We start from the raw sequence: 279,160 nt of genomic DNA, 5'->3' as shown, positions 1-279,160 counted from the left end.
CAAACCACAACCACAGAAGCCAATCTCTAACTATGGATGAAGAATATTCGGAGTGCAAATGGATGCTTGTAAGCTGCTGTAGGTCCCCTTCGGGGTGAGAAGGGCAGGGTATAAATACTGCAAATAAATAAATAAATAAATAAATAAAGCTTTGAAATGTTGTCCTGCAACTGGAGAATTTTTGGCTAAATAATCCAGTGAGATTTAAATGCAATGAAAGCGATCTGTTAGGCTAGAGTAGTAGGGGAAACACCCTTTCTTTGGGTGCATCTACATTGTAGATTTAATGTAGTTTGACCCCACTTTAATTGCCATGGCTCAATTTCATGGAATCATGGAAGCTGTAGATTTACAAGGTCTTTAGCCTTCTTTGCCAAAGGGTGCTGGTGCCTCATCAAACTACAACTCACAGGATTCCATAGCATTGACCCATGACAGTTAAAGTGGGATCAAATGTAGATGCACCCTATGAAACGTTCTTAGACAATGCATTCTTTTTCTAAGGAATACTCTGCTAAATACAAAATGTTTTCAAAGTGTCCCACAAAGTGCCAGACAACTTGGATCCAAATGAGCTTGCTTGTGTTTTCAGATATTCTGGGACACCCCTTGTCTCTGTCCCACCACTTTCACAGGTGGGAACATAGGAAAGGGCTTTCTTGGCTGCTGTTCCCAGGCTCTGGAGCTCTGTTCCTAAACAGGTTAGTTTGCTTGCCTCAGTGTTAGCCTTCCATAGGCAGACCTTTTTGTTTTGGCATAAATGTGAGAGCTGATTGCTCAAGTGGAAAAGAGCTATTCAAAACATGTTATTCTATTTTATTTGTTTCCTTTTCAACAGTCAGGCTTTGCATTGTAATTGCTTTTCATTCTGTTGTTTAGTTATAGTTCTTATTTGTGTATAAATTTTTTAAGTTGTCTCTGTTTTAATCTTTGTATAAGTTATCTTGAGTGCTGGATGGGGAAAGGCAGTACATTCTTTATATATAAAAGTAAATATATATATGTACATATGTTTATTTGTCTGTTTCTTTGTAACACAAAGGCTGTTGCTAGGTGAAGTGGCCTTCTGTGATGTAACTGGAGTGACTGTTGCTAGGTGAAACATTGTTTGTTGCTAGGTGAAGTGGCCCTCTGTGAAGTCACTGGGGGAAAGGTAATGTGCATAAAGGGCAGGGGAGAAGGAAGGGAAGAACCACAGAGAGAACTGTGATGCAGGCCATCTCAGAGCTGGAGAAGGGAGAAAGTAAGAAGGCAGTGGTCCCAATGACACCCAGGCAATGCTGGTTATGCTAGTATATTAATATTGACATGAATAGTGCCACTGAATATGTTGATGGGGGTGCAGTGGGGCTATTATTTTGCACCTGCTTGCATATTTTAAAGAAGCGCTTGACTGTCCACAGAATCCAGGTGGTTCAGCCAATTCACTTCAAGGTTTATGTGCACCCCATATTGTGTTTACCCAAAAGTTAGATGCTGTGATGACAATCACAGGGGGTCCTGTTCTATCAGCACTGAACCATTCACGTTGTGGATCAGCCATAAATAAACTTCATATCAAAGGAGGAATTTGGGCTAAGCTGGAATAAATATTCTTCAAGCACACAAATCTACAAAGCCTTTTGGACGCCTTCTTTCTTTCCCTACGGTTTTATTTCTTGTGTTGGCTTGCTTGCTGTTTTGAGAACGTGACTCTAGAGGGGAGGGTGGGGAGAGGAAGCAGGCGTAATGACATAAGGAGAGGCAGAGGCAAATGATATTTTGAATAAAGAAACACCGTGCCTTTGGGAATAGTGGGGCTTTGCACATCCCTTGTCTTCTTGGAGTCCAGATCAAGGAGCTGGTCTGCAATTTGACATGTACTATGCAATATTATGTCCTTGTGATGGATTTGGCACCACTGTTAACATGAATCGTGTTTTTCTTTATGACAGAGACAATCTCATTGTCATCATGAGATCTGGTATTAAGCAGTGGTCCCAGGGCATGTCTAGGACTAAAGGAGATCATAATAATTTATATCTTCACTCTCTAACATTTATTAGTTTACTTTGAGCTTGTCATTCTGAAATCCATCTCACAATGTTGTTGTGAATTGTAGAGGACCTCATTTTTAGTGAAGATAAAGGGATGGAAATGGGAAAAACAATAATTGCTCTGAGCTTGTTAGAAGAAGTGAGAGATTAACATGATCGATGGTCAATAGATTCTTGTCTGAAGAGTAGCATGGTCTTTGTGGAATTCAAGAAGTAAAGGTAAAGGTTTTCCTCTGACATTAAGTCTAGTCGTGTCCAACTCTGGGGGTTGGTGCTCATCTCCATTTCTAAGCTAAAGAGCTGGCGTTGTCCATAGGTCATGAGGCTGGCACGACTAGGGAGCTGTTACCTTACCACCAGAGCGGTACCTATTGATCTACTCACTTTTGCATGTTTTCGAACTGCTAGGTTGGCAGAAGCTGAGGCTAATAGCAGGAGCTCACTTCGCTCCTTGGATTCGAACCGCCAGCCTTTCGGTCAGCAGGTTAAGCAGCTCAATGTTTTAATCTGCTGCACCATCAGGGGCATATAAGTTTCCTTATATCTTTAATATTATTTCAAGAAAAAGGGACCCTGAATCCTCAGTGACTGTGACTGCAGAATTCAAGGGTCTGTTTTTCCCAATCCAAAAGTCACTTTACCAGGCTCTCCATCCAGGTCAATCTGTTTTGTTCATGTAGTTCAGTATTATCTATTTTACCTCACCTCAGTTCTTGAAAGTTTGTCAACGCTTCTTCCTGGTCCCTTTAAACTGGTGGAATCTGAGACGAGTATACAAACAATGTTTTGGGCCATTTATCTATGGTCAGCAGGCTAATCTGACTATAGATAAATGAACCAAGGAAGGACCAATGGTGATTCCTGAAATAAAGTATCTATGTGGGCTTGTATGGGTTTCCATGTAGACAGCTCCATTTCTTTACCATCAATATCTTTTTCAGAATGTATGATGCAGAGAATGAAACCAATGGTGCTGTTCTATTGTTGTCTTCCCTAGTTGTATATGTGCAAGTCTCGATTTATGTCAGGGTTGCGTTCTAAGATTCGCAATGCAAACAGATTGATGTGAACGGTAAAAGTCAGTTGTACAGTATAATGAATAGCTGAGATCTGTGGGTGTATTCTGATAGAATTGAACTAGTTGTTAAGTTAACTATTTGTATTTAACCAACAATTTTAAAGCGGTTTGAAATATGAGGCACCAGAGCTTCCTTTCCAGACAATAATACAAATTGCTCACTTAAGGAAACAGAAAAAATCCCTTCCAGCCTCACCACATTCCCAAGATCCGGGTTTCTTCATTTCTTTCTCTCTCCCCCCCCCCATCCCTTGTAAACTCAAAGAGGAGACCCCTTCCTTCTAGAAGCACATTGACCACATTTGCTTTGTCTCTCTCTTTCTCTCTAGGCCAATCCTTTTCTTAATGCTCAGATCTCCCAACTGACCATCTTTGTTTCCTGCCTCAGTCAGTTGCACAGGCATACTGGGAGAGTTATGCATCGTGGACTAGACTTTCATTCATTCATTTGTCATATATTTGAAATGTTGTCAATTCTGTCAACACAAACTGTTACTCACCTGTATTTGGTGGTATACTCTTTCTGAATTTGGACAATAGTGAGGAAGCTTTGGTCTTCCAAATATATTCAAGTTTAATTCTCAGAATCATGACCAAAAGTAAGGAAATGTTGGAGTTGTACTGTCCGGTAGTATCTGAAGAGCTAAAGCTTCCTCAGCTCCTGCTTTCCGAGAGGTGGTAAAAACAACGATATGTAGACTGAAGAAATGGCTGTGGTGTAGTGTGAGCAAATTTGATTTCACTGTAGCCATGATTGCACAAGATAGCCTTAGGCAAGTCAATGTTTTATAGCTTTCAATCCTACCTCCCTGCTCTGCAGTAAGGGGAAAAGAAGCATGACCTAAGCTGTAGTGGTTTTGTAAGGTTAAAAGAAACATTTTCCTTCATGCTGACTACAAGGTGAGTGATAAAGAAAACAAAATATCCCATTGATTATAGATTTATTCTAATGACAAAACTCGTATCTAAATGTGCTTTTGTCTTTTTGTGCCAAGAGATCCACCCCCAAGCTGGATAAATGCTGAAACTTGGGAATCAAAATATGTGGAAAAATCACCAAAGAAAATACTATTATTCAGAATAAATCTAGCAGAGTGAACACCACAGAATAGCCAATAAGCAGTGGTTAATGAATGGATGAATAAGAGGAGGCATGTTGATTTACTTCATTGGAATGAGTTAAAAACCCTTAGAAATCAACTTTTTTGTCATAGAGTTTTGGGTTCTCTTGGGGCAAAAAATTGATGTATATCATGTCAAGTGCCATGATCCAGCCTATAGAGTGATACGAAGCAGTGATTAGCTGGATGCATTTGTTGTGTGTGTGTGTGTGTGTGTGTGTGTGTGTAGGAGGGGATAGAAAGGGACCCACTGCTCAACAGCTTATCACAGATTCCTGCCAGCAGATGGTTCAATATATCAAAGCAAGGTAAGGCTGAAAGATGGGTGTTCCTTATTCTTGTTTTGTTGCAGAAAGATATCTATTGGCACAGCTGGCTCAGTCAGACTGGACTGGTTTGTTCCTGTCTTTGGATTCTCCTCCCTCCTGTTGTCTTTTAACATCCATCTCTGCATTATAGCTGAAGTCATCCATTCAGAACAAATCTGCTTTATTCCAAAGATGCATCTACATAGCGATTGTTATGATCATTGTATTCGTGGTAGGTAGGGTTTTTCTCCTAATGGCTACATGCAGATGATCTGAATCACGTATCCTGCCATTTTCATCCAATAACCCAGCAACCAAGGGTCTGAGCAGTTAACCTAGGTTTGATCCTGGTTTGTAATCTTGGAGGAGCATATTGTTGAGGATGCAGGACTGGATATAAACAGCTAACTATGGATTGATTGAATTTTTAGAAACTTCCCATCTCTTCCACTGAGATCACCTGGAATGGATAATTGTAAGCAGATATATATATATATATATCAGCAAAAATCATTATAATAAGATGATAGGTCTTTAGGATGTAGAACAGACTGTACCATTTTGGAATGCAAGTAGGAATCTTACAGAGTCTTAAAATATTCTTCAAGAAAAAATTAGCAAATCAGGAATGAAGTATGTAGCTTATTTATCTAAAATAAATTCAGTTACATAGACATACAGTAGAGCAGGGGTCCCCAAACTAAGGCCCGGGGGCCGGATGCGGCCTTCCAAGGTCATTGACCTGGCCCCCGCCCTCAGTTTTAGACGTAGGCTCACCCAAAGTCCGAAATGACTTGAAGACACAACAACAACAATCCTACTTAGCTTGACTATCTCATTGGCCCACACTTCCCATTGAAATCCTGATTTTACACAGTATGTTGGTTAAAATTGTTTTTATTTTTAAATATTGTATTGTTCTTTAATTTACTAATACTGTGCAATCCGAATAATATAATATATTGTGTATACATATAATATTGATAACAATGTTATAATATAATACAATATAATATAATATTTATTTATTTATGTATTTATTACAGTATTTCTACCCCTCCCTTCTCACCCAATAGGGGACTCAGGGTGGCTAATAATAATAATACAATATAATAATATTGTGTAATATAATAATATTAATTGCATATTATATATTAAATGTAATATTACTAATAATATTATAGTACAGTGGTACAGTACAATATAGTAATATATAATGCTAATATTGTGCTATGCTAATAATATAATATATTGTATGGACATACAACTTGTAAGCCGCTCTTAGTCCCCTTCGGGGTGAGAGAGGGTGGGGTATCAATGTAGTAAATAAATAAATGAATAAATAAATAATTGTTGTTGGGTTTTTTTTTTACACTACAAATAAGACATGAGCAGTGTGCATAGGAATTTGTTTGTATTTTTTTTTCAAATGATAATTTGGCCCCTCAACAGTCTGAGGGGCTATGAACCGGCCCTCCACTTAAAAAGTTTGGGGACCCCTGCAGTAGAGTCTCGTTTATCCAGCTTTCACTTATCCAACATTCTGGATTATCCAACGCAGTCTGCCTTTTAGTAATCAATATTTTTGTAGTCACTGTTTTCAATATATTGTGATATTTTGGTGCTAAATTCATAAATACAGTAATTTCTATATAACATTACCGTGTATTGCACTGCTTTTTCTGTCAATTTGTTGTAAAACATGATGTTTTGGTACTTAATTTGTAAAATCATAACATAGTTTGACATTTAATAGGCTTTTCCTTAATCCCTCCTTATTCTCCAACATTTTTGCTTTTCCAACATTCTGCCAGCTCGTTTATGTTGGATAAGTGAGACTCTACTGTATATTGAAGAAATGGCATTCCCCATCTATAGTACTGATCGTTGCACCACTTCATTTTGATGTATAGGAAAGATCAGCTATTGTCTCTTGTTAGTTACTGGGGGATTCTGGGAAAGACAGTCCACAAATAAACTTTACCACTAAACATCTTGCAATATAAACAATACTGTCTATCAGTCATTATTCTAATTTGCAAAGGAATATTTTTTTCTGTAGCAGGTAAATAAGCCTACTGTGGGAAATTGTGGATTGTGTGTATGTGCAGTTGACAATATTGGCTTTAATCAGGAACAAGATTAGAAAATTAAAACAACTACTGTTATCTTTGAGTCTTCATACTTTTATATTACTAGCAGAGGTGGTTCAACCACCAGGCCAACTAGGCAGTTGCCTGTGGCGCCATCTTGTTGGGGGCGCCATCAAGGCAACTTCTTCGCAAGGTATTGAACTGCTTTTTCTGTTGATTTGTTGTAAAACATGATGTTTTAGTGCTTAATTTGTAAAATCTTAATGTAATTTGATGTTTAATAGGGTTTTCCTTAATCCCTCCTTATTATCAAACATTTTCGCTTATCCAACGCTTTTATTTTTCAATGATTGGTTTGGGGGGGGGGGTGCCAAAATTCTGTTCGCCTACACTTGAAAAATACCTAGGGCCAGCTCTGATTACTAGTATAGTCTTGGGACCAAATATAAGGTTGTATTCTCTGTAACCAAGGAAGACTCATGTAGAAAGAGATGCCTTGCTGCTTTGGATCCTGCTGTCCTGCTGTATTGCTGCATGTATTGTCTACTACATCCAACACTCCATTTGCACCACAGCTAGGAAGCTCAGTTTTTCTTCAGATTTGATTATAACTTCCATCATTACATAAAGTTTGTCAGTTCTGATTCGGTCGCCCTGCTATCACTCTTCTAAGGCTGTGCCAATGTATCTTCAGTCAATGTCTTGATGATGCTATCTTTGTGGTGAGGCTTTTTCTTGTCACTTTCTATGATTCACTGCATGGTCAGACAAACAACAAGTGATGCTAGACAGATCTGGTAGAAGTGCCTCCTTTGTACCAGCCCTTTGGCTTCTTGTCCAGTAGCAAAAAAGTGAAAAATAATTCCTGCAGTTTACAATGAATCAGAATGCTTTAACACTTCCAGTTCACTAGGATTAATCCTTATTCAGCTCTAATTACTGCCTAAGGCTTTATCTTGAAGCCTACCTACCCATTTCCTTATTTATTTATTGAATTTATACCTTGCTTTTCTCCTGGGATGGGATCCAAGGCTACTCTTACATTTTTAAACATGTTCACAACTAATTCTTTTTTCTTTTATTCTTTAGTTCTTTACTGGAAGAATAGTGAACATATGGCACACGTGACCCATGTGACCCATGTGACCCATGCAATCCCCACCACCTTAAGAGGAAAAACACATCTTTTGGGGGTGGGAGTGGGAGCTGAGAACAAGAAGAATCATACTTCTGGAAGCCTCAAAAATGGTGACTAAAGCAAGGCACAAGACCTTGGTTTAGTAAAAGGGTACTTTCCTTTTAAAAATAGAAGTGAACAGCTGATTACTGCTGAGTATGGGGGGAAATCTGTGGAATGGGGGACCCCTTATGAAAGTTGCAATCCCTTGCTTTACCCTCTGCTGTTGTCCAACATTAGAAGCTTGTGGAACCAGGTGGGCCAAAGCTTGTATCCTAGAGAGGCTCATGTGAGCTAGCAAAAAAGGGTGTCTCTAGGATACAAACTCAGACTCACTTGGCCCAAAAGGGAGGCAATTCAGTGATTTGCACACATACAATCTCAGGTTCAGCCCCTGCTTTCCCAAGTGATCAAAAATCATGGAATTAAGTGTAGACTAGGGATAAGGAACTGTACTGGCCCCAGGAACTCAATTGCTCCTTGGAATTTAGCTTGTGTTCTTGGCCTACAACTTCCAGAAAACCCAGCCAGTTTACCAGCTGTTAGGATTTGAAGGCCAAAAACATCTGGGGACCCCAGGTTGAGAACCACTGTTCTAGGTGATATCATGGTGGAATGACTCCAGAATGGGATCTCCCACGTCAGTGGGTGGTAAATATATTCTAGGTTTTCACCCAGGCTTTGTAGTTGCTTAATGCTTTCAAACATGTTCAGCACCTTGGAGAGCTCCTTTAAAGCTAGCTACTCTGTGACTTCTTAGTCCTATTATGCAGTATGGGCTCTAACACAAGCTGTATCTCCTTCTATGATATTATCCACTTTCCCTTTTCTGTGTAGAGAAAATTAGAGCATGCTGCCTGTACAGAACAGCAGTGGGCAACTGTGGCAGTCTAAAGCACCATATCAGCCTTTCAGGAATCCTTAGGGCCACAAAAATAGTCCTAGGGACATATGCCTGTAATTTTCCCACCATAGTTATAGAGCATAGCTTGAATAACTATTAGCAAACAATGGGAGCATCTGTCTTATCTACTATTTGCCTTTCCATATGGGACTAATAGTGGTAGGGCAGATCCAGCCAACCAATGCATGATGTTGCAGACCTAGTAAGAGGTTCCTACCCATGATGAAGACAACACTGAACTCAATGGGCCATGCTCTGTTTCTGCTTTCTGTATCCCTAAGAGCTGTGGATGAATGGGCACTTTCTTCTACCAGCTGCTAGACTCAAATTGCTGCCCAAGAAAAGTGTGGCATCCCTTGCTCTAGGTGTCCCTCGGTGCCACCGTTATGCAAGAGCATGAATGAAATTGTGCATCCCCGTTCATGGGGGAGTTTTGTCTCCAGAGGAGGGGTGCACATGTGTAGCCCTCGTGTTCGGAGAGAGGAGCAGCAGCTGTCTATGGCCGTGCCGGGGCTTGGGGGAGGGGAGGCTGCCACACGTGGCCAAGCGCTATTTATAGCTCTCTGCAGCCTGGTGCAAAAGGGATCATGTGGAGCAGCTGAGCTATTTATAGCAACGGGCTCTCAGCAGCAGCGGCACCCGACTCACATCCTAATAACCCACCACAGAAAAAAGAGAGAGATGAAAGAGCTAGGAGGAGGAGGAGGGGATGTTCTTGCAGCATCCCACCCAAATCCCAGCCTGCAGTCCTTTTTAGTCAGATCTGCTATTTTTTATATCTGCCTTCCCATCCATTTGTGAGAATTTTAAGGTTCACGTTGATTAAGGCAAGCCATGAGTAAGCAACACATTGTGTGAAGGATTTAGATAATCCTACCCATTCACAAAGAAATCTACTAGAACCTGCAAAATGGCCGTATTTGGCTCCATATTAAATTTATTTTTACAGTATATTATTTTAAAAATCAAGATGGAATGTTTTTCTTTCAGTGAAGGATTTTGAATAATCACTGAAGGGAGGAGTTGTTTTCAATATTTCCCTTCTGCCTTGATTGCACTGGACTATTATTGTCAGTATAATGGAATCCCTAGTTTTGGAGAGAGAAAAAATCTGCCTTATATATATTTACTAGTGACATCAGTGCGTGCTGTTGGTTTCGATGTCATATTTGATAAAAAGTGCTTGTAAAAAATCCGATAGTATAAATCTTGGGCTTGCCAACTTTAATAGGGGCCTCCATATGTACTATAGAGTAAAATGGCTGTTGTGGTGGGAACACCAATATTGAAACAACCTTTTAATCGACAAGCAAAGAGGATGAGGCTATAAGGCAGGCATCCAAATACAAGGGAGTGGTGTGGTCTGAAACCCGCAAACACTTGTTTGAGCCCAAGAGGCTCTCTGTAATTCAGAATTGCCTTCTGTTACCTTTGTTATTTTTCCTCTCACATTCTCAGCTCAGTCTAGTCATTCGTTTCACTTTTCCTCCAAAAGGCTTTTACATTCATACACACATTTACTCTCCCTCTCTATTCCACTTTTCCTCTGCAAATCCTTTACACCCCAGTTACAATTTCTCTTATTTCTTCTCCCATCTTCTGGATCACTTCCAGCCTTCAGTTATTCCCAGGACTCCCTTCTTACCAGAAATGTTTGTCTCTTCCTTCTTTGGGGAAGTGAGTGGAGTGTGCCCTTGACTACTTTGTCAAGAAAATCTAGCCTGCACTCAGCCATGAACTTTCTTTGCTGCTAAATAATGTCTTTGGGGTTACATGCTTTGGATCTGATTTTTTTAAAGAACCCTAAAATCACACATTGTTGGCACAGAAGAAGTTGTCAGTGGGATGTCAGTCCACCAAAATCCTGTTACCTGCCTTCAAATTAGAACACACACACACACACACACACACACACGTAAGCTGAAATGTAGAATGGTGAATTAGTCTATAGTCTTTCACTTGTCTGGTAAGCTGATCAAAGCATCAACTAGAGATTTTGTCTGCATAGCCTTGTCTTATCACATTTTCCTATGCTGGCCTGGTATTTGCTTTCAAGCTTCAAACACTGTTGCTGGATATACTTGCTAATTTACAAAATATCTTAAACTGAGTCTAGAAGCTGATCCTCACTGTGCAAAGATTCCAATCTCAATCTTGAAGAGTGGGATAGAGGATAAAAATGTGATCAAAGCATGGAAACATTACTCATTTGTGTTGTCGAAGGCTTTCATGGCTGGAATCATTGGGTTGCTGTGAGTTTTCCAGGCTGTATGGCTTCTGGATGTTTCTGGAACATGGCCATACAGCCCAGAAAACCTACAGCAACTCATTACTCATTTGGACTACAACAAAGCTGGGGGATTTTGTAACTGTGATCCAAAGATGTCTCTGATCTCACGATGAAAACTCAGAGAAAAGACACAAGGGCAGAGACTGAGACAACATTTCTGAAGACAAGGAATCATGAAGTAAGCTCAAATAGAAATAGTGAAACTTCATTCTGCACACAGGTGCCCAGTTGCGCTGGGCTTGCAAATAAGTATGCACAGGACTGCAGTGTTACGGTGCAATCCTAGTGAGTCAGCCTTATTGGATTGCTCATATGGTTGCACTGTTAGGCTTGATATTAGATGACACGAGGACAGAAAGATTAAGCTGAACATCCCATCAAAAAGTAGATTTCAAGAAGAGGTTTGAAAAACATGTGGGGACAATGGAAGGGAGGCCCAGGTACAAGACGGGAGCTGGGCATATCTCAGAATTTGAAACAGGAGAGAAGAATGGGAGATCTCAAGTGTTATTACTATAAGGTTAAAACTTCTATTGTTACTTGGCATCATCATGGTAGATTGCACCATCGACACTGGCAGAATAAGCTCTCAGGGGAGTTTATGCTCAAAACTAGTATTTCCTATTTGAGCCAGACCATCCCATGAAAGATTGGGTAGGATGCCAGTGCCATACTGCTCATCTGGTGGATTTGGAACGCAAATAGAAACAGGGAGAACTTATATGACCAGTCACACTGTAGTTGTAGGGAAGTAAAATGAAGGCGTATGACCAGTATTTTCTGTTTGCAATGTTGCAGTGCCTTCTGGAGTACAGCTTAAAGGAGAGGCTATAGCCAAAAGGCCCCCTGAAAGGGCCAGCAAAGAATTATGTTTGAAACCCCAAAGAGTACCTGATAGTGTTGATAAAACCAGGCTAGATGAACATGGAGTCTGTTTTGGTTTAAGGCCTCCCTTAGTGTTCTAAAATTTGAAAAGTTGTGCAGCTGGGTTGGAAAAGTTATTTCTTTTAGCAATATAGTTCCTATACTGTCATAGCAATTATTATTATCAGCTGAAGGATTCTGGAGTGGTAGCTAAAACCAATCTTTTTTTTTTTTTTGGATATAGTTTAAAAGTAAATTGTCCAAGTTCTAAGCTGGGTGTAAATTAAGAACTGTGACTTGTTCCTGGGAGTATTGGGAGAAATTTCAAGATGTTCTCCTTGAGTCTTGTAAGGGAGTGATTTTGACTGACAAAATGTCTTTCTGATACTTGTGATACATGTAAGATCTCTCTGTTGAGGATAACTCACTGTAGAAACTAACTGAGATAGATATATTTTCTTTATCCTAAAGAGAAGAGAAACTGATAATAAAGCCTAGGACTGATAAAACATGTTGAAGAAAACATTTGTTTAGACATTTTAGAATGTGGTATTCAGTACAAAAGCCCCCGATGGTGCAGTGGGCTAAACCGCTAAGCTGCTGAACTTGCCAACCAAAAGGTTGGCAGTTTGAATCTGGAGAGTGAGATGAGCTCCCGCTGTTAGCCTCAACTTCTGCCAACCTAGCAGTTTGAAAACATGCAAATATGAGTAGATTAATATGTACCACTCTGGTGGGAAGGTAACAGCGCTCCATGCAGTCATGCCAGCCACATGACCTTGGAGGTGTCAATGGACAATGCCGGCTTAGAAATTGAGATCAGCACCAACCCCCAGAGTCAGACATGACTAGACTTAATGTCAGGGAAAATCCTTTACCTTATTGAATACAAAGTCAGAATTTTCTATTCCATGATATTTTCAATTTCTTTGTATGGGTGTGAAAACTGGACAGGAAGCGAGGTCAACAGGAAGACAATCAACTCATTTGAAACATGGATTTAGTAAGAATCCCACAGATCCCATGAATGGCCAAAAAGAGAAATGATACATCCCACAGCAATTTGAGCCTAAACTCTCACTAGGAGCCAAGATGACTAAACTGAGACTGTTGTACCTTGGACACAATGCAAAACAACATAATTAGAAAAAGCAATAATGCTTGGTAAAGTGGATAGCCATAGGAAAAGAGAATGACTATACCTGAATGGGTTGATTCAATCAAGAAAACCACATCCTTGAGTCTGAAAGCCATTTACAAGGCAATTGATGATTGGGGTTCTTGCAGGTACTTCATTCACAGCATTTCCATAAGTTGAAGTTGACCTGATAGCAAATGAAAAAGCTCTAAGTGTTTTCATGTTAAACATATATAAAACATCCAGAGCCTAAGATGCCTACTGCTGGTGAAGGTTACTAGCTAAAACACCAGTGTTTGGAGTCAAAGGATGAGTGCGACATATATAATTTGTAGATAGTGTTTGTCCTTACTGGTGAGTTTGTATGACTGTCATAGTCTCATTTTGCTCAAAAACTGCATCTATATGAATTTGTAAGAATTCTATGGAAGATTAGTTTAATTGCTTGTTTGATGGCTTCCCAGCCAGAATTCATCTTGTGCTGCATCTTTGAATAAAAAGCTGAGTTCAATGTATGGCCAGATTCCATTTTCATAACTTAAAAAGTTGCAAGTAGCTTCTGGTGTGACTTGCAGTTTCTCAAGTCACTCCTGATACACACACACACACACACACACACACACAACTTTAAAAGCTTAATGTGTTGTTGAAGGCTTTCATGGACAGAATCACAGGGTAGTTGTGTGTTTTCCGGGCTGTATGGCCATGTTCCAGAAGTATTCTCTCCTGACATTTCGCCCACATCTATGGCAAGCATCCTCAGAGGTTGTGAGGTATATTGGAAAAATATTTTTCCCTTTCCCTTTTTCAGTCTCGATGGTGCTTTGAAATAACAGGAGTAAAGGTGTACCTCTGCAGTGAAACTTGAGTTTTTCAAAAATGTAAATTCCCTTATTTCTCACTATAATCTAAGCTTATGAGAAATTGTGAGTTGCACTTCAACTGTCTCTGCAGAGTTGATGTCTTCTGATTAAGTGAAATAAATACAGATCGCCAAGGACATGTTGAAGGAAGGGCAGAGTATAAATATGAGGGGGGGGGGGGGAAACCTAGATTCACCTACACTGTAGAGTTAAGGCAGTTTAACACCACTTTAACTGCCATTGATTAATGCTATGGAATTGTCGGAGTTGTCATTTTATCTTTAGTCTTCTCTGCCAAATGGTGCTAAGCTGGTAGTTGTTAGAGTGGTCCAGCATTTCTGTATTCTCAAATAATATGCTGTGTCCAGATTAGTTCATCAAGTCCTCTGCTATGGCTGACTTCTCTGGTTGAATTAGTCTGCAGTGTCTTTCATGTTCCTTGATTCGTAATTGGGCAATGCTGTGGTTCCTATGTAGATATGTCCACAGCTGCATAGTATATGGTAGATTCCTGCAGATTTGAGAGGATCCCTCTTATCTTTTGCTGAACATAGCATTTGTTGGATTTTTTTTAGTGGGTCTGCACATAGTTTGTAGGTTATGTTTCTTCATCAGCTTCCCTATGCGATCAGTGGTTCCCTTGATGTATGGTAGGAACACTTTTCCTCTGGGTGGATCTATGTCTTTACTCTCGTGGCTTGCTCTTGTCCGTGCGGCTCTTTTGATGTCTGTTGTGGAGCCCAGTTTAGGTGGTTCAGTTCACCTTGGAGGAGGTGGGGTTCACAGATCCTTTTTGCACAGCCTGTCAGGGCTTTAATTGTGCTTCTTTTTTGATGTGGGTGATGGTTGGAGTTTTTAATGTAGGTATCTTTCAGTGTGTGTAGGTTTTCTACAAACTGTGTGGCCCAATTTTTGATTGGGTTTGTGGATGACTAGGACATCTAGATATGGCAGTTTTCCTTCATTTACTTTTTGCATGGTGAATTGGATGTTTGGGTGGGTGCTGTTGAGGTGGGCCAGGAACATGTTTAGTTATTCTTCTCCATGGCTTCAAATGCTGAATCTTATTTGAATGTTAAGCTAAAATGACTGTATGTCTTATGTCCTTTGTACCTATCTGTATTTGATCCAATAATAAATGCTGTTTATTTTTGTATGCAAGAAAAAGTTCTCCTTTAGTACATCAACCTGTTTTCATAAGTTAACTTATTCAACAGGACTGGCACTACTATTAAGTAGGAAAATGTAGTTACTAGAGGTGGGAAATTCTGGGAACTGGCAACAGAGAGCTGTATTACACATGGTCTGCCTTCTCACTAAGGTAGCCTTCAAGTGTGGTCTTGGGTGCTGCCTCATCCCCACCACTGAAGAAAAATATCAGCTGCTACTTCAGTCTTATGCAATGGAAGAAGGCACCATCTTGTTCTTCAACCCAGGAAAGAATATACATTTGGCTTGTTGCGTTACATATTCACAAACAATCCCATAGAATCTTCCCAATTCAATTGGCAAAATGGTTCTCCATTCCAGCACCAATACTGGACTGAGCAAAAAGATCTGCATAACTCAGTAAACAAAAATACATGTGTAAGCAGGAAAAGGAACATTTCACCTAGTCTGCAGTCTTAATTCCTTTCCTTTTTTTGTTCATAATTAGATTTACAAAAGCAAAGACAAACAATATACAATACCTCACCAGATGATATTTGTGGATGCTCTTACTCTGTACTGTATGGACTTCCGGAAAGAAACAGTTTCTAGCACTAAAACCAACAAAATTTGTTGTTATTTTTGCTCAGCTAAGGTTAAAACATTGCACTAATATTTCATTAATGTTATTTCCTCATATCCTTTCATGAACTCTCCATCCAACCAAGGAAACATATTTGAATGCTAAACTAAAATAATTGTATACTTTATGTCCTTTGTACCTCCCTGTATACCACTATTTTGAACCACTTAGGCTGAAACCCAGTACATATTTCTATGGAGAGAGGTTCTATTGAACTTAATGAGGCTTACTTCTGGTAGCATGCATAAACTTGCACTGGAAGAACATGGTGCTATACATATTTATTCAGAAGTAAGTCTCACTCCATTCAGTCATGAAAGTGTAATCTTTGAACAATGACCTGTATTTTAAAAATAAACATGTTTGTTAGGGATAGCATATAAGCAACAAAGCCATATACATTGTATTGAAAACATTTTCTCACTTTTGAACAGCACATGTCCACATTTCTCAAAGACTGAATTTCTTTCTAGATTTGCACAAGATAGGATGTGTGTTCAATAGAAAAAGAATCCAGCTTTGTTGAAGGATAAATCACTGGACACATTCTTAGCAGGACAGAAACCTTTCTATTAATATATATCTGAGGAAGAGGAAAAGGCTTTATGTACAAGTCTGGAGATATAAACTATTGGGACATTAATTTCTTAATGAAGTAAACAACTTGCTAGGATAAGGTGGAAGAAAAATATTGGACTACAGAGAAACCGAGTAAAGAAAAGCAGGAAGTTCTCTTTAAAAACAAATGGTATATACCTATGCACGTATCTTGTACTGACATTTATTTATTTATTTATTTATTTATTTATTTACAGTATTTATATTCCGCCCTTCTCACCCCAAAGGGGACTCAGGGCGGATCACATTATGTACATATAGGGCAAACATTCAATGCCCATAAACACATTGAACCGAGACAGAGACAACAGACAGACAGACGCAGAGGCAATTTAACCTTCTCCTGAGGGGATGTTCGATTCTGGCCACAGAGGGGAGCAGCTGCTTCATCGTCCACTCTGACGGCACTTCCTCACTTCCTCATTCCAACGTTGTAAATTAGTTAAACTTGCCTCCCCACTTTTTTTTTATAAGTGGTACCTTATTTCCTACTTGATAGATGCAACTATCTTTCGGGTTGCTAGGTCAGCAACGAGCAGGGGCTATATTTTATTTTTAATTGATGGGTGCTCACCCCTCCACGGGCTGGCTTCGAACTCATGACCTCATGGTCAGAGTGATTTATTACAGCAGCTGTTTACCAGCCTGCGCCACAGCCCGGCCCTCTTTAGTTAAAGAGTTTCCTTCTCTGGAAGTTTTAAAGCAGAGGCTCAATGACCCTCTGTAGGGGATGCTTTGATTGTGTTTTCCTGCCTGACAGAAATGGGGTTGGACTGGATGACCCTTCTTTTCCAACTCCACTTGCTGCCAATGAGTTTCCGGACCCAATTCAAAGTGAAGGCTATTACCTATAAAGCCTTATACGCTTCGGGTCCAACCTATCTTTGAGATTGCATCTCCTTCTATGAACCGGCATGGGCTTTAAGATCTACTGGGGAGGCTCTCTTCTCGGTCCCACCTCCGTCTCAAGTGCGGTTGGTGGGGACGAGAGAGAGGACCTTCATGATAGTGGCCCCCTGGCTTTGGAATGCCCTCCCGGGGGAGATCGGGCTAGCCCCCACCCTCCAAACCAGGGGTCCTCAAACTTTTAAAGCAGAGGGCCGGTCCACAATTCTTCAGACTGTGGAGGGGCCGAATTATCATTTGGAAAAAAAAAACGAACAAATTCTTGTGCACACTGCACATGTCTTATTTGTAGTGCAAAACAACAACACCAACAATGAGAGAACAATACAGTATTTAAAAATGAGAACAATTGTAACCAACATAAACCTATCAGGATTTCAATGGGAAGTGTGGGCCTGCTTCTGGCCAATGAGATAGTCCAGTTAATTAGGATTGTTGTTGTTGTGTGCCTTCAAGTCATTTCAGACTTTGGGCGAGCCTAAGTCTAAAATTATTTATTTATTCATTTACTACATTTATTTATTACATTTATATCCCACCCTTCTCACCTCGAAGGGGACTCAGAGCAGCTGTATGTACATACAATACATTATATTATTAGCATAGCACAATATTAGCATTATATATTACTATATTGAACTATACCACTATACTGTAATATTATATGTAATATATATCATATAATTAATATTATTATATGGTATTATTAGTATTATATTGTATAACATTATAATATTATTATCAATATTATATGTATATACAATATATTATATTATTTAAAATAATATAAAAATATTATATGATAAAACTGAGAGTGGGGGCCAGATAAATGACCTTGGAGGGCCGCATCCGGCCCCCGGGCCTTAGTTTGGGGACCCCTGCTCCAAACCTTCCGCACGCAATTAAAGACCTGGCTTTTCCGACAAGTCTTCGACCATGTTTAGATTCTCTAATAATACATATGAGAACCTTTAGATTCTTTATTAGCACTTTACAATTCTGAGATCGAATCCTGCTGTTTTATCTACAGCAATGGTTGTACAGTAGAGTTTCACTTATCCAACACTCGCTTATCGAACATTCTGGATTATGCAATGCATTTTTGTAGTCAATGTTTTCAATACATCGTGATATTTTGGTGCTAAATTCGTAAATACAGTAATTACAACATAACATTACTGCATATTGAACTACTTTTTCTGCCAAATTTGTTGTATAACCTGATGTTTTGGTGCTTAATTTGTAAAATCATAACCTGATTTGATGTTTAATAGGCTTTTCCTTAATGCCTCCTTATTATCCAACATATTCGCTTATCCAACATTCTGCCGGCCCGTTTATGTTGGATAAGTGAGACTCTACTGTATTTTATTGTTTTTGCCAGGGGGTACTGTGAATTTATGATGTTGTGTTGACTGTTTATTGCCTGTGTTTTGTTTTGTACTTGTTGTATTTTGCATGTCACACCTTGAATGTTCTGTGAGCTGCCCCAAGTGATGGTGGTGGGATATAAATAAAAGATGATGATGATGATGATTATTATTATACTAGTGAGCAATTGGTATCCTAAAATGGTGTCAATGTTAAAAGAAAAAGGATGCAATGGGAATATTTGATTTCTAATATATCTAGTAGTAGTTGGTTATTGAAAACGATTATGGGCATTCAGCAAGTGCTGTGCAATTAGGTGCAGTTCAATAGTTGCATATGCAGCTGCTGGTAAAGCCCTAATCCGTTTACAGTGACTTTTTTCCACAGTATGACTTGGTTACCCCCCTTCCTCTTCCATTCCCTTTTAAAGGGATTCAGTTTCTTTGACACCTCTATAGGCAATATCCATGGTGTTGAATGTGCGTTTAATTTGGGGGGGGGGGGGGAGTGTGCCACTGTCCATGGTGCTGAAGGCAGGCCAGCAGACACAGGAACTGTCCACGGTGTTGAAAGGCAGGCTGTCATTTCACAACGGGCTGTCCGTGGTGCTGAAAGGTATCGCCAGCTACGGGATGCTGCCCATGGAGCTGGAGGTGTGTTGGTGGGCACAGGGAACTGTCCGTGGTGCTGAAGGTCCAGGGCTCTGTTGGGCTCAGCACCACCACCCGCCTCCCCCCTTCTCCTTCCTTTCTTCTTTCCTTCCTTCCTTCTTTCCTTCCTTCCCTCCCTGCCTGCCTGCCTGCCTGCCTGCTCTGCGCCCCGCGCTCCCCCCAGGGCTCCTCTTCCTCCCCAATCAGAGGCGCTTCGTGACTGCCTGGCAGATGCGTCACGCTCGGGCCCGGAGTTCCCTTCCCCGATTCGTGACTCGCCTGCCGGAGTCTCGGGCGGGACTCGGCAGTCTCTGCAGCTCTGCGATCTGGACACATCTCCTCCTCCTCTCCTCCTCCTCGAAGCCTCTGCCTGCCCTACGGAGAGCATCCTTGGGAAAGAAGGTGAGCCCCTGCCATCTAGAGACAGGCAGAGGAGAAGAGCAAGGACAGGGATCTTGATAGCCCCGTCCTTCTAGGGAACTTTGGCAAGGTTAGAGGGCTGGAGAAGGGGAAAAGATAGGATTTGGCAAACGGTCATGGGAAGCTGGCACTGACTTAGGCATTTGGTGGGAGACTTGGGAGTTTTTTTTTGTTCCCTCAGAGCTAAATGCCTCTCTGTGTAGACTTGAAACAGATAAGGGAAGTGCAAAAAATAAAATTGTGTGTCGGGGAATGTATGTGTTTATGTTTTGCAGGAAGAGACAGAAGCAATGGTTAGGTCTAAGCTGGGCTGTGTATGCATGTGTGCTGAGATGCATCACTGGCCACAGTTGTCTCCTGCATGGATGTCTCTCTATGTACAGTTCTCAAGCCCTTCTTTGCTTGTATGTAATCTCCCCACAGACTCTGCTTTCTGGGATGCGCATCTTTTGCCATGGTTTCAGTGCTTGGTTCCTCCCATCTAGACAAAATATGCGTGCCTCTGTATACCGGAGACTGTACATTGGGGCGAAAGTGTGTTGTATTGTGGACATGCCAGTTATCACTAAGTGGATGGGCGAATACATGCGCTCATGCAGGATTTGCAGGATGTACGTCTGGGCGCTTTTCTGGCACGGCAAGTTTCATATATGGAAAAGGCATGTCAGAAAAAGCATACAAATTGCAAAGCATGATAAGCAATGGTCACGGGTTAATCTGGGTGGGATTTGTTGCTGAAGATACACATGCTGCGAAGCCACAGTTGGTTATGGTTTCCTGCTGCATGTATAAGGGAAGTGCAAAATGCGAAATCAGACATGCGAAATCATCACACATGACGAAGAATGAGCAGTTTGCATGTTTCGCTTTCAGACAAAGGCTTTCTACACAACTCATCGCCCTTTTTTGAAAGCACCTTTTGAGCATAACAAGAGTGTAGGTTTACAGACTGGGATAGAAAGGTTTGGGAGAGAATGAAAACATGCCATATAGTGCATATATCTGTGAGGTGAAAAGATGTGTGTTTGCGTGAATGTGTGGTATGGCCTGTGTGTAAACAAAAAGACAGCTGTCTGCATGTGTGACACAGTGTGTGTGCCTGTTTACAAGCACATATTGGTGCATATCTCAGTTTGGATGTACCCTTAGGCATGCTTGGAAAATGAGACGGATGTGTTTTAGGGAGCTCTGGGTACATTTGTGCCCATATGTTTGCTTGCACATGTGAGCTTACCCAGGCTTAAGACTGTGCCCTCTCATTCCTGGAGGGACCGTGCGGTTTTACATGCATTTCCACCCCACAATAGCTGCCATTCAAAAGAGAGTTTGATTTGGGGGCATCTCATCTTTCCTGGAAAGTATCAGTGCTTCCAAGAGTGGGATGGAGAGGAACCCAGACCCCTCTGTGTCACTCTTTCTCCAGGACTGTGTGCACGTATGTGTGTGTGCTAGCTGGTTCAGTATGCATGTACATGCCCTTGTTGAATCTGACAGAAGAGGGAAGGAAGGTGGAGTGATCCCTTTCCTCTCAAGACCAAAGCAAGGAAGATGCAAGGAAGGGCTGGAAAAGGTTTTATTTGAGGCTTTTGGAGAGGGCTGGGCTGGGTCTAGTCTTCTGCAGAGGCAGTGATGGGTGTGAGAGGCAGGGTCGAATAGGGAAGAGCTGGTCTCGGGAGCATCTTTGCTGGAGTGGGGTGGGGAGAGACTGGGCAAGGAGAAATCCCCCTCCTCCTCCCCAGAGCTGGCGATTGCCTGCGTGGGCGTTTGGGAAGCAGGGAGCTCCCCAGTCAGACGGAAGGCAGGAAGGCAGGAAGGAAGAGAAGCAGCGGATGGGTGAAGGTGGGGTGGAGAGGAAGGACCCCTGCTTTCCTATAGGGAAAGAGGGGCGGAGTGCCAAACAGCAGAAGAGAGGCAAAGAGAAAGAAAGAGAGCCTGGAACCGGTGTGTCCTTCTTGAAGCCCAGAGCTGCAGAGGGAGTCCTTGGAAGCCCGAAACCAACCAATGGTAGGGAGGAACCCCTACTTTTGGAGCCCAAAGGCTGGTTTGAAGGGGGGGGGGTCTGCGAAATCCAACAGGTGCCCCGGGTCCAGAAGCCGCCGGAAGAAAAGGACTCCCCTCCGCCTCTCCTCCCTCCCCTCCGCGGCCAGAAGAGACGAGGCGGGCGGCAGCAACAGCATCAGGGTCTTCCCTGGGTCTTTTTGCGGTCTGGGCTTTCTGGGTCTGTCCAACCCCCGTATCAGAAAGCCCTTACCCCAAAAAGCATCCGGGGCTGGACGAGGGCATCGCCGCGACGCCGCCAAGGAGCGCCCTCGGAGCTGCGAAGCGGAGGAAAGGAGAAGGAGGAGGAGGAGAGAACGCCCACCTGAGACACATCTCTTGACCCTGGTAGACCTTTGCAGTAGCCTCATCTCCAAACTGCCCTCCCTCCCCCCTTCCTCCCCTTTCTTGACTTTCTGCAGCCCTCTTTCCCTCTCCGCCCCTGGCTTCTTCTTCCTCTCCCCTCTCCCCTCTCCCTTCCTTCTCCATATCCACTCTTCTTTAACATTTTTGTATTTTCTCCCATCATGAGCTAGGGGAAGCTACTCTTTCGGATCACAACCCTCAGAATCCCCCTAAACTGGGGGGATCCTAGGAGTTGGCATCTCAAAGAGTCAGTCTCTCTAACTCTAGGCATTGTGTGGTTGCAGGTGGATTTTATACTACAGTCTAATGCAATAAGAAACTAAGGAGCTGGAATGGAACAGACTCTCATCCCCGCAATATGGTGAAGTGAATGTAAGACCAGGCTAGGCCTAAGGAAACCTGAGTTTGGAGCATGAAGCTTTCAGAGTGACCTAGGACTAATTGCTGTCTCTCAACTCAATCAATGGAGCCCCTGGTGGTGCAATGAGTTAAACCCTCGTGCCGGCAGGACTGCTGACTGAAAGGTTGGTGGTTCGAATCCAAGGAGTGGGGTGAGCTTCCGTCTGTCAACTCCAGCTTCTCTAGCGGTGACATGAGAGAAGCCTCCCACAGGATGGTAAAACATCTGGGTGTCCCCTGGGCAATGGCCTTGCAGGCGGCTGATTCTCTCACACCAGAAGCGACTTGCAGGTTCTCAAATCGCTCCTGACATGAAAAAAAAAGTTTTCAATTTTACAAAGTTGTTATGTAGGTAAAGAGTGGGGGGTGGAAACAGACCCAAGGGCCTTTGAAATAAGGTGGTGGTAGGGAATGCAATAATATTTTAATAAATTTATTTATTTACAACATTTAAATTCTGCCCTTCTCACCCCAAAGGGGACTCAGAACGGCTTACATGAGTGGCATTATTCCATGCCTGGACAACAACAATAATTAAAAGTAATTAAACGACAATTTAAAACAATATTAAAACAACACATGTAAACATTAGATGACTATTGTGCATAGATCCAAATCCAGATAATCAGATAATCATATTCATCAATCCAAAGCCAATTATTATTATTATTATTTATTATTTGCGACATTTATATACCGCCCTTCTCACCCCGAAGGGGACTCAGGGCGGTTTACAAGTATATATACATACAATATATTATATTATACAACTATATCGCAATATTATTAGTAATAATTATTAGTAACAATTCCAACTATATTGCACAGATAATTATGCTGGGCCTAATGCTTGCTCTCAAAGCCAAGTTTTCACTTGTTTGCGAAATGACTGGAGGGAAGGGGCCAATCTAATTCCACTAGGGAGGACACTGTGTCCTATTCTCTCCCCTCATCTTCTGTCCCTCATGCAACCAAGGGTTCTCCAGCATCATCTGTCACAGAATCATAGAGTAGGAAGAGACTCCAAGGGCCATCCAGTTCAATGACATTCCACCATGCAGAAAAACACAATCCAGGCACTCCTGACAGATGCGTCTCTTTAAAAACCTCCAGAAGAAGGGATGCCACCACACTCCAAGACAGCGTATTCCACTGCTGAACAGCTCTTATAGCTCAGGAGGTTTTGCCTAGTGTTTGAATGGATTTTTTTAAAAAAATTGAATCCACTGTATCCCATTCTAGCCTCCAGAGCAGCAGAAAACAAGTTTGCCCCTCCTCTTCCAATGTGGCACCCCTTTAAATATGTAACCAAAACTATTGTGTCCCCTCTCAACCTCCTCTTCTCCAGACTAAACATACCCAGTTTCCTCAGCTGTTCCTCACAGGACTTGGCTTCCAAATCTCTGGTCATTCTGGTTGCCTTTCTCTGGACATCTTCCAGCTAGTCAATATCCTTCTTGATGCCCAGACCTGGACACAGCATTCCAGGTGAGATCAGACCAAAGCAGAAGAGAGTGGGACTAAGACTTTCCTCAATCTAGACACTGCTCCTATTCATGCAGGCTAGAATCACGTTTGCTTTTTTAGCTGCCGCATTACACTGATGACTCATGTTCAGATTGTGGTGTACGAGATCTCTTTCACACGTACTGCTATCAGGTCAGGTTTTCCCCATCTTATACCTCTGTCATCTTGTTGAAATTCCCTTTGTTAGTTTTGGCCCAGATGTCTGATTTGTTAAGGTTGTTTTGAATCCTTACCCTGTCGTATATCCTTTAATCCATAATCCATCATAATACTGGACCCAAGACAAGAATCCTGTGACATCCCACTGATCACCTCTCTCCAGGAGCCGTTGTTGAGCACCCTTTGAGTTTGGCCGCTCAAGTAATTACAAATCCCTCTAACAGTAGCATTGTCTAACTCATTTTACCAGCTTTACTTCAGAGCTCTAGCTCGGGAGTCAGAATCCTGTGGTTATCCAAATGTTGTTGCTTGATGAACCAGTGTATAACAGATAGTTGGTTTGATAGATGACACAATGACTTTTCCTTACAGTTTTCTTCTGAACCTCCTGTATCTGTTAAATGTCATATTTATGACATAGATTTTGGGCACCTAGATTCAAGTTCTGATCAGAAATACAGGATTTCCAGAAGTTTTTAGACAGAGGCAATATAGCCACCTGTCAGGAGTGTTTTGATTATGTACTCTTGCATGGCAGAATGCGGTTGAACTGCATGGCCTTTGTGGTCTCTTACAACTCTATGATTCTATTCTCAACAAGGTCGTCTTGGACATGCTGTCTATGTCTCTGTTGTTGACCCATCGGTACTTAGCAATTTGACTCAACAGTATCTTCTTGGGATGAATGAGATGATTAGAAAGAAATGGCCGAACATTGCTGGAGGTTAGTTTATGAACAATATTGGTGAGTGACAACGTTCTCTTTGGTGCTTCCACTGTCTGGTCTTCCAGAACCCTTCTGAACAAGGGCTGTGGCTCAAAGATGGTCAAAAGAAGCTGTATTTCCAAATTTGGTTCCTGACATATCTATGGAGTGATGGAAGGACCCCTACTGGAGGCTCCCAAGCAGCTGCCGTTTCAATCAATGTAAACAAGTACTGAGACAAATAGATCAATAATCTTTATTCAGTAGAAGGTAGTTATCTGTATTATTATATACCCACAATTTTCCAAACTTGGCACCCTCAGATTTGTTAGTCTACAACTTTACTCTCCCCAGCCGTCATGCTATAGGGCCATATCGGATGGGGAAAATGGGAATTGCAGTCCAGCATGTTTGAAATGTGCTGAGGAAAGCTGTTAATGGACATTACTTAGTCAGAGCAAACTACTTTTACATTTCATTGTTTTGGATTGCAAATAAAAGTAATCTTTTTATGGAAACAAGACAAGTTTCAAAACATTTATACGATCACTGGGATCTAGCGTTCAGTCAGGTCTTGATGAGTAACATCCCTGTACAAGATCTTTGTAAAATCGCAGTAGTTTGGTCATAAGGTCGATACATACATACCATCGTGAAAAAGCATAGCTGGCCATACTGATATATTCAGGACAGTTGACAATGTCAATTGTCCTGATTGTATTGAAAATATATATGTTTGAAATAAAATTTAGGAATGGACAGCTTTTTCGTCTTCCCTTTCAAAATATTACAGAATGAAGTGAAGACATCTAGTTTCAGATTTACCAAGGGACAGTCTTGTAAATCACTTCGGCAGATGATGACACAAATTAATTAATGGAAGAAAGGACCAGTTAATGACTATTAGCTGTGACATCTTAATGGAGCTTTCATGTTGAAAGGCAGTATACTTCTGGACACCAGAGATTGGGAGCACACAACAGAAATGGGCCATTATATTAATGCCCTACGTATGATCCTATAGAATCAGTGTGGTGTAGTGGTTTGAACATTGGACTACAACTGGAGACAAAGGTTTGATTCCCTGCTCAGCCATGGAAATCCATTGCGTTTTTCTTTATGTGTCAGGAGTGACTTGAGAAACTGCAAGTTACTTCTGGTGTGAGGGAACTGGCCGTCTGCAAGGACATTGCCCAGGGAGCACCCTGATGTTTCAACATCATGTGGGAGGTTTCTCTTGTGTCCCCACATGGGGAGCTGGAGCTAAGAGAGGGAGCTCACCTGCTATCCCCGGATTTGAACCGTCGACCTGTCGGTCAGCAGTCCTGCCGGCACAAGGGATTAACACTCCCAGCCCTCCAAAAACCCATGATAGGTTTGTCTTAAGATCACCATAAGTCAGAAAGGACTTGAATGCACACAACAACAAATGTAATAGAGGCACCTGGCTAATTATTCTTCTATGCAGAACATGAACCCTAGATAGAATGGTCTCTTTTCTGTATCAGAGAAGTCTTGCGTTCTTGCAGTCAAATTGAAAATTATCAAAATGATCTGGCATTTTAACTATGCTAAAACATAACATTGTTTGAGTTTTTAAATCATTTTTTAAAAAAGGAACAAAACCGTAGAGATTTAGACAATGATGAGTGTCATGGAGACACAGGCTCATAAAGAGAGGAGACCATGCAGTCCATCTTGGCCAGTCCTTTGGTTGATGCAGCAGATGCAAGTCATCTTTACAAGATGGCTGCCTAATAGCTTTGTCTTGAGAACTCCACTACTAAAGCAGGTCTTGGGTTCCATTGCTGGATTATTATTGTCATGGAGTCTCTCCTAATGTTTAATAAAATCAGCCCTTTAAGCCTATTCCTGCCCTTCGTTTGCTATAGTGCTATGTTGCCATGTAATGAACGTGTTTTTCAGTGGTTTTTAATTCTGTTTCAAATGACTTACTGCATGTTTTTATCTATATGTAATACATCTGCAGATGTTTTAATTTTTGTACAATGCTTTTGTGACTTTTGGGAAAAGGCAAATGGGAGATAGTGGTGGTGATGAAGATAATGCTATTGTCCTGAATCTTGTCGGTTTGTATCAACTACAGCAAGCTCATTGAATCAGTTGTTGAATTTTGAATCAACACATTTCAAAGCGGTCTACTGTCATGCCAATAAGTGAATCTAATTGGCCATTGGGATCAGCCTATTTGAAAAGCAAATAATTGACATGTTTTTCTGTAAGTGTCAATGTGTCCAATGGCTTCCTCTAAAATGGGAGTTGGGAAACTATGACCCACTTGATGTTGTAGACTTCCAGTGTCCCTTATCATTACTACAGCTCATGAGACCTGAAATCCAAAACATATAAAGGACCACATATATCCAAGCCAGTGTGGTTAATGGTAAAGGATTATGAGAGATATCCTAAAGGTCCTCATCTATCTGCTCTGCTAGATCCACAAGGTATCTTTCCACCAAAGTATGTCATGAAGTCTGAAGTAGCAGTAGACTGACAATATTGGGAAGTATTGACCAATATAATAGAAGTTAATTTTGCACCATCTTCTGAATGTGTTTTTGGGCAATATCAGACTTGGGCTCAATTGAAACATGGACTGGCAACTTGTTAGTGACAACCACAAGTGTAAGTTTACCTTATGCAGCATATGGCTTTTTCTGATCATTGCCGAGGTTGATATTTTCCCCTACTCTTTGCAACAATCAAATGTCCTCCCAACTTACTTTGATGTGACAGCTTTCATCCACTGCCATTCCATTGTTGGTGGAGAGAAGGAGGATTGGAGATGTACCTGACTGTTCCTGTCAGCAGATGCAGACTGATAACATCATTTGATGAGACTTCTGGAGGACTCGAGTAGATCTGGGTGTAAGATGTCTTTGGTCTGCATATGATCATGGGAGCATAGTCAGACGTTTCTCCAAAGGCACACATGCAGAACTCTGACATTATACTCAACCATGTAGGCTTTGGAGTGGGTCTGATCTGCTAATGGCTCTTTTTACTCATATTTTGGCAACATCTCTTAAACTGTACAGTTGTATCGAACTGTTCTAATTGTTTCATTTGTATTACATATATGATTTGTATTGTATGTTCCTAACTATGCATTTGCATTGTCTTAGGAAGGCTTGCCCAGAAACTCAGAATTGACATATTTGAAATAAATCAATAAAGATAAAAATAGACATAACTCTTGGATCATTCACAATCTGTTATACTCCAAGGAGTGTGGGACAAGCAGTAAGACAGGAATGGAGGTTGTGGGGTGTTTCAGATGCGATTTGAGAGCAATGCCCAGCAACCCTAGCCATCAAGACCTGATATTTGGACATACATTTCCTATAAGCGCTAGTCAGGTTGACTGATGACTGGACACTTCTCGGTCTCTCTCACTGCTCTTATCTGGCGAGTAAATACTGCAACAGAAAAAAGATTTGGCTTCAAGGGTTTGAAGGAAGAGATGATGTGTAGTTCTACCCAAAAGAACTCTATATGATGTCTTTATGATGCAACATTTAGGTTGTTGTCTCCTCTAATAGGTTCACATTTACACCTACATACCTCTCCTCACTTATTCCCCACAACAATCCTGTATCATCCGATTGGACTGACAAAAGAGAGTGACTGGTTCAACATCACCCAATGATGATCTCCTAAGTCATTTTCCAGCACTCTAACCATCATGCTACACTGTCTTTCCTCAATTTTGAATATTCTGATTTCCCATGTGTTTACTAAGAATGCATATACACTGTAGAATTAGTGCATTGACACCACTTTAACTGCTATGGAATCATGAGAGTTGTAGTTTTATATGTTATTTAGCATCCTCTGACAAAGACTCACCGCCACCACCACCACCACCAACAACAACAACAAACTTTATTTGTATACCTCTCTATCTCCTGTGGGGACTCAGAGCGGTTGCATATAATAAAAACATTCAATATATATACATAATACAAAATACAAGAAACCAATATAACAGCAATTAACAAAACATACTTAAAATTCCAACGTTTTAAAACAATATAATACCTTAATAAAAGCAAATGCAATCACACCAAATGACAAAGTCCATGATTCCATACCATTGAACCATGGCAGTTAAAATGGTGTCAAACTACTTTTACAGTGTAAATGCACCTTAACTTTCACTGTTACATCAAAGGGGCTTAGCCTCTTTTTTACAGGGCACGTTGCACAGAACTGTGGCCAAAAAGCCTAGTTCCATGAAAGATCAATGATAACCACCATCAGACATGATGTACCTATTATTAGGTTCCAGGTCTTTAGTCTGCTATTGGCAGGCTGAAATGTTTGCTAATGTTTCCACATAGCTAACAAACTGGCTCTTTACTTCTCAAGCATCCTAATATAATATGTCAAGATGTGCTGATCTTATAGTAAAGCATTGTTTTTGTTTTAAACTGGAGGAGTGATCTAGCCCTTGACACCCCCTCTGCAGCCTGAAATAATTCAGTACAATGCAAGATACATGGCATGGATCTTCTGATTCTGCAGCCTGACACTTATGGGTGCATCTGCACTGTAGAATTAATGCAGTTTGACACCACTTTAATTGCCATGGCTCAATGGTATGGAATCATGGGAGTTGTAATGTTACAGGGTCTTTAGGATTCTCTGCCAAAGAGTTCTGGCACCTCATCAAACTATAAATTTCAACCTGATGGCATACAAAACATTTTGGTGACTACTTGCAAGCTGTGAAAATGACTTTCAAAAGAGCCCTTTCCATGAGAAAATCCTTTCTTTATTGAGTTAATTTAACAATTAACTTGTTTGTTGAAGGAGGGAGCTTTTAATAAATGTCGGTAGAAGTTGAACTTCTATTGATATTTTTTTAAAATGGTTCCCAATTTAAGTTTGCTTTACACCGCCTTAGTGTTTTATTAATACAGTTAAGGCTCCATATTCACTGGGGTTAGAGGCAAAGGGCCTCTGAAAATGTGATTTTTTTTTCAAACTCGAGAGACCAAATCTCTGTGTCCTCCAGCATGACTCTATGGTGACCATGAAATTGTGCTCTAAGATTTATAAATGCCGTGAGACGTTTTTTTCTCAAGGAATCTTTAGGTCTTCCAGTGTGGGTCTGTGATCAGCTTCACAATGCAGCTGTTAATGCAAAAGCACCTAGAGATTGCTAGGGAGAACATATTAGTGAAATCCATGGAATCTGCAGAAATGAAACCCACAAATGTGGGTGATCAACTGTCCCTACTTCTTTTTAAAAATCTTCTTTTGAGCTGCCTTGAGGCAGAATGAGATTAAATATAAAGTAAAGCCTTGAAAATCCAGTACAGTCCTGAAAGGTGTTGTTTTGGTTGGAATGAAGATCAATCAGAAGACCTCTATTTCCCATATCTCTACAGTGTGGTCACTAATTCTTGGTTGACCATGTCCATTTGGATAGAAGAAGGGCCAGGCAAAATGCACTACACATGGGACATGTTGGTATAGCCATGGTGACACATGCTTTGATTGTGACCTGTTTGGTTTATGGAGTCACAATCTATGAGGTACTGCCTTGGTAAATGTTTGGAGGCTTCAGTGGGTCTAAAGTGCTGAGGCCAAAGAATACACCAAAGGTACTTCTAGAATTAATACATTATGACAGCACTTTAACTGATTCTATAGTCATCATTCACTGCTATGGAATAATAGTTGCCTTTTGGTGAGTTTGGCATAGAAAAAGAAATACCCTGTAATCCACAAATCTCAGAATCCCATAGCACTGAGCTTTGGCAGTAAAAGTTCTATAATGTAGTTCTATAATGTAGATGCATTCCAAGGAAACATATAAGAAAGATTAGTTCAGGATAGTGTTGGTAGGACTGGAGTAACTCTAAAAGCAGGACTCCCTTGACACACATGGTGAGCTATTCTTGGAATGATGAACTAGAAGCGAAGGAAAGGAATGAACTATAATTAATATATAAAGTGCAAGTATAGCAGCACAAAAATCCTCACACGTGAAACTAACTCCAGGGAAATAAATGAACAGCTGATTCCATACATGATTATTCAGTCACTCAATAATGCACAAAATGTTGATTATATCAGAAACAATAATCAGTTGCAACCCGTTGCAATAAGGGACACAGCAGCATATCGCAAAGCTGAGTGGGAGGCAGGGAATATCCTCAGAGCTACACAGATAAGCAGCTGTTGAAACAAATTCTTCCTATGTCAACCACAAATGCATTCCCAAATCATCCATGTCTACTCAACAGTAAAAGGATGAAGAAATGCTATTTGTTTATATTGCTATGGAGATGTAAGGAATCCTGAATTATTTGGGCGGAAAACAAAAAAAGCAAGTTTGGAGAACTTCCACGTTCCTTGGAAGAAGGATAATAATTCCAAAAGCAACACACAAGCACTCCTTTGAGGCCATTTTTTTCCTGTTCGACCAACACCCAAGGTGACATGGTAAAAGAAATCAAGGGACCTTAAGATCATGAATGTAAGAAAGTTTGGGACAGGAATCCATACCTTCCAAGAAGAAATCTACTCTTCCCATATTTACTCACCCATTACACACTTAGAAATCTATGTATACCTAGGAAGGCATCCCTACATTCATAAGGTCTGCCATTTCCTATTCAGCTCCCTCAGGGACACATGTGGACCCACCCACTCTTACAGAAAAAAAACAACACATATAAAGAAACCAACTCCGCACATTTCAGCTACTATTGACCTTTCTCGTCTGATTCTCTCTGGGTACATCTACACCAGGCATGTGCAAACTTTGGCCCTCCAGGTGTTTTGGACTTCAGCTCCCACAATTCCTAACAGCCTACCATGCCTGATCTACACTGAATAATGGGATGAAGTTTGGCTTTATTTTAACAGCCATAGCTCAATGTTATGGAATTGTGGGATCTGTGGTGGGGCACTTGCAGAGAAGGCCAAAGACCTTTTAAAACCACAACTCCCATGATTCGATAGCACGGAATCAGTTAAAGTTGTGTCATTGGAAATATGTAATCATTCTACAACTTAGAAGGGACAGTCTCTATTTATTTTTTTAAAGTTTTGTCAGCATCACAAAAGAAAATTCATCTTGGACAGTTGTAGGAGACGTTTATATATTTCTTTTTAGAAGTCAATACAACAATTCCTCACTAATAGCCTTCCCTGTTCCCTACTCTACCCTTGGGATTCAGAATCACTGGAATACTGAAAGTCTCCAAGTTACAAACATCCGACTTACAAACAATTCCTAGTTAAGGGTGGAGAAGAGACAACAGGAAGTGAGATAAATCTATTTAGCCCTTGGAAGGGAATTCAAGGGAAAGAGTTATCATGGGGAAAAGGTGTTTCCACTGAAGCTTTCTCACCAATCTTTGTTTCCACAACAAGCCACATTTTTCAAAATCCAATTATCACAGGGACAGAAAGTGCAGTGAAATGGGCACAGACAGCAAAACAACACCATAGGGGTGATAACCCTTCCCAATGCTATCCAAAGCATGCACGCTTGTATGTATGTATGTATAAGTATATGTATATGTGTGTATATCTACATCTATATGGTGGCGCAGCGGGTTAAACCACTGAGCTGCTGAACTTGCTGACTGAAAGGTGGTTCATATCCAAAGAACGGGGTGAGCTCCTACTATTAGCCCTAGCTTCTGCCAACATAACAGTTAGAAAACATGCAAATATAAGTAGATCAATAGATACTGTTCTGGCAAGAAGGTGACAGCACTCCCTGCAGTCATGTCAGCTACATGACCTTGGAGACATCTGTGGACAACGCCGGCTCTTCAGCTTAGAAATGAAGATGAGCACCAGCCCCCAGAGTCAGATATGACCAGACTTAATGTCAGGGGAAAACCTTTACCTTTACCTATACTTATATATGTGGCTGGAGTTAAACTTTAAAAAGTATCGGTTCTGACTTACATACAAATTTAGCTTAAGAACAAACCTACAAAACCTATCTTGTTCATAACTTGGGGATTGCCTGTGTACAATCAGTCCTACACACCCAATGGATTCTGTATCAACAGATAAATCTAACCACATCTTGAAAACATTTAGGAGGAAATCCCAAAAGCAAAAGTTCATTTTGCTGCATGCATACAAATGTTATATACAGTCCTGTTGCCACCAAATACATACCTCCAGACTTTGGGAAAGTTGCATTTCTGGACTACAACTCCCAGAATCTTTAGGTATGCATGGCCACCAGTTACAATGACTAGTGGGATTCTGGGACTTCTAGGCTAAAAACAGGGAAGTTTATCAAACTCTGGTTCTGTTTCCAGCTCTCTTCTGTTATACATGGGGAAGACAAATGACACTTCTGTTTGTGTTGTATGATGAATTCTACTCCAATGTGTTTGACTCTGGCCCTTGGGAAGAATTAGAAAATCACAAGGACTGAAGTTCAGTATTGGCCACTGACAAAGATAATGCATTGAAAATGCATCTGTCCTTCTTATATTTCTGGCTTGTTTATACCAATGGCCATTAATCTTTCTGTTGTGTCAAGATTTATGCCCAATAGACACTCACCTCTATTGCGCCTACAGTGTTACAAACCGTATGGTCCATTTATTTATTACATCTGGACCATTAACTACTTGTGCAGATTCACTGAAAAATTGGCTTTTAAAATCTATTTATTGTATATTCACCTATACTTTTACTTATTTATTTCCTGACTCTTTGGCAAGGGACAAGATAGCACTCCACACACAAAAAATAATAGAATTCGCAGCTAATTACAAACAATGAGATAGCATCAATCACTGCTCTTGCAGTTTAGGAGGTGGCTAACAAGATTTGCAAACAGTTTGGATATCCAAAAGAAAGTACTAGCAAACAAGCTCAGGATGACTATTTGGGAACTATAGCTGACCTCCAACATTTGCCACCTGAGCCAGTTGCCTTGTTCTGCCTAAAGGTAAGGCCTGTCATGCCCAGATGTTTAGCCAGCTAGGTTTTCGTTATGAAATCGTACTGCCTGGAATTGGATCCTAACTGAGACCTGTTCAAATAATGGGCTATAGGACCCACAGCAACACAACTCAGACTGGCTTTTGGGTACGTGCTTAATTTTTTACTGGGCAACTCACAATCTCTTAAATACCTGTGGCATTGACTGGTTCACTCTCTCCATACTTCAGAAATATTCACCCAGTGCTAGACACTGAGATCAGTTTTGGCCTGGGATTCTCAAGACCAAGGAGGTGGCTGCTTTGAAGTTCAAGAAAAAGACAGCACTCATACAGTAGCACTGGTGAGAAAAGTTGGGAGCTGGTTTTACCTTGTTTCCCCAAAAAGCAAGACAGGGTCTTATATTAATTTTTGCTTCAAAAATGGCTCAGAGCTTGTTTTCAGGGGCAGTCTTATTTTTCCAAATTGACTTTTTAAATGAACTATGTCTAGGGCTTATATTTCGAGCATCCTCAGAAATGCTGAAAAATCATGATAGGTCTTATTTTTGGGGTATGTCTTATTTTTGGGGAAACAGGGTATATGGTACCTTATGTTGGGGTTTAGTTCTATGATCCTGCTGTGCCTACCAAAATTTGTGGACACACAAGTCCCTTGGCGAAATCAGGGTTTGTCTTGGAATTTGACCAAAAAAAATCATGATGTGCATCGTTGAATCCATGTGTGCGGAATCTGTGGGTACAGAAATCTGACTGTTACACAATTGTGAAAGAAGCTCAATTAACCCAACTATTAGGATTCAAGATTATTTCCTTGGTGACAATAATGATGTAGTGGAGACAGAAGCACAAAGAAATGGCATGGTGCCTTACAGAGGGAGTGACACAACCATCACCTGGATGGAGACTTTCTTGGATTTATTTTATTTTTAACCTCTTTAAGCCTGATAGGGGTCTTAAAGTGGATTACACATTAAAACATTGACAAAAAAGTCAAATCAATATAACTCAAACAATCTCTAATATGAAAATTGGGAAAAATTAAATGACAACCCACTTTAAAAATCAATTTAGAAAAGTAGAAACACATTAAAGCATTTTATGTGTTAAAACTGTGGATAGTTCTTTTAAAGCCTGGGTTAAAACCTAGAGCAGATTCACTGCTCTACTGAGATAGAAGCTGGCTGAAAATTATTTGTGTATTCTTTAGAGCAGGCATGGGCAAACTTTGGCTGTCCAGGTGTTTTGGACTTCAACTCCCAGAAATCCCAGCCAGTTTATCAGCTGTCAAAAACTGTGCAAATTGAAGTCCCTAACACCAGGAGGGAAGAAATTTGCCCATGCCTGCTTTAGGAATATTTATATCACATTCTTCAGCCATAAAGGCTCTGAGAGCATCTTACAAATTATAATTTGACAGTTCCTGTCATAAGGTTCACAATATAAATGAGACACAACCCACAAGGAAAAGGGAATGGCATTGTGGAAGGGATTAAGTCCAGCAGATGTGCCTCTGAGGCCAGGGCAGTGGTTGTTGGGATGGAGGGAGGGCCTTTCGCCTGCTGTCTCTTGGAGGAAGAAATAACCTCTCTTGGTTAGGTGAGACTGAAAGCAAGTTATTGACCCCAGGTTACTCAGTGAGTTTTATGATACTGTGGGGCCTGGAACGTGGATCTCATAGCTGTCAGTCCAGTACTCTAACCATTACATTACATTGGCTGTCTGGGTATGACTGAGTCTGGATCTGACCCCATGAATATAGTTGCAGTATAAGGAAAATCAAAAGCTACTACAGATGTTGCTGCTGCAACAGAAAAGCAACCAAATGTTTGGTCCCAGCTTTCATCACTCCATCTTGGATATCCAATGGTGATGTGTTAATGAAGAATGTGGCCTAACAGCACAGTGGTTCATGGACTAATGGCAGTCCACAAGCTATTGGCTGCTGGTCAGTGATGAAAGAAAGAAACATTGATATGGGTAGGAAGATGGTGCTGGTCCCTGGCACATTAGGGAGAGATAAAAACATTGCTCATTCCCCATAAATTCCCTATAGTTTAGGACAGTGGTTCTCAACCTTCTGAATGTCACGACCCCTTAATACCAGTTCCTCACATTGTGGTGACTCCCAACCATAAAATTATTTTCGTTGCTACTTCATAACTGTAATTTCCTACTGTTACAAATCATAATGTAAAAATCTGATATGCAGAATGTATTTTCATTCACTGGACCAAATTTGGCACAAATATCCAATATGCCCAAATTTGAGTGCTGGTGGGTTGGGGGGGATTGATTTTGTCATATGAGAGTTGTAGTTGCTGGGATTAATAGTTCACCTACGATCAAAGAGCATTTTGAACTCCACCAACAATGGAATTGAACCAAACTTGGCACATAGAACTCCCATGACCAACAGAAAATACTAGAATGGTTTGGTGGGCATTGACCTTAAGTTTTGGAGTTGTAGTTCACCTACATCAAGAAAGCACTGTGGACTCCAAACAATGATGGATCTGGACCAAACTGGGCACAAAGACTCAATATGCACAAATTTGAACACTGATGGAGTTTGGGGAAAATAGACTTTGACATTTGGGAGTTGTAGTTGCTGGGATTTACAGTTCACCTACAATCAAAGAGCCCCTTGAACCCCATCAACAATAGAATTAGGCCAAACTTCCCACACAGAACCCCCATGAATAGCAGAAAATACTGGAGGTCTTTAGGTTCCTAAGACCATCAAAAATATGCATTTTCTGATGGTCTTTGGCGACCTCTCTGAAACCCCACTTGCAACTCACCCAGACCTCCAGGTCCTGACCTCCAGGTTCAGAAACACCGGTTTAGGCGATATTAATTTAGAGTGGAGTCCCTGGTGGCACAATGGGTTAAACCAGTGAGCTGCTGAACTTGCTGACCGAAAAGCTGGAGGTCCGAATCCGGGGAGCGGGGCAAGCCCCAGCATCTGCCAACCTAGCAGTTCGAAAACATGCACATGTGAGTAGATCAATAGGTACTTCTCTGGCAGGAAGGTAATGGCGTTCCATGCAGTCATGCTGGCCACATGACCTTGGAGGAGTCTATGAACAATGCCGGCTCTTTGGCTTAGAAATGGAGATGAGCACCACTCCTCAGAGTTGGACACGACTACACTTAATGTCAAAGGGAAACCTTGACCTTTACTTAATTTAGGGCATCACATGTTTCCAGAGACATAAATCTTATGATTTAGCCAGTGGTAACTAAATAGTTAGGAAACCTCAGAGGACCCCAACTTTGGTCAAAACAATCAGGGAAATCTGGCCATGTAGCAATAATGACACTGACTGATGCTTTGTAGGCACAAAAATGAGAATGATAAAAACTCCTTGTAAAAAGCAAAATGAAAGGAAAAAGACAACTGGAGTTGGCACTTTAGTTTTTTTTTTAATTATCTGGTGAGAAAAGATGCCCAAGAGAAAAGGGTGAAATTGGGCAGTTGTGTAATGAATGTGCTTGTCAGGATCACTTTTCTCTTCCTGTTTCTCTTCCCTTTCCATTCCCCATCTCTAGCTATCCTCTGTTCTGGTGTTTTTAAGCTCTGTTTAGAATGGAAACACTCTTATGTAATGCTTTATCTACTTTCATAAAAAAAGGGAGAGAGAAGAAATAGAAAAGGAAGAAATCCCCTCTGATCTCCCTCCCTCCCACACCATGTTCTTGTTTTTCTGAAAAAGCACATACTCGCACCACATCCAGCCAGCCATTCAGATAATTCTGGCTTTCATCCGGCCTCCTTTCCTCCATCCTCGTGTTTTCCCCATTCATGCTTCCCCTCTTTCTTCTCCATTCACTCCCCACCCTTCCATCTTCCCCCCTCCCTCTCTCCGCCTCACGTTTTTCATTCATCCCCTTTTGGGTTTTGCTGCTCCCCACCCAACCACCCACGGGCATCATCCGCCTGGGTGAGCTGAGGGAGAGGTACATGTGGAGGAATGCAAGAGGCGGCCCAGAAACGTGTGCATGTCTGCATCTCTGGATGTGTGGGGCTCATAAACACACAGAGAGGATCTCCTGCCGTAATGGGTGACACCCTCTTCTCCTGAAAAACCCAAAATAAGCACCCCACAACAACCCCCCTGAAGGTTGAGGCTGTGTGGATGTGGGGGAAGGATGGGCTGGAGCATCCCTTCTGGGAGGGATGCGCCAAGGCAGGGAGGGAGGCAGGCAGGCGATGGAGAAGCCAGCTTCGGCTGCCAAAAACGTGACCAGCCTCTCTGTATCCGTGGATGCAGCCAGCAGCCTGAGGTGGCGAGTGGAGGCACACGTGGGGAGCTAAAAATAAATGCATCCCGGCCCCCGCTCTCGGTGGCTGGGGGGCACAGGCAGCTAAAAATACTTGCCATGCCATGAGAGCGGCTGCGGATCCCTCCTGTGCGGATGCTGACCTGTGCAGGGCCCTGATGCAGCTTTTAATAGTCAGACCAAAACAACAAAAAAGGCGAGAGGGAATTTCAGCCTTTTAAAAAAAGCACTTTCTTTCAACCCTCCATTGCAAACTTCAGCAGCCCAAATCTCTCTCTCTCTCTTCCAGAGAAAAACAAGAATGGCCTCATCTTCATCAATGGCTTTCCCGTCTGCCCTGTTTCTCAGGGCGATGTCTGTTTTTAGCACAAAGAAGAAAGTATGGTCTGGTGTGCAAAGTCCCTCAAGCAAGGAGTGGGGTGAAGTGGGGACAGCGACAGGGAGGATTTGGCCCTCCATGTCTTTGTGGAGTACTACCCCCAGCATTCCCCATTGTGGCCTGCCCTGACTGAGGCTGATGGGAGCAGCAGTGCCTGGCAACAGCATGAATGAGATTGTGCTTTGGCCTATCATAGCTTAGGGCAGGGGTCCTCAAACTTTTAAAGTAGAGGGCCGATCAAGAGTCCCATGGCCAACTGAACATAATACAGGGGTTTAGGGGAATGGACCTTGATTCTGGGAGTTGTAGCTCACATTCATCCAGAGAAACAGTGACCACCACCGACAATGGGCTAGGGCCAAACTTGGCACAGAGAAGCCCCATGACAACTGAATATACTGCAGGGGGTTGGGGGAATGGAACATAATTTTGGGAGTTGCAATCCACCTGCATCCAGTGATACTGTGATCCCCACCGACAATGGACCGGGACCAAACCTGGCACAGAGAAGCCCCTTAGGGCAAAAGGAGAGATGCAAAATGAGTTGCTGCAGGTTGAATGGTTGTATAGAGCATTGCTTCTTAAACTGTGGGCCCTGAGCCCAAAACGGGGTCCCCCTAGGCCAATGTTGGGGTCCTGGAAAAAAAATTGGTAACAGTGAAAGGGTGCTCAATACCACCTACTTGCTGTTTTAGATATGTACATGAATCATTTACAACAATGTGCAGTGTTTACAGTGGATCCAGCCGTACAAGGGGACAATGTTGGATTTCAGAGTATTTTGGATTAGTATTTTGGATACCAATTCAAGTAGAGAAGTCAGCCATAGCAGAGCACTTGATGAACCAACCTGGACACAGAATATTATTTGAGAAGACAGAAATGCTGGACCGCTCTAACAACCACCATATCAGTCTACACAGAGAAGCCACTAAAATCCACAAGCATGTAGACAATTTCAACAGAAAGGAGCAAACAATGAAAATGAACAAAATCTGGCTACCAGTAGTTAAAAACTCTAAAATCAGGACAGTAAATAAAAAACAACACTCAGAAAACAGGGAATTTCAGACAGGGAACAATCAGGGCCAGCTAACACCTTCCAACAAAGGATTCCCTCAGGTAGGAGGCAGCCAGGCTTTGAATCTGCAAGACAATTAAATGCTAATCAAGCTGGCCAATTGCAACATTCACACCTGCCTCATACAAGAGTCCTTTCTCCCAACCTGGACTTTCCACAGATATATAAACCCCACTTGCCTAGTTTAAAACAGACCTTACACACTCTGAGGATGCCTGCCATAGATGTGAGTGAAATATCAGGAGAGAATGCTTCTGGAACATGGCCATACAGCCTGGAAAACTCACAGCAAGCCAACTTCCAAAATTCCTTGCCAGCATGGACAGATGTATGCAGAAATGAGAATGTACTTGTTTTGATGTTGACCTGTAAGACTGGTAAAGCACCTGGCCTAGATGACCTGATGATGGAGCAAATCAAACACTTGGGGGCCAAAGCTGAAAACTGGCTTTTGAAATTCTACAATCAATGCCTGGCACACAAACAGATTCCCAGAGCATGGAGGAAAACTAAGATCATTGCCATCTTAAAACCTGGTAAAGATGCCTCCAATGCCAGGAACTATCGACCAATCTCCCTCTTATGTCATCTATATAAAGTCTATGAGAGGATGCTATTAAATCGACTAGGACCTGTCATCAAACCTAAGCTTATTGCACAACAAGCAGGTTTCAGACCAGGGAAAAACTGTACAGGTCAAATTCTTCATCTGACTGAACATATCGAGGACTTTACAAAAACTGTCCAGATCCTCTTAGAAAACCACAGCTTCTATGTGGAGTTTCAGGGCCAGAAAAGCAGATGGAGGAGGCAAAAGAATGGTTTACCCCAAGGCAGCGTTCTTGCACCGACCTTATTTAACATCTTCACGAACGATCAGCCACAACCACCACTCACAAAGAGCTTTATATATGCTGATGACCTTGGCCTTACAACACAAGCGAAAGATTTTGAAACAGTTGAAAAGCAACTCACCAATGCCTTGAAAGATCTCTCCAGCTACTACAAAGAGAACCACCTGAAGCCTAACCCTTCCAAGACACAAGTGTGTGCTTTCCACCTTCGTAACCGCGAAGCCAACAGGAAACTGAAAGTTACTTGGGAAGGCCAAGAGCTCGAACACTGTTTCCATCCTAAATACCTTGGTGTCACCTTAGACCGAACACTAACATATAGGAAACACTGCATGAACACCAAGCACAAAGTAGCTGCACGCAATAACATCCTGCAGAAACTGACTGGCAGCTCATGGGGAGCAGACCCACAAGTAATAAGAACATCAGCCCTGGCCTTGTCTTTCTCAACTGCAGAGTACGCCTGTCCTGTTTGGCACAAGTCTGCCCATGCAAAGCAGGTGGACATAGCACTGAATGAAACATGCAGAATCATCATGGGATGCCTTAAACCTACACCTGTTGATAAACTCCACAAGTTAGCTGGCATTGCCCCTCCTGACGTGCGATGGGAAGTTGCTGCTAACGGTGAGAGAAAAAAGGTCGAACATTGTGAAAGCCACCCACTGCATGGCTATTAGCTCCTCCCACCAGACTCAAATCAAGGAAGGGCTTCATGAGAACCACCACTCCTCTTGATGTTCCTCCAGCAACAGCAAGGGTGTCTCTCTGGGCAGCTAAACCTGGCAATTCTAATTGGATGGCCCCCCAAGAGGGTCTTCCTCCAGGGGCAAACCAGGAATGGGCAACTTGGAAGTCCCTGAACAGACTCAGAAGTGGAGTGGGCAGATCAAAAGACAACTTGGCAAGGTGGCACTACCTGAATCCTCCACCTTGTGTGACTGTGGAGCTGAACAAACAACTCAGCATATGTATGCTTGCCCACAATGCCCTGCCTCATGTACGGAGGAGGAGTTGTTTAAAGCTACAGACAATGAGGTTGCTGTTGCCCGCTTTTGGTCCAAAACTATTTAGTTGCTTGTGATTTCTTTCTTTTCTATTTTATTTCCATTATTTGAAATGTATTTGCTGTACCAATGCTTTTGACACAAAATAAAAATAAAAGATGTTGACCTAAGACTAGGGTTCAGTTCTCTGCATAGATATGGAAGCCCAGTGGGTGACCTTGGGCAATTCACACTCTCTCAGCCTCATTGGGAGGGAAAGGCAAGGCTCCTCTGAACAAATCTTGCTGAGAAAACCCCATGATAGGCCTGTCTTAGGACTGACATAAATCGGAAACAACTTGAAGGCACATAACAAATATCTGTAAGTGTGTGAGAAATACCTGAGGTGCTAACTAAGTATAACAAGTACCGGTATATATAAATTCTAGTAGCCCTTGTACACTACTCAATGATAGCACTTTAACCGCTGTGGCTTCATCCTATAGAATCCTAGAATATGCAGTTTAGGCCCCATCTACACTGCCATATAATCCAGTTTCTGAATCCAGATTATCTTTTTTGAACTGGATTGTGTGACAGTGTAGACTCATATAATCCAGTTCAAAGAAGATAATCGGGATTGAATCTGGATTTGTTGAAAGATATGTCAACATAGGGTGTCTCTTCTTCTAAGGGATATCTCCATTTGTCAGATTGGAAAGATTTTTAAAAAATATTATAGACTGAACAGGTTTTCTTTTAGAAATCCTGTACTTTGGGATTTAGGCTCATATTTTGGGACAGAAGTATGTCCATCATACAATAGGGAATGCAGACAATACACTATTTTTACTTTTATTTGGTAGACCACAGATTTGTTTATAGATGCATGAGTCATGAACTCTGATGATGATGATGATGATGATGATAATACTTTATTTATGCCCCGCTCCATCTCCCGAAGAACTCAGGGCGGCTTACACTGGGACAAGCCCAAAAGAGTATTACATCAATAAAAACAATAGAATCACAGTATAATAACACATCTTACAAAAGTTGAAATAACTTAAAACATAGGCAGTAATCCCAATCTGTAGTCAAGTACCATAGGACATGGGCCATTTTAAAGGGAATGGAAATCTGAAAATGTATATTCTTTGGTGACTAGGGATGGAATGCATGGAATGGCCAAGGCCTAGATAAAGCGCATAGACAATTAATTATCAGTTACAAGAAGGCTCCTGTGAACACCTACATTTTCAGATTCTTCTGGAAGGAATCCAGGGTGGAAGCTAATCTAATCTCCTTTGGGAAGGAGTTCCAGAGCCTGGGGGCCACCATCGAGAAGGACCTCTCTCTCGTCCCCAACAACCGCGCTTGAGACGGAGATGGGATCGATAGGAGGGCCTCCCCAGCAGATCTTAGAGCCCGTGTGGGTTCATAGAGGAAGATGCGTTCACGAAGATAGCCAGGTCCTGAGCTGTTTAGGATCACCTTAACCTTGAATTGGGACCGGAAACTGATTGGCAGCCAGTGGAGCTCTTTTAATAGGGGGGTTGTCCGCTCCCTATAATTGGCTCCAGTTAGTAGTCTGGCCACCAAACATTGTACCAGTTGAAGTTTCCAAGCCGTCTGACTGGCCCTTATTCCTTTTTTAAACACCTGGCAACACTAGTCAATACATAGGTAAATCCAACTGAATCAGTGAGTCTGCTGCTGTAGTTGAATGATGAGTCAACACGTGGGTATATTCCACTCATTCAAGGAGTTTACTCTTCTTGACTCTAGTCAGGATTCACACCATTGACTAATAAGGAAGGCCACGCATACATGAAGAATTAATGCAGCTCGACACCAATACTTTTAATTGCCATTGGTTCAATATTACAGAATCATGGGAGTTGTAGTCTTGCAAGGTCTTTAGCCTTCTCTGTTTACTAGGTCTTATGATCGATCTAGTGGCTCAGGTGGGCTCTAGTGCCTCTGAGCCTATATTCAGCCAAGGAATCTGTGATCAGAAACGCAACAAGCTCCCAAATTGTTTTGCAGAAGAATCTCCTCCTGGTTTCCCCACTTGACACTCCATTGACACTAATTTGGAAGAGGAAAGAGTGGGGCTGCTATTGTTCTTACTATTCTTAGAAAAGTGAGGATCAAAATACTCGGTGATCTACTGCAAATGAGTCAAAAATCCTTTAGTCAGCCTCACGATTGTCCAGGATCACTGGACAGGAAACTGTAACAGAAGAGCCTCTGTTTCAGATTGCTCTCATCACGCTCTCAGGATATATTCTGTAAGAAAGACCACAGCTTTTTTTTCCATTATTTTTCTCAGCAACATATGATAATGTTCAAATGCACAAAATTAATCAGGATTTAACGAGATTGGTGGATTGTTTGGTCATTTGCAGGGTGTTGATAGAGGTAAAGTAGAGAAATATATAAATACGTGCAATTGATCTCTCCATTAAATATCATTGCCTCTGAAATTCAGAATATAGTAGTACAGTATTTGCATTACTGAGCCCATTTTTAAGAGGCCACTGACTGCTCAAATGGTCTTAGGGTGACCTCTGCTGTTCGAGAAGAGGAACTGCAGGTGGTGGCTTCCAGGAGGATGCATTAAAATCTCCCTTTGGGTGTTCTATGTATATAATTTAGAGGAGAGGACTGGAGACATTTGGGGCTAGATCTACACTGCCCTATATCCAAGGATCTGATTATCCCAAATTATCGGCTTTGAACTGGATTATATGAGTCTACACTGCCAGATAATTTGAAATAATCAGATCCTGGGATATAGGGCAGTGTAGATCCAGCCTGCATCCTCCCCCCCCCCCCCCCAACACACACACACACATTGGATTTTACCCCAACAAAATGGGAAGAGCTTTCTTTATCATTTCTCTATTTTTTTTGTGTCAGGAGTGGCTTGAGAAACTGCAAGTGAAACAAAATATATCTGAGATAATTTGGGACTAGGAAATGTTCAGAAGAAAAAGGATGAAGCAGCCCTCCTTTTCACTCGTTATTGTTTTTGGAGTGTTTAAGTTGGTTCCAGCTTACAGTAACCCCGTCACAGAATTTTCTGGGGATGAGAGTGTGTGACTCACCCAAGAAAACCCAGTAGTCCATAGCTGAGCAGGGATTCAAACCCTGGTCTGTAGTCATAGTCCAACACTCAAACCACTATTCTACACTCGCTCTGCCAAAATATCTATCCTTGGATAATGCCTGTAGCTTGGCCTAAATTAGTATTTGGAAATAATTCCTTGAATTCTCTATTTAGCATGGCTGGTGAATTCTGAGAGTTGCCGTCGAGAAGATAGCATTTGCCTGAACTTGGATAATACCTAACATTTGTATAGTGCTTTTAAGTGTTCATTGTATTTTACCCACCTTACCTTATTGCAATCCTGCAACTCTTATTATAATAAGTCATTGTGATGGTCTCCCACAGATTTTCAAGGATCTAAAGGGCTGCCATGCAGAAAATGGAGGAGACTCGCTCTCTGTTGCCACAGTGTAGCAGTGGAAGAATATTACATGGTTCAAACAATTTGTGTTGTGGTCTGTTTTGTGCTTTTCTGTTGATGTTAAGGTAACATCAAAGTAGAGAGAAGGAGGGTGTCTTGTGATACAGGATTGGTGACAAAGCTTCAGTGAAGACACCTTTCCCCCATAACCACTCTTTCAGGAATTAATTTCTCTTCCAAGGGATAGATTTTTCTCACTTCCTGTTGTAACACCACTATTCTTAACTATGAGTTGGATGCAAGTTGGATGTTTGTAACGCAGGGACTGCCTGTATAGTACAGGCCATCACCTGAGCCGTGGATGAACTGTAGAGCTGCTGCAATTGCCCTACAATCATTTAATCTCCCATTACTAATATATTTCTCACTTTTGGAGCCAGTTGGACTGTAGACAATTCTTTAACCTCCCCCATCAACTTTTCCTGCTCTGAAACGCCACATAAAAGTTGTCATTTTCTAGGAGGATCTGGATGGTTTTTGTAAAATCGTAGTCCGGGGTGATATGGTAGACTTTCTGCAGCAATTTCCTATGTTGCATAGGCTGTCGTGAGGTCCACAAAACTGTTCCCGTAATGCAACCTTTCTTATAGTCTTCCTCGATATACTCGGTCACTTTAAGAATTTGAGCTGTAGTTTTTCCCTGGTCTGAAGCCTACTTGTTGGGCAATAAGCTGGGGTTCAAGAACAGGGCCTAGTCAATTTAATAGCATCCTCCAGATATTTTATTTTATACAGATGACATAAGAGAGATTGGTTGGTAGTTCTTGGCTTTGGAAGCATCTTTATCAGGTTTTAAAATGGCAATAATCTTGGTTTTCCTCCATTGTCTGGGAATCCGTTTGTGTGCCAAGCATTGACTGTAAAAATACAAAAGCCAGCTGTCACCTTTGGAGCCAGTGTTTGATTTGCTCCATCATTAGGTTATCCGGAAAGGTTTCTTTAGAAGAGGCCTTACCACAGCCTCCCTGTGGCATGCGGGGACCCTGCCTTGATGCAAGGAGGCATTAATCCCTTCCCTTTCCTCCTCCACCAGTCCCACCGGCCTGTTTAGTGATCAAGGAAAAGCAAGGATCTGATGACAAGATCATATTAGTTATTTATCAGGCTCCACTGCCTCAGTTTCCCCAGTGACTGGTTGCCTCCTGAAAAATTCTGGGAAATGTAGCTTAAGGTGGGTCCTTTGGAATTCTCAGCTAGAGAGGTCCCTAAACTGGCTTCCCTAAACTTAATTTCCCAAAATTCTGCAGAAGCAAAACGAGCAATAGGGAAATGGCTGCTTCCGCTGTTTAACATTAATGTGATATCACAATCTACATCCTCAGGCTGCATGGAAACGTTTCCGTCAACACTGGGCAATTAGGTGCCAAGTTTAGATCCACTGGAACTGTATAGGGGCAGCCCTCCTGTAAGTCCCTTGACAATGCATGTCAAAGGGTTGGACCCAGTCTCCAAGGAGTTCCTTTGCCAAGAGTCGGGCCCACCCCCCGGATGGTCTCCCCATTCCTCCACCAGCACCCAAAGGGCAGCCAAAGAACTGCTGCTACTGCTTGAATGAGTGCAAGGAAGCCCTCTTCAGCCTTAGCTGAAGCCAATGGGGACTGGGCCTGCAACCTGCCTCTCATGGGTTAAACGGTCACAGATCCCAGCAGGCATCCTTAACAATCCTTTTAAATTCTGCTGGCTCCTTTCTCTCGATAGTAGGAGTATTCATTTATTGTGTCAGGAGCGAACTGAGGGTGCAAGCTGCAATGTATTTGAAAACGCAAAGTTTTCCCTTTTTCTTTTCCCTTCTTCTTTCAGCCATATTTAGAGGGCGGGAAATAGGGCTGGAAACTGAACCATCCCCAGGTGACCCCTTCGGAGGCTTACTTAGAAGCCCCTTCCCTCCCAACTTCTAGAGATCTTTGCTTCCAAATTGAGAAGAATGCATGAAATTCTCTTCCATCTGTTAAGGAAAATACATTTCAGGAGGAAATAGAAATTGGCAGGATGCAGCCAGGGTCAGTTCTTGGCAGACCGTAGAGCAGAACAAACAACTCCGCATATGTATGCTTGCCCACAATGTCCTGCCTCATGTACGGAGGAGGAGTTGTTTAAAGCTATGGAAAATGCGGTTCCTGTTGCCCGCTTTGGGTTTAAAACTTGTGATTTCCTTTATTTCATCACTTTTTACATTTATTTATTATGCAATGCTTTTGACACGAAATTTAAAAAAAATCTGATGTTTAATAGGCTTTTCCTTAATCCCTCCTTATTATCCAACATTTTTGCTTATCCAACGTTCTGCTGGCCCATTCATGTTGGATAAGCAAGATTCTACTGTCTTTATCAATATTATATGTATACAATATTATATATTATTAGCATAGCACAATATTAGTATTATATATTAGTATATTGTTGCGGGGGGGGGGGGGGGGGGGGGGCTCCTCACTGAGGACACGGGAGACATGGTGTCTATGGGTTGTTGTGTGTCTTTCGGGCTGTGTGGCCATGTTCCAGAAGCATTCTCTCCTGACGTTTCGCCCACAGATGCCTGCCATAGATGTGGGCGAAACGTCAGGAGAGAATGCTTCTGGAACATGGCCACACAGCCCGAAAGACACACAACAACCCTGTGATCCTGGCCATGAAAGCCTTCGACAACACATGGTGTCTATGCTAGAAAAGAGGCTGGAGTGTCCTACCAAGGGGAAATGTCTCAATGTGATGAGGTGGATTGCCGGAGTTCCCTCCTTTCAGCACACTTCTGCCTCTTTTCAACCATGCAGGGCTATGCATGCCGGCCAGAAGTAATTTAACTCATGTGATGTGCTCAGTGCCTCTCCATGCTTGAAAAGAAGCTGAAGTGTCCTATGGCTGGATAACTTCTCAATGTGATAAGGTGGTTTGAGCAGTAGTTCTCAACCTGTGGGTCCCCAGAAAATCCAGCTGGTAAATCTGGCTGGGATTTCTGGGAGTCGTGAACCAAAACACCTTGGGACCCACAGGTTGATAAGAGGGCGAGCCATACTCTCTCAGCCTCAGAGGAAAGCCATGGGAAAGCTCTCTAAGGACTAACACTGCATAGTGACTGAGTGTGGCATACACATCTGAAGAGGAGAGTCTGAACACCCCCCCCCCCTTTCAGCCCTGGATGGACTTGGGCAGGGCACACTCTCTCAGCTTCAGAGGAAGGCCATGGCCTGCATAAAAAGGAGTACAGTGTCTAGATCTGGGGAAGTCATGCATGCCCTCTATTCCGCCTACTTTCTCAATGTGACAAGGTGGTTAGAACAGTGGTACACAACCTGTGGGTCCCCAGATGTTTTGGCCTTCAACTCCCAGAAATTCTAACAGCTGGTAAATCTGGCTGGGATTTCTGGGCCAAAATACCTTGGGACCCACAGGTTGAGAACCATTGGGTAAGAGGGTGCGCCATACTCTCTCAGCCTCAGAGGAAAGCCATGGAAAAGCTCTCTAAGGACTAGCACTGCATAGTGACTGGAGTGTGGCCTATACGTCTTAAGAGGAAGGTCTCAACCCCCCCCCCCCCCTTCAGCCCTGGGAGGGGCAGGAGGCCTTGGGCAGGGCACACCCTCTCAGCCTCTGGGGTCCCCAACCCCCCCCCCGCGTCACAACCCCCCCCGCGTCACAATCCCCCCTCACAGCCAAGCCCCCCTGCCTCCTCCTGCCCCCCATTTGTCCTCGCTCGTCGTCGCTCCCGCGCCCCCTTATTCCTTTCCTGCGAGTTTATCGAGGACAATGAATGAAGCAAGGGCCGAACGGGCCCTCTTATCCAGGCGCCCATTGTGGGCAGTTAAGGAGCGATGGCAAGAAGAGGCCCAGCAAAAGAGGTCCATTATCAGGGCCAGAAAAGAAGAGGCCGCCCAGGACCCGGCCCCACCCCGCCTGCTCCGGGCCCGGTTGTTCCCCGCTCTCGGGGAGGCCGGGCCCGGGCCCCAGGCGGGAAAACAGCGGCTCCCTCGGCCTAAAAAACAGGGCCCGCTGAAGCCCCTCATGGGGCGGAGCGAGCCGGAGGGGGCGCTGCCGGTCCTGCCGGGCCTCCCTGTGCCGGTGGCGCCCTCAGGCGGGGCCAGGGCCGGGCCTCCACGAAGGGGGCAGCCGCGCCGGCAGGAAGGGCCCCCGGGTCCACTGGCGAGGAGGGAGCCGGAGGGGGCGGTTCAGTTTCCTACCCTACCTCCCGCCCTCTAAATAAGGCTGAAAGAAGAAAGGAAGAGCGGAGAGGAGAAGAATGAATAGAGAGTAAGGAGGCATTGTATTGTGCGTGGAGCTATGCCAAACTTTAGGAGATGATCCCTCGTAAGGTGCATCTGCAACCTAGTGGTTGAGAGATGCATGACGTCTTTCCCCTTGCTCACTTTGCTCTTACAGTGCTGGCATACTGCTGTAAACTTAAAAGCTGGCAATACATTCATCTTTTACATTCATTACAAGGTCACTATTACTTTTATTTTAATTAGGAGAAACAAACAATATCCAAAAACACAGAGATCCCCTGCCCTGCCAAAAGCCCCTTACATTAAATGAGACTGACACCAGTTTAAAACCATTTCTTTAATGGGATCCTATGGTTCTGTCCCAAACCCCAGAGGATACAAGAAACAGTGATACAGGTTAGAGCAGGGGTCCTCAAACTTTTAAAGTGGAGGGCCGGTTCATGGTCCCTCAGACTATTGCGGGGCCGAATTATCATTTGAAAAAAAATATGAACAAATTCCTATGCACACTGCACATCTTATTTGTAGTGCAAAAAACCCCCCCAACAACATTTATTTATTTATTTATTTACTACATTTATACCCCACCCTCTCTCAGAGAGGCTTACAAGTTGTAAGTACATACAATATATTATATTATCAGCATAGCACAATATTAGCATTATATATTACTACTAGCTGTGCCCGGCCACGCGTTGCTGTGGCGAAGAATGGTGGTATGGGAAATAAAGTATTGAGGAATTGGTGGTAGTTAAGGTAAAGGGTAAACGTTTTCCCCTGACGTTAAGTCCAGTCATGTCTGATTCTGGGGGTTGGTGCTCATCTCCATTTCTAAGCCGAAGAGCCGTCGTTGTCTGTAGACTCCTCCAAGGTCATGTGGGATGACTGCATGAGCAGCGTTACCTTCCCGCCGGAGCAGTACCTATTGATGCACTCACATTTACATGTTTTTGAACTTCTGGGTTGGCAGAAGCTGGGGCTAACAGTGGGGGCTCTGTCAGTTCCCCCAATTCAAACCTTCGGTCCAGAAGTTCAGCAGCTCAGCGCTTTAACATGCTGTGCCACCAGGGGACATTATTTCCTAAAGGTTGTGAATATACAATATTTCTGATTGGTTTTTTTTTTGTCTGTTGGAGTCAAGTATGAATGCTGCAATTAGGAAAAATGATTAGGATGTAATGGCCTTGCAGCTTTAAAGCCTGGCTGCTTCCTCCCTGAGTGAATTTTTTGTTGGGAGGTGTTAGCTGGCCCTGATTCTTTCCTGTCTGGAATTCCCTTGTTTTCAGAGTGGTGTTGTTTGCGATATTTTATGTGCTTCTGCTGTCTGTGGCCCTGAGAAAACAGAGGATTTGCCAGACTTTGATGATGGGAATACTTTGTTGGGAGGTGTTAGCTGGCCCTGATTGTTTCCTGTGTGGAATTCCCCTGTTTATTTACTGTCCTGGTTTTAGAGATTATATTGTTCTGCATTATTCTATCCCAGTAATTATTTCATATTAAAATAGAATCTCACTTATCCAACATTCACGTATATAATGTTCTGGATTATCCAACGCAGTCTGCCTTTTCATAATCAATGTTTTTGTAGTCAGTGTTTTAAATTCATTGTGATATTGTAGTGGTAAATTTGTAAATACAATACAGTAGAGTCTCACTTATCCAACATAAACAGGCTGGCAGAATATTGGATAAGCGAATATGTTGGATAATAAGGAGGCATTAAGGATAAGCCTATTAAACATCAAATTAGGTTATGATTTTACAAATGAAGCACCAAAATATCATCTTAGACAACAAATTTGGCAGAAAAAGTAGTTCAATACACAGTAATGCTATGTAGTAATTACTGTATTTATGAATTTAGCACCAAAATATCACAATATATTGAAAACATTGACTACAAAAATGCATTAGATAATCCAGAACATTGGATAAGCGAGTGTTGGATAAGTGAGACTCTACTGTAATTACTACATAGCATTACTGCGCATGGAACTACTTTTTCTGTCAAATTTGTTGTATAATATGATGTTTTGGTGCTTAATTTGTAAAACGATTACCTAATTTGATGTTTAATCGGCTTTTCCTGAATCCCTTCTTATTATCCAACATATTCACTTATCCTGCCGGCCTGTTTATGTTGGATAAGTGAGACTCTACTGTATATTGATAATCTTAAATTATCTGCTTAGAACTGGATTATATGAGGCCCCTTCTTCACAGCTGTATAAAATGCACACTGAAGTGGATTATATGGCAGTCTGGAGTCAAGATAATCCAGTGCAAAGCAGATAATGTAAGATTATAAATGGGTTATAGAGCTGTGTAGAAGGGCCTTGAGTCTACACTGCCATATAATCCAGTTAAAATCAGATAATCTGTGGAAGAAGCCTAAGTGAGGCCTAAATCAGCCTGTCCCCTAACTGAAGCCTGGCTGTCCCTTGGCTGGTTGCTAGGCAACCAAGTGGGCAGAGATTAACCCTCTAAACTGGCAGCAATTGGATAAAAAAAATTATTGCTCTCCCTCTAATTAGGACTTTATTTTTCTTTTCTTTTTGTTGTATCAACCTGGAGGCATGGATGATGGGTTGTGTTGTCAAATTTCGAGGTTGCGGGGCCTGTACTTTTGTTGTTTTGTCCGCTGCCCTGATGCCATCACTCTTTTATATATATAGATATTGTACTATACCACTATACTGTAATATTTTTAGTAATCTATATATATAAAAGAGTGATGGCATCAGGGCAGTGGACAAAACAACTAAACTACAGGCCCCCCAACCTCGAAATTTGACAACACAACCCATCATCCACGCCTCTAGGTTGATACAACAAAAAGAAAAGAAAAATAAAGTCCTAATTAGAGGGAGAGCAATAAATGTTTTTATCCAATTGCTGCCAGTTTAGAGGGCTAATCTCTGCCCACTTGGTTGCCTAGCAACCAGCCAAGGGACAGCCAGGTTTCAGTTAGGGGACAGGCAGATTTAGGCCTCACTTAGACTTCTTCCACAGATTATCTAATTTGCACTGGATTATATGGCAGTGTAGACTCAAGGCCCTTCCACACAGCTATATAACCCATTTATAATCTTATATTATCTGCTTTGCACTGGATTATCTTGACCTCACACTGCCATATAATCCACTTCAGCGTGCAGTGAAGAAGGGGCCTCATATAATCCAGTTCTAAGCAGATAATATAAGATTATCAATATACAGTAGACTCTCACTTATCCAACATAAACAGGCCAGCAGGATAAGTAAATATATTGGATAATAAGAAGGGATTCAGGAAAAGCTGATTAAACATCAAATTACGTAATCGTTATACAAATTAAGCACCAAAACATCATATTATACAACAAATTTGACAGAAAAGGTAGTTCCACACGCAGTAATGCTATGTAGTAATTACAGTAGAGTCTCACTTATCCAACATTCTGGATTATCCAACGCATTTTTGTAGTCAATGTTTTCAATACATCGTGATATTTTGGTGCTGAATTCATAAATACAGTAATTACTACATAGCATTACTGCGTATTGAACTACTTTTTCTGCCAAATTTGTTGTCTAACATGATGTTTTGGTGCTTCATTTGTAAAATCATAACCTAATTTGATATTTAATAGGCTTTTCCTTAACGCCTCCTTATTATCCAGCATATTCGGTTATCCAACATTTTGCCAGCCCACTTATGTTGGATAAGTGAGACTCTACTGTACTGTATTTACAAATTTACCAGTAAAATATCACAATGAATTTGAAACACTGACTACAAAAACATTGATTATGAAAAGGCAGACTGTGTTGGATAATCCAGAACACTGTATAAGCGAATGTTGGATAAGTGAGATTCTACTTTGATATGAAATGATTTCTAGGATAGAATAATGCAGAACAATATAATCTCTAAAACCAGGACAGTAATAAAGAAATAAAGAAATAAAGAAAGTAAATAAAGCAAGGAAATTGGAAATTCCACAAAGGAAACAATCAGGGCCAGCTAACACCTCCCAAGAAAGGATTCTTCCAGAAAGGAAGCTGAGAAGGCAGTGAAGCACTATGTATTACCAAAGTCATTATTATTACTATCATTACTATCCTTATTATTATTATTATTATTATTATTATTATTATTATTATTATTGTGTTGCGGTCAACCGTGAAAATGAATACAATCTGGCTCCAAGTATTCAAAAACACTAAAATCAGAATATATAAAAATTAATGTGGTATAATAAAACAGAACAATACAATCTCTAAAATCAGAACACTAAATAAAGAACAACACTCTGAAAATAGGGGAATTCCACACAGAAAACAATCAGGGCCAGCTAACACCTCCCAACAAAGGATTCCCATCATCAAAGTCTGGCCAATCCTCTGTTTTCTCAGGGCCACAGACAGTAGAAGCATATAAAATATCGCAAACAACACCACTCTGAAAACAAGGTAATTCCAGACAGGAAACAATCAGGGCCAGCTAACACCTCCCAACAAAAAAATCACTCAGGGAGGAAACAGCTAGGCTTTAAATCTGCAAGGCCATTACATCCTAATCATTTTTCCTAATTGCAGCATTCATACTTGCCTCCAACAGACAAAAAAAAAACAAAACAATCAGAAATATTGTATATTCACAACCTTTAGGAAATAATATCCCCTGATGGCACAGCATGTTAAAGCGCTGAGCTGCTGAACTTCTGGACCGAAAGGCCGCAGGTTTGAATTGGGGGAACTGACAGAGCCCCCACTGTTAGCCCCAGCTTCTGCCAACCCAGAAGTTCAAAAACATGTAAATGTGAGTGCATCAATAGGTACTGCTCCGGTGGGAAGGTAACGCCGCTCCATGCAGTCATCCCACATGACCTTGGAGGAGTCTACGGACAACGCCGGCTCTTCGGCTTAGCACGAACCCCCAGAATCAGACATGACTGGACTTAACGTCAGGGGAAAAGCTTTACCCTTGACCTTAACTACCACCAATTCCTCAATACTTTATTTCCCATACCACCATTCTTCGCCACAGCAACGCGTGGCCGGGCACAGCTAGTAATATATAATTAATATTATTATATTGCATTATTATTATATTGTATTGCATTATAATATTAGTATCAATATTATATGTATACACAATATATTATATTATTACCATCGCACAATATTAGTAAATGAAAGAACAATTACAATATTTAAAAATAAAAACAATTTTAACCAACATAAATCTATCAGGATTTCAATGGGAAGTGTGGGCCTGCTTTTGACCAGTGAGATAGTCAAGTAGGATTGTTGTTGTTGTGTGCCTTCAAGTCATTTCAGACTTTGGGTAAGCCTAAGTCTAAAACTGAGGGCGGGGGCCAGGTAAATGACCTTGGAGGGCTGCATCTGGCCCCCGGGCCTTAGTTTGGGGACCCCTGGGTTAGAGCCATTGGTTTACAAGGGATTTTATTGATCTGCATGGAATCCCAGAGGAGACAAGGCACAGTGAGACAGGTCAAAACCATTGCTTTCCATGGGATCCTATTGATTTGAATGGAACCCCATATGGTACAAGGGGTTGCTAACAGCTGGACAATGAAAAAGAATGGGGAAACTCTGATGGTTCCCATCCCACCTGTTTTTCAGTTGTAAAGATGGGAGTAAAGTGTGGTCAGAGGTAGAAGCTCTGAAGGTGATTTCTGGTCCGTGTTCAGAGCCCCCGCCCCCCGGAACTCCCTCCCTAAAGAAAATAAGATGGCCCCATCCCATGTCTCCTTCAAAAAACAACTAAAGACTCATCTTCTTTGGTCATTAGCATACAGAGAGCAAGATTAGAAAATGAATGATACCAACAACATAAATAATACAAATAGTTATTACAACTTTATAGAGAAGAATGGAAGTCAAGAATCCATTCCCAGAACTGAGGGTGACAGGGAATGGAATCCCTTTTGAATCCCTCCGCTGCCACCAATATGTGCAGAGGTGAGGTGTCTGACAGGAATGTGTGACAGAGATGGAATCCCTCTGATCCTACATACACACACAGATACCACCAATTAATAAAGATGTTTTATGAGAGATGATGTTAATTAATTATTTGTTTGACTATCTTCTTCGCTGCCACCAATGGAGGAGACGTCAGGCAGATGGCACTGGTTCTTTTAAGCTGTCTCTATTTGCTCCACTTCAGATGTCGATGTTACTTAACTTAATATAAGAGTATGACAGAGGCTTGGTTAGAATAAAATCAAAACAAGTTTATTGCAGGTACAGAGCTTGATGGTTTCATATAACTTGTTAAAGGCACTTCGCTTAATGGTTACAAACGGATATGAGGTGGTCAAACTTTCAAAATATTCCTTTCTCTGGATTACACTAAACCCTGATCCTCCTGGATCCTCTGGGATTAATTTTCCCTAATCCACAGGCTCTATAAATGACCCTAGACAAGTCACCTAACTTGCCTAGTCTGGTCTAACCTAAATCTGACTCAAATCCTTCTATTTGAGCCAACCTGATTCTCCTCACATGAATCAGATCCTCCACTGTGACTAGAAAATCACAGACTGCCTGGGTTTTTAAATATTCCCCCTTTTCCTTTCCAGGCGGCGGTTGGCTCCGCCCCTGTTGCTAGGGTAACCTGTTCTAGCATTCTAAGATGGCTACCTTCCCCCATACATATTGTTAACTCAAATACTCACCATTTTAAACTTAGCCAAACCTGACCGTTTAAACAAAATCAAATACACATATCATCTATAAACAAAATATAGTTATACACTTCTTCACAGACCCCGACCCCCCCTACCCTTATTACCCCTTTCCCCCTCACTTTCTACCACCCCCCTCCCTACCCCCATCCTTTCTTCCCCTCCATATTTTATTGTTATTTTCAAAATTTAATAAAAATTATTTTAATTGTAGAAAATGAGAGATCAGTACCAGACGTCTGGTTGAGAACTATTGTTGTTTTCGGGCCCTGCTAGTCCGTGTTGACCCAGTGGTCATCACTGGCCACACAATCAACCCACCTGACTTTGGGAACTTGGATTGGCTTCTGTAAATCAATATGTATGTCTCATGCTTAGGTTTTATGTCATTATATAATTTTGTTCACCTACATTTGGCTTAATTTACTGATGTTAGGTTCTAATTTTACATTTACCTGTGTTATTCTGCATTATTTTGCCATTATGTGTTTGTTTTTGTTAAGGCACTGAATGTTTGCCTTTTTCTATGTTGGAATCCGCTCTGAGTCCCTCTGGGGAGATAGGGCAGAATATAAATAAAGTTTATTATTATTATTATTCCCTCCTTTCAGGATATCTCAGTCTCTTTTCAACCCTGGAACAGTTGATGAGCTCAGTGCTTCTCTGTTTATTTATGACATTTATATCCCGCACTTCTCATCCCGAAAGAAACTCAGAGCAGCTTCCAAGTTATATGTTCATAAATATATATTATTAGCATAGCACATTATTAGTATCATATATTACTATATTGTACTATTTTCCATATTTATTTATCATATCATGTTGTACATGGAAATAATGGTTATAAGAAGAAATTCTTTATAAGATTACGGTTTGTCTGGTTATGCTGATTTGTGATGACAACTCTGTACAGTAGGTAATAAATATTTATTTATTTTGTTCAACAATAAATGTGAATTCTTCTTCATGAAAAAATAAGACATCCCCTGAAAATAAAACCTAGCGCATCTTTGGGAGCAAAAATTAATATAAGACACTGTCTTATTTTCGGGAAAACAGGGTAGAAGGGGTGGAAGCCTAGAGAGACAGAAGTCTATATAAGAATGGAAGAAGCAGCAGAAATAGTGTGGGAGGACCACTGGAGCTCATCTTCAAGGGTGGAAAAAACAGCATGGAATTCTCCAATTGGTTCTGGATTATAATTCATTATATTATAGAGGACAGAGGTGTGGTTTTCCATGGTAAATATGAAAGTTTCTCATTCCCCCTTTCCTAAAAAAATTGGTAAGTGTTACCTCTGGTTAAGAAGAGTACTGATCATTCAACATTGTAAGACTCCCCCTGTGAATGGGATGAATATATCTCTTCATTTCCCCTCCCATGTCCTAGGCAAACACACAGATGCTTGTGCATAATCAGCACTTACAGCATGATTGGTATAATGAAACGTATTGGATAACCTATTGGATAGCTATTGGTTAATAACCAATAACCACTGGTCACATAACCAAATAGAGGACTATGACCTTTTAGGATCATAATCTATTGAATTATGACCAATTGAAAAAAAACCATAATCTTTATATATTTTTTAGAACCGAAATGGAATCCACATGTATTTATTTAGCAGATCTCCAGAAGTGTTTAGTGTTCACAAACATCTATCCTTCATAAATACCATGTTTCAATTTCATGCTCTCAGGAGACAAAAATCCAGGTAGTCTTCTTTAAAATACCAGGTTTGTTTTACTCACAACTTCATGCATTTGAAAATACAGGTACATTTCTAGTCCATTTAAACTTTAAAACATTTTGGTTTGTTTCTCTAATGTTCAGTCTTTATCAGTCTCTTCAACACTTTATAGCTCTGTAGAACTCTTTTATCACTGTCCACTTCCAACTGTCATCTCTCAACAGTCATCCCTCAACAGTCATCTTTTAAACTGTGTTCTAAATGGTCACATGGTCTGGTCACATGGTCTGCAGCCCCTTCCACTGCCTAAAGAATATAAAGTTAGGGGGGAAAACTGCACACCGAAGAACACACATACATCTCAGTAATAAAACAACATATTATATACAGACAAATCTTGAAACAGAGGAGACTTGAGAAAGTTGCCTATTTCCAACAGATTTTAAGTGACCTTGGGTGGATGCACCTATTCCCTCAAAAACAAAATAAAACTTTCCCCACAAATTAGAAAGTTGTTCCCAAAGACTTAAATTTACCTGAGGCATAGTGCAAAATGTGATAGAAATGCCCCTTCCCCTCCCTAGGGAACATTTTGGGCATTCTGGTGAAGGGGCAAGGATGTAAAAGATGTAAAAATACTCCTCTCAATCCAAAGTCAAAACAGGAGCCCCCTTTTCTGTGAAGAGGACGAGGAAAAACACCACAAAAGTTGGATCTTCAAACTGCAAAAGAACTATTTATTGCGTGGCCATAGCAATGTGACAAATACATGCATACATGCAATCAAAGGATTTGTCCGAATTTCCAAAATGGTTGCAAGGGTTTTATCACCTCACAGAAGTTAGCAAGCATATCCTTATTGGCTTACAAAGATCATTTACTCCATTTGTCTAATGTTGTCTACGTCACAAGCATCTTAACCATCATGCAATCCCATTGGTTTTCTATGCTGTAACAACCTGTAATTTTTTAGACAATGGTACTTTCATGTTATTGACCCTGACTTGTTGCAAGTATATGCTCGAAATCGTATGGGAACTGGTTCTGACTTGATGTATTGTTATTATTTGAAAGTAACTTCTTTTCTCTGGAACAACTCTTTTCCCAAACATCAGCATTTTCTCTCAAGTGCAGGCCTCCCTCAAACATAGGCCTTTGCAACTTAGGTCAATCAAAACATATGGGACTTATAGTCATTACAAGTGTCTTTGAAAATTCTTTTTAAACCCACGTCTCCCTCACTGGAAATTTTTAGCAAAACTTGTTTTGGACGCCTTGGGTCTCCAGGAACAAAAATGAACATCGTGGAAATGCCCACCTTGCCCCTCAGAATACATTTGGTGACATTCTGGGCAATTTGGGGGTTCAGAACAGGAAGGGGATCTGGAGGAGAGCCCCCTGGTCCCGGGCCGGGCTGTTGTACAGCTGGTTAGTAGCCAGCTGCAATAAATCACTATGACCGAGAGGTCATGAGTTCGAGGCCAGCCCGTGTAGGAGTGAGCACCCGAAAATTAAAATAAAAAATAGCCCTGCTCGCTGTTGACCTAAGCAACCCGAAAGACAGTTGCATCTGTCAAGTAGGAAAATTTAGGGACCGCTTATGTGGGGTGGCTAATTTAACTGATTTACAACACCATAAAAACATCCAGCAGTGTGTGTGCCGGAGCTTGTCGTCACAGTGGATGATGAAGCAACAGCTCCTCCTGTGGCCGGAATCAAGCATATCCTCACAAAGCCAAAGCTGGGAAGTTAAATAGCCTCTGTGTCTGTCTGTCTGTCTGTGTATTATTTGTCTAATGGCATTGAATGCTTGCCATATATATGTACATTGTGATCCTCCCTAAGTCCCCTTTGGAGTGAGAAGGGCGGAATAAAAATACTGTAAATAAATAAATAAATAAATCTCAGAAAAAGTGGAATCTCAAGAGTCTGGTTCTAATCAGTCCAATAAGCAAAGTGAAAGTGGAATGCTCTCCCAAAATGCTGTCTGGGAGCTGGTTGAACATGTGCCCTATATGCGTAAAAGGAAGTTGCAATTTATTTATTTATTGCATAATAAGTTTAAAACTGATAAAATAAAGGGATCACACACTGCTAAATAGATTTAGACCAAAATCGGATGACAGCGACTGCATTGTCTGTAGCTTTAAGCAGTTCTTCCTCTGTGCATGAGTCTGGGCATTGTGGGCAAGTAAACAGATACTGAGCTATTTGTTCTGCTCCACAGTTGCACAAGGTGGAGGATTCTTCTAGGTAGTATAATTTTGCCAGGTTGTCCTTTGATCTGCCAACTCCGCATCTGAGTCTGTTCAGGGACTTCCAAATTGCCCATTCTTGGTTTGCCCCTGGAGAAGACCCTTGTGAGGGTCATCCAGTTGGAATTGCCTGATTTTGTTGCCCCAGCAATATTCTTGCTGTTGTTGGAGGAACATTTAGAGGAGTGGTGGTTCTCATAAAACTTTTCCTTGATTTAAGTCTACTGGGGGGAGACTGGTAGCCATACAGTGAGTGGCTTTCAAAGTGTTCAACCTTATTTCTCCCACAATTGGCAGCACCTTCCCGTCGCACATCAGAAGGAGCAATGCCGGCTAGCTTATAGAGTCTACCAACAGGTGTAAGTTTAAGAAAGGCATTTATTTATTTATTTATTTATTTATTTATTTACAGCATTTATATTCCGCCCTTCTCATCCCAAAGGGGACTCAGGGTGGATCACATTATACATATAGGCAAACATTCAATGCCTTTTAACATAGAACAAAGACAAACAAACATAGGCTCCGAGCGGGCCTCGAACTCATGACCTCCTGGTCAGAGTGATTCATTGCAGTGATTCATTGCAGCTGCTCTCCAGCCTGCGCCACAGCCCGACATCCTGTGATTATTCTACGTGTCTCATTCAGTGCTATATTCACCTGCTTTACGTGGGTAGATTTATGTCAGATGGGGTGGGCATACTCAACAGTTGAGTAAGACAAGGCCAGGGCTGATGTTCTTATTCATTTTGAGTCTGCACCTCATGCACTATTAGTAAGCTTCCATGGAATGTTGTTATGTGCAGTTACTTTGTCCTTGGTGTTCGCATAGTGTTTCCCAAATGTTAGCGTTCAGTCTAAGATGATGCCGAGATATTTAGGGTTGGAACAGTGTTCAAGTAGCAGTCACCAGTTACCTTGTGGAGCATTACTTCAGTCTTCCTCTTGACAGCTCACTTTAAGGAAGAGGACAGATTTATGACTCCTGGGCTGTTGAAGGCCTCAGCTGCTGCTACTACCTGGAATCCTGATTCTGATTTATTTCTTTTTTGACTCTGTACTGTTTGGTGTCTCTTGCCCCTGAAAATGGTTATTGATGCATGGCTTCTGACCAGCAACAGCTTACAGACTCTAGATCTCTGAACCTTGTTTTCAGTTAAGAGCAAGTCAAAAATTTAAGGTACAGGAGGGTATTTTTCAGTTGAACATTAGAATGAACTTCTTGATGGCATTTTGACAGTGGAAACTATTCTATAGGGGGTGGTTTTTTTTTTGGATGTTTTCAAAAAGAGGATGGGCAGATAACTGATGGAGAGGCTCTACCTAGACATCCTGCATAGGGTTGGACTGCACATTGTGTAGTGCCCCTTTTATGGCTCTCTGATTCTATGCCATTTGTGACCTATTTCCATACTGTATTCCTGCTGGAAGAGATTCAACAACTAAATCAGCTGTCAGAATTTAAGACATAACTGAAGACCCATCTCTTTCGGAAGGCCTACTCAATTAATTTTAACTTGTGAATTTGAATCTGCATTTTAGCTCTGTCTATCTTGTTATATGTATTTTAATAGTGTTTTATCTCTTTGTTTTAATTATGTTGTACCCCGCCTCAAGCCAAAAGAGAGGCGAGTAATAAAATTATTATAATTATAATTATAATTATTATTATTATTAATCAACCTATCAGTTGAAGACCAACAACCTAGTCATTTGTGTAAAGACAGGAGGTATGAGTCATGACCAAGTCACTTTTGAGCAGCCGGAGAAACTTTCTTCCATTTGTTTGAGGAATACTCCACCATGCACACCTTCCATTAACTGCAGTATATCACTGAAACCATTGTGTCCTTAAACTTTTATTTCCTCCCTATTTTCACTTTGCTTGAAGAACAGTTCATTGTGACTCCAAAGTTACAGCCTCCAGCATCTGGGACATTAATTCAGTAATGAGTTGTTGGTAATAATTTATGATCTCATAAAAGAAGCCACGTTTCCCAAATCTTCTGTGGAAGGTCAAAGGATAGACCACCTTCTTGTTTAAGTATATTGTACAACTCATTGATAAATGATGCACCCCAAATGTGTATTCTGTGCCACCCATTAGCTGTTTGACTTGATGGTAGACCTGGGAAACATTACTTTCTTGAGCTACACATTCCAGATTTCTGGGAGGTTCAGTCCAAAAACAATAAACTTAACATAAATGCAGATTCTGAAACCTGGAATAGCTGAGCACTAAAACACTGAGGGGGTTTGGAGCCATTTCAGAAGAGGAAGGCAATAAAAAGTTTAACTTCTTGATCTAGTCCACTCACCATGACTTCACAGGATTTTTAGACTAAGAAGCAACCTAAAACTGGTGTTAGATAGGCGTACATCAGTCACGCTATACATCAGGCATGGGCAAACTTTGGCCCTCCAGGTGCTTTGGACTTGAACTCCCTCAATTCCTAACAACCTAGGAGCAAGTTGAGAATACAGTTATAATGTGTAGAAAAACCACAAATAAAGTTAAAAACTTGGGATCATACTAAATCTCCTTTGACCAGAAGCTGGCCACTTCTGAGTGCCTCTGGTGTCACTGTCAGGAGGTCCTCCATTGTGCATGTGGCAGGGCTCAGACTGCATTGTAATAAGTGACTTGTGGTTTGCTCTTCTCCACACTCGCATGTCATGGATTCCACTTTGTGGCCCCACTTCTTAAGATTGGCTCTGCATCTCATGGTGCCAGAGCGCAGTCTGTTCAGCGCCTTCCAGGTCGCTCAGTCTTCTGTGTGCCCAGGAGGCAGTTTCTCATCCAGTATCAACCCTGACCCCAATTTAAGATAATTTTGACTCCCTTGCAGCAGTCTCCGGGTAGCAAGGTAAAGTAACATGAAAGGCATCTTCCAGCAGGTGGCACTGTACTCCCATTAAGTAAGGAGGAAGCCAGGAGCAGCTGCTATGCTCAACCTGGAATGGGTCCTCTATGGCACCGTCTGGAACCCTTGGCAGATGGAGGTAAAGCCCCAGATCAAGGGAAAAGCGCCTTTCCAAGATGCTGCACCTGGGTCCCAGTGTACCTAATCCTGGCCGCAAGTGGCTGCAGATCAAGATGTACTTGCAGATATCACTCATTCTCTGCTTCGAAGGAAATGTTTCCACTTTCCCTGTTGTGTGCTTATTCCACAACTGCAGGATCTCCAGCCAGGGTAATGGTAATGGGGTATGTTAGGAGTTGTAATCCAAAAGGTTACTTCCCCAAGCTCTGAGATTTCATGTTGGGGCTTCATGCTGGGATTTCCCTTTCCCTAAAAAAAATCGAGACAAAGGACCTTTCTTTCAATTCTCTAAGCAAACCCACTTTTTCATTTCCTTTGTCAACAGCAAGTATAATGTAGCTCCTCCTGTCACTAGGGTATGCATAAACACTCTCTTCTGCTTCTATTTTACTCACATCTGTTTTTATTCACATTTTCTAATCTATGGGATAAACAGGCACTTCTCACTTTTCTGACTTCAAATTTCATCCATCCCTAACAGCCAATAACATACCGTAGAAGATGCCTGAAACCTGTGAAAGGCTGAAGGTTTTGAAGGATTATTATATGCAACACATTGTACATTGTGTTCATAGTCTCTTTACCATTTAAATGGTAAATAGACTTTATGGACACATGTATTATACTGGGAACAGGTTGTCTGTGGATCTCAATGGCCTTGTTTGCTGTGGGGTTCCAGGTGTTGTAATCCAAACACCTCAAAGCTCTGGTGTTGATGTATTTCTGGTAGCATTTGACTGATAGTTGTGGTCTTTATAAAGGCGGCACTAGGTCAGATGCTGGCTAAATTCACTTCCCCTTTGCATTGACCCGTAGGAAGCTCATAATGAATGGAAGCCCTTGGTGGCAAGCTGTCAGACAGTAAGAATGGATATATATATATATATATATATATATATATATATATATATATATATATAGAACTCCTTTGTGTCAAGAGGGAAAAGGAATGGGTGGACAAACAAATGACAGCTTGCAAAGATATACCTTTCCTGTCTGCCTCACCTCCTGTCCAATCTCCTCAGTCAGGAAAAAAAGACCACACACAATGTAAAGTCGGTATCTATGTTATACATTCAAATGTCCTCATTCTTTCCTATGTCCAGAGGCCTGTGTAAATGTATGCCCCCATGCTATACAGAAGTTGGTGGGTGAAAAGACTTTTGGTTTTTGTTGGGGTGGGATCTTTTGTGAGGCAAACCAGCTAGGGTTGATTAAATATGAATATCAATCAATACAATGTACTCAAAACATACCTGTATGAATTATTTAACTTTAACCAAAGTTAAAATATTTAGTAATATACCTTTCAAGTTTGGGGCCAGAAACGTCAATGTCTGGCTTCTTTAATTTGATGTCAACTTCAGGGGTATGAACCTTTGGGCTGGAAAAATTGAATTTGGGAAGCTTGAACCTCGATTTTTTTGGCTTTGCTTCAATGTCTGTTTTTGGTGCCTCCAAGTCGATGTCTGGCCTTTTGAGCACCATGTTGGGACCTTTGATGTCACCTTCAAGATCCCCCTTAATTTGGGGCCTCTCAGGTTCAAATCAATGTCTGGCATTGAGATCTTGGGGGTATTGAAATGCATTTCGGGCATCTTGAACTTGGGTCCTTTCAGGTTGCCTTCAGGGCCTTCCAAGCTAACATCAGGGGCTTTAAGGTCCACTTTGGGACCTCTGAGGTCAGCTTCAATATTGGGAACAGTGACATCCATTTCTCCTCTTTTTTTAAAAAAAGTATCCATATTTATATAAAAAAGAAAAAAATCTGAACAAATGGCGATATAAAAATGCAAAAGTACTTGGCAAAGAATCACACCAAAAAGCAAAAGTAAAAAGCATTAGCACTGACATTAAACACTTTGAATAAAATCGCTAGGTTAGAAGCAGCTGACATTGGTAATGTTCTAACAAAGAACTGCCAAAAACTGTTAAAAGTTAAACTAAACAATCATTGTTGTTCCAGTACGACAGTTGGAAAATAAAATAATAATAATAATAATAATAATAATAATAATAATAATAATATATCTGCCTAGAAGATCGGGGGCAGAGGACTCTTACAAGTAAAGCAAGCAGTCAAAGAAGAAGAACATGCCCTGGCAGAATATGTCAAGCAAAGTGAAGAACCTGCTTTGATTGAAGTCAAAAATCAGAAACTCCTCAAAACACAGCCGACAAAAAACCAGTACAAGAAAACCGCACTACAAACCAGAGCTGACAGCTGGCACAACAAAACACTGCATGGAAAGTTCCTTGACAAAATTGAAGGAAAAGCTGATAAGGAGAAGACCTGGCTCTGGCTCACGAATGGGACCCTGAAGAAGGAGACAGAAGGCCTGATCCTTGCAGCCCAGGAGCAAGCCATCAGAACAAATGCAATTAAGGCCAAGATTGAAAAATCAGCTGATGACCCAAAATGCAGACTGTGCAAGGAAACCGACGAAACCATTGATCATATCCTCAGCTGCTGTAAGAAAATCGCACAGACAGACTACAAACAGAGGCACAACTATGTGGCCCAAATGATTCATTGGAACTTATGCCTCAAGTACCACCTCCCAGCAGCAAAGAACTGGTGGGATCACAAACCTGCAAAAGTATTGGAAAATGAACATGCAAAGATACTGTGGGACTTCCGAATCCAGACTGACAAAGTTCTGGAACACAACACACCAGACATCACAGTTGTGGAAAAGAACAAGGTTTGGATCATTGATGTTGCCATCCCAGGTGACAGTCGCATAGATGAAAAACAACAGGAAAAACTCAGCCGCTATCAGGACCTCAAGATTGAACTTCAAAGACTCTGGCAGAAACCAGTACAGGTGGTCCCGGTGGTGATGGGCACACTGGGTGCTGTGCCAAAAGATCTCAGCCGGCATTTGGAAACAATAGACATTGACAAAATCACCATCTGCCAACTGCAAAAGGCCACCCTACTGGGATCTGCACACATCATCAGAAAATACATCACACAGTCCTAGACACTTGGGAAGTGTTCGACTTGTGGTTTTGCGAAACGAAATCCAGCATATCTATCTTGTTTGCTGTGCCATACAACGTCGTTGTGTTGATAATAATAATAATAATAATAATAATAATAATAATAATAATAATAATAGTAGTAGTAGTAGTAGTAATACAAATAGTCAGGATTTCCAAGCAGTATGTCATCATTTGGTTAACAGAGAGATATAGAAGAATAATATAACGTGCATTTATGATAAGTCTATATTTCATTAAGGCTAGTAATAATAATAATAATCAATTTCTCCTCTTGATCCCGGGCCTTTCAGATGCAGGTCAATATCAGGCATGGAGATCTTTGGTATTTTGATGTTCAATTTTGGCATTTTGAATCTGGAACCTTTCAGTTTTCCTTCGGGGCCCTCATTGTCGATGTCTGGAGCTTCTACATCGATCTTTGGACCAGCAAAATCAAGGTCTCCTTTTGGCAGGTTCACATTTATATCCAGGCCTTGGAAAACTTGGAAACTTGGAACTTGGAAAACTATGACTCCCAGGACTGCACATCATGGAGACCTGGCATAATAATAAGATATACTGCTGGCATAATAAATTGGACGCAGATGGAACTGGACAATTTGGACAGAAAAACAAGAAAACTCATGACCATTCATCATTCACTTCATCCTCGCAGTAATGTTGACTGGCTATATCTACCTAGAAGATCTGGTGGCAGAGGACTCTTACAAGTAAAACAAGCAAAGAAGAAGAACATGCCCTGGCAGAATATGTAAGGGAAAGTGAAGAACCTGTTTTGATTGAAGTCAAAAATCAGAAACTTCTCAAAGCACAGAAGACAAAGAATCAGTACAAGAAAACTGCACTACAAACTAGAGCTGATAGCTGGCACAGTAAAGCATTGCATGGACAGTTCCTTGACAAAATTGTAGGAAAAGCTGATAAGGAGAAGACCTGGCTATGGCTCACCAATGGAACATTGAAGAAGGAGACAAAAGTCCTGATTCTTGCAGCCCAGGAGCAAGCAATCAGAACAAATGCAATTAAGGCCAAGATAAAAAAAAAACCAGCTAGTTACCCAAAATGCAGACTGTGCAAGGAAGCTGACAAAACTATTGATCATATCCTCGCTGCTGTAAGAAAATCACACAGACGGACTACAAACAGAGGCACAACTATGTGGCCCAAATGATTCATTGGAATTTATGTCACTTGCCAGCAGTAAAGAACTGGTGGGATCACAAACCTTCAAAGGTAGTGAAGGTTCAAATCCAACCTGGGGAGAGCGCGGATCTCAGCCAGCATTTGGAAACAATAAACATTGACAAAATTACGATCTGCCAACTGCAAAAGGCCACGATTTATCAACTGCAAAGGGATCTGCACGCGTCACCCAAAAATACATCAAACAGTCCTAAACACTTGGGAAATGTTCGACTTGTGATGTTGTGATACGAAATCCAGCATATATATCTCGTTTGCTGTGTTATACTATGTCTTTGTGTCAATAATAATAATAATAATAATAATGGAATTTAAAATGGGTCCCTTCTGCATTTATTCTCCAGTGCAGATGGACCCAGAGAAGGCTATGAATCTTGAGAAACTATAACTCCCAGGAAAGCATAGTATGGAGCTATAGTATTTAAAGTGGGGTCCTAGAGCATTTATTCCATAGTGTAAATACACCCAGAGATGGGTATGGACCTTGGGAAACTATAACTGCACAGTGTGGAGACATGGCATAATAAACTCCCTAACTTTCTCTAACAAGGGTATCTTGGCTCCTCCCACAAATTGGGGAAACGTCTCATTTTAATCCTGAGAGCAACAAATGCCATCACATTACTTGATGATCTGGCCATTCATCCAGACCATTCTCCAAAAATCCACTTCCCCACCACCTCCTGAAATGTTTGAAAAGAATGCTAGTCCTCACACTTAAAATACAGAAAGAATGCTCAACCCTACACTTAAACTCAACCTAATGTGATGAACATAGTGGGTTACCACATTTTAAGTGTAGGACTCGGTGGAATTGAGTAAATGTGATGAAGTGATCAGTCACTATAAAGTCCTAGTCCTTTGCCATGGCCTTTCTCTGGCAAAGGACTAGCACTTTATAGTGACTGATCACATCATCACATTGGCCTTTCTCTCTGGAGCCCCCAGTGGCGTAGTGGGTTAAAGCCTTGTGACTGAAGCTTGGGTTCCTGACCTGAAAGCTTCCAGGTTCAAATCCAACCTGGGGAGAGCGCGGATGAGCTCCCTCTATCAGCTCCAGCTCCGTGCGGGGACATGAGAGAAGCCTCCCACAAGGATGGTAAAACATCAAAACATCCGAGTGTCCCCTGGGCAACGTCCTTGCAGACGGCCAATTCTCTCACACCAGAAGCAACTTGCAGTTTCTCAAGTCGCTCCTGACACGAAAAAAAAGAAAAAAAGAGAAAAAATGGCCTTTCTCTGAGGCTGAGCGTGTATGGCTTATTCTCTAACTACCTTATCACATTGAAAAATTTACCAGTCATAGGACACTTCAGCCTCTTTTCAAGTATAGAGAGGCACTGAACTCATCACATGAGTTAAATTACTTCTGACAGTCATGCATAGCCCTCCATGGTTGAAAAGAGGCAGAAGTGTGTTGAAAGGAGGAAACTCTGGCAATCTTCTTCATCACATTGAGAAATTTCCCCTTGATAGGACACTCCGGCCTCTTTTCTAGCATGGAAAAGCACTAAGCTTATCAAATGTTCCAGGGTTGAAAAGAGCCAAAATGTCCTGGAAGGAGGGAACGCCGAACAGGGGCCAGCTTCTACTTATCACACTTTACTCCCACCTTTTCAACTAAACAACAGGTAGAATGGCAACCATCAGTTTCTCCATCCTGTTTCATTGTCCAACTGTCAGCAGTCTCTTGTATTCTATGGGGTTCAAATCAGTTCAATAGGATCCTATAGAAAGAAATGGTTTTAACCTGGCTCACCTTCTCTTGTATCCTTTGAGGTTCCATACTGATCAATAGGATGTTGGAAATATCAACCTTCTAAAAGCTTCCTATACAGTGTTCCCTCACTTATTGCGGGGGTTACGTTCCAGGACCACCCGCAATAAGTGAAAATCCATGAAGTAGGGGTGCTATATTTATTTTAATATTTACACATTATAGTAGTAGTTAGGTGGCTTTTCTCCCCTTCGCAAGCCTTCTTCCCGCGCTTCTTCTTGGCGGCCTCCTCTCCGGCACCTGTGTGTGCCACCGCTCAGAGAAAACCGCGAAGCAGTGAGGGAGCGAAAAGCGAACCACAAAGTAGGGAGGGAACACTGTACTAGTTATTTTTATGTATATAATTGTGATTGCTTACTATACTGTGTGTATATTTTTGTGTGTATTTTCCCTTAATTCTAAGTTGTTAGAGGTTGTGGGAGGGACTACAGACCATGTGTCTCTGATCTTAGAATGTTCAGAGTGAGACTCCATTTTAGAATGCGTTTCAATCAGAAGTCAGTTGGAATCCAAATAGTGTGAATGGCAATTAATCTCCAAAAGGGTCACACTTCCAAAAGCCTGTGGAGATGTCTGGTTTTCCCAATAGCTTTTCCCAGGGGTCCCAGCAACGCCACCCAGCAACGCTAGCCTGCAAAGCCTGTAAAGAAGATTTCCAAGTTAAAGTTTGCAAAATTTGCTTGAAATGTCTGTTATTATCCCTTTGGTTGGGCAATGGATCATCTCTTCTTCTGTGATCTCTCACATTCCATGACACTTGATTCAAGATGGCTCGAGAAGGTAAGATAGTAGTATATCTCCTGACTGCCCCCCTCCCTCTCAGTCTTTAGAGAGTATTTCAGCGGAGCTTTATCATGGCCTTTCTCTAAGGCTGAGAGAGTGTGGCTCATCCTCTATGTGACCAATTCCAACTGTCCTCTTCAGAGTTGCAGTCCAACACTCAATCACTATATCATTATTGCTTTTAAAATTTTTTCCAACAGAGGTTTGCCGTGGCCTTTCTTTGAGGCTGAGAAAGTGGGATTTACCCACGGTTGTCTGTTGCCTGGTGTGTCCACCTCTCTAGAGGTAAGATTTGGCATCTTCTTCTGGCCTCAGATCTCTTCTGTAGTATCTCCCAATTTAATTAGAAGTTTTTCTTGTTCCAGCTGTATGTTTTGTTGCTGGATTTCTGTCTGGGGTCTATTCCATAATGGTTCCATCTGTTTTCCTTCTTTTTATTTATTTGTTTATCTTCAATTTCTCCTCCCATTTTTTCTTTCTTATTTAGCTCCCCCTGCTCATATTGCTTTTCAAGTTTTCAATTGTCCTTCTTTGCAGGCCACTAGAGAATTCTTCAAGATGGTATTTATTTGATCCAGGTTATTGCTGGATCCAGAATTTCCAGTTGTTTCATAACTTCTAGGCTTGTACAAAAATTTCTGAAGTTTTGTTAAGTCAGAAGAAATTTGGAAGTTTCGTAAGCCAAGCCATATCCTAAGCGTTTACATGGCCTACCCCAAAGACTTTAGAATTAAAACTTACCTAATAGAGTTTCATTTGTATTTTGTAAATCTCAGAGTCAGCTTGATCTTCATTTTCATGGCAAGCAAAGCGGAAAAAAAGCTCCAATTTCTCTGTATGTTAATGGAGTCTCGCCATTATGAGTGGAGAAAAGAGGGAACAGTGTTTTCTGGGAACAGCACAAAACTCTGGGAAATGTAGTTTGGGAAGGGAGAAAGGAACTCCTGAAGTTTCCCCAATTATAGTAATTATGCATAATTGCTATAACGAAATAGTAACAAAATTTCGTTAGTCTCATTATAGTAATGAATTTTATACTTTTGAAACACTTTAGAAATGAAACACCAGTACCACCAGTTTTGTAATGACTTTTCAACTATTTTTAAAATGGACCATACATGCCTAATAACTTCTATCTGTTTAGCCAATATCTTATTGTTTCATTTTTTTCTTCATTTTAGGATTTTAAACTGAACGTTGGATTTTTTATGTAAATACTTTTGTCCACCAAATGTCATATTTTGACAAGTTTTCTGATGAATGTATATTGTGAACAAGATCCTATATTTAGCAGTGCTTCAGGAAGATGTTTTATATATAAATGAAATGTTTTGTCTGCTGTTCAATTCAAGGTCAAACTGAAAAATCTTCCTCCTTTCCTTTCGCTTTAATCCAGCAAATTACAAATCATTATTACATTGGGATTGTATCTATTTCTTAACAAGAATGACTGCACTTTATCTTCTGTTTTAAAAATTAAGCTTTCCCATTCCTTGTTTCTCCTCCTCTTCCTTCTTTTTTTTCTGTTTTTCTAAGCAGATTCTAAGCAGACTCACTTCCTTTTCATAATTTATTAATTTCAACTCTCCAGTTGTGGATCAGGGGTCTACTCATCTTTTATGAAGAAACAAGAAAATAAACAAGAAAGTTTACTCCATTGTGAATGTAAGTACCATTCATCATACTGTGAATGCAACAGTTTGTCACTTGTAACCATTTATCTGAAATGTATATTCATTTATTGTACATTATACAATGTTTAATGATATTTAATACATTTTTATTATTCCAATAGTGGACACTTGTTAGTTTAAGCCCTTGGGAACCCATTTTTCTTATAGGACATTCTGGAGCTAAAACAGAACATCGATAATGAAATTGTCCCCACATGAAAGCCTTCACTTGGGTGGGGGGCAGAATGGTGTTTGTGGAGGACACTGATAGGGTTTGGGCTACATGTTCCTGACGCTCACTATATCCTACATGTCAGTGGAGGGAGTGCCATTGGTGTCTCCTGCTCAGTGGGAACTATAGCTATTTGTGGAGACAGGAGGCTGTCTGTGTAAGTGGACTCCTCCTCCACATATACATTTTTCACTTTTATTATGTGTATAGATAGATAGATAGATAGATAGATAGATAGATATGATATATATGTATATATTTGCAAGTAGCTGAGTATGTCTTGGCTGAATATCTTTATTTGTAGCCTCAGTAAGGCTTCAAAAGCAGGGAATGTCTGGCTGCCAAAAGACTGAAGAAAGAAGAAAAACAGGAAAGAAAAAGAACACAGTGATAGGAAGAAACAAGAAAACGTCTTCTTTGCCCTGTAAAGACTAGTATAATTTTTTGCAGTAGAACATTTTACAGGAAAGGGAAGTCCATTCCATTGAATACATGGAATTCCATCCTGAGTTGGCATATGCCTATATAGACAATACCTGAGTGACAAACATCCAACTTACAAAAGACTCATAGTTAAGAATAGATGTAAGAAGTGAGAGGAATCTACCCCTCAGAAGGCAAATTCACTCCTGAAAGAATTATCATGGGGAAAGTTTTCCCACCAATCCTTGCTTCCACAACAAACCGATTTTTTCAAAATCCAATTCTCACGGGGACAGAAATTGAGATGAAGTTTTCTGAACAGAGGCAGAGACAGCAAAACAAACACTGCAGAGTTGATATGACCTCATGGATTCTGTGAATTAATAAGAAGTTGAACATGGACTCGCTCTGACTTTTGGTTCAATTCTACTGCCCCTGTTGTAATGGTCACATGGTTATTATTGTTTAAATTTGATTTGGATACCGGCTTTTAATTGTGTTTCATGTTTGGTTTTACTACATTTGTATTATATGTGGCATCTAATTCTGCCATTGTATAAGACTGTTCTGGGTCTCCCTGGCGGAGACGAACGGTATATAAAATAAATAAATAAATAAACCCTTCCCTATTCTATCCATATATATATACAGTAGAGTCTCACTTATCCAACATAAACGAGCCGGCAGAACGTTGGATAAGTGAATATGTTGGATAATGAGGGATTAAGGAAAAGCCTATTAAACATCAAATTAGGTTATGACTTTACAAATTAAGCATCAAAATATCATGTTATACAAAAAATTTGACAGAAAAAGTAGTTCAATACGCAGTAATGCTATGTAGTAATTACTCTATTTACGAATTTAGCACCAAAATATCACGATGTATTGAAAACATTGACTACAAAAATACATTGGATAATCCAAAACGTTGGATAAGCGAGTGTTGGATAAGTGAGACTCTACTGTATATTCTGAAGTTGAATTGATATGTAAGTTGGAACAGGTACATATATACATGGCTGGAGTTACGCTTAAAAATGTACCTGTTCCAACTTACATATATATTCAACTTCAGTACAAACCTTCAGAACCTATCTTGTTCAAAGCTTGGGGACTGCCTGTTCTGACTTTTCCCAACTGCCTCCATGAGCTTCCAGAAGAGGTAACATTATGTTAACATACATAGACCTTCATCTTTTTTGGCTCAGAAATATTGGATGCAAATACATTTGATGCTGGAAGATATTGTTACTGTTGAATTTGTTCAGACTGCTGGGAGATCATTTAGAAAGGAAATTTTAAATTTTATATTATTTTATTGTATATATGGAAAAAAGCATACATAAAGAAAAAATAACAAAACATTATACAGTAAATAAATGCAGATCATTTAAAAATTATTAATAACTGTACAATTATCACTTTTTCACAAGTTCATACCCTTCTTACCCCCCTCCCGTGAATCCACCACCTATGATTTCCTCTTTCTTTCTGCTGCCTTTTTGGTCTCAGCTAATAGCAGTCAGGAGGAGATGACAGCTGGTTGGCTTCCTTATTTGTTCCTGGAGGAAAATAATTCGTTAGAATGTTGGGATGTCCGGTACATGTTTTGCTAATCAATGTAACTTTTGCTTTTGCTTGTAACTTGTCTATATATATAAAAATGTAATGTGTATTTTTCCCATGGAGTAAACAACAAAACCACTGAACCAAATCAACCCAAATTTGGCCACAAAAGACATAGTCATCCAAACTATGTCTTTCAATAAAAAAACCTAGAAAAATAACAGAAAACCCCCAATTGCCTACCACGCATGCGCAGAGGCACCCCGGGAACTGAAACAACTATATTCCCAGAGGACCACACAGCTATGTGTGGAGCCTAATGCCACTTTAAAAAAATGTTGCCGTGGTGGGCTTGCAGCTGGCAACCGTTGAGAGCATCCTTGCCCCCTTAGCCTCGAGCCCAGCGCATGGAGAAGAGCAGGTAGAGAGCCCGCTGCCAGGGCTGTTCTTCCGTTCCTGCTCGCACACACAGGAACGCATAGACCTCCAATTAGAAAGCGCGGGGGGGGGGGGGGGGGAATGAGGAAGATCCATTATCTCCTTGGCTGCCAGTCAGAAGTGTAGGCCCTGCTCCTTTAGGCACCGCCCATGTCATAGCAACCCCCTCAACCACAATGGCAGCCAGGGGACAGACAGGGTTCACTTAGGCCTTTTCCACATTGCCTATAAAATGCAGATTATCTGGGGGGCGGGACAGCCCCTCAAGCAAACCCCATAGGCAAGGGGGGACGGGGAGGAGGCAGTGCTGTGCATGCGTACTTACCTGAAGTGGCGAGAAGGCCGGGCAGGACTTCTGGGTGGGATCCTGTGTGGCCCAGGAGTGGCAAGGAGTCCTCAGGCAGTGGCAGGGGATGGCGGGCAGGAAGTGGCCCTTGGGGTCCCTGATGAAAAGAGAGTCCTGATGAGGAGGGGCCTCAGGGAGGGGCAGGGGCAAAGACAAGGCTGGCAGTGCTCCCTCCACGTCCCTCCTCACCAAGAGGGGCCGGAACACACCCTGTTTGTGCACCTGAGGCTGCCTCCCTCTCTGGGGCTCAGGCCTAGCCCTGCCTGGGTGGGCCTCGAGGGCAGGGAATAGACAGGACGGGACGAGGCGGGGTGCTGCTTAGGCTTGGGCAGCCTCTTCTGTCTTCCAGGCCCAGATTAAGACCCACTTCTGCTCAAGGACCCAGAAGGGGCACCTTTAGAGGTGGGCTGTTTGGCCTCAGGCTGACCTCATCCTGGGAATCCGGGACAGACAAAGAGTTCAGCAGGGCAACAGAAGGGGGGCCTGGCCGTGATATGGGGATTGTGATGGGGGTGGGGGGGCTTTGGTATCCTTGAGGCTGAAAGGGTGTGCCCTGCCCAGGTCCATCCAGGGTCTCCCAGGGTTGGAGGGAGAGTTCAGACACTCCTCTTCGGACTTCTAAGCAGTCGCACTGGGCTGTCTTTGGGGTCTCCTCCAACTCTTCCATACAGACCACTGAAAAGCCCTACCTCCTGTTGTCTTCAGAAGCATCTCCTTCAGGTGCATGGTGGCTTATTTTCTAGATGAGAAAGTCAGAAGGGAGGAGCAGGGACCATGTGAACTTCCCTTAGAAACATGAGGCGGGAGGGCACCTCAACTAAACCTCATTGGCAAAGGGGGCATGGGGTGGGGAGCAAGGGACAAGTTGTGTGTATGCGTGCTTACCTGCAGTGGCGGGAACTTGGGCAGGACTCCTGGGTGAGGTCCAGGGAGGCCCAGGAGCAGTAAGGTGGCTTCATGGGGTCCTCTGGTGGTGGATAGCAGGCAGGATGCTGCCCTTGTCCCAGCTGAGGATGTAGGCCTGGTTTGGGGGGCGTCCTGCACTTGCAATGGGAGGAGGGCCAAGGGCAGCAGTGCACGCTTGGCCTCCCTCCTCTTCCAGAGGACCCGGAGCCCTTGCTGCTGCTGCATTCCTCCCTTGGGCCTGGCCCTGGCCATACTGGGATGGTCCTCAATGGTGAGGAGGAACACCCATGGCTGGATGAGGCAGAGCGCTTTATGGTCCTGGGCCTTCTCCCTCTGGGCTCTAAATGCGAGGGCTAAAGCAGGGGCACTTCTGTAGTGCCCCCACCTTAGCCCTTACATTTACTTTATATATTTATTTTAATTCATTCAAATATACATACATTTGCAAGTGTTTGTTGCATACAGTGCAATACTTTTCATCTATTAGTCTTTCATGATCATTTCTCAGATAATATATTTTCAATAAGGGGTCACAGTCTTCTATTTGAATAGTACATATAAGGGTATTATAGACTCCAAATTAATATCCATTCCTCCTTGCCTTCAGTCTATTAGCTTCCTCTATGTACATTTTTAAGTTAAATTTACTTTGAGATATTGGATTATTGGTTGTCATTCATTAACAAAGTTCTCTAAAGGTTCTCCTCTTAAGTGTACAGTTATTTTATCCATTATCAGCAAGTCTGTAATGTATTGTTCCAATTCTGCTAAGGGAGGTACCTCTGAGGTTTTCCAATATCTAGCGTATACTATTTGAGCTGCCACTGTCACATAGAACAAAATTCTTCCGAATTTCCTTTCTAGTTCTTCTTCAGGCATGTTCAAAAGGTACATTTGTGGTGTTATTTTAAAATTTGTATTTAATATCTTTTCTAGATGTACATGAATCTGTTTCCAGTAGTTTGTTGCATGACCACCACATGTGGTAAAATGTGCCTTTTTCTTTCCCACATTTGTCGGTGCAATTGTATATCTTTGCTAATCTCTCTGGAGGGAGATAACATCGCAAGTGCATTTTGTAGATTTTTTTTTTTTTTAGGTTTTGACATGTCGTGTACTTCATTCTTCTCTTCCATGTTTTTTCCCCCATTGGACCATTTTTATCTCTTGGCCGATGTTTTGAGCCCATGTAACCATCGAGTCCTTTACTACTTCTGTGTGCCAAGTCAGTAGATTTTTGTATATACTGTATATGATATAAATCCTATTAGCCCTTACATTTAGAGCCCAGAGGGGGCGCCGCTGAAGGGGGGCTTTGGCTTTTCTCCATAGTGAGCTCTAGGAATAGGAGTGGGAAGAGAGGAAGGGAGTCCAGAGTAGGGCAAGAGGGCAGGTGTCAGGAGCCCTGGAGGCGAGGGGGCCAGGGAAGGAGGGGGCCATGGTTGTATTGCGGAGGGAAGGAATTGTGACCGGACTAGGTTGGGGAGGGGGGGAGGTCAGGAAACGTTTGATGTTCCTTCCTCTGAGGCTGGGAAGGTGTGCTCTGACCCCAAGCCCCCTCAGCAGCCTCCCAGGCCTGAGGGGAGTGTTCAGACTCTGGTCTTTCAGATTTCCTAATTCATCACTATACTGTGAGCACCCCATAACCCACCCTGCTAGACACAGATGGCCTTGATAAGCCGGAGGTTTTCTGGACCCTTCCCTGCCGGTTCATGTCAGCACTCGTATGTGGTGGGTTGGGACAAAGAGTTTCTACTGATAAGAACTGGACAGAGGGAACATGAACCATGATGTGAAATTGCCTGATTGAGTGATGCCCCAAAAGGGTGGTGCAGAACTGTGAAACTATAAAAGCTAAGGTACTGTCACTGCTTGGGCTATCTCCATTTTGGTGGCACCACTGAAGCTACAGTTCTCTGTATTTTTTTCTACCTCTTCTGAGTTTTTCCGAATAAAACTTTCTGAGAGAAATGCCTGGTTGTTTTGTTGGACATATCCCTAAAGCTGCACGTTTTAAGAGATTTGGGTGACAATATCATACTTAAGATTTTTAAGAGGCGTTTTGCCACTTCCTAGATCTGAGGCAGAAGGTTTGAGTTGCCCAAAATCCTTCAATGGGTTTCCAAGGTTAAATAGGGACTAGTGCTCTTGAAAATTTCCAGAAGGAATCATTCTATTTTATTCATATACTTATTTATGGCTTAATTTGAAGGAGAGAGGAGCTCTTCAGGCTGCAAAATGTCTTTGGGATCCATATGTGAGCTTAATACCCTAAAACAGCGATGGCAAACCTTTTAGAGATGGTGTGCCCAAACACAGAAGTGCTACACAGAATTCTTGGGTGATGCACTGAAGAATTGGAAATCTGCAAGAGGTGGAGAGGGGTCTTCGGTATCAATTTTCCTGGGAACTTGAATTCTTAGGAGCAGATCAGTGGCTCCGCTATAACTTTCTTAGCAAACTATGATTCTTAAGATGGAAATCTTGACAGTGAAGCTAGTATAGAAAACACTGAGAATGCAGGGTATATGCTTGCTGAAATACAAAAACAGACATCTCCAGTTGGTGAGAAAGTCTGTATTTAATAAATTTACAGCCCACTTTGTGATATAAAGCATCTCCAAAAAAGTTTTCAAAGAGTTGAAAACTCAAACAGTAATAAAACCAGCAGAAATCAACACAACAGATAGGACTTTTAAAAAAGGTCTGGAGCAATTAAAATAATTTAAGATGTTGCCAATATAGAAAAAACACTGTCTTTGTTTAGCACTAAAAGATGTCAAGGTAGATGTGAAAGTGTACTTATTAGGGGGAAGAAGCACCTCATAAATGAAGACATTTAAATAGAGCTTAGGAAGTTACTTTTAATGCAAGTGAACACCACCCATCAAATTAGTAGCAGGTTGATGCTTTGGAACGCAGAGCATCAACTTACCACTGCATGGTTAGTGGATAGTTTCAAAGTTGTTATGTTCATTCTTCGTGAAAGTTGCTTTGTGGTCTGCTTTTCGGTCTTTGGAGTTACACTGAACTCCCTTTTAGGCAGAACAAATCAGCAGTTCTTAGCCATGGTGTAAACAGAGTATGTATGTACACATGCCTTTAACATTTCTCCTCCTTTTGAGAACATAGCCTACACAAGCCAGCAGCTAGTTACTGCTTGTAATCAAAGGCCTTGAGATTTCTATTGATCCCACTGGTCTCTTGAGAACAGACCCAAAGGGAGACTCAGGGTTTGATCCAGAAGTATTTGTTTTGTGTGTGTGCATTTTTCTTGTTGGCTGGAACTGTGTTATGTGAGAAAGTGCTATAATGGCACAAAAAAACTGTATCAACAAGGCTAAGAATGACAGAGCTTGCAAAGAGATCACAGAACAAGCAGAGGCGGTCCACCAGTGAGGCGATTTAGGCAGTCGCCTGTGGCGCAATCATTCCGAGGGCGCAGTGAGGCCCCCAGGAGGATGGTGCCACCCCTGCCTCCTTCTTTGGGCCTTACGGGCCTTTTTCGGGCCTTCTTCGGGCCTTCTTTGGGTCTTTCGGGCCTTGCGGGCCTTCTTTGGGCCGCCTGGCCCACCGGAAGGCCTGACGTGGGCTCCGGAGTGCCCGATGCAGGCTCCAGAAGGCTCAGCGCAGGCTCCAGAAGCCTGCATAAGCCCTTCCGGTGGGCTGGGCGGGCCTTCTCGAGCCCGCGTCGGGCACTCCGGTGGGCCAGGCGGGCTTTCCGAAGCCCGCACTGGGCCTTCTGAAGCCCGCATTGGGCACTCCGGAGCCCGTGTCGGCCCTTCCAGTGGTCCAGGCGGGCCTTCTGGATCTTGTGTCAGGCATTCCGGAGCCTGTGTCCAGCAAGTTCCAGGAAGCTCAGACTTCCCTACATCATTGCAGAGGCAACAGCAAAGTGAAAATACGGTAGTCTGTTCCGCTCTGGCATCCAACCTGTTTCTCATCTGCCTTGATATGTATGCACATATAAAGCTTTCCCGGTTATCTTTGTGCCTCACTCTTTCCTTTTCAAGGTGGCATCGATTTACTTTCTCAAAATCCTACTTCTTGAGTCTTGGAGCAAACATGGAGAAAGGCAGGGAAGGATCTTGTCTCTTCCTGGCCAGTTCTGCTCCTGGTTCCCTCAAAAAGATCTCAGGGCCAACAAAATAAACAGGGCTCCCCAGTGACAATAGCTCTGGGCTTTAGGAAACCAGGTAGTGGCCTAAGTCTGCAGAAGAAAACCATCATCCAAAGCAACAAGTGTTTGAGCAGCAACGTTCCAGAGTTTAAATTGTGGTGCTCAACAGCATCGGTTTTGTCATTCAGACTCCTGCTTCTTTTTCTTTCTTTCTTTTTGTGTGTGGAGAAGACATGGAGAGAGGCAGGGAAGGATCTCGTGTCTTCCTGGATGGTTCAGTTCCTGGTTTCCTCAAGACCCAAGGAACAAAGAAGTCTACTTATTGACAGAAGAATGGAAAACCTTGGCAGAAGTGGCAATTCTCACTATAAAAACATGACAACCCTTTGAGTTACCTCGGGCAAACCTCATTCTCACAGCCCCCAAAAGCTACCCTTCACCAGAATTTCCCTCCCAGTGCCCCCAAACTTTGCTTATCGCTCTCTCTGCCCCAATCATATCAGAACATCCATGGCCCCTTTTCCTCCCCTCCCCCCATTATTCCTTCAACCACCTACTCTGCTACTCTCTTCATCCTTCCATAGCAGCAAAGAGTTGGAAGAGATCCCAAGAGCCATCCAACCCCCTGACATGCAGGAATACAAAAATGAAAGCAACTCCCTCCCTCCACATACAGATGGCCATCCAGTTTACAATCCACAATGCTCTAGATTACAGACTCAAGCCTTCTTTTGAAAAACATGAAATCTTTCCAAAATGGGAACATTTTTGCCATCTGCTTCTGCTTCAGCCACTTTTTATATTTTCTTCAGAAACTAAAATTGAGTATTTCCTTTTCTCATGCTTCCCACTTTTGGGGTGCTCTGTTTTGAGGCTACTGAAACTGACTTATATCTGGGAGATGCCCAGATTTTATTTGATATTTTGGTTGAGATGCCGTACTTGCATTCTACAGTGGCAGACCTTCTGGGCCTTGAGTCCCAAGGCAGAAGAGGCACAGAGGGAGCGGGCCCTGAGTCAGGCCCATGCACTCACAGAGCAAGAGAGACCAGACTCCTCCCTCAGATCTATGCTGCTGCCTTGAGGATAGAGCTGGAGGAACGTTCCTTCCAGCCAGCCATTCCTTCCTCTGAGGAAGCCTTCCCATAAGAGGAGATAAGTTAGCAAAATTGCGTCATACATCCAGGGGCTCCCTCAATTTGACTAATGAATTTTGGTCAGCTTTCTCCTTAGGAAAACTGACCTGGAACCTCCTCATTCCACATTTTCCCAGTGACCTCAAGCTCACAATGTACAAAAGCTCACAATGTGGAAAAGTTTTCCACTTCTTGGATGGCTGGAGTCTGCAGAGCCAAGACACAGCACCTCCTCCCTCCAGTGGTGCCCCCTCTAAGTCCTGAATGTGAGGGCTGAGGTGCTGAAGAAGTAGGACCTCATCTAGACCCAGAAGGAGAAAGCCCAAGAATATCAAGCACTACCTAGCCCCAGGTCTTCCTTCCCATCATTGAGGATTATCCAGACAGGGTCAGGCCTGAATCCAAGGGATGAAGGAAGCAGCAGCAAGGGCCACCATCCCAACAGTAGCAAGGATCCTGGGTCCTCTGAGAGAGGATTGTGGTGGAGGGGGTGCTGCCACCCTTGGCCCTCCTAGTGCCGAATTTGAAGAATACATAACGGAAGAATTGAAAGGATAAGACAAGACACAGTATGGAAGAAAGAAGATTGGAAGTCTACCCCCGCCCCCCTCCCCCATTAGGCTACCTTTCCGGATGTCTGTATCCAGACTCCTCCCCGAACTTTCCCTCTGACTTCCCCAAAACCTACCCTCTTACAAATCTATCTTTCAATCTATTTAGACAAATCTCACCAACCCAATAATATGTACCCAATTCCTCAGTATTCTCAGAATCACTCATTCACCCCCTATTAACCCTCCCCGACTAACCCAAACCCCTCCCTCCCCATACCTTCCCTTAGCAAATCTAGAAGATGTAAATCTTTTAAAAAATATTCTTTAATAAAAATTATATATATATATATATATATATATATATATATATATATATATAAAAGAATGTGAGGGCTGAGGCAGAGGTGCTGAAGAAGTAGGACCTCATCCAGACCCAGAAGGAGAAAGCCCAAGAATATCAAGCACTACCTAGCCCCGGGTCTTCCTTCCCATCATTGAGGATTATCCAGACAGGGTCAGGCCCGAATCCAAGGGATGAAGGAAGCAGCAGCAAGGGCCACCATCCCAACAGTAGCAAGGATCCTGGGTCCTCTGAGAGAGGATTGTGGTGGAGGGGGTGCTGCCACCCTTGGCTCTACTAGTGCCAGCCACCAGGCTACCATCTTCAGCAGGGACCCTGAGGGCTGCTTCCTGCCTGCCATCCATCAGCGGACACCAGGGGACCCTGTGACACCCCCTCGCCACTGTTGGGCCTCCATGGACCTCAGCCAGGACTCCTGGCCAGCTTTCCCACTACTGCAGGTAAGCACACATGCGCAAGACTTCTTGCCTCACTTCACACACTGCAAATGGGGTTTGGTTGAGGGTGTCCCGGATGCAACTCCTTGCCAGGCCACCAGTCTGAGTAGTGACTCTGAGGAAAGGTTACATGGGCTAAGCCCAAGTGGTTACAGACATAGTAATAAAAACACATCTATATAAAAACAGAACAATGAACATAATAAAACCACATTAAGATAAAACCTACTGTAGTTTGATTTTAAAAAAACCGAGGAAGTTCATAAAAAATGAACTGGGCTGGAGAAGGTGCATATAGTGAAGAATGTAAACCAGAGAAAGAAGTAAGTAACCCGGGACTATTGTTATTGGTAAGGGGCTTGGGATGAGGTAAACGTATGAACTATTTCCAACTGAAGAATAAAGTGCAACACGTATGTTATTGATCATCAGGACGAATCCTAACATGAGGGCGAGGATCATTTGCCAAAGGCCTGTTGGAAGAGCCAAGTTTTTAGGCTCTTCCTAAAAGTTAGAAGGGTAGGGGCTTGCCTGATCTCGCTAGGGAGAGAGTTCCAGAGCCGGGGGCGACCAAGGAGAAGGCCCTCTCCCTCGTCCCCACCAACCGTGATTGTGAAGGTGGTGGGAGTGAGAGGAGGGCCTCCCCCGATGATCGTAGAGGCCGTGCAGGTTTGAAGGGGGAAATGCAGTCACAAAGGTAGTACAGTCCATTCTCGGAGGTGGAGGTCAGTGCCGAACACCAGAGGACCCAGTCATCCCCCCTCACTGTTCCTGGGTCTCTGAGGAATTTGAGCAGGTTTGGATTAGCCTCTCTTAATATTGCCTCTTAGTTCTGCCAGGTGGGGAGGCCTTCTTTTAGATCATTAAGGCCCCTGTGTTTTTGGGTGATATCTCGATTACTCCTATGGAGACTGTCTAGGTGAGGGTTTTCCTTCAAGCTATCCCCAATGCTCAATGGCCTTGATCTTCCCCCATTCACTCCTACTCCTAGCTTTTTAGATAAGATATGGAGAGATGCAGGCAAGGCTCTTGTCTCCTCAGCAGTTTTGATCACAGTAACCTGAAGAAGACAGCCTGAAGCCCCAAAATGCCCCCGTCCCAGTGCTCTACAGATCTCACCCTGTGATCCTGGTAGGCAACTTTCTGCTAAGGAGAAGTAAGCATGCATGAACACCCCTCAATGGTTGCAATCATGGTGCCTTCACTCGCAGAGGGGCATGGGATTTGCTTGTTTGTTTTATGTCCTTTCCCTCCAGCCTTTCTTTCCTGAAGAAGGCTCATGAGGTACTTGCCTCTCACTTTCACACTTAAAAAACCAGCTCATGCCCCTGAAGAAAAACACTACTGAATAAATGGAGAAGGATGGGGATGAGTAGTCTCCCCTCATCCTCCACTGCTGCCTTTTTAACTGAAGAGAGGAAGACGAGTGCTACCCCCAACAGTGGTCTGGGCCCAGTAGTTGGGCTGTTCTGAGGTGACTGAATTTTGTTTTGTTTGTTTTATGTCTGCTGGTTACTTCTGAAGGGAAACACTACCAAACTGAAAAGAAAAGTAATAGAAGTGAGTAATCTTTTTTTTTTTTTTTGCCCTGCTTTTTCAGCTGAACAGAGAACTAACAGAGGCTATTCTCAGTGGTCACCTCAGAGGCAGATGAGATGGGGTGGGGAGAGAGAAGAAATTTCAACATGATGCATCCCCCCTCATGGTACTCTTTTAACAAAACAAATTCCTCAGAAGGGGAAAGAAAAAGGAACCAAGGGCATATTTTGGAGCTCCTTTAGTGTCCCTCTTATCTCAAGGGAGTTGTGTCTTCCAGCTGCTTTTTCTCACTTTGGGGCTATTGACTCCCATTCGTCCTATGTACTTCCCAGGCTATGCAGGTCTGTGTACCTCCTCAATTAGATTCTGGGAAATTTAGTAAGGAAAGGGGTGAGTCTGCCTTCCTAATATGGGCTTGAGTCCATTTCCCAGAAGAAATGCCTTCCTAATTTTGCCGGCTTGAGTCCATTGAGTCCAGAAGAAATGTGTCAGTGACCAGCTTGCCTTAGGGGAGCCAGCATTCTCCCCCATTCTGTTTTATCTAGCAGTGAGGGTCGGCAAGGAAGACTGATGTAATTCCTCCCTTAATATCTCAGCACTCTCTGCAGCTCTCTCCAGCGGCTCTTCCATCAGCTGCCAGCCCAGAAGTGCTATTGATAAAGCTAAAACAAATAAAGCCTCAGGCCCATTTGGATTTGCTGCTTGATACTATAAGTCATACAAGGAAGATCTGGCTCCATTAATGATCTCTGTAATGAATCAGGTTTTGCAAAAAGGGGATGTGGAGGGGGCTTGTGATCCTAGATCTGTATGAATGGGAAATGATCTGTGTCATCCTTGCCATTGGTCTAGTAACTCATGTATTAAAGAGACCAAATCCTATCTGATCTTGGAAGCTAAGAAGAGTCTGCCCTGGTTAATGCTTGGATGGAAGACCACCAAGCAATATATGATACTGCAGGTTCTATGCCAGGCTGATATTCTTATTCCTGTTCTTATTATATATCCAACTTTTTCTCTCTCAAAGGAGACACTAAAATCACACAATATGTAAATTAAAACCTAAAACATCTAAACATACAAATAGAATTAAATATTTATTTAAAATGCAATAAAATCCAATAAAAATTAAAAACCTATTAAAGTAAATAATTTCTGTCATCCATGAATGTTGCCATTTTAAGTTGTTGCTTTTTTTCAGTATAGAGATGACCAATCAAAAGATTCCCTATTTTCATCTTGGAATTCTTTTATGCTGTATTTTACAAATGTTAATTTTGTCGATTAAATTGCTGCATAATGTGTTCTATTTGACATTTTTAACAAATCTAAGATTTAATTGCTGCTAATTTGCCTAGCATGGATAATTTTATATTTTTCCCTTCGTTTTAATTTCTGTGCATATATTTCAAAAGTGCTTTATAATTACACGGTAGTAATCATTTTGCAAGGTTTTGAAAGTTATGATATTAAATATTTAATACACAAAACTGAAAATTGAGGTGTGTGTTGACTACATTTTATTTATTGATATTCACATTTAAATCTAAACTTTTTGATTTCTAGGCATTAATTTATCATTTGGAACAAAATTACTACTTCTTCTGCTGCCACATTCTCTCTTCCAGTCATGGTGCTTCCTCCTCTTCACTTTGTTTTGTCTGCCTTTTCCAGTTGGAGGGACACTCTCCATGGTCATGTCAGGTTTAATGGTGGGATGGGATGGGGTAGTATAATGGTATATCTGGGGTGGGAGGTCCCAAATATATCTTCTAGGAGGTGACTTATATCCTAAAGATGATGCCTGAGGAGTTGGAGTGAGGAAAGATAATGCCCCAAAGTCATTAACAGGAACATCCTCCAAAGCCAAGATACAACAAAATGCCCCTTTGAAGTCAGGAATATTTGAACACATTCCTGTTGGACCGAATTACGCTGGCATCGAACATAATAAAAAGCTCAGAAACAGAGTGACAGAAATCCACAGCAATTTGCAAAGACTTTCACTAAAGGGATGGTACCAAAGAGGCTTCAAGGGCCAACAGGAATCATGTAAAAGCACAATGTCAAAATATGTAGAGTTTTGTTCTGTAATATTTGCTGTTGATTTAGCATTTAATCAATTGGGCCCAAATCCTGAGAAAACAGAGAATAAATGTTGGTATTTGTGTAACACATACTAAGGAATTTCCTTTCTTCATTTCCTTTTTTATTCAAAGCTTTAAGGCCAACCGTCCTAAACAGCGGACAGCAGCTCAGACTGTAAGGAGCAAGAGCAGTTGGAGGTCCCAGCAACTGAATCTGAAGTAAAAAACTGCCAGCAGCTTACTCACTTCGGAACCATTGCAAGTTCCAGAAACTTAAAGACATAACGACAGCTTTGCCTTGGAGAGGTGACAGCAAAGGGATTGGCTCACTGATACTTTTAGACTGGCATCTTATCACCGGACTCTGTCTCTTTAAACATCAGCGATCAAGCCATTATGAATTCATAAACCACTTGTGATACGTTAAACTTCACATCTTCATTTGGATATGCTCTCAGCAGAGTGTTTGCAGCCATTTGGTGTCTTTCCTATTTTGTTTCTTATATTCAGCAAAACGGACAAAAATATTACTGCTATGTCTCTTATGGTTGTTCAATAAAATGGATAATAAAATAAACAAATGAATGGCAGTTAAAAACAGCGGGAGGGTCCCTCGACAGCTACTGGACAAGACACAACAGAGCTTTGCCGCTTGGCTGCTTGTCTCCCATTCAGAGGCCAAAGGCATGGCAGCAGAAACTAAGATGGCGGTGTGTTATCTGACTGACTCCCTCTCAGTAGCCAAAGGAATGGCAGTTAAAGCTAGTAGGAGGGGCTCTCGGCAGCTTCTGCACAAAACATAATGCAACTATGTCTCCTGACTGACTGACTCCCTTTCAGTGGCTAAAGGAATGGCAGCTAAAGGCACTGGGAGTCTCAATAGCTGCTTGAGAAGACAGGATGGTGCTGTGTCCTTTGACTGCCACCTTCCCACTCAGTGGCCAAAGGAATAGCAGTTAAAAACAAGACGGCTTGAGAAAGCGAGATAGCACTGTATGTCCTGACTGGCTCCCTCCCATTCAGTGACCAGAGGAATGGCAGTTATGGATAGTAGGAATCTCTTTTGACAGCTCCTAGAGAAGACAAGATGGCGTTCTGTCTCTTGCCTGTCTGTTTCCCACTCAGTGGCCAAAGTAATGGCAGTTAATGATAGTGGGAGGGGCTCTTGATAGCTGCTTGAGAAAACAAGATGATGGCAAATGCCTCCCACTCAGATGCTAGAGGAATGGCAGTTACAGACATTAGGATTGTCTCAACAGCTACTCGAGAGGACAAGATGGCGCTGCTGTGTCTAACTGACCCCTTCCGCTGCTATTCCTTTGGCTAAAGGAATGGCAGTTAAAGGCAATGGGAGTGTCTCTTGACAGCTGCTCTGGAAAACAAAATGGTGCTTGTCTCCTGACTACCTGCCTCTTACTTAGTGGCCAAAGAAATGGCAATTAAAGGTAGTGGAGAAGAAACGATGGAGCTGTGTTTGGCGGTTTCTTTGCCACTCAGTGGCCAAGAAATTGCAGTTAAAGATGGTGGAAGAGAATTTTGACAGCTGCTGGAGAAGAAACAATGGAGCTGTGTCTCCTCACTGACTGCCTTCCTCTCAGTGACCAAAGAAATAGCAGTCAAAGACAGTGGGGGCTACTCTCAACACCTCCTTAAGAAGACAAGATGGTGCTGTGTCTCCCGACTGACAGCCTCCTAAATCAATGGCCAAAGGATTGGCAGTTAAAAGCAGTGGAAGGGACTCTCAAGAGCTGCGAAACAAAACATGATGGAGCTATGTGTGATTGTTTGCCACTCAGTGGCCAAAAAATGGCAGTTTAATGAAGGGGCAAAGATGCGCCGGTACACCTACGATCTCACTGAAGGTAGGAGTCCCCTTGGTGAAGAGGGCAAGGCTAGGAAAGACACCAAAAGTTGAATCTTCAAACTGCAGAAGCTATTTATTGTGTGGCCATAGCAATAACGTCAAAATGCTTCCAGGAATGCAATCAAAGGTTTTGTTGCAACCTGAAAATGGGTTGCAAGGCTTTTTATCACTTTTACAGAAAGTAGAAAACATATTCTCATTGGTTCTCAAAGATCAATCATTTCTTTGGGTTAACAATTGATTATGTCATCAGCATCTTTATTTTCAGGCAATTTAATTGGTTTTCCGTTTCTAACACGCAAAGAGCAACGTATGATTCATGAACAATGGCCTTTTCATGTTTTCTGACCCTGAACACTGCACCTGCTTATCTACTTCTGTTGCAAGCTTAACTCCACAATGGCTAGGAAGGGACTCTTGAGAACTACTAAATAAAACATGATGGAGCTGTGTGTGATTGCTTGCCACTCAGTGGCCAAAAAATGGCAGTTAAAAACAGCAGGAGGTGCTCTCAAAAGCCATTGCCTGGAGAAGACAAGATGGTGCCATATCCCTGGACTCCTTCCCTTCTTAAGGTGGCAATGTATCGCCTGACTGACTGCCTCCCACTCAGAGGCCAAAAGAATGGCAATTAAACAGAGTAGGACAAGCTCTCAATAGCTGCCCGAGAAGACAAGATGGTGCTGTGTCTTTTGACTGCCTCCTTCTCACTCGGTGGTCAAAGGAATGGCAGTTAGACAGTGGGAGGAGTTTCTAAGGGCTGTAAAAGAAAATAAGATGGCAGTGTATCTCCTGATTGACTCCCTCCCACTCAGTTGCCAAAGGAATGGCAGTTACAGGCATTAGGAGTGTCTCAACAGTTGCTCTAGAAGACAAGTCTGACTGACCCCTCCCACTGCCATTGCTTTGACTAAAGGAATGGCGGTTTAAGGCAATGAGAGTCTCTTGACAATTGCTAGAGAAAACAAAATGGCGCCTGTCTCTTGAATGATAGAACCAATTAGGAAATGACATTTATAACCCAGGAACGAAAATCAGGCTACATAGTGTAACAACTCTCAGAAGACAAATCCACACATGTGTAGGGCCAATTGTGTAGGGTTCATTGCAGAAAAGGTCTTGTCAAGTATATTTAATTAGGGTTTACTCTAGGTTGATAGGGCTTACTGCAGAAATATGTAAAATAAAATGGTGCTTGTCTCCTAACAGACTGCCTCCCATTCAGTGGCCATTAAAGGCAATGGGAGGGACTCCTGAGAACTGCAAGAGAAGAACCAGTGGAGCCATGTGTGGCTGTTTGTTTGCCACTCGGTGGCCAAAGAAAAGGCCTGTTAAAGGCAGTGGGAGCAGCTCTGAACATTGCCTGGAGAAGACAAGATGGCGCAGTGTCTCTGGATTTCTTCCTTCCCACTCAGCAGTCAAAGGAATGGCAGTTAAAGGCAGCGGGAGGGGCTATGAACAACTCCTCCTTCTGTGTTCCCTTTTCTTCATTTTCCTGGCATCCAGAAGTTCGCTCCTTTTGAACCCTTTGCAACAGCTCTGCTCGTGGAGGCCAAAAACAAAGAGATCCAGTCAATACATACTCAGCTGCTTGCAATTTTAAAGGAACTCAGTGCCTAAGTTTGAAGAGAGGGGCCTGTGCTGAGACACTCCCAGATAATTACTCTGCAGGAGAAGCCATAATTGGCCTGGCTGCTGGTTCATGCCCAGCCAGCTTCTACTAAATGTGGTTCTTGCTCACTCTTCAGCCTCTGTAAAGTGAGAAAAAGTTTGGATGAGGAGGGTTCTTTTTACTATTTTTTTTTAAACATGTCACCTTCCAGAATTCCTCAATCCAGAGGATGATTGATTCTCGGACTCATAGGCCTCTGATCCTGTGTTGATTCTCAGCTTCATGACAAATGCACAGCATGAAGATATTTGGCAGGAGACAACCAAGTGATTGCTACTGAGTGCCCTTTCTCCTGCTGAAAATACATTCGTCCAGGTATTTATGAGTGGAAATTTATGCAATCTTGGCATTCAGAGTCTATGAAAAGTGATTTTTTAAAAAAAGTCAATAGAGAGTTGCAAATACCAATTTCCAAGCAATTTTGATACCCATTCTATTATCATGTAATACCTGAATTAAAAGAAGAAAAGTCCATTGATTTCTTATTGAAGCGTATACAATAGTGTCATTTTCTCTGTGGTTCAAAATAAAACTAATTTGGGATTGCAAAAGATATACAGGTTAAGTATCCTTTTTCTCAGGCATGGGCAAACTTTGGCCCTCTGGGTGTTTTGGACTTCAACTCCCACAATTCCTAACAGGGAATTGTGGGAGTTGAAGTCCAAAACACCCAGAGGGCCAAAGTTTGCCCATGCCTGCCTTATCTAAACTGCTTGGCACCAGAAATATTCCACATTTTGGTTTTATGGGGGGGATTTTTGAATACTTGCAGATACATAGCAAGAAAGAACCCTAATCTGGTTGTTGAATCTTACATCCACACTGAAGAAAAGACAACAATGATGTAGTAAAACCTGGGCTTACAGTGTCTAAGTGTAAGGAGCTTATGTGGCAGAGGATGGAATTCCCCTTTGAATCCCACCGCTGCCACCAATTAATGTAAGGAACTGAGGTGGCAGGGATTGGAATCCCCTTTGAATCCCACCGCTGCCACCAATTTATGTGGAGACTTAATGTGGCAGGGATTGGAATCCCCTTTGAATCCCACCGCTGCCACCAAATAATGTAGAGAACTGAGGTGACAGAGGAATGGGGTCCCTTTTAGAATCCCTCAGCTTAGCCACCAATATGTACAGAGGTGAGGTGTCTGACAGGAATGTGTGACAGTGGTGGAATCCTTCTGATCCCACACACACACACACAGATACCACCACTTAATAAAGATGTTTTATGAGAGATGATGTTAATTAGTTATTAGTTTGATTATCTTCTTCTTCGCTGCCACCAATGGAGACGTCAGGCAGATGGTACTGGTTCTTATAAGCTTTCTCTATTTGTTCCACTACAGATGTTGATGTTGCTTAACTTAATATGAGAGTATGACAGAGGCTTGGTTAGAATAAAATCAAAACAAGTTTATTGCAGGTACAGAGCTTGATGGTTTCAGATAACTTGGTAAAGGCACTTCGCTTAATGGTTACAAACGGTTATGAGGTGGTTAAACTTTCAAAATACTTCTTTCTTTAAGTTACACTAAACCCTGATCCTACTGGATCCCCTGGGATTAATTCTCCCTAATCCACAGGCTCTATAACTGACCCTAGACAAATCACCTAACTTGCCTAGTCTGGTCCAACCTAAATCTGACTCAAATCTTCCTATTTAAGCCAGCCTGATTCTCCACACAAGAATCAGATCCTTCCCTGTGACTAGGAAATCACAGACTGCCTTTGGGTTTTAAAATATTCCCCCTTCTCCTTTCCAGGCGGCGGTTGGCTCCACCCCTGTTGCTATGGTAACCTGCTCTAGCATTCTAAGATGGCTACCTTCCCCCATACATATTGTCAACTTAAATACTCACCATTTTAAACATAGCCAAACCTGGCTGTTTAAACAAAATCAAATATACATATCATCTATAAACAAAATATAATTATACACTTCTTCACACTAAGGACCAAGACATCAAAACTACTGTAATTAGCAGTAATTATGCAATAATATGTAATTGGCAGAGGCAAGGGCACTATTGTGTTGTCGAAGGCTTTCATGGCCAGAATCACTGGGTTGCTGTGAGTTTTCCGAGCTGAATGGCCATGTTCCAGAAGCATTCTGTCCTGACGTTTCACCCACATCCATGGCGGGCATTCTCTGAGGTTGAGAGGTCTGTTGGAAACTAGGAAAGTGGAGTTTATATATCCGTGGAAAGTCCAAGGTGGGAGAAAGAACTCTTGCCTGTTGGAGACAAGTGTGAATGTTGCAGTTGGCCACCTTGATTAGCATTGAATAGCCTTGCAGCCTCAAAGCCTGGCTGCTTCCTGCCTGGGGGAATCCTATAAGAACACTGTTTGTTACCACCATCTCTTTCATAGAATCATAGAGTTGGATGAGACCTCATGGGCCATCCAGTCCAACCCCCTGCCATGAAGCAGCAAAATCGCATTCAAAGCACCCCTGACAGACGGCCATGCAGCCTCTGTTTAAAAGCCTCTGAAGAAGGAGTCCCCATCAAACTGGGACAGAGAGTTCCACTGCTGAACAACTCTTACATTCAGGAAGTTCCTCATGTTCAGATGGAATCTCCTTTCCTGTAATTTGAAGCCATTGCTCTGTGTCCTAGTCTTCAGGGCAGCAGAAAACAGCTTGCTTTCTCCTCCCTATGACTTCCCCTCACGTGTTTATACATGGCCACCATGTCTCCTCTCAGCCTTCTCTTCTGCAAGCTAAACAAGCCCAGCTCTTTAAGTCACACCTCATAGGGCTTGTTCTCCAGAACCTTGATCATTTTAGTCACTTTCCTGTTCCTGCAATCCCCACATTAGCTGAATTTTCCCACAACAGTTTTAGCAACTATAGAGTAATCCAAAGTATTTGAGGGCATCTTGGTCCTGAGTTGGAAAAATCACTTTAAAGTAGGCCTTACAAAATATCTGGTTCCTAGTGGAGATGAAAACTTCTAGATATTATTTTAGATCAATAAGATCCTCTCCATTCTTGGGTGCTACATGGGACGATTGCTACAGAGACTGTCTTGCTAAGGGATTGTATTTCAAAAAGTACTACCACACTACCTCGGCAGCGCAATGGGTTAAATAGGTTGGTGGTTCAAATCCGGGGATAGTGGGTGAGCTCCCTCTGTCAGTTCCAGCTCCCCATGTGGGAACATGAGAGGAGCCCCCTAAAAGGAATGGTAAAACATTAAACATCCACGCATCCCCTGGGCAACGTCCTTGCAGACAGCAAATTCTCTCACACCAGAAGCGACTTGCAGTTTCTCAAGTCGCTCCCGGCACACACACACACACACACACACAAAAACCCCTACTGCAAGATGTGATCTACCGCCTGTACTAACAGGGGCCTGTACTGTTAGGCAGAATGAAGCAATTGCCTTGGGTAGAAATGTTAGGGGCAGCCTGTATTTCTACCTCTGAAATTAACCTTTTCTTCCAGATGTGGAGAACTCTTTATGTGTGCCACCGATGAAAGAGATCTGCTGCCAGTCTAGTTCGCTTCTATACATCAGAGATGAATGAATAAATGCTAAGGATGAAAGGGCCATTCTCCAAACTCTTGGTTATTCTATGGATCACACCTGCCATTTCAAAGAAAAATATAAGTGACTACAGGAACAAGAAAAACAGCAACAAGATTTTAAACCCACTCCCAAGATATTTGTGTCCTCCTTTTCTGTTTGTAGGGGAATAGCACCCTCTAGTGGTTTCTGTGTGATTCTAAGAGTATGTGTTAAAAACTGAGAAAATTGGCTAATTTCTGGAGAAGCTTAGATCTCACATCAGTGGTCTTTGAGGGGCAACATTATTTTGACCTCTGTAGTAGAATGGAGGAAGAATTCCTTCTAGTCCTTTAAGATATCATGAAGCAGTGGTGTCCTTGAGCAAGCAAACGAAGGCCCCTTACACACAGCTGTTTGAAATCCGCATTGAATTGGGTTATATAGCAGTGTGGGCTCAGTTCAAAGTAGATGTGGATTATCTGCCTTTATATTCTGTGTTATATGGCTGTGTGGAAGGGCTCTTTTTGTCATGTCAGAAGCAACTTGTGAACATGTTGCAAGTCGCTTCTGGTGTGAGAGAATTGGCCGTCTACAGCAATGTCACCCATGGGACGTTCGGATGTGTTAACTGGGAGGCTTCTCTCATGTCCCCGCAAGCTAAAGCTGACAGATAGGAACTCACCCATCTCAAGGATTCAAACCAGCGACTTTCAGGTCAGCAACCCAACCTTCAGGTCAGCAGTTCAGCTGGCACAAGGGTTTAATTTATTGCGCCACTGCTGCTCCTCTAATATTGTTATATAAAGCTATGTAGCCAATACGTGGTCTGATGAGAGTCATAATCTAGCACATTTGAATGACAACAAGTTAAGGGGTTGCTGCTGCATACATTTACTCGGGGAATAAGTCTCACAAGTGATAGCTGCTATTTCTTATCTTAGGTCAATGAGCCATCCGAAACACCCTGGAACTGTCCAATATGCTAAACTTGTATGGATGGAAATATGATTCAGTACCCTGAATACCCCTTTAAAATATCACTGCCCATCATCATGGAAGCCACCTGTTGCCAATCAATCTAACTAAATTCAGTGAAACATGCTGAATACCCTACATTTCAGTAAGCCGTAGAGCACAATCCAAAGAATATACACTCAAATGTAAGCCCACAGTCTTCAATGATGTTTACTTGCTGTTCATAATTCTCTGGCTACCACCCCAAAGATGTCAGAGGGCTCGACATAATCTATATACATAGTAAGGAGTGAATGCATAGCCTTCCAGATATTTGGCTGATGCTCCCATCAACCTTAAGCAGCAGCAATCATTGATGAGAGTTGTGGTCCAATATCATTTATAAGGCCAGAGCTGCCCATTCCTGCTCTGGCCATTCAGCCTACAAGAAGCCAAATATTGTATAAAGGGTAAGCTCGAATGAAGCATTACTTTATTTATTTGGCACTAAAACACTAATATATATGTATTTTGTTTACACTTAAGTCTTTGAAAGCTCAGCCGTAACCATTTCCCCAGAAATTATTCCTCTCTCATTTTGCTTTATGAACCATGACTCTGTATGTGAACTTTATCATTTCATGAGTTTTCAGCCATTCATCAACTGATAGCAGTCCAGCTTTTCCACTTGTGAGCTGCATCAATTTGAACTGCTGTCAATGTAGCTGAAATTAATTCCGTGTCCTGCCTTTTCACAGTGCCTTTTTCGCTACTCTTACAGAATTATTCAAGGGTCTAGGGAAATTAAACATTTTACTATCTTTTTGATTACTTTTACTTCATCTTGGTGGTTTACTTCAATTTTGGTGCAATTTGCATACACAGCTGGCTCCTTGTATCCTTGGACTCTGCATTTACGGATTCTAACATCCATGAATTGATATATATATTTTATATACCTTGGCAAAATCAAGATATGCTTTGGAGATATATATATATATATATATATATATATATATATATATATATATATCTCCAAAGCATATCTTGATTTTGCCAAGGTATATAAAATACACTATTTTACTATGGTACAGTTTATAATAGGACCTGAGCATCCAGGGCTTTTAGTATACAGATGATTCGGGCATAAAATTTCAGCGGATACCAAGAGCCCGCTGTAATATGGTTTCACAAAGATTTTAACATATTTTACCCTTCCATAACATTGAGGATCAGGAACTTGCCTCTCTTCGTAATAACAAATCAAATCAATGGAATAGTAGTTTCAGGAAAAAAACTACATTTCTTACATTTTATGATACAAGACTATACAGAACCTCATGTGCATTTGTTTGTTTGGCAAATTTATAGTTAATTTTCAATCATTGTTCTCAGTATACATTGCAGTGTGAATTAAATAAATGGCCACTAAAATTACAGCAGTAATAATTATGTGCTGTATTGATTAAAATCAGACTAGAATTGGAAAGTCCTACTTTGAAATCCCTATTCAAACATGAAATTCACCTAGGGGATGTAGGTTACCTTGATAATTCAGCCTAATATATCTCACAGGTTTCCTGCAAGGATAAAAAGAGCAGTTAGATCATATGCATTGGTTTGGGCTTTTTGGTAGAAAGGCAGATTAAAAATGTAAAAAACAAGCAACTAAACACAAATACAGTAGAGTCTCACTTATCCAACATAAACGGGCTGGCAGAATGTTGGATAAGCGAATATGTTGGATAATAAGGAGGCATTAAGGAAAAGCCTATTAAACATCAAATTAGGTTATGATTTTACAAATTAAGCACCAAAACATCATGTTATATAATAATTTATAATAAATTTGACAGAAAAAGTAGTTCCATGCTCAGTAATGCTATGTAGTAATTACTGTATTTACGAATTTACGAATTTAACACCAAAATATCATGATGTATTGAAAACATTGACTACAAAAATGCATTGGATAATCCAGAACGTTGGATAAGCGAGTGTTGGATAAGTGAGACTCTACTGTATATGAAATCAAGTAACTTGCATAATATCCATGGTGGGCATCCTACTAGTGAATTATTACAATTTACTGTCACCAACCTTTTGGTCATTGTAGAGGCTCAAATTCTTAACTGACCAATTAAAATTCCCACAAATTCACCTTTTAAATGACACTGTCCCTCAATCATGTTGGAAAACAGGAGGAATCAATGGAGATGCTTCCATTTACTGATGGCCTTCCATATCAAATTCTATATCCATGGACTTAACCATACAAGGCTTGAAAATATCTAAATCCAAAAAGGAACTTGGGTTTTGCAATTTTATATAATTTTATATAATTTTACTATATTATTGTTTATAATAGGAATCGAACATCCACAGTTGTGGGACTGCAGTGGCTACCAAGGGCCCGCTGCATTTTCTTATAGCTAGATATACTACATGGATGTCATCTGCAGGGATTTCCAGCAGACATCCAGATGTCTGTTGCAGCATACATGGCTACAGAGAAACAGTTTGAACACTCTCCACTCTTTCTCCACTCTCCTATGATATGGAAATGGTTGTGTCAGGCAGGAAGACTGCATTGTTAAAAGGTGGCTAGCATCAAAAGACAGCTATGAAAATGGCGGTACATTCCAATATGGTGTCCCAGCCTATAGGTTTGTTATAAACATGCCACTCGATAAAACTTTTAAGAGGGCTAAAGAACTGTCTCAAAGAACTTGGTAATCAGTACCAGAGCTTGGGTTATCAACATCAAAAAGGACTGTTCTTTACTGGTCACAGTACTGCAGTTTTAGTCTTGGGAAGTATTGGTCTTATATGGAATCTCCTCTAGTTAGATAGAAATGTGTATTGTTTCTCTTACTTCAAAATGTGGTAAGCCAGCCTTTCTTTATGGGAGTGGAGCCTGGGGGGAAATGACTTCTGTTCATGTTCTGAACAGACCCTTGAAGTTCTGCTCCAAAGTCGTCCTCTGATGGCACCATACTGATTCACCATTTGAGGATAGAAACTTAAGAAATCTGTGTTTATGCAAATCAGTCTGGTCACAGCACAGACGCAGTGGGATGCCACCATCAAAATGTGTCATTTCTAAAGCATCTTGTCTACTGTCAACCAGCCTCCTTTAACCCAGTTCCATCCAGATATGTTGGACTATAATTCCCAGTGTATAGGGACAAAGAACAAGTCCTTTCTGAGAGATTTATATAAAATAAAATCTAAAACAAAAGGAAAACTTTAACCAAATATTCACCTGTTACATCTTTAAAGGTTAATTAAATTGTATTTACTAGCCTCTCTTTTCAGGGAGACCTGAAAGGCAGATGAAGTAAAAGTTCCCTTTTTTAGAAGCCACATTAGTTTTTCCTCAGAAAGGCTTTTCCTTCTATGTAGCGATCATTGTTGAGGCTTAACATGGATTCCAAACTAATTTAGCCAGGATTGAGGTTATATTGATAATGGTGGGGTTTTAAAATATCTTTCCAGATTACCCCCCCCCCCCCCCCCGCTTTCCATTCACACTATTGATTACATTGGCTAACTTGCAAACTTCTGTTTTAAGAAGAAAGTTTTGATGTGGGAGGTAACAATGCATATTTTAGATAGAAGATGAGCCATGTCACATGTGGCATTTTCAGATTTCGATTTCACACTTCACTTACCACACTTTCCTGGGTTTTAAAGTAGGCAAATTAATGTAAAAGAGCAAGGAGATAGGGTCACATCAGATGGACTCAGAGGCCAGCATAAAACAGAGATGCTTCAGTGGCTTCTAGTATAATTGGTTCCAGTAACGTGTGTCCCATGCAGCTATATAGCTAAGACACCAAGGTAAGGCCTTTGCTCTGCCATCCATTGAGGAAGGCATGCACAAATTCTAGACTGGCCAAGAAGGAGAAAAAGAGGTACCACTTAGAATAATGAAAGGTCTTCATACAGGTATAAGTCAGATCTGACTTTGACCCAGTCTATTCATTCAGCAGAACATGATGGCAGCAAGGTGGAAGATAGCTGAATGGGACTGTATCATTTCTTCTGACAATATATGAGTGACACCATTCCAATGCTGCTGGTGTTATAAATATTAGTCGAGATTCTACATCATGGTCTATGCTTAACCATTTTACAAAACCATAAATATGTTGCAGAAATTCAACAGCATCCTGATAGGGAATTGTGAAGATGTACATTCAGGCAAGAGTGTTCCAACGTACATCAAGCACTTACAATACATTTTGGGTGCTCCTGATGAGTATCAGGCATTTCCATTGTACATTGGGTACTTCTGATGTGCACTCTTGTTAGATTCTGGCATTTCCTAGTCATTGTCCAAGTGTATATTGAAAGTGCTATGATGCCTACTAGTGCCCACTGCACATTGGGACTATAGTGCATCAATCACCCCTCTGGCTACCATTTCTCAACGGATGCCTATACAATTGAATCTCCACATTTGCTGATTTAACTATTGCAGCTTTGAATATTCATAATTTTATTTATTTGGTGCCTCTAGTGTAGCCCTGTGCTCTACTTTCTCTAGTCGTGCTGATGAACCTAGAGATTCCTAGAGAGAACACCTTTCTAGGAATCTCTGAGTCCTACAGGGTGCTTTTATGGTCCACTTTTACTTGAGGTTGACCATAGAGTCATGCTAAAGGAGCTAAAATATCCAGGTAAAAAAAAAATTTAAATCACAGTTTTCATTTTCACTGGGATCCTATGCCCCTAACCCTAGTGAATGGTGAAGGCTGACTTTACATTGCAACATCCCAACAGTCTCTAGGTCAATAGGACATTATCAATGTCTCATACACAAAACCCAAGGGAGTGAAACTGGATGTCCAATTCCTTGTTTTTTCATAACAGTCCTTTGCAGTAAGTCTGAGAAAGAGACTGGTCAGCCAGTATGTTTTATGGCTCATTGGAAACTTGAACCTTGCTCCTCCACGTCTGAGTCCAGCACCCAAAAAAACTGCACTACACTGGCTTTCATTTTGTTGAGTCTCTTGGCTTATTTCCCAGCTAGGTTTCCCCAAAGATCTGGAAAATACCGTAAATGCATTCATTCACAGCCCACTACCCATGACTACATCTTTCAACACCTTTTAGCAAGGAGAGAAGCATTTTATTTTCCTGAGGAGAAAGCTGCCTTGAACTTTATTGCCTTCCTCCACAATGTAACAGAACACGTACCTCAATCACATAACAGCCTTCAAGATGCACAATTTCTGGAAAATGGAATGGTATCAAAATATGTGTATAGCTTTCATGGGAAAGCAGGGTTCAAATTTTGAGAGACTTGAAAATATTTTCAGCATTGAATTGGTGGGCAATATTGGAAAGCCCCAGGCTGCTTGATTTCTGACCCATTTCAGTTTGGCCTTATTTTTTCAACATGTATGTGGGATCAGGTGCTCTCACATCACACTCTGTGTGGGTTCTAGTTTTACAGCTGCCATGTGGAGGAGATTATATTGAGAACCGACAGAGAAGGTGTGCCTCCACCCCCAAATCAAGGTTTGGTGTCATTATCACTGAAAAACTGAAAGGTCAAGGAAAGACCCCGATGAATAGAACAGGATCCTGAAATTAGAGCTTTTCACCTGTGGGTAGAACACAGCCTAGTCATTTTTTCCTGGGGCTGTCACAGTCCATTGAGCACAAAACTGTGACCATGAACAGCTCCAGAGCAGCAGAAACAAGGTGGTAAATCGGAGTGGTCTGAACATTGATAAGAAACAATATTATTGTAATTATAATTCCCACAACCATCTTCCATACTGCTTATGAGTACTCCAGAGGATGAACTGTTTAGCCTGCAGAAGAGAAAGCTGAGAGGAACATAATAGCCATGTATAAATATGTGAAAGAATGTCATAAGGAAGAGGGAGCAGGCTTGTTTTCTGCTACCCTGGAAACTAGGACTCGGAGCAATGGGTTCCAATTACAGGAAATGAGATTCTAATTGAACAATGTGAAGAATTTCCATACTGTAAGAGTTGTTGAACTGTGGAACTCACTGCCTCAGAGTGTGGTTGAAGCTCTTCTTTTGAGGCTTTTAAACAGAGGCTGGATAGCCATCTGTCAGGGGTACTTTGTGCTTTTCTTGCATGTCAGGTGGTTGTACTGGATGGCCTATGTAGTCAATTCTAATTCTTATGATTCCACTGTTGTCAAAAATGTGTAGAAAATATCAGATAGCCTGTCCTTAATTCTGAACATGAAAGAGAGCGTTTAATGGAAAGAAACAGATTTTTTATTTAAACAGACCCATCTTAGCCTTATAATTCAGGTCTTTGGCCAATGTACTAGCCGTTTAGCTTTTGATGAAATGGTTTTTGAGTGACTGGTAAGAGATCACACAACAGCCATTTTCTGATGGCGCTCTTGAACCATCTTCAACGTTTGGAATAGGACCTTTGAGACCAAGGACTGGATACTCTTGATTTACACAAAATCCAATGTCCTCTGTATGTGTTAGTTCACAATGTCTATTCTTGCTGGATTCTTCTGGGTGATTAGGGTAGCCACATGTCTTTTTATGTGGAACAGTTATATTTTTGAAGTTTTCCTTCATTTTATAAATTGTCCAAAGCAAGTTTGATTGTATACTAAAGACCTATAAGATGAGTACACAGACCTTGATGCTGCCCATCCATATGATTTGTATTATAAGGTTTGGAGTTTACCAACTTGGAAAGTTCTTCTAAAGTTCAGACTAAAATAAGAATAGCTCCACTACTCACTGACATAGAAGGCACCAGTTTCCATTGCTGTCCAGTTCTGGTCTCCCTTTGTGTCCCATTGGACACTAGTATTTATCACTCACTGTAGGTATGGTCAGCCCCATTCTTCTCATTACTTTTTCTTGCTCCATTAAGTCCTCCTTGTTCTCCTTCAATGTTCCCCAAGTTGACTTGTTATCCTCATGCTTCTGCTCTTTGGGACAGAAGCACCAATGTTTCCCCTACTTCTGTTTATCAGTGCCTTCTTCTCAGTTCAGAAAAATACCTTTGGTCAACAGGGTTGCCCTCCCCTGAAATACACAGGAGTATCAAGATGGCAAAATTTGAATGCCACCACTTTACTTTGAGGCTCTTTTAGATACAGCTACCAGACGAGCATTTTGTGGGCACAGTGGCAGGTAGCCGCTGGTACAGCAGTTCACGCAGGTACTGTGCCACTTATCTTATTTATAGATAAAACTGCACAACTGCAGTGGGAATGTGAACCATTGGGAATGTGACTTGTCATTTCAGCATCCTCAATGTGATGTCATGTCAGGTGTGATTTCCATCTTACCACTACTGTGTCACTGTATAGAATACAGTATTGAGATCAAGGTAATTCATAGTCCCACTCTATTTTGCTTTGGTCAAACCCGATCTGGAATATTGTATCCAGCTCTGGGCATCACAATTCAAGATTGATATTGACATACTGGAATGTGCCCAGAGAAGGGTGACTAAAATGATCAAAGGTCAGAAGTCAAGTCCTATTAAAAACAGCTGAAGGGGCTGGGTATGTTTAGCTTGGAGAAAAGAAGGCTAAGAGGGAACATGATAGTCATGTTTAAATATCTGAAAGGATATCACATTGAAGAGAGGGAAAACTTGTTTTCTGCTGTTCTAGAGACCAAAGGATTCGAATTATAGGGAAAAAAATATTCCACCTAAAAATTAGAAAAACCTGATTGTAAGAGCTGTTTAGCAGTGAATGTGCTGCGGTAGAGCATAGTGGAGTCATCACTGAGGTTTTAAAGAAGAGGCTGGATAGCCATCTGTTGGGGTGCTTTGATTGTGTTTTCCTGCATGGCAGAGAGTTGGACTGGATGGCCTTTGTGGTTTTATTTTGCTCTATGGTTCTATTATTCTGTCAAAGAAAGTCATCTTGGTATCCGTAAAAAGACTGAAAAGTCTTGCAGCAATTTAAAAACTCAACAGTCCGAACCTATATCTATCTGCTACTGCAGACTTATTCCCAGGTAAGTTAGAATTGTAGCCCTGACTAATTTATTGTGACATGAACTCCAGCTAACTTTCCCAGAAGAAGAAACCTGTATACTTTTTTGTTCCTTCAGAACTTTCCAGAGAACTTTCAGTAATAAACAAAACAAAAGACATCAGATATTCTATCTTCACTGCAGAAAGGATTTTCATCAGACTATTTTATATTTGTGTCAATCACCCTCATATATTTTTTAAAAATAATAACTACTTCCTTCTCCATTTCCAGACTTCCCTTTCCTTATAACCTTGTTTTCTTTGAAGGAAATCCTGATTTTATTTGAGGATAATATTTCTCAATTTTTCAATGTGTAGGAGGACTATGGTTCCTATCATAATCAGTCACAGTAACCAATGGCCACATCCATTTGGTGTGATGGCCAGTATAGTCCAACACATTTGCAGGATACAGTACAGGGACATGTCCTATAGGGAAACTTTAATAAAAGCAGAAGAAGCTTTCTTTTCCTACTTCCAAGGAAATTAAGAACTAGATGGGTGTAGGACACACTGCCTTTGATGAAATTACAGTCAAACAAAAGAGGTCTAGTGGTTTGAGTATTGGACTACGATTCTGAAGACCAAGGTTCAAATCCCCACGCAGTAATGGAAATAAATTCTGAACATCGCCCTAGTTGGAATTCTAAATAAGCCTATTTGGACTTTGGACTAAGCCTCTGGAGACCAGAGTATAAAGTATTAAGCCATGGAAACCCACAGTATGACCTTGGGTGAGTCACACACTCTCAGCCCCAGAAGAAGGCAAAGGCAAATCTCCTTTGAACAAAAACTTGCCAACAAACCCCCTCAACATTGATTTACCTTATGATCTCTATAAAGACAGAATTCCAAATAAGGCCGTTAGTTTGAGCGTTTGACTATAACTGTGGAGACTATGGTTTGAATTCCCTCATAGATATGGAAGAACATAGGGTGACCTTGGGTGGGTCATATCTTTTCAGCCTCAGAAAAAGGTCAAAGCAAACCTCCTCTGAACACATATGTTGGAAGAATACAATAAGTGGAAAGAGAAGGTATTTTCCAATTTCAATACTTGGAGGAGTGAGACTGCAATATGTATGAGGTGGAGGAGGAGAAGAAAAGTGATTTGTCTAAGGCCGTGGTTCCCAACTTGTGGTCCGTGGACCAGCAGTGGTCTCCAAGAATTAAAATATGGTCTGCAGCCTCACCATTACTACACCGTTGTTGGGAGGGGAGAGGCTGACTATCCCTGAAAGGCAGACAACAAGTCTCCTGACTGCTGCTTCTCCTCCTCCCTTCCCCTGAGTGGAGCCTGGAAGCAGGGGTGCCTTGGTGTCTTTGTTTTTAGGCCTGTTTCTGGGGTTATTTGGGATGCTCAAAGAAAATTGTATTGGATAGACCACATCAGCTCTAATTATTAAATGTGGTTTTCTGTGGGCGAGTAGATGGCACATGTTTTGTATCAGAAACTAGAGGTGATGTGGTCTATCCAATGCAATTTTCTGAATCAGCACTCCAAATAACCAAACCGAATCTAAAGTTGACCAAAAACCGATTTGAAACCCTTTTGGTACTAATGTCGGAGAGTGGCCCCTGGTCAAGGTGGTCCCTGGTCAAGGTGATCCCTGGTCAAAGTGATCCCTGGTCAAAGTGATCCCTGGTCAAGGTGGTCCCTGGTCAAAGTTTTCCCTGGTCAAAGGTCCCTGGTCACAGTGGTTCCTGGTCAAAGTGGTCCCTGGTTAAAAAAAGGTTGGGAACCACTGGCCTAAAGGAAGAGTGTGCATTCTGTACCCCTCTACACTAACCCTTTTGCACAGTTCTAAACCGGTATTGAAGAAAGTGGTTTCGCGGTGCAGATGATTACACTGGATATCCTGGATGGGGGCTCCACAAACCACAGATCACTAATGCACAACCAGGGCTTCCTTTCAGACGCTTTTTGCGGGAGTTTGTTGTCTGGCCGCCGCAGTCGGGCGCTTGCTCGGAACCGCATTAAACGACCAGTGTAGACGAGCGCAGTGCCCTTCGGGAGGGCAAGTGCGTGCCCACTGCCCCTTCCTTTGCCCCCTTCCCCGCAAATCGCCAGAGAAGAGCTTGCCTCTCCCTCTCAGCACCAGCGTTGCCTTCTCCTCCTTTTTCCCCCATCATCGAGGCTCCTTGTGGAGGACCACGAAACTGTGTGCCTTCCCACTTCGCCCTATTCGCCACCATTTCTCTCTTCCAAGCCCAGTTTTTCCTTCTCTCTCTGCCTCCCCCCCCTCTTCCTCCCTCCCTCCCTCCTTTCCCTAAACCGCCCACTATTAGTATTCCGCTCGCGTCCCCGCTGCTCGCAGGAGCGCTTTTGCTGCAGCGCTCTCGGCGCCGTTGGTTGGCTGGCTCTTTGGCTGGCTGGCTGGCTAGTGCTGGGGTCGCCTTCTTCATCCTCCTCCTCCTCTTCTCCATCCTTTGCCAGCCGCCGGCTCGTGTGGGAGCCAAGAAGACCGACCCAGGAGGAGGAGAAGGGCTGGGCGGCAGGGCCGAGGAGGTGGTCTCCTCTTCCTCCTCCTCCTCTCCTTCTCCACGATTTCTTCCTCTTCTTCTTCCTCATCCCCACGCTCCTCCTCCTCTCCGCCAAAAGCCTGGATGAAGCCCCAGCGTTGAAGGAGGCAGGAGAGAGAGAGAGACAGAGAAATCAAAGGGGAAAGAGGGGGACCAACAAGGAAAGAGGGGATGCTGCCCCCACGACGACCCCCGTTTGGGTGAGTGTGCGGACAAAACGGGGAGGGAAGGAAAGAAGCATGGCTCCTATTTTTGCTGGGGGGACGGGGGTGGTGGTGGTCCAATTATGGAGAAAGCGCAGAATGATAGAATATAGATCTAGAAGGGAGAAGCTTGATCAAGGAATGGCGGAGAAGCGGGGAGGGGGGAGGAACAGCCAGAGATGGGGGTTGCTATGGAAACGGCACCTTCCCCCCCCTCCCTCCCCTGGAAGATGCTATCCCACCGCCATGGGCCTGGAGGTATCCCTGGCTGTCGCACAGAGCCGGTCTTCTAGATGGGACCCCATTTGGATCTAAACGCCTCCCTCTTTAGATTCCTCCTTGGCGTGCGTTCAATTACTACAAACTGCTCTCCATCAATAGCTCGCCCCCCCTCCCAATTCTCTTTCCCAGCTTGCTCCCATAGCAACCCACTTTGCTTTCCCACCGAGCTGCTTATTACTGCCTTTGCCTATTACTCAGGTTTAATGCCACACCCCCATTAAGGGAAGAGGAGGAGGAGGAGGGGGTTCCTATGTTGAAACCCAGAGCCTTCTCTTATCAAGGCCCTCCAAGAAAAGCATCTCTCTCATCCCTCCCCGCACCTTTAAATTGATGACACAAAGCCTTTCCCTGGTTACCTCTCCACTATTTTTCTATTCTGAGATTTTAAAAAACCTCATCCATTCTCCTTTCCAGGGAGGTACAACCTTCAACCATAAAGCACTGTGGGTTACTGTGTTTTCCAAGCTATATGGACATGTTCCAGAAGCATTCTTTCCTGATGTTTCACCCACATCTGTGGCAGGCAACCTCAGAGGTTGTGAGGTATATTGGAAACTAATCAAGTGAGGTTTATATATCTGTGGAACGTCCAAGGTGGGAGAAAGAACTCTTGTCTGTTTGAGTCAAGTGTGAACGTTGCAGTTGGCCACGTTGATTAGCATTGAATGGCCTTGCAGCTTCAAAGCCTGGCTACTTCCTGCCAGGGGGAATCCTTTGTTGGGAGGTGTTAGCTGGCCTTGATCGTTTCATGTCTGGAATTCCCCTGTTTTCTGAGTGTTGTTTTTTATTTACTGTCACCATGTCAGACTACACAGAGAAGCCACTGAAATTCACAAGCATGTGGACAATTTTGACAGAAAGGAGGAAGCCATGAAAATGAACAAAACCTGGCTACCAATATTAAAAAAAACTCTAAAACCAGGACAGTAAATCAAGAGCAACACTCTGAAAACAGGGGAATTCCAGACAGGAAACATTCAAGGCCAACTAACACCTCCCAACAAAGGCTTCTCCAGGCATGAAGCAGCCAGGCTTTGAAACTGCAAGGCTTTTCAGTGCTAATCAAGGTGATGAATTGCAACATTCACACTTGCCTCCAACAGACAAGAGTTCTTTCTCCCACCCTGGACCTTCCACAGATCTATAAACCTCACTTGATCAGTTGCCAATATACCTCACAGTCTCTGAGGATGCCTGTCAAAGATGTGGGCGAAACGTCAGGAGGGAATGCGTCTGGAACATGGCCATTCAGCCGCGAAAACTCATAGCAACCCAGTAATTATGGCTATGAAATCCTTCGAAAACACAAAAAGCCCTGAGTTTGGGTTAGCTACCTATCCTCTGTTGCCCCTCTCCCCTCAATAAAATCTTATTCACTAAGGTGAATTGTTGATAAGATCCTTCGCTTAGAATACAATGTCCTTTTTCTTTACCAACAAGTGACTAGGTCCCTAATGAAACCATTCTACTTATGCCCCTGAGGTCTAAGGCCCTCAGCTTTGTCCAGATGGGTTGGCTTTTAACGCTCATCATCCCCAGTCCACTGTGCAGTCAGGACAATAGGGGCTGCAGTCCAACATGTTGAAAGGCCTCTCCTGGTCACAGATGAATGCGATCTCTTTATTGACAAATTGTTTGAGTTGCTGGCCTGGTTTTCCCATTCAGAACTCGCAAGGCCTCCCAGACCCAATTCCCATCCTCTTTTTTATACCTGTGTTTATTAGTGTGGGCTTTTTGACCTCCAGCTTGCCCTTGCCCCGTTAGCCCCTTTGCCATTTCTAGCAATTCTGTCCTACTTGTGTTTAACTTATAAGTCCCCAAAACTCCCCTCTGAACTATGGACCCTACTGACATACCCTGATACCTAGCACACTTTAGAAATAGGTTTTTTTCCGAAAAGCAGCTAGTTTAAGTGTGAACCTTTAATTGAAATTCTACTTTTTTGCATACTGCGATCATATAGCATGGTAATTCTATAGGATTCAATGCATTAATGTATTTATTTAGTAGTTACATTTATATCTCAGCTTATGGATATGGTGTATATGGCTACCCTCCCCACCACTATCCTAACAACAACCCTATGAGATGGGCCAGTCTAAAAGAGCAAGCGAGAGACTGACTCAAAGCCATCTAATGAGTTTCAAGGCTCAAGGACTGCAACTTGGATCTCTGCAAGTCCTGCAGTCCAGCAGTCAGCCATTACATTGCTCTGCCCTGGTTATGCTTTATTGAATTTTAATTGATCCTTGAGTCCATTGCTCATCATGGGACAAAATCCACTTCCTTCCTGATTCATTATTCCCTCTACCATCATACTTCTGTATCCCACAAAAAAAATTCACTCCAATCATTTAATCATTCCTAGATTTGGTCCTTTGTTGGTGTCATAAGTACCACTCAATGCAACCTAATTCTCCCAAACAGCAGATGAAGAAATCAAGCTGGATTTGGACTGCACCACTTCAAATGGCAGATGGTGGCCAAGTGACTGAGGGATCCTTTCACTCATTCTTGATGAGAGCTGGTGGCTCACATGGCAATGGGGCAGTGAAACTGCTCTGGGTTTTGGTCTGAACTTTAAAGAGCCTTTCATAATATGGAGCTTATTTTGAGAATAGATTTTGCTTGCATCACTGAAACTGAAGTCATTTTAAAAATGTATGCAGGGGTATTCCACCATATGTAATACTAGAAGTCAAAAGGAGAAGAAAACATTCCACTTTGAGATGCTATTGTGTTACACATGGGGAGTTTAGAAGAATATCTCACAATATAGTTAATATTAGTTGTTTGTAAGACTAAGTTTATATCCAGAAGAGTCTGTGAACAGGTTTTTTTGATGATGGCTATTTTAGAAAGATTGATTATTATGTGTAGGGTGGTGGAGGAACATGAGCAATTGGAAAGGTCACATTTATGCAAGAAAAAAAGAGTAGGGAAAAGCCTTCAGAGGCCATTGTAGGGTAAAAATACCTTGGGTATTGAGATGTTGTTAGACTCTTGGCTATATTCAATCCAGCCAGCATGGCTAGTGTGTCCAGAATGGTGGAAACAACTTCCTCAGAGCCATAGGTCCCTTGTCCTTGTTTTATAATAAATAGAAAAAAAACTGGAGAATTATGGTTTGGGAAAAGGATACAGATTCAGAATCTCTAATTCTGAAATCCAAAATCTGAAACTCTCCACATGGGTGGCTGAGATTGGAACCCTTTGCTTTCGATGGTTCCGTGTACATACACTTCGTTTCAGGCGTAAAATGTTTACACATATTGTATAATATTATTTACAAGCTGTGTGTACTGGGTGTATATGAAACCTTAATGAATTTGGTGTTTAGACTTGGATCCCATTTCCAAGATTGTTATGTACAATATGTAAATATCAACATTCCTTTAAAAAAATCCAAAACATTTCTGGTCCCAAGCACAACAAGGGGCACTCAACCTGAATAAGATAATTTAAGGGACTGCTCTATCTTCGGAAAAATTATGTTTTTCTTGGAGAGACCTTCAAGTCTAATTTAATCCTGTATATCCACTGTACATCATTGAAGGCTTTTCCATTCATGAGGCATAAAAGCATGGCCTAAGACTCAAGCACTGGAAAGTTGATAGATAAACCTGATTATTATATTTGGGCCACAGTCATACATTCAGAGATGCTACTTAAAAATGATTCAGGGGATGCTAGTTGAAAATGATGGCATGAGGAGGAGGAGTAAGTCCTAGATCATAGTCTGACACTTTGTGTGGTAGACAACTTGCATAAGCTAAATAGCTTTGAGTCTGTACAGTGCCTGGGTGAGAGACTCCTTCAGAACCCAATAGTTACTGCCTTTAGTACCATGATAGGTTAAATATAAGTGTACCAAATAGGTACACATAAGGGTAGGGCAGAGATTGAGGTATATTATCTCATAGAGGTGTGTAGAAATTTGGAGGCAAATTGCCTCTTAGATTGGGAAGACTTTAAGTGTCAGGAGACAACTATTTTGTGGTGGTAGAAATGAATCACATTGCATACTTTCTGCTTAAACGTTTGAATTGGCTGAAAGGATTGAACCCACTATTGTACTGATAGGAGTTCTTTGGAGGTTTCAGAACTTTTTGTGTCTATTTTTGGGAGAAAAGGGAGAGAGTTATGATGAAATAAAGCAGCAACAATTTTTCCCTCTGCAGAAGATCCTGTCAATAATAGGAAGCTCTGAGAGAGGAAAGGAGGGATGGATTCATTTCATTGTGTACTTGTAGGGTGGACTATGGAGGATGCACTTGATCACAAGGCCCACACTGCGGACAATGGCAATTAGTATCTCTCTGTGTTTGTGTGTATGAGTGAGAGAGACAAGAAAGAAAGAGAATTTGAGTGTGAGTGGCATGCACATGAAGTGTGCACATGCAATCTTGCTGAAAGAATAGGAAAAGAGCTTGAGACAAGTGACTTCTTCATTTTGGATCATTCATTGTGAAGAGCAGCATGCCGGGAAGGAGCAGACACTTGGGGACATAACACGAAGCTTTGGGGATTAATTTGTAGTGGGAATAGCTGGTTTGTTAAGAGCGAATTTGTACGATGAGCTTAGGCCTGTATTGTATGTACAGCTGGAGCACATCCTTTCTTTTTGGTATTCTCATTTTAAAAAGCACACTTCAGGAAAGTGTGTGTGTAAATAGAACACACACACACCTTTCAGAAAGGACTTTTAAAAAGTATATAATTGAACAAGGCTACAGCTGCCAGAAAAGGTAGCCAAGAGGATGTGCTAGAAACAGTTACCATGGTAATGGGAACCAGAAGAATGGGGATGTAAAGGAAACGAGTGAGAACCCCTTTTAGTTTCTCTCCCTTTTTGCCACACCCCTTCCCCCAATATTTTGGGCTCAATATATAAAACAAGTTTAACTGCTATCCATGGAGAGACTGCGGGGAAGAGGGTGGTGGAGGGACTGGGATGCTCTTTCCTTTATTGCTGATGTACAAGGTGTCTGGCCCACTATGTGTATGTGTGAATGGTGCAGATTTGGAAGAGCAGGTTCCATATAAGATTCAAGGAATAAGTATGATCTTCTCAAAGACATGTGACGTTTGGGTGGGTTGTGTCCACGTGAAAAAATGCAGTTGTGCAAACTATACCTGCTGAAAGTCCTTATTGCACATATTCATTAATGCTACAAGAGCACTGTCTTCTTGTTCATTTGACCACTTTATTGGAGTGGTAGCTATGCAGGAATGTAAGCAGCAACTGGTGGCTTGTATGTTGGGGTTTTCAACCAGGCTTTAAAGGAGCTATCAACTGTACTGAACCCTATCATCAAAGCAGGTCAAACACCATGGATATCCCCTTAAAGTTGAGACAAAGATATAGAGTCCCTGGCCCCTTCCACGCAGCTGAATAAAATCCCACATTATCTTCTTTGAACTGGAATATATGGCAGTGTGGACTCAAATAACCCAGTTCAGAGCAGATATTGAGGGATTTTCTGCCTTGATATTCTGAGTTATATGGCTGTATGGAAGGGCCCCCTGTCCCACTGATATGGCTAATGGGATTGATAAGAGTGCTTTCATGGCCAAGTCTACTGCTACTACTACTACTACTACTACTACTACTAATTATTATTATTATTATTATTATTATTATTATTATTATTATTATTATATTATTATTATTATTATTATTATTATTATTATTATTATTTCTTATTTGCCTGTCCTCAAGGGTTGAGATGGGGTACAACATAGTTAAAATACATAGATATATAGACATAGATAAAAGCATGAAACCATTAAAACACATATATCAATAGGACTTAGACATAATATTAAAACACATTAAAATAATCTTACCAATAAAATGCCACTTTAAAATTCATAGTTTCAAATTGACTGAGTAGGCCTGCAGGAAGAGCTGGATCTTTAATTTTGTTTTACATTCTGACACTCAGCTCTCAAGAGTTCCTAGCAGAAGACTTTCCTATCAACTGCTACCAGATACACTTCTTTAAAAACTAGAAATGCCAGGGAGTGAGTGTGTGTTTTACCACTGTCTGTGTTTGCTCTACCACGAAATGAAAGATCTTGAAATACAACTTTTTCAACCTATTGCCTGCCAATGATCATTGCCCGTTTGCAGCCAGCATGATTGGCGTTGTATTCTGACCAAGATGGAGAAGGCAAAGGTGAAGATCATGTGTCCCTTTGCACTTCCTTTGATTGCAATCCTCAGTGGTCTTAGAGAATTGTAATGATTATTGCTATTCACCATCTTGAGGTTTGTGTATTTTCTATTCCCAAGATAAGGACTGGGATTTCCTAGGTCATTGTCTTGTCACCAGCCTTAGAGGATGAGACAGGGAGAACTTCTGTTAGTGGAAGTTAGATGAACTTCTTCATCAAGGAAGGTGTTTTTAAGACAAAGAAGAAAATGTCCTATCACTGAAACCATCTTCCACTTTTTTTAATGTGTCGGAAGCAACTTGTGCAAGTCGCTTCTTGTGTGAGAAAACTGGCTGTCTACAGAGACGTTGCCAAGGGGATGCCCAGATGTGTTTCCATCCTGCTGGGAGGCTTCTCTCATGTCCCCGCAAGCTAGAGTCAACAGACGAGAGCTCACCCCATCTCCTTGATTTGAACCAGCAAACTTCAGGTCAGCGACCCAACCTTCAGGTCAGCAGTTCAGCCGGAACAAGGGTTTAACCCATTGCACCACCACGGTTTTCACTGAAATCTTAACATTATTATCACAAGATATTTTTCTGCTTGAGGCAAAGAAAAAAAAATTGTCCCCCACCAAATTCAAACTCCCTTTAGTGCTGATGCTAGGAAGGGGGTTCTCTGTTGCAGTTAAATATGAGGTTAACTCATAGCATGCAAGGAAAGTTTTGTGACACAAAACTCTCTCCTTTAACACCTTACTACTGCCTCAAAGTGTCTGTTATCCAAGGTAGCTGCATCACTGTGCCTAATGGTAGAGCTGGCCCTAAGCCACAGAGTAAGAAGTCCAGATGCCAAAAAAGAAGAAGACAGCCAGACAGTGACATCTTTTGTTTTGCTTGGCCACTGCAGAACTGGCTCTTAAGACTTTAAATTTTTTCTATGTCTTCTGGTCATCTTGCATTAATAGCAGGATTGTCAAGTAAGAAATTATACATTGCAGTCTCTAATTAATTAGTTTCAAAAATCACATGCAGAATTACACAGCCAAGTGCGGAAGTGCTTATAGGCTGACTTTCCAGCAAGATCACTACCCCAGTTCTAGTAGAGCAAGAGTAGGGCCTGTAATTTGGAAGAGATCTCTATCTTAGAGCTTGGGAAAATTACTTTTTAATATAGCACCTAACATAATCCTCTCCAAAATGGGATTTTGTGAGCTGTGATTCAAGAAAGCACATTTTTCGTGCTTTTCTGGACCTTGCTTCTTTAAAAGGTTACTCTAATTTTCCATAGCCTGGAATTCTCCAGATATGTTCCAGTGTAACCTCCATGATCCCCAGGATGTGCAGCCAATGGTCATACTTGCTGAGATGCTGGGAATTATAGTCCAACATATATGTAGAACTCATTTTAGGACAGACTGGTTGACTTAAAAATTAGTTAACTTTCTAAATGACCATGAGAAGGTACTTGGTTGTGCAGTAAATCTTTGGCAACACTTGGTTATGGATAACACAGGAAACCTCTTTTCCCAGTGATGGAGAGTATCCCACCATGTCCCTACAAGACAGCTAGGAAAAGTTACCATTGGAACGACAGCTCCCAGAATCTCCCTACCAGACTCCTTAGTGGCCTTGCTGGGTGAAGGATTCTGGCAGTTGTAGTCCAAAAAAGGTAAAATCTCCAAATTCTTTGCTAGAATTTCCACAATTCTTTCAGGTGGAATAGAACTCTGGGCCTGCGCCGGGCTGTGGTGCAGGCTGTTGAGCAGCTGTAATAAATCACTCTGACCATGAGGTCATGAGTTCGAGGCCAGCCCGTGGCGGGGTGAGCACCCGTCAATTAAAAAAATAAAAAATAGCCCCTGCTCGTTGCTGATCTAGCAACCCAAAAGATAGTGACATTTATCAAGTAGGAAATAAGGTACCACTTACAAAAGTGGGGAGGCAAGTTTAACTAATTTATGACCTGGAATGAGGAAGTGCCGTCAGAGTGGATGATGAAGCAGCTGCTCCCCCCTGTGGCCAGAATCGAACATCCCCTCAGGAGAAGGTTAAATTGCCTCCGTGTCTATCTGTCTCGGTCTCTGTTTGATGTGTTTATGGGCATTGAATGTTTGCCCTATGTGTGTATAATGTGATCCGCCCTGAGTCCCCTTCGGGATGAGAAGGGCGGAATATAAATACTGTAAATAAATAAATAAAAAACTCAATGAGACAAGTTGAGATCTGGAGAAATTGTCTTCAGGTGAATAGCAGCAATGGCACAAAAGCTATGTACAGTCTGGTCCTACTTGTATTCGCTTCAATTCAATTTCCAGTGTTTTGCCTGGCAATGATTCCTAAGGAAGCCTGGGTAAGATTGTGGCCCCCAGGTAGCCCTCTAAAGATGTGTGTGTGTGTGTTTTACAAATCTCATATCTTCTACCAATACTTTCATCCCTCCACATTTACAGTTTTGAGTTTTGTGGATTTAATTATTTGTGGATTTGATTAAAATATTCTTTTGGGAACCCCTAGCTCCTCCAGTGTGTGTCTACACCTCTCTAGAAATCTCTAGATCTTCAAATGCAATTCCATTGTCATTTTCCAGCAGATGTTGACCATGCAACCAGGCTGCAAGATATAGAAATTCCTAGAAAGATGTATTTTCAGATTAAAATAGCAATTTATTTATTCATGGTTTTTTTTGTTTTTGTTTTCATGTGAGTCTTATACTCCTAACCGCAGAGACTGTGGAGGGCTGACTGTACTTTGCCTTCAAATATGGATCTTCCACATGTTTCTCTAATTCTCACAATGATCCTGTAAAATAGGCTAATATCATTCCGTCTGTTACTAGTTTTCAGATGGGAGTGCTGTTGCCTATGTTGCCGAAATGACATCACTCACACGCAAGAGAGAAGTATCAGTTGGTTGGGGGGGATATTTGCAAAAGTACCAAAAGAAGCCTAGGTGGGCAAATGGAAAAATCATGGTTCTAGCACAAGGCCTGCTGCCTGACTCTTGCTAATTGGGATGTGAGGACTCAGAAAACTGGGGGAATGGAATGGAAAAGCTGGAACTGTGAACAAGGACCACTCCACACTGTAACCTTTTGTTGTGATCATTTAAATATCCCGGATGAAGTTGGTGGAGAGCTGAAATTGTGACTTCTATGGGGGTGGTATGCGAACAGAGGACTTCCCAGTAGCTCAGAACAGTTTCACACCACTCCATTAGCTAAGTACTTATATAAATGCATAGGCACGCACTCTGTAGGTGGTTTTAGGGAGATAGCCAGTCTTTTATGGGAAGAGGGCAGTCCAATAGAGAGGGAGATAAAAGTGAAGTGTAGTGGTTTACAGACTGGACTCGGAGTAGGGAAGATTTGGATTCAACCATGATGTTGCTCTGAAAATAAAATGTGGTGGGCATGCTTTGTATTCTATCCTGAACTCTTGGGAAGAAGGGTAATATCAGGTGTACTATAAGTATTTATTTTGACATCTTTAATGGTACATTTACACTATAGAAGTAATGCAGTTTGACACCACTAAAACTGGCATGGCTCAATGCTTTGGAATCCTAGGATTTGTAGTTTGATGAGGTACTAGAACTTCTTGGCAAAACTACAGTTAAGTGGATCTGTAATCAGAGGCGTCCACAGGTATTTTGCCTTAGTAGGCAAAATAATTTTGGCGCCCCCCCCCTCCGTGGCTGCGCGACGCGGGAGGTGTGGCTAGACCTGGCCCCACCTCCATGCCGCACGCCCTGGCCCCGCCTCCACACCGCGCGCCCTGGCCCCGCCTCCCATGCTGCACGGGAGGCGGGGCCAGGGTGGGGAGGCCCAGCCAGCCTGCATGGGCCTTCTCCTTTGGACCTGGATGGGCCTTCCCGCCATAGTGGGAAGGCCCAGGCCTGAAGGAGAAGGAGGTGGGGGGTGGCGCCATCCTCCTGGGGGCTCGACAGCACCCTGGGACCATGGCGCCACAGGCAAATGCCTCCCTCCCCGGGCAGTTGGACCGCCTCTGTCTGTAATTTGCTAAGTGAACGAATCCAAAGGGTGCTCACGAATGCTTCCTCTTCATCCTGTAAAGAAGTGACAAGTGGGTTTCGTCCTGGGTCCAGTTCTGATCAACATCTTTATTAATGACTTAGATGAAGGGTTAGAAGGCATGACCATCCAGTTTGCAGACGACACCAAACTGGGAGGGATAGCTAATACTCTAGAAGACAGGAGCAGAATCCAAAACAATCTTAACAGATTGGAGAGATGGGTTCAACTTCAAAAGAGATAGATGCAAGAAAAAATGAAATGCAAAGATACAGAATGCGGGACGCCTGGCTTGACTGCAATAGGTGTGAAAAAGATCTTGGAGTCCTCATGGACAACAAGTTAAACACGAGTCGACAATCCGATGTGGCAGCAAAAAAAGCCAATAGGATTTTGGCCTGCATAAATAGTAGTATAGTGTCTAGATCCAGGGAAGTCATGCTACCTCTCTATTCTGCCTTGGTCAGACCACACCTGGAATACTGTGTCCAATTCTGGGCACTGAAATTTAAGGGAGATGTTGATAAGCTGGAATGTGTCCAGAGGAGGGTGACTAAAATGATCTAGGGACTGGAGAACAAGCTCTATGAGGAGTGGCTTAAAAAGCTGGGCATTTTTAGCCTATAGAAGAGAAGGCTAAGAGGAGACATGATGATCATGTATAAATATGTGAGAGGAAGTCATAGGGAGGAGGGAGCAATCTTGTTTTCTGTTGCCCTGGAGACTGAGATGCGGAACAGTGCCTTCAAACTACAGGAAAGGAGATTCCACCTGAAAATTAGGAAGAACTTCCTCACTGTGAGAGCTGTTTGGCAGTGGAACTCTCTGCCCCTCCATCTTTGGAGGCTTTTAAGCAAAGGCGGGATGGTCATCTGTTGGGGTGCTTTGAATGCAATTTTCCTGCTTCTTGGCAAGGGGTTGGACTGGATAGCCCATGAGGTCTCTTCCAACTCTATGATTCTATGATTCTATTATTCTCTTTGGCAGAGAAGGCTTGTAAATTGCAATTTCCAGGATTCCATATCATTGTGCCATGGAAGTTAAAGCGGTTTCAAACTGCCTTAATTCTATAGTAAAGAGACATCTTAAGTCAAGGGCAGGTTTCGGGCCCAAAATTAAGGATTCTTACAGCAGATAATGCTTTAGGGTATTGATTAACTGGGCATTAAACTTATTTTTATGTGACCTCAGCAGACAGGAAGCTATGGTTTAGTTGAGGAAGGACACTGAAGGGCTGAGGTTTGTGGCTTTCATTAATCCTCCTTGTATCTTCTCTATAATTTATTCACTCGCCGGGTGTTTTGGATTGTGTGTCTGGAAATTTTGGGCTGGTATTTATGATTTACTGCTGGAGGATTTTTTGTCTTGATTCTCCCTGAATTCACCTCTGCATTGCAAACATCATCTATGGTTAATGTGCTGTTACTTTACAATCAAAGCTTGAGAACTATTTTTTCTCTTTCCTGAGTATGATGATGGTTTAATAACTGGGGGAAATGAGAATGGAACTAGTGAATTGCTGAACCTATGAATAAGATGAGACTTAAAATAGAAACAACATTGCCTAACCCTGACACATATTTGTTGCGAGAATATCCACCTCATTTGATCTTCTGTTCCCCCAAAGAAACTTTTCTCATCCAGCTTCTCTTGCTGCTTTGGACATCCCATCAGCTTCAGGCAGCATGACTAATAGTCTAAATCAGGGGTTCTCAAACATTTTCAGCTGCTGAGCCTTTTTTGAAACAAAAGTTTCTCGTGGAGGCATAATAAATGTTTATATATTATATATAATGCATATATATCAAGCATAGGCAGACCTTTTGACCAATATAACCTTAATAGTATTTCAGTGAAAGACCCCAGGGGCCATCCAGTCCAAGCCCCTTTTGCCATTCAGGAAAAGCACAATCAAAGCATTCTCAACATACGGCCATCCAGCCTTTGTAATAATAATAATAATAATAATAATAATAATAATAATAATAATAATAATAATAATGGCAGCATAAACACAAAGGGCCATCACAGGGCTCCTCAGTATGCTTCGCAGAGCCCCAAGGGCTCCCCAGAGGACACTTTGAGAACCGCTGGTCTAAATGATGGGAGTTGTTATCCTGAACACATGGATGATAAAAAATAGGCAGTATTCCTTCCTCTTATTTGTGGTAGCTCCTCTCCAAGGAGAAACTCAGCCCCACTGCTGGCAGTGTTAACATATGCCTCCTGCCCAGCATTTGGAAGAAACAGTAAGGAAAAGGGCTAGTTTGTTCCAGATTCATAGAAGTTACCGGATTGCAACTTGCAGAATTTATGACCATTGGTTATGTTGGCTGGAGATGCTGCATATGTCCAACCACACCTGGGAATTTAGACTGACAACCACTAGAACTAGTGAAACGAATGGCAGAAAGAAAAGATAGCTGAAGGAGCTGGTAAGAAGAGTTAGATTAAATTAAAACACAGGAAGTGGGATGGCAGTGAAAGTGAAAAAACAGGCTGCTTTACACATTACACAACAACCATGAGCTGTGATTTCACTTTGACTCCCAAGGCGACATCACCAAAAATATAAGGATCTCCTATTTAAGGGGTGGTTATTTAAATTTCGCAGCCAGAGAAGTATAAACTCCAGGATTCCACAGGACAGAGCCAAAGTAATTAAAGTCTCATAACTCTATTATCCTGCAGTGCAGAAAGTCCCCAAACAGCCATATCTATTTGTCATAAAGCAAAGCTGAGCAACCTGTGGCTGTGGGTGGAGCTGGACTACATTAGCTATTTGTCTTAACAAGCATGGCTATCGGAAGTTGCTGTTCGACAAAATCTGGAAAACCACAAATTGCCCACCTCTATTTTAAAGAAGGGCACATCAGCTAGCTGTTTCTGTTTCAGGGTGATGTTTTAAATCAAGGTTCGATATCATGCTGCCCTCCGATAGATAAATAAATGTTGTTTGATTGCATGACCCAGCAGCCTTACTAGTAAGGAATGGAGGAAGCTGCAATACATGTGGAGGATCACATTATTCTGACTCCTTTGGAAGGGTGAAACAAAAAATAATTAAATTAAAATTGAGTTCATTTCACAATTATATTTTGTTCAATATGCACACAAATATGCTTTTTCTTTCACACACATACAAGCATATGTGCTTGCACACACCATTTAACTGCAAGTGCTGAAACACTTCATTCTGCAAGAGGGACTCATTTGCTTGGCTTACCTCTTGTCCCAGGTACTTGATTGGAATAGTTATTTTTGCAAACTGTAATTCTCGCTATCCCTCAGCCACTTTTACATAAATAATAGGCTTAAGAGGGCCATAGTTTGATGTAATGATGTTTGCTTAAATTTTTGTATTGCCAATCTAATCATTGTGTCAAAGAACAAGTGAACACATTGCTTAACGGTGAATAAAGAACATTACGTCAGTGCTACTCAAAGTAGTGATCGTGAGTTGCTGGTCTGCAATGCGTTCCCAAGAAAGAAATGGTTGTAGTAAATAGACACAAATATGGTTCTGGTCCTTGGCCCACTGGAACAAGAATCCTGCTGGTCTCACATATCCTGTAATTTAGGGCCCTTCCACACAGCCATATAACCCAGAATATCAAGACAGAAAATCCCACAATATCTGCTTTGAACTGGGTTATCTGAGGCCACGCTGCCATATATTCCAGTTCAAAGCAGATAATGTGGGATTTTATTCAGCTGTGTGGAAGGGGCCTCAGAAACATTACATTACATCCCTTCCTTTCTAGGGGTTTTTTGTCCACAGGAATGGCTGATGGTATTAGGATATGTTGAGTCTTAAGACCCTATCACCCTGAATATCGGCAGATAATCCACAATATCTGCTTTGAACTGGGTTATCTGAGTCCACACTGCCATATAATCCAGTCCAATGTGAGATTTACATAGCTGTGTGGAAGGGGCCTTAGTCCAAAAGGGAACTATCTGAGATGTGGAGGATGAGTTCCCAAAATAGATTCAGTACCTTGGATAGCTTCTCTAAATTTGGACTAAAATCTAGATTAGATTCACTATTCTACTCATATTAGAATCACCAGCCTCAGCTGCTTGCTGACTTACAATTTTACTTCTGAATGTCAGTAGATAAATTGAAAGATGGATGTGGGAGATGGGCAGAGTTGTTGACCCGTAACAGTTTGGCCTCAAGAAAATTCCTTGGTTGCCTTTTTGTATAGCAGGCGCAACAGTTGTCTGGGACAGGGTGGAAAGGAGGCGAGTTTTGCCCTGGGTGACTATTCTGATTGTTTGAAAGGATGGGATAGGCATGGCATGGTGGTCATGACAAGAAAGGCACATGTTTTACACTTCATTGGTAGGCAATGCAGATGAAAAGAACAGCCAGGCAGATTCCTAGAATCTTTGGGGAAATGAAACAATGATGGAGTAAGATGAATGCTGCCAACTTCATCCCCTCAGTCTCTAAGATGCTACAATATCCCTTTGCATGCAGGGATGAATAGTTTAAGAAGGACAAAAATGGACTTAGGAGATGACTCAAAAGACTTCTTTCCCCACAAACTAACCTCTAGGCACATTTCTGATGCAGCCTCGGTCCCTGCATTTTTACTCAAAAATAATCCTCACTAAGATATATTGGCCTTTTCCCAGATCATGGGGCAATAGTCCTGTAAGGCAGATTGATAGGAATAGAGAGGGAAGGCGTTGGAGGTGGGGGTGGGGGGAGGGAATCAGTTCCTTTCCTATTTTGAAAAGCTTCTGTATCTTGCAGCCTCAAGGCAATTCTTATTCTTTTCCACCACAACCAGCCTCATCCCTTTAGTTTATTGTTTACAAGAAACTGGGCTTATGGGGATGGGATAGCAGAGTGGAGGATCATTGTAGGCCTTTGCCTGGAGGAGTGGAGCAAAGAGAATTGAAACAGAGAGTAAAAGCTGAAAGGAAAGCCGGGATTCCTATCAGGATCTGAGCAAGTTTTGTGGGGATGCAGTATTGCAGTCGTTAACCCCTTGGCTCTTTAAAAATCAATGCTTGCTCATGATTAAGTGTCAGAAGCAACAACTAAGGAGAAAATATATTTGTATGGTAGAAGCCAAATAACCTTAAGCTGTTTCTTTCTATATATCCCATAAGCTTAGATGTGATATAGTAAGGGTTGCCCTCAGCAAGTTTCTCCTTTCCCTTGAATGTCTGATTATATAGCATTGTTGTATTCTCCTGTTTGTTCTTTTCATTGCCTTTCTTCTGAATTTTGTTTCAAAATAAAATCACACGCAAAAATGAAAACAGAATCATAGAGTTGGAAGAGACCTCATGGGCCATCCAGTCCAACCCCCTGCCAAGAAGCAGGAAAATTGCATTCAAAGCACCCCCGACAGATGGCCATCCAGCCTGTTTAAAAGCCTCCAAAGAAGGAGCATCCACCACACTCCAGGGCAGAGAGTTCCACTTCTGAACATGAACGGCTCTCACAGTGAGGAAGTTCTTCCTAAGTTCAGATGGAATCTCCTTTCCTGTAGTTTGAAGCCATTGTTCCGCGTCCTAGTCTCCAGGGCAGCAGAAAACAAGTTTACTCCCTCCTCCCTATGACTTCCCCTCACATATTTATACATGGCCATCATGTTTCCTCTCAGCCTTCTCTTCTGCAGGCTAAACATGCCCAGCTCTTTAAGCCGCTCCTCATAGGGTTTGTTCTCCAGACCCTTGATCATTTTAGTCACTCTCCTTTGGACACATTCCAGCTCGTCAACAGCTCTCTTAAACTACGATGCCCAGAACTGGACACAGTATTCCAGGTGTGGTCTGACCAAGGCAGAATAGAGGGGTAGCACAACTTCTCTGGATCTAGAGCAGTGGTTCTCAACCTGGGGTCCCCAGATGTTTTGGTCTTCAATTCCCAGAAATCCTAACAGCTGGTAAACTGGCTGGGATTTCCGGGAGTTGTAGGCCAAAAAATTCTGGGGACCCCAGGTTGAGAACCACTGATCTAGATACTATACTCCTATCTGTGCAGGCCAAAATCCCATTGACTTTATTTGCCATCGCCTCACATTGTTGGCTCATGTTTAACTCGTTGTCCACAAGGACTCCAAGATCTTTTTCACATGTACTTCTGTCGATCCAGGCATCTCCCATTCTGTGTCTTTGCATTTCAAAACCCAGCATTTTCCCCACATTAATTTTAGCTGGTCATTCCTGTTCTAGTTTTGTCTTAAATCCATATGGCAAGAGGGGACATGCCAAAATGCACTTCTTCTTTCCTTAAAGCATTAAGATGGGGGATGTTTTGCTTTCTATTTGTTTTGGCATAGAAATCCCATTGCCTCTCCTGCTACTGCCCATGGAAAGAGATTGCAATTGTCCTCCCCTGCTATAGCTTCATCCTTATCAGCGTCAGGTATTAATTATACAATGCATCTTCACATGGACGCTCCATTTCATACGTAATCATTTGAAAACCTATCTTCCAAGAATCAGTTTAATCTTTCTTTTTCAAAGAGCTGTGAACTGGCCATGATCACTTCATCTTGTAGCATGAATTCTTTATCTCTGAGGTGAAGAGAATGTAGATTGGGATCTCTTAGAAAGTCTCAAGGTGGTTTAAAGGAGTTCTGTAAGTGTGGTTCACAATAGGGGTTTTTTTGTGCTGTTTCCTTCTTGACCTCAGCATTCTCCATTTATAAAACAGGAGTACTTCTCACTTGATTTTCATTTGGTTTTCAATGCATAGCTGCGAGCTGATTATCTGAGTCCACACTGCCATACAATCAAGTTCAATGTGGATTTTATACAGATATAGATATAGACTCACATTTTCCGTTCATCTCGTATGTGGCTCATCTGATACAGGAAATAACTGTCCCAGCCCTACAGTATTTGCATCTAATTCTGCCCAGTCAGATCCAGTTTTTCCTATGTCCATATGGTTGGTAGCCCTCAGAGTTTTAGGTGGCAAATAAGGATAATTTTTCAAGTACCAAGTTTGTCTATCCCTGCCGTAGGTCAGTTATGTCACTTCTATGACAAAGTACTTCCTTTTGCCAGCCGTGAAACAACTGCCAGTCAATAGGAGAGTGGGTGGCCAATTTCTTTCTATGCTCCTGCAGTTTGTGTTGCTAGTGTAGAATCTAGATCTGCTTGCCATGAACCTGCCATGATTTGGGCCAAGACAGAGAGCTGCCGGCTACAACGTGGGATGGTTATGTGATACAGATCAACAAGCCTTGTTTACTATTGTGGGATGAATGTTTACTCGCTTGTAACTGCCCCGGAGTGGGGACTTCACAGTGGTCAGGGCTTTGAATGGTTCTGGTTGATATTGTTGTAAGTCTTCAATTTCGGTTTTAGGGCTGAGAATATCTGACTCACCTAAAGTCCCCCAGTGAGTTTCCATAGGGGTGCTGGTGATACGTAATAGCAATGAATGTGCAACTCCAGTTAGGGCAAGATGCATTAAATTATGGAGGCTTCCCTTATCTTGTCTTGGAGGGGTGCCTCTTTACACACATGCTGACTCCTCTGAGTCAAGAATATTGTAAGAAAGAAATACAACAAATTCCCTGGATGGATTGTTTCATTGTTAGTCGAACACTAGATTGTATCAGTGAGTAATTTCCATAGACGCTGATATGTCACACTGCCAGGTTAAGGATTTCAGAGTGTTAATTACAAGCAGCAGTTTGGCGAGAAAAGAAGGTTGTTGGGAAGCGGTTTGGCCCTCTGCTCCAAGTCATGCTGTGGAAAGAGACGAGGGGGAAGGGAAGACGTCTCATTTATAAATAATGATTAGACTGTTGTTTTCTTCCTTTTTGTCTAATGCAGGGGCAGGGAATATGCTTCCCTCCAGGTATTGCTCAACTACAGCACATAGCATTCCTCATTATTTATAAGCTTTGGGAGCTACAGCCCAAGAGCATCTGGAAGGCTACACAAGTCCTTCTCCTGGTCAGTAGATGAAGAACAAAATTCCCAATTTATTTGTTTAAAAGTAGGGAGTATGAAAGAGAGGCAAGAGGCAGCATGTTGCAGTGGACAGCATGTTGGAATAGAATTTCATGGGGCCAGGGTTTCAATCCTTGCTCAGCTATGGAAACCCATTGGGGAGTTTTTAGGCAAGACATACTCTCCCAAACTCAGGGGAAGGCAATGGCAAGCCTCCTCTGAAGAATTAGAAGATCCTGAACCCTGGAAATTGTTTTTAATTCTAAACTTAATGCTGCCTCCATCCCCCCACCCTGGTTGTCTCCTAGTTTCTAAACCCAGATTTCTTCATATCAGCAAAGAATTGTTGTTTGGGGGCAGTGAGAGTAGAATTAATTTTTTTACTGCTATTGTTAAGTGAATGGGGGTCGGAAATTAAGACTAATCTACTACATATACCGAAGAGCCCCCAGTGGTGCAGTGGATTAAACCACTGAGCTGTTGAATTTGCTGACTGAAAGGTCAGCGGTTCGAATCCAGGGAGGAGGATGAGCTCCTGCTGTTAGCCCCACCTTCTGCCAACCTAGCAGTTCAAAAACATGCAAATGTAAGTAGATCAATAGGTACCACTCCGGCAGGAAGGTAACAGCGCTCCATGCAGTCATGCCGGCCACATGATCTTGGAGGTGTCTACGGACAACGCCAGCTCTTCGGCTTAGAAATAGAGATGAGCACCAGTCCCCAAAGTCGGACACCACTAGACTTATGTCAGGGAAAACTGTTACCTTTACCTTTACTACATATCTCCCTGATATGGATCTAATAACTTCTCAGCTTTGGTTAAAAGAGTTTAGGGAGCCTCACCTTAGTCTGAGACCTCCATCATCCAAGCAAGAGTTCCCTTATTCTCCTTCTGCAAATGCCCACCCTGCAAACCAAATGGAACCCAGTCCCAGAATAATATGCTTTTCATATGTTTTTCCTGCTTCATTCATAAGATTTCACTGATAAAGCCAGTACAATGCCCCATCATGGGGTCTCACCATTGCTTCTCTTTTTTCTTTGTTGTTGTTGTGTACCTTTAAGTCATTTCTGACTTCTGACAACTCTAAGGTGAACCTATCACAGGGTTTTCTTGGCAAGATTTGTTCAGAAGAGTTGCTGTGAGTCTTTTGGGCTGTATGGCCATGTTCCAGAGAAAGCTTCTGGAATTTGGCCATTGGCCATGCATCCCAAAAGACTCACAGCAACCCAGCGATTCTGGCCATGAAAACCTTCGACAATACATTGTTCAGAAGAGGTTTACCATTGACTTCCTCTGAGGCTGAGAGAGCACGAGCAGCCAAAGGTTAACATTGTAAAAACTGATAGAGGATAGGAAATTGCAATGGCTGTACTTTGACTGGTAACATTCAAGGTTTTCCATATAGACAGAGCTCACTTCAGAGATGGTGCCACCTGAGCAACAGCACAACACTTTGTGGGATCTACATACCAAAGCTAATTGTTTGAGCAGCTGAGCCTTCCTTCATCTCTGGCAGCAGTGAAGACTGGTAATGGTAATAGTATTGAAGATATTTAATGAAAAGGCTTTCAAGAGGGTATTGTATTGTTTTAACATGCTGGTTTATAATTGCTTTTTATCCTTTGCTAGTGTACATTTCACATTCTTTTAATATTGCTCATGGTTAAATTCTATTTTAATGTTGATTTCTAGTATGTTTTAAAATATAATAAAATAGTTTAAATTAGAAGCCACCTAAACTCCTAACCTTTGGGGAAAAGTGTGGTTTAATGGACTGTTTATTAAACTGTGGGTCCTGACCTCAAATAAGGCCCTCTTCACTCAATGTTGGGGTCCTGAAAAAATTGGCAGAAGTAGAAGGCTTCTAAACACCACCCATTTACACAAATCTGTTAGCAACAACATGCAATGTTTTCAGTGGACTCTGCAGAAAATGCTTCAGTTTTACTCCACAAAATAGAAAATCAGTCTGTTGAGCAAACCTTGCAAATGCTGATTTATTTTTTTAGCAAATGTTTGATTGTTATATCTGTTTATATATACTGATATATTTGGGGTCATGCGAATATTTATTGGGCAGAAAAGAGTCGCAAGGAGAGAAAGTTTAAGAAGCCCTTGTTTAGAGGATTGAGTGTGGATCTAGGGTTCCAATCCCCTTTCAGTCATAGAAAATACTCAAATCTTTCCAAGGAAATTTTATCACTTGAAGGTATACAACAGGGACAATGTATTTAGTCCTATATTTTAGACAGTGAGCTGGATTGTGGCTACCGTAGGCAAAAGATCTGCGATATCATGAATAAGCAGCAAAATTGCCAGTTCTTTAGTTTGCTGTTGTTGTATTGTACTTCAAGGGATAGAGTGATGCGCTTGTGCTTTTTTTTCTGCCTCAGGTATCAACACAACTTTTCTGGCATTGCGTATTTGGCATCACGGATTGCATGCAACATGGGGAGGGTGTCACTGACCTCTGGTGCAAAATGTCTTGAGCCAGCTGGTGACCAGGGAATGATGAAGGGGGAAAAACGTCTGAGTGAGCTTGGTTGGCATTAGAAATGTTTGGTCTCTTGGCAATTAATTGCAAAGGAATGCAGCTGTTCTAGGAAGTTAAAACAGAAGGCAAGGACAAAACCAAAAACATTTCCCCACAAAATCTCCAACCCCCTGTTAGGCGATCTCTAATGGTTTCTGCCGCAGAAGTTCGTTCTTGTCAATGCAAGGTAATAAGAGAAATGAGAGCAAATGATCCTGCTTTGAAAAAGGCTTAGTTGGGATTTCATGCCAGGAAAAAAACATCAAATTCTTTTATCCAAAACCTACTGCAGGCTCAGTGGAGCATGTTGACATGACGTCAGCAATATAATTTATTAGTGATTGATTCCTTTGGACAGGATTGGAAATGTTTGGCAAAGAAGATGAGGAATGAGGAAATGGGAGGGAGGAGGCAGACAAGAATGGGATCAGAGATGCCCCTCCTCTAGAAAGCTCCAGTGGTCTTGGCCCAAGGATGGCTCTAGAAAGCCAAGTTTCAGAAGACGTGTTTGGCACTCTCCATCAGTCCTTTCTCTGAACCCATGAGATCTAGAAACATGCCTATTTAAAAAAGAAAAATGTGAATATCACTTATCTGGAATTCTAAAGTCTCCATGAATGGCTGAGATAGTGACGTCTTTGCTTTCTAATGCTTCAGTGGACAGAAACTTTGTTTAATGCACCAAGTTATTAAAAATATTATGGATAAAATTACTTCCAGACTATGTGTATAAGGTGTGTGTGAAACCTTAATGAATGTTGTGTTTAGGCTTGTGTCTTGTCTCCAAGATATCTCATTATCTACATATATGCAACAGAAAGTTTCCAAAACCTGAAAAAAAATCTAAAACACTTTAGTTCCAAGCGTTCCACATAAAGATACTCAACCTATCCCATCTACAAGATATTTTATTATGTACATATATAAGCAGTCCCTGAGGTATAAACATCCATCTTACATGCAACTCACAGTTAAGAACGGGGGCGAGACAACAGAGAAATCTACCCGTAGGAAGGGAAATTCACTTCTGGAAGAGTTATGATGGGGAAAAAGTATCTTAATGAAAGCTTTATCACCAATCCTTGTTTCCACGATTTTTTCAATATTTATTCATTTATTTACCCTATTTATACCCCACCTTTCTCTACCTCGCAGGGGACTCCAGGCGGCTTATATATGGCAGTTATTCAATGCCTTAAAACACATAGAAAACATTAAGCTTAGAAACAAATTAAATTAAAATTAATGCATGTTAAAGATTTAAAAACATTACATTCAATTTTAAAATCATGCCATCCAGAAATTGTAGTCCAAGGCCATTCCATTGTCATTATACATATTCCAAGTCTGTTATTGCACTGTGTTATTCTCCGAAAGCCTGATCCCAGAGCCAGGTTTTTACTTTCCTTCTGAAGGCTAGAAGGGAGAGGGATGATCTAATGTCGCTAGGGAGGGAGTTCCACAGCCGAGGGGCCACCACTGAGAAGGCACTGTCTCTTGTCCCTGCCAGTCCGCTTGAGAAGCAGGCGGGACCGAGAGCAGGGCCTCCCCCGACGATCTTGATCTCCGAAGTAGCTCATAGGGAAGATACGTTCAGACAGGTAAGCTGGGCTGGAACTAGGCTGAAGCTAGCATTTTAAATTGTGCTCAGTAGCAGATTGGCAGCCAGTGGAGCTGGTGCAACAGGGGAGTTGTGTGCTTCCTCTGATGAGCAACCTGGCTGCCGCCCGTTGGACCAATTGAACTTTCCAAACAGTCTTCAAAGGCAATTATCCCAGGGACAGAAAGTAAGGTGAAATCTTCTGAACAGGGGCACAGGCAGCGAAACAAACACCACAGGGGTATTAAACCATCCCTATGCTATCCAAAGCTCCCTCTCTCTATATACACACACATATATACATATATGCACATACGAGGGTTGAATGAAAAGTAATGCCTCCACCTTCGTTACTTGAGTTTGGATGGGAATATTTTAATAAATCAAACACAGAAATAATCCTTAGAATGTGCTCTTTAACTACCACTATTCGCTTTTCCACATAATCACCAGACAATTGGATACATTTCTGCCAACGATGAACAAGTTTTCTGACGCCATCACATCCAACTCTTTGTTTGTCACACAAGACAGATGTTCCCACCTCAACATCTTTAAGCTTACTCGCCCAACAACGACAGTATTCACATCAACGCAATCACTATAAATAGCTTTCATTCTCTGATGAATCTCTTTTGGGGTGACACCTTCTGCTGGCAAGAATTCAATGACTGCATGTTGCTTAAGTCGCATTGACCGACCGTTTGCGCAGGGTTCCATACTTCACACTTTAACAACACAACCGTTCAATGCTCAGGCTTCCCGCCAAATGGAACTGTAGAGGAGAATCTACTGAACAAGCCAGTACCTGCCGCAGACCAGTACTGCCATCTGTTGAGGAGTTACGAAGGTGGAGGCATTACTTTTCATTCAACCCTCGTACATACATACTTGGGTGGAGTTACACTTGAAATGTACTTGTTCTGACTTATATACAAATTCAACTTAAGAACAAACCTACAAAACCTATCTTGTTTGTAATTTGGGAACTGCCTGTCATGCATATAATAATTCTAAAAGTGAAAAAATCTGAAATCCTAAACATTGCTGCTCCTAAGTATTTCAAATAAAGAATGCTCAATCTGTACCTGCAGCAAGTAGTAATGGAGGAGAAATTTGTTGAGCTTGCCTTTTAATATAAATGGATTTTAATTTAGCACTCTTGACCAATATATGAACCCAAATGTCTTGTTTTTCTTCTGTGCCTTCAAGTCACTTCCGACTTAACGGCAATCCTATCACAGGGTTTTCTTGCCAAGATTTATTCAGAGGAGGTTTGCCATTACTTAACCTTGAGTATAGCCCACAGCACTGATATTCCCCGACTGTTCCCTTCCAAGTACTAAACGGATCTTTCCCTGCTTAGCTTCTGAGATCTGGCTAGATTTGGAGCCTTTGGGCTTTTAAGGCTAAAACCCACTTACTGTTTCTAATTATGTAGTGGAATTCTTCATGCACACAAGAATATGTACATTCTGGGAGAATTCACATAAAACTGTGCAAATGAATGAAAATAACACTCAAAATGAATTGCCTTGCAAAAATGAGCATATTCCACAAAACGGCATATAAAATGCATGTAGGAGAAATGATTTTTTAAAAGCTGCTGGATTCCTTTATGCTTTTTTAAATGCTCAAACAGACTAATAAGGCTATCTTTTTGTAAACTACTGAGAATTTTCAGTTTATTATTTTTAATATTTCCTGTTATTTTTATCCCAGCCCAGGGAGTCAAATATGGTTCTCCTTTCTTTTTTATCTTCACGACATGGAGCCAACACATAGGCTATTTGTGTGGCCCTTAGAACTCCGAAATGCTCTCTGGAGGAAAAGAGGACATTTTTTTGCCATTGGTTCCCCTAGACCAGGCATGGGCAAACTTCGGCCCTCCAGGTGTTTTGGACTTCAACTCCCACCATTCCTAACAGCAGGTAGGCTGTTAGGAATTGTGGGAGTTGAAGTCCAAAACACCTGGAGGGCCGAAGTTTGCCCATGCCTGCCCTCGACCAATCTCGATATGGTAAAAGCCTTTTTACAAAACAAGAAGTGAAATAGAAGTGTCTTTTTCCAATTTCCTGGTGTTTAAAAGGTCTCTCCTGGGCTTAAAAATGATGACGGGGAGCTAGAAACACAGCAAAATGTCTTCATTTTTCCTGAAGGGAGAATGGGGTCATTTGATGGTATCACCATCATTTAAAGTGAGGCTGCAGCCTACCAAGATATCAGGGATCTAATTCACCCCTATGTATCCCATAGTTGCTCACTCCTACTATAGGTCAAGAAGTGAGAAAGTAAAAGGCCATCTGCACTGTAGATTAATTCAGTTTGACACCCCTTTAACTGCCATGGCTCAATGCGATGGCATCTTGGGATCTGCAAAGCTGAAGACCTTGCAAAACGACAACTGCCATGATTCCATAGCATTGAGCCATGGCAGTTAAAGTAGTGTCAAACTGCATTAATTTGTCAGAGTAGATGCACTGTGCGTTGCCCAATGTCACTGGGAGAGTTTTGCAGGGCATGAACCTAGGGTAAGGGTTTTCCCCTGACATTAAGTCTAGTCGTGTCCGACTCTGGGGGTTAGTGCTTATCTCCATTTCTAAGCTGAAAAGCCGGTGTTGTCCGTAGACGCCTCCATGGTCATGTGGCCGGCATGACTGCATGGAGTGCTGTTTTCTTCCTGCCTGAATGGTACCTATTGATCTACTCACATTTGCATGTTTTCAAACTGCTAGGTTGGCAGAAACTAAGGGTTAATAGCAAGAGCTCACCCATCTCCCTGGATTCGAACTACTGACCTTTCATACAGCAAGTTCAGCAGCTCAGCGGTTTAACCTGCTGCGCCATCAGGGGACATGAACATACATCTCACTAATCTCAGTTCTATACTCCAAGCTTTATGTTTCATTCATACAATTTTCACGGTGTGCCCTCCTGCACGATACAGCCAATCGATTCCTATTCCTTATTTATGGCGTAATGTCATTTGCGTCATGGGACCTATTTGACGTTGGAGTCGATGTGTGAAGGGTCCCATCTTCAAGGTGGCGGACGGACTACCATCTCCCAGTCCTCTTTCATTCTATGGGGTAGGAGAAGGCGACATTAGTCACGGTTATATAAGTTTAGCTCCATTAGCAGCTTATTATGCAAAATGCTCCCAAATACAATCTATATCTCTACAGGGGTAACGGAACCCCTAACCAAGCAGAGCAATCATCCAAGCCGTAACAGAATTTCAAATTGCTAGGCAAAATAATTAAAAGGCTCGCCATAGATGAAGACTTTGGGAAATACAAATCAAAACTCGCAACAACCTGGACAGAAAGAGATTGCCACTGCCCAAGGCTATTTCTCTGGCAGCCGACTTCGTATCAGTGAACTGGGTAAAATAATGGCTGGCTTCCCCCAATGATGGAATGATCAGGTCAGTAGGCAGCAAGGAAACTGTGCAGGAGGAGGGAGAGTTGTTTGGAAATGTCCACATCACCATTTTTCTTTTGTGAATTCTTCAGACAGCAATGCTACCCAATCAGGGATCTCATAGTGTATATTATACAGAGTGTAATGGTTTTACTAGACCTCTCTTTTTTAAAAAATCAAACCAAAATTAGAAACAATCAAAGCTCATAGCCAATTAAGAATGATGGCCTCAGTGAAGAAAACAGAGAGTGAGGGCAGGAGAAGTTAAATGAATGTTTCCCCCCGCCCTCCCCAGGGAGTGTTGTATGATCACTAAAATGGAGATGAGATGTTTTTCAGCAGTATCAAAAATATTCATGAAAAGTGGTGAATAATTTTGGCTCCGTGTCCTAGTTCCAAAATGTGGGATTCCCTTCTCTCCATATGCTTGAAAAGTGAAGAGGAATTTTCCTTCTGCTATATGGAGATGTTACAGGGGTGATGAAAGGGAAAATGGCACTCTCTCCCCACTCTCCAGACACCTTCCTCCTCTCCTTTTTAAATCAACAGGGATGATGGTATCTTCTGTCCAACCTCAAGCTTGCTGCTGAGTTTAGCTGCAGTCTTAAGGTGCATCTACACTGTGAAACTGATGCAGTTTAACAGCAGATTAACTGCCATGGCTCAGTGTTATGGAATCATGAAATGTGTAGTTTTACAAGGTCTTTTCTTTGCCAGATAGTGCTGGTGCCGCCTCAAACTACAGGTTTCCATAGCATTGAGCCATGGTAGTTAAATTGGTGTCAAGCTGAATTAATTCTGCAGTACAGATGTAGCCTTAGTACCTCCAGTAGTTGGGAAAAGAGATTTTCCTACAAACAATACATTGTACTGAACTATCCCAGCTACAGAGCCAGTATGATATAGCACTTTGTGCGTTAGGCTAGGACTCTGAGCCTCCATCTACACTGTCATCTAATCCTGTTTCTGAATCCAGATTATCAGAATTGAACTGGATTATATGGCAGTCTAGACTCATATAATCCAGTTCAAAGCAGATAATGTGGATTATCATCTTTGATAATCTGGATTCTGTGGCAGTGTTGAAGGGGCCCCAGCCTAAGCGACCAGATCTTTACAATCACTATAAGTTAGCAACAGTTTGGAAGCACACAACACTATTTGAAGGTGGCTTAATCCTTTTTTCCCCTCATGTCACAAGCAACTTCAAAAAACTGCAAGTTGCTTCTGGTGTGAGAGAATTGGCCGTCTTCAAGGATGTTGCCCAGGGGATGCCCAGATGTTTTACCATTCTGTGGAAGGCTTCTCTCATGTCCCCGCATGGGAAGCTGGAGCTGACAGACGTGAGCTCACCCCGCTCTCTGGATTTGAACCACCAATTTTTTGGTCAGCAGTTCTACCGGCACAAGGGTTTAACCCATTGCGCCACCAGAGGCTCCTGGCTTAATACTGAACGATCATTTTACATTCACTTATGGTTAGGTTATTGTTCTTCAAGCTACTCAATATTCATAAGCCATGGTTTAAGAGATGTAATTTGATCCTGGGTTGTTTGGATGCAATGAACTACAATCCCAAATTTAGAGATAATTCTGAGCTATCCATGCCTGGTTTATATTACTTGCTTTAGTATTAGTATTAAGAGGAGTGTAGGAACAAAATCACTGTGTGCATCTGCGTGCAGCTTGTACACCCAGGGCCGGTTGTTACTAGGCGGCCGCTGACGCGGCCGCCTCGGGCGCTGGCTGCTAGGGGCGCTGTCGAGGCGTCGACAGCGACCCGTAGCGCCACCGACGCCTCCGGTGTTGGCGCGGGCCCGCGGGGCTTCAATCCCCGCGCCCACGCCAAACCGCGACAAGCACCTAGGCCATTTTGCCCTTAGTAACAAACTAAGGGCAAAAATGGCCTATCTGTGCTGTGCGCATGCGCACAGCCAGATAAGCCATTTTTGCCCTTAGTTTGTTACTAAGGGCAAAATGGCCTAGGTGTGCTGTGCGCACGCGCACAGCACAGCTAGGCCATTCGGGCCTTACTTCCTGGTCGCGGCCAGGGCACGGGGGTGGGGCCAACTCTGGCCCCCGCCCCCCGCACTATTCGCCCTGGCCCCGCCTCCCACACAGCGTGGGAGGCGGGGCCAGGGCACGCTGGGCGGGGCCAGGGCGTGGGAGGCGGGGCCGGTGGCGGGGGCGCTTTTTAGCCCCCCGCTTAACATTTAAAAATATCTCCGGCCGGCCCTGTGTACACCCAGTAGTTTAAGACTCAGAAGTATTACTCCTGGTCTAGATTTGCATGGCTATTTGCTATTTGAATCAAAAGGGTTTGCTATTTGAATCAAAAGAGCAAAGCAAGGGAGCACTGCCTTTTCCTAATCCAGTTGGTGCAGGATGCTTAAAGATGACAGGTTTTGGAGGTTGTCATCCCCCAAAAGTTACTTTTCTATGCTCTGCCAGAGACACATAGCAACAGTTTGGAATCCTCCATATTTCATTTGAAAACCAATGGGTCCAAAATGCAAGTTAAGTGGAACTGGGATGCAGACATCTACTCCTATCAGCTTCCCATCCCAGCATGCTCCTTAAAATACAGTATATACTTGAGTATAAGCCAAAATTTTCAGCCCTTTTTTAGAGTGAGGGTCCTGGTCGGTTTATATTCAGGTCAGCTTATACTTGAATATATAGGTAATCAGAGTTGGACAGTCTTATCTTAAATTGCAGTTTTATGTAAGTATTCAAAAACATTTAACCTATGGATGCCTTAATTTAATGTAATTTAATTGGTATCTATTTTTATTTTTTATTTTTGAAGTTTACCAGTAGCTGCTGCATTTCCCACCCTCGTGTTATACTCGAGTTTTCCCAGTTTTTTGTGGTAAAATTAGGTGCCCCGGCTTATATTCAGGTCGGCTTATACGTGAGTATAGACGGTAATCAAATTAAAACTCACTCTGAATGTCTATTTTACCCTTAAGTAGAAGCTTTAGGACAGTGGTTCCCAACCTGTATTCCGTGAACCACCAGTGGCCCGCAAGAACTAAAATATGGTTCACGGCTTTACCATTACTACTACGAATACACAGCCCAACCAAAAAAATTTTTTTCTTGCTGTCTTTGTTTTTAGACCTGTTCCTGAGGTTATTTGGGGTGCTGATTTAGAAAATTGCATTGGATAGAACACATCAGCTTTAGATGATTAAATATGGTTTTCTGTGGGTGAACAGATGGTGACTTCTGGGTGGCATATGTTCTGTATCAGAAACTATTGCTGATGTAGTCAATCCAATGCATTTTTCTGAATCAGCACCCCAAATAACCAAAATGAATCTAAAGTTGGCCAAAAGCTGATTCATAACCTTTTGGTACTAATATTGGAGAGTGGTCCCTGGCCAAAGTGGTCCCGGGTCAAGTGGTCCGTGGTCAAAAACAGGTTGGGAACCACTGCTTTAGGAGCACAGGGCCTTTGAAAAGGTGGCTCCTGTTATATGAAACCTTTCCCACACAAAAGCAATGCAATTGCTCCTCCTTCCTTGCCTTAAGAAGATGCCTTATGTGCTTCTGTTTGAGCAAGCATTTAATTTCCCAAAGGAGCCACATGTGATCTGTTAAAAGCGCAATCTTTTCATCTCATCCTTTTTTATTACTTCTCGTAATGATTTCTTGATTATCGCTCCTTTTATTCTTCCTTTTAATCTTTTATAGCGTTTTAATTGTTAGAAGCTGACTTGGCTTTGCAAAGAAGGGCAAGTTATAAATAATTTCAATAAATAAAATTATGTTCGGGAAACACAGGAAGAGCAGAAATGGGACAATAGGAACAAAGGCGGTACCAGATATATAAACGTAGCTTAGGGCAAGGCAAGCCTTTTAACTGGGATTGCTTTCCATAAACTATATCCCCTGACTCAAATTTCCACAATTTAATTCTCTGAAGGTGATTTTTGCCATGCAGATTTTGGATAGTTGCTGATATTTTTGCTGTTGCGACATGTTAACGTTAATTTGTTAGTACTTATATTTTGCTTAAAAAATCAATAATTTTAAAGCCCACTGTTTTAATAGTTAAATGTCAACAATGTTCATTTTGAAATAACATTTAGCATTATTATTACAGAGTGGGTGAGATGGGTTGGCCATTTTTAATTACTTCATTTTTTTAAAAAAAAATGTAAAATGAAGGTTTTAACAATTGTGTTAATAGTGAAAAATGTAATAATCAATCTCATTACATTTTCTTAACGTTTTGGCATTAAAAGGCTAATTTTCTTGAATGATGTAATGCCATTGCCTTAGCATTACTACTACAGTTTCCAAGTCCTGGCGCAGAGTGTGTGATTACATGTCATTTTATGAAGAATAAAAGGACATATGCCTGCCCCAAGGGGCTTACAAACTAGAAATGGAAACAGTAGGGAAAGGAGAGAAAAAATAGTGCCAGAAATGAACAGGGAGAGAATTTGTGATCATGGCAGCTATACGACCTAACTGCAGCATGCCTCGCTGAGATCTGTCATTTGACAGAGCTTGGGAATACTACCTTTTGGAGACCAAGGCTCTAAGAAATAAACAGCTTGGCCATGAGTAGTTGTGGCTATGGAATCGGATACTCCAAAATTATAAAAAGTGATTATTAGGAAATGAATGCAAAGTAGACAAATGAGGGAGAAAGCCATAAAAATAAATTTGTCCATCTTGCTTTGAATTCTGATATTCACCCATGTCAATGCTCAATTTCCCTTGTTCCCCATCTCAAAATGTATATTAGACCCCTGCTACATTGCCATATAAAATCCAGATTATCTGCTTTGAACTGGATTATATGGCCGTGTAAATTCATATAAAGCAAATAATGTGGATTATCTGCTTCCATAATCTGGATTATATGGCAGTATAGAAGGGGCCTAAGAGTAATAGAATAACAGAGTTGTAAGAGAGCACATGGGCCATCCAGTCCAACCCCCTGCCATGCATGAAAAGCATAATCAAAGCACCCACAACAGATGGTCATACGGTTTCTGTTTAAAATCCTCCAAATGAGGCTTCCGTCAGACTCAAAGGCAGAGAGTTCCACTGTTGAACAAGTCTCACCGTCAGGAAGTTCTTCGTAATGTTCAGGTGGAATTTCCTTTCCTGTCATTTGAACCCATTGCTCCAACTCCTAATTTCCAGGGCATCCGAAAACAAACCTGCTCTTTCTTCCTTACGACATCCTTTCACGTATTTATACATGGCTATCATGTCTCCTCTTGACCTTTTTCTTTAACCCCTCGTCCTTTAAGAATGACAGGATATAAAATATATTCCACAGTATTACATGGAGCACACTTATCCTGTCGGATATCAAAATCTAAACTGGGTTGAGCCAGGTTACTATGAGGGCAATAGACTACCAAGAATCCCCGAGATCTCCAAACAGGTCTGGGACAGAATCCCATCTTGCTGCTGGTCAATGTTCGCAAAGCTAAATTGGACTAGTTCTCTGACTGGACAAAAGACAGCTACTTACATTCCTAACATGGCCCTGTCCCTGCTGACAGTAGTGGCATTTACTGAATTTGGCACACATTTGGAAGAATGTGACAATTTTTAAAAGTCCAAATGTGGGAAAAACTGAGATTTTTCTATCTTTCTATCTTTGTGCAGATCAAAAGAATGCTTGCTGGAGGATTCTGGGAGATGTACTTTTCAAAGTAATTTTTCCACTTGTCCTCTGCAAGAAAAACAACATGATTGGAGAGGCTTTGGGCGCAACTACACTGTAGAATGAATTCAGTTTGACACTGCTTTAACTGCTATGACTCAATGGTATGGAATGCTGGGAGTTGTAGGTTGATGAGAAACTAGCACTTTTTGGCAGAGAAAGTTAAAGACCTAGAACTGCATGATTCCATAGCTTTGAGCCATGGCAGTTTAAGTGGTGTCAAACTGCATTAATTCTACAGTGTAGATGCACCTTAAGAGATCTTTAAATAGCTCAAAATAGTGGCACTGGAAGAGGCTATGTAGGCGAGCAAGGAGATAAGATAGACATCAGCAGAAGGGAAGGCCAATGTGGGATTGTGAAGGTAAGGACAAGAAGCCTGAACAAAATCCAGGAATAGACAGGAAGGCAGTGCAAGTAGCCAGGGGAGTCCTGGCGTCAGATATAATGACACAAAGTTTGGGCAGCAGTTTGCTGAACAGAGGCCAAGGGAGCAAAGTGACCCCGAGAAGGTACTGCAAGTACTGAAAACTTGGAACCCATTCTTAGAACATGCCAAAGAGCTAAAGTGGGGGAAGTGTTCTATAAGTTATTGTTATTATTGCTATGTAAAGTAAAGGTAAATAGAATCATAGAATCATAGAGTTGGAAGAGACCTCATGGGCCATCCAGTCCAACCCCCTGCCAAAAAGCAGGACACATTCAAAGCACCCCTGACAGATGGCCATCCAGCCTCTGCTTAATAGTCTCAAAAGAAGGAGCCTCTTCCCCTGACATTAAGCCTGTTTTCCATGATATTAAGCCTAGTTGTGTTCGACTCTGGGAGTTGATGCTCATCTCTATTTCTAAGCCGAAGAGCCGGCATTGTCCGTAGACACCTCCAAGGTTATGTGGCTGGCATGACTGCATGGAGTGCTGTTACTTTACCTATTGATCTACTCACATTTGTATATTTTCGTACTGCTAGGTTGGCAGAAGCTGGGGATAACAGCGGGAGCTCACCCCACTCCCCAAATTCGAACCATCGACCTTTTGGTCAGCAAGTTCAGCAAGTTCAGCAGTTTCCAGCTTATGGCAAATTTGTCCCAGGGTCTTCTTGGCAAGCAACATCAGGGAATGTTTACCAGGACCTTCTTAGGCTGAAAGACAGTCTTGCCCAGGGTCACCTAATGGGTTTCTATGACTGAACCCCTTTTCTAACCTGAACCCTTTTTCTCGGAGTCCTAGTCCAACACTGAAATCATTACACCATGGTGTTTCATGAGTTGTCATTACCCTCCCATGACTTTCCCAAGCTTGGCATATCGCTTCCTCCCCCCTTAATACAGCTTGGAACAGATTCAGACTAATCAAATAAATGAGGGATAAGGTACAATTCAGTAATGATGAATGCCCATGGTTCATAGAAAATGACAAGTGGCTCGGAAGTCCAGCTTCACGTAGAGAAGTGACAAAAGCATGTATCTTGCCCAGCCCACCTGTCGCCAACATTTGGCTGTTCCAGGAGGACACTTCCTTGAATCCCAAATTTTAACAAATCCTGGGAGTTGTTCTTTGGTGAGAAATCAGCACTATTTGGCAGAGAAAGGGAAAACTACAATTCCTAGGATCCCATAGCTAAAGTGGTGTCAAAGTGCACTGATTCTATAGTGTGGAGGCACCCATAATTTTCCTTATCATGTTGGAAAATTCACTTTGAACTGCATATACTAATATAGGCATTCTGTGACATTGTCACCTAGAGAGTTGTAAACTACCTCTCCACATTTCACCCATGTTTTCCTCCTGGCAAACAAAACAATGAACATGGAACATGGCCATACAGCCCGGAAAACTCACAACAACTTTGTGATTCCGGCCATGAAAGCCGTTGACAACGCATAAAACAAAGAAATGCTTGAAACAGCTATTACTGTTTACTATTGGAGATATTTTTTTCGATCCAGCCAATTTAGTACATTATGGAGCGAACAAAATCCCAAGGTATTTTTTTAAAGTGGGGCAAACCCAGAAACTGAGCAGCAGAAGCAATATATTTTAATGGGTTTAAGGAATGCAAGAAATATACATTAAACCATTCCAGTAACCCTTACTGCTCACCCTCAGTGAATTCCACAGAGGTCAGAAAATATCTCCAACTCGCTCAATGCAAGCTATTTTAAAATATATATCCACTGTATTGTGGGCGCATGAGAGTTAAGAAGCGGGTAGAGTGAGAGCAATGCTTCTTGCACTGAAATACTTACATAATATAATAAAAGCAATATGAAGCAAACTGTGAAATAATCTAAAAACAATTAATAATTAAAAACTTTCCAACAACCTGCTTTTAAAGTAGAGTAGTCATAACTGTGACCCAGCATGGTGTTTTGGACCAGGACTCTGAGAGACCAATAGCCTGAATCTGTGCTCACTTGCTACGTGACCTTGGGCAAGTCATACTTTCTCAGCCCATGAAAAGGACAAAGACAAACCCCATCTGAGCAATTATGCACTGAAAATCCTGTGATAGAGTTGCTTTAGTGTTGCCAGTGTTGGAAATGACTTGAAGATATTTGAACAATTACCAGCCAGAAAAGGTAAAGAAATGTGTATAAGAAAAACTTAACAAAATTGCTCCTTCTTGGGAGAGATGGAGATAGTGTTCCAGAGGGTCTTCCACTCTTGAAGTCAGACCAGAGCTTGGAAAAGTGATGTTTCTGCACTAATGTTTCCAGATTTCTTCAGTCAGCATTGAAATAGATCATGATGGATGGGGATACTGGAATTTGTAGTCCAGCAACAAAACTTTCCCAGGTGAACTGACCACGCATGATTCAGCCTAATGAAAAGAAGATTTAAAAAGGTGGGGGTTGGTATTTAAAAGGATGACAGCTATAGAAAGATTCTTCACTACAGAGGAAAGTACAATAAGAATTGGTCTTAAATGCCATGAAGATAGATTTAGACTATGTTGTGGAGAGGGAAATGGCTAGCTCCAAGAAAAGTTGAATCTGCAAGATCAGCTTCCTTTGGAAATCCTCCAGCAGCCGGACCACTGGCCCAAGCAACCCACATAAGTGAATGATGGGGTGGGAAGTAGGAGCATTATTCAAGATGTCACTGAGTCTCAGCGGAGGAATACCTCAAGATCTCTTGCAGCTATGTAGAGGCGGAGGATGCTCTTGCATGGCCTGAAGCTATCCTTACCTGCAATATTGCAAGCTGTACCGCACAACCCACTTATCCATGAGCTTGATATCTATAGTTTTCATTACCCACTCTCCAAACTATACTCCCCACACAGAAGTGCTTGTGGGCCATTCTTGGTCCTCTACTGCTATTCTATAGAATGCTTCCAGCCTTTGTCAAAATATAGGGGTTTCTGTTAGCCATGGTTTCAGGTGCTTGTATGGATCTTGGAACATATCCTCTGCAGATACAGAGTCCGTACTGTATATACAAGCAACCCTCGAGTTACAAACATCCAACTAACAAACAACTCATAGTTACAAACAGGGCTGAGACAACAGGAAATGAGAGAATTCTATCCCTTGGAAGGGAAATTCACTCCTGAAAGAGTTATCATGGGGAAAAGGTGTTTCCACTGAAGCTTTCTCACCAACCCTTGTTTCCACAACAAGCCAAATTTTTCAAAATCCAATTGTTTCGCCCACAGACGTTTCGCCCACATCTATCGCAGGCATGCCTCACAACCTCTGAAGATGCCTGCCATAAATGTGGGCGAAACGTCAGGAGAGAATGCTTCTGGAAAATGGCCATACAGCCTGGAATACACACAACAACCCTGTGATTCCGGCCATGAAAGCCTTCAACAACACAATTATCACAGAGACAGAAAGTGAGGTGAAATCTTCCGAATAGGGGCACAGACAGCAAAACAAACACCATAGAGGCGGCAACCCTTCCCTATGCTTTCCAAAGATCAAAAAATAAATATTTTTGGCTGGAGTGACACTTTAAAAACTTAAGAACAAACCTATAGAAACTATCTTATTCATAACTTACGGATTGTCTGTAATTTTATAATTTCATGTGTTTCTGTGTCATGGGGGTGGCTCAATATTTTAGCTGTAGAGCACATGCATTATATACAGAAGCCTGAATCCTATTGGTGTTCCCAATTATGACCTCATCATATAGACTAACTTGCCTATCATACACCAATTGCTCTCCCCTTTTGCCATGGAGTTCATTACATGATGTACATCTACTTCTGGCAGAGCTCTGTGGCAAAAGGGGAGAGCATGTGGCGTAGGCTGCCATGGTGGCAACACAGGAGGCTTCCCATATTGCCTTTGAGACAGTGGAGAGAAGTCGGGCGACTGACACTTCCCCATGTGGGATGGGGCCAGCGGTAAGTCAGGCAATGTGAGGTGTGGGGCAACAAGTTCTCCACACCTCTCCCCGGGACGTATTTACCATGATGCGTGGTGAATCCTGACCTTAATGTGATGATGTACTAAGACTATTCCCATTGAATCACTGGGATTTGCCTAAGTGTTGACTCACTATGCAAGAGCTAAGTCAGTGGATCTAATCTAGTTCCATTGAACTAACTAGGAGAATTCAGACCAAAATATACCAAGTTTGATACGATCTCTTTAGTTTCTTATGTTCTTAGTGTCAGACCACTGGGCTGTTCATTGTAAAGATGTTCTCTCTCACGCACTTTTCTTCTTGTCACAGGCAAGCCTCAACACTTTGAAGGATCCAGGAGCCATTTTTTCCCCCCAAAGGAACCACAGTAGGCAGCATAAACCCTGGAAATGTGGAGGAAAAAATAATTTAAAATCTCCTTCCAGATTTATTATGGATTTGGGTTTTTAGGTGGGGGAGAGGGGAAGGATAACTGTCGAGAGATGCTGCATCTTATTTTACTGCAACACTGACACTCTGAAAGGTTATCAACAGCATTCTGTCGGTGACGCACTTTAGTGAAATCCTTCAGTTATGCCAGTGTACATAATTTGACAGCTGTTGTGCATGGAGGTTTTCATGACCTCCTCGTGCAACTTAATGGCACTAAGGCACATTCTCATGGCCAGATGTGGCTAATGGGGTGGGAAAGTGGCCAAGCAACTGTCAAGACTGCAAGATGTCCAGGAGGAGATTGGCTCATCCTTTTCCCCTGGATTCTCAATGAATTGGTCATGAGGGTGCACTCTCAGCATTACAAAACTGTTGTAATGTATTACTGGACCACAAGCTGACCATGAATCAACAGTATGATATGATAGCTAAAAGAGCCAATGAAACTCCAGGCAGTATCCATAGAAAAATAGTGTCTAGATCAGGCATGGGCAAACTTCAGCCCTCCAGGTGTTTTGGACTTCAACTCCCACAATTCCTAACAGCCTACTTGCTGTTAGGAATTGTGGGAGTTGAAGTCCAAAACACCTGGAGGGCTGAAGTTTGCCCATGCCTGGTCTAGATCAAGGAAAGTAATAATACTTGTGTATTCTGCTTTGGTCAGACCACATGGAATGCTATGTCTAGTTCCGGGCACCAAAATGTAAGAGGGATCATGACAGGCTGAAATGTGTCCAGAGGGAGCAAGACCAAAATGGTAAAACTCTGGAAACCATGTCTTGTGAGGAGTGGCTTAGGGAGTTTGGTATGTTTAGCATGTAGAACAGGTGTGCTAGATGTTTAAATATTTGAAATGATGTCATATTGAAGGTAGAACAGGCTTGTTTTCTACTTTTCCTGAGCAATAGATTCAAATTGTAGGCAAAGAGATTCTACCTAAACATTAGAATTTCCTGATTGATAGTGGAATATATTGCCTTCGCGTGTGGCAGAGTCTCTTTCTCTGGAGGTTTTAAATGGAGACTGTGGAGTGCTTCACTGTGCATTCCTGCATGGCAGGGGGTTGGTCTGGATGGCCCATTGGGGACTTAATCAAATCTGTGATTCTATTCTATGTACCGTGTTTCCCCAAAAATAAGACAGTGTCTTATATTAATTTTTGCTCCCAAAGATGTGCTAGGTCTTATTTTCAGGGGATGTCTTATTTTTCCATGAAGAAGAATTCAATTTTATTGTTGAACAAAACAATGAACATTTATTATATACTGTACAGTAGTTGTCATCACAAACCAGCATAACCAGACAAACTGTGCATCCTATCAAGAATTTCTTGTTACTACCATTATTTCCATGTACAACAGCCTATGGTACGTACATTTGCCAATCCTGCATGCTCTGGTGTTCTGTTTGGCAGGCATGCTTCCAAACAAAAACTTTGCTAGGTCTTACTTTTGGGGGAGGCCTTATATTTAACAATTCAGCAAGACCTCTACTAGGACTTATTTTCTGGGGATGTCTTATTTTAGGGGAAACAGGGTAGTATCTCTGATGGAGCTTTGTACTACCCAACATTACTGTAGGATTATAGCCCACAAAGGATTAGATCACAGCAATCTCAAAACAATTTCTCCTGGAGGCAAAAAACCAAGACAGTGGCTGTCCTCACCTCATCTCTCACACACAAGTCAACTGAGAGATGGTTGAACCTTCCTCTTTCCAAATGGAGTATGTTTTCTGCTCCTCCAGAAACCAGAACAAAACTAATAGATTCGAATTACAAAAAAAAAATCTACCTAAACTTTAGGAAGAATTTATTTACTGCAAGAGCTGTTTGACTGCCTCAAAGGATGATGGACTCTCCTTTTTTGGAGGTTGGATGGCCATGTCTCGGGGGGTGCTTTAGTTGTGTATTCTTCCATGACAATGAATTGGACCAAATAGCCTTGTGGTCCCTTCTAACTCTATAATGTTATGATTCTCTGATTTTATCCCTACTACAGAAGTTGATGGGCTGATTCTTGAGTATTATTTCAGTATGGGTTCTGAGATAGTAGCTTCTGTATCAGTTGCAGAGAAGAAATCACTTGAGATAATAATGCAAATAAAAATGTCACAAGTCTGTCTTCTAAAAGAACCCCATTCAAATCAGTGAAGTAATTGTTGCAGAAGAGCTTGCAGACCATGCACTCTGGGTGATTATTTTTGGTACTGAGCTCCGTCTTTACTCAATGCATTAATTGTGGGAACTGGCCTTCAAGAGGAATAATGGACTGGGAGCTCATGGAGGAATCAGAGTACGATAAAGAGATAAAGAACGTTTGGATCCAGCATTCGGGAGCTCCAGCAGGGAGAAAGGGGAGCTGCAGAGAAGGATGCTGCTAGAAATGAACAGTTGTAATAGTCTATGGAAGAACTTTTAGAAGAATAGGGATTCTGCTTACCAAACAGGGTGGAAGGAGGAGAAGGCAACTACAGTAGAGTCTCACTTATCCAGCATAAACTGGCCAGCAGAACACTGGATAAGCGAATATGTTGGATAATAAGGAGAGCTTAAGAAGAAGCCTATTAAAGATCAAATTAGGTTATGATTTTACATATTAAGCACCAAAACATCATGTTATACAACAAATTTGACAGAAAAAGTAGTTCAATACGCAGTAATGTTATGTTGCAATTACTGTATTTATGAATTTAGCACCAAAATATCACGATGTATTGAAAACATTGACTACAAAAATGCGTTGGATAATCCAGAACATTGGATAAGCGAGTGTTGGATAAGTGAGACTCTACTGTATTCTCGGTAGATATTTAATGCTCAATTTGAAATATTTTGAGTGCTACAGGCATGGGAGTTTTGTTCACTCTGAGGGGCAAAAATGAGTTTAAATCTGGGAGTGGTGGTGGGAGGATATAATCTCCTGCAATGGTATATGCCTAAATACTCTAAAACCGCCAGATCCTGTCTGATCTTGGAAACGAAGGAGAGTAACCTTGTTAGTCCCTGAATGGGAGACTGCCAAGAAACACCAAGTGCTGGTGGCTATATATCAGAGGAAGGAAGTGGCAAAGTCACTCTGGATAATCCTTGCCTATGAAAAACCTATGAAATTCATGGGGCCATCATAATTCAACAGGCAACTTGAAGGCACATACGGACACAATGGCGGAAAGGGGGTGACCAAGGATGTGAGCAGGAGAGGAAAGCAAAACACATCCCCCACCCCAACATCACCTCTGTAATGGATTCCATTAACATGATTCTCTTGCCTGGGTTCTTCTACCCCACTGATCCCTTAGCCCCAGTAGGCTGGTCACAGCATCTTTGTCCTGCTTCTCCCATACGCAAAGGGAGAGACGCAATCCCATTCCACCACCACCACCATGTATCCCTCAATTTCATCTCTCTGTCTCTCCTTGTCGGGGAGCAAAGAACGTGGGGAGAATAGTAGCAAGCAAGTGTGTTTTCTAGCTGGCAGCGCCACCCCTCTCTATCCATTCTCCCCCTCCTCACAGCCTCTAGTTTCTCTCTCTTTCTCTCTCTCCTCAGCTGGAGGGGACTGGGCAGACCTCTGCGGTGGGCTCCTCCTTTGCATCAGTTCATTGCCATGCACCTCACATCCCTCCTTGCCCGGCCCAGCCCAGCCAGCAGCCGCCAGCCCAGCCGTTGGATGCCTCCAGCCACTGACATTGAGACACACAGAGAGGCAGGATTGAAGCTGGAATGGGCAGCAGGAACTCATTCCTGCCTGGCTGAAAAAAGCAGCCGGGGTTTGTGTCTGTCTGTATAGGATGGAGGGCTGGACCCCTGGGCCATCCGGGGAATGCTTGAGAAGGACGTAGGGAACTTTCTAGGAATCTGTTTCCAAAAAAGACACCCTGATGAGAAGTGCTTCTTTTAAAATGGAAATGTGTCTCTGAGGGGTAGAGAGTGCGCTCCCTTTTCCTCCTCTCTCTGTGATAAGAAAAGAGGGCTTCAAGGTCAAAGAAGGTGGTTTGCAGGCGGGCTTCCCATCCCTCGCAGTTTGCTTCTGTTGGAAGTTGGGATGCGTTTGAATAAAGAGATGGAAGGTGGAGGCCCTGGGTTCCCTCGTGGAAGATGGGAAAACTAGATTTTACAATGTGTTGTCGAAGGCTTTCATGGCCAGGATCACAGGGTTGTTGTATGTATGCCGGGCTGTATGGCCATGTTCTAGAAGTATTCTCTCCTGACGTTTCCTCTGAGGATGCCTGCCATAGATGTGGGCGAAACGTCAGGAGAGAATACTTCTAGAACATGGCCATACAGCCCAGAATACACACAACAATCCTAGATTTTACAATTTACTCAAAGAATGAGGTCCTGTTGGTGCAGGGAGTAAATTTAGGAGCAAGAATGCCCCTTCACAAAGGAGGGGAGTAAGAGCAAGAGAGGACAGAGCGCACCCATTTCATTGTAGATTTGCAACACAACCTTATGAGAGAAAACAAATGGATTAGTAAAATTGGCAAACAATACTCTTGTCCCCTGGTGGCACAGTGGGTTAAACCACTGAGCTGCTGAACTTGCTGACTGAAAGGTTTCCGGTTCGAATCCGGGGAGCTGAGTGAGCTCTCACTGTTAGCCCCAGCTTCTGCCAAGCTAGCAGTTTGAAAACATGCAAATGTGAGTAGATCAATAGGTACTGCTTCGGTGGGAATTTAATGGCGCTCCATGCAGTCATGCTGGCCACATGACCTAGGAGGTGTCTACGGCTCTTCAGCTTAGAAATGGAGATGAGCACCAACCCCCAGAGTTGGACACGACTAGACTTAATGTCAGGGGGAAACCTTTATCTTTACCTTTTCCCTTGTCCCTTTATTTTCCCAACTTCTGCCAAGGAATGGGATACATGCTTTTCTCCTCTTGTCGTCTTCTCAGGACATCCTCATGAAGCATGTTAGGCAGAGAAGAAGAAGAAAGAGAGGGGAAAGGGGTGACTAGATGGCCTAAGGTCACTCAGGGAACGGGACTTAAAACCTATGTCTCCCATCTCCTAGTCTGGAACTCTAATTGTTACACTGTACCGGTCTCTTTAATGGACATTTGATATATGACACTGCGGCTTTTCATGCTTTTGAACTAAGCATGATCTCTGTTTAACGGCTGCTGGTCAAAATGCTATTAAAATGGTAGTGACAGGAGTGTTTCTGAAAGTTGCTGACCGTGGTGCGTTTTTTGGAGGAGGGAGTGTTACAATAGCCTTCCTCAATCTGGTGCCCTCCAGATGTTTTTTCTTTTGCTGTACCCTCACCATTCCTAACCAGCATGCTGACTGGAGATATGGGGATTTACATTCAAAGGGCACCAATTTGGGGCCGATCTATACATTTTACAAAAATAAGGGGGGGAGAAGGATGGAACAAATATTCAGCATTTTCTCATCATCAGTGAGAAAGGGTATATCTTGACGTGTTCAGACACTTCTCTGGGAAAAGTTCGCAAGAGCCTCAAGTTTTTTTAGTCCTGTAAGAAAGCAAAAAGGATCCAAGCTTTTGCCTTGAACTGATATGGTTCAATGCTATGGAATCATGAAAGTTGTAGCTTTACAAGGTCTGTAGCCTTCTCTACCAAAGAGTTCTAGTGCCTTACCAAACTTGTTATGATTCTATAGCACTGAGACATGGCAGTTAAAGTGATATTAGACCGCATTCATTGTGCAATGGAAATGCACCCAGAAACAGAACTGGGTGCAGTCACAACATCATCATTGCTACCTATTGTTGTTATTATAAGTTTTCAAGTAATTTCCAAGGGAGCTGTGATGGCACAGTGGGTTAAACCCTTGTGCCAGCTGAACTGCTGACCTGAAGATTGGGTTGCTGACCTGAATGTTGCTGGTTCAAATCTGTGAGACAGGGTGAGCTCCCATCTGTCAGCTCTAGCTTGCAGGGACATGAGAGAAGTCTCCCAGCTAACACATCCAGGCATCTCCTAGGCAACGTCTCTTTAGACAGCCAATTCTCCCATACCGGAAGCGACTTGCAGTATGTTCTCAAGTTGCTTCTGACATAAAAAAAGTAATTTTCAGCTTAGGATTTTTGGGGTAAGATTTGTTCAGAAAGGGTTTACCTTTGCCTTTATTCCTGAGGTTAAGAAATTACTCCATAGATTTCTCTGGTTGAGTAGGGATTTGAACCCTTGTCTTCCAGGTCTTGCTTCAACACTTGAACTACTACGTCTCACTTTCCCCCAAGGTTGAGACTCAAGGTGCTTGCAAATTAAAATAATTGCAGTGTAGCTTAAAACATACAAAAAGTCAACATTAAAACTATTAACAATGTCAAATCAGTGTAAAGCATACACTGACAAAGGATAAAAAGTAATTAAACATCAGTGCAAGTTAAAACAATACAGCACTCTCTCAAAAGCCTATTCCTTAAATATCTTCAATTCTACTGCATTACCTGTGTTGGCAGTTTATTACCATTATTAGTCCTGTTATCATTGCCAGGCTTCACCAATGCCAGGGACGAAAGAAGGCTCAGCTGCCCAACCAGCTCTGATATATAGAATTCAGTGGAGGCAAGGTGTTCTTCTTCTTCTGAAGTGGCAATGTAGCCTGAGCCAGTTGCATCCATATGGAAGACTCCTAGTGCTGGCAATCAAAAAGCATTGTGCTGCGAATCTATTTTCTCATCTTTAATGGATTTTAAATGCTAAGATGAAAGACAGAAGAAATGGTGGGAAACCATGGGAGAGAGGGAGGGCAGGATGGTTTACTGCTAATACTGTAGAAAGTGATACTACAGCAAATCCCCAAGTTACAAACAAGACAGGTTCTGCAGGTTTAGTCTTACGTTGAACTTGTCTGTAAGTCAGAAAAGGTACAGTTTTAAAGTGTAATGTCAGCTATATATACTGAATGTGTGTGTATGTATGTGTATGTATGTGTTTATAATATAGTGTAGTGTAATATAATATAATATAATATAATATAATATAATATAATATAATATAATACAGTAGAGTCTCACTTATCCAACATTCGCTTATCCAACATTCTGGATTATCCAACGCATTTTTGTAGTCAATGTTTTCAATATATCATGATATTTTGGTGCAAAATTCGTAAATATAGTAATTACTACATAGCATTACTGTGTATTGAACTACTTTTTCTGCCAAATTTGTTGTATAACATGATGTTTTGGTGCTGAATTTGTAAAATCATAACCTAATTTGATGTTGAATAGGCTTCTTCTTAATCTCTCCTTATTATCCAACATATTCACTTATCCAACGTTCTGCTGGCCCGTTTATGTTGGATAAGTGTATAAGCTTTGGATAGCATAGGGATGGAATTTGTTTTCTAGTCTGTGCCCCTGTTCAGAAGATTTCACCTCATTTTCTGTCTCAGTGATAATTGGATTTTGAGAAAAAATGACTTGTTGTGGAAACAAGGATTGGTGATAAAGCTTTCGTCAAGACACTTTCCCCTCTTGATAATTCTTTCAGGGAGCCCCCGGTAGTGCAATGGGTTACACCTTGTGCTGGCAGGATTGCTGACCGAAAGGTCGGCGGTTTGAATCTGTGGAGAGGGGTGAGCTCCTGTCTCTCAGCTTCAGCTTCCCATGCGGGGACAAGAAAGAGGCCTCCCACAGGATGGTAAAACAACAAATATCCGGACATCCCCTGGGCAATGTCCTTGCAAACGGCCAATTCTCTCACACCAGAAGCAACTTGCAGTTTCTCAAGTTGCTCCTGACACACACACACACAAAACTCTTTCAGGAGTGAATTTCCCTTCCTATAGATAGATTTTTCTGTTGTCTCGCCCCCGCTCTTAACTGTGAGCTGATTGTAAGTTAGATGTTTTTAAATCAGGGACTGCCGTACATAATAAAATATCTTGAAGATGGGATATGTTGAGTATCTTTATCTAGAATGCTTGGAACTGAAATGTTTTAGATTTTTTCCCCAGATTTTGAAATCTCTCTACTTGTATGTATATACATAATGAGCTATCTTGGAGATGAGACCCAAGCCTAAACACAAATTTCATCATGGTTTCATACACACCTTATACACATAGCCTGAAAGTAACGTTACCCATAATATTTTAATAGCTTGGTGCATTAAACAAAGTTTCTGTCCACTGAAGCGTCAGAAAGCAAAGATGTCACTATCTCAGCCATTCATGTGGAAAGTGTTGGAATTCCAGATAATATGCAGGTTTCTAGATTTCATGGGTTCAGAGAAAGGACTGATGGAGAGTGCCATACAAATCTTCTGGAACTTGGCTTTCTAGGGTGATCCTTGGGCCAAGACCACTGAAGCTTTCTAGAGGAGGAGCATCTCTGATCCCACTCTCGTCTGCCTTCTCCCTCCCATTTCTTCATTTTGGAAGTTTGTAACTCAGGTATTGCCTGTATCCTTTACTTTCCAATGAAATTCCGTGAATGAACCAGACAAATGGCATGGACTCTTAGGAAAAGGAACTGGATTTCATTAGGTTTGCAGGATGGGGAGATGAGAATCTGGACTTATTCAGAAGGAGAGCAAAGGAAGAGCTTCTCTAGATCTCAGATTAAGGTTGGGCTTCCTAAATTACGCACTAAGTCTGAGCAGTAATTAGGAGAGATTAGCTATGATGTCTGACTTGCATTCATTTAATGATAGCAGCAAGAAAAACTGCTCTCCCATTTCTACTGCTGGTATGAAGACATCTGGGTTTAACCAGAAGTGTTTTGTGCTTTTTGTTTTTGCATAGAAAGACTGTCAATGCCTTTCAGTTCTAGTACTGCATTCAAAACAAATTCTCAGAATCTTTTAGTTTTTCAGTGTCTTATCTTTTGTACTTGGGTCCAGTTGGATATCAGGGGTGCAGCTAATGAAGGGAGAACAAAAGGAGGGCAAATCAATTCATACAAATCATGAAATTTTCCTTCAGTTCCCAAGGCTTTGGTATTTTTGGTAGTGATTTAAAATGTCAGTCGACTATTTAAAAATGCAGTTTATACATCCAAAGAAAAGGGACAGAGTTATCAAGAAAGTGTGGAGACAGCAAATGTAAGAGTTCTGGTGTGAACTCCTGCATTGCTAGAAAACTGAGAATTGAAGGGAAAAAATCATTGAGGGGCATAATTCTAATTTGGATGGGTAGTGCTGTCATTTTGACCCCTATATAGCTATACACTGGTTCTATTTTTTGTAAACACACACACACACACACACACATATGCTTTAACTACAATGGCTCACTGCTATGGGATCATGGGAGTTGTAGTTTTCCAAGGACTTTAGCCTTCTCTGCCAAAGAGTGCTGGTCCCTCACAAAACTACATCTCTCATAATTCCATACCATTGAGTCAAGGTAGTTAAAGTGGTGTCAAACTGTATTATTTCTATTATTTTCTGTATCCTTAGTTTAGCGTACATGTATTTAAGCAACTGTATTTGGTTTTGGAGTAGAGCATGGCATCCCATGAGCTGCTAGGAAGCTAGACTTTTGGATTTCTTGAAAGTCGGATGTCTGGGCATCTTAAAGAAAGGGAGCGTCTTAGGAAGGAGTGACATTGCCAAGTGCTGATGCTGCTTTTGCACCCCATCTGCCATGAAAGATATTCCCCTCCCCTCCCTTTCTCTGGGCCTTCCTCCCAGAGGTGCTGCTGCTGTGCATCTGGCAGGAATTAGTGCTGACGAGAAGGTGAGATTGGAAATTGATTCCAGGGGCTGGATTCATCTTCTCTCCCCGACCCCTATTGATGGACTGTCACCCCCATGCCCTTCCTGTCTCCCTTAGAATCTTTTGCTTGCAAAAAAACAAACCAAAAAAAAAAAAAAACCATAAGAACCGGTGGGTATGGTTTTTTTTTAAACAACACCTGTCTCTGCCCCACACCCTGGTCCCACACTCTCTGCAGCATCATCACTTCCCTATAGTAGAAATGAGAGCATAGTGCATTGGTGCACAAAGGAGCGATTGAGACATACCTAGGGAAAATGAGCACTGATTCCCATATTGCTCAGAGAATTTGTTATTGGTGCTTTTTCTTTCTCTATCTTTTACATGCACACTCACTTATCTACCTAGCCACACACCAGCACATTTTATGAGGCTTACTTCCTGCTGAAAAATGTAGCCATTTAATCCTTTTAGCACAGTAGTTCCTATCTCTGGATCCTCAGGTGCTGCTGTCAGGGCTTGGAAATAAGGCCCTTGAGTGCTTGCTTTGGACCTGGGGCAAGATGCATGATTGGGCTTTTCTTCTTGAATTAGCTACAGGAATTATGGTCACTCTCCGCAGTGTTGAGATACCAAAATTTATCTTCTACTGTATTGTTTGTTTGGTATCTCTACAGACCCCCAGAGGTCCAATCTCTGGGGATTTGCCTCCTCCTTTCTTCAGCCCGGATTGGAAAAAATAATTTTTGGATGACAGCTCCGAGAATTTTCCAGCCAGCATGGACACCGAATTTCAATATATTACTTGACCAAGCTCTGTTGGAATACTGTTGGCTCAGCATTTGGTCATGCAGACAGGGACTTCTGGGACCCATGTAGGGGTGAGGATTGGGGACTAATATTTCTACAGTACCGGAGCTGGGAATGCAGTATGTCCTGGAGAACAGCAGGCAGTCAATCTCCTATGTCTTCCTTCCTTCTCTTGAGGGCAGTCATGCAACCTTGGAGAATTAAAAACTGATCTTTGTTTGAAGTGTCTTTGAGAGTGAAACTAGCTTAAAGAGATGGAAACATCAGATGGGAGAGAAGCCAAGGGCCTCGGAGTTGCCCATCAGGAGTTAATACCTAGAGAGTATGCTGGGCAGCCGCATAGGTCACCTGGCCACAAGCATTCTTGCAATATTGGGATTTATTGAATTACTCTTTAAATGTTAGCCTTTGAGACTAAATTTGCATCTATCCATACCTATTAATATTCTCTCTCTCTTGTGATGTTTAAGTTGGAGACTCTAATCATCCTCAAATTACCAATTGCCTTTGGGCAGGTCCCATTCAGGGTTTCTTTGGGCTTGGTGACCATGACAGAGCAATTGTGGGACACTGAACACTGTCGCTTTATCAGTACTATCCAGATTAATCTGGGTTAAATTGCTCTGGAGATGCTCCGATGAAGTGCAGGAGCATCCCCAGAGCCCTTTGGCGGATCACATGGTGAGCCAGACCAAGTGTGAATTGGGACTGCCTTTATGTTGCTGCCAACAAGCAACTCCCTGCCAGAGATTTTGCTGGCGATATTGCATTTCTGGTCTCATGGCTGTGTACTTTGGTGTGACAGCAAGCCTCTGGCAGGGATCTTCTTTTTGCTAGGGTCCTAGCGGTGGTTTGTTGGATGTATGGACTGTGGATTGAGCCAGCTGTTCACACCTTCAGAACTTTATATTCCCTTGAGCCACATTAATGTTTGGATGCAATGCTTCTGTTCCAAAGCCACCCATGCATTGTGTGGATTCTCTGAAACCACTGAACACTGAATCCACTTTATTTTGGCCAGGTCCATTTGGTTTTTTGCTAGTCACTTGTAGAAAAGCAGTAACTGATATTGTTAAACTGTTGTGGCATAACAGTTTTTTTCGTGTCAGGAGCGACTTCAGAAACTGCAAGTTGCTTCTGGTGCGAGAGAATTGGCAGTCTGCAAGGACGTTGCCCAGGGGACACCCCGATGTTTTGATGTTTTTACCATCCTTATTGGAGGCTTCTCTCATGTTCCCGCACGGCGAGCTGGAGCTGACAAAGTGAGCTCATCTGCGCTTTCCTCGGGTTGGATTCGAACCAGCAACTTTCAGGTCAGCAACCCAGACTTCAAGTCATCAGTCCTGCCGGCACAAGGGTTTAACTCACTGCGGCACCTGGGCTCCTCAGCATAACAGTTAAAAGACAGGATAGCACTAAAAAGAACAAAAAGTCTGCGTGGCATTTCTTTGAATCTTGTGTCTGCTGTGAAGTTCCTCTGTTTCAATGGACTTTTGCTTAGTATGGATAGATGAAGCCTGTGCTCCAATTTTGTGAGTAGCCTTGCCTCCTGGGCCCTCCATCTGTAAAATGTGGATAATGATGCTAAACTCTTTCAATTCTTCAAACTAAGAATGCAATAATAATCAATTAGATGGCTAACAATTTGCTCCTCTTAAGTGCCATTCAGAACCAGCTGCCTGAGGAACCCTCCCTCCCTTCGTGTAAATGTTTCCTTCAGTAAAGAACAAACTGGCTGGGAACCATTTTTCCTAAGAAGTCATTAAAAAAATTAACAGGGAGTTTCAAAAATATATATGATGGCAATCAACCTCCTTGCCTGATGTGCTGCAGTCTGCTCTATCAATCCTGGCTAAGATTCATTTATGACCATGTCAATTCTGCATCTAATCATTCATTAGTCTTTTTAAATCCAATTTCTGCATCAATCTGCACTTTTTAAATGAAAACCCCCAGAAAATATAGATGAATTCAGACTTTTTAAGGTATGCATCTTGGTTTATAATTTACATTTTGGTACTTGCATTACTTACTTACTTAGGTGATCCCTCGTAGGCCAAGGATGATGATCCCCCATTTCTAGTGTCTTGGGGGTGGGTTCTTAGGTGGCTGAAGAGACCTATTCTTGATCTGCATGTTCTCCCGCAGTGAGGACATTGTTTCCAGGTAGAAGGCGGTCCCGATCAGGGTTGGCTTGACACGCCTTCCTCTTGGCCTGTTTCTCCCTTAAGCCCTCCATTTGTGCCTCTTCAAACTCCACAGCACTGCTGGTCACAGCTGACCTCCAATTAGAGTGCTCAAGGGCCAGGGCTTCCCAGTTCTCAGTGTCTAGGCCACAGTTCTTAAGCTTGGCTTTAAGCCCATCTTTAAATCTCATTTCCTGCCCACCAACATTCCGTTTTCCATTCTTGAGTTGGAAGCAGAGTAGCTGCTTTGGGAGATGGTGATCGGGCATTCAGACAAATTGGAGAGTGCCATTACAGTACAGAGGCTTTTGAGCATTGAACTATGATTCTGGAGACCAGGGTTTGAATCACTGCTCAGATGGGGGTAATAGAGTGACCTTGGGAAAGTCACATTCTCTCAGCCCCATAGGAAGGCAAAGGTAACCCCTCTCCAAACAAATCTTATTTATTTATTTATTTATTTGCAACATTTATACCGCACCCTTCTCACCCGAGGGGACTCAGGGTGGCTTACAAAAATTGGCAAAATTTAATGCCCAAAATGCAATAATAAAAACAAAACAATATAAACTGATCCATTAATAACATTGTTAAAACACATTATAAAAACCTTAAAAACGTATATATAATTAATTCCATTCGTCCGAGATCCTCATGCTTCATCCTTAAATCAGGCCATGTCAACTTTGTCATTTACTCATCAAAAGCTTGGGCACATAACCATGTTTACACGGCCCTTCTGAATCCCAGCAGGGTAGGGGCCTGTTGGATATCTCCAGGGAGGGTGTTCCACAGCCGGGGAGCCACCACCGAGAAGGCCCTGTCCCTCATTCCCACCAGCCACGCCTGTGAGGCAGGTGGGACCGAGAGCAGGGCCTCTCCAGATGATCTTAGTGATCTTACTGGTTCATAGGAGAAGATACGTTCGGACAAGTAGATTGGGCCAGAACCAATTTTTCTTGCCAAAAAAATAACAACATCAACAACAAGCCTTTATTTGTATCCTGCCTCCATCTCTCATAGGTATTCGGAGCAACTTACACAATGACACACAATGGTGCCATAACATATAAAGGTAAGGTAAAGGTTTTGCCCTGAAATTAAGTCTAGTTGTGTCCGATTCTGGGGTTGGTGCTCATCTCAATTTCTAGCTCAAAAAGCTGGCGTTGTCCATAGATACCTCCAAGATCATGTGACTGGCATGACTACATGGAGCGCCATTACCTTCCTGCTGGAGCGATACCTATTGATCTACTCACCTTTGCATGTTTTCAAACTGCTAGGTTGGCAGAAGCTGGTGCTAACAGTGGGAGCTCACCCTGCTCCCCGGATTCAAACCACTAACCTTTTGGTCAGCAAATTCAGCAGCTCAGTGGTTTAACCCACTGCTCCATAACATATAAAATATGACAATATATCACTCAGAACACAACAGATAAAAACTGATGTATAAAATTAATAAAAGCAACTTCAATTAAATAGAGACAGTAAAGTATGGCCGTAGCCATAATTAAAAGATCCATACAACGGTTCAGCATCTCAACTATATTACCTTAAACGATGTAAGGTGCTATTATAATGGCAATCAGGTTGGCAATTGTCTAAATAGTCTGAAAGGCCTGCTGAAGCAGCCACGTTTTTAATTATTTTCTGAAGTGCTGTAATGTGAGGGCTTGCCTAAGTTCCCTGGGGAGGGCGTTCCAAAACCCTATGATAGGATCATGTTAGGATCACCGTAGTCAGGAATGGCTTGAAGGCACACAGCAACCACAAACATGTTTTGGTGTGGGTTTGCAGGTGAAATTTATACTGAAAACTTGTGAAAAGTGTCAAAACCAAATTTTAACGCAATTACCCATGCTCTAATCTACATATTTATCCTGCAAGAGCAAATGATGTTTCTTCACTTAAACGTGAAGAGTGAACAAAAAATCTCCAGCGCCTGCTCCTCCATCTTCCAATTGCTCATTCTGCCGCACGTGCAACCCAGGGCTTGGCTCATTAAATTATGTCCCTTTTACAGGTTTAACACCATGAAGTGAGTGGGTTGGGGAGCATACTGGAAAGCAGAATCTTCAGCCAAAATCAATGACTGTAACACTTTGATACTGACAGATGAGGATTCAGCCTCATCTGTCTTTTACTGCTACAAAGAACCAGCAGAGAAAACTAGTGGGCAGATTCAGAACAGGCAGCTGGAAGTATTTCTTCACTGGAGCTTGGAAAAATCTCCTTTTGTGGATTTAAACTCCACGAAATGCCCAGGCCACACATGCAGGGAATCTGTGACCAGAGTGCAGTGACACTGTGGCTTTTATTTCTATAAGATAGGATTAGACAATTATGTAAGTGACTAGTAGTTTCGAAGGTCAAATGAAACATCCATTTTCAAATACAGTGTATCTATGCAACGGAAGCTGGTGTTTTCCACGTCAGAAAGATGGTGAATCTATCTGTTTGGGGAGAAGATTCAGCATCTTGGATTATTCCGTTAACGTTTGGATTAAGACTTGGAGCAGATTTGCTGCCTTATTCACATATGGTGCATTTACACTGTAGAAAAATGCAGTTTGGCACCACTTTAGTGCTTTGACTCAATATTATGGAAAGCTAAAATTTGTCATTTAGAGGGGCAGTAGCACTCTTTGGTAGGGAAGGCTAAAGATCTTATGAAACTACAGCCCCCGTGATTCCATAGCATTGAGCCATGGCATTGAAATGATTTCAAACTGTATTAATTTTACAGTGTAGATGCATCCATAGAAGTGTTCTGTGTTTTTCTGAATGTGTATTTGTCCATGGGCAATGCAAAGGAAAGAGCATTTCTTCTTCCATCCCTTTCCTGTGGTCTCCCCAGAGGTATCTCCCTGGTCACGGTGGCTGGAAGAATATTGGACTAGACAAGGGCAAGGAAGGTCTAATCCAATACTCTTAACTGGTCTAGTCCAAATATCATCGTTTATTCCAAACTCTTACTCTAGCATACCAGTCTGTTGAGATTCGCTCAGTGACCGGTGCCTTGCTCCCATACTAAGAAGGCGGGAGGTAGGGTTAGAACCAGGGGCCTTCATGGCTGGAGACCCACCATTGCTCCACTCATATTCTTTTCATAGGATGAGGATGAAATCCTCACTCACATGTGTCAAACTCAAGGCCCATGAGCTGTGTCCAGCCTGCCATGTTGTTTTATGTGGCCAGATGCTGGACTACAACTCCTATATATCTCATCATTAGACATCATGACTAGAGCTGATGGGAGTTGTGATACAGTAACATCTGGAAGGTTGTAGTTTGTTCTGTATAGTCAGGATAGTATTCTGAGGCCCTCTGTACTCCATTCTGTTACAAAAGCATTGCTATGACAGATTGTCAAGAACGGGAAGAATCACAGTGAATATTGTGGGATTTTCTTCCAGAGAAGAGGGCATTGGATGCTCCCAGTGGAACATGGGCCACTAAAAATGGCTTTGGGACAACATGTTGCCCACAAGTGGCTCATAATCCATCCCTGCCTTGTAGCTTCCAAAGCGACAAGAGACAGCTGGATGTGAATGCTTGCCAGACTGCAATTTGTATCATGCATAATTTTTTCTGAACAGCAAAGGGTGATTAACTGTCAAGTCAGAATAGCTGAGAGAGGCAGGCAGATTCCTTGTCTGAGAAAGGCAGATTGTCCTTCGGAAAAAGTGATGCGTGCACGTGGGATCAATCAAGCCGTACAACCAACAGGAAAGCATTGAATACCTTGACTTTGGGATCCCAAAGGATTTCAGTCTGTCTTCTAAAAAATCCATGGCCTGTGCTTTGGGAAAGGATGGATTAATTAGAAGATGTACCCTATTGTTGGTGGCAGAATGAATTGCTAAGGCAATAATCCATCTTTCCTCAACCTGGTTCCCTCCAAACAGAGCCCCAGTTCCCAGCCCAAACTAAAGTAGAGTCATTGAAATTCAACTCCATTTGCCCACAGAACTTACAAAAGTATTGATCTATCAAATTTCCATTGATTCAGTGGTTCTGTCAGGGCTAGAAAGCCACATGGGACAGTGGCTTGAGTGTTAGACTGTGACTCTGGAAACTAAGATTCAGATTGCTGCTTGGGCACAGACACCCACTGGGTGACCTTGGGGAAGTCTCGCTCTCTCAGCCTCAGAAAAAGGCAATGGCAAAGCTCCTCTGAACAAAAGTTGCCAAGAAATTCCCATGAGAGCTTCACCTCAGGATCACCATAAGTCAAAAATGACTTGAAGGCACACAACAACCTTGAATGGGGCTAACAACTGGATCCAGGAATTAGAGCTTGGAAATGTTTATTTTTTTAAAAAAAATCACATCTCCCAGATCCTCCTAGCCAGCATGGACAGTGGATATTCTGAACTAAGCTGTTACTTTTTCGGTCCTACAATTTCAGTAATACCCAAAACCAACATAGCAGTGGCCATGCTGGTTGATGGAATTCCAAAGCTGACGTCTCAAAAATAAATCTTCATATATACTTCATATGTGGGACTACTGTTCTTATCATTCCCAGCCAATGCTGTGGGAGAGTGCTGGCTAGATACTGGCAACATGCTCAGAGAGGTTAATGCCTCCACTGGGCATGTCTCAGTCTAGGAACCTGGGAATGTTAGGCTTGTAAGGTGACATGAAACTTTGCATCTGAGTAATGAATGGTGTTTTGTAATTAAACAATCGTGTAAACAACCCCTGCTTTTGCTTTCCATCTCTCTCTCCAATGTCACAACCCCAACTGTCTTGCACTAAGGGTAGCAACTGAAAAACTTGCAATGCTGGTACTGTCTCAGAAACTAGAGAGAGAGAGAGAGAGAGAGAGAGAGAGAGAGAGAGAGAGAGAGAGAGAGAGTAGGGGACTTCTACTTGTGAAAGGAAACATCTTCTGGCATTCTTCCCATACTAGCATTGATGTTTTCCCCACTGACCTCATGCTTACACAAGACAATCATCTCACAGTATCACCCTCTATTTTGTACAGTACTCACTGCCATCGGATCTCTATCTCCATCATGTGGGGTCAGAACACCATTCCTTACCCCTGCTATCTAAACACTTATTAAGTGCAATTGGAAACTATACTAGTTTCCTGGTATGTGATAGGTTCAGACAGAGGTTACCTGAAGGATCATATCTCCCTATATGATTGTGGCCATATCTTGAGATCTTCTGTAGTTGCTTTTGTTTCTCTCCCACCACACTCAGAGATACATCTGGTGGGAACTCAGGTGAGGGCCTTTTTGGTGGTTGCTCCCAGGCTCTGGAACTCACTTCCTAGAAAGGTTGGACTGGTATTCTCTTGTTGTCTTTTTGCAATAGCTGATTTTTTTGTTTTGTTTCAGTGATCCTATAAAGATTCACTGCTCAAGGAGAAAGGGGCTTGAGTCATAGCCGTGTCTTTAAGTGATGTTCATTTTATTTATAGTTTAATTACATTTTTAAAAATATGTTGTTAATTTTTGGCTGTGTTTAACTGTTGTAAACTTCCTTGGAAAGCCAGCATTGTGTATTAGTCTGAGGGATGAACTACAACTTTGGACACCAGAATTCGATTAGCCACTCAGGCGTGAAAGTCACCAGGGTACCATCAGAGTGTCACATACTCTCAGCCACAGAGAACCTTATGATAGAGTTACCTTGTCCTATGTCTGAAGCAACTTGAAGGCACACGCATCGCTACCACCAACAAAATCAAAAACAGTAATGCTGTCCTGAGTGCTGAATTGGGAAAGAGGCAGGGTTCTAGTGTTAATAATAATAGACATCATAATAGACTTAATTGAGATTAAAATTCCACCCAAGATTGAGTCACCTGTGCAGATGGGATGAGTTTAATGTTAAAAATGCACAAGACCACATCAAGAAGTTCTTCCCACACCGGCATATGACATGAAGCCCTAAGAACATCATTACGAATAGTCTGCATCATTGCTAGAAATCCAAGAAATGCTGTCTGTCCCAGAAGTAGAAAAACAGTTGATTTTCTGTCCCAAATGCAGCAATCAAAAGTTGGCAACTCTAGATTTGACCTTGCATCCAAGATCTAGCTCTTGAAATAACAGGTCTTGGGATTTTGTTTATTCTTTTGGTGTCAGGATCCTGGATAAAGTAGTAGTAGCAGTAGTAGTAGTAGTAGTAGTAACAACAACAATAATAATGTCACTCTATGGTCACAGAACAAAGAGGGGGCAGCCAGGAAGACACAGCTCCATCATGTCTCATCCACCTGCAGTTGGGATTGAGCCTCAAAACTGATGGAAGGACAAGTGGCTATAGAGTCACAAGGATTAGCAACCCAAACAACACTGCCACAAAAATTAATTGCTAAAATACCAAAGTCAAAATATTATCCGAATCTAAGCAATTAAGTCAGGAATGGAAATGAATAGGATCATATATTTTGACAAATGGTAGATTTGCATGAAGCCCAAAGAGTAGATCGACAAATTCAATAAAGAAATAAAGGAATAATAATAATTTTGTTTCTTACTCGCCTCTCGTCATGGCTCAAGGCGGGTTACAACAAGTAGACTTGGATTGGATTCTGCACTGTTCTTTGGAATTTGCTTTTCAAGGCAAAGTTCCTGCAGAAAGATTAACTAAAATAAAGCTTTGCCATTTTATCAGACTACGTAAACTATGATCGTCTCTTCTCCACAGCAACTGCAGATTCTAGACGCTTCTCCTCCCCTTTTCTTTTTAAGATACAGCTGTAGCTCTTAGCACGCCAAAGTCAAAAGCAGATGGTGGGTTCTCCCCAATTTTGCAGTAATTTTATGGGGACACAGAAAGCACATTTTTATGCACACACTTTGCAGAATTGTGGCAGGGAGAGAAAACGTTTCAAAGTTTGAGGCCACCTGCATTTTTAACCATTTAATGTGGAATAAATATTTTGCAGTGCAAAGATACTGACATGGTGTTACTGAGATAGCAACGCCGACAGTTTATTTTGGAGAGTGTGCTTGTGATTTTGTGGATTTCTGCAATTAATGTCTTCACAGCATGCATATTTTTCAAAATCTACACAGAGTTTAACCTGATTTGTTCAAATGGCCTAGAAAGCAGGGTGCCAGGAGGAACAAAGAATGATACGGCACCTGCACGGCTTTTAACAATTGCACAGAACAAACAGATTCAGGCAGGAATAAAAAGTGAGCAGGGAAAAACATCTAGAGAAAATTGCCTATCTGTCAAATTCCTAGCAGCCTTACCTTTCTTTGTGTGTGGCCACCAGGTCCAGCTTCTCGATTAGGCAAAGTGAAACGACCATTTCTCCCACATGCCCTTAGCCATTCCCTTGTTTGAAGGATAGAGCTGTCATGCTACACTACTATCGCTTAAGTGATGTTAGGTGAAATTCCAATGACATTATCCAGAAAGATCTATCATTGTAACATTTATGTAAACCTGAAATTTTAGTTGTGAGTTTGTATTTCATGGACCCTTGAGTCCCTGAGCCAAAGGTGATCAAAGCGTTGCCCTGCCCACTGCATGTACCGCAATACCTTCTACATTAGTCATCTGAGGCTATTTTTGGGATGTATCAGCGACAGATCTTTGTATAGAATCATAGAGTTGGAAGAGACCTCACGGGCCATCCAGTCAAGGGCCCCTGCCAAGAATCAGGAAAGTCACATTCAAAGCACCCCCGACAGATGGCCACCCAGCCTCTGCTTAAAAGCCTCCAAAGAAGAGAGCCTCCACCACATTCCGGGGCAGAGAGTTCCAGGACTGAACAGCTCTCACAGTTAGAAAGTTCTTTCTAATGTAGACCAGGGAAGGGGCTCCCCCCCCCCCCCAAATCTATCACATTTCCGATTTAAAGGGAGGCAGAGGAGCCTAAAACAGGCTGAAAGATGATCCAAATTCCACTTCTGCCATCTCACAGTGTTGGGAGGGGCCATTGGCTAATTATCTCTCTCAAATGGGTAGTGATGGTAATAACACCAATGGAAAGCAACCTTCAAAACTAAAGTGAGTTGTGGGTCTGCTTTTCTGTAGTTTGTTCACTGTTTGGATAATTGTCAGTCCTTCCCTGTTCTCTTTCTCTTCTACATTGCAGTCCCCCACCCACCCCAGTCTTCCTGGTGTTAATATTCTTGTGAACACTGATGTTTTGACTTCCAGTGGGGTTGTGGTACAGTCATGACCTGCTTGATAATTGATACACTTTGTGCATCTTGAATGGTCTTTGAGGTTGAGGCAGTACAATTTCAATCTGAAAACAGGTCATGTCAGAAAGGAGCACACTGCTTTCTTACAATTCCCGGGGGCGCATAGTGGCCTTGCCTTAACACCCTCGCGGTGCAAGATAGGAAGAGCAAGCCCAGTCTGCGTGGATCATTGCCTATGGCACTGCAACGTCTGAAAGTTACTTTTGGAGAGAGATTTCTTTGAATTCTCCAGACAGCTGAATGGCATTCCCATTTGTAATACCGCTGAATATTTGTGTAGCATTTCACAGCATTTTAAGTTCTTGACCTTTGTATAATCATTCCTCCACATTTGCCATTTTGAGTTCTGCAAATTTGATTATCTGTGGATTTGATTAAAATGTTCTCTCTATGGCCCCTTCCACACAGCTGAATAAAATCCCCCAGTTTCTGCTTTGAACTGGAATATATCCAGATAACCCAGTTCAAAGCAGATATTGTGGGATTTTCTGCCTTGATATTCTGGGCTATATGGTTGTGTGGAAGGTCCCAATGTCCTCCAGTTTGACTCTGACTGGATCTACAGTAATATATAAAGCAGCTTGGATTGCATAAGATGGTCAGTATAGATCCATGCAATGTAGTTTGAATCGCATTGAACTGCAGTATATGGGTCTACACCAGTGGTTCTCAATCAGTGGGCCGCGAGAACCAAAATACAGTCTGTGAACATCTTTCCTCTTAATTTATTTATATATTTACTAGCTTTGCCCGGCCACGCGTTGCTGTGGCTTATGGGAATCCTTTGTTGGCCAGGTGGAATAGCAGTGAATAGCCTTGCAGTCTCAAAGCCTGGCCGTTTTCTGGAGTAGCTAGAGCTTTTTGTTGTATGAACGTAGAGGCATGGACGAGGGGTTGTGCTGCCAAGTTTAGTGTTTCTGGGATGTGTAGTTTTGTTGTTTTGTCCAAGGCCGAAATTTCATTACCCTTATATATACAGTAGAGTCTCACTTATCCAACACTCGCTTATCCAACATTCTGGATTATCCAACGCATTTTTGTAGTCAATGTTTTCAATATATCATGATATTTTTGTGCGAAATTCGTAAATACAGTAATTACTATGTAGCATTACTGCGTATTGAACTACTTTTTCTGCCAGATTTGTTGTATAACATGATGTTTTGGTGCTTAATTTGTAAAATCATAACCTAATTTGATGTTTAATAGGCTTCTCCTTAATCTCTCATTATTCAACATATTCGCTTATCCAACGTTCTGCCAGCCCGTTTATGTTGGATAAGTGAGACTCTACTGTATATAGATTTATTTATTTTATTTCTTTCTGCAGAGCTGACCATTGCATTGGATAGACTAAATCAGCTCTAGATTATTAAATATGGTTTTCTGTGGGTAAGCAGATGGCAACTACTGGATGGCATATGTTCTGTATCAGAAACTAGAGCTGATGTGGTTTATCCAATGCAATTTTCTGAATCAGCACTCCAAATAACCAAACCAAATCTAAAGTTGACTAAAAACCGATTTGTAACCCTTTTGGTATTAATGTTGGAGAGTGGGCCCTGCTCAAAGTGGCCTTTGTCAAGTGGCCTCGATAAAGTGGGCTCTGGTCAAAAAAAGATTGGTAACCACTGTCTATAATCACCATATAATGCAGTTCAAACTGCAGTAAATGAGAGTGTAGCTCCAGCTACATTAGTCAACTTCCTCCAGTCATGCAGGGGGACCAAGAGATTTCTAGAGATGTTCATAAATACAGCCAGCCCTATTTCTATTACTTATTCTGAGAGAACACTTCTCTAGGAATCTCTGGTGCCTACATTCAGTTTCCCGTGGAAGTTGTCCATAGAGTCTTGCTGGAACACCTACAAATTCCAACAGAAGTATTCTCAGATTAATTAATAGAAATAGAGCTGTCTGTATTTCTAAACCTCCCACTGTTATGTAGATGTAGCTTCATCTCCAACCAGCTCCACCCAGTCTGGCCCGTCATGGTAAGGGATTATTAGGGTTATCATCTCCATTTGGAGTTTTCAAGTCTCACCATCCCTGCTATACTAGTGTACTGGTCTTTGTATGCTGCATTATTATTAGTTTGTGTATATATCATAGCACCAGCTCTAGTTTTCCCTTTTACCATAGATCAAGTAGCAGAGGTGAGAACATCAAGACATGCAGTTCACTCAGTTTTTCAATGCAGTGGCAACATCAGACATTGTGTTGTTGGTTTCTGAATTTTGACGGTGTGCTGCCTCTGTGCCCTCTTGTTCGGTCTTTTCCCAGCCTGCACGCTTGTGGCCAGCTTATTGCTCATTGATTGTAGCATCAAGTGTTGCATGAATGCATGAAGGGACTGTCACAGGCGGCGTCTTTCTCTCCTGTGGAGCTGCCTTTGATGCAGTACTTTCCAGCAGGATTAGTTCATGCCTTCTTCACACGTACCTGCTCATCTCTGGATGATGGTATCAAGTGTAAAATAGCCATCGTAGATCAAACATGACAGGTCATAAAGATGTTGCATGGAATCAAATGCTGCACTTTTCAGTGGCTTCGCAGGTTCAGCCATCACTCATCAATCTTTGTATAAACAAGCAGAGGGGCGGCCTGCATGTGTGAATGTGTAAAGCTGACTTAGATTTATATATTTATTTGATTTATATCTCACCATTCTCACCAGAATAGAGATGCAAGACAGCTCACAAGAAGATTAAAAAAACAAAACAAAAACAGGTTGCTATTATGTGCCTTCAAGACAGCTATGATTTATAGCAATTCTCTAATAGGGTTTTCTTGGTATGATTTATTTAAGGAAGCATTGCCATTGTCTTCCTCTAAGGCTGAGAAAGTGTGACTTGCCCAAGGTTATCCTGTGGGGTTGCATACCTGAGTCCCCTTCTACATGGCCATATAATCCAGATTATCAAAGCAGATAATCTACATTATCTGCTTTGAACGGAGTCTACACTGCAAGATAATCCAGTTTTTTAAATCATATCAGAAGCAAATTGAGGCAAGTTGCTTCTGGTGTGAGAGAATTGGCCATCTTCAAAGATGTTGCCCAGGGAATCCCTGGATGTGTTACCATCCTTCAGGGGGCTTCTCTCATGTCCCACATGGGAAGCTAGGGCTGACAGATGGGACCTCACCCCATCTCGCAGATTCGAACTGCTAACCTTCAGGTCAGCAGTTCAGCCGGCACAAGGGTTTAACCCATTGTGCCACCGCGGCTTCTATAATAATCTAGTTCAAAGATAATAGGTAATTCCGTTCAGAGCAGATAATAATAAGAAATATAGAAGGAGCCTATGAAAACCTCACCCTCTGGGGTCCTAGTTCAATACTCAAGCTATCATGCTATGCTTGCTTTCTAAAAAACGAGCACCAATAAAGATTGTTTTGAATATCATAATTCGCCTAATTGTGTTTTAATACTGCAGCTCATGGCATTTTATTGGAAAAAATGCCTGCCAATAAAAATACTATTAAGTTATAATATTAATATTAAATATTCAACAAATTATAATATTAAACGACAAATGAATTCAAAACAATCTCTGAACAGACAGTCAGTTGCCAGAGCTCAGCTGAATGGGAAGGTTTTTGCTTGCCAGCAGAAGTCTAAAAACGTTTGGGGAAAGAGTTTTGGAAAAGGGTTCTATAATTTGGGAGCAATAGAGAAGATCATTGTTCATGAACTTCCTAAATATTTGGCAGCAGTAGCATCTCAAGGGAGGTGCATTGGGGTGCAACCTGCACCAGGTGACACCATCAGGAAGTAACATCAGAATGACTGTCTATAAAACTTTTGTGCCATGTTTCCGCAGAAATTTATTATTAGATATAACTACAAGAACATTTTTTTTTCATCAGCTCAGCCTACATGTACTTTAGGCTTACTGGGGAATTTAAATGATAGTTCACAATAATGTAGCACCTAAAAAGAGGACCCAAGACAGGTGTTGGTGCTAGCTGAAATTACCAGGGAGAGAGAATATCAGAAGCTCCCAAAAGAGATGAAGTGTTATGCCAAGCCTACGCTCTGAGCTACAGGCCCCTTTTCTGAAGCTGGTGATATGTTACCTTGATAAACATGTGTTTCCCGAAGAATGGTCTTTTCACCTCGTCTTCCAGCTTCATAAGGCTTAGCCATCAGGTTTTTAAAATACATCACAATAGTAAAATAGAAATCAAATTAAAACAAAAGAGCTACAATATGCTAAAACAACAACAGGGTAAGCAAGAATAGCATTAAATTCAAGGTGTAGATTAAGGTGTACCAGTAGTTCTTACAAATACCATGTATGTGCATGTTAACTTCATGCATAAGGTCAAGTTGACCTCATGTATAAATCAAGAGCAAGTTTTGGGAACAAAATTATGGATTTTGATATGACCCACAGATAATTTGAGGATTGTGTTGTTGACGGCTTTCATGGGTGGAATCAACTGGGTTGCTTTGAGTTTTCCAGGCTGTGGACACAGGATATTATTTGAGAACACAGACATGCTGAACCACTCTAACAACCACCACGTCAGACTGCACAGAGAAGCCACTGTAATCCACAAGCATGTGGACAATTTCAACAGAAAGGAGGAAACCACGAAAATGAACAAAATCTGGCTACCAGTATTAAAAAATTCTAAAATCAGGACAGTAAATCAAGAACAACACTCAGAAAACAGGGGAATTCCAGGCAGGAAACAATCAGGGTCAGCTAACACCTCTCAACAAAGGATTCTCTCAGGCAGGAAGCAGCCAGGCTTTGAAGTTGCAAGGCTGTTCAATGCTAATCAAGTTGGCCAGTTGCAGCATTCATACTTGCCTCAGGCAGAGAAGAGTTCTTTCTCCCACCTTGAACATTCCACAGATATATAAACCCCACTTGCCTAGTTTCCAACAGACCTCACAACTTCTGAGGATGCCTGCCATACATGTGGGTGAAATGTCAGGAGAGAATGCTTCTGGAACATGGCCATAGAGCCTGGAAAACTCAGAGCAACCCAATTCCAGGAGTGTTTCAGGGAGAGGGGGAAAGCCCCAATGCTGACTCATTTCCCCACCCAGGAATTCAAAAAGACCAGAAGTGGAACTACAACAAAAGGGAGTAGAGTGGATCAGGACTTCAGTGAAGGGAATGGTTCCTTTAAAAAAAATTAAAGTTAAGGTACACAGTGCTCACTTTGACCCATGGATAAATCAACCCAGGTTTTTTTTTTACTAACATTTGTAGATCTATACATTAGTATATAGCAGGCATGGGTAAACTTCAGCCCTCCAGGTGTTTTGGACTTCAACTCCCACAATTCCTCTCCCCCCCCCCCCCAGCTTAAGCGGCTAAGGGGGAAACGGAAGGGGCCTGAGGATGTTAGGAATTGTGGGAGCTGAAGACCAAAACACTGGATAGGCGAAGTTTGCCCATGCCTACTATATAGGGTAGTTTCCGTGAATTTACTTTTAATTTGGCGCTGAAAAGAAAAAAGTGAGTGAACACAGAATAAAAGGCTTTGAGGAACTTCTACAACCTGGGCACCACTGCAGAGAAGTTCCTGCCTTTGCCAGGCCTTTTAATGTGGCGACAGCTTCAATAGATTCTCTAATGATCACCCCAGCAGTAAGAACGTTTATGCAAGATCAGATGATGCTCAGATACCCTAATTCAGGAGTTGGCACTGGGGTCTACTATGAGATCTTTTGGATCTATAGATTGAAGTAGGTCAGAGAGAACATCAAACTCCCTGTGTCACCACAACTAAAATGCCTTTCGCCCTAAGTTTTCCCCTTATTACTGAAAATAAGGGAGAGAGAAAAATGGGAGTGTATTTTTTTCTGAAACATCTCATGACCTCAATCTGGTACTGATTACAAATTCCTGGACAGTACATATATTCAGAGGTCTCTTGTTCTTTAATGTCCAGCATAGACCTGGCCAGAACTTGGAACAGTTCGGTTTTTTTGGATAATAGAATCTACCAACCAGCACAGTCACTTTTCCAAGCTGTGTATACACACAGCTTGGAAAAGTGACTGTGCTGGTTGGTAGATTCTATTATCCAAAAAAACCGAACTGTTCCAAGTTCTGGCCAGGTCACTGTGCCCATGTGAACTGCGCTTTAGCACCCAGCTCCATTGGATGGATTTCTCCCATATTAAATTTTAAAAGCGATAACACTTAATCCTGAAGTTTGACCATCCCTTTGCAGTCCTGAGCTGTCCAAATATTTATAGATCAATAACAACACTTTGAATTGTCTGTTGGTTTCATGGATAGGTAAGGCTGATGTGGAATCAACAGGTGAGCAGAAGGAGGTGGGTACGTGCCAACTCTTTTTCTCTGTAATTTTGACTTCATGGCTGGCCTCTTTCCTTCCAAACATGGTTTATTTCTGGTCTCAGACCCTGATCAAGGAGAGTGGAAGCAAGTGGAAAGTAACAAAAAGGTTGCACATCTTTCTTCTAACGAGTTATCTTTTATAAATCTTCCTGTAATCTTTATCAAAGTCACCACGCAAACACAGTTTGGGGAACCTCTTGTCAACTTTATAATGCATAATTCCAGCCTGAGTTAACATGTTTAGGCTAGAGACGAGCAGAAGGTAGATCTGGATCTGTAAGTTGGCCCCTGAATGATTTGCAGTAAATTGGCAAGTATTTCTGATTCCCAACTGTTTAATAAGCCCAGCAGAACTATGCTGTTGGCATGAAAAAAAAGCTTGGTACAATGAGTTGAAAACAGCACAGAATGTTTATGAGTTCTATCCTGTTTGGTATCATAAAGTAGACTTTGAGGCTTGGAATAATTTTATCTCTAAGCATCTGTCTTTTCTTGTGTTAGGTTCTAATTGGTGGTTCTTGGGGCTGTAGTGAAAAACAGAATACATTCTTCAAGTCTGAACTCCAAGCATATGATAACCCTAAATGCATTACATGAGGGACCATCTTGACCTCTACTATCCCACCTACACTTTGAGATCAGCTTCAAAAACCAGTATTGACCAATCTGTGATCTATGTGGTTTGAGTTTTTAAAAGAAAAAAATTGTGTCAACCTCAAGTCCATCTGCCCCAGGACTGGCTCTACTGTTTCGCTTTCTCTTCAGGTGGCAGATGCAGAGGGGCAGTAAGTGTAGTCCCTTAAGTTTTCCTCCTGAGGCCCTTGGCTAGATGAGTCTGTCAGATGACAGAGTTGAATGGGTCACCTGCCCTGAACCCCCTAAACTGTTATCTGTGTGATGAAAGATCTTATTCTATTGCCAGTATTCAATTAAGTATCCATTTGGCTTCTGAATGTTGTGCGTATGAGCATATTATCTTGTCTTTGGTCTCAGGCAGCAGAATTATTTGGGTTGGCACTAGACAGCCCTTGTCATAATAGAGAGGACCTTATGTCCTTAAATCTCAGCTTTGTTGAGTGTAGAGAAGAATGAGGGGAGAGATGAGAGAGGATGAGAGAGAAAGGGAGACGTGAATGCCTGACTGCGACATTCTTTCCCAAGCCAACAAAAATATCCCCTTGTCCCCGTGAGTTCCCATAAAACCTCTGGGGCTGCACATTTAGTGCAGTTGGTACACCGAGGACGCCTCCCTTTGATGATGTCTAATGAGCCTGCTATACAGATGGCATTCAGTGGGAGAAAATGGTACAGCTGGCATATTTGGGGATTTTTGGATTGTGGCAATATAAATCAGGCTTGAGCAACCTGCTCGCTATAATGGAACCTCTCTGGAAACTTTGCATGAGCCAAGAGGGAGGGTAGGTAGTTGGTATCTTTCAGGAAATTAGATGCAAGTTCCTCAATTGGCATAATTTTGCAACTTGGTGGGTAGAAGTAGCCAAAGTGCTAAACCACTGCAGGGGAGTGTTGAACCTCTCCTTTTCTACTTCCTCTTTCTCTCCTTTATATTAGTACTCCCCAACTTGGCACCTTCCAGATGTTACTTACAGGCCACACCATAACTACACAGTAATTAGTCATTCTGGCAGGGGATGGAGTTGTTATCCAACACATTTGGAGAGCTATGGATTGGAGCAGAGCTGGTTTAGAATGTTCCTTCTCTTAGGTTGAAGAGCAATTCCTCACTGTTGGATTTCGTCAAGAGTCATTTGGTCAATTAATTGCATACCCATTGTTTGGATAGAATCATAGAATCATAGAATCATAGAATAGTAGAGTTGGAAGAGACCTCAAAGGCCATCTAGTCCAACCCCCCGCTAAGAAGCAGGAAATCGTATTCAAAGCACCCCCGACAGATGGCCATCCAGCCTCTGCTTAAAAGCCTCCAAAGAAGGAGCCTCCACCACGGCCCGGGGGAGAGAGTTCCACTGCCGAACAGCCCTCACAGTGAGGAAGTTCTTCCTGATGTTCAGGTGGAATCTCCTTTCCTGTAGTTTGAAGCCATTGTTCCGTGTCCTAGTCTGCAGGGCAGCAGAAAATAAGCTTGCTCCCTCCTCCCTATGACTTCCCCTCACATATTTGTACATGGCTATCATGTCTCCTCTCAGCCTTCTCTTCTGCAGGCTAAACATGCCCAGCTCTTTAAGCCTCTCCTCATAGGGCTTGTTCTCCAGACCCTTAATCATTTTAGTTGCCCTCCTCTGGACGCTTTCCAGCTTGTCAGCATCTCCCTTCATCTGTGGTGCCCAAAACTGGACACAGTATTCCAGGTGTGGTCTGACCAAGGCAGAATAGAGGGGGAGCATGACTTCCCTGGATCTAGACGTTATTCCCCTATTGATGCAGGCCAAAATCCCATTGGCTTTTTTAGCTGCCGCATCACATTGTAGGCTCATGTTTAACTTGTTGTCCACGAGGACTCCAAGATCTTTTTCGCACACACTGCTGTCAAGCCAGGCGTCCCCCATTCTGTATCTTTGATTTCCATTTTTTCTGCCGAAGTGAAGTATCTTGCATTTGTCCCTGTTGAACTTCATTTTGTTAGTTTCGGCCCATCTCTCTAGTCTGTCAAGATCGTTTTGAATTCTGCTCCTGTCTTCTGGAGTGTTAGCTATCCCTCCGAGTTTTGTGTCATCTGCAAACTTGATGATCGTGCCTTCTAACCCTTCGTCTAAGTCGTTAATAAAGATGTTGAACAGAACCGGGCCCAGGACGGAGCCCTGCGGCACTCCACTTGTCACTTCTTTCCATGATGAAGACGACGCATTGGTGAGCACCCTTTGGGTTCGTTCGCTTAGCCAATTACAGATCCACCTAACCGTAGTTTTGTCTAGCCCACATTTTACTAGTTTGTTTGCCAGAAGGTCGTGGGGGACTTTGTCGAAGGCCTTACTGAAATCTAGATATGCTACATCCACGGCATTCCCTGTATCGACCCAACTCGTAACTCTATCGAAAAAAGAGATCAGATTAGTCTGGCATGACTTGTTTTTGGTAAATCCGTGTTGACTATTAGCAATGACCGCATTTGTTTCTAAGTGTTTGCAGACCACTTCCTTAATGATCTTTTCCAGAATCTTGCCTGGTATTGATGTGAGGCTGACCGGACGGTAATTGTTTGGGTCGTTCTTTTTTCCCTTCTTGAAGATAGGGACCACATTCGCCCTCCTCCAATCTGCTGGGACTTCTCCTGTTCTCCAAGAACTCTCGAAGATGATTGCCAGTGGTTCTGAAATAACTTCCGCTAGTTCCTTCAATACTCTTGGATGTAGCTGATCTGGCCCTGGGGACTTGAATTCGTTTAGAGTGGCCAGGTGTTCCTGGACAACTTGTTTCCCTATTTGGGGTTGGATTTCCCCCAATCCTTCGTCCATTCCATGTTGCTGAGGTTGAAGATGGCTTTCTTTTTGTGAGAAGACCGAGGCAAAGAAGGCATTAAGCAGTTCTGCCTTTTCCCTATCCCCTGTCACCATCACCCCATCTACTCCTTGCAGTGGCCCTATCGCCTCCTTTTTCTTCCTTTTTCTACCAACATAAGCAAAAAAACCTTTTTTGTTGTTTTTTATGTCCCTGGCAAGCCTGAGCTCATTTTGCGCTTTAGCCTTGCGAACCTTTTCCCTACAGGATTTGGCTATACGTTTGAATTCTTCTTTGGTGATTTCTCCCCTTTTCCACTTCTTGTGCATGTCACTTTTGAGCTTTAGCTCAGTTAGAAGTTCTTTGGACATCCATTCTGGCTTCTTTGCACTTGTCTTATTTTTCTTCTTTGTTGGCACTGTTTGCATTTGCGCCTTGAGTATTTCACTTTTGAAAAACTCCCATCCATCCTTAACTCCCTTGTTTTTTAATATCGGCGTCCATGGAATGCCGCTCAGTAATTCCTTCATTTTTTGGAAGTCAGCTCTCTTAAAGTCCAGAATGCATGTTTGACTTGTCTTAGTTTCAGCATTCCTTTGTATTGCAAACTGCAGGAGCACATGGTCACTTGCCCCTAAGGATCCAACCACTTCAACTGTATTGATCAGGTCTTCCACATTTGTTAAGATTAGATCAAGAGTTGCTGATCCCCTTGTTGCCTCTTCTACCTTCTGGACCATAAAATTATCTGCAAGGCAAGTGAGGAATTTGTTGGACTTTGTACTCTTGGCTGAGTTTGTTTTCCAGCAGATATCGGGATAATTGAAATCGCCCATGACTACTATATCTCTTCTTTGTGCCTGTTTGGTCAGCTGTTGACAGAAGGCTTCATCAAGTCCTTCATCCTGACTCGGAGGTCTGTAGTAGACACCCACGACAAGATCTTTTTGAGTCCCGGTTCCCTTGATTCTTATCCAGATGCTTTCAAGCTGGTTTCCCGGATTACAGTCTTGCATTTCTTCTGCAACGTAACTGTTTTTGACATATAAAGCTACTCCCCCTCCTCTCCCCTTTGTTCTATTTCTGTGAAAGAGGTTATAGCCCTCAATGGTTAAATTCCAGTGATGGGAGTCATCCCACCAGGTTTCAGTGATGCCTATGACATCGTATGTGTGGTGCTGTGCTAGGAGTTGGAGTTCGTCTTGCTTATTTCCCATGCTCTGAGCATTAGTGTAAAGACATGTAAGCCCCTGTGACCTCCCCTCGAACTGTTTATTTGGGATTATTGTGCTCTCTGTACTTGGTCCTTGCTGTGTTTGTGCAGCCCTCCGTTTAGCCTTACGGCGGTTCCCTGTGGTCGTGGGTAATATAGTGTTCGCCAGGCTGTTGTTCCCCTCCCCCAGTGGATTTAGTTTAAAGTGCGCCTGATGAGGTTTGTGAGTCTGTGTGCAAAAAGATAGGACCACCTAGATACTAAGCACTACAGAGGAGCAGCATATTTAGGGGACTTGTATCTCAGCAAATGATTATTCTATCTTCTTGAGAATGAACAGATTGCCCCAACATCTTTGAAGTACTGCATAAAGTTAGTGTAAGCCAAATTTGAGGACTTAAATACCTTAAAGTTGTCATATTATGTCTGATCTTGGAAGCTCAACAACTCTGGTTAGTACTTGGCCTTGAGACCACCAACAAATGCTAGTTGCTGAAGATGATATTTCCAAGGAAGGAACTGGCAAAATGACTTCTTGAGTATTCCTTGGCCCCCAAAAAAACCCTGTAAAATTCACGGGGTGGGCATAAGTCGACAGGAGACTTGAAGGCACAGACTCACACAATCCAAATTGGGCCTCAAACAAGTGTTCACTCTGCAGCATGCATGTGCTCAAGGTCTTCAGATTGAAACTGAGCCACAGGTGGCTGTCTAAACCATCCTTAATTTGAAATATTCTTGTTCTGCCTCCAAAAATATGAACAGGCAAGAAAACTGGACAGCCTTTGAGATCATGAGTTGGAGGGGAGATAAAACTGAATTTATGTTTCGTCTCACTTGCTGTCAGATTTCTAAGCCTTTGGTAGGGAGTGCCAATACATTTTCAAGCTTATCCCTGCAACAACAGGGGCTAAAACTTAGCCTTCTTAAAATGAAAGCTGGGATTCTCCCAGGACTTTGCAGAGAGCTGCCTCAGGGCTACATAATGCCGGAGGGCTCTTTGCAACCCTCCCGCAGTGAGGATGCTGTCAATTCCTGTGTTAATATCATTAGGAAATTAAAATGGGGATGACTGTAATTATGGATAATCACAGGTGGAAGGGCACCACCCACAATTAGAAGGATGGAGTTTGATGGAATTGCTATACTGATAATGTTCCCTTGGGGAAGTGCTTGGGTTGTTTTGTTTTGCCTCCTCAGCTGCTAAATCTGGTGGATTTTCTTCTCTAGGTAGGATAACTGCATTTTAAAACCAAATGTGATCCTTTTACATAAAGGGCAGAGTATCCTTGAAACCTCAATGGCCAGGTGTGTTATAGAATTCCCATTGCTGGTTGAATTTTTCAGCACAGATATGGAGCAAAAAATATACTCAGGCCGCATACTTTACTGACTTAAGAGTGGCCATTTTCAATCGTCTATTGAGATTCAGTTTTGCCAGTTACCTTGAACAGGAAAACTAAAACAGGAATTCTGTATCCAAAATGTCCAAAATACAGGGTGAAAGTGAGCAAGTATGAAAACAAGCTTAAGACTAGAATGCATGGAATCACGTAGAGATGCAGCCCAGCTGGATAAAATGGACAGAGATGTGTCACCGGGAAGCATTCTAATGGGCTGCCTGCCTTTGCTGCAATTAATTTGATTGATTGGTTGATTGATTGAAGACATTTCTTTCCTGTTTTCCATTCTTAAAATCTCCAAGTAATTTACAATATTGAAATTGAGAAACATTCTCAGAATCATAGAGTTGGAAGGGGCCCTATGGGCCATCAGCCTGAACCTCTGTTCAAAGTAGGCTCTCCAGCCAGTGCATCCCTAGCAAGAGATGCTTCGACAGAATGTTTAGACAACAGAAAGGCCCATTGTCTTTCTGGTTGGGGATTCTGGGAGTTGTAGTCCAAAATGTAATAGTCTGTGTTCTGTCCAGCACATGTTTCAGTGAACAGAATAACAGTAGTTGTTTTCACTTAGGATCTGGACCATCAGTCATAACTGCGAGTTCTATGATAATTGTTGCTCCTTTCGCTTCTGTTTCGGCTGTTTAGGATATGGGGAGGTGTAGCGAGACATTACAAATGCCGAACAAAATGGTAAAAGATCTGGAAACCTACAAGGAGAAGCTTAGGGAGTGGGTATGTTTAACATGAAGAAGATAACTGTTGAATGTTCAGAAACATTTAGGGGTATTGAGTGATTTGTGTATTTTTGAATGTATTATGTAAATGCAAAGGTTTATTTTCCTGTTAACACAAGGAAGGGTGTTATGGCATGTAAAAATCAGTTGGTGTGTGTGTGAAACAGGAAAATGTAATGCGCCAAGCTGATTGGTTGGGCCACACCCAGGGAGCTAACTGAGCCTGGGAGTTTTGGCTACAGTTACAATCTCTGCTGGAGTCTTGAGTTTGGAAAGGTTTTGCTCCTGGCTGCTGGAGGAAGACATTTTACATGGACATATAAAGACTACAGTAGAGTCTCACTTATCCAACCTTCACTTATACAACATTCTGTATTATCCAACGCAGTCTGCCTCCCACCCGGATCCACAGCTGCTTCTCTAGGCAGCAACGTGCAGTGGGCCAACTCGCCCAACAACAACACAAGTGCAGCCAGGTTCACAAACAAGTAGCAGACTTGTTGTAAAACATGATGTTTTGGTGCTTAATTTGTAAAATTATAACATAATTTGACATGTAATAGGCGTTTCCTTAATCCCTCCTTATTATCCAATATTTTCGCTTATCCAATGTTCTGTCGGCCCATTTATGTTAGATAAGCGAGACTTGTATTTGAATCTCTTTTAAAAGGACATTGTTTGAATCAATGCAATTGCTCATATGAATGTATATATGTTGCTCTGCATTTTGAAGAGTAAGCTTCTTGTTATTTACTATTCATCTGCGTAGCATATCTTTTTTCTGGCAAGACAGTGTGTGGACTGGTCAAACGTGAACTAAGCATGATTCTCATTTCGTCACAGAGAGCTGACCTGATAGCCATGTTTAAATATTTGAAAGCATGTCATATTGCGGGATGAGCAAGGCTGTATTTTGCTTCTCTAGAGACAAGGCCGTGGTGCAATGGATTCAAACTCCAGGAAAAGAAATTCCACCTAAACATTGGGGGGGGATGTTGATGGTAGGAGCTATTTAACAGTGGAATGAACTGTCCCAGAGTGTGGTAGAATTTTTAAGCAGAGGTTGGAAGGCTATCAGTGGGAAGTACTTTAATTGTATATTCCTGCATGGCAGGGGATTGGACTGGATGGCCCTTGGTCTCTTCCATCACTGTGGTTCTGTGATTCTGTAAAGGATTTCACACCACACCTTGCTCATGCAGTATGGCTCTTCCTCGCTCAGAACCTCATTGCTTTCTCTCCATATGAACATGTTTGTTCTTGGCCTTCTTCCCAACCAGCTCTTAGCTCAGTATCGATCACACCCACCAGCTGATCTCCCCCTGGTTATTTAGCTCTCAATGGAGCCGATTGGCTGGATAATTAATTTGCTGCTTAATTAACTCACTTTGAGATGGGATCCCTTTTTCCCCCACCCCCCGATCATCTGCGGTTTCACTTGCGTCTGCCCACATAAGCTTGGAAATCATATTTCAAACCCTTTTAGCTGCCAGCATCTCCTATTTAGAGCTTTGGCATTGCTCATTCGCCACTCAGGCCGCTTTCTTCCTTCTTCCCCTTCCGTTCCCACTGTCCTTCAAAATGTCTGTCTCACACCTTCTGTCCCAAAGGAAAGAGCTGGGCTGGGACTCTTGAGCATGTTTATATTAGGCTGCCTCTGTCTTTGCTGTACTGACATTGTGGGAAACAGTTCGAAGTAGTTCAGTGCTCAAGGGCTGACACCACACTCTCCATGTGAGCTCCAGAATTGCATCAGTGACTCTGCTGGTTCAGGCTCCATGGCTGAATTGCATCTTGGCGCATACTAGCTGGATAGTATATTATCACCTATAGCATATTGACAAAGATCCCAGCAGAGTCATACCAAAAGCTTGCTAACTAGTTGCAGAATGGCCAACCAGAGGTCTATGAATAGCTCACAGGTAGGAGAACGCGTACATCTTATGCAAAAATAGAGGGGCTACTGTATAAGAAACTTTGGAGGCATGTGCATACACATACTTAAATTATACTTTGGTATGTTTTCATAAAAACCTTGCAAATGCATGTATCCGTATGCCAAGATGTGCATACCCAAAAATCATTGTCTTTTGTGCAAACCATAATGCTATTGTGGAAACCCACATCTATTTTCTTAAATTAAAATTTATTTTAGAAAAAAAATCCCAGTGTTTAAAAGTTGTATGGCAATGGGTATCTCAGTGAGACTGTAGGATGATCCGAAATGGTAAAGTGAGATCAGGTAATGGAAAATGAGACACAACTTTGCATTTCCTCTTGCATTTCCAGCAAGCAAACCTGAAGTAAAATAAGGTGAAAGTAAAGTTAGGAGTAACCTAATATATACAGCACCAGATCAATAGTCCTAGTGCCCTTAACTGGCAATCTTTCTCCCTCTAGCATGGCAAGGCCAATTGTCACTGCTTCAATTACATGCTCAAGTATGAATGCTCCCATACTTAAAACACAGGCACATGGCAATTGAAGTTGGTGCATGTACACTAAAAACATGTACTGTATGTAAAATGCATAGAAGTGGCAACTGAGAAATAATTGAGCCTAATTATGTCTTGATTGGATCAGATCCATGTCTACCTGGTCCAGAGGCAGACAGAAAATAGATCAGAAGCTACTAAGTGGATTCACTTTAGCTCTCAGGATGCTTTGAAAGAGGTGTGTAAGGATTTCATTTACAATGGCTGAATGATAGTAAATACACCTGCAAATTAGGAAGACAAACCTCTATATTTGCTAATGGTTTACCACTCTCAGCTTTGGTGTATCCCATCTGTCAAACAGGCACATTTCTCAGGTCAGCTTTGCTGTGACCTGAGTTCAGATTTGCTATCTGATTTTAGAAAATGAGTATTATGCTTATGTGTATGGGGTGGGGATAGGGGGTTGTTTCCTAATCAGATGTAAAATTTGTACCTCAGATTTGTTTATGAGATGTCTCAGTGTGTCCCTTGCTCATGCAGTGTGGGAAGTCATTGGCTTTGCTCCACAAGCCTTGATTTGCATCAGGCTATACCTATGACAAAGCCATTGTTTTGCACATGGCCATCTGGTTGGAGTAGCTCACCATTCTCATCCATCCCCAGAAAGAGTTGGTCCTTCAAGCCTGAATTCTGCCTACAATCATCTTTTTTTTTTACAGCAGCCAGTAGAGTACAGTAGAGTCTTGTTTATCCAACCTTCGCTCATCCAACATTCTGTATTATCCAACACAGTATGCCTTTTAGTAGTCAATGTTTTTGTAGTCAATGTCTTCAATACATTGCGATGTTTTGGTGCTAAATTCGTAAATACAGTAATTACTACATAACGTTACCGTTTATGGAACTGCTTTTTCTATTGATTTTTTTTGTAAAACATGATGTTTTGGTGCTTAATTTGTAAAATCATAACATAATTTGATGTTCAATGGGCTTTTCCTTAATTCCTCCTTATTATCCAACATTTTTGCTTATCCAACATTATGCTGGCCTGTTTATGTTGGACAAACAAGACTCTACTGTACCCTAAAATCACCAGATCCCATTTGATCTTGAAAGTCAATCAGGGCCAGCCCTAGTTTGTATTTCAGTGGATTATATTTCAGAGATGGAACTGGCAAAACTATCTCTGAGTATTCCTTGCCTAAAAAATCTGTAAATTTATGGGGTTGTCAAAAATCAATAGGGATTTAAAGGCACATATATACACACATACACCCACAAGTTTAGATGGACCTGGAACAATGTTCTCCAATTTTGGCTCCCCAAATATAATTAGATGACAGCTTCTACCTTATAGGAGCTGTGGTGGCCCAATGGGTTAAACTCTTGTGCTGGCTGAATTGCTGACCTGAAGGTTGGGTTGCTGACCTGAAGGTTGCCAGTTTGAATCTGTGAGACGGGGAGATCCCATCTGTCAGCTCTAGCTTGCAGGGACATGAGAGAAGCCTCCCAGCTATCACATCCAGGCATCCCCTGAGCACCATCTCTGTAGACGGCCAATTCTTTCACACCAGACGCGACTCGCAGTTTGTTCTCAAGTCGCTTCTGACACAATAAAAAGTGTACTTATTGTGCAGAATTGGGGATAATAAGAGTTAGAGTCTGGCATCATTGGGGATCCACAGTTGGAAGCTCACAAGATAGAGATGAACCAGTAGAAAGATTTGAAGGCCAAGCAATTATTGTGGCATGCCTCATAGCCCAGAGCTTCAAGGAGATTCCAGACATGCAAACTGCTAAGTCAGTTCAGGTCAATAAATAAATAAATTCTATCTGTTTACAGGCAGTCTTTGAGTTACAAACATCCAACTTAATAATAATAATAATAATAATAATAATAATAATAATAATAATAATAATTTTATTTTTATACCCCGCCACCATCTCCCCAGAGGGACTCGGGGCGACTCACAGATATAAAACAAGCATACAGTGATATCAAATACAAAAAACACACAAATAAAATTAAAAGGCATAAAGTAAAATCACAATCATTGTAAGACACATGATAAAACACAGCAATAAAATCATAAAAGGAATTGGGCAAAATGCACTGAGTGAAACTTGTAAACATGAAGGAAGTTAAGGTGCTATAAGGTCATGGGGAGAACCTTAAACTGGGGTGAAATCTGTGGCTATGTTGAGGAGTTAACCAACAGGTACAACTGGTCAGAAATAACTGCTAGTATAAGGGTTTACCGTACAGTGGGCGGTACTTATTCAAAACCCTGTGTGAAGAGCCAGGTTTTCAGGCTCTTCCTGAACACTTCCAAGGTGGCAGCTTGCCTAATTTCCCTGGGGAGCGCGTTCCAGAGCCGGGGGGCTGCCACGGAGAAGGCCCTCCCCCTCGTCCCCACCAACCGTACTTGTGACGGAGGCGGAAGCAAGAGGTGGGCCTCCCCCACGAATGAAGAGATTGTGCTGGTTCATAGGGGGAGATGCGGTCAGAAAGGTAAGTGCGTCCCAAACCGTTCAGGGCCTTGTAGGTCAACACCTGCACCTTGAATTGGGTCTGGAAAATAAACGGCAGCCAGTGGAGCTCCTTAAACAGGGGAGTAGACCGCTCCCTGTAATTCGCTCCTGTTTAGGAACCTGGCTGCTGCCCGCTGAACTAGTTGGAGTTTCTGGGCCATTTTCAAAGGCAGCCCCACGTAGAGTGCGTTGTAATAATCCAACCTAGAGGTAACTAAGGCATGGACCACCGTAGCCAGATCAGACTTCATGAGGTATGGTCGCAGCTGACGCACAAGTTTTAGTTGTGCAAAGGCCCTCCCAACCACCGCCAACACCTGAGCATCAAGCATCAACACTGAGTCCAGGAGGACCCCCAACCTGCAGACCTGTGCCTTCAGGGGTAGTGCGACCCCGTCAAGCACAGGTTGCCACCCAATACCCCGATCAGATGTGCGACTGACCTGGAGGACCTCTGTCTTGTCAGGATTAAGCTTCAGTTTATTCACCCTCATCCAGCCCATCACAGCGGCCAAGCACTGGTCCAGTATCCGAGGGCCTTCCTTGGATTTCGGTGGAAAAGAGTAGTAGAGTTGGGTGTCATCTGCGTAGAGATGGCACCGAACTCCAAAACTCTGGATGACCTCTTCCAGCGGTTTCATGTAGATGTTGAAAAGCATGGGGGACAGAATAGAACCTTGCGGGACCCCACAGGTCAAAGGCCAGGGGTCCGAGCAGGTATCCCCGAGCTTCACCAACTGGGAATGGCCCTCTAGAAAGGACTGGAGCCACTGCAAAGCAGTACCCCCAAGGCCCATCCCGGAGAGCCGTCCCAGGATACTATGATCAATGGTATCGAAAGCCGCTGAGATGTCCAAGAGAACCAGTAGGGTCACACTATCCAGTTCCTTGCGGAGGTCATCCACCAAGGCGGCCAAAGCCATCTCGGTACTGTGCCCAGGTCTAAAGCCAGATTGTGATGGATACAGAAAATCAGTGTCATCCAAGAACCCCTGGAGCTGAGAAGCAACCACCTGCTCCAGGAACTTGCCCAAAAAAGGAAGATTCGAGATTGGTCTGTAGTTATTTAGGATGGTCAAATCAAGGGAGGCTTTCTTCAAAATTGGCCTCACTATAGCCTGTTTTAGGGCAGATGGAAATTTGCCTTGAACCAATGAGGCATTGATTATACTCACAAACCAATCTCCCAATCCTCCTCTGGCCGAATTTATAAGCCAAGAAGGGCAAGGATCCATGGCACAAATGGTCGCCCTCACAGCTCCAAGGATTCTGTCCACATCATCCAGATGAACAGGCTGAAACGAATCCCACAAATATGGACAGACAGGTGCCTCGGGTACCTCGTTTGGCATTGCATTTAAGCTGGCGTCCAACTCAATGCGAATCTGAGTGACTTTATCTGCAAAATGGTGCATGAACTCGCTGCACTGAGTTGCAGGGTCTTCGGGTACCCCTCCCCCTCGGGAGGGTGGAGGAGCTCCCCGACGACCCGGAACAACTCCAATGGTCTATTTGTTGCAGACGCTATGCGGGCAGTCGAGAAAGCCTTCCTGGCTGCCCGCAAAGCTGTGGAGTAGGCCCTAATAGCAGCTGTAACCCGTGCTCGGTCAGATACGTCATGAGTAATCCGCCAGATGCATTCTAGTCTCCTTCTCGAGCATTTCATCAACGCCAACTCCTCCGAGAACCAGGGAGCCGAAGTGACTCTGCGCAATGAGAGGGGACGTTCGGGAGCAATTGTGTCAATTGCCCTAGACATCTCACTATTATAGAGATCTACCAAGGCATCGACAGGATCATCAGCACCCAGGACAGGAGAATCCCCAAGAGATCTCAGGAATCCACCAGGATCCACCAGTATCCTTGGGTCCCCAACCCCTGTGGAGGTTTTTTAGGGACATGATAAGTCTTAGATTGATCAGGTGATGGTCGGACCATGACAATGGAAGGATGTTTTTCTCTTCCACTCCAACCTCACCGTCCATCGCAACAAAAACCAGGTCGAGCTGGTGACCAGCTTGATGGGTGGGACCAAATATCACTTGGGACAGCCCCATGGTCATCATGGCAACCATAAAATCTTGAGCTGCACCTGTTAAGGTGGACTCGGCATGGATGTTAAAGTCCCCCAGCACTACCAGTTGCTGAGAGACCAATTCCACACGAGAGATCACCTCTGCTAGCTCAGGCAGGAAAACTGCAGTGTTGCGGGGTGGTCGGTACACTAGCAGAATCCCCAGACTGTCCCCGGCACCCACCCTAAGATGTACACACTCAAAACCTGTAGATTGCGGGACGGCACACCTGACCAGGGAGATGGACTGCCAAAAGACCACTGCGACCTCGCCTCTCTGCCCCCCAGATCTGGCCTGCTGTTGCACCCCAAAACCTGGAAGACACAGCTGGGTGAGATTTACCCCACCCAGCACATCCAACCAGGTCTCAGTGATGCAAGCCAGGACCACCACTTCATCCAAGATAAGATCCTGGATGATAGCTGATTTACCATTGACGGACCTGGCATTAAACAGCAGGATCCTCAATCCGAGGGGACTGTTATGGGTGCTACCATACTTAACCTTTTCCAGGGTCACAAGAACTCTGTTGCGCTTCTCCCTTGGATGACAGTAACCACTCCTCCTCCTCCCCCACACGACCTCAAAGGTCCCCCCCCGGCTCTGGTCCACCCCCCCTTACAAACAACTCATAGTTAAGAATGGGGATGAGACAACAGAGAAGTGAGAGGTATCTATCCCTCGGAAGGGAAATTCACTCCTGAAAGAGTTATCATGGGAGAAGGGTGTCTCCACTGAAGCTTCTCCACCAATTCTTGTTTTCACAACACACAATTTTTTTCAAAATCAAATTCTCACAGGGACACAAAGTGAGGTGAAATCATTCTGAACAGGGTCACAGACAGCAAAAAAAAACAACAAAAAAAAAACACACACACAAACAAAACAAAAATAAACAAACACCAAAGGGATTTTAACCCTTCCTTATGCTATCCAAAGCGTATATGTGAAATATACCTGTTCCGACTTATGTACAAATCCAATTTGTATATAACTTACAGAACCTGTCTTTTTCATAACTTGGGGACTGCCTATACTGTCTTCTTTAAGCAGGACTTTTACAAAGCTAATGAGTCTGAACTATTCAATAATAGCCATTGCATCACTTGGTGATTCCAAGAGAAATAGCTCAACAGCCTTATATTATTGCTGGGAAAACCACCCCGCCCAGAGCTGTGAGGATTACAGCTAAGCTCAGATGGAATAGTGAAGCTTGAAGAGGGTGGCAAATAATGTCATGGTCCTTGCTCATCAAAAACACTTGTCACTTTGACCGAACAAACCTGGTTGGACTGCAGAATGGCTCCTGCTTCCAACAGCATCTCACGAAAGCTCTGCTGGGAATGATTTTAAGAAAGCTGCTGTTTGGAGGTAACTGCCTCTTCTTGCTGCTGTTGCCTCTAAGCAACTTGATATTCAGAGATGGTTCTATTTAGCTGCAGTAATATTCAGGAGGTCTTATTTATCTGTAATGATAAGTAGCCACTGTTAAATTTACCATCCTTGGATTTCTCGTATCCATCTGCAATCTACTTTACTGAGACAGGCGTTGCTTCCAACATTTTCTTCTCAACATGCATTTCTGTCCTCCTGTGTTTGCATCCCAAGTACAAAATGTGATTTGAAGAGCAGCTCGATGTAATACTTCATTATTATTGAGCTTTTGTTTTTATTTTTGCAAACCATGCTGTGGATTCAATCTGAGGCCTCCCACATACTAGGGCTGTTCTCTGCCACCAAGACAATTCTGCCCCCTCTTATACACCTCTCACATGGAGATAATTGCATAGACTGATTGTTCTAACAAGATTTTTTTTAGGCACGGAAGAGACTTGTGGGAGGAACCTGGTGTCTTAAGCTTGTCACATAGGAGGCATATCTCATTGTTGCCTGGACTCACAAATCCTTCCCCCCATTGTTTCCTTCAGAACTGGAGAGAGTTACCTTTTTGGGAGACAGCTTTCTCTATCCTGCAGCCAGCTGGTTGGAAGAGGTTCTGGAAATTGTCTCCCCAAAAGTAACTTTACTAAGATCTGGTTCCCCAGGAGGAATTGTCTTCTTCTTTTGCCAAATCAACACCTCCTGAAGCTACATTTATCTCTCTCCTTTTAAAAGGAAAGAATGGTCTAATCTGCATATCTGCAGGGAGAAACTTAACAATTAGATCTGAATATATAACCTGAAAGCTCAAAGGACAGGATGCAAGAGATACAGCCTAAGGTAGAAACAGCGCCATGGCAGAGAACATATTCTATATGCAAAAATGGGGAGGTCCAATTAGGAGCATCAAGGAGAAAGAAAAGTACTTCCAGTCAAAGCAAACAATCCTATGCTAACTCAAAAGTGGGTCCAAATTCTCATTAGGAAAGAGTGTAGGTAGCAATGGAGGTTCTAGTCCAGTGGTGGTTGGGCTAAAAATTCCAGTCCGATTCTAAACTGTATCAACAGGCATATAGAGTCTAGATAAAGGGAAGTAATAGCCCCACTCTATTCTGCTTTGGTCAGATCAGATCTCAACTGGAGTAAGCCCCAGTATAATAGCGTTCAGTCATTCAAAGCATAGTTTAGTTGCATGCAGTTGCTGCCTTGGAAATCTGCTAAATCAAGACTAGGGATTAAGTCATTTTGTGGGGTTTTATTGCTGTTATGTCTCTTTAAGTAATTTTCAATTTATGATGACTCTAACAAAATTTGTTAAGAGGGGGTTTGCTATTGCCTTTCTCTTAGGGTGACTCTTTCAGGATTCAAATCCTGATCTCTCAGACTTCTAGTCCAACACTAAAACAATTAAACCACATTGGTTTATGTTAAGAATGCAAAGAACTTTCCAAGTTCTGCCTGTATATCAAAATGGTAGGCTGAAATCATACTCAACATGAGATTCTGATGTCTCTGAGCAGATATTGCAGATCCATTGGTCCTGAAACTTGCTCTAGATTGGGTTCACCCAACTTTAGCAAAATCCAAAATAAAAGACAGTTTGTTGTCTTTGTCCAATTGTGATAGAACTGCCACTGTTTCCTCGTGTCATTAGTAAGCTCAGTGAGGTGGAGACACACCAGAAAACAGGGTGAGGGACCTCAGGCCTTGAGCTGACCATGGCAGAAGCAATCAATAAACTCTGTGTCTGTTTCCCTTTCTGAGACAGCTTTCTAAAAAACCCACAGTCCATCCTTCACTGTTTTGCTTTCCACTGTATGTCTTCATAATTCTAGACTTTTCCTTTTGTTTGGGGTCATAGAGTACAGGCAGACAGCGCTAACAAACTAGTGAATGTTGGTGTGTGTGCATCTGTTTTGTTTTTGTTTTCGCCTGTCTTGACAAAAATCAAGACAATTGGCAACCTCAGCCCAGACCTATTCTTGGATTTTGCCTGTGTCATCAACTTACAGTTTCACCACAATCGTCCATCTGCTCTCCGTGGTTATGAAGGATTCATCATCGAGATACTTCAAGACAGTTGTCAAGGGGTGAGAGGGTCACGAGTCTTAGTTTTAGCACCAGGATGTATGCTTTTGAGACACTCAGAATAGGAAAGTTACCTGAATAGACTTTAATGGTTTCAACACACTCACTCTCATCATTATATAGAGAGTAGATATTTGACAGAGTTCAAAAAAGTTGCTGTATTGGACTACAAATTCCAGTTTGGATGGGGATACTCTCAGGTGTTTTAGTGAAAAATGTAACTTTTCCAAGCCCTGTTTTTCTCCCTATTCTTTCCATGGGAAGAAAATGCATACTCTTCCAACATGATTAAACTGCATCTTATGGAAGATGTAGTCCTGTGATATTTGGAGAGGCACACATTCCTTTCTCAGGATCAAATCCATTGGTTTCTGGAGTGTTCAATTAAATGCCTCCCTAGAATTGTACATATTTTTCATAACCCCAAAGTTGGCCACATTCCCTAGCAACTCTACATGCTGTGTAAACATGAAGAATTCCTCTGTGCATCCAGACCTGAGCTGATTGAGGAACTGTGGGAACTACAGTCCAAAAAACCAACATTTCCGAGCTTTAGCCCAGATATCGACACAATGTGTTCTTTCTCGTGCAAGCAGAAAATGTGATCTGTTATTTTATCCAGCTGTTAATTCTTCCAGCCTTTGTTGTTTTTACGTATTTATTGTTAATACTGTTTGATATGAACTGCATGGGAAATGTGTACTGAAGGGCAGATCAATTCACTCAATCAATACATCTGTATGCATACAAACCTCCTTCATGTTAATGTGAGATATGCAGAATGCTGATGCTGGGTCCAGAAGGTACATCAGAAAGTTATTTTTAAAGGGCATGATCCCATTCCCATCACAAACTGTATTTCTTGCAGGAGATAATTGTCTAAACATTCCTGTAGTGGGTCATATACTCAAGAGAATGTAACTTGTGTATGTGATTTCAAGTTTCCTGTCAACTTATGATAACTCCATTAATTTCATGGGGTTTTCTTAGGCAATGAAGATGGTTTTGCCAGTCCCTTCTTCTGAAATATGACTCACAGCACCTGTATTTGTTGGTAGTTTCTCATCCAAGAGCTATTCAAGAGCTGGTCTTGCTTATCTTTCAAGATTAGAAGGGATCTGATGCCTGTATGGTATTTAGACAGACCAACTCTGGAATTGGCTGGCTGTGTTGAGCCATTGGCCTGGCATAGTCCGATGTAAATACTAGTCATCAGGTCTTTTACCCTTACGTTGTTTACAGAGTGATGCCTTCTTCTCTACTGGTTTTGAGTCGGAGAATTCGTGAAATTCATATGACTTCCAGAAACTTAGCTTTGCCTTGAAAATCTATTTTTCACCAGATTCTTGGTGGAGAGGGAGCTTAGACACTGTATCAGCCACATCAGGATGGGCCAGAAGACTTTAGAAAATGCTTTCACTTCAACATCATCAGTGCTGATTCCATGTCAATGGAGTAGTGAACCCATCCCAAGTTTTGGTCTGCACTTTAAAGGAACTGCCAGAGATGATGAATAGTCAGAATAGGGTTCAGCACCTTGGAGACTTCCTTTACAATTCACACTAAAATATAGAGTCCCCAGTTCAGTGACACAGGCGTTGTCAGGAGTCTGGTATTTTCCTTTCTACGCATGGGATGTTAGAGATAGCTACAGCTGGAATTAATGAGGGAGTGGTGTTTCCTGACCTTGGATATCCCATTTTGTTGTACTTTACCTTGGGAAGTCCTGATGAACACTGCCAAAGGTCAAGGATTCTAGGGATTATGGCCTATTGACGTCTGAGGATCCAAGGCTGAGTACTGCTTGTATCGAGTAAATCAGGGCTGGAGCTATCATTAGACACAGTGAGACAGCAACTGTTGGCAGAGATTTTGCATGTCATGAAAAGCTTGCAGATGGTTGGCTATTTAATTTATTCATATTTATTTTTTATTGTCAAGGGGCCAGGGAGATGTTTGTGAAATCTTCTGCCTCATGTGCCAAAATAACTTGGCTGGATTGAAATAGGATGAACCTTGACTTGAGAACTGGACAAATCACTGGCTACTCTTCCTCAGGCACCAAAATATCTGGGACAGACCCCAAAGTACAGGCTCTCAAGGGCAGCCTCCCCAAACCTGGTGTCCTTCATATGTGCTGGACTACAACCTCCAGTACCACAGCCAGCACAATTTTGAGGATGATGGGAGTTGTAGGCCAACCCATCTGGAGATAGTGGGTTCCTAGTGGATGAAATCAAGCATAGTCTGGCTTTTTTTCCCCTTCAAAACCTGCCATGCTTCCCAGTTCTTTGTTTCTACAGCCTCTGGCTGGTACCATGCAACCACACATCTATTCCTTTCTATTACCATGTAACCACACATCTATTCCTTTCACTTATTGAAGAAGGAGCAATGGTGCAATTCTTTTCTTAATGATGGTGCTAGAATTCTCTATCATAGACTTCATAGCACATCAACCAAACTACAAATCCCAGGATTTTGTAGGATGGAACCATGACAGTTAAAGCAGGATGAAATTATTATAACTAGATAACGTGGATAAAAGATACTCTCATTGTATAAAAATAAATGTGCTTGGATATTTGGCCAACTGGACGGAAAAAGATCAATTGAGCAAACCTTGACCAAATGATGACCAATAGTTGTGTGTGTGTGTGTGTGTGTATCTGATTGTTTTAACAGGAATTGATTAGGGACTGATGATATTCCTGATGTTGGACTCCAGCTCCCATAAACCATTGAGGAATGATGGGAGCTAGAGTGTTATCAACCTCTGGAGATAGCATAAGTTCCCCTTCTGCATTGCCAAATTATGCATATTATCTGCTTTGAACTGGATTACATGAGTCTACACTGCCCTATAATCCAGTTCAATGCAAATAATCAGGATGTTATATGTTAGTGTAGAAGGGGCCCTAGTTTTGAATGTCTACTCCCAGAATGTTTTGACTGTCTACTCCCAGAATCCCCTGACAGCATAGCCTCAGGCCCCTTCTTCACTACCATATAAAATCCAGATTATCTGATTTGAACTGGATTAAATGGCAGTTTAGACTCATATAACCCAGTTCATGTGTAATATCTGCTTTGATAATCTGGATTATATGGCAGTGTAGCAGGGGCCTCAGTCAATGGTTCAGGGATTCAAGGAGCTGAAGTCCAAAACATATGGGGGAAGAAAAGTTTGAGAACCTCTGTTCTATGAGGATATACACACACAAGCGAATCCAGGTATACACATACATGAATCAACAAGAAGGTTTGATACCTGATCCTATTTAAAAAAAACAACTAGCCATATTTCATATTTTGTCATTAAATGCTGAAATCAGCTTTTCAAAAAGTGAGAAAGTTTCCAGACCGGAGTCCAATCTTCAAAGCAGACAGCCAGACTGTTCTGAGTGGGCACACTCCTTGATTCTTGCTTCTTGCAGCAGGCAAGGATGAGTCACAGGCGCTGCTAGTCAATTACAGGCCCCCTCCTCCCAGTCCCTCCCGGATCCTTGGATTCTGCTTTGGAGATATCTGTACTCACCACAGGTGGCAAAATAGGGGTGTTTTGTTATGATTCTTGCTTTGCCCCCAACCATTGTAGGACCAGGATAATAATTTGATTTGGAGCATCCATCCTAGTGTCTTGCAAGCAACATACTATTGGGCTGCGGCATTTGTGGGATTCTGGGAGTTGTTGTTCCCCTCAACAAATAAATTGCCCAAAGTCTGCTCTGCCTTTTCCAAGCTCTGGCCAGCGAAGCGAACAGAAGGTGCATCTACATTGTAAAATTAATTCAATGTAACACAACTTTAACTGTTATGACTCAATGCTATGGAATCATGGCATGCGTAGTTTTACAATGTCTTTAGCCTTCTCGTCCAAAGAGTGTTGGTGCCTCACCAAAGTACAACTCCTAGCATTCCATAGCATTGAGCCATGGCAGTTAAAGTAGTGTCAAACTGCATTAATTTTACAATGCAGATGTACCCAGTCTGTTTTTGCTAACATCATCATCATTGCAAGGAGCCCCCAGTGGCATAATAGGTTAAACCCTTGTGCCAGCAGGACTGCTGACTTGAAGGTTGGGGTTGCTGACCTGAAGGTTGTTGGTTTGAATCCGGGGAGAGCGTGGATGAGCTCCCTCTGTCAGCTCCAGCTCCCCCATGCAGGGACATGAGAGAAGCCTCCCACAAGGATGGTAAAAACATCAAACATCCAGGCGTCCCCTGGACAACGTCCTTGCAGATGGCCAATTCTCTCACACCAGAAGCGACTTGCCGTTTCTCAAGCCGCTCCTGACACAGAAAAAAAATTGCACAATGTAAACAAAAGCATCTTCTATTTACTGTAAGCATGTGCAAGATGCACTGTCTGGCAATATTTTATCTCTGCCAAATAATGGCTACTCATGTATTGCTAAAAGGATGAAAACCTACTTAGGTATGGAGAAAGAATGACTACATTTTAATGATGGAGGCCTTTCCACACTACAGAATTATAGCACTATTATTGATGCTCTGGCATGGCAACATCCTATTCAGTCCTGTGCTTTGCAGTTTAGGGAGACCTATTTACAATTCTCAACCAAAGAGCTTCAGTGTCCCCAAACTACATATCCCATGGGTTCCCTAGGATGTTATGGCATTTAAAGTGAAATCATAGTGCTATACTTGTATAGTGTGATAGAGCTGCAAGTGATCTTGTTCAGTCTGCTGCCCTCATGCTTACTGATGATCTTTCAATAAGGTGACCAACACATAGCTGTCAGTTGCCATATGTAACCTGGAAGAAGTTACAAATAAAGAGCAAAAAAAAAAAAAGGGGGGGGGGAATTCCAGACAGTAAATAATCAGGGCCTCTTAACACCTCCCAACAAAGGATCCCCAGGCAGGAAGGAGCCAGGCTTTGAAGCTGCAAGGCCACTCAATGATAATCACGATGACCAATTGCAACATTCACACCTGCCTCAAACAGACAGGAGTTATTTCTTCCACCCTGGACATTCCACAGATATATAAACCTACCTTGCCTAGTATCCAACAGCTCTCACAACCTCTTAAGATGCCTGCCATAGATGTGGGTGAAATGCCAGGAGAGAATGCTTCTGGAACATGGCCATACAGCCCAGAAAACTCACAGCAATCCAAGTTACATTTTTGCTTTGCATTTCTCAGAATTCCCTAAACAGTATGGCGGGTAACTTTCCTGTCTGCAGGCACTGCAGTTTGAAGAAGTAACTTTTCCATGTCGTGAATTGAATGCCCATAGTAACTGATCATGTTCTGTCTAATCCCACTGTCATAAATCACACGTTTGTTTATGCAAAGACTGCCTTCTCTGCATGAGATGTCATTTGGCCCCACGCCCCATTTCATATCAATTAAAGATGCATTACTTTATCATGTATATGTTTTACGAATTAAATGGATGGATCTTCCTTCTCCCTTGTCAGGGCTCCCTAAAGGCAGTTCACAATTCACTTAAAAAGAACATGATGCAGGTTAGAAAAAACTGACTCCACAAGACAAGCGCTGGAGCCGACGAAAACACAAAAATAGTAACAGACAGCAGACAAGGTCAACATAATAATAACAGTATTAGCCTGCTTTAAGAGCAACGAGATACAGTTCAACAATAGCCTTTAACCACCTCTAAATGCCCTGTGGGAATAGGAAGGACTTTAATGCTCTTGTAAAAAATGAGACGGGAGCGAACCTGATGAGTCCCCTAAGAGAAGGAGCTCCACAGATAGGCTGCAATGGCATAGTAGATTTTTTGCTTGGTCCCAAGCCTCCCAGTGCTTGGGGAAAGTTACCTTGTGGACTACAACTCCAGAATCCCTCAAACAGGTTAGCTATACTGATTTAGTGACTCTTTGTGGTCTGAAAAAGTAATTTTTTCCCAATCTCAGCCTACTAGTCTTGCTCCTGGGATGGAATCAGAGCTCAAAACTGCAAGAATTTCACGAAACTAGCTAGGAGGGGTTCTGGGAATAGTAGTACAATGTGAAAGGTCTACTTGTTCAGTGTGAAATCTCACCTTTGGATAGGGAACGACAGAAATTAGTAACCTAATACCTATGTTGACTGAGTATGTTGTAATTCAAACAAGTAACTTTCCTCCTCAAAAAAGGACTACAGATGTGTCTAGGACAGAGAAGGAGACTGAGAATAATTCCTCATGTGCCTAAAGAAAGGCCACAGAGATGATGATGATGATGATGATGATGATGATGGTGGTGGTGGTGGTGGTGATGATGATGATAATAATACTTTATTTATACTCCACCACCATCTCCCATAGGAATTTGGGGCGGCTCACAAAATAGCACGCAATGGCCATACAACATATAAAATGTGATACATCAACGTATAAAACAATAACACATATACATAGAACTAGCCATATAAAATTAACAATAACAATTGCAAAGTGATAAAACCAACCAAATATAGTCTATACCATATTTGGGAGAGAATTTTTAAATTAAACATGATCCATTAGCCCAATGGTTGGAACAGATGGCCAAATAGCATGGCTGGCTCTACTACAATGCAAACTGCCCTTGTTTTTCCTATATTGTGTATATATGTGCGTGTGTGGCAGGATGGGGGGAACCTATTGCAGGCCTATATTAACACAGCTACAAGGGAATTATATAAAATTGAATATAAAATGGTTTTGTAAACAAGTTGAGCTACCTTCACGGGGCCTTGAATGTGAAAGTCAAGGAGAAAGAAACTGCAACACTTTCAGAGAAGCTTATTGTTGTTTAAGGCTGAGATTATTAGACTGAGTTTAGAAGGTTCTCTTTCTGTACTGTGTGTGCAAAGGGTCCCTTTTTAGAGAGATAAAGTCAGATAGAAATAAATGTTATCACCATCTTGTAACACCCTGAGACTTAGGGCCCTTCCATACAGCCATATGTCCCAAAATATCAAGGCAGAAAATTCCACAATATCTGCTTTGAACTGGGTTATCTGAGTCCACATTGCCATATATTCCAGTTCAAAGCAGAAAATGTGGGATTTTATTCAGCTTTGTGAAAGGGGCCTTAGAGAAAGAAGTTGGTGGCAAAAGTTGTTGTAGACTTAAGTCTACTACAAAAGATGTATGGAATGTAGTATATGTAGGAGTCTTCTCATGACCTGTTGATTTATGTCAAGTCATGAATTTCATTGGGTTTCTTAGTTAAGGAAAACTCAGAAATAGTTTGCTGTTGTATTTTTCCAAAATATAGCCTACAACATCAGGTATTTTTTGGCAGCTTTTCATCCAAATACTAACCAGGACGGATTCGTCTTACCATGCAAGATCTGATGGAATCTGGTGCTTTGAGAGTATTGATTCTCCTTTCTGGACTACAAGTCCCCAAATCCTGTAGTCACTGCAGCTCATGATCACACTAACTGGAGTAATCTATGAGATATAGTCCAAGAAAAGCAAATATTCTGAGTTCTAGGTTTTACTGCCGTGGAGCAGGTGGCAAATGGTTGAACTTTTACACCGGCACATTTCTTTCCCAGGTGAGCTTATTATTGGTCTTGGAAGCTAGCTGGCAGAAAACAAAGGCAGGGCAGTCATGGATGAGGAAGAGAGTTAGCCTCCTTGTCCTATCTATTTCTCTGCTGAAAAGGAACACATTCCCCCTCTCAGTTCACAGTACTCAGCAAACACTGAGGTGGAGACCTGTTGCCTGACATTTTGTGTAGTTTTGCCTTTGGAGCATGTGAGCCGTGAGTCATTGGGTCCCTTGTCCAAATCTCAGCTCCGTCGTGCTCACAAGGTGCCGTGCCATCTCTCAACTTCAGCCTCTGGTCGGCAATTTAACAATAACAATGCCAACCAACCTTTCTGGAGTTGTTTTACGGATTATTGAACGGATATACCTGAATCGTTTGAGGCACACTGAGGAGCTAGATAAATGTTACGTATCACCGTTTGTATACCTAGTCTAAATCAAAGGTGAGTGTAGGAAGCATCACCACGGAACGGATTTCATGCCACATTTTTTCCATAAAGAAAGTTACAAGCATAAATTCTTTGACAAAGAAACCCTTTGTTATAAAAGATTTTTACTTTCCTGCTCCTATTCCCTTCTCATCCTCTGTGTAGCTGGACATTTTTTAACACCAGCATTGGGAGGATAGTGAAAGAAGTCTGTAGAAACACAAACCTTTTCTGGTGTCTGTTCCAAACAGGCCTGGGAAGGAATTGGATAATCATTGGCCAAAAAACACCTGAAGGGGTAGAGTTTGGGAATTACTGTTCTAGGGGGACATAGTTCCATTTTTAAGCCGTCACCCGAGATCCAGCATTGGCATATGGATCCACGGCAATGGAGGCCCTTTGCCATCACTATAGCTTGTAATGCTGCTCTCCCCTTGTTTTCAGCCAGACAAGGTCCCAACTGAAGAGATATTGCGGATCAAGTTGTCAAGATATGGCATCTGTAGCATACTCAGTTAAGGAGTGTATTGAGAACTGGTATTTAAAGAAACTCCTCTAAGGTAAAGGTAAAGGTAAAGGTAAAGGTTTTCCCCTGACATTAAGTCCAGTCGTGACCGCCTGGCACCTTTTGGTTCGCAAGTTCAGCAGCTCAGCGCTTTAACACACTGTGCCACCAGGTCCCCCTCTAAGACTGTCATATAATCCAGTTTCTGAATCTAGATTATCTGCTTTGAGCTGGATTATATGGCAGTGTAGACTCAAATAATCCAGTTCAAAGCAGATAATCTGGATTCTGATACTGGAGTACATGACAGTGTAGATGGAGCCTAAACTTGCAACAACTGCTTTTTCCAATGTGTTCCATGACCGGGAAAGTACTGCAAAGATCATATCTCACCCCCTCAATTTGCAGTGTCTTGAGAAACCTTTGAGTGGGATGTTGCCTGTTTGAAAATGTGGTTTTTTGGGTTCAGGTAAATCCAGTGTGTGACCTTGATGCCTGCTATCATTTTTGTGTGGAAATAGTCAATGAGGGGTATCATAAGGGGAGTATCATGAGCTGGTCTCTGTAGTGGCCCCGTTGATCCATTTTAAGAAGTAGATCTGAACTCTGTTGCTGGTCCTAACTAGAGTAAACTCACTGAGTCAACAGGATTACTTGAATGTTGACTCAACAGTCAGCAGTTGATTCAATGGGTCAACTGTACTTGGAACATACCAACAGGATTTAAACCATAGCTAATAGAAACGTTTTTAGTTCCTTTTAGAGTTTTGAAAAAAAAACCCTATAATAATAATAACAACAGCTATTTTGTGGTTGGGGGATTGTAATAAATTACACTTAAAAATTAAGTTCCTGAATCTTGCTTTTGTGATGGTGCTGACTTGAATTTCTATGCCAGGAATTCCTAACTCTTATTCAGAACAGTAATGCAAAGTATTCCTTGACTGGGAGCCATGTTAGTTGAAAAGACACGAGACCTGGATTATATTTGCAATTCAGATATGCCTTATGACATGCTCCAATGCCAACGAAGGCTAAGGCGCATGTGGTAACCACATTGTTGTTCACTGAGAAGAAGAATAAACTGCGAAGCTATTCATCCTCGAGGCAATCATAGGTTTGGATTCTGATGAAGTTAAAATCTTTTTAGGAAGGTCTTCCAAATCAGGATTTCTCTTTATTTTTCAGCTGCACATTGGCTACTTCATTCAGCATGTTGGTGTCGGGGATTTGGTCGCTTTTAAAAAATTGTATGTTATGATTATTGGTTGTCTTCTTAATCTCAGCCTCAATTGTCATTTGTAGCTATTTTAAAAATGAAACAAAACAGATTCTGGGGATGGTCAGGTTCCTCCAGGATTTGATTTTGAGCAGGAGTTAAATATGACACATTGCTTTGTTCAGAACTGTATCCCTTTTTATTACTAGGATTAAATCCTGTGCAAGTGTGAAGACTGGAAACAACCAGTATGTGTGATGGTGGAGTGACATTTGTGGCAAAAGACATCCTGGTCCGACATTCCACAATATTGTTTTAAATGTGTTACAAATATATTTTGTATTTGCTTGCAAGTGATCAAAGCAGTGTATGTGGTTTTTCTCTCCCTGCTCTTTCTTTACCTTCACAATAACACTGAGTAGAAAGACTGAGTTATTTCCAGTGGTCATCCTGTAAGCTAACTGGATGTATGTAGATTTGAACCTGGATCCCATAGGTCCCTTCAGTCCAGCTGTTATACCAGTACTACTCAAAATGAGGGTTTGTGGACTACTCTGAATCTCTGAGACATTGGTTACCAGTTTGTCGCAAGTATCCAGGAAAGAAAGAGGCAGTTGTACACAATGGACACAAATATGGTACTGGTTCCTGGACCATTGGGAAGGAAAAGCCTGCTTGTTTTCCACTTGAGATAACTTAACATGCATCGATTGCAGTACCGGGCCTGGATATGTGAAGAGAGTCCACATGCATCCATTTTGCTCAGCTTGAACATCTGTAAAGGGGCTTAGTTTTGAACAGGGTACATGTGTTTTATCAATCTTATTTATCTTCCTGCTATAAATGGAGACTTGTACAAATCCAGCTAGTGAGTTAAATAAAAAAAAACATTGATCCTAGTCCAGCATTGCTCTTGTCTGAGTTTGGGAGGAGAGAGAAGGACGTTTGTATCATAAGCAAAAGCTCCAGCACATGTTTATAACTGATTTTATCAGAGGCGCCATTTGAAGATGGTACACGATTAAGGAGTTATTTTCCCAACTAGGAAAATGACATTAGGATTTCTCAGTAAGGTTCTACCATAAAGCAGGAGGAGGCAGCCATCTCAGGTAGTAGATGTTGAGGGATGGGGGCAGTGGCCATTCCTCATGAATTGTTGCTTCCCTTTGCTTGGAAAATGGGGGTGTTTGTGGCACATGGGCTCTCCTGATCCAACTGTGCTTGCTTTTCACAGGTGTTCATTACAGGATGCCATCCCATAATCAGTGCTGGATTATTTCACCTTCAATTGCTAATCTGGTCAGATTTTATGCACAAAATGGTGGAGGTGCCATTTTGCCATACACCCCAGACAGCAAAATACTTTGGGCTACCCTAGCTCACATAATTTCCATAATATCCAGAGCCTTAATGATCCCACAATGCTGTGGACGTGCAAAGGCATTAAACATGTGGGAGGTACTTTTGTTTAGGATATAAATACCCATCTTCTCTCTTTTGTCTGAAACCCAGAGTTTCATTTAATCCTAGTAAGGAAGGAAACAATCTGGTTTGGGAATCGGAAGTGAAAGACAAATGAGTGCGAGGTTTTAACCTCAGAAGATTAACCTCTTTCCTGGCTTCTCCCCTTTTCTGTCCATCATCTGATGCCATCAGAGACTAACTAGTTAGGCACCACTGTGCTGTAATTTTGCATAATTGCTTCTATTTCCCCTTTCTGTGTTTTACAAATGATTTTCCCACAATGCTGACGCTGAGCTGAAAAATAAAGAGTGTGTAATTTGTTTGTTACCAGCATGTTGTGGTTGATGTTTTCTTCTGCGATTGGATCCCAGGGTCAGCCTGAAATACTTTGCTGCCTGAAGCAGAGCAGCAACATTTATCCCAACCCACCCATGTTGTATAGCACCCAATGCCTGCCCAGTTATTTTGGCACTTAAGGCAGAAATCCTACAAGTGCCATTCCCTATACCTGGCTATAAAAATATAGTAATAACAAACTAACAATTTCCTTTATTTTGGAGTGCAAGTGGAAACTGCTCTCAAAGCATTTGGAAAAAAATAAATCACCAGGAGCAGATGGCATACCAGTAGAACTGTTTCGAGCTATAGAGAAAGAATCCATTCATATTCTAACAAAAATCTGCCAGCAAATATGGAACACAAAACAACAATCCACAGCCTAGAATGGCTCAATATACATTTCAGTCTCCAAGAAAAGAGGACATCAGAGATGGTAGTAAGCACTGAACCATTGCACTAATGTCATATACAAGTAAAGTGATGCTTAAGGTTTTACATTAAAGACTTTTCCCACTCTTTTTAATCGTTTTTTTAAACATAGGTTTGATGGCCATCTGTTGGGAGTGCTGTCAATGTGTATTGTGCCCTTCTCCAATTCTTATGTTTAATATGATTCTATATATTGAGCAATGGATTTTATATATTGGGCAAGGAATGCTCCAAGCTCATTCTGAACAAGAAGAGGCCCTAGAGAGCAGATCACAAATATAAGTTGGCTAATAGAGCTCACCAAAGCATTTGGGAAGAAAATCAGAAGAAAAGGAATTCAATTCTATGAGTTATGAAAAGTTATGGATTTCTCTGAAAGAAATGGCAGTAACACACTATTTGATTGTTGTCATATGTAGCTTGCACTCTGAATAAGAAGACACTGTCGGGGTAGAATACGAAAAAACTAGAATGGTTTCTAGTTAGCAAGGGTGTCAGACACGGCTGCTTAATTTATTTGTAGAACATGTCATACAAAAAACAAGATTACACTTTAAGGAAGGAAGTGTGAAAGCTGGAGGAAGGAACACCAGTAATTTAAGATAAGCAGATGACACCATATCACTAGTAGAAAATAACAAAGGCTTTGAATGACTACTAGTGAAAGTGAAGGAAGAAAGTCCAAAAGCAAGATTACACTTGTATAGCAGGCAAATAAAAAGAATGACCATAAAAGATTTATGTAATTTAAAAGTAGATTAAGAGGATGTCAATATATTTTCTCAGAAATTAATCAAAATAGACAAAATAGAGAATGAAGTCAAGAAACCAGAAGACAAATACATGGAAAGACAATTGTGAAAGATCTAGACCAGTGGTTCTCAACCTGTGGGTTCCCAGATGTTTTGGCCTTCAACTCCCAGAAATCCTAACACTGGTAAAATGGCTGGGATTTCTGGGAGATGTAGGCCAAAACACCTGGAAACCCACTGATCTATATACTGTAATACCAAAGTGAGAAACATCTAGGGAAGGGTTTTGAAAGCTGACTAAAAGAGAATCAAATAATTTGAAAAGTAATGCTGAAGAAGAGTTCCATGGAACTATGGACTGCTAAAAGGACAAATAAAGGGGTCTGGGAGAAAATCAAGCCTAGGCACCCACTTGAAGCCAAGATGACTAAACTGCCACTGGCATAATATGAGTATATCATAAAATGGAATAATTAAATTGAAAAGATTATGGTACTTGGTAAAGTGAAAGGCAGTAGGAAAAGAGGAAAGCCACAACCATGAGATCTGAGCAGGACTGTTGATGACCAGACACTTGGATGTCTCTCATTCATAAGATCAACATGAGATTAATTCAACATAAAAGCAAATAACAATGTATTGCTTGTTTTTGACACAATATGTTACTTCAGGCCAAGACTCTATAGGAGACCAGCATGGATATGCTGTGAGTGCACTACACTATTTCAATACTGGATTGCACCAGCATATAAGCAATTATAACGGCACATCATCCCTTAAGAAAGGCATGCTTTCATAGAATCATAGAGTTAGGAGAGACCTTGTGGGCCATCCAGTCCAACCCCCTGCCAAGAAGAAGGAAAATTGCATTCAAAGCACCCCCAACAGATGGCCATCCAGCCTCTGTTTAAAAGTCTCCAAAGAAGGAGCCTCCACCACACTCCAGGGCAGAGAGTTCCACAACTGAACAGCTCTCACAGTGAGGAAATTCTTCCTAATGTCCAGATGGAATCTCCTTTCCTGCAGTTTGAAGCCATTGTTCCACATCCTAGTCTCCAGGGCAGCTGAAAACAAGTTTGCTCCCTCTCTCTATGGCTTTCATACCTCAGTGGCTGATATATTTCTGTATTTCCTGTAAAATCACAATCACTCGCACAATGCTTGTGCCAGTAGAGTCTCACTTATGCAACCACAATCAGGATAGCATTCTCGTACAAAATTCTAAAAAGTATACAGATGCATGCCACTAAGAGAATCATCTAGCTAACGAGTAGCCAACTATTCACTGCTAAATAGTAGGGCCAGCAAGAGTAATTTCAATTGCCCTATGATTCATTGATAAAGAGGAACTAAATCCTGTGATTTAATGATAATTCTTAAAACACTAGCCATCGTAATAGTCTCTGTGGCAACACCCCAGGTCTAAACAATACAAGTCTGTCTGTCTGCCTCTGTCTGTCCGTCTATCCACTCATCTGCCTATATTTCTATCTACCTACCTACCTACCTCATCTATCCATTCATCTTGATATATCACTATCTATTTTCAGTTGTTTATTCGTTCAGTCGCTTCCGACTCTTCGTGACCTCATGGACTATTTTCAGTACGTATACATAGATATGTCTAGCAGTTTTCATTCAAACAGGAGCAGGTCTTTGGTAAAGTTAATGAGCCTCAGCCACTCAGGAATGAACCATCCATAAATACCTTGGATTGCAACAAGGATAGCTCTTAAGAATGCTTTTTTTTTTTTTTTTTTTGCTGGAAAAATCCATTTCCTCTCCAGTTAGTGTAGGGATTGCCACTTAACTCAAACAGTGGAGTTCAAAGGGGTGACAGACAATGTTGTAGCTCCTGCTAATGATAAAGTCTCTGGGCTTTGACCCTTTGAATCCTGGCTCCATTATATGATTGCACAAGTTGACAGGTAATGCATTCTTTCCCACCTGCCAATATCGTACCTTCCCAGAGAACCAAGCAATGAGACTTTTCATTAGAGATGTTGCCACCTTTTAGGAATAGTTCATATCTGAAATGTTTTGATGGAGTATGAAATGGAATTATTTGATTCAGACTCTGTAATGAGTGATGTGATCTGGAAGAGAGTCTATATATCATTCCAATTAAGTGTAGAGACATAATGAGTGTGTATAGATGCCTGTGCCTGTCAGGCATGGGTGAGAACTGGGTAGTCCTCTAAATGAAGCTGAAATGCAACCCTAAGCATTTCTTACCATTCCTTGGTGACAGTGGAAATTGTGGTCCAACCACACCTGGATGGTTGCTTGATACCCTACCTAGAAATTATGCTGACTCAAGACATTTTGCTACCTGAAGCTAAGGATTCCTGGCCACATTTCCAATTAGGGTGGCCAGGTACCCAGACTTTAAAGCCAGCTCGCATACAAAAATCAGACATCTTCCTTCACTAGTGCCGTTTGACTCTTCTCTTTGAAACCCAGAGTAGCACCCCAGCTCCTTCAGTCTTCAAGCAGTGTCTATCGTGGTTCCTGAACTCACTACCAGATATGACAATAACCTCACTGTATAACTTTGGGGCTGACTCTGCTTAAAGCCTTTAGCGTGGCACCCGAGACACCCTGGCATCTGTTAATATGATACAAGGGTGTATGTGTTTCAGAGATGTTCCCTGCCTAAGTTTGTGCCATTAATGCTGTAAGGCAATGTTTCCAAACTCTGATCTTTCTGTTGTTTTGGGCTTTAGCTCCCAAAATCCCTGATCATGGGCCAAGGCAGCTGAGGCTTCTGGGAGTTAAAAATAATTTTAAAAAGGTTTTTATTGAGTGAAATTAGTGGGATACAGAATATAAAAGGGAGAAATATCTAAAAATAATCAAATACATCTAATACAAATATATTGTTCCCTCAAACAAATACAATATTCTATCCAATCTTTCCCCTCCTGCCCCCCACTCATGACCTCCGGCACTATTCATTGTGAGTCCCATATCTAATAAAATCTAACAAAACACTAGGAAGACTAAAGTTTGGGAATCACCACTGTGGAGGGCAAGCTTAGGAGATCAGAGTTCTTTGAGGTTCAGTGCTAATCCTGCTTTAGTTCATTCTTCTGGAACAGACTCAGAAGAAGTTGTATAACGGGCATGAGCTCTGTGTCAATTCCAGGACGGATTTACTCTAATGAGAACCAAAGACACTAACCAGGATTTGGATTGGGTTGAAAGTTAGTGATTAAACAGGAGGATGGGATCCAAGGGGAAGTGCCAACCTTACTTTTCATTGGTCCGAAGTGGCTTGGCCAAAGTAATCAGAGCAGTGCCATAAGAGGTAGTATAAGAGTATAAGAACTTGGGTCTCTCATGTTTCTGGGAATCATTCTGTGTACTAGACAGGCTTTGGACGTTGCATAATATTATGCCACTTCTCTTCTGTCTGTGAATTTCAGAGCAACAGCTGCTATTATGGCTCATTTTATATATTTCTGCATTGCCGCTATCTCAGTCTGGCTTTGTGTGGATACATTAGTCAAAAGATTTAGGTTCTTATATAGTGCAATGGGAACAAAATTTTGGAAACGCTGCATTTTTTGAACTACAGCTGCAAAGAAAATTCTGGGAGTTTGAGGGAAAAAAATGTAACTTTTCCAAGGTGTTGGTGGCAGCTCCTCAAGAAGATATAAAACCATTGCTTGGATACAGGGGAATCAGAAACAAAATCTTCCAGGTCTTCTCTCATCCCTAGTTGTCCTCTTAAGGCTGCATAATGAAATTATGACTTCTGGGTTGTTGTGAGTTTTCCGGACTCTATGGACATGTACCAGAAGCATTCTCTCTTGATGTTACAGTCTGGAAAACTCACAGCAACCCAGTGATTCCAGACATGAAAGCCTTTAACAACACAATTATGACTTTGTCGCCACTGTTGTCAGTATTTTTTTGTGGAATTTCTGAACTCCACATGGGTTGCTTTACCAATCAGGGGATCAAAGAGGGAACCCTTGGGGGTTCCTGCTCCCAAGTCAACATCAAGGCCTTGCTTCATTGGTCTGAAGCCCAGTTTGGTCAGTTGCCCAAATTGTTGGCAGTACCCATTTCTGATGCCTGCTGTGCTTCCTCCATTCACATTCATTTTTTCTCCTCTTATCTGTCTTTCTGAGTAGCGCCAGGCAGTTCTGTCCTTTTAATTTTCCACTGATGTCCACAACAGAGATTCTAGCATGAAATAGGGTGGCTATGAACCAGAAATGGACAACTGAGAGGAGGGTGGAAACCCATTTCCCCACAATATACCCTACATAGTAGTTTCCCCCCAAGCATTAGGCAAAACTATATTTTGCAGCACTTGGCCCACTTGACCCACTTGGAATATTGGGGTGTGGCAGGGCAAAAAGTCTGGAATCTGAGGGCTTTATGGTTTTCAGGGGGCCACGTGTTTCCCATGAGTTACACCTTATGTGCACTTGCTGTAGTTCATCATGGCTTTGAGTGTGAATGAATCAATGAACAGAAACCAAGATCCTTTCAAACCTGACTATTCTGCCTCCCTTGAATAAATTGTAAAGGTAGTTATTTTTGGAGTGGTTTTTAATTTCTGTTTCTTTCCTCAAAGGTTTTTTTTTTCTTTTGTAGTGGCTCAGCAACAGAGCTGCCACTGTGTCTCATACACTGCTGCTGGGAATTTATGAATAGCCCTGAATTTATGCACTTCTGCAATTAAGGAGGAGAAAGTGGGAGGTGTCACTTCCAGAGTCTCTCGCTTTTTTAGCCACTGGATTTTATTTGTATTACATTTTAAAGCTTACCAGTTTTGAACATAGTTGGTGTTCATATGGAAGCGATTGTCTTCCAGTTGTTAATCCAAACAGGTAGACAGATGATCTAACTAATCTAATCTAGTCTATATATCAATTGATTGGGTGAACTATCATCTATATCTATTTACTAGGGTTGTCCATATTGTCGTAAAAATTCCCCTACCGTAATTATTTCGTATTGTTCCCGTTTTTTGACACGAGTATTGAAACGTTTTCCCTGGGCGCTACTGGCAATGTAATACGATCCACCGTTGGCCCATTCTGTAATTGTGTCTTAAAATTTTCGTTAATGTTTTTCCTCCAAATTTTTTTTTTATATTTTTAAAATATTATTATTTTTATTTTATTTTTGTTTCTGCAACCTAACATGAATGGGAGCCTAGCACAGCCTAACATGGCTCCCGCTCCCTGCCATTCAGAGTTTTCCACGATGGCTAAAAAAGGTAGGGGCTAGCGTCCCCCGCGAAAATCGCCTCCGCACGGAGCCAAGCCATTCTGGGTTGGGATACCGAGGAGAGAGGGTGGTTCGCGCGTGCCGTGAAGCTGAGAGGGCAAAGTGACTGGGGGTAGGGTTGCTGCAGTGCTTAGATATTGTGTTGGGGGGAAATTGGCTTGGGGCAGAGTCCTTGCTGTGGATGTTGGGAATTTTTTTTCCAAAGGAGTCTGCATCCCTCCCTGCTAGTGCTGAGCTTTGGGTTGGTTCCTTCTCCTGAGGTAGACCTTTTGCCTTTCTATTTTTCCTTTTTTGGAATAAAGCAATCATCCCATAAGCCTTTCTTTCCAAGCCTTAAAAGGAGGGAGCTTGAAAATTATAGTTTTCTAAGCAGCACGTCTGCTTCCCTGTAAGCGCTGAGCTCCTGAGGGAGAACTTTAGCCTTTCCTTTTTAAATTTTTTATTGGAAGTAATAGTTTCCAAAGGACGTGGGCACCCGCCAAGGCATTGCTTCCCTCACGCTCCATTTCTATTCCCAAGCCTTGGGCTGAGTTTTATTTCTGCAATCACAAAGTCAGACATTGATTTGATTCAATAGAGGGTCCACAGCAATTTATAGTTTCCAAAGGACATGGGCACTCCTGCCAAGGCATTGCTTCCCTCATGCTCCATTTCTATTCCCAAGCCTTGGGCTGAATTTTATTTCTACAATCACATAGTCAGACATTGATTTGATTCAATAGAGGGTCCACAGCAATTTATAGTTTCCAAAGGACATGGGCACTCCTGCCAAGGCATTGCTTGGCGTGTGCTGCATTTCTAATCCAAAGTCCTCAGCCAGAGTTTCATTTTTGCAATCACAAGGTCAGCCAGTGGCACCACTGATCAAAAGGTTCAAAGGTAATTTATAGTTTCCAGAGGACGTTGCCAATCCTGTCAAGGCATTGCTTGGCGTGTGCTGCATTTCTAATCCAAAGTCTACACAAGTAGAAGAGGGACTTTTACAGTGATAAGAACCCAATTGAACAGGAAATAAGACTTTCAAACCAGGAACAGGTTTCTTAAAATATAAAAAAATAGTTTATTATAAAAAGTTATAAAAATTTGCCAAAAATCATAGGAGACAGGAAACATTCTGCAATTTGTTGAGCAAAGAGTGTGGAATGTTTTCTCCCACTGTACCAAATTTGATGAGAATAGCTCAAGAAATGAGGGCGGGAGACCCCCAGAAAAGTCCCCCCCGGATTCCTGTTTTTTGGCGATTGCGCATGCGCGTCCGCCATTTTAGAAACATTTTAGAAACATTACGAATTTTCGTAAATATCCAAAAATTTGGGGTGAAACATTTAGAAATAATTTCTACATCGAAGAGCCGGCACCCCCTACTTTAGAAACGAGAATTGAAACAATTTTTCCATCGATCGGACAACCCTACTATTTACCTATCTGTCTATTTATCTATATTTTAATATCAATCTATCCACCATCGCTCATCTATTGACTAGAAATCTGTCTGTCTCTTTGTTGGTCTCACTCCTCCTCTAAGTGTAAATACTTACATAGCCCAAACTGCATTATTAACCCACAGAAGTCGTATCAGCACACTTAGGAGAACCCCATTGTTTGCAAAAGAACAAAACATTTCTAGATCAGGACTTTATAATGTTCCCCACACTCCAGCAGTGGGGACAGAGCATATTTAGTGGGCATGAAATCCTGTTTTTGGTAAGGATGCGGGGGGGGGGGGGGGGGGGGACCAGAAAACTGGTCAGTGTGTGGAGTTGAATAGCATATCCTAACAGATGTGTGTATGGGTTTGGAATCCGGAAAAAGAGAACTCTTTGCTGCAACATTTTGTTGTAGGACTCACTTGTGTACAGGCAGTCCTCTAGCTACAAACTTACAAATGGCTCATAGTTAAGAGCAGGGGTTAGGCAACAGGAATTGAGAAATTCATCCCTGAAAGAGTTATCGTGGGGAAAAGGTGTCTCAACTGAAGGTTTATCACCAATCTTTGTTTCCACAACAAGCCATTTTTTTCAAAATCCAATTATCCCAGGGACAGAAAGTGAGGTGAAATTTTCTGAACAGAGGCGCAGATAGCAATACAAATACCACAGGGGTGTTAACCCTTCCCTTTGCTATCCAAAACTCTCCCTCCCTCCCTCCCAACACACATATGGCTGGAGTTGTGCTTACAAACAAATTCAACTTAAGAGCAAACCTACAATCCCTATCTTATTCATAACTTGGGGACTGTCTATGTATGTGTGTGTATGTGAGTGTGTGTGTGTGTATGTATATATATGGGCGCCAGTGGTGCAGCGTGTTAAAGTGCTGAGCTGCTGAACTTGCGGACTGAAAGATCACAGGTTCGAATCTGGAGAGTGGAGTGAGCACCCGCTGTTAGCCCCAGCTTCTGCCAACCTAGCAGTTCGAAAACTTGCAAATGTGAGTAGATCAATAGGTACCGCTCCAGCGGGAAGGTAACGGTGCTCGCAGTCATGCCAGAGGTGTCTACGGACAACGCTGGCTTTTCGGATTAGAAATGGAGATGAGCACCAACCCCCAGAGTCGGACACGACTAGACTTAATGTCAGGGGAAAACCTTTAACTATATATATATATAGGTAGCCCCCATGTTACAAATGAGATAGGGATTGTAGGTTTGCTCTTACGTTGAATTTGTTTGTAAGTGCAATTCCAGCCGTGTGTGTGTATATTGACAGACTGATCTGACAAGCATTCTATCTCCCCAGAGAATTTTATTCTTTTTGGTTTTATGAAGAGGTAGGTGCTAAGGATAAATCCTCAGCCTCTTCACTCAACGATAATTCACAGGATTCTTTGGAGTAGGTGTGACAGCTAAAACTGGTATGAGACCAATATAAGTTCGGAGCATTGATTTTGCCCTTAAATGAGAGAGAACCTTGAATTGGAAAATAGGACTGCCTCAATGTGCCCTGAATGACATAGCACCTGTATAAACATTTTGTAGAAGGGAATAATTCATGAAAAAAGCTGGATTTTCAGCTCTTGTGACCATACTTTTGAAGATGCATCCCCTACAAGCTCTTTCCCCCCTAATGCTTCATCAAAAAGTATTGCAATTATTTTAAAAAAAAAGATTTGTTGTCAGTATGTGTGTGTGTGTTTACGGCTATGTGTGAATATGATATGACTTTTTGACATTCACGGTACTTCTTCTGCCACCAAATGTGAGCATCACCCTTTTTTTGTCAACATCATTTGTGTCGCTTGTTAACTTGTTGGGCATGACTGAGTGTAATATTTTGCACACAGGGGTGGTAATTATTCCAAACGAATTAATGTGAGATAAGGGTGAGATGGTGTGCAATGCGCTCAAATTATTATTTGCTAGATGGAGTCAGAAGAGGCAAATATTCGGCACCCTTTGTGCATCCCGCGAAGGAGGCTGTTGCCTTCCCAAGCTGGTGCCACAATAAATGTGTCTGATTCTCAGCTGCCATAGTCAGGACTCTTTGTTATTTTTGCGAAAACAGACTAAAACAGCTGCTCTTCTCTGGCAGGTGACCAGGGAATGAATGGAACGGCGGTGTGACAAGCAGGGAGTGGGAACAGTTGGGATGGAGGGGGGAGAGAAGGAGATAACTGGGGAGAAGAGCAGGAGCTGCTTCTCCGCAGAACAAAAATGGGTTGAGAGGGTGGGCAGATCAGCTGACTAATAGGGAGGGAGGGCAAGGTGAGGGTAAGTAGAAAGGCAGGCCAGAGTTTTAATAAGGAAGAAGGACAGAGGTGAGTGTGTAGTAACACAAAGCCTTGGGAGACACCTGTGTGTGTGGTGGTGATCAGAGATAGAGGGAGAAGAATTGGGCAGGTCCGCCTTCTCCAACCTGATGCCTCCACATTATAATGAGAATTGGATGTCCATGATGGGAATGCTGGGAATTATAATACAAGGCACCTGAAAGCCTGCCCTGTTCTCCTCCCCAGGTTGGGTTAGGATATTTTAGACAAACAAACGTTGGCAAGGCAGATGGGTGCCATCTGATGTATCTGTGCAGAAAGGGACAGATTGGAATACCATGGGGAAAGATGGCACAGGGTGCGAGGGCGATGCACACAGGAACGTGGCCTGTGGGGGAGATGGCGGAGCATGGGATAGGATCCGTGTGAGATGGCGTGTGAACGAATGTGCCTTGAAGTCACCCATCAACTTATGGGTTTCATAGGGCTTTCTTCAGCAAGGGATACTCAGAGGTGGTTTTGCCAATTCCTTCCTCTGAAACAGATCCTACAGCTGTGTTGTCGAAGGCTTTCATGGCTGGAATCACTGGGTTGCTATGAGTTTTTCGGGCTGTATGGCCATGTTCCGGAAGCATTCTCTCCTGACGTTTTGCTTGCAGCTATGGCAGGCATCCTCAGAGGTTGTGAGGTCTGTTGGAAACTAGGCAATTGGGGTTTATATATCTATGAAATGTCCAGGTTGAGAGAAAGAATTCTTGTCTGTTTGAGGAAGGTATGAATGTTGCAATTGGCCACCTTGATTAGCATTGAATAGCCTTTCAGCTTCAAGGTTTGGCTGCTTTCTGCTTGGGGCAATTCTTTCTTGGGAGGAGTTAGCTGGCCTTGATGCTTTCTAATAATAATAATAATAATAATAATAATAATAATAATAATAATAATAATTTATTTATAACCCGATTCCATCTCCCCAAGGGGACTTAGAGCGGTTCACATGGGGACCAAGCCCAATCAACAGATAAAACAATTCTTGTCTGGAATTCTCCTGTTTTCTGGGTGTTGTTATTTTTTTTACTGTCCTGATTTTGGAGTTTTTAAATACTGGTAGCCAGATGATGATGATGATGATGATGATGATGATGATGATGATGATGATTTATTCATTTCTATCCCGCTTTTCTCTCGTGGGTGGGATTCAGAGCGGCGTACAACATATACAATTCATACAAATACATCATTTTGTTCATTTTCATGGTTTCCTCCTTTCTGTTGAAATTGTCCACATGCTTGTGGATTTCAATGGTTTCTCTGTGTAGTCTGACATGGTAGTTCTTAGATTCCAGACAAGAAACAATCAGGGGCAACTAATCACCTCCCAAGAAAGGATTCCCCCAGACAGGAAGCAGACAAGCATTGAAGCTGCAAGGCTCTTCAATGCTAATCAAGGTGATCAATTGCAACATTCACACTTGCCTCAAACAGACAAGAGTTCTGGGTTGCTGTGAGTTTTCCAGACTGTATGGCCATGTTCCAGAAGGATTATTTCCTGATGTTTCACCCATATCTATGGCAAGCATCCTCAGAAGTTGTGAGGTGTATTGGAAACTAGACAAGGAAGGTTAATATATCTGTGGAAAGTCCAGGGTGGGAGAAATAACTCTTGTCTGTTGGAGACAAGTGTGAATGTTGCAATTAATCACCTTGATTAGCATTGCAAAGCCTTGCAGCTTCAAAGTCTGGCTAATTCCTTTGTTGGGAGGTGTTAGCTGGCTCTGATTGTCTCCTGTCTGGAATTCCCTGTGTTCAAACAAGAGTTCTTTCTCCCACCCTGGACATTAGAAACCCCTCTTGCCTAGTTTCCAACAGATCTCACAACCTCTGAGGATGCTTCTGGAACATGGCCATACAGCCTGGAAAACTCACAGCAACCCAAATCCTACAGCTGTTGATATTTATTTATTTATTTATTTATTTCTCACATTTATATCCCACCCTTCTCACCTGAAGGGACTCAGAGTGGCTTACAACAATGGCAACAATTAGATGCCCATACAAACCAATATAAAACAGCACATAATATACAAACCAATATAAAACAGCACATATTAGCTTGCCGTCTCCCATCCGAGTCCTAACCAGGGCTGACCCTACTTAACTTCCAACATGGGGAGGGCAGGGTTAGTTCTTTAAGTCAGACCTACTGCCTCATCACACTACTGGCTGTTAGGGATTGTGGGAGTTGAAGTCCAAAACACCTGGAGGGCCCAAGTTTGCCTATGCCTGCACTAGAGCATGAATCCACTTTAAATCTGATTTCTACCTCCTGCAGGGTTTATAGTTTGGTGAGGCCCAGGACCTGTCTGGCTGAGCTGTTTAAAGCTCCCTCCCTAAAGTGGATTTAAAGTGTGTCTGAGCTCTAGTTTGATGAAGTACTATAGATAGCTTTTTTTCTTTGCATCAGAAACGACTTGAGAAACTGCAAGTTGCTTTTGGTGTGAGAGAATTGGCTGCCTGCAAGGAGCAGCACAAGCTAAGCTATGGAGCCCTCCAACATCAGACCTAGCTGTGCTGTTGTGTGATGTTGGAGGGCTCTAGTTTGTGTAGCTCATTGCTTCCCATGGAGCCTCCAGTGGCCTAGGGGATAAAAGCCTCGTGACTTGAAGGTTGGGTTGCTGACCTGAAAGCTGCCAGGTTCGAATCCCACCCGGGGAGAGCGCGGATGAGCTCCCGCTATCAGCTCCAGCTCCATGCGGGGACATTAGAGAAGCCTCCCACAAGGATGGTAAAAACATTAAAACATCTGGGCAAACGTCCTTGCTGACGGCCAATTCTCTCACTCCAGAAGCAACTCCGGTTGCTCCTGACATGGAAAAAAAAAAAAGGACAAATTATTGTAAGACTCTATGTTGGTGTAGGGTCAGGAAGTTTTCTTTCAAACAAGACACATATGTTTTACTATTATTAAAAAGTGTAAAATTACTATTGTTAATATAATATATATAATATAACTCTGGAGTTGCTCCTGACATGAAAAAAAAAATGCTTGCCATGCTCAGCACAGGGTAATGTTTTAAAAAAATCAAGATCTGTATCCAGGAAACTCTGATTACCATATGCAGATGGGTTCCTTTCTGCAGGGTTTTTTTTTCTCTCCCCCAGTCTGGGTTATCCATGTTGGAGTAGCAAGGTTGGAGAGGGGAGATTTGGGAATGGAAGGGGAGGAAGCGGCTTGCAGATGTTGTCAGTGGGATGCAGGAGAGAGGAAGGAAGGAAGGAAGGAAGGAAGGAAGGAAGGAAGGAAGGAAGGAAGGAAGGAAGGAAGGAAGGAAGGAAGGAAGGAAGGAAGGAAGGAAGGAAGGAGCCAGAGGTGGAGAATAATATACAATATACGGGGAGGTGATGGAGAAAAGCTGGAGCAGAGATGGAAAGGGGGGGGGGGAGGAAAGGCAGGAAAGGAAGGGGTAAGGCGGAAGGAGAATTGGAGGAGAGCAAGGGAGGAGGTGGGAAAGGCTTGTGGGAAGGGAGGGAGGGAGGCAAGAGAAGCCCACCCTCCTCCTCCTCCTCCTCCCTCTCTGCCTCTGGGAGGATGCGCGGTGCTTCCGTCCGCCCCCCTTTCCTCCAGCCATCCATCCATCCTTCCTTCCTTCCATCCGCGCAGCTCCTGCATGCCGAGCCCCTTCCCCTGTCAGGAGGGGGGAGGGCAGAGCCTGATTCATCGCCCCCCCTCACTCTCTTCCCCCATCGCAAGAGGCGAGGAGGGGGGGTCGAGAGAGAGAGAGAGAGAGAGAGAGAGACAGAAGCGCGACAGCCGTAGCGAAGGAGGCAAGACCAAGGGAGGAGATGGTGAGCCGTTGCCATGGGGATGCGGCGCGGGTGGGAAAAAAGAGGGGGGAGTTGGGTACCAGGGATGCAGGAATGGATGGAGCCGGGATGGAGGCGATGCCTGCTAGGACCCATTGGTTTGCTTTCCCTTTCGCTTCCCGCACCCCCACCTTCTGTCCTCAGCCAAAATTTGGGATTGCAATAAGCCTTTTCGCCCCATCCCTTGAACTCCTAGCCAATGCATCATCTTTGGGGGTCTCTGCTGCCCCTTCTCCTTGAATCTCCCCTCCACATTCCCCCTTCCTTCTCTATCCTCATCTTTTCCATCTTTTCTCCCTTTTTTGCATCATGCATTTACTCCAAGGCCTAGCTGCCTCTCGGAAACAGCTAACCCCGTTCGGACAAATTAGTTTTACTCAATGGGGCACACGGCGGCCCTCTCCCCACACTTGGCATCTTCTTTTGCTTTTGGGTGTTTCTCCTTTTCAGTAGGAGAAATAAATAAATAATAATAAATCTTTATTTCCCACTTTTCTCCCTCACGGGACCCAAAGCGGCTTACCACATATTAAAATCACATGAACAATCATCAGAGTACATCACAATAAAAATATAACCGTAATAGAATACACAGATTAAGAAAAACAGCTACAGTGTACATTCAAGTTCATATGGCATCATATCGAGACATATATTGCACTCTACCCCAGTCCATAACATATGATGTTCAATAATAAAACAGTAGAGTCTCACTTATCCAAGCCTCGCTTATCCAAGCTTCTGGATTATTCAAACCATTCTTGTAGTCAATGTTTTTAATATATCGTGATATTTTGGTGCTAAATTCGTAAATACAATAATTACAACATAACATTACTGTGTATTGAACTACTTTTTCTATCAAATTTGCTGTTAAACATGATGTTTTGGTGCTTAATTTGTAAAATCATAACCTAATTTGATGTGTAATAGGCTTTTCCTTAATCCCTGCTTATTATCCAACATATTTACTTATCCAACATTCTGCCAGCCTGTTTATGTTGGATAAGTGAGACTCTGCTGTATAATCATAATAGAATACACAGATTAAGAAAAACAACTACAGCGTACATTCAAGTGCATATGGCATCTTATCGAGACATATACCCCAGTCCATAACATATTATGTTCAATAATAATAAATCTTTATTTATTTAGAATAGGCAAGGGGTGAGTTTTACTTGAACTGGGCTCCTTGCTGGTTGTCAACTTTGAACTCAGTTAGGAATTTTGCACCTCCTTCTGACCTCTAGGGTCAAATGGTCACCTAGGCAGAGTATGGCTTGGCTTGCTTACTCGAGCTGTGCTCCATAGATTCATAGAACAGTGGTTCTCAACCTGGGGTCCTCAGGTGTTTTTGGCATTCTACTTCCAGAAATCCTAACTGTTGGTAAACTGGCTGGGATTTCTGGGAGTTGTAGACCAAAAACATCTGGGGACCCCAGGTTGAGAACCACTGTCATAGAATCATAGAATCCTAAAGTTGGAAGAGAACTCGTGGGCCATCCGGTCCAACCCCCTGCCACAAAGCAGGAAAATCGCATTCAAAGCCATCCAGCCTCTGCTTAAAAGCCTCCAAAGAAGGAGCCTCCACCACACTCCAGGGCAGAGAGTTCCACTATTGAACAGCTCTCACAGTGAGGAAGTTCTTCCTAATGTTCAGGTGGAATCTCCTTTCTTTCCTGTAGTTTAAAGCCATTGTTCCATGTCCTAGTCTCCAGGGCAGCAGAAAACAAGTTGCTCCCTCCTCCCTATGACTTCCCCTCACATATTTATACATGGCCCTCATCATGTTTCCTCTCAGCCTTCTCTTCTGCTGGTTAAATATGCCCAGCTCTTTCAGCCGCTCCTCATTGGGCTTGTTCTCCAGATCTTTGATCATTTTAGTCGCCCTCCTCTGGATGCATTTCAGCTTGTCAACATCTCCCTTCAATTGGACACAGTGGGATTCCAGGTGTGGTCTGACCAAGGCAGAATAGAGAGGTAGCATGACTTCCCTAGATCTAGACACTAGACTCCTATTTATGCAGGCCAAAATCCCATTGGCATTTTTAGCCACCGCATGACATTGTTGGCTCATGTTTAAATTGTTGTCCATGAGGATTCCAGAAAAAATTCTGCACTTCAAGGCCTAGCTGCCTTTCAGAAACAATTACCCCATTCAAAAAAAATTGTTTTACCCAATGGGAGCCTCCCCCCTCCTCACACTTGGCATCTTCCTTTGCTTTCTGGTGTGCGGCTCCTTTTCAGTAGGAAAAATAAAGAATAGGCAAGGGGTGCATTTTATTTGTACTGGACTCCCAGCTGGTTGTCATCTTTGAACTAAGTCATGAATTTTGCACTTCCTTCCAACCCTTAGGGTCAAATGGTCACCTAAGCTGAGTTTGGCTTGGCTTGCTTACGCAAACTGGGCTCCATACAAAAAAAAATAATCAATGGTTTCTGTGACACGCTAAAGAGTACAGTATTTATCATGTCATGATGCACCTGCTTCGTCGGCTATAGACAAACGTTTCTTCCCACCTCTACCTCCCACACCCCCTCTGTGATGCATGTTTTCCAGGCTAGTGCCAATTCTGGTCTGTCTTGCACTGATGGGGCTGATAGCATCTCTGCCTCGGCTGACAGGCAAATGGGTGTTCTGCTAGAGAGGCTTTCAGCCCTTATGATCCTGGGCGGACATTAAGAAGCCAGTTTACCAATGCCTGCCTTCCCAGTCTCCTCAGAGTCCATACAACCACCATTCATTACCTCTTTCCCAGTTCATCCAGCCCATCCTACTTTTGGGTCCCATTGCCCTGCCACTCTTTTCCCAACATCTCCTTATTTCCTTCCCCCTTCTTCTTCCAAAACCTGTTTCCTGTCCTATATCCATTTTCTGTGTCTTATAGGTTGGCTCTAATTCAGTTTTTGGCATCTCCAGTTGAAAGCATCACTTGACACAGGGGTGGTCAAAGTGTGGTTTGATGTGGCCAGAGAGCCAATGTTGTGCTCTCCGGGGTCCTCTGGGTCTCACAAATTGCCCACAAATGTACACATGAGGGGCATGTTTGTCATGTTTTTGGCCCCTTGGAATTTTCTAGGCCCAGGGAAAGCCTGTTGGGTTTGAAATGTTCCATACAGCTGCTAGGGACGTTTGGGGACAACTTTTTGTTTTCCTTTTCACAGTGGTGGTGAATGTGGTTGGGGTACATGACCCATGGGCTTCCACAGTTGCCCATCCTTGACTTAGCAGATGATGGTACTGGCCCACTGCTCTGAGTACCTTTTCCTCTCCCTGCTCAGAGCCAGAAGCTGCCGGTGCAATGGCCTCTTCATTCATTAGGCTCAGAGAGATTTTGCCACTCAGAAGAGATAACGCTGGACACAATAAACTGGCAGTCTTACCTGAAATGAGGCAGCTTCCTGTGTTGAAATGAGGAAGGAGAAGCGTCTCTTGAGTCATCCATGGAAAGGGAAATCAGGGAACGCTGAGTACAACCTGGATAACAATGTCCGTACTTTGATAAAAGTGATAAGGAGGGCATGAGTGATAGAGTAGGGCATGATTGCCAGCTCTGAGGAACTCTGAGCTACAATAGTAGCTGCGTTATTGATTTATATTACACATATATCCTTAACTTCTTGATCAGAGTGGAGAAAGAAACATGGGGCTTCAAGTCTCTTATCAAGTTAGCCTCTTATCAGTGTACCTTTTCTAGAGTCCAGCACCAGAGCCAGGCCTATTGCAGATTGGAGCGAGACAGCTGGTTCAAAAAACATATTTTGGGTGCAATCAAAGTGAAGCACGTCGTTGATTTATTGATTTCTATTATGTTTTTACTGCAAATGGAGGAAGAATGGCTAGTGGGACTGTGGAATTTGGCTTGGGTTGCAGGGAGTCCAAGGGAGCACCATTTGATGATCTATCTCAGGCAACAAAATGTTACAGACAACAATGCTGATTGTGTTGGGATAGTTCTTCTGTCTTCACTCCAGCAATAATTGTTTACATTTTCAGAGTGTCAGTGGATGAAAGTGCCGAAAAATACAGGGTTTGGAGAAAAAGAACCATTTCTTGTAATGCTAGACCTTAGGGTCATCCAATAAAAACGATCTGCAGGAAACTGTGGACAGAGGAAAAAAGAACTCACAGAATTCATTTCTGGACTTTTTTGTCACAATATCGGTCAATGGCTGCTGTCCTTAAATGGCTTTAAAGAAGTTCCATAGAACTCAAAAAGACAGCACAATCCCCGTATCCATAGTAGATACATCCCATGTCCCCCATATGAACCACAGATAACTGTGAAACCCTGTATTCTGAGCATACTTAGGCTGAAATCATGGTTCTCAAGTGGTTCTTAACCTGTGGGTCCCCAGATGTTTTGGCCTTCAGCTCCCAGACATCCTAACAGCTGGTAAACTGGCTGTGATTTCTGGGAGTTGTAGGCCAAAACACTTGGGGATCCACAAGTTGAGAACCACTGCCTTAGAATAACATGGAGCATCTAGAGCAGTGTTTCTCAACCTGGGGACCGGGACTCCTGGAGGGGGGGGTCACAAGGGGGTGTTTCTTAGGTCTTAGGAACCCCTTTGGCAGAGAACACTGAAGGTCTCTCCTCCTGTTTGGCCCAATTCTATCATTGGTGGGGTTCAAAGGAATCTTTGATTGTAGGTGAACTATAAATCCCAGCAACTACAACTCCCAAATGTCAATGTCCATTTCCCCCAAACTCCACTAGTGTTCACATTTGGGCATATTGAGTATTTGTGCCAAGTTTGGTCCAGATCCATCATTGTTTGGAGTCTACAGTGCTCTCTGGATGTAGGTGAACTATAACTCCAAAACTCAAGGTTAATGCCCACCAAACCCTTCCAGTATTTGCTGTTGGTCATGGGAGTTCTGTGTGCCAAGTTTGGTTCAACTCCATCGTTGGTGGAGTTCAGACTGCTCTTTGATTGTAGGTGAACTATAAATCCCAGCAACTACAACTCCCAAATGACAAAATCAATCTTCCCCAACCCCACCAGTATTCAAATTTGGATGTATTGGGTATTTGTGCCAAATTTGGTCCACTGAATGAAAATACATCCTGCACATAAGATAATTACATTACTACTCATAACAGTAGCAAAACTACAGTTATGAAATAGCGATGAAAATATTTTTATGGTTGGGGGTCATCATAACATGAGGAACTGTATTAAGGGGCCGCGGCATTAGGAAAGTTGAGAACCACTGATCTAGAGAGACTAAACAACACTTCTGGGAGTAATCTTTTTGGAGCATAGGGAAATGAAATCATGGAAATTGAGTCCATGGATTAGGAGGGGAAGTGCTCCCAGCCTAATTGGGCCATTTTCATGCTGGCTGGGGAAATCTGTGCATTGTAGTCATGAATCATAATTGTTATTTTGAACCCCTAGGTACAGAGACACTGTACCTTTTGAATATCTGTAGCTAAGAAGGCAGTGGTGGAAAACTGCTCTGTGGAGCAGCCAGGGACTCCAATGCCATCCACTCCATTCTTTTTATCTGTACTTCGAAAGAGCCATCCAAGGGGCTGAACATCTCAGAGGCAGGAGTTAGCACCCTGGATAGCCCACAATAGCTTTAACGCATTGGATAGAGCTGTTAAAGTTCAGATTAAAACCCAGAGTGGAATCACTGCCCCACTGGCATCAGAGACACCATCTGCCACGAGCTTTACCTCCTGCTGGTGAGCTTTCTGCAGGCCCTTCATTGGCCACTGTGGGAACCAAAATGCTGGATTTTGGTGCGTAGAGGAACAGTACATTTTGCAAGTGCCAGCTGTATTGATGGCTTTCAGTGTGGAAAGGTTTAAAGGGGGATTAGACAAATTCATGGAGGAGAAGGCTATCAATGCCTACTAATAATGATGGCTATATATTACATCTGGCATCAAAGGTAGTATATCTTGTGTCTAGTTGCTGGGAAAATAGTGAGGGAGTGCTGTTGTGCTCAAGCCCTGTTTGAGGGCTTTCCTAGTGGTGTCTGGGTGTCCACTGTGAAAAAAACAGGATGCTGGATTAGATAAACCTTTGCAAGGCTCTTTATATGAATGGGAAAGGCTGCATTGATATTTCCTTGATTTAAGATCATATCGATTCATGTTGTCATTGTTGCTGAGGGGTGATTCACATTGAAATTGTTGTGATTATTGGTATACGAGAATGCAAAATGCATGCACAGATGATCAGATGTGAATGGTATGTAGGTAGATCAGTTGCCCTGCAGTAAATGCTGGTTCAAGGGGATCCATATCAGCCCTCAGTTGTGAAAGCAAGCCGTGTGATTTTGAGTCAGTCACAATCTCTCAGGTTAAGCTTATTTGGCTGGATTATAATGGAGATAAAATTGGATAAAACCCCATTAGTCCATCCCGCACTCTGTGTTGAAAGAATGAGATAGAACTATGGCAAGCCATTATTAGCCAATCTTTTTGTCCACTGTAGTCCCATTCCAAATTAGAAAGGTGCATATTACCTGACCTTAGGAAGGGTTTTTCATGATTGTGCTGAGATGAGAGAAAGCAGCAGCATTGCAATGGAGATGTGGCTAACTTCAGGTTGGAGGGAGGCTTTCCTCCATCCTCTCCTTGGCTGTTGCTTTGCTTTGCAACAGCAACAGAATATGGGAACGTGGCCACCATTTTAATATCATACTTTGCCACAGGTTGACACTTGTTGAAGGCTTTAAAATTGCATTTGCTTTCCTGTTACTGCTTCAGTTTTCGTTCACGTCTTGAAAAGAGGTCAGGCAGTTCAGGCATCAGCATTATTGCAACCACCAGACAACACAGGTCTGACCTAGTCGCAACCCAAAAACCTGAGATTTATTCCAGAACTACAACCTGAATTGTATAGACAACTCCTGTTGATGTTGAAGAGGCTAGTTGTGATGATGTTAGTTGTAGGCTAATTGTGGCAAGTTACATTAAGCAACAGCCACAGTTGCACAAGGTATACTGCTGAAATTTAAGGTCTTACCATTAGGAATATGTATGCAGTCTGCCCTCCACATCTGAAGATTTAATTATTCATGGATTTGGTTTAAGTTTTATCTAAGTATTCCAGTGTGACTCTGGTCAGCTTCCACTAGATGTTGACTATATAGTTGATAGAGAACCTAGAAATTCCTAGAGATAATACCTCTGTAGAAATGTGTATGTCCTTTAATGTGATTCTCCAGTTCTGCTGGAGAACCTAGATATTCCTACAGAGGTGTTTTCTCAGGTTAAAAATAATAGCAATTTCTTCTTTCTGATTTTTCAATTTCATGGGGATCCTGTGCTCCTAACCTCAGTGAATATGAAGGGATAACTGTGTATATCTATATATCTATGCAGTCCCTGAGTTACAAACACCCAACTTATAAACTAATCATGTTTAAGAACTGGGCTGATACAATAGGAAGTGAGAGAAATCTACCTCTCGGAAGAATTATAACGGGGAAAAGGGGTCTCACCTGAAGCTTTATTACCAATCCCTGTTTCTACAACAAGCCAAATGTTTCAAAATCCTATTATCATGGGGACAGAAAGTGGGGTGAGATCTTCTGACCAGGGGTACAGACAGCAAAACCCTTCCCTATGCTATCCAAAGCCTATATATAGTATTTGATTGAAGTTATGCTTAAAAATGTACCTGTTCTGACATATACAAATTCAACTTAAGAACATACCTACAGAACCTATCTTGTTTATAACTTGGGGACTGCCTGTGTCTACACACACACGGGAGTCAGCATGGTATAATAGTTTGACTGTTTGACTATGATTCTGAAGACCAGGGTTTGAATCCCTTCTCAGTTGTGAAACTCAGAGTGGCCTTAGGCTAGTCACACTTTCTGAGATCAAGAGGACGGCAATAACAAACATCTCCTGAACAGATCTTGCCAAGAAAAGTCCATGTCGGGTTTGTAAATAACTTAAAGACACACGTCAACAACAACAACAACAACAACAATAATACGTCTTTATTTGTATTCCGCCCTATCTCCCCGAGGGGACCCAGGGCAGATTCCAGCATACACAATACAACGGCAAACATTAAATACCTAGTATTAATGAAACACAGGTAATAAAGATAAAGGCTGTGCTGATATCCAGCTCTGTGGGGTGTTACTCGTCTCCATTTCTAAGCCGAAGAGCCTACGTTGTCTGGAAACACGTTCTAGGTCATGTGGCTGGCATGACTACATGGAGTACCATTTACCTTCCCACCAGGGCAGTACCTATTGATCTACTCACATTTGCATGTTTTCGAACTGCTAGGTTGGCAGAAGCTGGGGCTAACAGTGGGAGCTCACCCTGTCCCGTGGATTCGAACCGCCAACCTTCTGGTCAGGAAGTTCAGCAACTCAGCGGTCATACTCTTCAAGACAGCACTCTTTCCTTGAGATTCCTCCCCTTGTCTTATGGACTTCAGAAGGAGATCCAAGCCCTGGGATATGGGGAGCTTTATCTGGGTAGCTATACAAAACAACCAAGTCTTGCCATTTAGAATTCAACGCTAAGGTTAGATTTATGCAGTAGCTAAGCCATATAACCTCTCTAGGCTGTGTTATGGTTGCCCAATTGTAGGGGGTTCATGTGCATTTAATACTTGTGCAGAAATGTATGTTGATTTGTCACATAGCCAGGTAACCTGCTGAAATTCCCTCTTCTTTATAACCATTACACCTACAGGAGCCCTCTCCGGTTTGTAATCTAGGTAGTCTATATTCTGTCCAGAAATGGCCTGTGACATCTGTATTACCCATGTCAGAATTTGACCACTTCTATTATAAATCAGACAAATACACCTCGAGGAAACCGAGACATTGAAATAGTCAATCATTGCTGATGCCAGGGATGGGCAGATGCAGGACTGAGAGCCATGTTTCAAGTTGCCCGAGTCCTTACGGATTATATATTTTGTTTGTTTTTGTACAAAGGGGCTATTTAATGTGTGTTTCTTTCCTTCTAATGCATAACAATTAGCTACACACATAAAATGGACTGAAATTAGCTGAAATTAATTAGAAAAGAAATCCTCATTAAATATAATTGAATTCGTTAAAATTCACCCAATCATTATTATCAAATAAAACCCCCCCCATTCATACTTGATGGATCATTATTGAATTTATAGTTAAGCCTAAATGAACCTTAAAATGTACTGAGGCTGACTTTAATTAATATGATTTTGACTCAGACATTGACTATTGATATCCAATTATAGGAATTCAGGGTGTTTTGAGTGTGGGACTCCAGGAGACATGGGTTCGAATCCCTGCTTGGCTATAGATTACCTTGGGAAAGTCACAATATCTCAGCCTTAAAGGAATGCAGTGGCAAACCTTTTCTCAATCAGTCATGCCAAGAAAACTCTACAAGAGATTTACTGTAAATCAGAGCCCATTTGAAAGCACGTTACAAACAAATTGAACTAAAAGAAATCAAATTGATGTGCTTCTGACTTTCAGTGACCAGGTCTTTGAAGCTGCGTGAAGCCCATGGCCTGTACTTTGCCCATTCCTCTGCTACATGGATGTTTGGACTTAGCTATTTATAGTCAAGTGTGAAGAATTAAGTGTGAATCAGACACATGTATCACAGATTTAAACTGACTTAATAGTCATTATTTTTCTTCCTGCCTCCCAGGGAATTCGGCAAACTGTGGTTTTATGAGGGTGGGCTAAGGATCTTTTAGCAAAATTCTCAGTACTGGGTCAATCGACAACACATAATTATATTAGTTGAATACCCATTTTGTGGCATTCTGGGGTTTATAGTTTGGTGAGGCTTTTGGCATTCTCTGCCGTAAGTCAAGGTAATGCAACAGAGTTCCCTAAGTAGAGAATTCTACACTGTGGAATTAATGCAGTTTCATACCATTTGGAATCATGGAACTGTAGTTTTACAAGGTCTTTTGCTTCACTAAACTACAAATCCCAGTATGTATTGAGCCCTGGCAGTTCAAGTGGTGTCAAACTTAATTAATTCCACAGTGTAGATGAACCCCAAATTTCAAATCCCAGGATGCTATAGAATGGAGCCATAGTGGTTAAAGTGGCTTTTTTTGGTATCAGAAGAAACTTGAGAAACTGCAAGTTGCTTCTGGTGTGAGATAATTGGCCGTCTGCAAGGACGTTGACCAGGGAACGCCCAGATTTTTTAAAATGTTTTACCATCCTTGTGAGAGGCTTCTCTCATGTCCCCGCATGGAGCTGGAGCTGACAGGGGGAGCTCATCTGTGCTCTCCCCAGGTTGGATTCAAACCAGCAACTTCCAGGTCACCAACCCAACCTTCATGTCAGCAGTCCTGCCGGCACAAGGGTTTAACCCATTGCATCATCCAGGACACCAAAGTAGCATTAAAGTATGATAACTGTTTTGCTAAAATGCATTTTTAAAAATCATTTTTGGAGTATCCATATGAGAGTTGTCTTATGTCTGTTACTGATAGTGTGTGAATATATCATAGCTGAATAGATTAGATTTTGTACTAGTTTGGGTACCCGGCGTTGCCTGGGTTATTTGAAAAAGTCAATTTTTAATTGTACAAAATGCATAAGGTTGTGAATTAACTACAACTGACATCATGTCAGGTTAGCCCCAAGAAACTCCATCAGAATGTAATGTTTGTTATGTTGGGCAAGTTTGCTATAGATGCATCATTGGTGTGCTCTCTGGCTGTAGGGTAAACTACAACTCCCACTATGGTGAGCCAGTCCCCTCAAATCCCTCCAGTAGGCTGAGTTAGTCATGGGGGTTCTGTGTGCCAAGTTTGGTCCAGGTCCATCATCGGTGGAGGTCACAGTTTCTCTGGTTGTGGGTGAACTACCAAACTCCTTCAGTAATCAAATTACGGCATATCAGGTATGTGTGCCATGTTTGGGTTCACAGTGGTCGCTGGATGTAGGTGAACTACAAGTACCCCAAATCAAGATTAATTTCCCCCAAAGACCTCAAGTATGTTTTGCTGGTCATGGGGGCTCTGTGTGCCAGGTTTGGTCCAATTCCATCTTTGATGGAGTTCAGACTGCTCATTGATTGCGGGTGAACTATAAATCCCAGTACTTACAACTTCAAAATGTCCAGGCCGGTTCCCCTCAAAATCCACCAGTATTCAAATTTGGGCATATCGGGTATGCATGCCAAGTTTGGTCCAGGTCCATCATTGTTTGGGTTCATCGTGCGCTCTGGATGTAGGTGAACTACAACTCCTATAAATCCCTCCAAAGACCTCCAGTATTTTTGGTTGGTCATGGGGGTTCTGTGTGCCAAGTTAGTTCCAGGTCCACCATTGGTGGAGTTCAGAGTGCTCTTAGCTTGCAGGTGAACTATACATCCCAGTACCTACAAGTCCTATAAATCATGGTGAATTCTCCCTAAAGCTCTCTAGTATATTCAGTTGCTGATCAATTCCTCTGTTTACTGTATGCCATAGAAAAGAATAAGAAAGGGTTAAGGGAGTGGCCGTGGGCAGGGTCATGCAAATTCCACACCAATTGAAAGAGTAAGAATCACTGGGATGTCTGAGGTGGAGGAAACACATAAAATCTAGGATGAAATTGTACCCGAATTTAAGCCTTCAGTTGGGTGGTGGGCAGTATGGTGTTTGTGGAGGACATTGGCAGGGCTCTTGTATATGTTCACGGCACTCACTATAATCTGCAATGTCATTGAAGGGAGGGCCATTGGTGTCTCCTGAGTAGTGGGAGCTATAGTTGTTTGTGGAGACAGGAGCTTGTCTGTGTAAGTGGACACCCCGGCCACATATACACATACATATTTTCGCTTTTATTATGTGGTTAGATAGATTGGCAATTACTACTAAGACTGAGAAATTGTACAATAGGTTCTTTCAGTAAAACCGCAAGATCTACGAGGCAGAGCTGGGTGCAGAAGCCATGCATTTAAGATGAAAGAATGAGTAAATTCTAAATTTAAGAGTGTTTTATGTGCTGCAACAGTATGGTGAGCTCAAAATCCTTTCACACAAACATCCACGGCTGGTTATTCAAAGCTTTCTGCATTTCAGCAGCCTAAATTAGGTGAAGAAGAAAAGTCATTTTGTTGTTGCTATTGTTAAACTGCTGGGAATCAGAAAGCTTTGGCAAACTGCTTACAGATCACTCAAGAGATTTATAGACTCAGCCCAGATGTACCTTCTGTCCACATTGCAAATAATTCTTTAAACTACTGAAAAACAGAATCTGGAAAATTTACTTTTTGGGGGCATCTCTGAACAACGGAAAAGGAAAAACACTTTGTGAAAGCAATAATTGGTTTCCTTCATTTATCTTTTCATGCAGTTTGGATGTGTTTGGCAATTTTCTATGTGGTCTGTTTTATTGGATATACCTGGTATGTTGAAATATTTACTCATTTTAAACATCTTATTTTAAGAATGGGGTTTCAAGAGTTGTAGCCTCCAAGAGTAACTTTTTCAAGCTCTGCAGATGCATTGGTATGGATCCAGGCTTAGCCATGCTTCAAGTTGACCTGCTGAAATAAATGTGACTTCAGATAGTAGTTGCGATTCCTTTCACGTTGGTTCCTTTCAGCAAGACTCTCCTGGACCCAACTGATCTACATCAAATTAGGCAAGTGATTGTGATCAGTCACCAAACTATCAGCTGATTAGCATCACACACTTCCAATACAATCACACAATCAGTTGTATGACACAATGAGATCTCCTTTCTGTTCACACAGATTCAGCATAACCAAAAAACACAACTATTTGGAAATGCTGATTTCTGTACTACAATTTCCAGCATCTAGCAGCCATTAATAGCATCAAGAAATTGTAGGAATGTTGCCAGAATTATCCCAAAGCTACCCATGAAGCTGAGAAAGGCCTTGTTTAGTTTTGCTGACAAATACATAGTCAATGTATTGTCAAAGGCTTTCATGGCCAGAATCACTGGGTTGATGTGAGTTTACTGGGCTGTATGGCCATGTTCCAGAAGTATTCTCTCCTGACGCTATGCCCATATCTATGGCAGGCATCCTCAGAGGTTGTGAGGTCTGTTGGAAACTAGGCAAGTAGGGTTTACATATATATCTGTGGAATGTCCAGGATGGGAGAAAGGAGAATGTTCAGGCTTTGAAGCTGCAAGGCTTTTCATTGCTAATCAAGGTGGGCAATTGCAACATTCACACCTGCCTCAAACAGACAAGAAGTCTTTCTCCCACCCTGGACATTCCACAGATATATAAATGCCACTTGCCTAGTTTCCAGTGATCTGAGAATGCCTGCCATAGATGTGGGCAAAATGTCAGGAGAGAATGCTTCTGGAATATGCCCATACAGCTCAGAAAATCCACAGCAATCCAATACGTAGTCAGAGTTGTAATGTAGATATATGCCCTGAGTCTGCATCAAACCATAAAGAAAAAATGTTTTGGTTGTGGTGGGTCTGTGAATCTGTTCTGAAAAAGAAGAAGAATATACTTAAAGTAGTTATGTAGATCTGTATGAATACTTATGGGAGAGTTAAAAGGGCTTATTGAGCATTTCTGAAAAGGAAAACCATGGGAATATGAAATCAAGATATGTCTTGATTTATGTCTCTCAGAGGCAGTTCTTTGGGCACAATCAATTCCTATGCAAGCCCCTATCTAAGAAGAGGAACTAGGCCAAGGCACTGAAACGTACTTTTGCTACTTGCAAGTGATATAGTATAGGGGAAATCCACATAGACATGGTTCTTGACTATGTGTGATTCCTAAGAAGTATGATCACACCATACTTCAAAACGAATCATGTGCTTAGCACACAGAAGTATCCTATATTTAGTCCCCGGCATTTCCCACGTAAGGCTGGAAACATTTCTATCAGAAATTCTGGAATTATATGGCCAGACAGAATTGATAGTTCTGGTCTAGGTGTGCAAATGGTCATTATAGGACAGCTTCATAAATTCCAATTTGCTTCTCATATTTCAATCAGCATTCAGATGTAGTGGAATTCAAATGTATGCCTTCGTCATTTCTGGCTCATGATAAACGTGACCCCCATCATACAGTTTTCTTGCCATAGCCTTCCTCTGATTTTCCATGACTGAGGCCCCTTCTACACTGCCATATTAAATCTAGATTATCTGCTTTGAACTGGATTATATGGCAGAGTAATTCATATAATCCAGTTCAAAGCAGACAGTGTGGATTATCTGCTTTCATAGTCTGGATTATATGGCAGTGTAGATGGGACTGAGAACAGATTTGAACGCTAGTTACCTGGAATTTTAGTTCAAAACCCAAATTACTACAACATAGTGGCTCAAATAGTGGGATACTAAGCAGTTATGCCACTGGATCTGGCGGTAATTTTCATTCCTTTTTAAATGATGCATGATACTTTCCCACCAGGAGATCATAAATCTGTTATCTTATACCTAAATCCAATTGTTAGTCCCAACATGTGTTCTCTCATCATTCTGGGATTGTCCAAAACTATAACTGCCTCAGACTCTGCCTTGGAAATAAAGTTAATTGAACATCTGTGTCAATTACTCTTGAGCAGATAATGCTGTTTCTCTGTATCTACCAATATTTTACAGCTGAAAGGTAGAATATGTATTGATAAGTAACATCAGAATTTTGTCAACATGGCAAAAGTTAAGAACAATAAAGTTAGGATAGGATGCAATTGTTTGCTTTTGCAAAACATTTAATCTCCTTCCAGCTGAGTTAATGTAGTTCAAACTACAGGTACTGTAATTTTGCACTTTGAACTCAGGCCCCATCTGTACTGCCATATAATCCAGTTTGAAACTGTATTATATGATCAGTGTGGATTTATATGATGCAATTTAACTTCATTGAACTACATTATATGAGTCCACACTGACCACATAATACAGTTTCAAACTGGATTATATGGCAGTGTGGATGGAGCCTCAGTTTGTGACAACAGACATAAGCAGAGGAGAAAGGAAGAGTAGAGAGTGAATCTAGAACATTTTGTAAACAGTGTAAACATGGAATGACAGAGGAGTAATCATGACTGTTCTTTCAAATCAGGATAATCGGAGGATTTTAATTTACTGATTATAGACACTAAAATACAGCTAGACAGATTTACCATACTGAAATCTGTTGAATGGTTTTGATGTCATGATTACTGTTCATAGCAATATGTCTAGGTTTGTATAGAATTACTGGAAATACTGTTTAGGCCTGATAGCTTCCAAGCCACTCAAGGTGTTTTCATAAGATGCCTTGCAAAGTAGGTTGAACTGAGAAAGAGTAACCAGCCTGGAATTTAGAAAAGTGATTCTTTTGGACCACAGCTTTGAGAATCTCCCCAGCAAACATGTTCAGTTTGAAAGAACTATTTTCTTTTTCACTCGAACCTGAAATCCACCAACCAGAGCTTTTTGTGCCTAGAATAAAATAACTCTGAATCTTGGCATCTGTTTTGGCTACCAGAACTGAACAAAGCTCAAAATCCACCCCTAGAAAAACTCACACCTTGTTACTCACACATTTTGAGTATGCTTTAGAGGGAGGGGTTGTGTGGGAGTCATTTTGTGGCTGCAGTAATCAAACAGTGAACAGTTGGAAAACCTTAGAGATTTTCCACAAATCATCCAGAGACCAATGCTTTACATTGAGCTGAGAAAAACACTAAGAACCAGTGCAACAGGTATAATACTATCGTCATCTGATCCAACTATCTAATAATCAGGGAGCCATATTTTCCAAATGGTGAGGTTATCAAACCATCTTTAGAGACAGCTTAAGTTTGGCCAAGTGGGGTTTCAGATCTTGCTGATCGGCCCCTGTCCCACTATTGCAGTATTGAAATCTGAAATGGTGCAAACCATATTGAGATGAGATGAGCCCTATTTAAGCCGCAGGTAGTGCAGCGGATTAAACTGCTAGCTGAAGGAAATCTGTTGACCAGAGAGTTGGCAGTTCAAAGCCGTGAGTCGGGATGAACTCCTGACTATCAGCCCTAGCTTCTGCCAACTTAGCAGCTTGAAAGCATGCAATGTGAGTAGATCAATAGGTACTACCTCGGTGGGAAGGTAAAAGGGCGCCCTGTGCAGATTTGCAAAACAAGCTGGCAACGCAATTGGAGATATCTATGGAAAAATGGAACAAGAGCATGTCCCCATGGCTGGTACTGAGCATTGCCTGGAGATGAAAAGGGGGGGAAGGCCACTACTTCTGTCTGTGTATTGTATGTCATTGTGTAAAAGACATTGAATGTTTGCCTTATATGTGTTCTGATTCCTCTCTAAGTCCTTCCAGGAGATAGAGCAGAATATAAATAAAGTGCATTATTATTGTTGTTGTTTTTGTTAATACAGAAAAGATAGCTTCATTGAAGCTATGTGAAATTGCCTCATCATGAATTAGTCCACTGGTCTATCCAGCATAGTATTATCAGCTCTGGCCAACAGTAATACTCTCAAAGTCTTAAGTACAAGTTATTCCTAGATGCCAGTAACCCATGGTGGACAAATTTTGTAAATTTGACAAACAGCAGTTTCATTCCCTGGAAACTACTGACAATTGCCACTTGCTGTGTAATGCCAAACCACTGTGACCTGGTAGTATAGTTTAAAAAACTATACCCAGCCTAAACAATATATATTGGAAGCATGCCCCTTGTTTTGAAGGAGAATTATGCTCCAGGAGGTTTCTGTGTGCATGACCCTCCTTTAAAGCAAGGCATGCTCCCAATGCGACTCATTTTTAAACCAAAAATGTGAGATATTTTCCTACTGCTGCCATGTGCTGCATTTTATGACAGCAACCAGTAAGGGATACAAAAATGGGTAGTGGGACCCTGCATATAGTGTCCAAGCCATGCGCTGCCCAGTATTGCTATAACTAGATGAGATGGAGAATGTGCAGTCTTCTACATGCAAACCACCTGTTTATCCATGCAATTACGTGCCTACAGCTGTATGCCTGCGATAGAAGGGTACATTCTTCTGAATGCTTCTTACACAGTGCTTAGTCTTGGCTGCCTTGTCTTTGAGCAGCTCGTCACGATGAGACCCCAGTTGCAGTTGTTCTTTGTCTGTTCAGCTTCCAACTCAGCATGGGTCTCCATCCCAGCGTCAATGCTAGAACAACTCATGTACAAGCACAAGGAAAGGGGGGGGGGGAGAGAGAGAGAACAGCGGCTAGACTTTGAATGAGTGGTATTAGAAGCAGATGATGCCTGGCGGATCTTCGCAACTACCTTGGTTTAGCTTTAATCTGATTTAGTTAAACCATCGGAAGGCTGTCTGTGGCAGCACAATCCATTTAGTAGCGGGGAGGGAGACTCATATCACTTTCACTAGCATTGGTCGAGATTAAAAACTGATATAGCAACAAGGTTATAAATCCGATTACAGCCCGCGCAGGCCTGGTATTGTTGCAAGCCCATTGCTAGCTGGAGGGAGTCCTTTTCGCTTTCTTCTTCTTCTTTTCTTAAAGCTTCTCATCAGTACTCAGCACTTTTTATGCTTGCCAGGAGTGGATTCAACAATGCAAGGAGTATATGGGTTAGAGATATGCATTGCAGTGGAAGTTTAGCATCAACTTACTGTTAGATGCTGCAGGTGGAACTGCTGTTATTCATGGGATTTATAAGCTATGCTGGATAAATAGAGAGCAGGCCTGATGGGCAGAGCAAAACGACTACTTCAAGAAGCACATGCTGGGATCAGGCCAACACTAGTATCCTACCAATTTGCAGCTTGGAGAAGTCATGCTAACTCTGGCGATTGCTCCTGAGCCCCTTAGATTCTCACATCTTGCAGGAGAGAGCTATACACACCACATAGTCTGTCACACAGCTCTTGAACTGCCCTGCTACCTTCTTGTGCGGTGGAGGACTCTGTCCCATTGCTGTTTGGCACATATACTAGCCTACCCAGCTCCTGCACCACACATAAGTTGGTGCAGGATCATTTTCTTGTCCTTTGCCTCAAGAAGCAAAAAGTCATGTTCTAGTCTGGATGAATGGCAGGGTTTTGCATGTTCATTGCCTTTGGAGGATTGGCCCTGTGAGAGATGCCTTCTGTTTCACTGTGTGACAAAAATAATTCATTCTGTCTTGATGCTTCAGAATTGGCCTATATTACATCCAGAGTAAGGGCAGTTGCTTATTTTCTTGCTGTGGGAATGATGAATCCATGATCAAATTTATGGCAGCTCCCTGTTGTAGCTTTTGTTTGTACAGGAGCCAGTCAAATTTTGGATCGTGTTTCTAAGTGAAGTTCAGCACTGGATAGCTCCTGTACAGCCCGGAGCAAGAACAAACAGTACAATTCAGTTAGTGTCCAATACCCCAAGATTTTGGAAAGTGTGGCGGCCTTAGAGTTCCAGGGGTTTCTGAATGACACTGATTATCTGGATCCAGTTCAGTCTGGCTTCAAGCCTGGTTATGGGACAGAAACAGCTTTGTCACCTTAGTGAGTGAAGTCAAAAACTGGATAGGGAAAATGTATCCCTGTTGGTTCTGATGGACCTCTCAGCAGCATTTGATTCCATCGATCGTGGTATCCTTCTGGGCCACATCACTAGGATGATATCTATTTAAGTCTTTGGCTGTTGGTTAATGGCAGTGGTTCTCAACCTGTGGGTCCCCAAGTGTTTTGTCCCACAACTCTCAGAAATCCCAGCTAGTTTACCAGCTGTTAGAATTTCTGGAAGTTGAAAGCCAAAATATCTGGGGACCCACAGGTTGAGAACCATGGGTCTATGGGGTCCCACAGGGCTACAGTATGTCCCTTAGGCTATTTAACAAATAGATGAAGCTTCTGGGAGAGGTTGTCTGGAGTTTGGGAGTCAGATGTCACAAGTATAACCATGACACCCAACTCTATGTCTTCTCTGCACCTTGATCTAGGCATACTGTCTATTCTAAACCAGTGCCTGCTGGCAGTGATGGATTGGATAAAGGGAAACAAATTGAAGCTCAGTCTAGACAATATGAAGATGTCCATGATCACTCAAAAGGCAGACCAGGAAATGGGGGTTTAGTCTGTGCTGGATAGGGATACATTCACCCTGAAGATGCATATATACAAAGGATGTACTCTTTCATGAGCTACAAGAATTAATTTTTCATATTGTTCCATGACTTCTTTTGCAATAAAGGTGTCCACGTGTACTGCGTTATGGACGGCAGATCTCTGTTTGAAGGACTATCTGGAGACTTCTCTGTTCTAAGACTCCTTCTTGTTCAAATGCTGTCCGGCTCAATTCTGATTTAAAGATTTTAAAAAAGTAAAGGGTTGAGAGCAGAACTGAGGCCTTTGTAATCGTTATCAACACCATTACCACCATCATCAATTTATTTATAGCACTATCACTCTATATGGCACTTTACACATAAAAGAACAACAAACAATTCCCTGCCCCAAGGCTTACAATTTAATTAAGACATGGTGCAAAAGGAAAAGGGGATGGCAGTGTGGGAAGGAATTAAGTCCGCCAGATACTGCATCTTCTCTCCCTTCGAGGCCAGGGCAGCGGAGGACTTTCATCTGCTTCGGGCCTAGACATGAAGTTTTCTATCCATAGTGAACATCTGAAGAACAGACAATAGTTCACGCATGTAGGCCACCTAAATGCCACATTTTCTGCTTAGGACTGGAATATATGGTAGTGTGGACTCAGATAACACAGTTCAAAGCAGATATTGTGGGGGTTTTTGCCTTGATATTTTGGGTTATATGGCTGGGTGGAAGGGCCCTTAGAAAGCTGATGAGGTGTTTGGGGCTCACATTCAGTCATTCATGTGCATAATGGTGCTACCAGGATGATAAAGTATTCATGGAGAAGAGTTGCATCATGAGACATAATAGTAATGGAGCTCCCATGGTAGTTGCATTTGATGATCAGGATCTCAGCTAATGTCCCTATTGATGAAAATTAGTCTGTGCACATTTTATGCAAATCTCTGCCCTCTTTAATCTTCATTTTTCTAACATGTAAGTGGATAACCTAAGTGGATAGTCAAGGGGAAAATGCAAAATGTAGTAACTTGGTAGAAATCTCAGTTGTAATTGTTCTAAGAGAGCTTTGAAACCATTTGCTAAAGGCTGCAAATACAAGCTTGAATGTGGGAGATTCTGAAGTATCTGAAAGATGGAAATGTGACTGATTAAAATTTGCAGTGCTGAGGCCATGACTTCTGTGCATTTCATATTTCCTTCTCCATCGATCATCCTTCCTACTCCATTAGCAAATTCTGAAATCCGCTCAACTTCCATAATTTATACACACCATGGAACCTTTCTCGTACGTAGTTTGGAATAGTTACATGCAAAATTATATATGAAGAATATGGGTATATTATTATTGTTTTTAAAGCATAAAGCACGCCAAGCTCCATCTGGATCATTTGATTTGCAATGCAAAATATGATGAAACCATTGCTTTTCCTTGTCCTGTTGCAGCAGCTGAGCATATTTTGGTCCTCCAAATATTTTGAGTTTACCACTCACACAATTCCTTATCATTATCCATGCTAGGAAGCCCAGATGCAAGTTGTAGATCAAACATGTGTATGGCCAAATGTTCCCTATATCTGGCTTAAAGCCTTATGCCATCCTGATACAGCATGCATGGGCAAACTTCATCCCTCCAGGTGTTTTGGACTTCAACTCCCACATTTCCTTACAGCCTATTGGCTGTTAGGAATTGTGGGAGTTGAAGTCCAAAAACTTCTGGAGGACAAAAGTTGGCTCATGCCTGTGATGCAGCCTCTGCGTATCCTTAAACGTTTAGAAAAACCATACAGTGGTAGCTGAGGCATGTTTTCCTGTGTATAATCCCTTGCTTTATCACAGAAAAAAAATCAAACATTTCCCTAAAGTGGGCTAAGAAATGGGTTGACACACCACAGCTCTGGTCTATCTAGTTTAGACTTTGATGTAATGACGGCAAACGGAGATATAAAAATGCCCCCTCTGTTCTTTGGGAGACCCACTCTCACAAATGTGACATTCCCACATTGAAAAAATACCTCTGCTAAGTCCTAACCTTGCAAATGGAAGCTATTTACCTTTCCTTTTCTTTAGAAGTAAGCTGGAGATAAAAGAAGATGGAGAAACTGGGGCATTTTAGCAGCTGCGGCAAAAATGGGAAAATAGAAGATGAATTGAGACTTAGCCTGATAAACTGGGATATTTAGAACAGCATTTCTCAACCTGGGGGTCAGGACCCCTGGGCGGGTCACTAGGGGGTGTCAGAGGGGTCACCAAAGACCACCACAAAGCACATATTTCTTATGGTCTTAGGAATCCAAATACCTCCAATATTTTCTGTTGGTCATGGGGGTTCTGTGTGGGAAGTTTGGCCCAATTCTATTGTTGGTGAGATTCAAGGGGCTCTTTGATTGTAGGTGAACTGTAAATCCCAGAAATTACAACTCCAAAATGTCAAGGTTAGTTTTCCCCAAACTCCACCAGTGTTCACATTTGGGCATATTGAGTATTTCTGCGAAGTTTGGTCCAGATCCATAATTGTTTGGAGTGCTTTCTGGATATAGGTGAACTACAACTCCAAAACTCAAGGTCAATGCCCACCAAACCCTTCCAGTATTTTATGTTGGTCATGGGAGTTCTGTATTCCAAGTTTGGTTCAGTTCCATCATTGGTGGAATTCAGAATGCTCTTTAATTGCAGGTGAACTATAAATCCTAGCAACTACAACTCCCAGATGACAACCCCCCCCCCCCCCCCAACCACACCAATATTCATATTTGGATGTATTGGGTATTTGTGCCAAATTTGGTCCAGTAAATGAAAACACATCCTGCATATCAGATATTCACATCACAATTCATAACAGTAGCAAAATTACAGTTATGAAGTAGCACTGAAAATAATTTTATGGTTGGGGGTCACCACAACATGAGGAACTGTATTAAGGAAAGTTGAGAACCACTGATTTAGAAGGTATGGAAAACTGAGTTACAGTATTCAAACTTCCTCCAGCCCAGTCAGACAGCCACATTGTTGGCATGAAAATAGGCCAATATCCATAGGATAGCTGGGTTTTGTATTTAGCACAATTTCAACTGGCCTAATGCCATCTCCTTAACCATTTTTTGTCTGTTAGGATTGTACTCTTAGTTAAGCTTAGAAGCAATTTATTGAAATTAGAAGGATGAGTAAACTGTCACTTGTTTGAGTTCCATTGCTATCTGTGCATCTGATTTGGGCATGACAGCTTGTATCAAATCCAAGGTTGATATTATGATGAGCATTCTTCTCATTGGCATTATTAGTACTATCCTTATTCAGAAATTGTTCTACCCGATTGATTTAAGAGGACGTGGGAACATATTTCAGTGATGGCACTCTCAACCTATGTTCACTGTAGAGAAGGGAGATGATAGGGCCATTTTTCCAGCATTGATATTCAAGGGACAGGTATAATAGGAATCTTCATACTTCTATAGATTTAATCTAGCAGATGCTTCACTCCTTTACTTACTTACCTGGGAGGAAGCCCCACAGAAATCGCTGAGACTTGTTTCTTAATAGACAAGTATAGGATTTGCTTTAAGGACTCAAATTGCTAGCTGTTTAAATTTTTTTGAAGATGTCGATCCTTTTCAGACAGACTGAAATAGTGTATGACAGCAATTCTCAAACAATTTTTCTCTCCACGGACCACTTGAAAATTGCTGGGGGTCTCAGTGGACTACTTAATAAGCATTTCTCTCTCTTTTTCCTCCCTTTTTGCTCTACAAATCAAAGCACGTACATAACTGCTAATTTAATTTTTTTTTCCTTCAGCACCAGCATCAAAGACAGCATCATAACATGAAAATCACAGCTCATAAACTGAAGCTTTTTCACCCTATCCAATAATCACTGTACTCAGAATAGCTTCAATTTCTACCATCAGGGAAAAAATTGCTATAGGTCTAAATCCCATTGTTAGCCCTACCTTGTGTAGCTCCATTGGATCAATAAGTTTTACTTATGTGTTGACTCACCATTCAGTCATTGACTCCATAGTTCTGCTCTACTGAGGGCTTAAATGTGGGATGAAGAAGTCTTCCCTTTTCTGCAGCCATTCTAGGAGCTACTCAAAAGGAGTTTCTGGATCACATGTAGACCAGGCATGGGCAACCTTTTGGACTTCAACTCCCACAATTCCTAAAAGCCTAAAAGCCTGCTGACAGTTAGGAATTGTGGGACTTGAAGTCCAAAACACCTGGAGGGATGAAGGTTGCCCATGTCTGATGTAGACCATAACTGGATTAGAATTCAAATAACTAGACCAAAACAAAAAAATTGTTGTTGTTGTTGTTACTATTTTGTTTATTTATACCCTGATTTCTTTTCACAAGGAGACCCAAAGCAGTATTCCAACTGGAAGATATGTAAGGTGCTTAAACAAAAGTTGTGGCGCAGGCTATTGAGCAGCTACAATAAATCACTCTTACCATGAGGTCATGAGTTTGAGGCCAGCCCGTGGCGGGGTGAGCACCTGTCAATTAAAAATAATTTAAAAATAGCCCCTGCTCATTGCTGACCTAGCAACCCGAAAGATAGTTGCATCTATCAAGTAGGAAATAAGGTACCACTTATAAAAGTGGGGAGGCAAGTTTAACTAATTTACGACCTGGAATGAGGAAGTGCTGTCAGAGTGGATGATGATGAAGCAGCTGCTCTCCCCTGTGGCCAAAATCGAACATCCCCTCAGGAGAGGGTTAAATTGCCTCTGTGTCTGTCTGTCTCGGTCTCTGTTTAATGTGTTTATGGGCATTGAATGTTTGCCCTATGTGTGTATAATGTGATCCACCCTGAGTCCCCTTCGGGGTGAGAAGGGCGGAATATAAATACTGCAAATAATAAATAAATTTAAAAAATGAAATGCAGAGATATAGGATGGGTGATATCTGACTTGACAACAGTACATATGAATGGGACCTAGGAGTTTTAATAGACCATAAGCTGAACATGAGTCATCAGGCAATGCAATTCTAGGCTGCATCAATGGGAGTGTAGTTTCTAGACCAGGCATGGGCAAACTTGGGCCCTCCGGGTATTTTAGACTTCAGCTCTCACAATTCCTAACAGCCAGTAGGCTGTTAGGAATTGTGGGAGTTGAAGTCCAAAACACCCGGAGGGCCCAAGTTTGCCCATGCCCGGTCTAGACTGAGGGAAATCACACTCCTTTGGTCAGATCTCACCTGTGTCTAGTTCTGGGCATCAAAATTCAAAAATAATATTGACAGGCAGGAACATATCCTGAGGAGGTTTACCAAAATAGAAAAACATGTCCTCTTATTATCATCATCATCATCATCATCATCACTATATTTATATGCCACTTTTTCTCTCCTGAAAGAGACTGAAAGCAGTAAAGAGATTCAAAGTAGTGGCTTAAAGAGCTAGGGATGTTTTGCCTGGAGAAGAGAAGGTTAAGAGGTGATGAGAGAGCCATGATTAAATGTTTGAAAGGATGTCATAGTCAAGATGAAGCACACTGGGTTTTTGCTACTCCAAAGACTAGGGCATCAAGCAACGAATTCAAACTACAGGAAAATAGATTTCACCTACACATGAAGAAAAAAAACCCCTTCCTGATGGTAAGAATATTCAGTAGTGCAGTGGGTCTCAACCTAGGATCCCCAGATGTGGCCGGGCTGTGGCGCAGGCTGGTTAGCAGCCAGCTGCAACAAATCACTCTGACCAAGAAGTCATGAGTTCGAGGCCAGCTCGGTGCCTGTGTCTGTCTCTGTCTCTATTCTATGTTATGGCATGGAATGTTTGCCTTATATGTATAATGTGATCCGCCCTGAGCCCCCTTCGGTGTGAGAAGAACAGAATGTAAATACTGTAAATAAATAAATAAATAAATAAATAAATGTTTTTGGCCTTCACCTCCCAGCAATCCCAACAGCTGGTAAACTGGCTGTTTTCTAGGAGTTGTAGGCCAAAAAACATCTGGGGACCCCAGGTTGAGAACCACTGCAATAGTGTAATGCACAATTATAGCGGAATATAACAGTGGAATATCAGATGTGATGAAGTCTCTTCTTCTTTGGAGGCTTTTAAACAGGGGCTGGGTGGCCATTTGTCGGGTGAGCTTTGTGTATTCCTGTATGGCAGAATGGGGTTGGATGGTTCTTTGAAGTCTCTCCCAACTCTATAATTGTAAGGACAACCTCTGGTTTACAAATTATTGGTTGAAAGAGTGTGGGATTGAAGATATGTAGCTTTTGCCCCATACCTCCTATTTTTCGTTGGCTATATGTGCATGTGTGAACACCATAGACTTTGCTGTCCATGGCCATAATCAGGGACTTCACAAAAAGCAGAGTGTCCTATGTAGAGGGTTATATATAGCTATAAATAGGATTATCAAGCCAGCAAAGCCAGTGTTAAATTAGGACTTCAGGATCAAATCCTCACTCACTCATGAAAACCCACTGAGTGACCTTGGGCAAGACTTTGAAGGGTATGCAAGGCATCATCATTTCATATGAAGGGTACTGCCTACCCCGCTTGAGTTAGAAGCCACCTATTGCTACAGGGATGTGGCCTTACTAAATGATGGAGGAATGATATCACATACTTAATGTTCTTCTCTGTGCTGTACTCTGTGATATATCTCACATTATCTTATGAGTGTCACAGTGGAGGACAAGATAGCATTTTTTTGTGAACAATTTACAGTGGTCAAACATCTTTTACACAACTAAAAGCAATTAGGTAGAAATTTTGTACAATGAGAAAAAGAGTAAATATATAAAATAAATATTATGACAATAAGTGACTCTTTTGGAGAGCTTGGAACTGTAATGGTAACTAATAAGAACTTTCTCAGACTCCATCCAGACAGTCCCCGACTTTAGATGTAGGACTTGAAAAGACAGATTCCTATTTGGTCTCCTGTAGATGTATTGCACCCTATGATCCCCAGTGTAGGTTAGGATATGATATGAATATAAATTCTTCACCATGGTTCTTCCCAAAGGAATCAACATATAATTTGCGCATTTTTTTCTTACTGTGAGGTAGTCTTCAAAAACCTCGCCGTTTTCACAATTTTGGGCTTATTCTATGCAAATTTTCACGTTGCATTTTTGCCTGGAAAACAGAATTTTCACTGCTGAAAATAATATTCTTATTTTATGCTCTGTACAGGAAGCTGCTTTTTCCGTCACAAGTAGATGGATGAATACCAAACCCTAGAAAACTTACCTGTTTTGTTTCTGGCTACATTTTCCCAGAATCCTTTAGCCAGTATGGCCAGGAACCATGATGGCTGGGAGATTCAGGCAAACACTAAAAATCAACATAAAAAGTCTCCAAGCTCTGGCAAGACTCAGTGTAAGGAAGCTCTCTGCATTCCTAAATATGCTATCTTTTTATTCATATTGATGCTGCCCGTTCAGAATTCCAAAACAGAAAATGGAAATCAGCAGCCATCTTTTACTGTAAATATTTACTATGAATAGTGCTTAGTACTAAGTAGAATAAATCAAGTTTAAAGTGGATCAGATACATCCACATGGGGTGTTGGAACAGGGAAACTAAATCATCTCAGCTCTTGATGGTGTTGGGCCATAAATCTAGATTGAATCAAGGAAGACTTGGTTTGTTGTTCATCTTGTTAAGCTGGTATCTGTACTATATTAATAAACTCCACACTGCAATGGAATTTGTGATGTTTGTGAATCCTGAATTATAAGAGGTGGTTTCTTTGAGCTGCATCGGATTCAGTTTGAATTGATACTTCATTATGTATTGTGTTCAGTGGATCAGGTTTATCCAGGAATTGTGAATTCTGAGTCCTTGAGAAAGAGCCCATTCCCTACATCATTACAATGTTCTTCCTCCCAGAAATGAAATGTAGGATTCAGGGGGAGGGAGAGAGAAGTCTATGTAGACTAGTGCCCTCATTCTGCGCAAATGTGAGATCAGCGATGTGGAACTGTATAAATGTCCCAGTGTAATGCCTAGTTTATTAAACTTACTGAAGAAACCATTATTGCAAAACATTTAATAGTTTCACCAAAACGATCATTTCTGTCAAATTATGTGATGTTTTGATTTCCAAGGAAATGAAAGGCACATCTTAATCAAATGGTCATCTAGATCAAGGCTTCTTAAACTTTTTGATTTGGAACATCTTTTGGACTGAGAAATATTTATGCAACCTCAGGAATATAGGTATATAAAATTGGTATACAAATTAAACATTTGCTAATAACAAATCAGTATTTGCAAAAGCTTGCTAAACAGGTTGATTTTCCTTTTTGTGGAACACAGCTGAAGTGTTTTCTGCAGAGCCCACTGTAAATACTGCACAACATATTTATGTAAATGTCTTAAACAGCCACTAGGTGGCATTCAGAACCCTTTTACTGTTCCCAAATTTTTCAGGGCCCCAACATTGAGCTAAGGCATTGGTTCTCAACCAGTGAGTCCCCAGATGTTTCGGCCTTCAACTCCCAGAAATCCTAACAGCTGGTAAACTGGCTGGGATTTCTGGGAGTTGTAGACCAAAACACCTGGGGACCCACAGGTTGAGAACCACTGAGCTAAGGGAACTCACGGTTTAAGAAGCAATGATCTAGATGTTGCTTGATTACAGTTCTCATCATTCTTTACCATTGGCTATGATGGCCAGGGCTGATGGGAGTTGCAGTTCTGCAACTTGCAGAAGATATTACTTTGCCCATCCTTGATCTACATCCATCTTGGTTTCTTCTTGAAATTTTGCAGAAATTCATTACTTGCTTTGACAGCATTGTGTTCATCTGGATTTGCTTTTTGTAATGTATATCTGTTAGATTTGTAGTCCTCCTGTTTGTATTAGGGCAGGCATTTTTGGTGGGTCTGAGATATGGTTTTCTCTTATTAGGGCTTTCTGGGGGCAGCTAGGCTGCCAAAATAGAAAAGAGGGAAAATACTAAAAGTGGTCAGATGTCCATTTTTGGTTTTAGGGAAAAGTAGGTTATTTTTTGATGAAATAGAGCAACCTATTTGAAAGGTGAGTGGCAGCTCCTGGAGGGATTGTTCACCCTCTTTTTGGCCACTACAAAAGATGATAGAAGTGGGAATCTCAAAAGCAGGCTTGAAGGGCTGCACATGGCTGTAGGGCTGAACTTTGCCCTCTTCTGTATTATATAGCTGCTATTGAAAATGACCGACTTCACATTGATTAATAAAGCCATTAGTTTGTTTTACTAATTTGTTCAACTAAAATGACATAGATGTCAGAGATGGACATATTGTGCCTGCCCCATCTGAGTGAAGTCATAGCACAGGCATGGGCATCCCTACAATCCTTTGAGCATAGAATCTGTGCTCGAGATGCTCTGTGGAGGGAGAACACACAGCAAGCATATTTAACTCCATTTCTCAGACTGTATCCTATTGTATTCCAAATATATGGACTGCAAAACTATGCACTGATTAAGGATGCCTGCCACCTAGAGACAAAAGTCAATACTTCTGTCATTAAGCACTATGGTACATATTAATGAACAAAAATTAATTCATGTGTTTCAAAAACAAAATAAACTTTAGGACTAAGGTACACAGCACTGGAGTTCTCTCAGTATGTACAACAAATTTCGAGCATTTTACTTTCATGGCCTTGGAGTTATGTCAAAGATACACACAAGAGAGATGTTTTATTATGGATTAATGCTTTCAGATGTTCAAGCAGGAGACAGTTTTGGCTTAGAATCTTACTATGATTTCCTGGGACAAAAACCTTCCATATTTATCCACTTGGGCTACATTTGCAGGAATATGTGTGTGCTGTTTGGCATTAATATTTTGAGAACTTGAAATAGTCCCTTTTTGAACTATAAATCTTAGAACCCTCTAGTTGGCAGGTAGGTTCCCCCCCCCCCCCCAAAGTCTGAATGCTTTACAGGTTTTCTGAAGGATGAGGTATAGTTTGGCATTGTGGTTTCCTCTGTGTAAACTGGAATATGGTGACAATATACTTATATAAACCTTGGGTTTGCTATCTCGTTATTGTAAGTAATAACACTATTTTAGCTGTATTTTGAGAAATTAGGGTATGAATTGTATATAGAGCTTTCAGAGTGAAACCTACACAGAAGTTTTATACCTTTAATGGTTGTATAGACGGTGAAATTTCAGGAGTCATTGCTAATTACCTGATTGTGTGACAAGCAGAACCTGCCGAAATGCCCAATTCTAGACAAGCGTTAAAGGTATAGAGGCCTTCTCCAGAGACCCAGGATGAGGCAGGAAGAGTGCAGAAGATTTGAGAGGGATGCTCAGCTGAGCTGGAAAGAAGACCAAGGTAACAAGATTTTTGTTCCTGGGTTATAAATGTCATTTCCTAATTGGTTCTATCATAAAAACATGGGGAAAGATTATTAAACTGCAAAAACTTCATTTTTGCAGGACATCTTGTCACACATTTTGCTACAGTTTTCCAATGAGTATCTCAGAGCCCTTCCACATAGCCATAAGATAAAGGTAAAGGTTTTCCCCTGGCATTAAGTCCAGCCACTCTGGGGGTTGGTGCTCATCTCCATTTCTAAGCCAAAGAGCCGGCGTTGTCCGTAGACGCCTCCAAGTTCATGTGGCCGGCATGACTGCATGGAGCACCTTTACCTTCCCACCAGAGGGGGTACCTATTGATCTACTCACATTTGCATGTTTTCGAACTGCTAGGTTGGAAGAAGCTGGGGCTAACAGCGGGTGCTTACTCCACTCCCCAAATTTGAACCAGCGACTATTCGGTCCGCAAGCCATATAGCCCAGAATATCAAGGCAGAAAATCCCACAATATTTGAACTGGGTTATCTGGATCTACACTGCCATATATTCAGAAAATGTGGGATCTTATTCAGCTGTGTGGAAGGGGCCTAAGTGTTATGGATGGCCTCTGAGAGAGGTATAAGAGATCTTCACCATTTTCTGATCTTTCCTTTCTGTAGAGAGCATGTGCAGTTTGCAGCTAGTGAAATAAATGTGAGGATGAAAGGGGAAAGGAGCAGGAGGGAGAGAAACAGGGACAGCTGAACATTTGGGACAGCAGAGGCTTAATCAGGACTGTCTCTGCTAAACTGAGCCACTACCTTCTGGTAAAGGAAGAGTGGGACCTGTACTGCCCTTCAGGTATTGCACTACAGCTCCCTACTTTCCCCACTCAATAGTGAAATTTCTGGTTGCAGAGTTGCCAGTCCAACAACATCTGGAGGGCTGCATGTATCCCACCTCTGCTGTGAGCAATGAGGGGTGATGCATACTTTGTAATATTTCATAGAAGAATAATGGGACCCATAGGGCCAAGCACCATCAGAATGTGGTCAAAATGGCAAAAAGCTAGGAGAGGCGACAGTAGTTAGTTTTTGCCTGAACTTCTTCTCCTTTCCCCTTTGATGAGTTGAGTACAAACTACTTGTGCACTTTGAACTCATTTTGCAGCCATTGAAGTAAACTGAGGTCAAAGGGGTACAATGGAAGGAGGAGTGAGCAACTTTAAAAGCAGCTGAAAAAAATAAGATGACAGAATTGGTACAGTTGGGGGATATGCTACTGGGGATGAAACCAAGAGGAGACTCAGCCAGAGCAAAAAGGGATTAGGGTCTGTGAAAGCAAGGGATGGAAAAAGGTGTATCCAGGCGAGCAAAGTAGCAGTGTTTCCTAATGGGGATGGGTTTTGTTGCCATCTCCCTGCTGCTACATTTTGCTAAAAAGAGTGACTTATGCTGGTATGCATAAATGTAATGCGAGTGACCAATAGGATTTCAGTCCCTTCATTAACCAACCTAATCTATCAATCAATCACAGCTGAAGTGCCTGAGATTTCCCATTCTGTTGCTCATCAGGGACAGAGCTGTGGCTCCTTACTATGTATTGTGGTGGACTCTTAACTCCTCAAATCCTCCAGTCAGCTTGCTCACTGTAACTTGCTATGCTGCCTAGTGGATTCTGAGGGCCCACATTAGTGGGGGGAAAGCAACTTCCCCAAGTTCTGGTTGTGAAATAATAATAATTATAATTATGCAAGGAAACCGACGAAACCATTGATCATCTCCTCAGCTGCTGTAAGAAAATCGCACAGACAGACTACAAACAGAGGCACAACTATGTGGCCCAAATGATTCATTGGAACTTATGCCTCAAGTACCACCTCCCAGCAGCAAAGAACTGGTGGGATCACAAACCTGGAAAAGTATCAGAAAATGAGCACGCAAAGATTCTGGGGGACTTCGAATCCAGACTGACAAAGTTCTGGAACACAACACACCAGACATCACAGTTGTGGAAAAGAAAAAGGTTTGGATCATTGATGTTGCCATCCCAGGTGACAGTCGCATTGACGAAAAACAACAGGAAAAACTCAGTTGCTATTAGGACCTCAAGATTGAACTTCAAAAACTCTGGCAGAAACCAGTGCAGGTGGTCCCGGTGGTGATCGGCACATTGGGTGCTGTGCCAAAAGATCTCAGCCAGCATTTGGAAACAATAGACATTGACAAAATTACGATCTGTCAACTGCAAAAGGCCACCCTACACGCATCATCTGAAAATACATAACACAGTCCTAGACACTTGGGAAGTGTTCGACTTGTGATTTTGTGATACGAAATCCAGCATATCTATCTTGTTTGCTGTGTCATAATAATAGTAATTTTATTTATACCACACCCCATCTCCCAAAAAGAGACTCGGAACAGCTTATAAATGCATCTCTGTGTCCATTTCACATGAATTAAAGTCTCTTTCAATATCGGACATTCTAGTGAAAAGAAGTCAGCACCAACACTATGTCGGCTCTCAGTGTCAGGTTTGTATCCCCAGACACAAATCAGCAAACTTGTGGAGATGGGTCAACAGATGCCTCTTTGTTCTTCTCCATTCATCTTCATCCCACGGTGTTCCCACCCTCTCTCCATATCTGGTTCTGTCCATACAGGATCAACCAGCTTGCCCTCCCAGGCATGCCCATCCCATGTCAGTTGGCTGGCAACTTGCCCACCGAACTGTAACATTTACCAGCATTATCGTGCCTTCAGACAAATAATTGGTGTCTTCCTAGAACTATGTTTTTTAACAATTTGAGGGAGGTGATGGTTTACAGATGAGCTTTATCTATCACTTTTTTGAGGAATAATAACTCTTTTTCTTATGACCTTTGGTTATGATTCAAGCAAGATTTCATATATTTGTTGCCTTATTCTTCTTTCAAAAATGGTATCTTTTGTGTTGTTTTCTTTTTTCTTTTTGGATTTGTCTTTTCTTTCTTTTTTCATGCATTGTTTCTCTGCTAATTCTTCTTTAATCTCCCCATTTTCTTTTTCCTCCCAGACCATCTACTTCTGTATTATTATCAATCTACCTCAGGCATGGGCAAACTTCGGCCCTCCAGGTGTTTTGGACTTCAATTCCCACAATTCCTAACAGCTTATCAGAAGTTAGGAATTGTGGGAGTTGAAGTCCGAAAACACCTGGAGGGCCGAAGTTTGCCCATGCCTGATCTACATTATCTTTTCTCCTGTCTTGCTTCTAATTTTTCCACCATCTTGATTTTTGTTTTAGTTTCTTCAGTACTTTCTTTTAAGTGGTAAAGGCACTTCGCATTAGCAAGTTAATCCTTATAATGATCTTGCAAGATAACCCAATATTCTAAATCTGACATCAAAATAGTGGCTTGTCGAACTCCATCTAAGGCCGCAATCATGAGTTAATCCATTAATGAATTTTTGTTCAATTGTGGTTAGCGAAATGCTGACTGGGGCGAAACTTGAACCAAGGCCTTTCCAATTCTGAGGGTTTTTTTCCAGTTCTGTTTTAGTGATAACATCGTCTCAACTCTTTCATTTCATCGTTTTTGTTCCCTTTGCCCTTATTTCTCCGTTCCCTTGCATCTGTTCCCTTCCTCCTTCTCATCTCATTTCCCAGCAGAGAAATCTAAAGACAGAAAGAAATTATTCAGGCCACATAAGATTAGAGTGGTACCTTCACCTGGCAAGCCAACAAGATCTCTGGCATGGATTTGAGGATTGCTGGGAGAAGGGAGGGGTGGGAAGGCGAGAGATAATCGGTCTCCGTCTCGTTTCCAGCTTGTGTGCCTGTTGTTTGCAATTGTCAAGTCTGAAATTCTCCCAGCTACATTTAAACCTCAGGCTGTGTAAACGTTTTTGACAACATATTATTTTTTCACTGGTACCGACACTGCAGTCTCCTGCCCTCTTTAGTGCTAAATTAGGACTGCAGTAGTTTAGGCCACGAAACATCATCCAAAGCTTGGGCGAGTTCCTTCGCGCCATGACATCAGATTATAGTGTGAAGGGTAAGTTTCATTCCTCTGCACCCAGAGAAACCCGCTCCGTCCATGGACTGATTCTTGGTAACGATTATTTCTAAGTAGCAGCAGGAATGATTTGCAGCTCTCCTCAGTCCTCCACTGCGTAACCCCCAATGTAGCACAGGCAAAAACCAGGCAGGTATGCCAAGTAACATCAAAGTGTGGTCAAGAAAGCAAAAGATATCAACGAAGGAGAACACACAATCTCAGAGAGGCTGAGGCTTTTTATCTGAGTTAACTGGATACCAACTATTTCTATGCTTTGAACTCAGTCTGGAGCATCTGGAGACAGCTGAGGACAAATAGAGGAAATGGAAGAGAGAGAAACGGACTTTTTAAACAGGGCTTGGAAAGTGGGGTGGCATAGAAGTAATTGGGGCTGGCCCTGGACATTGAATGGTATGCCACTGAATTGGCTTCATATATCAATGAGCAGGGATCACACTCTCAGTGAATTTGTGATCTACCACATGTTGTATTAAAATTCCCATCCGCCCTCACCATTGGCTACACAGGCAGAGGGTAATGGATTTTGCACATTCCCAATTTCTCCTTACAGACATGGTAAGATGCAGGGTTGAACCTGAAAGTCTCTCTCCTCTGCTTTCCTTCATCCTGATTGCCAGATTGCAATGGCTACTCAATGGACAGAATCGATGACACCAGAAAGCAATCAGCTCACAGTTCAGTTGATGTCATCTTAACAGGACACATTTCCACTATAGAATTAATACAGTTTGATATTACTTTAACTGCCCTAGCTGTGCTTTTACAGGGTCTTTAGCCTTCTCTGCCAAAGAGTGCGGGTATCTTATTAAATTACAATTCCCATGATTTCATAACATTGAGTTTGGGCAGTTAAAGTGGTGTCAAATGGAATTAATTCTACAGTGTTGATCAGGCATGGGCAAACTTTGGCCCTCCTGGTGTTTTGGACTTCAACTCCCACAATTCCAAACAGCTGGTAAACTAGCTTGGATTTTTGGGAGTTGAAATCCAAAACAGCTGGAGGACCAAAGTTTGCCCAGGCCTGGTGTAGATGCATCCTGAAATAAATCTGTTGAATCCTTTCCTCCCTCCCCCAATCCTTTTCTAAATACTAGTGCAGAAAGACATCTAAATTGGACAGTGTCTCTTTGTAATATTTATTTGTTTACTATATTTCTACCCCACTCTTCTCACTCCAAAGGGAACTCGGAGCAACTTACAGTATGGCTACTTCAGTGCCACATTGCAAATTCACAGTTGTATAAATATGATACAATACAAATCAAAGCACATTTAACATAAAATGCAAGACAAAAATCACACAAAGCATAATAACGTCCAGAAGTGATATAAATAAATATTAAGTATTAAAAGCATTAAAAACCAATTGCAATTACTGTGGAGAATATGGATGTATATTGGAGCCCCACTGGAAACCCTAATGTTGGGGTGGACGACTGTGTAGGGCAAACACAAGTCCTCCTCAGATTCCCTTTGGGTTCCAAATACACCCCAGTAGCAATTCTATTTTTCTATTTTCCTCTGCAGGCCCCTTTAAATGTCACTGCTTGTTCCCATTGTCAAGGGGCCTGAGAGAAAAATGGAGGTGTATTAGAGGGTATGAGATTTTGATGTGCTTGTCTGGCGGATATATTCTTGCATACTTTCAATTGGGGGGGGGGGGGCTTTCTATGTGGTCTCAGGGCAAACATTGCCTCACAATTGTATCAACATCTTAAAGAAATGGAGGGTTCTTGGGGGACAATGTTGGCTGGATTTCAGAGGCCAAAAAAGTGAGTCTGGGGGCTGCATGTAGCTCACAAACTGCTCCTTGCTCACCCTTTCCCTAGTATAAATGTTTATGTCAAGTTCACCTTTCTATCTGAATCCAAAGAATGATGGATCAGATGCAAACCAAGTCAAAGCCCAAGAGGCATATGCTTCCTGCTCCTCTATACATTGTCTAGTTGGAAGCTGGAAACAAATCTAGCCCTTTGATTATTCCCAGACTATCACCTCCCCTTCCCCTGTGCCACCTTCATTTGATGGTTTCATTGCTTTTGTATGTTTTTCCCTCATTCTGAAAAACTAAAATACCTCTCCTAAGGCCGAGTTACTGGCAGTAAGCTACAATATGTTGGTATTTTGGGCCTCACCTTTTTTGCTTTTAGTCCATCTGCCACGGAAATGCAGCCCTTGAGAACTTATCTAAAATTGCATTCGGCTTTCAGGCCGAATGAGGTTCCCCATCCTTGGCATACAGTATACAGCTACAAGCAGAAAGCAACCAAATTATGTCTCCATTAAAAGCACACACACAAAACAACCAGGAAGCAAATGCAGTGCCCTCATGTATCACATTATAAACCTGACCATATCTGCTTGGTGTAAGCCCTCTATCTCCAAGTACCAGATGAAGCTGGGGAAGGGAAGTGGGTAATGAAGAAAAGTTAGTGCTGTGGAAGTCAGAGGAAGCATGGAATAGAGTTGGAAGGGAAACTGAGAGGCCACATAACTTCCTCCGTCTCAGTGAGAAAGGCAAATACAACATTCCTGACCAATGGCTGGCCGCCCATCATCTACATAAATACTTCCAGTAAAAAACTCACTCCGGGGTTGGCTATTCTGTTGTCAAATTATCTGTACCCCGTTTCTTCTAAATCTGCTTTCTTGCCATTTGCACACAATGATTCTAATTCTACCATCTGGAAAGACTATAGCATACCTTTTAGCATTTCATGGATAAAAATGTAGCCAAGCAACAACAGAATGTGCTGAGGTGGCAGAGATTGGCCCCTTCTATGCAGCTGTATAAAATCTAGACTATCTGCTTTGAACTAGATTACCGTATATGGCAGTGTAACTCATATAATCCAGTTCAAAGCAGATAATGAGGATGTTGATATTCTGGATTATATGGCAGTGTAGAAAAGCCCATTATTAATGAGAGGGAAACACAGAAGCTAGGAGACCCTGCAGCAGTTTGCTTTTGTTAAAACCCACTGGGAAGGGTAAAATTTTGTCCTTCCTCTCCTTACTACTGAGATAATGATGTGCAAGACTATTGACTAGACATGGGCCAAAATTTGTCGCATCCGTTTGATTCCTGTTTCCATTTTGTACTGACCATTTGGATGGCATGGAACGGTAAGGCCCCTCCTGGAACAAAAATAAACTTGATACGAAAGGCAGACGGAAGATGGTGCTGGCTTCAAGACTGCTTTTCAGATCGATGTAGGCCAAAGCGCTGGGGCCTGGCAGGGCCTGCAGCCGAGCGCCAAGTAAGGAGCGCTGCTTGCTCAAATCTTGGCTCACAAGGCCTGTAGCTGAGTGCAGAGTAAGGACGCTCCTTCTTCGGTACTCGGCTGTAGGCCCTGCCAGGCCTCAGCGCATAGTCCCAAAGCCTGCACCCATAGGCTCAAAGCGCCAGGGTGCCTGCAGCCAAGCGCCAAGTAAGGAGTAAGGAGCGCTCCTGACTCAGCTGCAGGCCCTCTGAGGCCTGGGCACCTGTAGACCCAGGTGCTTTGGGCATATGGGTGAAGCCCCACCCAACAATGGGCTCAAAGAAAACAGATCTTTCGGCACTGAAGACGAAAAACAAATATCTGCCCTCCCAATTTCAGGAGACTCAATCAAAACAGATCATGCCCCCACCGAAAGCCAGGATACAAAACGGATCAAGTTTTGCTCTGAATGCACATCCCTACTATGGACCTCATCAGATGGCTTTAGGGCTCCAGTTCCATGCATTACAGAAACAGAGAAATTGGAGATATGAGAGAAACTAGGACACTTTTAAAGGAGCTGGAAAAACTGACACAGAAGAGGATTACTGGGAATTGTCCCTACCCAATTGGGATAGTTGAAAGGTATGCCATAGCACAGCTGTCCAGTGTGTGCTTTGCTTGCAGAAAGTTGGTGCTGTTGGAAGTTGTACATTTGGGGGTATCAATTTGGGGAAACCTGGTGCTTTGGAAAATTACTTTTTGGGGAGATCCCCTGGCAGGGAGTTATAGTCAAACTTTGGGATTTGCAGTGCAAATGCATAAGCCACCTCCGGAAGACCTCCAAGGGCAGTGCTCCTGTCATTCCCCAAGCTCACTGGTCCTCCCAATGTTCAGCTTGAATCTGCCTTTCTTTCCAGTTCAAAGCTATTTCCTCTTTCCCTGTTCTGGCTGGATAAAAGTGATTCATTGTCCCCTCCTGCCTTCCCCTCCCTCCTCTTTTTCTCTCTGAGATGCTTTTAAATATTTGAAAACTGTCAGGATATCCCCACTTAATCTTCTTTTCTCTGCATATGCACTTGCTTTAGCCTTTCCTCACAGGATTTGTCTTTTCAACTCTTACATTCTGTGGTGCTCTGCCAAAGACGTTTCAGCACGTCAGTGTTCGCCTCCATTCCAGGTTTCTGAAATGCTTCAGATCTTGGGGGACAAAATTCTTCAGGGAAATCACAGATATTGGCCTGGAATGTGAGAATACTCCCAAAGGCTCAATAAGTTAGGAAGGAGAGTTTAAAAAAAGTCTCCTTGGGATTGAAAGAGCATGCCTGGAGCTGCTTTGTGTTATACCAGGAGCTATTGTTTTGGTGAGAGACACACCCATAGGTGGATTGTTGTGAGTTTGCCAGGCTGTATGGCCATGTTCCAAAAGCATTCTCTCCTGACGTTTTGCCCTCATCTATGGCAGCCATTCTCAGAGGTAGTGAGGTTTAAGGTTGCCTGCCATATATGTGAGTGAAACGTCAGGAGAAAATGCTTCTGGAATATGGCCCTACAGCCCAGAAAGCTCACAACAACCCAGTGATTCTGGCCATGAAAGCCCACAGATGCCAAAATTTGCTTTCTAAAGAGATAGGATGACTTTATTTATATCTCTAATAGGTAGACCTAGTCTAGTAGGGACTAGTGATATTCAACCTCTTTCCTTCCAGGTGCTGCGAACCTCAAATCCAAGATCATTGGATATCCTGGAATAAGGAAATTGAAGTCTAAAACACCCAGAGGGAGAAATGTTGACCACTGTTTTAAGACAGGTAGTCCAGTTCTTTAGTTGATGTAGAAAATTCAAAGCAAGAGCATTATCCACCACCTGTGATACTGCCTTTTTTTTAGTGTAATGCTCCTGAACAATAATTGTACACTGTTCAGGTCCTCTAAGTCGGAGGGGACCCCATTTAATTTAACTGTACAGCCAATCTGGTTTAATTTCCTGCTTGATGTTCAAAACCCAGAGCTTGGGTATTTCTGCAAAATTGCTCTCCTGTTGCAGCTTGAAGGCCCACAGAAAGGAAAAGACACCTCTCAACAATGGGTCCCCTTGATGAACTATCAGCCAGAATTCGCCTTTCTCGGTCTTAAGACCATGAACTCTAGCAGTACCCGCAGCAACAGAGAGCAAGTCTTTCCTTCTCTTGTATGTGATAGATAGCCTTCAGGAAAAGACACATCCCCTGCAGAGAATTCAGAACTGCTTTTGGATCAACATTGGCAGGCAGGTCACTGTTATTTTGACTACTTGCAGGTGGGTTTTTGCAAAACAGGGAAAGCAAAAGCCAAATCAAAAGTTAAATTAAATTAATAATCATACTCATCCCCATGAAGCGGAATCTGGCAACAATATGAGGATAAAAAGAGAATGATCATTTACTACACTTCAGTATGATCATTCTTGAGGGTGTGCAGCTACAAAGGAGTCTTAGGGCCCTTCCACACAGAATATCAAGGCAAATAATCCCCAATATCTGCTTTGAACTGAATAATCTGAGTCCACACTGCCCTATAATCCAGTTCAATGCAGATTTTATACAGCTGTATGGAAGAGGCCTTAGGCCCTATCTACACTGCCATATAAAATTCAGATTTTCTGCTTTGAACTGTAGACTGATATAATCCAGTTCAAAGCAGATAATCTGGATTCAGAAACTGAATTATATGGCAGTGTAGGAGAGCCTTAGGATGGATATACACTGCTATATAATCCAGATTATGAAATCAATTAATCCATATTATATGCTTTGAACTGGATTATGTGAGTCCACAATGCCATATAATCCAGTTCAAAGTAGATAAGATGGATTTTATATGGCAATGTAGGTGGGGCCTTAGTAGCCCGGTTCTGTCTGATAACACTATGTAACTCAATTTTTGCTCCTGGGTTACAAATTGGTTCCTAATTGGTTCTATCATACATGGGAAAAGTTTATTAAACTGCAAACACTTTGTTTTTGCAGAAGGGACATCCTGTAGCACATTTTGCTATAGTTTTTCAATGAATATCTCATTGAGTCTCTACCAATTCAACATAGTTTGTGGTAGCCACAAAAACAAAGTTTCTGGAGTTTAACAACTACTTTCAAAGTGAATACTGTATCACACAATTAAACAAGAAGTAGCACTTTCAAACCAGGAGCAGAAAATTTTCAAATTTTGTAACAATGTAATTTAATAATAGGGCTCAGTCCTCCCCAATTTAGTCTTAGCCTTGAGTTCCCTACCCCTCTGTTCTGGGGTCCGTGGTAACTCTCCTTCTTCTCCCCAAACTAAATGCATCAAATCCTTCAGCCTTTCCACTTAAGATCACTTTTCCATACCACTGCTCATCTTCCCTGTCCTCTGAAGAGCTCATCTTACTTATTAGGACCTGCTTAACTTGTGATGCAACAAGACAAATACAGTCTTATTCCAGTGGATTGTAAGAGCCGGCGTGGTGGAAAGTGTTGGGCTACAATTCAGGAATTCAAATCTCTGCTCAGACATGGATACGTCCTGGGTGGCTGTGAGCAAGTCACATTTTCTCGGCCTTAGGAGGCAAAAATAAACCCCTTCTGGATAAATCTTGCCAAGAAAAACCTATGGTAGGGTCTCCATATGTCATAAATGTCTTGAAGGCACATAATAACAACAATAACCAATTTCCGAGTCCAGTCAGATGCTTGACTGGCCCTAATAGTAGGCAGGTGGAAGTAATTGCTTGGGTTGGCAAATGCTGGAAAGTAACAGGAAGGTGATGGAAGACAAAGCTTTGTGCCACACACTGATTTCCCTCTGTTGCTCAAATGTTTTTAGGTGTGCTGTAGCAGAGCTTGAAATAATAACACTATGTAACACATTTTTTGTTCCTGGGGTATAAATGTCATTTCCTAGTTGGTTCTATCATAAAACATGTAAAAACTTTGTTTTTGTGGGACATCCTGCAGCACATTTTGCTTTAGATTTTGAATGAATATCTCATCGAGTCTCAATCAAGTCAACATAGTTTGTGACAGCCACAAAAATGAAAGTTCTGGAGTATAACAACTACTTTCTAAGTAAGTACTGCACAATCAAACAGGAAATAACACTTTCAAATCAGGAACAGAACTTTTTTCCATAGTTACATTTTGTTACATAAGGTTAAAGGTTTTCCCCTGATATTAAGTCTAGTCGTGTCTGACTCTGGGGGTTGCTGCTCATCTCCATTTCTAAGCCGAAGAGCCAGCGTTGTCTGTAGACACCTCCAAGGTCATGTGGCCGGCATGACTGCATGGAGTGCCGTTACCTTCTCGCCAGAGTGGTACCTAATGATTTACTCACATTTGCAAGTTTTCGAACTGCTAGGTTGGCAGAAGCTAGGGCTAACAGCAGGCGCTCACTCAATTCCCCGCATTCAAACTACCGACCTTTTGGTTGGCAAGTTCAGCAGCTCAGCGCTTTAACATGCTGCGCCATCGGTGGCTCCTTTGTTACATAGTGCAATACTAATAATAATAATAATAATAATAATAATAATAATAATAATAATATTAATTTGGAAATCTAAAACTTCCTTTCTCCTAACATGATGGCCAGGGAATTCTGGGAGTGCTTGCCTGCAAAAGTAAACACTTGAAGCTTGGGTTGAGTGAGCTAATTTGTTCATGGTCTCAGGTTGACCCATGGATGAGCTTAATCTCCATGAAAATTGGAAAAATTGGCTTTTTTCCTCACCGTAGTCATGATCATAGTATGATATAGTTGCCTATCAAACCTGATTGGGAGGGAGCCTTCAACTTATGAGAGTTGGACGTTGGGATGGATTCATATATTTATTGGTCATCTGTTTCCAATCAGCAAAGTTTCATTCCTCATCTCTCTAGATGCTGCTGAAATTAAATGGGGTGCAATTTAGTGGAAGTATCATTTCTCATACTGCTGTCATTCCTAAGGGATAGAAACCCCGAGGGAAAAATGCAGGCAGCATATGGAGAGAGGGAGAGGGAGAGAGAGAGAGAGAGGGAGGGAGGGAGAAGGGTGCGTTTCTTTTTGCTTGGGAAGCTGCTCTTATGTCTGCATGTGCTGGACATTTTTTAAACCTTCCACAGCATTAAGAGAGAGAGAGAGAATAGAGTGATCTGTAGTAGTTTAGTGGTTTGAGCACATCATTTGTATAGAAAAGGTTTTAAGTGCAGTCTCTTGCATCACCATTGCAGTATAGTAAAATGTTAAGATTCTTAAAATGGATCTACACTGCCTTACATCCCAGGAACTGATCGCAGATTATCTGGCAGTTTAGATTCATATAATCCAGTTCAAAACAGATAATCTGGAATCAGATCCTGGGATATAGTGCAGTCTAAATCAGCCTTAGGGCTCTTCTACATTGCCATATAAAATCCAGATTATCTGCTTTGAACTGGATTATATGGCAGTGCAGACTCATATAATCAGTTCAAAGTCAATAATGTGGATAATCTGCTTTGATAATCTGGATTTTTTGACAGTGTAGAAGGGTCCTGTGTCTGCTGAAGGACCCAATCTCAATTATTCACTCAGTTCTCAAGATACTTTGTCATTTTTCCTTAGTCTTTGTGATGCTAAAATGAAGATGAGAGAAAAACTTTGTCCACTAAGAAAATATATCAGTTATTGGTATAATAAATAATAACTACTACAATTCGTACAAGCAGGAGCTGCGACAACCCCTTGAAGTGCAGAATGTCCCCTGTTCAGTGCTTTCCTCTAAGGTCCCTTCTACACTGCCATATAGTCCAGATTATCAAAGCACATAATCCATATTATCTGCTTTGAACTGGATTATATTAGTCTATACTGCCATATAATCCAGTTCATATCAGATAATCTGGATTATCTGATGGCAGTGTAGAAGGGCCCCAAGATTCTCCACTCCATCTGTTTTTGAGGCCATTCTTAACATCACCTCCACTACTCAATCTTTCAAAGACACTGGATATATTACATATTATAATTCGCCCTCTACATTTGCAGGTTCAATTTTTGCAGATTTGATTATTCACAGGTTTGATTAATCTTCAGGAATCTCAAGGTCCTCCCTGTGATGCCATGGTCAGCTTCAGCCAGGTGTTGTCCATACAGTTGTATTGAAGGACCTAGAGCAGTGATTCTCAACCTGGGGTCCTCAGATGTTTTTGGACTACAACTCCCAGAAATCCCAGTCAGTTTACCAGCTGTTAGGATTTCTGGGAGTTGAAGGTCAAAAACATCTGGGGACCGCAGGTTGAGAGCCACTGACCTAGAGTTTGCTAGAGGAAATACTTCTCTGGGCATTTGTTGCTCTTGCTTTGGCTTGAAGTTGGCCACAACTTACCTCAGTGACAGTGGAAAGCAAGCTGTACAACATTACACTCTTCTATCCAATTTTTTGGTTTTTTCCTCCCACAAATTAAGTAGGATTTTGTCACTCAGTGCTCATTTGGGAAATTCTCCCTTGTCCCATTGTCTTCTTGAGCTTCAAAGATTCCTGATACCTCACATCTATGTAGAAGTAGTGTTCTTTTGGCTATAGAAGCAATGGCATCCAGCAATGGTTGCTGAAAATAGTGAATAATATTGCCATCTGTGCATTCCACTCCAGTTATAGAATTCAGAGGTACCTGCTAAAACTCTGGAGACCCATTGCCTGTTAGATAATGTTGAGCTAAACAGGGCAGTGGATAGGCCAGAAGATATCTTCACTATGTTTTTTGTATGGTTGCTTCCCAAGCGGTTCAAGATGTTTGTTTATCACAGCACATGCTTGCCCTCAAATTGGTATCTTGCATTTGTCACACTTTCCTTTCGGATTGATAACTGGAAGCTCAATACAGGCATAATTTGGGAGCCTGATAACGAAAGCGGGTAACATCCTGTTATGGAGAGGAAGAGATGGTTAATATGCACTTCTGTGACACCACTTTTGACCTTGACTGTAACTTGGAAAGTTACTTTTCTGAGCTAGCCTTGACTAGCATGTAGTTCGATTGCAGGAATCCAAGTGGAGCCATTGAATGGATTTTAGTCCAAAACGTAGCATTCCAAGTTCTGCTCTGTGTGAGGCAGCTCAATTAATTAATAAAGCATTGGCTTTATACCCCACCTTTGTCCTCAAAATAGAACTCTAAACCCCTCAGAGTAAGATCAAATAAGAACACAATTAGAGCACCAAGCAAGTTCAAATATTAAATCACAATTAAATTTAGAGCACATTTTTTAAAGAAGGCAGAAAAGAAAATACAATATCCAACCAATTAAAAAACACATCTTCAGCATCCAAAGGTCTGCCAGATTTGCCTGCCAGCCATAGAACTATAAAGTAGTGTTGGAGTAGGCTGGTCTCCCTTGGAAGGGAATTGTGAACAATGGATTAGGTCACCAAGCAAGCTCTTTGTGTCTTCATACTAAACTCAGTATATTATGTTCTCAAACCTATTGAGATATTTTGCGTATCTCTTTTATGTTAGATAATCGGTTCTTTAATATGGATTTTCATGTCTGCCTGCATCTACAATGGGGGCACAGCTTGGAAATATGTCATTTTGGGGACTGCAGTATCTAGAATTTTCCATTCCGGCTAGAAGATTTCGGGAGCTGGGATCCAAAAACGTTATTTTTCTAAGCTTTGAGTGGCAGGTTGCTCTTGTAAGCACATTTGATGGTGCTGCTTCTTTCACAGTGCCGTCGCATATTTTATCCGGTTCCTCAGAATATTCATGGAACCGCAATTTAGTGCCAAAGGAGCCGAGTTTCCTTCACCCGGAAGTACATTCAGGGACTTAACTCGCAAGTGACTACGCACGATATCAGCACAGCCTTAAGAAGACTCTGACTGCCAATAATACGAAGGGGAAATTAATTTTTCATGCTGCTTTAAAATATTAATTCTTGACTGGGGCATTAAGTAAACATACGAGGGGTTTTCTCTGGGAATCTTGGCATTGTGCAATGCCAGAAACGTCCTTTTGAATTCGTTTTCCTAGAACCACTTAATTGCTTGACAGGGATTGAACACTTGGAGATTTTGCAGACAGCTTGTTCCGAGGCTTAGATCATTTGAAGTGAAGGATATTGAGGACCGTCCAGGGGGGGAGGTTCTTCAAAATGAATGAAAGCCTCGCATTACAGTGCACAGAAAGAAACCCTGGCTGATGGATTATGTGTGTAAACTAAAGAGATATAAAATGCATTCATTTAAATGAATTGCTAATGCCATCCATCAACATATGCCTGGCTACACTGAAAAAAAGATCTTGTATTGGTCTCTGAAAAACAGTCCACATCCGCCAACATTTTGCATTTGAAAACTGGAACACATGTGGCCAAGCAAGATGAGCTTCAAGGTCAGAATGATTTGGATTTGATGAAGAAGAACAGGATAGGAGAAGCTGCAACGGTTTGTTTTTGTCTATGAGTACAGGGAAGGGAAACATTTTCCCCTCTTTCCCCCCCCCCCTTCTTTATACTATAGAATTTCACCAGAGGTAATAATAATAATAATAATAATAATAATAATAATAATAATAATAATAATAACAACAACAACAACAATAGTAGTTTTGGAATATAATACTCCTGACCTCACGATTGTGTTTAAAAACAAAGCATGGATCGTCGATGTTGCAATCCCAAGTGACAGCAGAATTGATGAGAAGCAACTGGAGAAGCTTACGCGATATGAGGATTTAAAGATCTAACTACAAAGACTCTGGTACAAGCCAGTCAAGGTGATTCCAGTGGTGATCGGCACACTGGGTGTAGTGCCTAAAGACCTTGGCCAGCACTTGAAAACAATTGCCGCTGATAAAGTTGCCCTCTGTCAGCTGCAAAAGGCCACCCTACTCAGATCTGCATGCATTATTCACCGATACATCACATAGTCCTAGAAACTTGGGAAGTGTCTGATGTATGATCTAATACAAAGCCAGCATAGTGATCTTGTTTTCTGTGTACTTATCTTGTTGTGTATCAAATAATAATCATCATCATCATCATCATAATGACAACAACACTTTATTTATATTTCACCCTTTTGCCTGAGGGGACTCAGAGCAGATTACAGAATATAAACATATACAGGCAAACATTCAGTGCCTTGTTACAATGAAACACAAATATGTAAACAAAAGCAAAGGCTTCTCCTTTCAATTCTGGCTCTGGAGGCAGTGCTCATCCCAGGCTCTGGGGGAGGTGCTGATCTCCATTTCCAAGCCGAGGTGCCTGCATTGTCCATAGACACCTCCTGGTTGTGGGGCCGGCATGACTGCATGGAGGGTCTTTTTGCCTTTTCCGCTGAGGCGGTCCCTATTGATCTGCTTACATTTGCATGTTTTCGAACTGCTGGGTTGGCAGGAGCTAGGGCTAACAGCGGGAGCTCACCCCATCCCACAGATTTGAACTGCCAACCTTCAGGTCGGCAGTTCAATAGCACAAGGGTTTAATCCATTGCACCACTGCAGTATAGAGAGTATTCTTCTTTAAGCATTTTCTAGGTCAGGGATCCTCAAACTTAGTTTGGGGACCCATATTCTAGATCCTCCTGTGTAATTCTATGGTAATCATAGCTCATCACATATAACTGAGAGCACGTTCAACAACTCAAGCAAAAGAGGGCTTCGTAATACATCTAGCTAAACACATCATAGGAGTGAGAAAAGTATGATCTGTGTTACATCGCCAACATTTAGCACTTTATGATTGTTTTTCTAAATGGTGTCTGATAGACCTAAAGGATCACATTTTGCACAAACAAAATCTCAAGAAATTTTAGATAGTCAAATGAGGGAAGTATTTCATTGGTTGATTTATATAGGATGATTTAACCCTGTTTTCTCCTCCATTCTGATTTTATAGACACATTTGTGGCTTTCTCTTTTATGTGATTAAGATCATCCCCTTTGGGTGAGTAAGTGGTGTAAAAATAAGGGATGTTGGTTGTTGTATCATTCCTTTTGTTAATTGATTTCATAATAATAATAGTAATAGTAATAATAATAATAACAGTAACACTTTATTTATATTCTGCCCTTCTCCCCGTGGGGACTCAGAGTGATTACATTATATATTACAAACATTCAGTACGTTGTTACAATACAATGAGACACACATACATAAATAAAGGCAAAAGCTTCTTCTTTCATTTCCGGCTCTGGAGGCAGTGCTCATTTCTGGCTTTTGCAGAAGGTATTCTTCTCCATTTCCAAGCCAAGGAGCCTGCATTATCACCTCCTGGTCATGTGACCGACATGACTGCTTGGAGTGACTTATGCCTTTCCCACTAAAGCGGTACCTATTTATCTACTCACATTTGCATGTTTTCAAACTGCAGGAGCTAGGGCTAACAGTGGGAGCTCACCCTGTCCCACAGATTTGAACTGCCAACCTTCAGGTCAGCAGTTCAGCAGCACAAGGCTTTAACCCTTTGCACCACTGCAGCCCCATACCACAGTTTCAGATAAGCAACTTGTTCATGATTCAGATGAAATTCTTATAATCCCAGTTCCATGCCTCCCAACATTTCACAGATGAAAATTGGACTAAGCAACGTGAAAGTTGGTCAAGATGTCAAATGTTATCAAGCTAGGAGATACTGTAGAAAATTTGCTTCTTTTTTTTGACCCCTTTTTAGTTTTCTTTTCTCCCCTCCTGGTATTGGGTTAAGGAGCAAATTTTCTTTCTTTAGGACCCTTTTGGAGGCTAGTCGTGGCCACTGTTTTTGCTGGCAGTGGAATACTAAGGACTGTAGTCCAAAAGGCATTTTCCTAGCTCCGCTCAGTGGGAATCTTGCTTTTGGCCTGTAGGTTCTGGCAGGACTTTCAGTTTGTGTTTTGCTCTTCTCCGAGGCAAGAGTGGGGAAAAAAATCTTTCTCAGAGGATGAGTCAAGAGGCTCTGGCATTTAATTTGCCGATTAAAATTAACTTGCTAAAGTTAGCTAATAGCATGTTAGCCCTGAGAAGTTAAAAGCTCCAGTGTATTAAAAATTGCTGTAAAGGGATCGTGTATCACCAGGCAGTGCGCTCTCTTCACTGCGCTATTGGTTTGGGCTAATGCAAGTATGCATGAAAATACATGGATTAAGTGTATGCACGTTCCTGGCAAGGATCTGTTTCTATTTTATCATTGTTCTTGTTGCTCATGTGGAGCTTTCTGTGAGTATTTAGGGCTGAAATTACCATCAGCCCTTGCCAGCATGGTCAATGGCCAGGGATGATGGAAAGTGTAGGGTAAAATATCTGGAGGGTGGCAGGTTGGGGAAGACTACTGTGATGGGTAATGACAGAAAATTCTGCCTAGGACCCATGCGTACTGTAAAATAATATTGCTATTATTCCTCTAACACGCTTTGCTCTGCCCTGGAAAATCCAAAGATAGGAAAGTTAGGGATGGGCAATTAGAATTCTGTTCCAGAATTCCAGAACTCTAGTACCTCACCAAAACAAGAAATCCCAGGATTCCACAAAATGGAATCATGGCAAAATTGAATAATTACACTATAATTGTGAATGGGACCCTGATGTGCTAATCAAACAATTGGTTTGTGTATCATAAAATTATGGTGAAAATAAGGAGCTGTAGTGGCACAGTGGGTTAAACCCTTGTGCCGGCTGAACTGCTGACCTGAAGGTTGGGGGTTTGAATCTGCAAAATGGGGTGAGCTCCCGTCTGTCAGTCCTAGCTTTCCATGTGGACATGAGAGAAGTCCCCCACAGGATGGTAACACATTCAGGCTCCCCTATGCAACGTCTTTGAAGATGGCCAATTATTTCACACCAGAAGCAACTTGCCTCAATTCGCTTCTGACACGATAAAAAAAAACCCAATGAAAATAGATGTGGTGCAGGTAATAGGGTTTGCAAAGTATATATCTTGCTTGAATTTGGAGGAAACAGACAAATAACAATCCTGTCCATATCTTGGAAAAGTTATCTTTTTGAACTAGAACTCCCAGAATTCTCAAGAAGGATGGCCACTTGCCATTGCATCTAAGAAATGTAGTCCAAAAGGTAGCTTTGCCATTCTCTGATCTTGTCAGGCTGATTTATGAATCAACATCCTAGATTCAGTACCAAAGCATGAAGTCCATAACATAGAATGTGCTCCTGTAAAGCTCCAGAGTAGACCAGCTCCTTGTCAGTTGGCTGAGGATGTTGGGTATTGTAATCCAAAACAGCCACAGGGCATCAGAAAAGGATTTGTCAGAAGTACGGGCAGTCCACAAGTTAAGAAAAAGATAAGTTCTGTAGGTTTGTTCTTAAATTGAATTAGTATGTATGTTGGAAAAGATAATAAAGATAACATAGAAAGGGTTAATAACCCTGTGGTGTTTGTTTTGGTGTCTGTGCCCCTGTTCAGAAGATTTCACCTCACATTCTGTCTCTGTGACAATTGGATTTTGAAAAATTTGGCCTGTTGTGGAAGCAAGGATTGGTGACAAAGCTTCAGTGTGGGATATCTTTCTCCCATGATAACTCTTGAAGAAGTGAATTTCCCTTCTGAGGGGTAGATTTCTCTCACTTCCTGTTGACATTTTTGACTTGACATTTTTTCTGCACCTTGGCCCAGGTCTTTTGATCCAACTCATGATTTTAACATTATTTTGTATATACATTATTTTGTATGACTGTTTTATCCATGTTGATGTTTTATTGTTGGCTGATTTGTTTATTGTATTTGTTTTGATTTTGTGCTGTTGCGTCCGGGCATAGCCCCATGTAAGCCGCCTTGAGTCCCTTTGGGGAGATGGGGCGGGGTATAAGAATAAAGTTATTATTATTATTATTATTATTATTATTATTATTATTATTATTATTGTCTCACCCCTGTTAGTAACTATGAGTTGTTTGTAAGGTCCTCATCACATTGAGGTCCATAAGTTGGGGGACAGTGTGGAAATCCACTGGGCTGTGGGGGAAACCATCCTTAAGCCCCCCACATCTCCTGCATCACTCCCTTCCCCATTACACATGGGAAATAGTCACTGCCCAGCTTCCTCCAACACTGTTCTCATCTTAGCTAATGAGAACACGAGTAGCCCCCCGTTTTCTCAGGCCTCCATCCTACAATATTGCCAGGAGAGTCAGGACTGAGCTCCACTGGAAGTAGCCTTGCATTATGTGTTGGGCTCCAGTGGACTCTGTCCTGGCAGCGTCCTAGGACGGAGCCCAAGCCTCATATGATGAGGTCCTAAGTAGGATGTTTGTACTGGAAAAAATACCTTTCCAGTTGGCAACATATGCACTGGTGTAAGGAGGTTTCAGAAACCATGGGTTGCAATAACAGAATACATGAGGTCACCTTCAAAAAGCCTAACTCCCAGGATCCCTCAGGAGAAGCTAAATGGTGCTAAAAACCTATTAAAACCCACGTTGTACAGATGCCGTGCTTGCGATTACTCAGAGAGAGAGGTTCAGACCTCCTCCAGTCCCACTCACGGCATGACTGACGAAGTCTGAGAGCCCCTGGTGCAGTTTGGAGAGTAGAGGAACGGAATGAAAAGGAATTAATTTAGGATGAACAATAAGATTAGGGAGGAAAAAAAGGCAAAGAAAGGTTGAAAGAAATGGGCAGGTTTAGCCTGAAGAAAGGGTCGCTCAGGGAGGGTTGGCATGATAACAACCGTCAAACGTGTAAAAGAGCAGGGTATTTAGTATTTCACCAGTGCAGATAAAGAGGGAAACGTTGCCCCCACCCTTTTTTCCCTTTTACAGCAAGGATTATTTAGGTTGCATCTCAGGACGTGCGCTCTCTCTCTCGCTCCCCCAGTGTGTTCAGAGAAATAATTCCATAAATGCTGTACAGAATCTCACACTGCGACATGCTGGGATGGAAAGTCCTCCGAGGGGTACAGTTGTCTCAAGTGGCAGGCGTTTGCCTTCCCATTATCTTGTAGCGAGGAGGGAGAAAATACATCAAGCAGAAACGCGTGGTGTAAACCTATTAGAAATGTGACTGTTACATTCACTTGTAAAATGACGAGATAGTGTTCATAAGAATAGGTAAGACTTTCCTAAGGGAAAAGATGCCACCTGGCTCTAAAGCCTTAAGGATGTAATATTGGCTTCGGTGATAACTTCAAATGCTGAATATGCAAGGAAAATCAACATCTTTCAAGCTAATTGGAAGCCTCTTTTTTGTCAGGGCTGTCTTTTTGCTGCCCTTCATATTCACCCTGAGCACTCTTGTGTTTGTCGGATTTCCAAAACTCATCAGCTTTGAGAGGAAGGGGTAGGAAGATGGACTCTATTTGCAATTGCACTGCCCTTCCTTCCCTTTCAGAAATAAGGTAGTTCATCACCTGATATTCTGCCTGGACTAGTTTAATACTCAAGTAGAAGACCACCAGGCACTACTGTGGATCATCATGCCAAATCTTGCCTGAACTATAGACCACGATTGCTTTTGGTTAAGTTGACTATTGCTTAAAGCAGTGGCTCCCAACTTTTGATCCTCCAGGTGTTTGAGATTTCATTTTCCAGAAATCCTTTTTCAGCTTAGACAACTGTCAGAAGTTTTGCAAACTGAAGACCAAAACACCTAGAGAAGCAAAGTTTGGGTACCACTAGCTTAGATAATACTTCAGTCAGACAAAGTGTAGTTGTCCACCTACAATGTTCTGCCTGCCTTTATTTCTTCAAGAGAATCTACTCAAATCTGGGAGCCTGTGGCAAAGTCCCCGTCCAATCCAGATCTGTTCATAGATTACACCTCTCACCTACAACAAGCTTAAGTTAATTCTTTCTTCTATGATCCTTCTCAACATCCAATTCACTGTCAATGACAGGAACAGTTGAGGAAAACAGAGGCATGTTAGCATAGCATGGGAGTCTGGAGAGCTTGTGGTGGTAAGCTGGGGCTTCCATACATTTTCTCATATTTGGATAAGTTTTCTGCATGGTTCGGGGCAAAAATTGTCTGAACCATGTACTGAAGTGTGGTGTGATGTCCGGGCTGCATGGCCATGGTCTAGCAGCATTTACTCCTGACATTTTGCCTTCAGATCCTCTGAAGATGCCAGCCACAGATGTAGGTGAAACATCAGGAGGAAATGCTGCTAGAACATGGCCAGACAGCCTGTTCTTTAAAGCCATGGCTTTAAAAGCCACAAAAGTAAGCTCCAAGGGCTACACCTTGCCCAGCTTTTGGGTTGCCAGATTGAAAACTCGAGAGGGGTCCTGTACTTTTAATGGTCATATAGAGGAGGAGATTTCAGCAAATGTGGCAACCAGGTAACAATTTATTGTTATTGTTGTGTGCCTTCAAGTCAATCTACAGTGACCCTAAAGTGCACTTATCATGGGGTTTTCTTGGCAAGATTTGTTCAAAGGTGGTTTACTATTGCCTTCGCCTGAGACTAAGAAAATGTGATTTGCCCACAATCACCCAGTGGGTTTTATGGTTGAGTGGGAATTCAGACCCTAATCTCCAGAATAGTAATCCAGTGATCAAACCACTACACCATGCTGACTCCCACATGTGTACATATATGTATATGTAATGTATATATGTATGTATACTCATTATCTGTAAGACATAGTGTTTTAAATGTCAGTGGCATATCCTGGGCTTCTGTGATTGATACTTAATGTATTATGCTTAATAGTTTCAGCAGAATTGCCCCTTTGTGGCATCGTCACAGTCTGCCTTCTTTGACATCAGTATGGATCATCCAAAAATCTCAATTTTTGGTGCTGAGATCTTGGGTTCAGGGAATAGGCTAGACTCATGATGCCTGGTGGCCCAAACGATGCTGATGCCTAGACGTCCTTGCCTTTCCTCTGGGTGTGAAATAAAATTGAAAACCTAGGACAAAGGGAGAAAGTGGGAGAAAGAGAGAGAAACTGGCATAGCTGAAAGCCATTAAAAAGGAGTTGGCATTAATTGGGACAACTGGGAATTACAAGGGAGGCATAACAGTGTGATGTTTCTGGACACATAAGAGTCACATTCACACTGGAAAGAGCAGGATGCGAGTGCCAGGATTTGGAGAAATTACTTTTTGGATTACAGCTCGAGCGCCCTTCAGCAAACATGACCTTGGAGTCGAAAAAGTAACTTTCCCACCTCTGTCTTGCCACCAATTTCCTGTTTCTGTCCTTTATCGATTAAATTTGGCCCAGTTGTTAAGAGAATATAAGAGAGTGTCTGCTATTTAATGTACTAGAGAAGTTAAGAGGCTGAGCTGTGAACCAGAAAGTCCTCTTGTCCATGAAAACAAAATCAAGCAGTGGCCTTTACTCAGACCCTTTCCTGGCAGCTTCAACATAGAAAGAATCATGCTTATCTACCTTATATGGTGATTTTGAATAATATCTAGATAATATATGTGGGAAAGGGTATATAGTCATTATCATTATGATTCAGAATATAATATCTTTGGAACTGAATGTAAGATTCGCCAGCTACTCTTTGAGGGTGGGTTTGTATCAGACTGATTTCTATGAACAAAAGAATAATACAACCCTCCAGGGAGAACCACAGTAAGAGAAGACTATTAAGAGATAGAATTAAATTCTATCAAGGGATCGAATTAACTTGCATTTCCCTGTTTCCCTCCCATTTTTTCCTCTCTCCACACACAATTCTAACTGCCTGATATCTCATTTAGATTCCTGGCGAGGGCATTGTCTTTTTATGATCAATGCCATTAACCTTCCCTGAGCCCTTGTGGTATGCAGGGCAATAAATAAAAATGAACACATAAATAAAACCACAGTGCAGACACTGGCAGCCCAAGATCTGGCTGGGTTCTTTGTATCTTTATTTGAAATGTGGCCTTGCTCACCTTTCCTTGCCACATCCTTCTGTACCAACACTCTCCCCCAAGCTTTTGCTTTAATGCCTGTTGACCCTCTGCAGCTCACACTTGCAGAGCAAACCTTCCCTTTGCTTTGCAACATCTCCAACATTTCACCTTCCTGACGGACCCTTCCTTTCCAAACTGTTGTGATGTTCATAATCTCACGGAAATGTATGGGAGACCTTAAACGGGTGTATCTTTATGCCACCCTTTCTTTAGATCTTGTTTGTATGGTGCTTCCCCCCTCTTCTGCTCTTATGGATTCTGCTTTCATTCCTCTGCTTTCATCTGCGTTTGCTTCCCCCCCCCCCCCCGCTTTATGCGTTGTTTACCCAGATTTTCTCTCACTATAAGACACCCTCTTCCACCCTGTTTTTACTAGTATGTCTTGACAACCACATCGCTGAGCTCCTGCCTTTCTTAGCTGTCTTTATGCTTGGCTTTTACCAAACCCAGCCTGTGCTGAAATCTGTTTCAGGTAGCAGCTCAGTTAAGGGATTGGAGTGGGTGGGCAGCCTGTGTGTGTATATATGTTCCAGAGTGGGAGCCAAACATGTTTTTTCCCACTAATTCAGGCACATCGTGCAAGTATGCATAACATATACACTATAGAGCTGGCTATATATGCTGGCTGGGAGATCCTGGCAGTTGTAATCCAAAAAAGCAACTCTTCTAAAGTGTGCACAGCGGATTAAACTGCTAAGCTGCAGAACTTGCTGACTTGAAATATCAGTGGTTTGAATCTGCGGGACAGGGTGAGCTCCTGCTGTCAGCCCCAGCTTCTGCCCACCTAGCAGTTTGAAAACATGCAAATGTGAGTAGATCAATAGGCACCGCTCCAGCAGGAAGGTAACGATGCTCCATGCAGTCATGACGACCACATGACCTTGGAGGTGTCCATGGACAACGCCGGCTCTTCAACTTAGAAATGGAGATGAGCACCAACCCCCAGAGTCGGACACGACTAGACTGGGGAAACCTTTACCTTTACCTAAAATGTGATGCTTTTATATAGGAAGGGAATTTATTGCAGGGTTAATCGAACAAAATAAATTTCAACAGGGAGCAATATATACACTTCTACATGTAGGCAAAAATAAATGGAGTACAGAGATATAGGATGGATGACACCTGTCTTAGAAACAGTACATATGAAAGGGATCTCGGAGTCTTGGTAGACCATAAGCTGAACATCAGTCAACAGTGTGATGCAGCAGGTTAAAAAAGGCAATGCAATTCTCAGCCGTATCAACAGCAGTATAGTATACAGATAGAGGGAAATAATCCTATCACTATTCTGCTGTGATCAGGCCTCACTTGGTATACTGTGTCCAGTTCTGGGTACCACAATTCAAGAAGGAGATGGACAAGATGGAACGTGTCCACAGAAGGGCAAATAAAACTATCAACGTTTTGGAAGCCAAGGTGTATGAGCCACAGCTTATGGAACTGGGTATGTTCAGCTTGGAGAAGAGATGGTTATGGAGCGGCATACTACCCATGTTGAAATACTTTAAAGGATGCCACATTGAGGAGGGCGCAAGCTTGTTTTCCGCTGCTCCAGAGACTAGGACATGGAGCAATAGATACAAATTGCAGGAAAACAAATTCCATCTAAACATTAGGAAGAAATTCCTGAGAATAAGAGCTGTTCAGCAGTGGAATATGTTGCTTTTTCGGGTGATGGAGCCTCCATCTCTTGAAGTTTTTAAACAGAGGCTGGATAGCCATCTGTCGGGAGTGCTTTGATTGTGTTTTCCTGCATAGCCAGGAGTTGGTCTGGATAGCTCTTGTGGTATCTTACAACTATATGATTCTATAATTCTGTGTGATCTGTGGGTTAGTACTGATTCACAAGCTATTAGCTGCCAGTCCATGGCAAATTTCTAGGAAAGAAATAAAGTGTCAATGGACAGAAATGTGATGCCAATTCCACGCACAATGGAAAAAAAAAATCTCAGCAATCCCTCATATCAGATAGCTTTAAAAGCATTGTCTATTATATTCTCGCTCTTTCTCATGTACTCGCACTCACACACATACACATATACAGAGTGTTTAACTACTAATCCATAATCCCTATTGCCCAGATCATCCCATTTAAATGCTGGACAGTCCAGAGATTGTTTTTAAAAATCCTATTTAGACTGCTCTAATCTCATCAGGACTGAAGAGGGAAATCATCTGCCATCATTACCGTCTCCTTCCCTTGACCATGCTCTGTACATCCCTTTCCAAGCTGCCAAACATGGGCTACAGAGGTATTGTGTATTATTTTATATTGTGTCCTTGTGCAAAGGATTATGCTCTTCAATATCCAGGGTTTCAAGGCATTTAATGACTGAAGGAGGAAAGATGGATCGCCACCCACAGAAAAATGTGTGTGGACCTTCTCATTCAGATTTCCTCGTGGTGGTTTTTAATTTCAATGGCCTGCTTTGACCAACTGTGGTTCATTCTTAATAACATCACTAGGGACTGTGTTTTAAAAAAATCAACTTTGTTACATCACTAGAGCCTATATTGTCACAGCAGAAGTCCCTAAGCTTCATGTTTTGGCCCCAAAATCTCCGTCCTGTGCAAGTTCTGACCTCGTAATCCTAAATATAATAGATAACAATATATATGGTACATTAGTTTATTGAACTATTCTGTTCATTTACTTTACAATGTAAGCTTGACCTTTGCAGCTTGAATTACAGGAAGAAAAGAGAGCACTCTCCTGATATACTAAGGGCAACAGTCCAGATTCTTAGTAATTTATAATTGTATTAGTATACCAGAGTTGACCCATCCAGAGGCTTTGCATTGCTAACCAATGTTGCACCTTCCTCTTCCATTTCCTATCTGAAGATGGTGCTGAAGTCTGAGCACAAAACTGTCCTAAATTAGGGTGCATTTATATTGTGCATCTAGGAGCTCCCAATGGCACAGTGGATTAAACAACTGAGCTGCTGAATTTGCTAACTGACAGGTCAGTGGTTCGAATCCAGGGAGCGGGATGAACTACTGCTGTCAGTCCCAGCTTCTACCAACCTAGCAGTTCGAAAACATGCAAATGTAAATAGATCAATAGGTACCGCACGGACAGGAAGGTAATGCAGTCATGCCAGCCACATGACCTTGGAGGTGTCTACGGACAATGCTGGCTCTTTGGCTTAGAAATGGGAATGAGCACCAGCCCCCTGAGTTGAATTTGACTAGTCTTAAAGTCAGGGGAAAACCTTTACCTATACTGTAAAATAAAAACAATTTGATACCACTTTACTGCAATGGCTCAATGCTTTTGTATTATAAAATGAGTCCCATTTCGCTTTTTACTTTTTTTGTTGGTTGATATTTAGATTGTAAGACTTCAAGCCCCTACCTTTTTATTTTTGGGGAAAATTATGCTGAACTGTTGGCTTGCTTCTCAGCATAATTGCATTATTATAAGTTCCTTGGGGCAAGCCCTGTGTTCCCTTGAACACTTGTAAAGCTTCGGGCCCTTCAATGGAGCTGTATTAATAGCAGTAACCATCTAGTACGGATGCACCCATAAAACGATAATGTGCAATCCGCAGACAGCAGGACTCCATCAAAGGAGTCATTAGATAGCCTCCTGTTAGGCCAAATTGTAATTGAGGAGATGGGTGTCAACATGGTTTAATTGCATTTTAGCCAGTGCTACTGCAAGGGTTGGAAGCTTTTGTGTGACCTCCTTGTAAATCATTTTGCAAATAAAAAAAGAAATCTATTTCTGTAGGTCGGATCCATTTTTGCTGGAGATATTTCCAATTAGAGTTCCAAAATCTGAATGTGAAATTTTATCTCTGTTGCTAAGTGCTTTAACAGAACAAAACCAGGCATGATTATTCAGAAGTAAATCTGGCTGAATTCGGTGGGAATTGCTCCCAAAGGGATTTCTTAGAGCCTTGCAGCCCTAGACTTGCTGAAATCTCTTATGTTTTTATTTTGACAGGCATCAAATATAAAATCTAGCAAACCTTCAGCTGTCAGACACAGAATCCCATTTCCTGCCAGTGATCAGGTGCTAAAAGGCATTGCATGTCATCTGGAAACGCTTGGTGCCATTCCATGTCAACAACTGTCACAAAGCTAATCTTAAAATCGGGCCCAATTTACAGTGCATAGAACTCAGAGCTAGCCAAGTTATTTTGGCACGTGAGGCTGAAAATCCCACAAGCATTTCTTCCCTTCTCTGCCGGTAAAGATATAAAACAACAAATTAAATTGTTAACAGTTTGATGCCCTTCCTGACATTCCCCAGAATGCGCTGCTCCGAGGCAGTCTGTCTAAATGGCAAGGCCAACTCTGCTTAAAATCAAAAGTTGATGGGTCAGCCGTTGAAGATGGAGCTCAGCTCAGATTGGATTATAAATACAGACAGCTGAACAACCAAGAGACTATTCTGTAGCTGGAATTCATGCAGGTGCGTTTCCAAGATCGAGATGAGTTCCACTCTATTTTGGGCTAATTGCATTCATTGGGAGTGCTGCCCCTCTCTGTGGCTCGCTTGGTTTGAGGCTCAGCCACGTCCGGCCCTTTCTCGTGTCCCCATGCCCTTTTAGAGAAAGCGGCCACCAGCTTTCTCAGCTTGTTCTCAGAGGCTTTATGTTCCAGAAGAGAACATAATTGCCTGCCACCCTGTTCCGTCTCTCCTTCTCTCCCTCCTTGTTGACTCTGTCAAAGATCTCACTTGCATTTCTGCAGATCTTGACCCAGCCTTGGCTGCCTGTGCTTGCTCCAGGTCTCCTTAACAAAAGATGTATTCTCCGCTCTTGAATGTTTCAACTTTGCCCTCTCCTTCTCCTTCCTTTTCTCCCATGACCAAAAGGGTCCGGAATGTAATTACTTGAGCAAAGCAAGCCCTTCTGCTGGACGAAAGGCTGTGTTTATTGAAAGCTGTTAGCACAAGTCCCTTTTAACCCAACTTTTTCCTTTCCCTTCCACACTCCAGCCAGTTCTAAGCAACGGAATCGTTCGACTTTTTAAGTACAAGCTTTAAAGCAACATGGAACTGCCTGAGATTTTCTTCCAACCCTCTTAGACCTTTTTGGGGAAATAGTAACAACAATATTGTTGTTATTGATTATTATATTGGCCAACATACATTTGGTGCCTCATGTGTTAGACCAGTTTCTGGGTATATTTGACCTGCTGATTCCAAAAATGTCACCAGTTTCCCCCTATCTAGTTTTTGAGACATAGAACATATGCTATCTACCAGTCGCCATCTACTCACCCATAGAAAACCATGATAACCATATCTAAGAAACTAGAGTTGATGCAGTCTATCCAATGGAATTTTCTGTATTGGCACCCCAAATAAACACTTGTAACAGGCCTAAAAACAAAGACAAAAAGATTTCTTTTGTTGGGCTGTGTTATCAATTATCAAATATTATCCAGTGATACCTCACTCATTCCAATTACTGTATTTCTTCGATTCATTGATTGTTACATGCATGTTAATTTCAGTACCACCAACAGAAAAAGCCATATCAATATGTATATATCTGTATTTCTATGATGATCCCTGTTTTCAGAGATGTCTATATGGGGAAAACCGTGCATCTTAGAATCGAAGAAATACAGTAACTGATGGTCCAAAGCTCCCTTCAGGCACCCTGGTTGGCTTGGAAACCAATATTTGTTGGTTTACTTGTTGAATTTATATCCTGCTTTTCTCCCAAAATATGTTTCAATGATTTCAACAAGACTGAACTAAAAAGTTAAAGAGGTATGAAATGATAATTAGGAATTTGAAATGCATGATTTAAATATATTTAAAATAGAAAATACACATAGTTTTTACTTTCAAAGCAGTGAAAGAGCAAAAAGGGAAGTGGAGGTAATGATGATGATGATGTTAGCTAGAATTCTATAGCATCTTTTACTTAACATGCCTTTACATATATAGCAGACCCTTCACTTTTGCAGGAGTTGAGGGTGCAAGACCACTACCAGAATGGAAAAGCCTGATAATTATTTTTAAATCTGGGATAACATATCTCTAAAAAGCTCCCATGCAGTCCTGCTGGCCACATAACCCTGGAGGTGTCTACAAACAACACCAGCTCTTCGGCTTAGAAATGGAGATAAGCACTAACCCTCAATTGTGGAGGTGGATATGAGGGCACCAGCAAGAATGGGACCATTGAGCATCAATGCAATTTTTAGCTATGCTATAGAGCACATACTTTATTAGTTTGACTCCTACATCTGTAAGTCCCTTTACAAAGATATAACTCCCAAATAGGATTCCAGCCCCACATAATAATAACATTTCAAGAAAGGCACCCAGAATTCAGGTTGTAGGATTGGGTCTCAGATTCCAAGACCTTTCCCATCCCTGCTTTGCAAAGTTGTTTAACAACTAGCAGATCATATTTTAATTCACGAGGGTAAAAGTTAAAAGACACACTTCTTTTATTGTTTGATGGTATTATATGTCTAGTGTAGCTTTGGTGTGTTTGAGGGTATTATGGTTCTAGCGTGCTAGGATATCGTTTGAGGGTATTATGGTTTTAACATTCTACTATGAAAGGCAATGAAAAATAAAAAATTAAATTAAAAGCGATTTTCATTCTAAAACAGCTTGGAAGCAATACATTACATGTAATACGTTGTTCCTCTATTTTTGTCCCCTTCCTTTCTTCCTTCTCCTCTGTGTTCTATTATGGGGTTTTGGGGGGTTTTTTGTAAGAAAGCCATGTCCACGAGATACAATATTCCTTTTCTAGTTATATCAATAATGGTTTCTCACTACCTTTTGCATCCTTTTTAAAAGTGACATTCAGATTGGAATGTCTTGAGAGATATGACAGTCTCCTGTTAATCCTATAGTTGTTTGAAAAGGAAATAACAGACAGCTACAAGCAAGATAATGTGCAATGTAATGTCTTGATTTATTTTTGATTGTTATTAGGCATGTGCAAAATTCATTCCTACCGTTTCTTTCGTGTCTTCCATTTCCTTGGAAGCACAAAATGGGAACCCCCCTCCCCACATGAAAACCTGCTCAACACGAAAGCCTGCTTTTGCGTGCATCCAAATTTGCCTCCTTGCCTTGGAAAGAGAGTTCATGTGTGATGGGCATGCAGGTAGGCAGGCCTGAAGACTGACTACAAGTGTGCTCCGGACCTGCCTGCATGCCCTGCCACACACACACACACACTGGGAGAGTGTGGCGGGGTGTGTGTGGCGGGGCATGCAGGCAGGTAGGCCCAGAGCTCGCATGTAGCTGAACACCTCTTACTCTAGAGTAAGAGGCACTTGACTGCAGGCACTGGCAGGCACATGCACTTTCCAGGCCTGCCTGCATGCCCCACCACACACACTCTCTCTTTGCTAGGAGTGTGTGTGTGTGGCGGGGTGTACAGGCAGGCCCGGAAAATACACGTACTTGCCCGTGCCTACAGCCAAGCACCTCTTATTATAAAGTAGAAACAGCATGCGCCAGGTAAGAAGAATGTACACCAGGAAGGGGAGCCACTGAGTGGGAAGCTCCCCCCCCCCCCCATAATGGTCCAATTTCCGGACCCCGAAACAAAAGAAACGAAATCAACCCTCCCAAATTCGGGAGGCTTACAAAAAATGGATCAGGGAACCCCAAAAGCTGGGACACGAAATGGGACAAGTTTTCCCCTGAATGCACATCCCTAATAGTTATAATGCCAGTTTATTCCTGCAAGGGGGGCAGTTTAACAAGTTACGTAATAAATGACTTTAGGAAAGTAATTTTCTGGTGGTGAACATTCTGGTAGTGAACATTTTAGACAACATTCCAAAGAAGGGACTAAGGGTTCCCCCATTCCCCCCAGAATGATTACAAACTCTCATGACTCTCCATGGCAGTTAAAGTGGTATTAAACTGCCTTAATTCTACAGTGTAGATACACCCCTTGTTTCTGGCTGTGTCTACGCTTACTGGTTTAAAGGGTTCTGGAAGATTTCACTAAACAGAGAGATATGGACTTTGGCTCCTTTTTAAAATGAAAAACTATTGAATACAGAGAGAAAACTGTGAAAGTGTTGCTGCTCTTTTGCTCTTAAGGGGATTTCCTGACCAATAGCAAGATTCACTTTTGACCAGGAAACAAATAATATAGAACAGGCATGGGAAAACTTCGGCCCTCCGGGTGTTTTGGACTTCAACTCCCACAATTCCTAACAGCCGGTAGTTGGAGTCCAAAACACCCGGAGGGCCGAAGTTTGCCCATGCCTGATTTAAAACATTATTTCTGTCCTCCATTTGGAAAGCCACCCACTTCCTTGCAGTAAAGCATTCCAATATTCAGTGCTAAAATATAACCAAAGAAAACTATCTTAAAATAGATGATTGTATGAAAATCTACTAAAATCTTGGGAAATTGTAAAGCGGGTTGTGCGTGTGTGCGTTTTTAACAAATTGGCTTCTAAAGGTCAGCAGAATAGATCTCAGATGTATGAACCGAAGACTAAAAACCATTAATTAGTCGATAGGTCTGCTATTCTGTGACCTAGAACCCAAGAGCAAATAATTAATTAGTACTTGATCCTATATGTTTAAAGGGGTGTGTATCTTTAGGACCAGCAAGAGAAAACAGTGGAGAGATTCAATGAACAGGGCATTTAAATTGAGGTTACAAGCCCAAATTATTCACAGCTAGAGCTGCCAGATCTGACCCTGAGTTTCCAGTTTTTGTGGATCATCTAATTCTGTTCTTATTCTGTAGTTTTGGTGGGTTCAGCTCCAAGTAAAAACAGAGGTCTTGGGTGCAGATCTCTAAGAATAGTATCTTGCCACAAGTGTAAATTAATTGGTTGCAAATGCTCTCTAGTCTAGTCAGAGTGATTCATGGATTTACTCATCTTCTATTTTCTGTAGTTCTTTTCCAATGGAGCCCCTGGTGGTGCGATGGGTTAAAGCCTTGTGCTGGCAGGACTGCTGACTTGAAGGTTGGGTTGCTGACCTGAATAGTTCAAAACAAAATGAAGATCGTAGTGGTATATCTCAGTATTCAATGAAGGATGACTACACAAGAGTCAATGCACATGCAGCCACTTTGAAAAAGGAGGCATTATATACTTACATACTTCCTAAATCCTTAGAATCCTAAAGTTGGAATAGATCTAAAAGATTATCTAATTTACCATCTGTCAGTTTAGAAAATTTGTGGTAGCAGTTCAAGCTCTTCCAAGGCAGTCTGTTTTACTTTCAGACAGTTTGTAGCACCCGGGCGTTCCTATTTCTTATTTACTGTACTTTCTCCTAAAATGGACTAGTTCTAGAGCAAAATGCCCCAGGAGGTGATGTGCAATTAAACATGACGAAAATCCATAGGAGTTGAATAATAAAAACAGTTCAAAACAATCAATGAAAACCGCAATCAATTAAAAGCAGACAATGCCAAAACAAGCACACAAAATGTTATGCTCTTTCTCATGTGTATATGCTGCTTGTTGCTTCAATAGCCCTTCAAGGGTGGCTTACGGTTTGGTATGTAGTTGTTTTTAATGTTTTAATCATTAAAAAAATACCATGTCGAAACAAGCAAATAAGAGCAAAGCTAAAACTAAACAGAGTCCTGGATCAAGAAACCTTGTCTGCATTCAAGATGTTGGAGAGACCAGAAGCCAGCTTATTAGATCCAAGGCTGATTAAAAAGAATGACTGGCTGTATCTGATCAAGAGCCATCTTGATCACTTCGCAAAGTGCCTTTAGAAGTTTACTAGTAAAGTATGAAGGCAACTACTTCCCTTGTTTCCTCCCGCCAGGCTCTAGGTCAGTGGTTCTCAACCTTCCTAATGCCGTGATCCCTTAATACAGTTCCTCATGTTGTGGTGACTCCCAACCATAAAATTATTTTTGTTGCTTCTTCATAACTGTATGAATTGTAATGTAAATATCTGATATGCAGGATATATTTTCATTCACTGGACCAAATTTGGCAACAATACCCGATACACCCAAATTTGAATACTGGTGGGGTTGGGGAAGGGATTGATTTTGTCATGTGGAAGTTGTAGTTGTTGAGATTTATAGTTAAGCTACAATCAAAGAGCATTCTGAACTCCACCAACAATGGAATTGAACCAAACTTAGCACACAGAACTCCCATGACCAATATAAAATATTGTAAGGGTTTGGTGGGCATTAACCTTGAGTTTTGGAGTTGTAGTTCACTTACATCCAGAGAGCACTATGGACTCAAACAATGATGAATCAGTGCCAAACTTGGCATGAATACTCAGTATGCCCAAATATGAACACTGGTGGAGTTTGGTGAAAATAGACCTTGACATTTGGGAATTGTAGTTACTGTGATTTATAGTTCACCTACAATCAAAGAGCATTCTGAACTCCAATTGAACCAATCTTGGCACACAGAACTCCCATGAACCACAGAAAATACTGTAAGGGTTTGGTGGGCATTGACCTTGGGTTTTGGAATTGTAGTTCACCTACATCCAGAGAGCACTGTGGACTCCAAACAATGATGGATCTGGACCAATACTCAATATGCCCAAATGTGAATACTGGCGGAGTTTGGGAAAAATAGACCTTGACATTATATGTATTTTCTGATGGTTTTTGGTGACCCCTCTGACACCCCCCTTTTGATCCCTCCCCAGGGGTCCCAACCCTCAGGTTGAGAAACGCTGCTCTAGGTGATCTAAGCAAAACTGGGAAGTAATTAGTTATAAGTAGTGTTTAAAACTACTTCCCAAATAACTAAATTACATTACAAGTATGATCTAACAAGGGATCAATGTACTCCTTTTGTGGTTTAACTGAAGCTTTTAGTTAATTTTATAACAAAAGAGGATGTTCACATGGTTCAAATATTGGCCAGCCTTCCAGTTTATATGTCTGCTTGATGCAGAGATAAGAATGAGATGGATTGTTTGGTAGCAGAAGGCTGTGGCTTACAGCATTTATAGGTTTCCTTTTAAAGATAATGAAATCTAGTTTAAAGGCAACCAACTTCACTAAGGGCTTGCATTGTAACTGTAACTGTAACTAATTCCTTTTTAATGTTTCTCTTGCAGCATACAGGGTGTCTACTGTCTATAGCTGCTGTGAATGTTGAATTCTTTGCCTCATCGCATCATGTGATAATGAATTAACCATATTAATTATCCAGTGTTGTGTCGAGACTCAGGCAAACCTAGAAGGAACTCACTGAAATCCTCATTTAGTCACAACTAACTTAAGTTTCCACTTCCTTTCTAAGTGGGACTAACAGATAGTATAAATCCAAATTGTTCAGAGAAATACTGTGAGCTCCCAACACTCATGGAATTCTCTTTTGTGGATGTCATTATTTACGAGTTTGTAGCTGCTGGTTAACTAATTCCGCCTCCTTGTCTTCTGGTTCCCCTCTGTCTCTCTTTTGAAGTTCTGCCCGACAACCCCAGTCTTCCACACCTTCCCATCATGAAATCTCAGCCAGCTTTTAAACCCCTTTCCCATAAACCAGTCAATAGCACAAGCCCTTTACTCCTTGGTGGAAGGTGGGAAACGGAGTTAAGGAGTGGCATTGTGTTGGCAGGAGAGGGTACAGAGAAGAGCAGATGAGTGGGTTGAGGAGGTGGATCATGACTTGGAAATGTGGCTGGGAAATCTTGTTGGAAAATGGAAAGGAAGTTGAAGGGTGACAGTGTTGGTAAAAGAGGAAACCAAGAAGAGAAAGAGGAGCAGAAGCAGTGAGAAAGTGGATCAGCTGACAAGGGATTGAAAACGTGGCTGGGGCTTTGTGGCTAGAGGCGAAAGGAGGAATGGGCTGTGACTGTTGACTAGAAAGGACCTTTGATAGTGTTGAATCACACACCCCAGTTCATTTCATTAGATGACCCCCAAGAATTAATCCTTTTAACTGTGATCCTTCTCCTAAGTTGTACTATCAGATCCTGACTTACTTCTCTTTATCTTTGTTTCAGTTTCTAAAGACCTGAGTGCTCACCCTGCTGTTCACTGAAGCATGAGCATTGGACATGGCCACCCGCCGCTGCACTCGCAAGCCTTTGCTGGCACCTGGAATCTCTAGAATGGTTTGGAAGCATCTCATCCTCTTCTTCCTTTGGCTGCCACCGCTTGTTTTGGGTGGAGCCTCCCCAACCTCTTGCCCAGCCGCTTGTTCCTGCAGCAATCAAGCCAGCCGGGTCATCTGTACGCGCCGGGAACTGGTGGAAGTGCCGGAGAGCATTTCTATCAACACACGGTACCTCAACTTGCAGGAGAACAATATCCAGGTCATCAAGACAGACACTTTCAAGCACCTTCGTCATCTTGAGATTTTGCAGCTCAGCAAGAACCTTATCCGTAAGATTGAGGTTGGCGCCTTCAATGGCTTGCCCAATCTCAACACACTGGAGCTCTTTGACAACCGGCTGACCACTGTCCCCACACAGGCCTTTGAGTACCTCTCCAAGTTGCGGGAGCTGTGGCTGAGGAATAACCCAATTGAAAGCATCCCTTCCTATGCCTTCAACAGAGTCCCTTCCTTGCGCCGCCTGGATCTTGGAGAGCTTAAGAAGCTGGAGTACATTTCAGAGGCAGCCTTTGAAGGCTTGGTCAACCTGCGCTACCTGAACCTGGGCATGTGCAACCTTAAGGACATCCCAAATTTGACGGCCTTAGTACGGCTGGAGGAGCTGGAGCTGTCTGGGAATCGCTTGGACATGATCCGGCCAGGCTCTTTCCAAGGACTAACCAGCCTTCGCAAATTATGGTTGATGCATGCCCAGGTAGCCACCATTGAACGCAATGCCTTCGATGACCTCAAGTCTTTGGAGGAGCTCAACCTCTCCCACAATAATTTGATGTCTTTGCCACATGATCTCTTCACCCCTTTGCACCGCCTGGAGCGTGTCCACCTCAACCATAATCCTTGGCATTGCAACTGTGATGTGCTGTGGCTCAGTTGGTGGCTCAAGGAGACAGTGCCCAACAACACCACCTGCTGCGCCCGGTGCCATGCCCCGCCAAACCTCAAAGGGCGGTATATTGGAGAGTTGGATCAAAGCCATTTCACTTGCTATGCCCCAGTTATTGTGGAGCCTCCCACTGACCTTAATGTGACTGAGGGGATGGCGGCTGAGCTGAAATGCAGGACAGGGACCTCCATGACATCAGTCAATTGGCTGACGCCAAATGGAACGCTGATGACTCACGGTTCCTATCGGGTCCGCATCTCTGTCCTCCATGATGGCACACTCAACTTCACCAATGTTACTGTCCAGGACACAGGCCAATACACCTGCATGGTGACCAATTCAGCTGGCAACACTACCGCTTCAGCTACCCTCAATGTCTCAGCTGTGGATCCAGCCACCACAGGGTACACATACTTTACCACAGTGACTGTAGAAACCATGGATTCAAGTCCAGAAGAATCTGTTCCTACCAAGAAAGAGCCTGGGCCAACCCCATCGCAAGGTTGGGGCATGACCTACTCGACCACCTCGCTAACCCCACGCAGTACCCGTAGCACCGAGAAACCATTCACCATCCCAATCACCGACGTAACTGAGAGCGGCATGAAAGACTTGGACGACGTCATGAAAACCACCAAGATCATCATTGGCTGCTTTGTGGCCATCACCTTCATGGCCGCTGTGATGCTGATTGTTTTCTACAAGCTCCGGAAACAGCACCAGCTACACAAGCACCATGGGCCCACGCGGACCATTGAGATCATCAATGTGGAGGATGAGCTGCCTGCCGCAGCTGGGGGCCCCGGCGATAGCCACTTGGCCCTTCCTGCCATCGAGCACGACCACCTCAATCACTATGCTGCTTTCAAGGCCCACTACAACAACAACAGTGGTGGTGGGCCACTCACCTGTGGCTCCAAGAACCCCATGCTCAATTCCATCCATGAACCTCTCTTGTTCAAGAGCAGCTCGAAAGAGAATGTCCAAGAGACACAGATATGACGACCAACAGACCCAGGCAACGGGGAATACTTACATGGTGGGAGGGTGGCGGTGAATCCGTCCATGCAGTGGCGGAAATGTTGAGGAACAGCTCCTCCTTCCCCACCCACATCCCCACACACAAAAACAGATCTTTCCACCACCATGGCAGATCTTGGATGCTAAGCCCCTAGCAGACACCTTTGGTTTTCACCGACTTAGCCTTTTACGTTCTCTTCATTTCCTTTTGCAGAAGAAGGTACTACTTTGGCCCTCTGCCTGACCTTCCCCCCTTCTTTTTTTTTCTTTCTTTCTTCCACTCCCTTTTCTTTTTCTTATTTTTCTACTGTTCTACCTTTACATTGGAGACTTTTTTTTATACAGATGGGGCTGTTTCTGTATCCAACTACCTGCTATATTACTTTTAAAAAAAGAAAGAAAAGAAACAAAACGAGAACCACAAGACAAGAAAGAAGGAGCACTCTGATACGTTTTCCTTTTGACGTCATGGGAATAAACTATAGGAAGAATTTTCAAAAAAAAAGAAAAGAAACCCAAGCGAAATGGGAGAGGAGGGGGAGAAAAAAAATCTTATTTTGAGCCGCTTTCCGTCAAAATTCTATTTTCATCCAAATGGGATATACAAAATAAATAAATGAAATAAAGAGACGGAAGGTCATGGTGGTGCCCGGGTTCCTCCCCCTCGGACTACGTGGGGATGCCAAGCGCACAGGGTTTGGGGGAATTTTTTATGACTAGTATTATTACTATGGGATGGCAGGCATGGCCAGTGTGGCCCCCAGAGACACAGGGGTGTGGAGGTATTTTTTAATTTGTAATAATCTGAGGGTGGGAATGCGGGATTTGGTGGGGACTCCACTTCCGGCCACAAAAAAAGGGGGGCCTGTTGATTCCCTTGGCATTTTGGGGTCTGGTCTGAGTTTCCTATTTTAATAAAATCCATAAAGATGTTTCCAACCCTCCTTAGGGTGGTTCTTTGAGGGGCTGGTGGGTGGGAGGGTGGGTGGGAGGAACGAGGGCGAGGCTGTTGTTGGGTGTGTATTCTTATTTGTGTGAGATGCATCAAGGAATGAGCACGACTGCAGTAATAATGTGAATTAGGCTTGTGAGAGCCACTGCAGTATGTTCGTTTGTGTTACAACTCTGGGCGAGCAATCACCACTCAACTGGAGCAATGGGTTAAACCCTTGTGCCGGCAGGACTGCTGACTTGAAGGTTGGGTTGCTGACCTAAAGGTTGCCAGTTCAAATCTGGGGAAAGTGGGTGAGCTCCCTCTGTCAGCTCCAGCCCCCAATGCCGGGAACATGAGAGAAGCCTTCCACAAGTAGGGTAAAACATCAAAACATCTGGGCATC

The 279,160-nt window shown here is 42.2% G+C and overlaps 1 protein-coding gene, 2 long non-coding RNA genes and 1 other non-coding gene across 7 annotated transcripts; 3 read left to right on the top strand and 1 right to left on the bottom strand.

Annotated features, from left to right (window-relative positions):
- Window positions 1-19,404: 19,404 nt before the first annotated feature.
- On the top strand, window positions 19,405-94,253 carry LOC134292504 (uncharacterized). 2 transcript variants are annotated; one of them, XR_009999744.1, is made up of 5 exons: window positions 19,405-19,611; window positions 69,789-69,873; window positions 71,128-71,253; window positions 85,542-89,260; window positions 92,399-94,253. It is a non-coding gene; the product is annotated as an uncharacterized LOC134292504 (long non-coding RNA). The 2 variants fall into 2 exon arrangements; XR_009999743.1 differs by lacking the exon at window positions 92,399-94,253 and having other exon boundaries at window positions 19,426-19,611; window positions 85,542-89,498.
- On the top strand, window positions 21,807-21,920 carry mir129b (microRNA mir-129b). Its single transcript, NR_129842.1, has one exon. It is a non-coding gene; the product is annotated as a microRNA mir-129b (primary transcript).
- A 9,474-nt stretch (window positions 94,254-103,727) lies between the features above and the next one.
- lrrc4b (leucine rich repeat containing 4B) lies at window positions 103,728-278,757 on the top strand. Of its 3 annotated transcripts, XM_003222710.4 has the most exons (3): window positions 103,728-104,154; window positions 248,765-248,866; window positions 275,808-278,757. In XM_003222710.4, exon 3 carries the CDS (start codon window positions 275,862-275,864, stop codon window positions 277,803-277,805), a length of 1,944 nt encoding a protein of 647 aa, XP_003222758.1. In that variant the 5' UTR covers window positions 103,728-104,154; window positions 248,765-248,866; window positions 275,808-275,861; the 3' UTR covers window positions 277,806-278,757. The 3 variants fall into 3 exon arrangements, with proteins under 3 accessions (XP_003222758.1, XP_008111776.1, XP_062813699.1); XM_008113569.3 differs by lacking the exon at window positions 248,765-248,866 and having other exon boundaries at window positions 103,729-104,154; XM_062957629.1 differs by lacking the exons at window positions 103,728-104,154; window positions 248,765-248,866 and adding an exon at window positions 210,255-210,532.
- LOC134292503 (uncharacterized) lies at window positions 122,189-139,899 on the bottom strand. The gene is made up of 3 exons (XR_009999742.1): window positions 139,831-139,899; window positions 129,617-129,784; window positions 122,189-122,358 (listed from the first exon to the last, which is right to left on the bottom strand). It is a non-coding gene; the product is annotated as an uncharacterized LOC134292503 (long non-coding RNA).
- Window positions 278,758-279,160: the final 403 nt, after the last annotated feature.

This window comes from Anolis carolinensis, chromosome 6 (assembly GCF_035594765.1).
Source record: "Anolis carolinensis isolate JA03-04 chromosome 6, rAnoCar3.1.pri, whole genome shotgun sequence".
Lineage (NCBI taxonomy): Eukaryota > Metazoa > Chordata > Lepidosauria > Squamata > Dactyloidae > Anolis > Anolis carolinensis.
The sequence above is the reverse complement of the archived record's forward strand: the minus strand, read 5'-3'. Positions and strand labels throughout refer to the sequence as shown.

What these genes read in the sequence shown, in the direction of transcription:
- lrrc4b (XM_003222710.4), top strand. Translation starts at nt 275,862, where the DNA reads ATGGCCACCCGCCGCTGCACTCGCAAGCCTTTGCTGGCACCTGGAATC.